This window comes from Dendropsophus ebraccatus, chromosome 3 (genome assembly GCF_027789765.1).
Source record: "Dendropsophus ebraccatus isolate aDenEbr1 chromosome 3, aDenEbr1.pat, whole genome shotgun sequence".
NCBI classification, from domain to species: Eukaryota; Metazoa; Chordata; class Amphibia; order Anura; family Hylidae; genus Dendropsophus; species Dendropsophus ebraccatus.
This window is the reverse complement of record NC_091456.1, coordinates 100,639,023-100,927,380: the sequence shown is the minus strand read 5'-3', so window position 1 is coordinate 100,927,380 and position 288,358 is coordinate 100,639,023. Positions and strand designations below refer to the sequence as shown.

At 45.3% G+C, this 288,358-nt stretch overlaps 1 protein-coding gene across 5 annotated transcripts; it reads left to right on the top strand.

Moving 5' to 3' along the window:
* Positions 1-121,271: 121,271 nt before the first annotated feature.
* SPMAP2 (sperm microtubule associated protein 2) lies at positions 121,272-272,056 on the top strand. 5 transcript variants are annotated; one of them, XM_069964444.1, is made up of 8 exons: positions 121,272-121,432; positions 218,349-218,491; positions 234,699-234,794; positions 249,192-249,238; positions 256,522-256,588; positions 257,541-257,667; positions 257,756-257,933; positions 271,789-272,056. In XM_069964444.1, exons 3-8 carry the CDS (start codon positions 234,706-234,708, stop codon positions 272,028-272,030), a joined length of 750 nt encoding a protein of 249 aa, XP_069820545.1. In that variant the 5' UTR covers positions 121,272-121,432; positions 218,349-218,491; positions 234,699-234,705; the 3' UTR covers positions 272,031-272,056. The 5 variants fall into 5 exon arrangements, with proteins under 5 accessions (XP_069820545.1, XP_069820543.1, XP_069820544.1 ...); XM_069964442.1 differs by lacking the exon at positions 218,349-218,491 and adding an exon at positions 121,523-121,601; XM_069964443.1 differs by lacking the exon at positions 121,272-121,432 and adding an exon at positions 121,520-121,601.
* Positions 272,057-288,358: the final 16,302 nt, after the last annotated feature.

The window sequence follows — 288,358 nt, the reverse complement described above, 5'->3', positions numbered from 1 at the left end:
CCCCGAAACAGCTGTATGTGGATGGAACCTGCCCTTGGTTTTTCCCTTGTCATTACATTGACTTATAGGTAGAGATGAGCGAACGTGCTCGTCCAAGCTTGGTACTCGATTGAGTATTAGTTGATGGTACTCGTTACTCCAACAAGCATCTCACGATACTCGTGGAAATCTCATCATCCGTTTCCTGTAAGTTTGCGTGCTTTTTCGCAGCCAATAAACATGCAGGACACTCTTTGGTACATCCTGCGATGACGTGGGACCCATACATGTCGATAGCAGCAATTGGTTGGCCAGATCAGATGACCCTGCCATATAAAACTTGGCGCCGGCAGTGCTCTCTTCAGACGCATGCTGTGAGAGATCAGGGACAGAGCTGCTGTACCAGGTACCACAAAAAACACCATATTAAGTGGCCCTATACGTCAATGTAATGACAAGGGGAAAACCAAGGCCAGGTTCCATCCACATACAGCTGTTTCGGGGTGTTGCCCCTCATCAGTGTGGAGCAGGATTCTGGCTAGGTGGGAGCAATGCCTAGTAGAGCCATTAGAGAAACAGATCGCTGATCTCAGGAAGACCAGCCAAAACAACAACACTGCCGGCTGCTAATGAAAGCGCTCAGTGCAGTGAAGTCCTAGGTGCATTGCCCATGGAGCCTCATCAAAGAGTCTCAAAACACAGGACTAGCCAGATATCCCTCTGGGAAGGACCCAGCCAAGGGGTGGCCCCTGTAAGGGTACCACAAAAAACACCATATTAAGTGGCCCTATACGTCAATGTAATGACAAGGGGAAAACCAAGGCCAGGTTCCATCCACATACAGCTGTTTCGGGGTGTTGCCCCTCATCAGTGTGGAGCAGGATTCTGGCTAGGTGGGAGCAATGCCTAGTAGAGCCATAAGAGAAACAGATTGCTGATCTCAGGGAGACCAGCCAAAACAAAAACACTGCCGGCTGCTAATGAAAGCGCTCAGTGCAGAATCCTGCTCATCTAGCCAGAATCCTGCTCCACACTGATGAGGGGCAACCCCCCCCCCCCCCCAGCTGTATGTGGATGGAACCTGCCCTTGGTTTTTCCCTTGTCATTACATTGACTTATAGGGCCACTTAATATGGTGGTTTTGGTGGTACCCTTACAGGGGCCACCCCTTGGCTGGGTCCTTTCTGGAGGGATATCTGGCTAGTCCTGTGTTTTGAGACTCTTTGATGAGGCTCCACAGGCTCTTTCTTTGCATATTCATAATTAGTGATGAGCGAACATGCTCGTCCAAGCTTGTTACTCGTTCGAATATTAGGGTACTCGTTACTCGGACAAGCATCTCGCGATACTCAAGAAAATCTCATCATCCTTTTTCTGTAAGTTTCGGCGCAATTTCTCAGCCAATCAACATGCAGGAGACTCTTTGGTACATCCTGCGATCAAGTGGGACCCATACATGTCGACAGCAGCGATTGGTTGGCCTGATCAGATTACCCTGTTTTATAAAAATCTCGTCCGCCAAGGCTCGGCTCACATGCATGCTGAAAGAGATTAGCGACAGAGCTTCTGCATGTCAGGGAGAGCATTAGGGAGGGAATTAGTGCTCCAGTAGGCAGGGAATACTAGCTAAAGAACCAGACAGCCCTTGTAAGGGCTTAAAATTGTTATTATTTTGGTAGCAGTGCAGCTACCACGATTTCAGCAGTACACTGTAGTGATCGGCTGCTGGCTGAAAGGGGACATTAGGTGTTGCATACAGACCCCTAAGAAGTGCTCAGTACTCTTTTATTATTTTTTGGCTGGTGGTGCTGCTGTCGTACATTGTATTGCTGTGATTTGTAGTACACCTGCATAAAACTTCACTGCTCATTGTCCTGTGTAACAGGTGCCATAGACCATAGACCACAGACCACCACTTACACACAGACTTTATACGACAGCCTCCAAATACTAGTGTGACACTGACCACCAGTATATTTACTTATTTCTGTATTTCTTACTCAAGCCATACCCAAGCTCACTGCTGATTGCCCTTTGTAAGCGGGTGTCACACAGTGTATAGGTGCAGCCACCAACAGATTGTATACCACAGCCTCCAAAAAACTAGTGGGACCACTAGTATATTTTCTGATTTCTGTATTTCTTATTTAAGGTATATCTAAGCTCACTAGTGATTGCCCTGTGTAAGGGGGTGTTACACAGTGTACAGGTGCAGCCACCAACAGATTGTATACCACAGCCTCCAAAAAACTAGTGTGACCACCAGTATATTTTCTGCTTTCTGTATTTCTTACTGAGGGCATATCCAAGCTCACTGCTAATTGCCCTGTGTAAGTGCTGCTATACACCATATAGCAGCACTTACACACAGACTCTATATGACTACCTTCAAAAGTAGTCTAAGTAATATATTTTCTTGGCTTGCTGTGATCTGTAGTGCTTGCTGTGATCTGTAGTCTTGACTGTGCAGTGTCCATAAAATGGTGAAGCCCATTGGTAAGGGTTGAGGACGAGGGCGTGGGGTTCCAAGCGATGCAGTGGGCAGAGGCCGTGATTCTGGGCAGGGTGACACAGCAGCACCCATTGAGGACGGAGCAGTGGCACACCACAGACATTCACTCCCTAGCTTCTTCTGGCAACTTACGGGGTCTCAGGGTACACCGCTATTGAAACCGCAGCAGTGTATAAAGGTGATCACGTGGATAGCGCATAATGTGTCCAGTAACTTATCCACCACACAGTCCACCCACGCTAGCCAAGGGAGTGGAACCCTTGCTCCAGAAGCTCAGCCTCCTTCCCCACAGCCTGTGACCACCAGTATATTTTCAGATTTCTGTATTTCTTACTTAAGAGCATCTCCAAGCTCACTACTGATTGCCCTTTGTAAGGGGATGTCACACAGTGTATAGGTGCAGCCACCAACCACCAAACACAGTGTTCAACTGTTCCTACAACAGACCTTTGAACGGAAGCGCAAATACACTGCAACTCACCCACATGCACAAGCCCTTAATGTGCACATAGGCAAACTGTTGAGCCTAGAGATGCTGCCCTGTCGGATGGTAGAGACAGAGGCTTGTCAGGCACTGGCACAGTTAAAAGGAACAGAGAGTAAATATGGTGGATCCCAATTTAGCATCCTTGTCTTCTTAATTTTTTTAAAACACCGATTACTGGGTGTTCACCCTCCTCACTTACGATCTGACACCACTAGCGCCAGAGGATGTAGTTCTCTGGGCCAAAAAGTGGGGGAGAGGAGGGGTGGAGCAGGGAGCTTGTCAAGGGGCAGGGGAACACTCTCCAAGGCCTTTGACAGTTTCATGGCACCCCAGCAAGACTATGTCACCCGTCCCCAGTCTAGACAGAGTAGGGGTAGGCCTTCAGAAACATAGTGAGGGAGTACCTTGCTGACCATATCAATCTATACAATCTGTGGGTAACTGCTGCTATATAATATATGCCACCCTCTTACACAGGGCAAATAGCAGTGAGTTTGGATGTGACTACAGTCATAAATGAAGAAATAAGAAAATATTCTGGTCACACTAGTTTCTGGAGGTTGTCGTATACAATCCGTGGGTAACTGCAGCTATATAGTATATGCCACCATCTTTCACAGGGCAATTAGCAGTGAGCTTGGATGTGACTCATCACTTCTCCCCACCGCTGATTCGATTTTGAGTTTGAGTTTGACTTGGAGGTGCTGGGCTGCCCTGCCCCTAGCGTGTTGACAAAGCTGGTCTTCAGTGCAGCTAGTGGCATCATCACTAATAAGCGCACCCGCCTGTCAAGTGACAGCGCTGACAGGCTGACGTTTATTAATTTTCTCATTTCTTTATTTCTTATTGCAGCCATATCCAAGCTCACTGCTAATTACCCTGTTTAATTAGCAGTGAGCTTGGTTGCGTGTGACAACAGGCAGAACCTTGTGGCGGCTCTGCAACTCGGCAGACTCACACATGTACCATGCCTGGCCCACGTCTTCAACCTAGTGTTGCTGCGGTTCCTTAAAACCTACCCCAATTTGGCTGACTTGCTCACCAAGATTCACCGCATCTGTGCACATTTCCGCAAGTCAACCAGGGAAAGTTACCCCAACTTCTACAGTCAAATTCAAATTCGAACTCAAACAGGGGTAGGGGAGAAGTGGTGAGTCACATGATGCAGGGAATGTTACCCCAACTGCTACAGTCAAATTCAAAGTCAAATTCAAACTCTTCACCGCCATGCTGTGTCAGGCAAAGTTTTTGGGTGGTTCATATGCTACCTCTGTTTTAATGGTTCCCCGTGTTCTCACCGCCATGCTGTGTCAGGCCTAATTATTGGGAGGCTCACTTGCTACCTCACTTTAAATGGCTCTCTGTGTCCTCACTGCCAAGCTGTGTCAGGGTAAATTTTGCGGTGATTCATTTGCTACCTCTGTTTTCATGGTTCTCTGTGTTCTCACTGCCCTGCTGTATCAGGCTAAATTTTGTTGTGGCTCATATGCTACCTCTGTTTTAATGGTTCTCTGTGTCCTCAACGCTATGCTGTGTCAGGTAAAGTTTTTGGGTGGTTCATCTTTCGCTACCTCTGTTTTAATCCTTCAATGTGTGATCACTGCAATACTGTTGCCCATAATTTGGCGTAATAGTGCGATTAGGCAGCCTCAGAGGCATCCATGTATGCTGCCCCTGCTGTTTCCTGTCCATTTACGTGGTGTTTCTATCATTTTCTGAGGTTGACAGGTTTTCACACGACCTTTCCTATACCGAACTTGGGTCCCCTGCAAAAATTCTTGAGTTTCCCATTGACTTCAATGGGGTTCGTTACTCAAAAAGAGCACCCAAGTATCGGGAAATATTTGTCTCGAGTAACAAGCACCCAAGCATTTTAGTACTCGCTCATCACTAGTCATAATGTAAAAAGGGGGTGACAGTGTAACTTTAAGTTAAAGAGACTGTGATCTTTCGCTTTCCACCAACACAGTATACCACACAACCTTGGGGCACTTCCCTTTTCTGTGGTTGGCGGTTACGATAGTCCGGGAGGGCCACTACAACACTCTGGCCATCCGTGATCACCTTAACCCAAGGGACCCCGTAGCAACTCGGCAGGACACCGACCACAGGGGAAAAGCGTACAACCGGCCTTGTAAAATAAAAGCAGGCGTGCATCACACCTGTGTGCCTACCTGGCACTGGTGTCGCAAAGTAACACCACAAGGTCCAATTGTATCCACCTCCGGCATTGAGTAACACTTCACCATCTGGCAAGTGACCGTCCGCTCCTCTGATATAACATCACCCCGGGGGTACACCACACAAGTAAGTACACCACACATTAAGTTCTTCTAACCTGCTGATAGTTCGCCTTTAACTGGTCAACTGCAAACTAAAATAAACATGCACAAACCTGTCTGTTGAAAAGATATATAAAACTACATGCCAGTGGAGGAAGCTACGAGCAGCTTTTGTTATAGTGCTTGAAAAGCACTATGTTGTAATCCGTATTCTTCTTCTTCTTCCAGCCATTTTTCTGCACGTAATACAGCCCGAACCGCTTTGCGCACAGACTCCGTTCAAACTGCATTTCGAAGCCCTCGGTAGTGTTAGGTGTGCTATCTATTTTCCGCTTCGATCGGATTTGTCGTTTTTAAGAAATTTACTTTTAAAGACCCCTAATTTCCCATAGAAAATAATGGCCCATTGGAAATAATGGCCACACTCTAACCGCTAACAGCCAAGATGTAATATATGGAAGGTCCTTAACGATTTTGTCTCACTGACTTGAGTAGGATTGTCATGGTAACCGAGCAATCATCTTTACCATTATAAGTAGCAGGACCTGAGGCAGCCATGTAGCAGGGACGGTACCCAAGCCACTCTTAAAGAGACGGTACCCAAGCCGCTCTTAAAGGGACAGTACCCAAGCCTTTCTTAAAGGAACAGTACCCAAGCCGCTCTTAAAGGGAAAGTACCCAGGCCACTCTTAAAGGGACGGTACCCAAGCCGCTCTTAAAGGGTCGGTACCCAAGCCGCTCTTAAAGGGACGGTACCCAAGCCACTCTTAAAGAGACGGTACCCAAGCCGCTCTTAAAGGGACAGTACCCAAGCCTTTCTTAAAGGAACAGTACCCAAGCCGCTCTTAAAGGGACGGTACCCAAGCCGCTCTTAAAGGGACGGTACCCAAGCCGCTCTTAAAGGGTCGGTACCCAAGCCGCTCTTAAAGGGACGGTACCCAACGTGCTCTTAAAGGGACAGTACCCAAGCCGCTCTTAAAGGGACGGTACCCAAGCCGCTCTTAAAGGGTCGGTACCCAAGCCGCTCTTAAAGGGTGGGTACCCAAGCCGCTCTTAAAGGGACGGTACCCAAGCCGCTCTTAAAGGGACGGTACCCAAGACGCTCTTAAAGGGGCGGTACCCTAGCAGCTCTTAAAGGGACGGTACCCAAGCCACTGTGTAAGAGGAATTACATAAGTCGCTCTTACAGGGACAGTACCCAAGGCGCTCTTACAGGGACAGTAACCAAGCCGCTCTTAAAGGGACGTTAACCAAGTCGCTCCTAAAGGGAAGGTAACCAAGTCGCTCTTAAAGGGACGGTACCCAAGTGGCTCTTAAAGGGACCCAAATCGCTCTAAATGGTTCCCTTTAAGAGCGACCTGGGTTCCTTTAAGTGCAATCTGGGTCTCATTAACCTCTTAACCCCTTAGGGACCAAGCCTATTTGAGCCTTAATGACCAGGCTCATTTTTCAAAATCTGACCTGTCTCACTTTATGCGCTTATAGCTTAGTGATGCTTTAACATATGCTAGCGATTCTGAGATTGTTTTTTTGTCACATATGGTACTTTATATTAGTGGTAAAATTTGGTCACTATCTTTTGTGTTTTTTGTGAAAAACATAAAAATATCATGAAAAATTAGAAAAATTTGTACATTACAAACTTTGAAATTCTCTGATTCTAAGAAAAGAAAGTTGTATCACATAAATTAGTTACTAGGTCACATTACCAATATGTCCTCTTTATTCTGGCATAATTTCGTAAACATATTTTACTTTTCTTCGGTGTTACGGGGCTTAGAAATGTATCAGCAAATTACCAATTTTTCATGAAATTTCCAAAACTAATTTTTTTAGGGACCAGTTCTTTTTTTAAGTGTTAAGTGTGTTTAGGAGGCTTGTATACTTAAACCCCCCATAAATGACCCCATTTTGGAAACTAGACACCTTAAAGAATTAATCTAGGGGTATAATGAGCATTTTAACCCTACAGGGGCTGGAGAAAAGTATTCACAATTAGGCTGGAAAAAAATAGAAATTTTCAAAAAATATGTTCGTTCAGATTAAAGTATCTCATTTTCACAAGCAACAGGAGAGAAAAAGCACCCCAAAATTTGTAAAGCAGGTTCTCCTGAGTACAATGGTACCCATTATGGGGGCGTAAACCACTGTATGGGCACACAGGGGGGCTGAGAAGGGAAGGAGCGCCAATTAGCATTTTCAGTGCAGATTTTGCTGTACAAGTTTTCAGGTGCCAGGTGCATTTGCAGTGCCAGGGAAGTGAAACCCCCCCAAAAGTCAGCCCATTTTGGAAAGATAACCCCTCAAAGAATACATCTTGGGGTGTGGTGAGCATTTTGACCGCACAGGTATTAGAGGAAAGTATTTAAAATTAGACAGTGAAAATGAAAAACTAGAATTTTTCCAATAATATGTATGTTTAGTTTGAAATTTCTCAATTTCACAAGGAACAGGAGAGAAAATGCACCCCAAAATCTGTAACACAGGTTCTTCCGAGTAGAAAGGTATCCCATATGTGGGCATAAACCACTGTATGGGCACACAGCGGGGCTCAGAAGGAAGGGAGCGCCAATTAGCATTTTCAGTGCAGATTTTGCTGTAGAAGTTTCTGAGCGCCAGGTGCGGTTGCAGTGCCCCTGTAGTGTCAGCAGAGTGAACCCCCCCCCCATAAGTCACCCCATTTTGGAAATTGCACCCCTCAAAGAATACATCTTGGTGTGCAGTGAGCATTTTGACCCCACAGGTATTAGAGGAAAGTATTCAATATTAGACAGTAAAAATGAAAAACTAGAATTTTTCCAATAAAATGTTCTTTTAGTTTGAAATTTCTCAACTTCACAAGGAAAGGGAGAGAAAGAGCACCCCAAAATCTGTAAAGCAGGTTCTTCTTAGTACAACGGTACCTCATATGTGGGCATAAACCACTGTATGGGCACACAGCGGGGCTCAGAAGGGAAGGGAGCGCCAATTAGCATTTTCAGTGCAGATTTTGCTGAACAAGTTTCCGAGCGCCAGGTGCATTTGCAGTGCCCCTGTAGTGTCCGCAGAAGAGAAACCCCCCAAAAGTCACCCGATTTTGGAAAGGGCACCCCTCAAAGAAGTCATCTTGGGGTGCAGTGAGCATTTTGACCCCACAGGTATTAGAGGAAAGTATTCAAAATTAGACAGTAAAAATGAAAAACTAGACTTTTTCCAATAATATGTTTGTTTAGTTTGAAATTTCTCAACTTCACAAGGAAAGGGAGAGAAAGCGCACCCCAAAATCTGTAACGCAGGTTCTCCTGAGTTCAACGGTACCCCATATGTGAGCATAAACCACTGTATGGGCACACAGCGGGCTCAGAACGGAAGGAGCGCCAATTAGCATTTGCAGTACAGATTTTTCTGAAGAAGTTTCCCAGCACCGGGTGCGTTTGCAGAGCCCCTGTAGTGTCCGCAGAAGAGAAACCCCCCAAAAGTCACCCCATTTTGGAAAGGGCACCCCTCAAAGAAGTCATCCTGAGGTGCAGTGAGCATTTTGACCCCACAGGTATTAAAGGAAAGGATTCAAAATTAGAAAGTAAAAATGAAAAAAATTAATTTTTTCAATAATATGTTTAGTTTGAAATTTCTCAATTTCACAAGAAACAGGAGAGAAAATGCACTGCAAAATTTGTAAAGCATGTTCTCCTGAGTACAACGGTACCCCATATGTGGGCATAAACCACTGTATGGGCACACAGCAGGGCTCAGAAGGGAAGGAGCGTCATTTTGCTGGTGCAAAACCGCAGCTAGTATCGGTTATTAGAATAGCGCAGGTGCTAAAAAAATTTTTTTTAAATGAGATTACAGGTAATCTGGGGTAGTGACGGGCAACCTGAGCAGTTACAGGTAAACTGGAGTGGTTATGAATAATCTGGGGTGGTTACAGGTAATATGGGTGGTTACAGGCAATCTGGGGTGGTTACAGGTAATACGGAGTGGTTACAGGTAATCTGGGGTGGTTACAAGTAATGTGGGGTGGTTACAGGTAATGCGGAGTGGTTACAGGTAATCTGGGGTGGTTACAGGTAATGCGAGGTGGTTACAGGTAATGCGTGGTGGTTACAGGTAATCCGGGGCACTTGACTTTTTATCCGGTCACCAATGATTCTTGGTGACGGGACAAAAAGTGCCGGAAGCATTTGGAACAAGTGATCAGTGGTAAATAGTATATACCGCTGATCACTTGTGCCAGGACCACATCGGGTGGTCCCTAATCATTGCCCCGTGCTCTCCGCCACCTCTGGTGGTGGAGAGAATGAGAGTTTGATCTTTTTTTAAGGGTACAAACACACTTGTCATATCCGCAGCGAGTTTCTGGCTGCGTATTCGCAGTGAGACTTGCTGAGGATCCCAGCCATGTGTACTCAATGGCAGACAAACTCCCTGCTGCGAGTTTGTCCGCAGCTTGCCCCGTTAACTCCCCTGCCGCCGGAGACTATACGTCACTGGATCCCAGCTACGGGGATCCCGACGTCTTCACTGCCCGTTCAGCCAATCAGTGCTGCGGTGGGGCAGCGTACTGATTGGCTGAGCGGGACGTGCCTGGAATCAGCGAAGGACCAGGTGATGTATAGTCGGGACCAGGTGATGTATAGTCTCCGGCGGCAGGGGGGGTTAACGGGTCGGCCTTTGGACAAACTCGCAGCAGGGATGAGTACACAGGGCCGGGATCCTCAGCGAGTCTCTCTGCGAATACGCAGCGAGAAAATCGCTGTGGATACGACAAGTGTGTTTGTACCCTAAGGAATTAATCACTGTGAACACTAAGGTTATTCCGGGGGGGACAGGGGGGGGGACATGTATTCATCTCCTCTCACTGTGGAATAACGGTGAGAGGAGATGAAAGCATGTAGTGCCCGTTACCGGTGGCTACCGTTATACTGGTAATAACGGCGATCGTCGGTGCGGGGACTGGCCGGGCAGAGGAGGGGGCTGCGGGCATTACCGGCGCTGCTGCACTATTCTGCGCCATCACCATAAAGAGCTGATGGCAGCTGAATAGAGCCCATTAGTAATCGCCGTAAAAATTCATATCGGCGGTCACTAATAACATAATAAATATATTCTCTGGGTCACTACGGTTACGGTGATACCACATTTTTGTAGGTTTTTTTAACTATTACCACTTTGGCGCAATAGAAACTATCTTCCTAGCAAAAACCCACAAAAACTGTCGCCACATTGCAAGATCCATAGCGTTTTTATCTTTTGCGCGACAGAGCTGGTTTTGGGCTTATTTTTTGCTGGAAGATCTGTAGTTTTTATTGATACCAAGTTTTATATGTATATGACTTTTTGATCTCTTTTATGGCGTATTTTCTAAAGCAGATTGATAAAATACAGCTATTCTGGTACTGTTTTTTTATTTATTTTTTTACAGCGTGTGTCGTGCGATATAATTATTGATATTGTTTTATAGATTGGGTCGTTACGGACGTAGCGATACCAAATATGTATAGGATTTGTGTTTTTGATCACTTATGTAATGTTTTATAGTGTATGGGGAATGCAATGCATTTTTATTATGGGGGGGGGGGGGTGGGGGGATTGTGTTTGGTGCACTTTTTTTTTATTTTTTTAACCTAGTGTACATTACTGTACACTAGTGTAAGACTTAGATCACAGTATACAATACATTGCACTGCTTCTGCAGTACAGTGTATTGTGTCATGTGACCATCCTGCTGACAGGCAGTAGCACAGCCACCCCGGTCAGCAGGATGGCTTATCATTAGGCCACCGGAGTTACCATGGAGACGTCGGAGGGACCGGACGGCGCCGTGGGACCTCCGATCATGTAAGTGGACCTGCGGCGCCGTCCTGTACACACCGGAACCTGTTAGATGCCGCTGTCATGCTTTGACAGCGGCATTTAACGGGTTAAACTGCCCGGAGCGGAGAATCCTCCACTCTGGGCAGTTACAGGAGGGTGTCAGCGGTCACATTGACCGCTGATCCCCTGTCCTGCAGCTGCCGCCGGGCAGTAACTTATTCCGATGCGCCCGCCGTTAAAAGGCGTACGCATCGGAATAATGGCCATTAGTGGCCGCCGTGAAAAGGCAGCATGGCGGTCACTAAGGGGTTAAGGACCCATGACGTACCGGTACGTCATGGATCACTGTCACTTAAGGACCCATGACGTACCGGTACGAGGGTCCTTTAAGAGGGCGCCGCGGACCGGCCGCATGCGATCGGGAGAGATGGCCTGCAGAAATACACTGCAGGCCATCTCTCCCTGTCGGCATGGGGGGGTTTTTTGGCCCCCCCCCCCCCCCCCCCCCCCCATGCCGACGATCGCTGCTATTGGCTGATCAAATCAGATCAGCCAATATCGGCGATCGGAACCTTTCTGGGCCATCGGTGACCCGATGACCCGGAAAATAATAGCGGCCCCATGCTGTCCGAGACAGCACCGACCGCCTTTACTGTTAAAAGTAATGGTGGCCACGGTGCCACATCCCGATCGCCGTGACCGGCCGGCCGATCACGACGATCAAAGTCCCCAAAAATGATAACTACCTGCTCTGGACCAGAGCAGGTATTTGGCCATACTCACCGGATCCCGGGGTCCCGATCGGTGTCTTCCGGGTTCCTTGACATCATCTTCTTCCGTTCGGGTCTTCGGCCTTTTCCATCGGCCCCTCGGATGTCCTCGACTTTTTTCCGGCGCTCTGCTGCCCTCTAGCGGCTGAAAAGTGTAATACACTTATCAGCAGCTATAGGGATGTTCAGCATGTAGTAAAGTTTTTTGTTTTTTTTTTCAATTTTTTTGTTGTTGTATTTTCCGCACCCTTACGCCGCTAGGTGTTGATCTGCATTGCGCGTAAGTCAGCTGCTAATCAGCAACTCCTCCTTTTTGGCATAGGGTGTTTTTTTCTATATCCTACTGCCACGGTCTGCTGATAAGTGCTGCACATAAGTGCGGCATTTATCAGCAACACCATTTTTGGCGTAGGTTTTTTTTTTTATACTGAATGTTAAAAAAAAAACTTAAAAAACACTACATTACACTACACTACATTGAATAAAGTTTTACACTACACCACTACATACCCCATATACCAATCCCTATATAAAAATGGCCCCCAGGGCGTTTTCGGTGTCGGACGCATACGCTATTATTGCCTCCGACACCAAAACAGCCAGTAAGGATGAATGGGGGGATCCTTCTTTCCTCCATTCATCCTCATCCTCATCATCCAGTGATGTGTCTGGGGGGTAGCGTAGCGTACGCTGCCCCCCAGACACATCTTTTCCGCCAATACCATCCCAACAAGAGATGACGGTATGGCGCGAAATTCTACAAACTCTGTGACAGTACCTCAGGGTACACTTACAGATTTAGGGTACGTGCACACTGCGGAATGGCGAAGGATAACCCTTTGTGCATTCCGCAGCTGGCACCTGCCAGCGGACTGATGCAGGCGCGTGTCTCCACCCAAGTCATAGACTCCATCCTATGCACGGGCGGATTCCATCGTCCGTCCAAAGAATGAACACATTGGACGGAGAGCGCAATCCGCCCGTGCATAGATTGGAGTCTATGACATGGACGGAGACGCACGCTTCCATCAGTCTGCCGGCGGGAGCCAGCTGCGGAATGCACAAAGGGTTATCCTTCGCTATTCCGCAGTGTGCACGTACCCTTAGAGTGTATGAAGGAAGAGACACCTGAATACAGCCCCCAGATGCCCCCCTCCCCATCCTCGGAGTTAGTGGGAAGATCGTTTGGGAACTGATCTTTCCATTGCTGGATAAAGATTACCACCACCTGTACGGGGATAACTTTTATACCAGCACCCCCTCTTCCGGTCCCTCGTTGCCCGATCTACTGTAGCATGCGGTACGATCTGAAAATATCAGAAGCAGTAATAGAGCCCTAATATTTAGCAGCCGTGGAGCGGACCCAGCGCTTCTGGATATGAAGGACCCCGTATCGCACCAGGAAAACATTATCCAGGTGACATCCCCCTCACTGGAAAACAGGAGACCCCAGAAGAAGTGCAGAGTGTGGCGTAACAGGGGGATCAGGAAGGACACCATTTTCCAGTGTGCCACCTGTCCTGATCACCCCGGCCTCTGCATACTGGATCGCTTCAAGGCGTACCACACGTCATTGGAGTTCTACATTATCTAAATTCTGTCCCTTATTTCTATTTCAGGGCTCACGTTGATCCGGGATTATTCGGATTGCCATTATGGAGTCGGGAAGGAATTTTTCCCCTGTGATGAAGCTACTGTCGTCTGCCTCACGAGGGTTTTTTGCCTTCCTCTGGATCAACACAGGTTGTATTTGATGGACACCTGTCATTTTCAACCTTATAAACTAATAGTTGGCATAACACCCCCAAATAAATTAGAATTGTCCCTTTTTCCCCAGCTAAATAGGCATGGCCGCCATTCCCATTAGAGAATGCCATGATGCAATTACAAAGCCTCTGTGCGGCCAGGACAGTAGAAACCCCCCACAAGTGACCCCATTCTGGAAACTAAACCCCAAAAGGAATCTAACAAGGGGGGCAGCGGGGATATGGCCCCCTGGTGACGGACACATTTGGGACGTGAAAATGAAAAAAAATTGTATTTTTTATTTTCACGGCACATGTTTTACATATGTGCCTGTTACCAGTGGGGTCCATATGCTCACAGCACCCTTTGTTAGATTCCATATGGGGTGTAATTTCCAGAATGGGGTCACTTGTGGGGGGTTTCTACTGTCCTGGCAGCATAGGAGCTTTGTAATTGCGACATGGCCTCCATCCTCTATTCCAGCCTCTAAATGGCGCTCTGTCCCTTTGGTGACTTGCCCTGTGCCCATATGGCACATTATGTCCACATGTGGGGTATTTTCGTACTCAGGGGAAATTACCCTACACGCTTTGCCTTTATTTTCTTTTTTAACCCCTTGTGAAAATGGAAAAAAATCAAGGCTAGACCAACATTTAGTGTCATTTTTTTAAAATTTTTACTTTAAATCATTGAACTTGTCTTTATATTTTTAAATTCACAAGGGGCTAAAAGATAAAAAAAACACACAAAATGTGTAGAGCAATTTCCCCTGAGTACGGAAATACCCCACATGTGGACATAAAACGCCATGCGGGTGCAGGGTAAGCCTCCAAAGGGAAGGAGCGCCATTTGTTTTTTTGAGGCTGGATTTGGCTGAAATGGATTTCGTGGGGCCATGTTGCATTTAAAAGGCCCCTGTGTTGCAAAGACAGTTGAAACCCCCCACAAGTGACCCCATTATGGAGACTACACCCCTCAAGGAATGTAACAAGAGGTGTAGTGAGCATATGGACCCCACTGGTGACGGGCACAAATGTGGAACAATGTGGCGTGAAAATGAATTATTACATTTTTTACACTATAATGTTGGTCTAGCCTTGAATTTATCATTTTCACAAGGGGTTAAAAGAGAAAAAAAAACACAATGTGTAGAGCAATTCCCCCTGAGTCCGTAAATACCCCACATGTGGACATAAAGCGCCACGCGGGTGCAAAGTAAGCCTCCAAAGGTAAGGAGCGCCATTTGGATTTTGGAGGTTGGATTTGGCCAGAAAGGATGATGAACGCCATGTCGCATTTACAGAGCCGTCGTGCTGCCAAGACAGTAGAAACCTCCCACAAGTGACCCCATTCTGGAAACTACACCCCTCAAGGAATCTAACAAGGGGTGCAATGAGGATATGGACCCCTTGATGACGGGCACATTTGTGCCGTGAAAGTGAAAAAATTAAAACTTTCACTTTCACGTCACATTTTCGACATTTGTGCCCGTCACCAGTGGGGTCCATATGCTCACTGCACCCCTTGTTAGATTTCTTAAGGGGTGCAGTTTCCAGAATGGGGTCACTTGTGGGGGGGGGGGGTTCCAGTGTTTTGGCAGCACAAGGGCTCTGTAAATGCGACGTGGCCCTTGAAATCCATTCCAGTGAAATCCAGCTTCCAAAAGCCAATTGGCGCTCCTTCCCTTTGGAGGCTCGTACTGCGCCTGCTTGGCACTTTATGTCCACATGTTGGGTATTTCCGTACTCGGTAGAAACTGCGCTACATGTTTTCCTTTTATCCCTTTGTGAAAATGAAAAGTTGAAGGCTAGAACAACGTTTTAGTGTAAAAAATACTTTTGTCTTTTTTCACGCCATATTGTTCAGAAAATCTGTGAAGCACCTGTGGGGTCCAAATGCTCACCACACCCCTTGTTACATTCCTTGAGGGGTGCAGTTTTCTAAATGGTGTCCCTTTAGGGGTGTTTCTTAGGTTTTGGCACCCCAGAGCCTCTGCCAACCTGAAGTGGTACAGTCAGAAATGACCAAATATAACGGAGCCATTGAAATTCACTAGGCGCTCCTTTATATCTAAGGCTTGTGGTTGCGTCAAATAGCACAATAGGGCCACATATTGGGTATTTCTATAAACTGCAGAAACGGGGCAATCAATATTGGGGTGCATTTCTCTGGTAATAGGTCTATAATTATGAAAAATATTGGATTACAATAAAATCTCTGCACAGAAAATTTAAATTTTCAAATTTCTTACACACTTAGCTTTTATTTCTGTGACTCCCCTAAAGGGTTAAAAAACTTTCTGGATGTGATTTGCAGAGTTTTGGGGGTGCAGTTTCTGAAATGGGGTGCTTTGTGGGGCTAACATACAGTCCCCTTCAAATACACTCTGAACCTGAACAGGTCCCTAAAAATATCTGATTTTGAAATTTTACTGAAAATTTGGAAATTTGCTGCTAATATTTTACACTTTCTATTGTCTAAAAAAAAAAGAAATATAGTGTAATGACTAGTCAGGTACAAGAGCAGAGACACAGACAAGTGAGCCCTGAACTGACCCAATCCAGTGCCCCTGCCTACTTACCACAATCTGCCCTAAATGACAGCGGGTAACTTGGAGACGTTCCCTACACTGAGTAGGTGAAACACAAGACAAAACAAGACAAACAAAACACAATAAAGAAAGGTCAGCAATCCGGGTCATACACTGTCAGGTAGCAGAGGTACAGAGTCACAAGGCAAAAGCAAGGTCAGAACACAGGCAGAAGAACAGGGCAAGCAGCAAACAAGGAAGGTCCAGGAACAAGCCAAAAGGTCAAACACAGGAGACAATACAAACCAGGGAGCTGAAAATACCTAGCAACTCCTACAGACACAGACTGTCTTATATGAGGAACCAGGAATCTGGTTCAGGACAGGATTGGCATAGCCCCTAATCTCCAACCAGAGACACCTGAAACACATACACTGGGAGCAAACCTGCCTGTCACAGAATGCAAGCCAAACCAAGGTTAACCCTGCAATTGCCAGAGAACACAACAGAGGCAACCTGAGCAGAGAAATAGGTCAGTGTACAGATTACCATCAGCGTCGTCTTGTCCGCTCGCCCTGAGCACAGGAGACCGCTGCTGATGCAAAGTCAGGTAAGTTGCTAACATATAGTTTAATAAATGCCGCCAACATAAAGTAGACATGTTGCTAATGCTATTTAATATATAAATTATGTGGTATAACCATTTTCTGTATAAGCAGAAAAGTTTTAAAGTTGGAAAAATGCATTTTTTCACAATTTTTCACGTTATTTATTTATTTTTTTTCATAAAGATTCGTTATAAGTATCGACTCCAATTTACAAGAAATGTGAAGTACACTATGTCACGAGAAAACAATCTCAGAATCAGCTGGATAGGTAAAAGCATCCCGAAGTTATTAATGTGACACTGGTCATATTCATAAAATTTGCTCCGGTCCTTAAGGCCATTTCAGGCCCGGTCCTTAAGGGGTTAAGAGTGAAATGGGTCCCTTTTAAGAGCGACCTGGGTCCCTTTAAGAGCGAAAAATGTCCCTTTAAGAGCAAAATGGGTCCCTTTAAGAGAGAAATATGTCCCTTTAAGAGCAAAATGGGTCCTTTTAAGAGCGACCTGGGTCCCTTTAAGAGCTAAATATGTCCCTTTAAGAGCAAAATGGGTCCTTTTAAGAGCGACCTGGGTCCTTTTAAGAGCAATCTGGGTCCCTTTAAGAGTGAAATGGGTCCCTTTTAAGAGCAACCTGGGTCCCTTTAAGAGCAAAATATGTCCCTTTAAGACCAAAATGGGTCCTTTTAAGAGCGACCTGGGTCCCTTTAAGAGTGACCTGGGTCCCTTTAAGAGTGACCTGGGTCCTTTTAAGAGTGACTTGGGTCTCTTTAAGAGCGACCTGGGTCCCTTTAAGAGCGACCTGGGTACCTTTCAGAGCGACCTGGGTCCCTTTAAGAGCAAAATGGGTCCCTTTAAGAGCAAAATGGGTCCCTGTAAGAGCGACCTGGGTCCCTTTAAAAGCGAAATATGTCCCTTTAAGAGCGACCTGGGTCCCTTTAAGAGCGACCTGGGTCCCTTTAAGAGCGACCTGGGTCCCTTTAAGAGCAACCTGGGTACCTTTAAGAGCCACCTGGGTACCTTTAAGAGCCACCTGGGTCCCTTTAAGAGCGATATATGTCCCTTTAAGAGCGACCTAGGTTCCTTTAAGAGTGAAATGGGTCCCTTTAAGAGCGACCTGGGTCCCTTTAAGAGCGACCTGGCTCCCTTTAAGAGCGAAATAGGTCTCTTTAAGAGCGAAATGGGTCCCTTTAAGAGCGACCTGGGTCCCTTTAAGAGCGACCTGGGTACCTGGGTAAAATGTCCCTTTAAGAGTAAAATGGGTCCCTTTAAGAGCGAAATATGTCCCTTTAAGAGCAAAATGGGTCCTTTTAAGAGCGACCTGGGTCCCTTTAAGAGCAATCTGGGTCCCTTTAAGAGTGAAATGGGTCCCTTTTAAGAGCAACTTGGGTCCCTTTAAGAGCAAAATATGTCCCTTTAAGAGCAAAATGGGTCCTTTTAAGAGCGACCTCGCTCTTAAAGTGACCCATGTCACTCCTAAAAGGATGGGAGTCAGGTTGCACCCAGGATTAAAGTTTCTCTTAAAAGGAAGTCACTGGTAAAGGTGCGCTCTGGAAGTCACTGGTAAAGGGGCGCTCTTTTCAAGCACTATGTATTTCCCTGGAAATGCAAATCTAGTTATATTTCTTTTGCAAACATCACATCATTGGGCTGCTATGAAGAGGGAGGAAGTGTCAAGTACTGGATAATGCTTTAATTTTCTTACCAAGCACTAATAGGTCATTTTGCGTTTACATTTAAAATTGCTTTCTGAGACGATGGATTTAAAAAAGCATACATTCTGCTTTATCATTTAGTATCTGCCAATATTCACAATCTGCATGTGGGTACAAGATGTGACTGCATGCTACTTTTTCATCATGCAGCAGCAAGAAACAGGTTGTGAGCCTGACAGACAACTAAGTAACACATCTTTTAGTTAGTTTTTTTTCAGTTTTGGAAATTATAATTTGAAATATAGAGAATACAGAGACACGAGTATGCTCCTATCACAGTAAAAGCTGGCAATCCCCCCTACGGAGGTAACCGTGACAACAAGATGAAGGGGACACCTGTACATTAGCATCTCCACCTCCCCTTCTGCCAGGATGTGGGAATATACATGAGAGGTGATTAAACAGGCAAGCCAGTCTCAAATAGCAAATAGCGCAAAGATACCAACAGCTGTGGCCATCCTCGCTATGAAAGTGCAGACCATAAAGTACCTATCAAGCCAGCAGACCAGGTAGTGGAACAGGAACATGGTTGGGGGTTGTTTATTCAAATAATGCTGAAAACATTAATAATAACAATAATGTTATATAATTAGATCAATGTAGATCAAAAATTTCTGACCTTTTAATGAAATCTACCCAGTGGCGGACATACCACATGTGCAGGGGCCCGGAGAGAGGCGGCCCATCTGCTTAGTACCACAGCAATCCTTTGGTTATGTCCTCTTTCAGCATTTCTAGAAGCTGCAGGCACACATCTTTTAGGGATGCTCCACCGCTGTAATGTTCAGCCCGCTCACAGCAAGGTGAGTGTGCTGATCATAAGGAGTAGAATTGAGCAGCAAGACCTGTCATAGGCTGGAGGACAGAAGATGGAGAAGAGCTACAGTACTCCCTGGAATAGGTGAGTATGATGTGTGTGTTTTTTCTATGTTGAAGCACAAGAGAGGGATCATCATGGAATATGATTGGTTGTTAGGGGCAACTGAGCCAGTTTCACTTTACACCATGTTTGATAATCTCCACCTGTATATACACTGTTACTGTATTTATTTCTGTGGATCTGTTGTGAGGCAGCTGGCCCTAGCAACCAATCAGATTCCAGCTCCCTGTGAAAATCAAAGTAGTAATCCTATTGGTTGCTGAGGCTTCCAACTGCTGTTTCTGCTGCGCAGAGCTGCAGCACTAATTATATCACCTGTGTGTGCAGTGTGGACATTCTCCTATTCATCTCTATGGGGCGCTTCTCCCCCTCCCCTCATGTACATCTGGCGGGGACGAGACCTTCGCTCTAACCTTCCCAGGTAGCCAATGTATCTGTGTGCCAAATTTGGAGTCAAATGGTTCAGGCGTTTGGAGGTCTATAGAGGACAGACGGACAGAAAGACAGAAAGACAGACAGACAGACAGACTTTTATTTTTATGATATAGACTAGAAAATGTACCCGGCGCTGCCCGGGTATAAAGTGTCAGTGTGTTAATTAGATTTGTTCCAAGAGTGCCCAAGAGGCTAATCTATGCCCTTGTTTTTTTGGTTTAAGGGGAAATCGCCAGGGGCCCAATATATTCCTTTATACGCTATATACCCCGACAGTTCTGCACTGTTTATGTAAATTGTAGGTTAGAAATAAACTAAAAACTTTAAACATCCTAAATACCGAATAGCCAAACTGTAAACACTCCCTCCCTGCAGGTAGCCCCCATACTGTATACACCCCCCACCCCTGCGGGTAGCCCCCCTGCTGTTTACACTCCCCCAACTTGCAGGTAGCCCCCATACTCTATACATCCCCCCCTTGCAGGTAGTCCCTATAATGTATACACTCCACCCCCCGCAGGTAGCCCCCATACTGTATACACTCCCTCCCTTGCAGGTAGCCTCCATACTGTATACACTCCCCCCTTCTTGCATGTTGCCCCCCATACTGTATACACTCCCCCCTGCAGGTAGCCCCCATACTGTATACACTCCCCCTTCAGGTAGTCCCATGCTGTATACACTCCCCTCTTCAAGCAGCCTCCATACTGTATACACTCCCCCCTTCAAGTAGCCTCCATACTGTGTACACTCCCCCCTTCTTGCAGGTTGACCCCATACTGTATACACTCCCCCCTTCAGGTAGCCCCCATGCTGTATACACTCCCCCCTTTAAGTAGCCCCCACGCTGTATACACTCCCCCCCCTCAGGTAGCCCCCATGCTGTATACATTCCCAAACACCCCCTTACGGTATACATTCCCCAACACCACCACCCGGCAGGTAAGCCCCTTACTGTATACACTGTATATACACTGTACACTGTTAGGGTGCCTTCACACCTACCGGATCCACAGCGGATTTCACGCTGCGAATTTGCAGCGAAATCCACTGCGGATACAGTGTCATTCAACCCTATGACACTACATACTCGCAGCAACATTGACATCCCGCTGTAAGTATGTAAATTAACCCCCTCGGCGGCGGGAGCGTAACTTACACTGACAGAGGCACCCATCATCCCGCCTGCACACACCGCTGTTAGATTGTGCAGGCTTCCCTCCAGTGTGTTCAGCGCTGTGCTGCTGCTGCCGGGCACAGCTCTCTCCTCACGGCTCTCAACGCCCCCCCCCGAAGCAAGCTGGAGCGGTGTGTGCAGTGTCCAGAGCCATGAGGAGAGAGCTGTGCCCGGCAGCAGCACAGCGCTGAACACACTGGAGGGGAGCCTGCACGATCTAACAGCGGTCTGTGCGGGCGGGATGATGGGTGCCTCTGTCAGTATTAGTTACGCTCCGTCCGCCAAGGGGGTTAATTTACATACTCGCAGCAGGATGTCAATCTCGCTGCGAGTATGTAGTGTCGTAGGGTTGAATGACACTGGATCTGCAGCGGATTTCGCAGTGTGAAATCCGCTGTGGATCCGGTAGGTGTGATGGCACCCTTACTGTATTTATTTCTGTGGATCTGTTGTGAGGCAGCTGGCCCTAGCAACCAATCAGATTCCAGCTCCCTGTGAAAATGAAATTAGTAATCCTATTGGTTGCTAAGGCTTTCAACTGCCGTTTTTGCTGGAGAGCTGCAGCACTAATTATATCACCTGTGTGTGCAGTGTGGACATTCTCCCATTCATTTCTATGGGGCGCTCTTTACCCTCCCCTCCTGTACATCCAGCAAGGAACGGGACCTTCGCTCTAACCTTCCCGGGCACCCTATGAATCTTTGGGCCAAATTTGGGGTCAAATGGTTCAGGCATTTGGAAGTCTATACGGGACAGACAGACGGACAGACTTTCATTTTTGATATAGATCAGGGGTCCTCAACTGGCGGACCGCGGCAGCCAGCTGTCCGGATCACGGCTGCGGCGCTGCTCCCTGCACAGTAAGTATATGAGCGCTCGTAACAAGCAGCAGCACTGACAGAGAGGAAGCCCTTGGCTCCCTCCCAGTCAGTCACTCTCGTGGCCGCAGCGGTCAAAAGAAGCCACGCTCCCCTCTGGTGTCTGCGCCGAGTGACGTTCCTGCGCCGGCGGGGAGAGTGGCCTCTAGTGACCGCTGCAATGCGGCCACAGGAGAAGGAGAAGAGGACGCGCCGGACTAGTATAAAGTGTTTGTTTTTTTATGCTATATGGGAGGGGGAGAGCACACAGGGGGCTATATATTGAGGGAGAGCAAAGCATGGGGGCTATATACTGGGGGAGAGCGCACAGGGGGGCTATATACTGGGGGAGAGTGCACAGGGGGGCTATATACTGGGGGAGAGCGCACAGGGGGGCTATATACTACAGGGGGAGAGCGCACAGGGGGGCTATATACTGGGGGAGAGCACACAGGGGGACTATATACTGGGGGAGAGCGCACAGAGGGGCTATATACTTGGGGAGAGCGTACAGAGGGGCTATATACTGGGGGAGAGCACACAGGGGGGCTATATACTGGGGGAGAGTGCACAGGGGGGCTATATACTACAGGGGGAGAGCGCACAGGGGGGCTATATACTTGGGGAGAGCACACATGGGGGGCTATATACTGGGGGAGAGAGCACAGGGGGGCTATATACTGGGGGAGAGCACACAGGGGGGCTATATACTTGGGGAGAGCGCACAGGGGGGCTATATACTGGGGGAGAGCGCACAGGGGGGGACTATATACTTTGGGAGAGCGCACAGGGGGGCTATTATACTGGGGGAGAGCGCACAGGGGGGGCTATGTACCGGGGAGAGCGCACAGGGGGGCTATATACTGGGGGAGAGCACACAGGGGGGGCTATATGGGAGGGGGAGAGCACACGGGGGGCTATATACTGGGGGAGAGCACACAGGGGGGCTATATACTGGGGGAGAGCACACAGGGGGGCTATATGGGAGGGGGAGAGCACACAGGGGGGCTATATACTGGGGGAGAGCGAACAGGGGGGCTATATACTGGGGGAGAGCACAGGGGGCTATAGACTACTGGGGAGAGCGCACAGGGGCTATATACTACAGGGGGAGAGCACACAGGGGGGCTATATACTACAGGGGGAGAGCACAAAGGGGGGCTATATACTACTGGGGGAGCGCACAGGGGGGCTATATACTACTGCGGCAGTCACCCCTTTGTACCTAATTTCAAAGGGCTGGTGAGAGAGAGAAAATGCCAGTTTTCCCGCTAATAAGCAGCAATTTTGTATGTAAATAGTTCAACACCCTTTGTGAAAAGTAACAAAACATGTGTCCTACTGATGATCAGCTCGGACCTTCACCTGACAATAGACCCCGGTAAGTGGACCTTCACTAAAAGTTGATGAGTACCCCGATATAGATGTTCTATGTACATGTCTCCTAGAAAAAGTTCATAGATGTTAACCAAAGTCTGAGTAATATCTGCGTATGCAGAATATTGTTAAATACAGTGAAACTGCATAGACAATATGCCGTATAGAAACTAAATAAATAGAAAGAAAAAGAAAATAAAAAAGCATACACTTAACAGCAACTAATAAAATGACATGAATACCTTGTGGTAAACACATGCGGGTGTCCATATCATTTGAATCCGAGGAATGATAGTAAAATAGCGCTCCCTCCGGGAGGGTCACTACACCGCTTTGCCCACCTGTGACTATATCATCCATGACTACATTATCCTAAGGGACCCAGCAGCAACCCGACAGGACACCGACCACAGGGGAAAAGGTTACAACTGGCCTTACACCTTAAAAGCAGGCGTGCCATCACACCTGTGTGCCCACCAGGCACTTGCGTCAAGTGACAAAACCCTAAGGTCCGGCTGTATCTCGGCCATCCACCATAAGAAGTGGCGTCACACTTCTATCTAGCAAGTGACCGGCCGTCCCATCGATATAACACTATCCGGGGGCACACCACATACTGCCAAAGCAAAGCTGTATAACTTGCTGCACAGAAGTACTTCTCAAGTAAAAACAAGCTTATTTATGATAGAGACTTCATGATTCTTCACCCCACACAGACACAGTGTACACAGCCTTGGGACAGTGGGAGTGGCAGTTCCGATAGTCCGGGGGGGTCACTGCACCACTCTGGCCCACCGTAATATTTTCCTAAGGAACCCCGTAGGAACCCGGCAGGACATTGTCCACAGGGGAAAAGGGTACAACCGGTATTAGGCCCATCTGTGCAGCAGCCATATAGTATTAGGCCCTCTATGTAGTATTAGGCCACGTACTGTACTACGTAAGTTCCGTAATAATCACAGCCGTTGGAATGCCGGCGCACATTCATCAGGATTAAAGATCACTGTAGTACCGGCCAGGATGATCTTCTCTGACAGCGGCCGTTCTGTGACCTGGCCGGGTATACCATGTGTGAACATGGCCTCAGGGTGCGGTCACAGTACGAAATTTTTGCGTCTAACATCACGCAGATTTTGCCACTCTCCCCCATACATATAATATTAGGCCTTCTCTGTGCCCTCATATAGCATAAGGTTGCCTCTGTGCAGCCCCCATTTAGTATTAGACCCCTCTATTTTGAGCCCCTGTATAGTATTAGACACCCTTTGTGCAGCCCCAATATAGTACTAGAGCCCTTTTGTGCAGTCCCTTTATATTAATTGCCCCCTCTGTGCAGCCCCATCCAGTATTAGGCCTCACTGTGAAGCCATGCAAACATGCATCCAGGGATTCTTTAATAAAATGATTTGTTATGCTCAACATATATAATGGAGAATTCACAGTATATTGCATACATTTAAAAAGAAGAAGAGATAAATGCAGCACTCAACAATGTAGTCTTTTTTTTTTTTTTCTCTTATTTCCCTTGTCATATCTTTAGACACATACATTGAGTTGGGTATTGATTGAAAGGGCCAGTCAATGTGATGGTTTTGAAGGTCTCCTAACAAGAGCCACCCCCTGGTGAGGCTCCACAGACTCATTTACTGAGGTGCTGAGGTGTTATGCAGGGATTCCCAGGCAGCACACGCACCAGGGAGCTGTGTGCGGCGGGGATGTTACTTCCGGGTCAGGGAGCACGTCGCTACCTGTGCCGGAAGTAATAGCCCCGCCGCACACTGAGGGGGACAACACAGGGTTTACATCTATAAGGGGGCATCTACAAGGAGGGGGCAATATAAGGGGGGCATGTATAAGAGGACAACACTAGGGCAACATATGGGGGGCAACACAGAGGAGCCATCTATAAGAAGGGCATCTAAATGGGGGACAATATAAGCGGGCATGTATAAGGGGACAACACGGGGGGAGCAACACAGAGGGGCCATCTATTAGAGGGGACAACATGGGGGGCCATCTATAAGGGGCACAACACGGGGGAGCCTATATAAGGGAGGGGGCAACATAAGGGGGCATGTGTAAGGGGGGCAACACAGGGCCATCTAAAAGGGGGGCAGAGGGGGACAACACAGGGGGCATCTGTAAGGGGGACTAAACAAAGGGGGGCATCTATAAGGGGGACTACAGAGGGGGGCTGTATACTATAGGGGATACACAGAGGGGACCATCTATAAGGGGGACTACATGGAGGTGCATCTACTATAGGGGGACTACACAGAGAGGGGCTCTCAAGGAGATGCACATGGGGGCATCTATATGGAGGACCGAGGCAAGGGGCATATACTATAAGGGGATCATATAGTGTAAGGGCTACCCACTAAACGAGGGCGTAAAGCGGCCAATACAGATGTGCAGTTTGTAGAGAGATGAGGATGGTGCCAGAGTGAGGAGCCTAATATGTTTGTCTGGCAAATTTCTGTGGCTTTGTGGCTCGGAGAAGTTCTCATAATGGCCCAGGACAGAAGAAGAAGAAAATTAAAAGGGAAGAACTCTGATCAGAGGAGACGTCCCCTGTGAGTGACTTGGTATAACTGCACTGTAATGTATATGGAGTACAGAACCTGTGTAGACCTGGGTCTGCCTCTATATGACTGTATGAGATTATATTGATCTTTGTACAGTGGATCTTATTCAGTAGCAGTGGTGTTGTTAGTCAGTATGTGGTGGTATTAGTCAGTATGTGGTGGTATTAGTCAGTATGTGGTGGTATTAGTCAGTAGCAGCGGTGGTGTTAGTCAGTATGTGTTGGTAACATTTGATACTTGTAACCTGGTACTGTGTTTTATTGGATTTAGTATGAATTTGGTCAGTAACAATATGGTGGTTGATGGTAGTGGTTGTAGTGCGGCGGTAATATTTCCCCCTTGTATACTGGTATTATTGGCAATATTGGTCTCAGTATACAGGATTTGGTCAGTAACAGTATGGTGGTAATATGTATGGTGATATTTCCTATATACTGTACTCCTAAATAATCTTTTATCTATCTATCTATCTATCTATCTCCTATCTATCTATCTATCTATCTATCTATCCATCTTTTGCATCGCTTGGTCGAGGAAGGGGGAGCCCAAGTTGAACTCTTGCACCAGGGCCCAAGGGACATAAGCTAGGTAAGTTAATAGAACTCAGAACTTGACAGGTGCAGGCAACAGTAGTGCAGCAGGAAGTGACTAAGCCAGCAGTGAGTAGAAATAGAGGTAAAGCTTGGCTCAGAGATGATACAAGGACCATCTTGGAGGCCTTGTTCAAGGTAGAAGTGTACTCACATATATAACCGACAGCCTTCGGCCCAACCAGATCAGCGAGTGCCAGGTTAGGTAGTACAAGCCCCAAGCCTATACAAATGGGAGTAGCAGACTCCTCAAGACCTCCCATAATAGCCATGCATGAGCAGTAAGATACTTCAGCTTGTGCTCTTTGTCTTATTGCGGATCAGTCCCTTGACATCTATTAGACTTTCCTGACAATATGGGATTAAGATCCCTGGCATGTACAAGGTTTCCATAGAGGACAGTTACCTCTCCTGTGGGTTTAGCAGTTCATCTTAATAAGAATGTCTCTCATAAAAGACATCTTTCTCTCTCTTTATCCCTGACAAGGGCTCTGGCCCCTGGGCCAGGCCTGGGTATGACTGCAACAGGAACTCTGTGTGTGTGTCTCTCCAATTCCAAACCAAGACCTCTCATGAGGAACTATCTGAGCTTTTATAGGGGTGACCGGGTCTAAGAAGAAAAACAGTCAAGAAGTGTAAGTGGCTGTGTGTAAGAGCGATGTGAGGTATCTGCACCTGTGATTGGTTAGAAACAGTGAAAATAAAACAACATAGTTAACCCAATGCATTCTTTCAGCTGTGCTCTTACAAGCAAGATAGGGGACAGTGAGACACCAAGTGGTGAAAGTGCAAACGGCAGCTTCATCCCCTTTGTGTGACACCTAACAGAGTTACCTTTACCCAGTGACATAAGACTAGCTGTTCTCGCCCTGCGTGGTTGCACCCCTTGCCTAGCGCAAGAAAGTATCTGTTTTAGGGAAAGTAAAATGGTTGCCATATCCCAGGAGTTCTTTGTCTTCTTAGCTAAAGATTAAATGCATCAGAATAGAAACTGTGCTGCTTAACAGGCAATGTGGTACAAGCTTCACCACCTAGAAGAGATGAGGAAGGTGTCAGAGCTCACTGAGCGATCTCTTTAAAACTTTGTTTCCTGTCTGATCTCGAGTGAGAAGAACGAGTGCTAATTAGGAAAGTTTTGCCTTACTGTGCATCCTAGGACTGTGACCTGTGAATATTAAGCATAAAGAATTCTAGGAACATACAGAAGAAGCAAGAAAACACCAAAGCATACTGAGGTGAGAGGAGATGAAAAGGATAAGGCAGGAATAGAAAAGACAGAAGACAGACAGACAGCTATTGGGACCTATTGACTTTCATATAAAGAGATCCAAGTTAACTCTTTACACATACCAACCAAAATGATGTTTCACATAAACCATAGAAGCAAAAAGCATAGAAGAATTTTAACAAAGAAATATATAATGCTTTAGGATATGTTCACACATTGTAATGAATTCGGAAACCTGGGGCCATAGTGGTCATTTAACACCACGTCCGTAGGTTTCAAAATTCATTGATTTCTATTGATTTCAATAAAACAAAGGCCGTTGTTGTGCACACAGTGCATAAACTACAGTTGTTCACTGCGGCCATACTAAATAATGAACATTATAATTTCTACTTTCTACACCCGTTGTTTGCAAACAACACACTGTGTGGTCGTTATGCCAGCCGTAGTGTGAAAGAAGAGTCCGTGGAGCCTCAGTTACGAGTCTCAAAACACGGGAATAGCCAGATATCCCTCCAGGGGAGGGAAGCCTATTGCCAAGGGGGTGCCTACCAGTGGGGAAATCACCAAACCACCCTGATACGTAGCTCCTTAAGTCCCACTCGGTTGCGAGTATTGGAACATAAATAGGGAAATACCAGGGTGGCCCCTTTTACGTCAAAGTCTAACTCTGTGGCGAGTATTGCGACATGACAAGGGTTTACCAAGGCAGGCAGGCATCCATCCACAGATGATCGTTTCGGGGTAGTTGCCCCTCGTCAGTGTGGAGTAGGATTCTGGCTAACAGAAGCAATGAAAAATAGACTAACAAAACACAGCAATCGCTGAGCTCAGGAAGACCAGCGACAAAAAAATCAAGTGGAGTACTCGCTGAAGAGTCTCCACTGATGCATTGCCCCCTATAAATTTAAATATACAAAAGAAGGGTCCGTGGAGTCTCAGTTACGAGTTTCAAAACACTGGAATAGCCAAATATCCCTCCAGGGGAGGGAAGCCTATTGCCAAGAGAGTGCCTCCCAGTGGGGAGATCACCAAACCACCCTGATATGTAGCCCCTTAAGTCCCACTCGGTTGGAGTATTGGAACATAAATAGGGAAATACCAGGGTGGCCCCTTTTACGTCAAAGTCTAACTCTGTGGCGAGTATTGCGACATGACAAGGGTTTACCAAAGCAGGCAGGCATCCATCCACACACTATCGTTTCGGGGTAGTTGCCCCTCGTCAGTGTTGAGTAGGATTCTGGCTAACAGGGGCAATGAAAAATACAAAACACAGCAATCGCTATGTGAATAAGGGTACAAACCCACTTGATGTATTTGCTGCGTGAATCAGTCCTAAAAAAAAGCAGGCAAAATGCAGGTTGGCTTTATACGATTGTTCTGCATTAAAATACGCAATTGCGTATTTTTGAAGCGTGAAGCTTGTTGTTAGCAAAGCATCAGTTGTTAACAACCTGTGCGAAAAACGCATGTAGCTTCATGCTTCAAAAATACGCGATTGCGTATTTTAACACAGAACAATTGTATAAAGCGTTTTGCCTGCTTATTTTTAAGACTGATTCACACAGCAAATACGTCAAGTGGGTTTGTACCCTAAAAGTCAATCGTTTAATGATTTTCATTCAAACCCATAAAGCCAGCAGACTTGCATGGATGGAAAATAATGTTTCTATAGCGAATAATGCATTTTCAATTGGAGGAACATTTAATACAGCGGCTGTTGTTTTAAGAATCAAACAACAGCCGCTGTATTACAACATGTGAACATAGCCTTAAACTCTGAATTTTTTGATTGCTGACTCTCACATACCTGTTCTATGACTTTCACATTAAGGGCTCGCAGTGTTTGTGCAACATAAAAATGGCCACAAGGGTATATCAGGGCATACACTAAATGAGTACTTCTATAGCAGGAAAAATATTTTAAAATGTATTTGTTCCCATTAAACATCAGTTTTTAAGGAAATCTAAATTTACACCAATTGCAACTTCCACATCTAAAGATGCCAATTGGCATTCCTCCCGACAATCAAGTCTAATTACCACATTATGCTTTATACCGACTAGATACTAGAATATCTTTTAAATTTTTACTCCTGCAAAAAGCAACCAACTGTCATGTCCATGCCTAGTCAGACGTTGGCATGGTCCTCTGCTCATAAGGTACAAACATGCAGGGGACTGAACGATCAAAGACTGGTGCATCCCTGATGCTGGCACCCACCCCACTGCCTACTTGCCTCAACTGCTCTAGGCAGTGGCGGACAACTGGACGACAGTCCCTAGCTTAAATAAGTGAACATATAACAAGACAGCATCGCCAGGGACACAATCGGCGCGCTCTCTGCACCCGGCCAGGCCGATAGACAGAGACGGTGTTGGCAAGGGGCCGATCGCACGCTGTGGCAGCAGTGCGGACCGGGCGTGCAGATTGTTTCCTAACACATGAATTAATGCTTGGATTCTATGTTTCATCTGCTCCAGTCTGAACACGGCTTTAATCCTTCTGCTTTGGTATTGAATTATCTGCCACATCCATCTCTTCTTTGAAGTTACCTCTGATCACTTCACAGTTAACCTCTGTTTTGCTTAGGTAATTGACATCTGGTTTCTCCATTTACACTGGCTATTTCTGTTTTTGTGTTTGTGTGGTCCTATCATGCCCTGGGCTGGGCCCCTGATTTACAGAAAAGTGTTTCAGTGCCCCAATATCCATGATGGCTATTAGACTAGCTGTTCTAGCATGCAAGAGTCACCATATCCTTTCTTGTATTTTTACCTGGCTTTCCTTTACTTCTGCTTTGTTACCTGACTATACTCTTTGGTCCCGTTTTTGTACCTTGCTGCCCGTTTAGTTTAACCCCAGCCTGCTGGCTACTCCTTGCATCTAAGTTTGTCTTGTCCTTGTTTTGTGTATCACCATACTGCAAGAAGGGACCATCTCTGTGGTTGCCTACAGTCGCCCAGGACTGTTAAGGCAAATAGACAGGGTAAGCATGTGGGACCAGATGACCAGCAGTTGCTGGGATTTTTTTTTTTATAAAATGGTCAACATGGGGTGTGGGGGTGTTTTTATTTGAATAAAAAATATTTTTCACTTGTGTCATGTCTTTATTTCTTTACTATATAGTCTTAGTAGTGGAAGCCATCTAATAGATGGAATCCATTACTAAGTCAGGGCATAGTGTTAGCCAGTATAAAATGGCTAACACTACCCCCCCCCCCCCCCCCATTATTACCCCAGTACCCAATGCCACCAGGGGTACTGGGAAGAGCCGGGTGGCAGTGGTCCCGGAGCGTCAAAATTGGCGCTTCTGGACTGGGCGGCAGCAGGCTAGTAATATTAAGGCTGGGGAGGGCCAAAAACAATGGCCCTTCCCGCCTGGGGGTTACTAAGCTGCTGTTGCTTGGTTTTTAACCCAGCTGGTTATTAAAATAGGGGAACCCTACAAGTTTTTTTTAAATTATTTATAAAAAAAAAAAAAACATGTAGGGTTCCCAACAACCGCTGGTCATTGACGTAGTGCATCGAATCCGCCGTAATCCACAGGATACCGGTATCTGAAAAACAAAAAAGGAAGAAACACACAAAAAAACACACAAACAGGAGCACAACACCCATCGTGAGCGGTGTTGTGCACCTTACAGTATGCAACATCTTTACAGATCACAGCTTACAGTGTGGAACCCAAGGGGTTAAGGGAGGATGCATTGCATCTCCCCTAACCCTTTTGGTGCCATACTGAACAATCTGGCCCCCAGGGGGTTAAGTAAGGGTCCCCACTTAACCCCTTGGGGGCCAGACTGATGTCAGACTGCACCCATACCAGCAAGGAAGGGGTTAAGTGACCCCCCCTTTCTTGCTGGGATGGGTGTAGTACGGGGGGGGGGGGGGGGGAGAGCCCTCCGATGTCTTCTATCTTCTCTCTTCTTTCTTCTATCTTCTCTCTTTGCCAGTCCCGTTGCTATTGTGATAAAAAAAATAGCATCATTAGAAGAAACATTTGCTGTTTTAATTAAAGTAAAGTACTAATTATTACATTCAGCTGTATTGCCGGCAATAGAGCTTCTTGTAGTAGTTAATATTTAATTAATAAAACACATTTTCGTTCTAATAAAGTTATTTTCGTTCAATAACTTAATTAAAACGAATCCATGGTTTGGCAATTAAATACTGTAAATAAATAAATAAATATACATATTTATTTATATATTTATTTTTTTATTAACAGTATATTTAATTGCCAAACCATGGATTCGTTTTAATTAAGCTATTAAACAACGAAAATAACTTTTTTAAAACAAAGCTTTGTTTTTTTAATTAAATATTAACTATTACAGGAATTGGCATTATTGCCGGGGATCGCTAACCCCGGTAATACCGATCCCTGTAATATTGCTTCCCTGCTTTCCCAGATGCATTCCAGAGGTGTTTGCATCACTTTCTAAAGATATCTTGGACTTGGTGACCTCCAATTTGTCGATTTCCAGGTCCCAAGGATTTTTCTCCCATAGGTTATAATGGGATTCGATATTCGATCGAATAGTCGAATATCGGGAGCTATTCAAATCGAATCCAATCGAATCGAAATTTCACTATTCGCTCATCTCTAATCCTTTGCATAAATCAAATTGCAAATTGCAACAACGACCGTGACTTATGCAAAAGATACATTGTGTGAATATGGCGTAAGGCTGTAATTACTATGTTTTAAAGAATAAGGGTAGATGACAGTTATTATTGATAGGTTAAATGAATGTTAGGTCTGGATAAACACAGTAGTATGGTTGGGGATGTGGTGGAATGGGATTAAGTCAAGTACACAGGGGGTGAGGAGCGATGTGGAGACTAGTTCGGAAGCTGTTCATCAGTAAAGGTGGAGAGTAAATGTCATGAATTTGCCTGTGCCGAACTCTGTGCACCCCTCAGCTCGTGCTGCGCGGCTGAGATGGCGCTGATATTCTGTGTTTTTGTATGTTTGTGCAGTGTCCTGAACCTTGTCTGAACACTGGCCTATTTCCTCTGTTTTTGTTCAGCCACACCCGCTTTGCATGAGATACTCCTGGCAACTTCGGAGTTAACTCTGATGCTGGTTAGTTAGTCTGATAGACTGTTCTCCCTGCCAGTCAGGTTGCTCTTGCCCCAGGTGTTCTGAGGAGATTAGGAGTCTGGTCCAATCAGCTTCTGCACTGGACCTCTGGTCTCCTATTTAGTGTGTGCCAGCCTGCCTCTCACTGCCGGATATTGAGCTTGTCTCTGCCTGGTTCTGTTTCTGCTACTCTTGCTATATTTATTCTGACCCTTTTGCCGGTATTTCTGACCATCCCTGCTAGCTGCCTGCTGCTGACCATATTGCCTGTTTATTGAACTTGAGCTTTTTGGATTGTGATTTTGAACTGTGCTGCCCGTTTGTTGTGACCCGGAATGTGGACTACTCTTTATTGTGTTTTGTCTGTCTGTCTTGTCTTTGTGTCCCACCAAGCCAGTACAGGGACCGCCGCCTAGTTGCCCGCCGCCATCTTAGCAGGTAGGGACAGTGGGCGGGGTTCAGCATCAGGGCTCACTGTCTTGTATTGTCCTGCTGTCCGGTTCCTGACAGTAAAGTTATGGGAGAAAAGCACTGAGCAGTTCTGTTTAAAATGTGTGCAACAGTTTTCAGTTGAGATTAGAGGAGATAGAGTAGAGCATTAAAAGAGTTTAATAACTTTTTGGGATTGTCAGACAGTGGGAAAGTGTTTCTGTTCAGTGAGTGAAAATTTGAAATGGAGAACAGTTTGTATGCATTAAAGTCTTCCAAGGTTGGCTATTGATTTGTCTTTCTTTGTTCTCTGTAAAAAGGGCAACTGTGTTGAAAGATGAAGTAATTGTGGCTGTGTCTGTATTGTGGAGAGGGCTACAAGAGAGTCACAGTGAATGTAAATGTAAAAATTAGAGATGAGCAAACCTCGAGCATGCTCGAGTCGATCCGAACCCGATTGTTCGGCATTTGATTAGCGGTGGCTGCTGAAGTTGGATAAAGTTCTAAGGTTGTCTGGAAAACATGGATAGAGCCAATGACTATTTCCATGTTTTCTACATAGCCTTAGGGCTTTATCCAACTTCAGCAGCCACCGCTAATCAAATGCCGAAAGTTCGGGTTTGGATCAACTCGAGCATGCTCGAGGTTCGCTCATCTCTAGCGAAAATGTTTAAGATATCTAAAAGGCAAGGCCAGCAGGAAGACCGTGGTGGAGAAAAAAAGGTATGTCTGGTTTTCCCGCTGACAGAACTGCTTTAAATTATTAGGTTCAAAACCTTGGGGGCTGCGTTTACACTACATATATTTCAGTCAGTATATTTCAGTCAGTATTGCAACCAAAACCAGGAGTGGATTAAAAACACAGAAAGGATCTGTTCACACAATGTTGAAATTGAGTGGATGGCTGCCATATAACAGTAAATAATGGCCATTATTTCAATATAACAGCCGTTGTTCTAAAATAACAGCAAATATTTGCCATTATATGGCGGCCATCCACTCAATTTCAACATTGTGTGAACAGATCCTTTCTTTGTTTTTAAACCACTCCTGGTTTTGGTTGCAATATGAGGACCACAATACTGACTGAAATATACGTAGTGTGAACGCAGCCTAAATATGTTAAATGAATAAGAAAGATTTAAGAGGGAAGTCTTTAATATTAAACTGAACAGAAGAATAAGTGGATACAATCTGGGGTAAGTTGACGGAAAGATCAGACACAACATGAGAAAATATTATATTACTGAAAGAGTAGTAGATGCTTAGAACAAACTTCCAGCAAATTTTGTTCCACAATAGTTATATTTAAACTTGCCTGAGATAAACATATATCTATCCTAAGTTAACCCCTTAACCCCGTTAAGGGAGTTCAGAGCGGGGCCTCGTTGGGGGCCCCGCTCTGAACCGCCGCGGTCCCGGGTGTTGCATGTAGCCCGGAACCGCAGCTATTAGCGAGCACGGTCCGATCGCCGTGCCCGCTAATCAGGTTATCAGATGCAGCTGTCAAATTTGACAGCTGCTTCTGATTACTAGTTGCAGCCCTTCCCTGGTGTCTAGTGGGGAGGATCGCCCCCACCCCCGGGATGTTGTCCCGGAGGAGCGATCCACACATATTTACCGGCCGGGTGTCTGCGCCGTAATGGCGCTGATCCCTGCTCGGCACTCTGCAATCCAGTGCCTATCTCATTGATCTATGCTGTATAACTTTACAGCTTAGATCTTAATGAGAGATCAGTGTGCTTATAAGTCCCTGAGGGGGGCTTCTAGTATAAGGGTAAAAGAAAAAAAAAGTGTTGTTAATAAAAAGCCCCCTCCCCTAATAAGTTTGAATCACCCACCTTTTCCCATGTTATAAATAAAAATAAATAAATAAACATATTTAGTATCGCCGCGTGTGTAATCGACCGAACTATTAATTTATCACATTCCTGATCTCGCATGGTAAACGGCATAAGCGCAAAAAATCCCAAAATGTAAAATTGGCATTTTTGGTTGCATCAAATCCCAATTTTTTTTTATAAAAAGCGATCAAAAAGTCGCATATGCGCAATCAAGGTACCGATAGAAAGTATATATAATGGCGCAAAAAATGACACCTCACACAGCCCCATAGACCAAAGGATGAAAGCGTTATAAGTATGGGAATGGAGCGATTTTAAGGAACATATTTTTATTAACAATGGTTTGAATTTTTTAAAGGCCATCACATAAAAGAAAAGTTATACATGTTACATATCGTTGTAATCGAAACGACTTGTAGGACATATATAACGAGTCAGTTTTACCCCAAGGTGAACAGCGTAAAAACAAATACCCCCCAAATAAACAAAATGCGGGTTTTTTTTTTTGCAATTTCACAACACATTTATTTTTTTTCTGGTTTTGCAGTGTACAGTTTTTCAGTCCTTTTAAGTACAAGGAGGAAAAAACGAAAACGCAAAAAACAAAATTGGCCCCGTCCTTGGGGTTAAAAATAAAGGCAATAATATTTGTTCTCGCCTAAAGGGGTTGTCAAGCGAAAATCTTTTTCTTTCAAATCAACTGGTTTCAGAACGTGATATACATTTGTAAGTTACTTCTTGTTAAAAATCTCAAGTCTACCTATACCTATCAGCTGCTGTTTGTCATGCAGGAAATGTTGTTTTATTTTCAGCCTGACACATTGCTCTCTGCTGACATCTCTGGTAAGGTGGGATGTCAGTGGTGGAAAGGGTTATAGATGAGGTGTTACACCTTGCCTGGCAACAGAAAACACAGATATCATGTGATTTTAGTCTCAGAAGGTAGGGGAGCACAGAGGAGTGGAGACAAAGTGGACCTGGAAGTAAGGATTTTTCTGCAGCTTCAGGGTATAAGAGTATATATTACACCAAACGATTATAGTCCATACTTGGCCGATTACCAGTCATCTGTCCTTGGTGATAGGTGGTTCCTCTTGCATCTTTGCATCCTCCTATCTGTGCTCCACTTCCTCCTGTGAAGTGTAGATGTGTACTCTGCTGTAATGCAGTGTCCAGGGTCAGGGCCATATTAACAGCTGCCTTAGGCACTAAACCTGAAGACGCCCCATCTTTCCACATTGAATCAATGATTAGAGCCCTCTGCATATCGTCTGAAGGACCACAGGATTGGTAGATTGGTAGGTAATACCTCCAGGTGGAGAAGTACAGCCTTAACAGATACAATGTTTTACCTTTAGTCTGCCATAGGCTTGTATTGAGTTTCAATACAAGTTTATAGGAATGACTAGGTCGTTTTCTAGACATAAACAACATTGAATTGGTCAACATGTTTTTCCCTCCAAAAACTCAGCTCTGGACACTATCTTACAGCAACAGTGGAAAACTACCAGCTTCTAAGCTTCTTGTGCCATAGCTTGGCTTTATATTAACTAGTGATGAACGAACATGTTTGTATGTTCGTACGAACATGACGTTAATTGTTCATGTTCACCGATCACGTATGCCACTGCGTAATTTACCTTTTGCACCTGATAATCTGTATGCATGTGCGTAACTCTATACCGAAACATAAGCAATCTGTACGCAAATGAATGCAAATGAAATCCATACACAAATGCGTACACTTTGCAACTGATAATCTGTACACATGTGCGTAGACCGAAACGTATGCTTCTACTGTGTGTTCGCTATTTGTTTGTGAATGTTTGGCGAACACGAACCAATCACGATAATTTTTTTTATGTTCGTGTTCGGGATAATAATAATTTTTATTTATATAGCGCAAACAGATTCTGCAGCACTTTACAATTCTGGGGGTACATACATAGACATAAATAAGACATTACAAAGATATGCATATAATTATCCATACATGAGGAGTGAGGGCCCTGCTCACATGCATCAGCTTACAGACTATTAGGAGGGGGTTGAGACAGAATGGCAGAGGGGAAAAGTCCTTTCTTTTTAGCATGGTCCGGCCATCTTTATAAATAAGGCAGTGCAGGTAAAGGTGGGTAAACCAGTCACCAATCAATGCCTGCCTGCCTGCTACAGGTTGAAGTGCTTAAATGCTTGGTGTATGTATTGGGGGGGGGGGAATCAATTTAGGAAACCTGGTAAGCCTGCTTGAACAGATGTGTTTTGAAGGCACGTTTGAAGCTTTGGGTATTGGAGGTGAGTCTGATAGTCTTAAGTAATGCATCCCATATAATTGGTGCAGCTCGGGTGAAGTCCTGGAGATGGGAGTGAGAGGTGTGGATTAAGGTGGATGTTGAGGCCCTATTCCACGGGCCGACTAGAGAAGCAAACGAGCGCTATTAGAGCTTATTTGCTCCTCGTTCCCAGCTCCCTGCCGCAGCTATTCCGCGTGGAGCAGCAAGCGGGTGAGTCTGGGGGGAGCTGTGGGGAGGTGCGGGGGGGGGGGGGGGGGGGGGAAGGGCTGCACGGGTGATTGCTAGATCGCCCAGGCAGCCTATAGAATATAGCAGAAGTCTGCTGACGCCGCTCCTATTCCATGATCGTTGCTGTATGAGTTGTTTGTCTTTCAACATGTTTGAAAGACAAACGGCCCAACCATGAGCCGGGATAAGCGATGTCGGCTGATCGTTGCCTTCTATACCACGGGACGATTATCAGCCATATGGGCCATAGGGCTTTTAGTCTTAAGTTGTTAGAGGAGCGTAAGGCACGAATAGGACAGTAGACAGAGATGAGGGAGGAGATGTATGGAGGTGCAGCACTGTGGAGAGCTTTATGGGTAAGCAGGAGGAGTTTATATTGTATCCTGTGTTTTATTGGGAGCCAATGTAGTGACTGGTACGGGGGGGGGGGGGGGGGCATTTGTATAGCAGCTGGACAGGGAAATGAGCCTGGCCTCTGCATTGAGAATGGACTGGAGAGGGTGGAGTTTAAAGGAAGGAAGGCCGATTAGTAGGGAATTGCAGTAGTCTAGACAGGAATGAATCAAAGCGACAAGTGTTTTAGCAGATTCAACAGTAAGGAAGGGACAGATTTTAGAGATGGTTTTAAGATGCAGGTGACAGGAATGTGAAAGGGATTGCATGTGGGGATTCAAGGACAGATCAGAGTCAATCATAACTCCAAGGCAGCGGGCTTGTTGTCTAGGGGTTATGGTTGCACTACATACAGATATGGAAATGTCAGGTGGAGGGTGGTTAGTAGAGGGAGGAAATACAAGCAGCTCAGTTTTAGCAAGATTGAGTTTTAGGAATAGTTAGGACATAACGTTTAAGACGGCAGACTTACAGTTACTGGTTTTCTGCACAGGGGCGTTGCTAGGGTCCTAAAACATCTGGAGCATGGGCCCTCTGAGTGCCATCATAAGCGGATAGTAAAAAATGCCTTCTGCTGTGCCCCATATAATAATAATGCCTCCTGCTGTGCCCCCATATAGTAATAATGCCCCCTGCTGTGCCCCCATATAGTTATAATGGCTCCTGCTGTCCCTTCCATTTAGTAATAATGCCCTCTCTGTTATGTCTCCTGTATAGTAATAATGTCCCCTGCTTTGCCTCCATATAGTAATAATGCCCCTGCTGTACATACCATAGTAATAAAGTTCCCCTCCTGTCTGCAATTAACCCGACCGCTATCCCCACACACTACCCTACCTGACCCTCCACACACACACACTACCGCACCTGACCTCCCCCACACACACACTACCCCACCTGACCCACTCCACCCACACACACTACCCCACCTGACCCCCTCCATCCACACACTACCCCACCTGACCCCCTCCATGCACACACTACCCCACCTGATCCCCTCCATCCATACACTACCCCACCTGATCCCCTCCACCCACACACACTACCCTACCTGACCCCCCCACACACTTATGCATCAAGATAGCACCATTCGCCTCCCCCGTGCTTCTCCCCTGCATCCCCCTGCCTAGCGACGCCACTGGTTCTGTATAAGTGTGGGGGTGATATCACGAGAGGAGGTATAGAGCTGGGTATCATCAGCATAGCGATGGTACTGAAAACAAAACTTGCTGATGATTTGTAAAGTAGGAAAAGGAGAGGGCCCAGGACTGATTCCTGAGGAACCCCAACTGTAAGGGGAAGAGAAGATGAAGTGGAGCCAGAAAAGGAGGAAAACCGAGAGAGAGCAGAGTCCTTGAGGCCGATAGAGCAGAGCATGGAGAGGAGGTCTACAGTGTCAAAAGCTACAGATAGATCCAGAAGAATGAGCAGAGAATGGTCGCCTTTAGATTTGGCGGAGAGGAGATCATTAGAGACTTTAGTAATGGCCCTATTCCACGGGTCGTTTTAGAGGAGCAAACGAGCGCTCTCAGCGCTCGTTTGCTCCTCGTTCCCCGCTCGCTGCCGCCGCTATTCAACGCGGCTGCAGCGAGCGGGTGAGTGCGGGAGGGGCGGCGGGGAGCTGCGGGGGGACTGCCCGGGGGATCGCTGATCGTCCGGGCAGCCCATAGGATATAGCAGCGTCTGCTGCCGATGCTCCTATTCAACGGAGCGACGGCAGCAGATCGCTGCTATATCAGTCGCTTGTTTTTCAACATGTTGAAAAACAAGCGACTGCAACGATCAGCCGACATGAACGATGTCGGCTGATCGTTGCACTCTATTCCATGGAACGATTATCGTCCGTAGCGGTCGATATCGTCCGAAAACGAACGATAATCGTTCCGTGGAATAGGGCCATAAGGGTAGTTTTTAGAGAATGGAAAGCAGACTGAAGTTAGTCAAGAAGGGAGTTATCAGAGAGGTAGCAAGTTAGGCGGGAATAGACCAGGCATTCTAAGAGTTTAGAGATAAAAGGCAGATTAGAGACATGTCGATAGTTGGCTATACAGGAGGGGTCTAGGGAGGATTTTTTCAGTGATGGAATGATGACAGAGTGTTTGAAAGTCAAGGGGAAGATGCCAGAGGAAAGGGAGAGGTTGAAGATTTTAGTTAGGTAAGTAGTGATAGCAGCAGAAAGAGACTGGACAAGGTGTGAGGGAATAGGGTCACTAGGGCAGGTTGTGGGACAAAAGGAGGAGAGAAACTGGAAACTTCCGCCTCTGTCACAGGTTCAAAGGTTGGGATCCGAACCGAACATTGGGATGTTTGCTCATCACTAATATTAACCCCTTCGCTCCCCATGACGTACCTTGTACCTCATGGCGGCGCTAGGGGAGTCCCTAGTGTCTAGTGGGACTGAACTCCGCCCCCCCCCTCCCCAGCAATCTTCCCCCCCTCCCCAGCAATCCCCCCCGCTCTTCCTGCCAGGCCGGGCCTCAGTGTCATAATGACACTGATCCCAGCTCGGCAATACATTGTTCTGATCTGCAGCAGACCAGAGCAATGTATCACCGATCTGACTGATCATTGCACTATGAGAGATTAATGCTGTGTATATAGAAGTCCCCCAGGGGGGCTTCTAGTTAAAGTAAAAGATAAAGTAAAAATGTCCAAGTCACCTCCCCTTTTCCCATTTTATAAATAAAAAATAACTAAGCAAATAAATAAACATATTTAGTTTAGCTGTGTGCATAATCCCTCGAATTATTAAATTATCACATTCCTGATCTCGCACGGTAAACGGCTTAAGCAATATTGCGCATTTTTGGTCGCATCAAATCCAAAAAAATGTAATAAAACGCAATCAGAAAATCGATCGTAGCACTGATGATGGTGTCTGCAGAGCTGATCATATTTGTGGACCATTTCAAGACAGCACAAATGTACCGCATGGTAGACTACTCCTTTGGCGTCAAGTGTTGTTGTTCCTAGCTGCGACTCATGCTTGCCGCAACTGAAACTTGACTATGGCCTGCTGCTTGCAGATTCTTTGCAGCATATGTAAGGTGGAGTTCCAGTTCAAAAGTATTTTGCATATGAGGCAGTGGGTGGGGAGGTCAAAGCACAGACAGACAAGCAGCAGATGGGTTAGAGCACCTAAAGTGCTTACACACCAAACACACTTTGTGCAGCAAATATGGCATATTGGGGTAAGCTCTGTAGTGTCTCAGCACAGGTGTGCCACTAGGTTCTATACACCTGGGTTAAGTAACTCACTCAGGTTCACACAGAAGGGGATGAAAGAGATTGTATTGTGTAGTTATCCGCACTAGGTGTCACTGTTGTATTTCTTATATGTACTGTACGATGCACAGCTGAAGGAAGAAATGGGTTAACTACTTTTTGTCTCATGTTGTGTTTCCCCCTGTCACATGTGCAGGCTTGTTTTCCTCACTTTTATGCCTATCCTCTCTCTTTTCTCTCACCTACACACAGTCCCACCAATAACAGGCTAGCTAAGTTGTCCCAACAAAGAGGTAGTTCCTAGTGGGAGGGTCTTCTAGTTAAGTCAGTGGAAAGACAGACACAGATAGCAGAAGATCAACTCACTTGTTGCTGTCTTCATATTTTATTCATTTTCTGTTGTTCATTATTTCGGCTGAGGAGACTTAGGAGGTCTGCATCCACAGAGTTGGCGTGGGTCCCGTCTGCCACACGACGTTTCGAGGGCGTGTCCCTCTTACTCATGTTACACTGTTAAGAGAGTTTCTCTGCATGGGCTGGGGTGATCTCTGACTTGTCCTCCTTTTGTGGCTTAACACTGCATAGTGTCTGTAGTTATAGCTTGTAGAAAGTCTCTCTGTTCTCCATAAACATGTGTCTGATTACTGACACAGCTGGTCTGTCCCGGACAGGGAACCTGGCAGAGCCAGGCCCCGGCTAAGTACAGCAGGGATGCCTAGTCTGTGTGTGTCCTACTCCTTGGAGAATCAGAGGGTAACTAGCTGGCTGACGCTACACTTCCTCTCCCCATAAGACTACTTCCTACAGGGTGTGTAAGGGTCCCTGTGGCTGGTGGAGAAAAGAGTGTGCAGAGAAAGGAGAGCAGGGATAGTTAGAGAAGAGGAAAGAAGCATCTCCACTAAGGATGGTCCCAACCCGCCGAGGTTCGGGTTCGTATGAACCCGAACGCTCGGCATCAGATTCCCGCTGTCTGGCCGCTCAGTGCAGCGGGTGGATACAGCAGGAGGACTGCCTATGGCTATGGCTGTATCACAGTTTTCCAGGCGGCCCTCCCGCTGTATCCACCCTCTCCACAGAGCGGGCAGACAGCGGGAATCATTGCTGAGAGTTCGGGTTCATACGAACACGAACCTCGGCAGATTCGGACCATCCTTAATCTCCACTGGTCCACAGAATCACATAAAAACAGTAACCCTATAATGACTACAGCTGTGAAATACATGTAAAGTTATACATAGTGACATCTGGTGGCGAAACTCATATACAACCTCCTCGCCACCTTAAAGTTGAGTACTAGGCTTTTGCAACAGGTGCCAGACAAGGAAAACCTGTGGTGGGACACCACATTCACACTTGGGTTATCCAAACCACAAGTGCAGTGCCCATTTGTCTGGGGATGGGTTCCAACAGCACTCCTGGCCACCATGACAAGATCATCGGCTGATCGTTTTCTCTATTCCACCGAGCGATAATTGGCCGAATCGGGACGAATGGGGTCGATTCGGCCGATTATCGCTCCCGTGGAATAGGCCCCTAAGGTTTGTCCCCCAGACAGATTAATTTGAGCACAGTCTGCTATCGCTTCCCTCTAGCTGTGCTGAAATCAGAGGTGCATGGGCTATAATGGCTGGATGAAGAGGTGGCAGAGAAGAAAACGGAGTAGGAGGATGAAAGGACAAGGATTGCCCTCCAGCAATCATGGGTGGTGGCAAGATAGGTGGTAGGACCCAGCTACCATGAAGGCAGGGAAGGCGGCTGCTATGGGGCCCTTGCAAGAAGGGGGCCCCAGAAAGCCCTGCTCTGCCTTCATGTTAGGTATGCCACTGACAGCCTTCCACCACATCTACCCTCCCGCAGAGGAAGAAAAAAATGAGTTTTGAAATGCTTCCTTTAAGAAGGAGGTAGAATACATTTTTCACAAGCTAGTTGTTTTTTGTTTTTCAATTTAGTAGAGGTTTTATGTAATTTCTTTTTTAATTGATGGCCTATACTTAGGGCCCTATTCCACCGGACGATTATCGTTAGCATAATTGTTAACGATTAACGATCTCAAACGACCGCTATTGCGAAAGACCTGAAAACGTTCACTCATTTCCATGGAACGATAATCGTTACTTATGATCGTAATTGCGATCGTTTCTTCTTCCGTATTTATTCGCTATTGCGTTCGTATCTATTGCGAACGACCGAACGATGTCTTATTCAATGCGAACGATTTGCGAACGAGCAACGATAAAAATAGGTCCAGGTCTTATAAAGCGATCCACGATTTCTCGTTCGGTCGTTAATCGTTGACTGCATTTCAACCGAACGATTATCGTTTAGATTCGAACGATTTAACGATAATCTGAACGATAATCGTCCGGTGGAATAGGGCCCTTAGGCTAGGCCATAAATATCTGAATTGGTGAGGTAGCATGTCTGTCAGTCCGCTGTTTGCCGAATCTGTGGCACATACAATACTTAGAGAACAAAGCCAAAAGCACAGCTCAGTTCTCATTTAAGTGAATGGGTCCAGGTCTTCCCTTCCATCTTCAACTTGGACAACAACCAACATGAAATGAAATGTAAAAATTACAGACATTGCAAACTTCAACTTGACATTTAACAGGTTAGAGGTCCTTTTGCATCAACCTGTTACTGACATTTATGACATCAATTTCCATTAAATCTGTATTATAGTCTAAAATGTCAAGTTTAAGTTAGCTACAGTTTTTGCTTTTTTTGTCCATTTTTCAGAGAATATGAATGACAGCACAAACATTTTTTCCAGTCATGGTTAGTGGTTGGGTGAAGCCATTTGTTTTCAAACTATTGTGTTTTTCTCTCTTTATTTCATAATGACAACCAAAAACATCCAAGTGACCCTGATCAAAAGTTTACATACCCCAGTTCTTAAAGGGGTAGTGCGGCGCTAAGAAATTATTCACAAAATAACACACATTACAAAGTTATACAACTTTGTAATGTATGTTATGTATGTGAATCGCCCCCTTCCCCGTGTTCCCCCACCCCCGCACGTGGATCCGGAAGTGTAGTGTAGCGTCCGCATCATCAGCTGTTATGCTCAGCCAATCGCGGTTGAGCAGCCGGATGACGCGGCAGAGGCGGGCCGGCACCAGGGATGGCTGCAGCCGTCCGGCCTCCCGAAGATTACGTTGTTGACGGAAGATCGGGGACGGGGCGACGCGCGTCAGGTATGTATGGTACACTACACTTCTGGGTCCACGTGCGGGGGTGGGGGAACAAGGGGAAGGGGGCGATTCACATACATAACATACATTACAAAGTTGTATAACCTTGTAATGTGTGTTATTTTGTGAATAATTTCTTAGCGCCACACTACCCCTTTAATACTGTGTATTGCCCCCTCTAACATCTGTGGTGGGGAGGGGCAGAGACACAAAGGCGGGGGGGCGGGGTAGATGTTCGGTAAGTTGGAAGCACCCCACAGGCACTTGCCACGGTGAGCCAGGAGTGGGACCAGCTCGGCAGCACTGATCGCAGTTGGTAGTTGTAGAGGCTGTGGTGCAGTGTAGAGAAGTGAGCCTTACACAGCTACTGGACGGTGTGTGGGAGCAAAGGGATGACTGAGATGTAAACCAAGAATAGCTTTTACTTGTAATGCTTTAAAGGTCAGATACAGAATCTTGTAGCTAAGAATACGACAACCTTTTGTTTAAGGCGAAAAACACTTCAGCATGCTTTTGCAGAAACCCCAGCTCCTCCACTAGAATCAATGGAACCCTATCATAGAGGGGCAGGGGTTTCCTCCCACTAAAGGTGGGTCGTCCCACCTCCAGTGCCTCAGCCTGGGCCTGGTGGTACAGTCACTTTAAGAGTATACTTGAGATGATAATGAAGCTGAGTTAAATATAGGTAGACAAGGTAATGAAGATGAGTTAGCGGTAGGTGAAATAGACTTTAGTGGTGCTGCAAGGTTAGGTTAGGATGCTGATGGGTATTGGAATCGGGGCCTATTTAGTGGATCAGTTGGGGCTGTCAGAGTCCTGAATCCACAGGAAAGGACATCTGCTGATGCTATAATGTGGGCACAGAGTGATACGATAATTGGGGCTTAGGTCCACCTTACACACTTTTAGCTATCATCTGTGCAGTAGAACAGTGACATCTAGTGGCGGGACTTGCATACTACAGACTGCAGTCTCAGAGGTTATATACATATATGGTACCGACATAAACTTGTTTAGAAAAGACAGTGGACCCCTCTCTGGGACACTGCACATAAATGACATCTTGAAGTCTTTTATGTTGGTTGCGGATTAGGCTCTTTATTTTCTAAGATGGTAAAGCTGCCCATTCTTCTTGGCAAAAAGTCTCCAGTTCCTGTAAAATCCTGGGCTGTCTAACAAATGGAATATAAGGGGCTCTGTAAAAATCAAACCACAGACAGGTAAACCAACAAAAATTTCGGCCACAACTGCCAAGAAAATTGTTCAGGATGCAAAGAAAAACCCACAAATAACATCAACTGAAATACAGGACTCTGAAAAATAGCAGTGTGGCTGTTTCAAGATGCACAATAATTTGCACAAAAAAGAAAAAAAAAAGGAGAGAGGATACTAGTATCATAAATAACAATAAATGACCTTAGCTTCTCAGATATATGAGTTTACTCACTGTTTGGAGGGGAGTAGTAGCCAAACTCCCCCCACCCCCGGGCCAAGAACATCCTTTTCTTATATCTCCTTATGACATTGGGAACTCCATGGCTGCTCCAACTCCAAACTCAGCAGTTGAACACACCTTATTGCACAGAGAATGCTTTAGACCAGTGCTTCTCAAACTGTGAGGCGCCCCCTAGTTGTTGGTGAGGCCCAGCTGAGGAGCCCGTTTTCCCACAGTAACTAGGATCTGCACAGTTTTTTGCTGTTTTAAAAAAAAATCTAATTTTAGCTAAATTATTAATTTATTTTGTACCTGCTTTATTAGTATATAGAGCTTGGGAGATGGGTGAAAGGTAGCCCTAGCATTATTTTCAGCTTTTAAATGGACATTCACCACAGATAGTGAGGCCCAGGCATCCTCCTGGTCAGTCTGGTGAGGCCCAGGCATTGCCTTGGTCTGTTGGGTGAGGCTCTAGTAGAAAAAGTTTGAGAAACACTGCTTTAGACAATTTAAACCTCACTGATCTTCACCACTATCTGATCTTCACTATCTATATATTACTGGCACTTCAGGTAAGTAGAAAACATTTATTAAAACACAATCTAACGTTTATCGGGGGAACACTGTACCCCCTTCCTCAGGGTTAAACACAATGAATGACCAGAACCCTCATCAGACCTGTCCATCAGACTTTCTCTAGCATTTCATTTAACCCATTAGGCACCAGAGTGCTCATTCTAAAAATCCAGTAGCTCTCCCTGCGTCAAAGTTTACTGAATCTATGCAGTTATGTGTCTATTTTCTCTATTGGATACACTTTAAGATCATCTGCATTAGCTTCATGATATTGCAAGAAATGTCTAGAGACACTATGTTTAAAATGGTGACTAATGTTAAAACGATGAGTATGTATTCTACGCCTTATGTTACTTTTACACGGAGTGATAATTCGCCCGATCGCAAGATTAACGATTTTGAATGAACAATGTTTTTTTAATAATGATCAGCATTTAGACGGAACGATACATCGTATGAAAAAAATCGTTTTGCGATCGCGTAAGCCTATCTCACACATAGGTGAAATCGTTGAAAGACTGTTTACACTGAATGATCTGCGAATGTTTTGCGAATGATTAACGAAGATTTGAGAACACATACGATTATCAAATATGATCATTATCGTGCAAATTTGAACGATAAATCGTTCCGTGTAAAAGGACCATTAGAGTCTTGCTTGTTCTCCCTATATACTGGAGGCCATGTGGGCACTCTAGCATATAGATAAAAAGTCACCTTACTTGAGGTAGCGAGTATGTTATCTCAAATTCCTCTCCTGAAGTGTTATTTATCACTGTTTTGTATTGTTCTGTAAACAAGGGCAGGTTTTACACATCTTTTTACCACATCTATGTATTCCCCTCTCATTTTCATTCATCCTCCCTTTCTTCTTTTTATTTTTATTTAAATCTGCAAAAGAAGGGGCAATTATTTGTCCTAGTGTCCTTGATCTTCTGAAGACCATCTTTGATCTTTTTTTCACATAATTTTTTGAAACAGTTTTTCTTAAAAAATTATTTGATGTCATTATGGTTAGATGAGTACTTTGTAATAAATAGAACTTCCTCCTTTTTTGCTTCTGATTTTTCACTATTTTTTCCATGCTCTTCTAGTTGTTTTTTCCTATCTATTTTTTCTGTTCTTTTTCTAGCTCCTTCTATCACCTTTTTTTTGGGGGGCTTTAGTCTTTTTTCTATCACTTTTTTACTTTTTCGTTGAATACCAAATCTTTAGAACAAATTCTTCTTATTCGAACCATTTGCTCAAATGGAATATTTGTTTTCCACTGTTTTTGATGTTCACTTTGAAAATGTAGTGTCCATTTGCATCAACTGGTTTAAAATATGTTTTGGTATTCAATTTTTCATTCTTTATATATATATATATATATTTAGATCTAAAAATGAAATCTCTTGGTTACTAATATTTTCGGTGAAAGCCAGACCCCACTCATTTCTATTTAACCCCTTCAAGATAGAGCCATTTGATGCACAAAAGTCTGGGTCAGATTAATGGAATGTTCCTCCCAGCCTTCTAAGAGCCATAGTGCTTTTATGTTTCCACCTACAGGGCTGGTTGGGGTCATTTTTTGCGCCATGATCTCTAGTTTTTATTAATATCATATTGGTGTAACAGAAAAATTTTGATTGCTTTTTATTATTTTTTTTGTGATATAAAGTTTAATAAAATCAGCAATCCTGGTTTTTTTTTTCCGTTTACGCCGTTCACCGTGCGGGAACAATAATGTTATATTTTAATAAATCGGACAATTCTGCACGCTACTATATGTAATATGTTTATTTATTTATTTCTTTTTATAATGGGCAAGGGGGTCTTTTAAACTTTTATTGGGGAGGGGTTATAAGGTTTTTTTTTATTACATTTTTTTTGTTACACTTTAATTTACTGTAAAATATGCAATCATTAGATTGCATGTACTGATCTATGCTGTGCCATAGCATAGCATAGATCAGTGTTATTGGCGATCTATGTATAAAGCCTGCCTGAGAGCAGGCTCTACACATAGATCGCCGATCTGACAGGGAGGAGGTAAGGAGCTTACCCCTGCCAGTCGGCACATGCGACATGCGGCATGGCTGCGGGGGTCCCGATCACTCAGTGAGAGATGCTTGATCTGTCACTGAGCACCTTAAGGTTACAAACACACACACCGTATACGCAGCGTATTTACTGCTGCGATACGCAGCAAATACACAGCAGATACGCAGCAGATTAGATCTAAATAACTGAAAACAGCATCAAATCTGCACCATCAAATCTGCTGCAGATCTGCTGCGTATTTGCTGCGTATCTGCTGCGTATACGGTGTGTGTTTGTACCCTTAATGCTGCAATCGCTGTAGATCACTGCATTTAAGGAGTTAATGAGACGCAGTTGTGCGATCGCAGATTACTCTCATTACCTCCGGCCCCAGACACTGATGTGAGTGGGATCGCTCTCACTGCAGCGATCCCGCTCACATCAGGAAGCCCCGTCAGTCTCAGGAACGTAAATATACATTCCTACTGCACGGGATATGTGCAGTAGGAACATATATATATATATATATATATATATACACAGATTGCTGACGGAAAGGGGTTAAAAATTTTAAAAACTTTTTGAATTCCTCCCTTGTACCACTCCAGATAAAAAATAGGTCATCAATAAAACACCCATAAAATTTTATATTATTCATAAAGCTACTTTTATAAAAAAAAGAAACTCCTGCTCGAATACTCCCATGTAGATATTTGCAAAAACCGCGCATTTCACGTCCATTGCGGTACCAAAGTACTGTCCATAAAAATCTTCCTCAAAAATATAAAAAATTATGTTTTAAAATAAATTCCAGGCTTTCAAAAAAACATAGCTGTACTGTTTTAGAGTAGCTTCAAACATAGCGAATCACAGTGGATTTGACGTTGCGAGTTCCGCAGTGAAATCCGCTGCAATTCCCTCTAATGTGAGTTTGAATTAGATTGACATAAGACAGCCTTAACCAGCCGCTGTCCAGAACATACTTTACCTGGTCCGCGCTCTGTTTGCATCTGAGGCTCCCGTGAATGGCCGTGTAATGATTGGCTGGGTAGGACCTACAGGAGCTGGGAGCACAGGTCCTGGCCCATGCCTTAAATAGACAGAGTTGTTTTTGCAGCACGAGAAGGACACAATATTGGACAGGTGTTTTTAATGGTATGGCTAATCAGTGTATATGAATAGCTGTACAGCATACCAGGAAGTGGTGCCGCTGTCATCTTCTGTGCTGTGCCTGACTAATTATTCAGGAAGGCTTGCTTTTATAGTGTCTGCTGGACCGTGAGGGGGAAAACAGTTCAGAAATTAAGTGTCACCATAGCAGCTGGAAAGCCCATGGTGACAGAGAAATCTAGTCTTATGTCAACCATCTCTTAGTGGCACAGAGACCAGCCCCCTCCCTATCTCCTCTGTGCCCACAGCTATCTCTCACCTTGCAGACAGTCTGTCTTCATTGATACACATCCATCTATTCTGCTCATTTAATAGAAATAAGGGTATTACTCCAGGGGATCGAATCTTGACAGAGAGCTTAAAATAGAGATTAAACAGAGATCGGAGGTCTGATAACCGGCTGTGAAAAAGACACCGAGTGAGGCAGGAGCATTGCACAGAGAACAGTATGCTACAAGGGAGAGAATTTAGGAATAAATACAGTCTTAATTAGAAAGCATGTAGGGAAGAATGTGGGGAAATAAAATACAGAGGGTGTTTAACATAACATGCACACAAAAGACATAAAGCAAACAGACCGTCAGATGGTGAATAATGAGGTAAAAGCTACCACATCAGTGCTGCTGGAGTTGTTAAGAAAATTATAGATACTGTAAAAGGAGACAAGGAATCTGCAGATAGCAATGTAGACAGAGATGCTGATATTCACACAAACTTTTGTTATTGCACCACAAACAATAGATAAATGCTGGTGCGACAACACAAAAATAAGACAGTGTCCAGGACTTAACCCCTTCAGGACAGGGCTAATTTTCATTTTTGCGCTTGAATTTTTTGCTCTTAAGTCCCTATTCCACGGGGCGATGCAGAGGAGCAAACAAGCGCTGTCAGCGCTCGATTGCTCCTTGTTCCCCGCTCGCTGCCGCCGCTATTCCACGTGTCGGCTGCGTGTGAGTGAGTGCGGGAGGGGCCGTGGGGAGCTGCGGGGGGCTGCCTGGGTTATCATTAGATCATCTGGGCAGCCCATAGAGGATAGTGTTGGTCTGCTGCCACAGCTCCTATTCCACGGAGCGACGGCAGCAGATCGCTGCTATCACAGTCGTTTGTTTTTCAACATATTTGAAAAACAAGCGACGCAATGATCAGCCCTCTATTCAACGGGATGATTATCGCCCATAACGGCCGAATACAGCCGATAATCGTTCCATGGAATAGGGCCTTTAGTGTTTAAAAGGCCATAGTGCTTACATTTTTTTCACCTACAGACCCACATGAGCCCTTATCTTCTGCGACTCCAATAGTACTTTCCAATGGCAGACCGTATTTTTTCGCTTTATAAGACGCACTTTTTAGCAAGAAAATATCTTGCTAAAAAGTGCCTGCATCTTATATTCAGGAGACAGGACAGCCCGACACTGTCAGACCACCCTGACTCCTTCCCTGATGGTCCGGAAGGCTGCATCAGCTGTGCAGTCCTCTCCCTTCTTCTGTCGGTACTGATCAGTGAGATCAGTGCCCGGCAGGAGAGAAATCGGGAGGGGATATGCACGGCAACCTGCTGAAGGACCTTCGGAAGCTGAAGGACCTTCGGTGATGTCACAGTCCTTCAGCTCACATTCCCGTAGGTCCTACACTAAATGGTCGGGTCTAAGTACAGAGCAGCAGAGGTATGTGTGTGTTACCCTGTGTATGTTGATATAACAGTGTGTGTGTCAGCAAAGCTGAGAGTGTATGGTGTAGCAGAGCTGAGTGTGTAGCTGAGCTGAGAGTGTATGGTGTAGCTGTGCTGAGTGTGTTGTGTATGCAGCAGCTGTGTATGTGTAGATACAAGACACTTTGATTTTAATAAACTTTGACCCCTTTACTGCATTATACCCTTCATGACCTTAGACCACCAGGGAAGTTTAATTAGCATAAAATATTTTTTTCCTGTTTTCAGTGGTCCAAATCAGGGGTGTGTCTTACAGACAGGTGCGTCTTATAAAGCGAAAAATACGGTAATGCTGTTAAACCAGAAAAAAATTTATTTGTAAACTGAAATAAAAAGACAACATTTTTTAGGGGGTTTCGTGTTAACGATGTTTGTCCAATAGTAAAACTGACATATTATATATGTTATGTAACTGAACTTCTCTGCCATGGGTGGGGATACTGGAGAGAGGAGAGAGAAGAAGTGTAATAGGAGGAAAAATTAGGGAAAGACACCTGCATCAGTGGTTGGACAACACGATAACACATGACAAACTTAAAGGGGTTATTCTTTCAAATCAAGTGGTGTCAGAAAGTTATAAAGATTTGTAATGCTGCGTTTACACGGAACGATTATCGTTCGAATTTGCACGATAACAATCAAATTCGAACGATGAACATACATGTAAAGGCAGCGAACGATCAAACGACGAGCGAGAAATCGTTCATTTTGATCTTACAACATGTTCTTAAATCGTCGTTCGTCGTTCGCAAAAAATTCGCAGATCGTTCCGTGTAAACAGTCGTTCACCGATTTAACCTATGTGCGAGATAGGCTTAAGCGATCGCAAAACAATTTTTCCGTACGGTCTATTGCTCCGTCTAAATGCTGATCATTATAAAAAAAAACAAAAAAAACCTTACTTCGAAATCGTTAATCGTACGATCGGCCGAATTATCGCTCCGTGTAAACGCAGCATAATTTACTTCTATTAAAAAATTTCAAATCTTCCCATGCTTATCAGCTGTTGTATGCAGGAGTCTTTTCAGTGCTCTCTGCTGACATCTCTGTCAGAAACAGAAACTGTCCAGAGCATCAGAAAATCCCCATAGAAAATGTCTCATGCTCTTGACAGTTCCTGTCAGCAGAGAGTACTGTGTCAGACTAAAAAGAAAACATAATTTCCCTTATGTCCCACAGCGGCACCATAATGGGGTATTCTCGCCCCTGTGAGCTTGGCAGGACAAAGGAATTTTTAATAGTAAACTAATTAAGCAATAGAAAGACACTCCCCCTCCCAGGAGTATATAGGGTGGACTGCCCTCAACCACAGTGAGTTTATTTATGTCCTTGAGTATGGCAGGATCCTCCCTGGGAGACTCCTTCTTAGGGATACATTATAAAATTTCATCACTTAACTTATGTTTTCTTCTTAGTGTGCTGCTGGCTGTTACCTTGGACATCGAGGCTCTGTTTCGCTATTCAGATCATTCTGAGCTGAGCAGTGTAAGTGTTCCATGGAGTGCGGACCGGAAGTGACGCCACTTCCGGTCTGGTGGAACGCAATGTGCGTTCCACTGCTTCTGAACAGGAAGTAGGTGAGTATATGCCAGCAAAAGTGTTTTTTTTCCATATGTTATGCATATGAAGCACATTTAGAAGGTCCAGGCGACCATACAGGCGCCAAGAATAGTAATTATTTAGGACCAGCGGGTCTCGGGACGCCACGGACCTGAAGTGGGTGGAGCTTAAAAAATTGGCACCAAAGCAGCCATTTAAACCCCCAAACAGCGCTCACTTCTTTCTGTTGCTTCAGAGCTAAACAGCTACTCAGCTAGTGAAGGTTTCACAGCAAGTAATTTGCCTAAAAGATGTCTTCCAGAAAATCTTCCGGACGCAAATCTACTCACAAAACTCGTCACTTAACCTGTAGAGATTGTGGTATGTTAGCTCTTATTGAGAAGCTATTATGGATCTGGTACAGTTGCTGATAATTGTTATCCTTCCAGATGCATCTCTACCGGACGATAGTGACTACACTACATGCCTCTCCTGCCGACCGGCTATTGCGGAGGAGGAACCTACAGTGCATGATGTTGTCATCTGGGTCAATGATTTTGTGGTAAAGCTTTAGACAGGCATTTTCTGCCTTTAGCACTCCTGGTAAGAGATTTACAATTTATATTTCCCTCCAGCAATCCTCTCTCAAGGAATCTCTTAAGTAGTTTAAAGATTCCATTTCTCAGTCCAAAAGAAGATGCATTGGATCTCCTTCAAAATCTGTGGAGGAGTATAGAATTTTGGATGAGGTCTATGTCTCTCCTGTGGAAGAGGATGACAATGCTGAAAGGGCCTTATTTAATCCTGATAAAATCCTAAAGCTGGTTAGGCTAGTGTTAGCAGATAGTCAATCTGCTGAAAAAAAGGATAAGGATGAGGAAGCTTCTTCATCCAAAAAGCAAAAGGCTTTTAATGTGGAGGATAGTATTGCTGACATTATGAAGGAAGAATGGAAACATCCTGAAAAAGCCCCTATGCTAACCCAAAAATTCTGGTCTCTATTCCCGGTCAATGAGGAGCAGTCCTTCACATGGATGGAGGTCCTTAAAGTTGATGTGGCCATTGCAAGACTTTCCAAGAGGTCCATTGTCCCTTCAGAAGATGGTTCCAACTTACATGACCCGATGGATCGTCACATGAAGGTGGTTCTAAAGAGGGCATATTCAATGGCAGTTGGGCAAGAAACAATATCAGTAGCCACTCATGAAGTGTCTAAATCCTTAAGGAAGTGGCTGACCCGTATTCAGGATGACATTGATTCAGGAATCAGTAGGGATAACATCCTGTCTTCATTCAAACAAGTATCCTTGGCTATGGATTACTTGTGCGATTCCACGTCTCACCAGGCTAAGCTTGCGGCAAGAGCTATGTCTCTTTCTACTGCAGCGAGAAGGGCTCTATGGATGCGGCCCTGGAAGGGAGATGTTTCTTTCAAATATAGCATCTGCAATATGAAATTCTCGCCTGGGAGACTTTTTGGGTCAGAACTTGACTCCCTTATGGAAGACCTGGCCGAGCATAAAGGTAAATCTTTGCCTTCAGGTCGTAGCTCCTTTCGTAGGAGACCAGATAGATCCCCTCCTAGAGGAAGACAGTACCGCTTTCACGGTAGGGGTAGAGGAACAGCCAGTTACAAAAGAGGAGGTAACAGAGGACAGAAGTCCTCTCCAAAAAAGAAGGACTTCTGACGCCAACCCTCTTCCTGTAGGGGGTCGCCTCTCCCAATACCTTCCAGCAAGGGAGAAGGCAGTGAAAGATTCATGGGTCCTCAACCTAATCAGGAAAGGTTATTGCTTGCCTCTCAATCCCATACCTCTAGGAAGATACTTAGTATCTTCTCGTCTTCCTCCAGAAAAACAGCTCGTTCTGGAGAAATCTATTTTCGACCTAATGGAAATCTCAGCCCTGGAGCCAGTCCCAGAGAAAGAGCTGGGAGTGGGGATTTATTCCCCAGTATTCCTGGTGCCCAAACCCTCCAACAAGTGGAGATTAATTATAGACTTGCGGTTCCTCAACCATTACATTTCAAAGGCAAAATTCGGAATGGAGAAAATAAAATCAGTAAAGATGATTCTACAGGAGGGCTATTTTATGGCATCCTTGGACCTCAAGGATGCATACTTCCATATCCCCATATTTTTGGGTCACAGGAGGTACTTAAGGATTGCTGTCTACCTCAGGGGACAATTGACGCACCTTCAATTCAAGGTCCTCCCCTTCGGCACAACATCTGCCCCCTTTGTTTTTACGAAGGTTGTGGCTTCAGTGGTTGCAATCCTAAGACTTCAGGGCATAAACGTTCCCTATCTGGATGACTAGCTGCTGTTAGCCAAATCAGAAAGTCTCCTAATACAGAATGTCCGTGTCACTCTAGAGCTTCTGGACTCATTGGGTTGGGTTGTAAATCAAGAAAATCTGATCTCAACCCATCTACCATAAAGAGGTATCTAGGGTTCATCATAGACTCCCAACACATGAGACTTTTCCTGACAGAAGAAAGGAAAGCCAGAATCCAAAACGGCGCAAAATTTCTGAGGATACCTCGTCGAGTCTCTCTAAGGACTCTGATGAGTTATTTAGGCCTGCTATCATCAGCAGCAGAGGCCGTGCCTTGGGCTCTATGGCATTTAAGAACACTCCAGTCAGAAGTACTGCAGATATGGAACGGAAGATGTACAGACCTAGAAAGAAAGATCATTCTTTCAGTCAAGTCCAGAAGGTCTCTGACTTGGTGGCTACAAGTCCAAGATCGTCACACGAACTGGAGAAAATGGAACGGCTGCACATCCCATCTATGGCTGATACTAATGCCGCTTGGCCTATATTAAAAATCGACACCAGAGTGTCTGTATATGAATTGATCAAGCCATATTGCCCCGTGTACCACCGCGCAGGTCCTCTGGTCCACACTGGTCCCTACGCTAACTCCACACCGTGTCGGTCAGCGACCGCCAACCCCGCAAAGCGTGCACATGCAGGGAAGGGAGGCCATGGAATGGCCCTGCAACCCCAATGTCACAGGACCAGACCCAAAAAGCCCCACCAGAACCCGGCCAGCACCACCGGCGGGGAAGGCTGCCCCCAAACGACACAAGTATGGATATGGTATTACACTTAACATTGCTGCTCTCACAGAATGGGGAAGACATAAGGTCCGGACATGTGAGCACAGGCATATCCTGCTAATTTTGGTCATGTGGGTCTTATAAAGGAGTGCGAGCTGTTCAGAGAGGGAGAACTGTGAAACACGAACTGGAGAGAATGGAACGGCTGCACATCCCATCTATGGCTGATACTAATGCCGCTTGGCCTATATTAAAAATCAACACCAGAGTGTCTGTATATGAATTGATCAAGCCATATTGCCCCGTGTACCACCGCGCAGGTCCTCTGGTCCACACGGGTCCCTACGCTAACTCCACACCGTGTCGGTCAGCGACCGCCAACCCCGCAAAGCGTGCACATGCAGGGAAGGGAGGCCATGGAACGGCCCTACAACCCCAATGTCACAGGACCAGACCCAAAAAGCCCCACCAGAACCTGGCCAGCACCACCGGCGGGGAAAGCTGCCCCCAAACAACACAAGTATGGATATGCCAGTCTTCTAGAACTGAGATGGACCCTACCGACCACCGATGCTTCGGGGTAAGGATGGGGAGAACATTTAGGAGACAAGAGAGTCTCCGGAGTATGGTTAGGCTCAGAAAGAATCCTCTCTTCAAATGAGATAGAGAGCTAAAAGCCATACACAAGGCCCTCCGTCACTTTTCTCCTCTTCTCCAGGGTCAAGCAGTCAAAGTGAGAACAGACAACATGGCTGCAATTTATTATATAAACAAACAGGGAGGTACTCGCTTTTCAGCCCTGTTGATGGAGGAAGGAAGGATCCTTTCTTGGGCAGAGAACTCTGTAACCAAGATAGCCGCAGTCCATGTGAAGGGAGCATCGAATGTCCTCGCGGACAGACTCAGCAGGAATCTCTCCACACTGGGGGAATGGACACTCAATCCCATGATATTCAATCAACTAGCATCATTGGGGAATGCCGGAAATAGACCTGATGGCAAGAAGCAACAACACCAGAGAGTTCCCAGGTTTTGTTCCCTATTTCCAGAGGACAACCCAGAAGTAATAGATGCTATGACCTTCACATGGGACTTCAACCTGGCATATGTATTTTCTCCAACCGCAATGATACCACGGGTATTAGCAACAATAAGACAGGATCAGGTGTCAGTAATAGCTGTTATTCTGTTCTGGCCAAAGAGATCCTGGTTTGCCCAACCCACGACCATGAATCAGGGAATATACTGGAGGCTTCCACTGATACAAGACCTAGTGTTTCAGGGAAAGCAGCTCTGCCAGAATCTGGGATCCCTGAACCTGACGGCATGGAGATTGGCCCCCCCTTATTAAGAACCACTGGTTTCTCTGAAAGGGTGCTGGTGACACTGTCTCACACTAAAAGTGAAGCCACAAATTGATCATACGACAGAGTCAAGAGAGTGTTCCAGAATTGGTGCACCTCAAAGGATCTAGATCCCAGTTCTCCTTCGGTGCCGCAGATCCTAGACTTCCTTCAAGATAGCTGTGACAAGGGATTGACACCAAGTACCCTGAAAGTGCAGCTGGCTGCTATGTCCGCTTTTTTGCATAAAAGGCTCCTCCAAGTCCAGGAGATTAAGGACATCATTAAAGCCATAATCCGTCTGAGACCCAGGGTTTGTAGGCCTATCAATCCCTGGAATTTGTCACTTGTTCTAAAAGCGTTGGGTTCTTCTCCTTTTGAACCCCTAGAGACTACATCTTCAAACTGCTTTCTATGAAGACAGTATTTTTGTTGGCCATTACATCAGCAAAAAGAATTGGAGAGCTTCAGGCCTTTTCTGCAAAAGAGCCATATACTATGTTCATGGACGATAAAGTATTGCTAAGATATCTACAATCCTTTTCTCCTAAATGTCCTTCTTTTTCTAATCTAAATCAGATGGTGTCAATCCCTTCCATCTCATCTGAAGCCATTTCTAAAGATCCGCTATTGGCAAGTCTGGATTTTGTCCGGTGTTTGAAAGTTTACATTCAAAGAACTGAAGATATAAGGAAGGTGGGGAACCTATTTGTCACCTTTGCAGGGAAGATGAAGGGCACAAAAGCATCTAAACCCACCATTTCCAGGTGGATCTCAGAGTGTATTAACTTTGCTTACTACACTCAAGGTCAAGAACCTCTGGATTTCACTAACGCTCACACAACTAGAGCCGTGTCCATTTTGTGGGCGGAAAAGGCTCTGATTCCCTTACATCAGATTTGTCTGTCAGCCTCCTGGTTTACACCAAAGAATTTTTTTTCGCATTATAAAATTGCTAATTTAACTTCCTCCAGCACGGCCTTGGCGAGATCCGTGTTAACGTCAGCCGTGTGTGAGGCCCTCCCATAGGGGGTTGTTACTTGCTAAATCCCCATTATTGTACCTCTGTGGGACATAAGGGAAGTTAACATTCTGTATGTTAATGTGTTTTCCCTTTAGTCCCCACAGCAGCACAAGCTTCCCTCCCTTCTTATGTTATTGTTATATTACTTTTTAATTTACTCACCGTGGTTGAGGGCAGTCCACCCTATATACTCCTGGGAGGGGGAGTGTCTTTCTATTGTTTAATTAGTTTACTATTAAAAATTCCTTTGTCCTACCAAGCTCACAGGGGCGAGAATACCCTACTATTGTGCCCCTGTGGGGACTAAAGGGAAAACACATTAACATACAGAATGTTAACTTCCTGCAGTACATACAGCAACTGTTAAAGGGGTTATCCAGTGCTACAAAAACACTTTTCCCCCTCTCTTGTCTCCAGATTGGGTGGGGTTTCAAACTCAGTTCCATTGAAGTAAATGGAGCTTAATTGCAAACTGCACCTGAAATGGAGACAAGAGAGGGGGAAAAGTGGCCATGTTCTTGTAGCGCTGGAAGAAATTTTTCTTTCAAATCAACTAGTCAGAAAGTTATATAGATTTGTAATTTACTTTTATTTAAAAATCTCAAGTCTTCCCAAACTTATAAGCTGCTGTATGTCCTACAGGAAATGTTGTTTATTTACATTCAGACACAGTGCTCTCTGCTGACATCTCTAGCCGAGTCAGAAACTGTCCTGAGCAGGAGAGGTTTTCTGTTTCAATCGTTTTATTAAATTTTTCATATAATAAATGTCAGAATTACAACATCATATTAAAGTTGCATTAAAGATATTTGAGTTATGTAGGGATGGTCCGAACCTGCCGAGGTTGGGGTTCGTATGAACCCGAACGCTCGGCAGCAGATTCCCGCTGTCTGCCCGCTCCGTGGAGCGGGCGGATCCAGCGGGAGTAATGCCCTTGTTTTGTATATGACATAGCTCTAGGGATGGTACGAACGACCACCGATCGTACGAACCCGAACCCTCGGTAATGTTTCCTGCTGTCTGCCCGCTCCGTGGAGCGGGTGGATCCAGCGGGAGGACCGCCTGGAAAACTGGGATACAGCCATAGCCATGGGTTCGTACGAGTCCGAACCCTCGGTAATGATTCCCGCTGTCTGCCTGCTCCGTGGAGCGGGCAGATCCAGCAGGAGGACCGCCTGGAAAACTGGGATACAGCCATAGCCATAGGCTGTATCCTAGTTTTCCAGGCGGTCCTCCCGCTGGATCCGCCCGCTCCACGGAGCAGGCAGACAGCGGGAATCATTACCGAGGGTTCGGGTTCGTACGAACCGATGGCTATGGCTGTATCCCAGTTTTCCAGGCGGTCCTCCCGCTGGATCCGCCCGCTCCACGGAGCGGGCAGACAGCGGGAATCGTTACCGAGGGTTCGGGTTCGTACGATCGGTGGTTGTTCGTACCATCCCTAGAGCTATGTCATATACAAAACAAGTCAGAAACAACGTATATAGAATAGCAGGAGATCTATATATCTAAAACAGTGTTCATCAGCATATGGGAAAAACTCTATCATTTCCTTCCGAAAAATATGGCATGCATGACCCCTCAGCCCATACTATACTTCTTTAACCCCTTCAAGATCAAGCCTATTTGCGCCTTAATGACCAGGCTCATTTTTCAAAATCTGACCTGTCTCACTTTATGCGCTTATAGCTCAGTGATGCTTTAACGTATGCTAGCGATTCTGAGATTGTTTTTTTTGTCACATATGGTACTTTATATTAGTGGCAAAATTTGGTTACTACTTTGTGTGTTTTTTGTGAAAAACATCAAAATGTCATGAAAAATTAAAAAAATTAGCATTTTATGAACTTTAAAATTCTCTGCTTCTAAAAAAAGAAAGTCGTATCACATAAATTAGTTACTAAGTCACATTACCGATATGTCCTCTTTATTCTGGCTTCATTTCATAAACATATTTTACTTTTTTGGGGTGTTATGGGGCTTAGAAATTTATCAGCAAATTACCGCATTTTCGTGAAAGTTTCCAAAACTGATTTTTTTAAGGACTAGTTCTTTATTTAAGTTGATTTAGCAGGTTTGTATACTGGAAACCCCCATAAGTGACCCCATTTTGGAAACTACACACCTTACAGAATTAATCTAGGGGTATAATGAGCATTTTAACCCTACAGGGGCTGGAGGAAAGTATTCACCATTAGGCCGTAAAAAAATGAAAAATTAACAAAATTTGTAACGCAGGTTCTCTTGAGTACTACGGTACCCCATATATGGGCATAAACCACTGTATGGGAACACAGCGGGGCTCAGAAGGAAAGGAGCGCCAATTAGCTTTTTCAATGCAGATTTTGCTGAAGAAGTTTCTGAGCGCCAGGTGCATTTGCAGTGCCCCTGAAGTGCCAGTGGAGTAAAATCTTCCCATAAGTCACCCCATTTTGGAAAGTACACCCCTCAAAGAATTCATTTTGGGGTGTGGTGAGCTTTTTGAATTAGAGTCTCTTTAATGTGTATATTGGTTTTCATTTACTTCAAGCAGGTAAAGACAGTGGAACATGAAAACTGATATTTGCAAAAGTGTAAGTTTATTTACAGTGATAGAACGGTACACATTAGTATCGTACTGTACCAGTACAAAGTCCAGCCTATGACCAAATAGCATACAGGGACCAAATATGGAGAGCCAGCGGTCCAATAGCCTAACACATCAGCGTACGGCAGAGATGACTGTGTGTATAGCAATGGTGTTACCGTGATTCAGTAGTTCTCACTGGTCAGAGTTACCGGTCGGCGGACTAATCTCCTGCGTCCTGAGCTTTTTGACCCCACAGGTATTAGAGGAAAGTATTCAAAAGTAGACAGTAAAAATGAAAAACTAAAATTTTTCCAATAATATGTTCCTTTAGTTTGAAATTTCTCAATTTCCCGAGTAACAGGAGAGAAAATTCACCCCAAAATGTGTAACGCAGGTTCTCCTGAGTAGAACGGTACCTCATACGTGGGCATAAACCACTGTATGGGCACACAGCCGGGCTCAGAAGGGAAGGAGCGCCAATTAGCATTTCCTGTGCAGATTTTTCTGAAGAAGTTTCTGAGCGCCAGGTGCATTTGCAGTGCCCCTATAGTGTCTGCAGAATAGAACCCCCCCCAAAAGTCAACCCATTTTGGAAAGTGCACCCCTCAAAGAATTCATCTTGGGGTGAGGTGAGCATTTTGACCCCACAGGTATTAGAGGAAAGTACTCAAAATATACCCCAAAATCTTTAACGCAGGTTCTCCTGAGTACAACGATACCCCATATGTGGGCATAAACCACTGTATAGGCACACAGCGGGGCTCAGAAGGGAAGGAGTGCCAATTTGCTGGAGCAAAACCGTAGCTAGTAATAGTTATAAGAATAGCGCAGTTACTAAAATAAAAAAAAAATGAGATTACAGGTAATGTGGGGTGGTTACGGAAAGTCTGGGGTGGTTACAGGTAATCTGGAGGTGGTTACGGACAGTCTGGGGTGGTTCTGGGTAATCAGGAGGTGGGTACGGGCAACCTGGGGTGGTTATGGGTAATCTGGGGTGGATACGGTCAACATGGGGTGGTCACAGGCAACGTAGGGTGGTTACGGCAACCTGGGGTAGTTACAGGCAACCTGGGGTGGTTACGGTAAACATAGGGTGGTTACGGGACAATTTAGGGTGGTTACAGACAATCTGGGGTGGTTATGGACAAACTGAAGTGCTTATAGGTAATCTGAGGTGGGTACCTGTAATCTGGCGTGGTTACGGGCAATCTGGAGAGGGTCATTGGCAATTTTGGGTGGTTAGAGGCAAGGTGCGGTTGTCAGTGGCAAGGTGCGGTGGTCAGAGGCAAGGTGCGGTGGTCAGAGGCAAGGTGCGGTTGTCAGAGGCAAGGTGCGGTTGTCAGAGGCAAGGTGCGGTGGTCTGAGGCAACGTGCGGTGGTCAGAGGCAACGTGCGGTGGTCAGAGGCGACGAGCGGTGATCAGAGGCAACATGCGGTGGTTGCGTGCAATCTGGGGGGTTACATGTAATCTGGCATGATTACGGGCAACCTGGGGTGGTTAGGCACAACCTGCGGTGGTTGCGGGCAACCTGGGGGGGTTACAGACAATCTGGGATTGTTACGGATAGACTGAAGTATTTATAGGTAATCTGAGGTGTGTACATGTAATTTGGGGTGGTTACAGGCAATCTGGGGTGATTACGGACAATCTGGAGGGGGTCACTGGCAACGTGCGGTGGTTACGGGCAACGTGCGGTGGTTACGGGCAACGTGCGGTGGTTACGGGTAATTTGGGAGTAAACTGCAATTATTACTTTAATAAAAAGTGTGTGTTTTATGTTTTTCACTTTTTGTACTTTACACATTCATTTTCACTGTATTACTATGATTACTGTGATATTTTCTATCACAGTAATCATAGTTCAGTGACAGAGACCAAATTGGTCTCTGTCACTTAAAATTTTCAGAGTTGTCTGGTTGTGAAGCGCATGCGCACTTCATAACCAGCCAGGACACCGAGGAGAAAGGACCTCCCAGGATCAGGTCAGTATATGGGGAAGGGGGGTGACTGGGGGATGGGGGTGACTGGGGTGGTGGGGGGCGACTTGGGGGACAGGACACTTCACTTTTTATCCCCTGTCACCAATCATTTATGGTGACAGGGGATAAAAAGTGCCGGCCGCACATGGCACAAGCGATCAGTGGTATTATAGTATATACCGCTGATCGCTTGTACCGGGACCCAGTAGTGGATTATAATAGGGGCGTTTTGGGCGGCAGCCCGGGGCCCTGAGCTCCTGGGGAGCCCATGACCCAAAAAGACTTATACTTTCAATTGTGTACTGTCTCCTGGCTACACTTCTGCCATGATTTTCAAAAACTCACTGTTATTTTAAGGCAATTTTGCACAAATCAGGACATCATGACATTATCTATTCTGTACTATGAACACCAGGCTAGTGCTTCCATAGTTACAGTGGGGTGGGGGGCCCAGGCTTGGTGAACAGCCCGGGGCCTATGGTAAAGTTAATCTGCCCCTGCCGGGACCCCACAGGGGGGTCCCCGATCACTGCCCCATGCTCTCCGATACCTCCGGTGGCGGAGAGCATGGGGCTTTCATTTATTTTTACATTTCCATCGCTGTGAACAGACATTAGTCTGTTCACAGCGATGGCGGTGGCCATCTTGGATCTGATGGCCGCCGGGGGAGGGGGGTCAGTTACCGGGGCACTAGGGGGGCTGATCTGGGGTCTGATTTTACTCATTTCATCTCCCCCACCGTGGATTCATGGTGGGGGGAGTTGAAATGCAGCAGCGGCAGCGGCCCATTAGTGACGGCCGTATCGGCCTTGTATGGCACATGTGATCAACCTCATAGTGCAGAGGTTTCTCCAATCATTTTATGCACTACATGACCTTATGAGGATGTCACGTAGAGTGTGCAAACATTTCAGCCACTCCTACGCTGCAAGAAACACCCTGCTCAAAATACAGAGACAGCTCAGTATGCCCCAACATCGGCTAATCTGTGACGTGCCAACCCGCTGGAATTCTGCCCTCCATATGCTCGACTGCCTGTACGAGCAAAGGTCAGCCGTAACAGACTACCTCATGAGGCAATCAGGCAGCTTCACGCCACACTGCGTCTTCCAAGTAACACACTGGCAGTTAATGCGGGAAGTCTGCCAATTGTTGATCCCTTTTGAGGACACGTCTCTCTTTGTGAGCAGGCAGGACTATGGGATCAATGACATCATCCCACTCCTCCATGTTCTGGAAAGTGCGCTGACCAACATCATCAGCGAGGATTCTCAGGCCACAACTACAAGGCTGAACATCGCCTTAAGCCCAGAGCTGGATGAAGTGCAGATGGAGGTTGAGGAGGAGGAAGATGTCTACGCCCAGCCATTCCGCACACCGCCACCTGGCTTCTCTGCCACTTCATCACAGGAGGAGATGGAGGATGAGGTGGTAGAGGAAGAGGAGGAAGACCCCAGTAGACCCTGGAACTATACCGAGGACAGTGGAGAGGAGAGGCGCTCATTGTCCTTGGTGCAGATGGCAAGGTGTCTGCGGGAGTGTCTGCGGAATGATAGCCGCATTGTGGACATCCGCCAGAAGGACCAATACTGGCTGATTACCCTGTTGGACCCTCGCTTCCGCCACAAAATGGCAGAATTCTTCCCGCCATCACAGAGGGAGGCTAAACTGGTGTACTACAGGGACATGCTCACCAGTCAGTTGGTCTCAACTTACCTGCGAGACCAGCAGGTTCCCAGACAACATCCTCTGGGGGGGAACCAGCGCGCTCCACTCCCACCACCACTAGTGGAGGCGTCAGAAGTCGCTACGGCCTGCAAGCCCTCATGAGCGATTTCATGCAGCCAGCTGGTGAGGAAAGGACACAGCACCGGACTCATGGCGTGGACCAGTATGAGCTCAGCCACCAGGTCACTGCCTACCTTGATTCCACCCTGCCCCAAAGTGTCACCGACCCCGTGCAGTACTGGGCAGAAAAACTGGAGATTTGGCCTCAACTGGCAGAGTTTGCCTTGGCTCTGCTGTCCTGCCCAGCCAGGCCAGTAGTGTGGGGTCAGAGAGGGTATTTAGTGCGGCGGGTAACATTGTAACACCGCAAAGAACGAGGCTCTCTTGCCACAGTGTGGAGATGCTGACGTTTGTGAAGATGAATCGTGCCTGAATTAATAATACTGGCCTGGAATCAATCAACTGCTGCCTCCTCCTCCTCCCCCTCAAGTAGCCTCTCCTCTATAATACTGGCCTGGAATCGATTAACTGCTGCCTCCTCCTCCTCAAGTAGCCTCTCCTCGATAATACTGGCCTAGAATCGATCAACTGCTGCCTCTTCCTGCTCTTCAAGTAGTCTGTTTTTAATTATACTGGCCTGGAATCGATCAACTGCTGCTTTCTCCTGCTGCTGCTCAAATAGTCTGTTTTTAATTATACTGGCCTGGAATCAATCAACTGCTGCCTCCTCCTCCTCCTCAAGTAGCCTCTCCTCGATAATACTAGCCTGGAATCGATCAACTGCTGCCTCCTCCTCCTCAAGTAGCCTCTCCTCGATAATACTAGCCTGGAATCGATCAACTGCTGCCTCCTCCTCAAGTAGCCTCTCCTCAATAATACTGGACTGGAATCAATCAACTGCTGCCTCCTCCTGCTGCTCAACTTGTCTCTTCTCAACAATACTGGCCTGAGAGGCGAGCAATCTACTGCTGCCTCCTCCTGTTCCTCGACTTGTCTCTTCTCAACAATACTGGCCTGTGAGGCGAGCAATCAACTGCTGCCTCCTCCTGCTGCTCAACTTGTCTCTTATTAACAATACTGGCCTGAGAGGCGAGCAATCTACTGCTGCCTCCTCCTGTTCCTTGACTTGTCTCTTCTCAACAATACTGGCCTGAGAGGCGAGCAATCAACTGCTGCCTCCTCCTGCTTTTGAACTTGTCTCTTCTCAACAATACTGGCCTGAGAGGCGAGCAATCTACAGCTGCCTCCTCCTGTTCCTCGACTTGTCTCTTCTCAAAAATACTGGCCTGAGAGGCGAGCAATCAACTGCTGCCTCCTCCTGCTGCTCAACTTGTCTCTTCTCAACAATACTGGCCTGGGTGCAATCAAGTGCTGCCGCATCCTCCTTGTAAACCTTTTTTTTTCAATATTTTTTGTCACTATTTTGGCACTTTTATTCACTATATTTTATTAATATTATTCCTATTATTATTATTTTTTTCTCATTATTTTTGCACTTTTTCCCCCACTTTTTTTCTTTGTAATAACAACCGCAACTAAACTAAACTATACTCTATCACACTCCCACTATTGTAGCTGCAATTATTCAGCCGTTAAAGCAAGGTTCTTTTTCGGTTCGGACCGATCCGAACTTCACGAAAGTTCGCCGGATCGAACCGAACCGAACTTTTCAAAAGTTCGCTCATCCCTACTTCCAGTAAAGTTGTTATATTTTTATAATAACACACAGGACTCTGCTCATCTCTATTCGCACCGGCACCTTTACACACACACCATCGCTCACCTTGGGTTAATTTTCCCCTTTCTGTTGGTGGTTGTAAAGACAGTCCGGGTGGGTCAGTTGTCATTTAGGAATGCCATGACAAGAGCCCAAGGGCCGACAGGTTACAGACCATTTGGGGAACACAGCCAGCCATACAAAAAAGCAGGTATCAACATCACATCTTTGTGCTAGACTAGCACTGGCATCACGACAACTAACACCTCTGGCTGAGCTCATAACCAGGCTAACCACCACAGAGGCACTATTTATTTATCTTTAGTTAGTTATAAGAAAACAATGAGTGACATATTTAATGTGACATCTGTATTAGAGGCCAGTGGCACACTATAAACACCACAATACGAGTTGAAACATACTGTCACTTGGCCATAGACTGAAGTATAACTAATACAACTGCATATATGCATGACACTTGATGGAAAACAATACAACAGTCTATGGCGGCACTATTAGCAACTAGATACACAAAGCAATAACGGACATCATGACTTTAGAATAGATGAAGGAGAGTGAACTTCCAAGGAAATACCACTTTTTAAATCACACCAGTGCAACGTTTCAGCTCAATGTGTAGCCTTTCTCAAGCATTGACATTTTGACTTTAACAAACGGATGGCTGCTTTACAAGGATTGGCAGGCTACCAGCACCAAGATTTGTATTATTGAATGATGTAATTTTATTTTTTTTATCTGAGCTCTATATTATCACTGTACTTAGTACCAAGTGATAATATTTAGTCACAGTATAAAAGTATTATTTGACTCTTGTATAGGTGTATTTTGGTCTATGATGGATCCATCCACAACGGACAATTTACTTAACTTAGCAAATTAAACGCTACTCTTTTAAGATAAGAATTGGAAGAAAATATTTAGGTGATATGTAACTAAAAAAAGTCTTCTTCTTTTCCTTTCCAGTATACAGGTGTAGGTGCTACAGAGCAGAATACAGAGAAAGACTCCTAGCTAATTCTTGTTATATTAATTTGAGCATTGAGATACATGCACAGATATTTTGCTGAAAAACAAAGAGGGAAATTTGTTCCTATCCTAGCCAACATTCTTAGCAAAGACATGGTCATAATTATTATATATAAACCTGTAGCTGTACATCTCTCTGTGCTTTATGGTTTTTGATTAGATGGCTACTTTGCCTTTCAGAGAATACTAACCTGCCTTAACTGACTGTTTCCCCTCTATTATTTCTGTACCCCTCCGTCTCTCTTACTCCACTAATGTTTCACATTCTTTTAGTGGATCCATAAAAATGAATTTATTATAAGGAATAAAGAAAAAATCTACAGGAGTTAAAGTGACGTGATGTTTAATTTAAACATAGGCCAGTAGAATGCCTAATCAGAAACAAAAAGATAAAGATGTTTCCAGAGGTCCTTCACATGCTGCCTTCATCCTACTCATTTCTATCCTCTGATTTAATACAGGAAAGGCGGTGGTTTTCGCACATTCTTCAAGTGATAATCCATGCACAGTGGTACTATTCTCTGGATAATTTTAGCTTTCACTTCAATCCTAGTTAATAATCTCTACTCATTCTAATATACTTATGGAAATCCCATTAGATCCTATTAGATGATATTAGACTCTTAAGCTACTTCTCAACAGACAATTACCTTTAATACAGTATACAAAAATGACTGAAGCTAGTGCAGTTCCAATGTACTTGGTGCGATTTACATGTAGCCATCATAACCTGTGGAAATGGTGAAAGGCTTACCCAAGATTTTTAACTGGAGCGCAGCTATTTATTCAGGAGCTTCAAAAAAAAAAAAAAAAAAAAAAAAGAAAGCTTTTTCTAACTCCCTGTGGCAGAGAATTAAAGCATTTCTCTATATCCTGGAAGTACAGACAAATAAATGAAAGGTACCATGTGCATCCTTGTCCTAACAGCTATCTAACAGTATCTGCAGTTTGGAATATATATTACAGCTAACAGATTCCCTTTAAAACACAAACATATCTTTTGTTTCCATATAGCCTCATGAAACATAATAATTTAGCAAATAGTAGGGAGACTTATATGCAGTGTTATGCAAAGGAGCTCTCCATGTGCCATCTATACATGGCTCCTTTGGTAAAGTGTGCCTGTTGTTTCAAAAGATTTTAAGACATGCATGGCTTTGTTAAATTAACACTTCAGAGAGGTGGCAAGTTAGTGTTAGTGCTCCCAAGGCTGTTATTGAGCCCCTAAGAGCTCCCTCCATGGTGCCGAGCTATTTATTATTCTCTGCATATTCTCTGCAGTTTGTCAATAGTAAATACATAATTACTTCCTCCCTTAGTTTCCTGTCAAATCAAAGTAAAAACTTAAATTCACAGGCAGATCTAATTTGTGTGAATTTGTATTAATGGCACAGAAGTTTGAGCATACTTACAGTAGTGTCCAGAACACCAAACTCGACATTTTACACTTAATAGTATTTTTGCAGTATTATCACTTTACAATGTTTTGGGTTTTTTTGCTCAGTTTTTCGCGCCTTCAGAAATCAACAACAAATAGATACATTAAGATGCAATTATTACAAAACATTATAACGTAAAGAGAAATGGGTATATTTTTAAGAGACATCTAAAATCAGTGGAAGCTTTTTCCAAACAAGAAGAAAAAAAACTATTCTCAACAATTCTCCATCTTAAGGCCATGTCCAGAGGCTGTAAAACAGCGGCCGCTGTTTAACATGTTCCTCTGGCCAATACTGCATTATTTAAATCCTATTGTAACCTGCCGGCCGTATGTGTGTGTCTGAAAGTCAATTAACCATTGACTTCTATACACTACTGCCAGCATGGCAGCCACGCAGTGTGTGAACGGTCAATTAATTGCGGACGTTGCTTCCAAACAGTTGCTGTAAATAATTGAGATGGCATTTATTTGTACAGCACTGTAGAACAACAGCCGTCTGTACTACATTGTGTGCACAACAACAGCCGTAGGTCTATTTTATGTGGCTGCTATTCAGTGACCAGTGTCCATACAAGATAGCCTGTGCGCACAGTGTAAAGGTGCCCTCTTTAAACCCTCTTTCTTATTCTATGAATTATGTAATGCACTTGTCAAGACAAGCAAGGGTCTATTCTCCTATACACAGTGCAAACTATGGCTCCTGGCAAAATGGCAAATTGGAGGGCGGGCACACCCGAATGTGCCCGCATTCCAATTACAATAAAGTAATATTCATCCGTGAACACATACTGTGTGTGAACATGACCTAAGGCTGTATTGTTTCAGTTTGCTTGAGGTGCACCAAATTTCCTAGACAGTTTCTGGCACTTTTTTGGTGAACAGTCTTAAATTAGACCATGGATCCTCTACAGAAGTCACTACCCTTTTCTGAACCTGGCAGAAAAATTACTAAAAAGTGTCTTGTGCAACCGTTTTTGGAATGAATTCTTGTGCAGACACATTAGTACATTTAGGTCAATGTATGGATAATATTTACAACAATATTTCATACAGACGTATTAAAAAATTTTATCAGTTGGGATCTGGATTTTAAGACCAACAACCATTGAGAATAAGCTATGCGAAGCACTCGGTTGAGTTAGTCGATAGAGCCTGAAGGTTGAGTGGAATATAAATATGCAACTAAAGGGATTTAGCAGAAATTGATATCCTCAAGAAATTCTATTGCCGTTTGCAGAAAAGTTGTATAATAGGACCTGTCTAAAGGCAATGGAAAAGGTCCACTTCGGGTAATTCGCATTTTGGGTGGGGATAAGCAAATTCACAGTAGTAGTGATGCACTTTGCTAGGCTCTTTGCCACTCCATGCTGCTCCACTCTGGGTGCCTGGAAAAGCTGGATCCTGTCCTGGGAAATTGTGAGAAGTTTCCTAGGACTGGATCCAGCTTTTCCAAGCACCTGGAGAGGAGCCGCACAACCACAGAGCCTAGCTAAGCACTTTGCTCTGTTACTAATGTAAATTTTTTGGGCAGTACCAAAGATAATGTTATGGGGTGTTGGTAAAAGGCAAGTAAAAAGCATATGTAGCCTTGTGCAAAATGCAAAATACTTTTCACTCCACTTTTCACTCACTCCACTCCATTAACAGAGAGGCTTGTTATGAAGATCATTCAGGCCAAGATTGCATTCCCAATGCTGAGACAAATGGTCAACTATGTTGCTTAAGAAATGGATGCTTAGTAATTTGTATATCGCTTGCTTGTCAGATGATTGTCCCTTAATCATCAGTGTTGATTCAATCTTGCCAAAGTTTTGGCAGAGAACAAACTACAGTGCCTGAGAAGCAGTCAAATGGAATTTAGTTTGCCCAGGTAAGCATGAAACCTTCCAGCATAATTCCCCTTTTATTGACATGTCAACCTCCACTGTGTATGTTAGTGGCTATCCCACCATTAGCACTTATCCCCCATCCACAGGTGGTCATTGGCTGCTATGCAGGGGAAAAACAGTGAAAGTGATGTAGGCTACACCACAGCTGTGTTCTTTAAATTCTTACGATCAGTGTGAGGGCCCAACTGAGAAAGTGATGGCCTAACCCAGTGACATGGGAAATAATTGTCACTGAACCTTTACATTGTCTTTCAAGCAATCCTCCAGCAGACTCTATGTGGTATGCGAGAATGCTAATTATTACTGCACACATTAATAAGGCTTGAATATCATTTATGTGCTAATGTCTCAAGGTTACATAATGTCTCTGTTACATAAATTACTGTAAACATAGCACTTGTCTTTTGCTTAGGGAAGACCATAACTACTGCCTGGGAAGGTGTGAAATGTTATACATACATTAACTTCACACTTCTGCAGTAAAAGGCCCATAGCCTGTCATCGATAACTTGTACTCTTCATTTGTAAATGTTTCATATACAGATGAAACATGCAGTTGGTGATGATATCTATTTAAATGGTATTGCTGCAAGTATCCATCCATTTTTCACTATTAGTGTATGTTCACACTACGGAACAGTCAAGTAATTTCAAGCGGAATCCTCAGCATGGATTCTGCCTGTCCCATTGATTCAATGGGCTTTCTCAAGTGCAATCCGCCCAAAGAATTGATATGTCAATTGAGAAATCCCATTGAATCAATGGGACAGGCAGAATTTCAAGTGGAATACTTGACCTGTTCCATAGTGTGAACATACCCTTACTATTAAGGCCCTTTTTACAGCATTAGACTTTATGCAGTCAGATTTACATTCCGCAAGAATGGCGAGAAAAATGATGGGGACCTCAGACAAGCCCAATGGGCCGAATAAAGTCAATGGAACCTAATAGAATTACATAAAGATGTCACAATATCCTTTGTAGCTGTCATGGCGCTCAGTGATTGACTGAGTTGGGTGTCAGTGAGCAGGACCCTAAAACTGAAGCAGGAGCGCGATGAGGGAGTGCAAGCAGGTAAGCATTTCTTGTTTATTATTTTTAACAGCAGGTAATTACTTAACTATGGCTTTCACTACATTCTCACAGCGGAATGAAAATCCACTGCGAAAATGCAGGGACAAAGACTGCATTGTTACAGAGTATTGCATCGGATTTGCTGTGAAACTTGCAGCGTGAAATCCGCTTTGAACTTGTTATGTATGACCGCACCCTAAAATTTTCTTATGACTCTAACAGGTCTGTGATGTACTGCTAAGCCACCTACATCTATTACCGCCCCATTCTTACGCAATTAGAGTCCTTTCGCATATAAAGACCTTCAGCTGTCTGTGTCTGCAAGCAAAATGTATCTTGCGACACAATTTATTTTGCAGCTGGGCCGCATGAGTGAGCAGCAGATGAGTGAGCAAATGCTCCCTGTGTAATAAGAGATGCACGGTCAATAGTAGACTAAAGGAAAGTGGAGGCAATGTTTGTGCAGATGTTTGTGCTCGCTTGACCCACGGGTTGGACTGTCTAATACAGCCTTTAGAAAGGATAAAGAACGAGGCCAAAGGGCTAGGACTTTTTAAAAAGCATTTAAACAAATATATCAGCGAATTTAATGCCGAAAATAACACCAAATACATAAGCTGATTGCAATGGGGCTGTTCATTCTAAAATCCACTGTACTGTTCCTGATATATCTAGTTTTTTTCTTAGTATACAAATTAGCACTGATTTCTCCTCCCATCTCTGATGTGCCTCTTCAGTATTGATCTAGGTCAGGCATGTCAAACTCCAGCCCACAGTGCTATCAGTATTGCTTGAGGAAATCAATTAACCACCCATATTATAATATTGTAGGCTGCAAGCAATTTTAAGCCTGTGTCCTAGAAGTCAGTGAGTCATGTCTCCGTGCAGGCAATGTGGTGACATCATCACACACGTCCTGCAGCCAGAGGAGCCACAGCATGGGAGCTAGGATAGGTAAGTCCAGAGCAATCTCCCGGTGGGGACACTAATGGGGCAGTAATTAACAGGTATATGGGACAATATTGGGATGCTGACTACTATATGGGACATTATTGAGAGGGCTGGCTACTATGTGGGGCACTATTAGGGGGCTGACTACTATATGGCACACTATTAGGGGGCTAACTACTACATGAGGCACTATTGAGAGGGATGGCTACTATATGTAGCACTATTGGGGGCAGACTACTTTACTACTATGTGGGACACTATTGGGGGGTTTAACCTCTTAAGGATGGAGCCCAAAATGGCCTAAAGGACTGGAGCAATTTTCAGGAATATGACCTGTGTCACTTTATCCATTAATAACTTTGGGATGCTTTTACCTATCTGGCTGATTCTGAGACTGTTTTCTTGTGACATGTTATACTTTATATTTCTGGAAAAATTTAGTTGATACTTACAGCCTATCTTTATAAAAAAAAACCAAAATAATGTGAAAAATTTTAAAAAAATTGCATTTTTGCCACATAAATTATATATGAAATAGCATTAGCAACATGTCTACTTTATGTTGGCAGCATTTATTAAACTTTCGTTCAATTGTTTAAGACAAGAGAAAGCTTCAAATTTTAGCAGCATTTTTTCAAATTTTCACAAGAATTTCAAAATCTGATTTTTCAAGGGACCAGTTCACGTTTCAAGTGTATTTGAGGGGGCTGCACCCCCCAAACTGTTCAAAATCAATTCCAGAAAGTTTTTTAACCCTTTAGGTGAGTCACAGAAATAAAAGCTAAGAGAAAATGTCAAATTTCTTTGTAGAAATTATATTGTGATCGAATATCTCTCATAATAGAAAACCTATTTCCAGAGAAATGCACCCCAATTTTTATTGCCCCATTTCTGCAGTTTATAAAAATATATGATATGTGGCCCTATTGCGCTATTTGACGCAACCACAAGCCTCAGATGTAAAGGAGCACCTAGTGAATTTTGAAGCCTCCTTACAATTGGCCAATTTTCAAAGTACCACTTCTGGTTGGCAGAGGCTCTGGGGTGCCAAAACTTAACAAACACCCCTAAAGGGATACCATTTAGGAAACTACAACCCTTAAGGAATGTAACAAGGGGTATAGTGAGCACATGGACCCCACTGATGACAGACACAATGTGCCGAGAAATTGAAAAAAATAATTTTTTTACACTAAAACTTGGTCTAGCCTTAAATTTTCAGGTTGAAAAAAAAAATCAAACTTGTACAGAAATTTCCCCCAAGTACAAAAATACCCCACATGGGGACATAATGTATCATGCGGGCGCAGGACACGCCTCCAAAGGAAGGAGCACCCTTTGGCTTTTGGAAGCTGAATTTGGCCAGAAAGAAGGATGGAGGCCATGTCGGGTTTACAAAGCCTCCGTACTGCCAAAGCAGTGGAAACACCCCACAAGTGACCCCATTATGGAAACTACACCCCTCAAGGAATGTAACAAGAAGTATATTGGGCATATGGACCCCACTGGTGACAGACACAAATGTGGAACAATGTGGCGTGAAAATGAAAAATTTTATTTTTTACACTAAAATGTTGGTGTAACTTTAAATTATTCATGTTCACAAGGGGTTAAAAGTTAAAATAGCATATGCTAAGAGCGGTGTAGTGGGCACTCAGACCAAAATATATACGGCTCAATTCACCCTCTGGGTGCAGATAACAGTCACTGTAGCGGTGGTGCTCTACTGGGTAGTAACGTAAATCGGCACGAGTAGAAAGCATATAGTTGCACTCACCGGATCCTTTAAAATGATGCTTTATTACAAGGCAGATACAGAGCAACAAACAAGTGCATTCCACAGGAGAGGAGCGACGATCGTTTCGCGCTACTGCGCTTTGACTGGCTCACAATGATTACGTCATCAGGCGCAGCTTATATAGCTCACTACAAGCTATGCGTCTGACGCGTCTTGATTGCAATACAATTACTATGTACAAAAAGTGAAAAAATACACACACATAGTACATTAACAAAATAACACAAATAAAATCGTGGGACTTTTTTACAAAAATTAGCTCATTTCCATTCTATCATTTAGACCCGCCGGTCCCATGGCTCCCGTCCGTATAATCCAGGAGGTCTCGGTCCTGAGCAATGCCTTGTGCCGATCACCTCCGTTCTTATTGGGCGGTACCATTTCGAGACCTATAAATTTAAGACAGGAGATGTCACCACCATGTAACTCTCTAATATGTGAAATTACTCTAGGGGAGCCCGAACCTGATCTTATGGAATGAACATGTTCCCTAAAACGTACATGTAGATTGCGAATGGTTTTGCCTATATAGAAGGCTCCACATGTACATAGTAGGGCATAAACCACATATTTGGATTTGCATGTCAGAAATTGTCTAATTTCCCATTCTACTCCTCCAAGACGCACAAATTTAAGGCAAGCATTAGAGGAGCAGTGTGAACAGTGGCCACATTTAAAGTTACCATAAAGAGGATTTCTATGGAGCCATGTCCTTTCCTTTTGTTGTCCACTATGTCGAAGTCTATCACCTATAGTGTGAGTTTGTCTATAGGAGAAAAGAGGTAGTCGTTTAGCTGTCTCTGCTAGGTCATGTTCATTTTCAATCAGGTGCCAATGGCGTCTGATTACTTGCTGTATAGTTTTATCCATTGGGGTATGGGTAAAGGTAAATACGAACCGGCTGGCGTCCTCCGTAGTCTCCTTGTTGCTAGTATATAGTGTCGTACTTTTTGCTCTCTCCCAGCCCTTTCTAACTATTGTTGGGGGATATTTCCTGGCTATAAAGCATTTTGAAAGCTCCGCTGCCTGTAGGTTGTAGCTGTGGCTTACCGAAGCCTGAAGTAGTAATGGTACCATCTTTAATCTCTACCCTTACATCAAGAAAATCCAGATTATCACCCCCAAATACTGAGGTGAAGGCCATGTTCATTTTGTTTCCTGCATATAAGTACAGGGAACATGTTCATTCCATAAGATCAGGTTCGGGCTCCCCTAGAGTAATCTCACATATTAGAGAGTTACATGGTGGTGACATCTCCTGTCTTAAATTTATAGGTCTCGAAATGGTACCACCCAATAAGAACGGAGGTGATCGGCACAAGGCATTGCTCAGGACCGAGACCTCCTGGATTATAGGGACGGGAGCCATGGGACCGGCGGGTCTAAATGATAGAATGGAAATGAGCTAATTTTTGTAAAAAAGTCCCACGATTTTATTTGTGTTATTTTGTTAATGTACTATGTGTGTGTATTTTTTCACTTTTGTACATAGTAATTGTATTGCAATCAAGACGCGTCAGACGCATAGCTTGTAGTGAGCTATATAAGCTGCGCCTGATGACGTAATCATTGTGAGCCAGTCGAAGCGCAGTAGCGCGAAACGATCGTCGCTCCTCTCCTGTGGAATGCACTTGTTTGTTGCTCTGTATCTGCCCTGTAATAAAGCATAATTTTAAAGGATCCGGTGAGTGCCACTATATGCTTTCTACTCGTGCCGATTTACGTTACTACCCGTATATATTTTGGTGCCCACTACACCGCTCTTAGCATATGGTATTGGATTTGCTGTTTTTTCTAGTGAGAGCACCAGACTAGCGGCTTATACCTACTCCCACTTGGACACTAATATGTTGGGATCGGAAGAAACAGGATCACTGGATGCGGGCAGATCAGATGCTAGTGCATTCTTTATGTCTTGCAATATGAAGGACGAATTACAATTACTGAGCACTAAGGCATTGGAGTTACGAGTTACTTCATTGGCGGATAAAGAGGTCCGCTTGTTCTGGACTATTAACTCGTTGCACTCTTACAACGAATGCCAAGGAGTTCCGAGAGGTTTACGTCAATTTAAAGAACCTACCCAATACGGAGATGATACCGATCTCTTAAGACTGTGGAAAACAGCTCATATGGAGCATTCGCTTAATTTAATGCGGATTGTGCTCCAACGGAGCCAAATGGACTATGAGAATACTACAGTGGAACTTTGCAGAGCCAAGAAAGAGCTCAAAAGTAGATTCTCTGATAAACAGAATAAAAACTTCTGGTCAAAATTGGATAAAAAACTTATTATTACTCAAGCTGAAATTAAAGAGAAAAAGCAAGAAAAATTTCTGAGAGATAAGACCGACTACGATAACGATAAAGTATTCAACTGGGGAAATAAAACCAATAACAACAAGAAACAACAATGGAACCGTAGAAAACAGAGAAAGAGGAGTCAGGACTTCTGGACAACGGATTCCGATTCCAGTATCTCAGATGAAGCCTCAAGAGGTCCACCAGGAGGCAAATCAGCTGCAACCCCGAGGTCTGATATGGCCCCTTTAGGAGGAGCACATGAAGGGGAAGAAGGAAGAAGACCCCCAAGATGGAATCAGGGACAAAAAAGAAAACAAGTATCCTGGCATTAGAGGACTGTACTGATAACTCAGGTACATCTTCTGTTATTAATCTAACTGATGTACCATTAACCAATGATTGTGTGTCTTTACTCTCTAAGGGACTGAATTTTTGTTTGGTGGAAAAATTTGATGTGGTTAAATTTGAGGTAGATTTATTTAAAGCTGTGCGCAAAATGAGTCTTAAAAAATTCTTTGCTAATAAACCTCCAAACACGATACCTAAACTACCTGGAGAAATACCAGCCCAAGTAGGTCCGTTGGGATTCAGTTCTCTTATGGACGTACCAGCTGATATTATAGAGGACACATGTTTGCTGTCAAGCCTAGTGGATGGTGATATTGCCGTGCCTCCAGTAGAACTTGACAGCGATTTTAAAGGGGGTCGGAAATCGACCTTCTGTCCTCCTATTCAACCAGGGGGTACGTTAGATCTATTTTCTACTATGGTGTCTAAAGATGTAAAATCTCTTATATATCCCACAGATAATCCCAACCTGACTATGGGGGAATCTAAGGCACTGTCTTGGCTACGTAGCCGCACTGATTTGATCTGCAAGAGGGCAGATAAAGGAGGCAATGTCGTTATTATGCACATGGACTACTATCTCTATGAAGCCGATAGATTACTTAGCGACTCCTCTGTCTACTTGCAGCTCAAAGAAGCCCCTACTACAAAATTTCTCATTCAACTGCAAACACTACTACGTACCCAAGTAGAAAAAGGAGTTATTTCTAAACGTACTGCAGAGAAATTGCTACCTGAATTCCCAAAAGAGCCATCCTGGTACTTTCTCCCAAAAGTCCACAAATCGCTCACTCATCCTCCTGGACACCCCATTGTGGCAGGGATAGGATCAGTGACAGAAAGTTTGTCCAAGTACATAGATTGGCTCTTGCGTCCCACCTTACTGAGTATACCCACGTACTTGAAAGACTCAGGTGACTTCTTGAAGGCTCTAGGAAGTGTTACATGGCAGGATGGCTATGCCATGGCCTCTATTGATGTGTAGAGCCTGTACACCCGCATCCCTCAAGATGCGGGTGTACAGGCGATCCAAGAGGTCCTAGCAGGATTAGGGAAACCGGAGTCCTGTATAAGCTTTATTAGTGAATCATTGGATTTTGTACTGAGTCATAATGCCTTTAAATTTAACAACAAATGGTATAAACAGACAGTGTCAGACTGGAGTGCCTTGGGCCCACCAGGGGAAATCATTCTTGGGGCCCACCCTTCTGCCACCATACTTATCTATGGTAACATTAATAAGGCTCCAGCTACACGGCGTGATATGGGGCAGTGTAGAGTAGCAAACGATTGCTAATCAGCAGGGCAGGAATATACTGAGATGTGCAGACGCCAGCAATGATTTGTACAGATGCACAAAAGATCAAATTAGCCGACTATGGGACATTTGCTTGTCAGCTTGTCTCTGGCACTTTTACATGGGGCTTCCTAGGAGCACTTGTTACCAATTATTGGCCTGTATAATCGCGCTATAAGACAATTTTCTTTGCATGATAACACTGTATACTTAGATACAAAAGTGATACAGCCACCAAGAACACATATTACCGCCATACTGTTACTGACCAAATCTAGTATACCAAGACTGATATTACCAATAATACCAGTATAAAAGAGGGAAATATTATCACCTCACATAGTACCACCATACTGTTACTGACCAAATCCTATGTACTATGACCAATAACCAGTATATAGAAAGGAAATATTACCGCCACACCACAACCACCATATCGTTACTGACCAAAAGTATACTAAATCCAATAAAACACAGTACCACATAAAAAGTAACAAATAATACCACCACATACTGACTAATACCACCACATACTGACTAATACCACCACATACTAACACCACCGCTGCTACTAAATAATCCACTGTACACAGATCACTATCACCTCATACAGTCATATAGAGGCTGACCCAGCTCTACACAGGTTCTGTACACCATATACATTACACTGTAGTTATATCAGGTGACTCACAGGGGACGTCTTCTCTGATCGGAGTTCTTCCCTTTTTATCTTCTTCTCCATCTGCTCTGGGCCATCATGAGAACTTCTCCGAGCCACGAATCCACAGAATCTGCCAGAGAAAGATATTAGGCTCCTTACTCTGGCACCATCCTCATCTCTATACACACTGCACATCTGTATTGGCCCCTTTACACTCTCATTTAGTGGGTAGGCTGACATATATATCCCTTATAGTATATGCCCCCCTCTCTGTAGACACCTTATAGATGGTCCCTTGTTCAGTCCTCCATATAGATGGCCCCATGTGCATCTACTATAGTAGAGAGTCCCCTCTGTGTAATCCCTTTATAGTAGATGACAACCTCTGTGCATCCCCTATATCAGGGGTAGGGAACCTTGGCTCTCCAGCTGTTGCAAAACTCCCATCATGCCTGGACAGCCGAAGCAAAAGCTGTAGTTTTGCAACATATGGAGAGCCAATGTTCTTTATCCCTGTCCTCTGTGTAGTCCAAAATAGTAGATGCCCCCCCCTGTGCATGCCCAATTGTATACGCTCCCCCCCCATGTAATGCGCCTTATAGATGGCCCCTTTGTTGTCCCCCTCTGTGTAGTGAGCCTTATAGATCGCCTTCCTTCTTTTGTCCCCATTATAGATGGCCTCCCCTGTATTTTCCCCCTTATAGATGTCCCCCTGTGTTGTCCCCCTTATAAATGGCACCCCGTATTGTCCATCCCTCATATATATAGCCCCCAGAGTTGTCCATGCCCCATATAGGTAGCCACCTTATGTTATCCATTCCCCATATAGATAGCCCTCAGTGCTGTCCATCCCCCATATAGCCCCCTTATGTTTTCCATTTCCATATAGGTAGCCCCCTTATGTTGTCCATCCCCCATATAGACCCTTATGTAGTCTATCCCCCATATAGCCCCCAATCTTTTCCATCCCCCATATAGCCCCCAGTCCTTTCCATCCCACATATAGCCTCCTTATGTTGTCCATCACCCCATAGTCCCCCTTATGTTGTCCATCACCCCATAGCCCCCCTTATGTTGTCCATCCCCCCATAACCCCAGTTATGTTGTCCATCCCCCTATAGCCCCCCTTATGTTGTCCACCCCCCCTATAGGCCCCCTTATGTTGTTCACCCCCCCTATAGCCCCCCCACCCTTATGTTGTCCAGCCCCTCTATAGCCCCCTTATGTTGTCCAGCCCCTCTATAGCCCACCTTATGTTGTCCACCCCCTCTATAGCCCCCTTATGTTGTCTGGCCCCTCTATAGCCCCCCCCCCCCATGTTGTCCAGCCCCTCTATAGCCCCCCTTATGTTGACAGCCCCTCTATAGCCCCCCCCTTATGTTGTCCAGCCCCTCTATAGCCCACCTTATGTTGTCCAGCTCCTCTATAGCCCACCTTATGTTGTCCCGCTCCTCTATAGCCCACCTTATGTTGTCCAGCCCCCCCATAGCCCCCCTCATGTTGCCTAGCCCCTCTATAGCCTCCTCATGTTGTCCAGCCCCCCATAGCCCCCAGTGTTGTTCATCCCCCCATAGCCCCCTCATGTTGTCCAGCCCCTCTATAGCCCCCCTTATGTTGTCCATCTCCCCTATAGCCCCCCCTTATGTTGTCCAGCCCCTCTATAGCTCCCTTATGTTGTCCAGTCCCCCCATAGCCCCAGTGTTGTTCATCCCCCCATAGCCCCCCTCATGTTGTCCAGCCCCTCTATAGGCCCCCCTTATGTTGTCCAGCCCCTCTATAGGCCCCCCTTATGTTGTCCAGCCCCTCTATAGCCCCCAGTGTTGTTCATCCCACCCATAGCCCCCTTCATGTTGTCCAGCCCCTCTATAGGCCCCCCTTATGTTGTCCAGCCCCTCTATAGCCCCCAGTGTTGTTCATCCCCCCCATAGCCCCCCTCATGTTGTCCAGGCCCCCATAGCCCCCAGTGTTGTTCATCCCCCCATAGCCCCCCTCATGTTGTCCAGCCCCTCTATAGGCCCCCCTCATGTTGTCCAGCCCCTCTATAGGCCCCCTTATGTTGTCCAGCCCCTCTATAGCCCCCAGTGTTGTTCATCCCCCCCATAGCCCCCTCATGTTGTCCAGGCCCCCATAGCCCCAGTGTTGTTCATCCCCCCATAGCCCCCCTCATGTTGTCCAGCCCCTCTATAGGCCCCCCTTATGTTGTCCAGCCCCTCTATAGGCCCCCCTCATGTTGTCCAGCCCCTCTATAGCCTCCAGTGCTGTCCCCCTCTAATAAAAAAAACAAAAACCAACAACAACTCACCTTACAACACGCTCCCCCGTCGACCTCGCGTCTCTTCTTCTCTCTTCCCTGTCAGATCAGCAGCTCCCTGGTCCCGGCTGCGCCACCACTGAGCTCCGTGTGAGCTGCGGCGGCTGCTGGGACTTCCGGTAAGCGTACCCTTTACTGGAAGTCCCAGCCGCCGCAGCACGCACACGAAGCTCAGTGGTGGCGCAGCTCGGGACCAGGGAGCTGCTGATCTGACGGGGACGGGGGTGGCCCGCTTGTGACCGCAAGCAGAACGCTGCTTGCGGTCACAAGAGTGATTGACAGGGCGGGAAGCCTATAGCTTCTCGCGCTGTCAATAGGAACGCTGCTACATTTAACTGGAAGCGATTGATGCGATCGCTTCCAGTTAAAAGGGAAGGTGCGGCACCCGAGTGCCCCCCCCCCAGGAGCATGGGGGTCTACAGACCTGTGTCCCCTTACTGGGGGGCAGGGCCTACAACTGCTCGGGGCCCACCGGGGAATTCCCCGGTCCCCCGGTGGCCCAGTCAGAGCCTGTAAACAGATATCGAGGGTGGCAATAAGGACACCAATGGCTTGTTCAGTAGCTAATTTATTTTTAGCAATTTTCGAAAAGCGTTACATTTTTTCTATGACTAACCCCTTCATCCAATACATTGTGACACTTCTTAGATTTATGGACGACGTGTTCATCATTTGGTCCGGTACTAAAGAGCAGTTCTTTTTATTTGTAGATTACTTAAATGCAGGAAACAAAATGAACATGGCCTTCACCTCAGTATTTGGGGGTGATAATCTGGATTTTCTTGATGTGAGGGTAGAGATTAAAGATGGTAGCATTACTACTTCAGGCTTCCGTAAAGCCACAGCTACAAATGCTCTTCTTCATTATGATAGCTACCATCCCCATCACATCAAGAGATCCATACCATATAGCCAGTTTTTAAGGCTGAGACGCCTGAATAGCAGTGAGGATGGTTTTGAGAAACAGGCAGCGGAGCTTTCAAAACGCTTTATAGCCAGGAAATACCCCCCAACAATAGTTAGAGAGGGCTGGGAGAGAGCAAAAAGTACGACACTATATACTAGCAACAAGGAGACTAGGGAGGACGCCAGCCGGTTCGTATTTACCTTTACCCATACCCCAATGGATAAAACTATACAGCAAGTAATCAGATGCCATTGGCACCTGATTGAAAATTACCATGACCTAGCAGAGACAGCTAAACGACTACCTCTTTTCTCCTATAGACGAACTCACACTATAGGTGATAGACTTCGACATAGTGGACAACAAAAGGAAAGGACATGGCTCCATAGAAATCCCCTTTATGGTAACTTTAAATGTGGCCACTGTTCACACTGCTCCTCTAATGCTTGCTTTAAATTTGTGCGTCTTGGAGGAGTAGAATGGGAAATTAGACAATTTCTGACATGCAAATCCAAATATGTGGTTTATGCCCTACTATGTACATGTGGAGCCTTCTATATAGGCAAAACCATTCGCAATCTACATGTACGTTTTAGGGAACATGTTCATTCCATAAGATCAGGTTCGGGCTCCCCTAGAGTAATTTCACATATTAGAGAGTTACATGGTGGTGACATCTCCTGTCTTAAATTTATAGGTCTCGAAATGGTACCGCCCAATAAGAACGGAGGTGATCGGCACAAGGCATTGCTCAGGACCGAGACCTCCTGGATTATACGGACAGGAGCCACGGGATCGGCGGGTCTAAATAATAGAATGGAAATTAGCTAATTTTTGTAAAAAAATCCCACGATTTTATTTGTGTTATTTTGTTAATGTACTATGTGTGTGTATTTTTTCAATTTTTGTACATAGTAATTGTATTGCAATCAAGACGCGTCAGACGACGTAATCATTGTGAGCCAGTCGAAGCGCAGTAGCGCGAAACGATCGTCGCTCCTCTCCTGTGGTATGCACTTGTTTGTTGCTCTGTGTCTGCCCTGTAATAAAGCATCATTTTAAAGGATCCGGTGAGTGCCACTATATGCTTTCTACTCGTGCCGTTAAAAGTAAAAATAAAACACAAAACCACTAATCATGTAGAGAAATTTCCCCTGATTACAGAGGTACCCCACATTTGGACACAAAGTGCAAAGCCGGCGCCCAGAAAGCCTCCAAAGGGAAAGAACGCAATTTGGATTTTGTAAGCTGGATTTGGCCAGAATGGAGGACGAAGGTCTCTCAGAGCCCCCGTGCTGCCAAAACAGAGGAAACCCCCCACAAGTGACCCCACCAAGCTCAGGAATCTGTGGTTCGTACGGGGTGGGGTCACGTGAGGGGGCTTGTGGGGCTTCCTGGGGCCTAGTCCTGGGGCTGCGCTTTGGGGGCTTATCATCACTAAATGATGATGACGATGAGGAAGAAGAGGAAGGAAGAGGGAACAAGGGATCTTCCTCTTCTCCCTCACTTGTTGTCTCAGTATCGGAGGCAATCCAGGCGTATGCCTCTTCAGCCGAGAACAACCTGTGGGCCATTTTTTTTTTTTTTCTTTAGGGTACCTTCACACACACCGGATCCGCACACTACGGATCCAGCATCAGTGCATCCCTATGATTGACATCCCGCTGCGTATATGTAAGTTAACCCCCTGCAGGAGCATCCTTTGCCTCCTCCCCGCTCCGGCTTGCTTCGGGACTCCCGGTGTCTGCTCATCCCGCGCAGCCAATTAGTGTGCTGCCCCGCCGCAGCCACTGATTGGCTAAGCTGGACGTCCTGCTGAGAACCCCCGAAGCAAACCAGAGCGGGAAGGAGGTGATGTATGCTCCAGCCGACAGGGGGTTAACTTACATACACGCAGTGGGATGTCATTCCCACTGCGTGTATGTATGCACTGGCGCTGGATCCACAGCGGATTTAGCTGCGAATCTGCAGCGTGAAATCCCCTGCGGATCCGGTGTGTGTGAAGGCATCCTTGGAGGGGTGTGTAAGTGTTATGCTTTTACACGTTTTAGTGTTTTATGTACTGTTTTTACATTTTATTTGTGTGTGTTTTTTAAAAGGGGAGGGTGGCAGCGGAGAGGGTAAGAGGAGAGGGTGACAGGACAGAGGGGAGAGGGTAAGAGGAGAGGGTGGGAGGGGAGAGGGATGGCAGGACGGAGGCGAGAGGAAAGAGGGTAAGAGGAGAGGGTGGCAGGGGAAAGAGGGTAAGAGGGGAGGGTGGCAGGATGGAGGGGAAAGGGTAATAGGAGAAGGTGGCAGGACGGAGGGGAGAGGGTAAGAGTAGAGGGTGGGAGGAGAGAGGGGGTGGCAGGATGGAGGGAGGGTGGCAGGATGGAGGGGGGGTGGGCTGGCTGGACGGAGGGGGGGGCTGGCAGGACGGAGGGGGGTGACAGGACGGAGGGGGGTGGCAGGACAGAAGGAGAACTGGAAGGACAGGGGGGGCTGGCAGGACGGAGGGGGCTGGCAGGACAGAGGGGTTGACTGGCAGGACGGGGGGGGGGCTGACAGGACGGAGGGGGGCTGGCAGGACAGAGGGGTGGCTGTCAGGACAGAGGAAGTGCTGACAGGATGAAGGGGGTGCTGACAGGACGGAGTGGGGGGCTGCCAGGACAGAGGGGGGGGGCCTGCCAGGACGGAGGGGGGGGCGCTGGCAGGACTGAGGGGGGGGGGGGGAGCCAGCAGGAGGACGGAGGGGGGGAGCTGGCAGGAGGACAGAGGAGGAGGAGGATGCCGGAGGAGGACACCGGAGCAGGAGGTATCCCAAGGGGGGGGATTGGGGGAGGTGATGCAGCATGGGGGAAGGAGGAGAAAGCACCCGGCGTCTGATGCCGTCCTGGAGTGTGCCGGGTGCCTCCTCCCCCCCGATCTGCCTTATCCTCCGGTAAAATGGAGATAGATGATCATCTCCCTGTTACCGGAGGAGGAGGCAGCACGGGGGGAGGAGGAACCCGGCGCCCGGCACACTCCAGGACGGCACCGGGCGCCGAGCACAGGACTCACCACCCCCATCATCACCTTCTCTGCTGCAGTTTCTTAGCAAGCAGAGAAGGTGATGATGGGAGTAGTAGTATGGATCGCCCTTGAGTGTCTGGCTGGCGGCAGACGGCCAATCACGGGCGATCGGGGGCCGGCATCCACAGACAGGTGATTCCCGGGCACTGCTGTGGTTGGTGCTGTCTCGGACAGGTAACCTGCCCCCTACGTGACACAGGAAGATGGCTGCTGCAAGAATCAACAGCCATCTTCACCAAAGAGCCGCGCGATTTCGCGCTGCGTCTGTTTAGAGGGCCCGCCATGGGTCCTTAAGTGACAGTGATCCATGACGTAGCGGTACGTCATGGGTCCTTAAGAGGTTAAAGGAGAAGTCCAGTGAAAAATTTTATTAAAGTATAGTATTGCCCCCCCCCCCCAAGTTATACAAATCACCCTCATACACTTATTACGGGAAATGCTTATAAAGTGTTTTTTTCCTTGCACTTACCACTGCAAGGCTTTACTTCCTGGATAAAATGGTGATGTCACAACCCGATTACCAAAGCTGTGCGGGCTGTGGCTGCTGGAGAGAATGAAGGCAGGAGGACACTGAGGGACCCAGGGCCATCTTCCTCTCCAGCAGCCACAGCCCGCACAGCTCTGGGAGTGGGGTCGTGACATCACCATGTTATCCAGGAAGTGAAGCCTTTATGCAGTAGTAAGTGCAGGATAAAAAACACTTTATATGCATTTCCCATAATAAAAGTACATTTGTGATTTGTATAAGTTTGGGGGGGGGGGGGGGGACAATACAATACTTTAATAAAATTTTTGCTGGACTTCTCCTTTATTTGTCTCTCTCTTAAAGAGGACCTGTCACCCCCCACACCGGGGTGACAGGCTCCCCACCCCCAGATAGATCCCCTTATACTTACCTCATGTCGCCGAGTCCCGCTGCCAGAGCCGGTCCCGGGACGGAGATATCCCGGTGAGAAGCCGGCGCGCGCTGTGGAGAGTCCAGCGTCCATAGAGAATGAATGGAGCCGGACTCATCTCTGCTGCGCGCGCACGGCTCCATTCATTCTCTATGGACGCTGGACTCATCTCCACAGCGCGCGCGCCGGCTTCTCACCGGGATATCTCCGTCCCGGGACCGGCTCCGGCAGCGGGACTCAGCGACATGAGGTAAGTATAAGGGGATCTATCTGGGGGTCGGGAGCCTGTCACCCCGGCGCGGGGGGTGACAGGTCTCCTTTAAAGGACAGAAGGATCTGTCAATGAAATCCTGCAGGCGGGATAGTCAAAGGGAAACAAAAGTGTCATCATATAAATGAAAAATGCATGTGAAGAGATTAAAGGCTTGTGCAGATGTATATGGAAGTGGCCTTCTGGCTATTTAGGTTTTATATCTAAAGAACAAATATTGGACATGACAAATAAATTAGTATGCTGTTCAGGGAAGAAAAGGAGCGCTGCACCTCAAACCTATGGCTGATACTAGTGCCCCTAGGCTAAATAAAAAACACATCAGAATTTTGCGTATGAATTGATCAAGCCATACTGCCCCATGTACCATCGTGCAGGTATCTGATACACATGGGTCCCTACACTAAGTCCACACCATGCCAGTCAGTGGCCACCAACCCCGCAGGCGCGCACAGTCAGGGAACGGGGGCCATGGGACGGCCCTGCGACCCCCATGCCACAGGACCAGACCCAAAAACACCACACCAGAACCCGGCCAGCACCGCCGGCAGAGAAGGTCGCCCCCAAACAGCACAAGTCTGGATGAGGTATTGTGCTCACCATAGCTGCTGAAGACAGAATGGGAAAAGACAGGAGGGATTAAAACCATGTGCACTCAGGTGTCTCCTGCTAATTGCGGTCATGTGGGTCTCACCAGGAGGAGTGCAAAACACGGAGAAAAGAGAGAAACAAAATGCGGTTCAGGGAAGAAAAGGAGCGCTGCACCTCACACCTATGGCTGATACTAGTGCCCCTAGGCTAAATAAAAAACACATCAGAATTTTGTGTATGAATTGATCAAGCCATACTGCCCCATGTACCATCGTGCAGGTATCTGATACACATGGGTTCCTACACTAAGTCCACACCGTGCCAGTCAGTGGCCACCAACCCCGCAGGCGCGCACAGTCAGGGAACGGGGGCCATGGGACGGCCCTGCGACCCCCATGCCACAGGACCAGACCCAAAAACACCACACCAGAACCCGGCCAGCACCGCCGGCGGAGAAGGTCGCCCCCAAACAGCACAAGTCTGGATGAGGTATTGCGCTCACCATAGCTGCTGCAGACAGAATGGGAAAATGGGCTTGTGCAGATGTATATGGAAGTGGCCTTCTGGCTATTTAGGTTTTATATCTAAAGAACAAATATTGGACATGACAAATAAATTAGTATGACTATGTAAGTATGTAAGAAAGCCAGCCATCCTGTTCATCTTCATTATGGATTCTTTAAAGGGGATGTATTATTAAAATGTTGCATAGTTTCAACTATATTTTTATGTAAATGTTTTGATGATTTTTTAACTCCTTAAGGACCGGGCCTAAAATGGCCTTAACTTCTTAACGATACAGGGCGTATAATTACGCCTTGTGGTAGCCTCGGAGACTTCAGAGGGGGGGGGGGGCGTGCGGCGGTAAAACTGGCATTTTTTCTTTATTCTATAGGTCGGTCTGAACACAGCGATATGCATGTTTACTAGGTTTTCTAACGGTTTACTATTTTTATTAGCAGTAAAACTTTTTTTTTTTGCAAATACTGTAGGTATATTTAAAATGGCCCTATTGTGACTCTTAGGCTATGTTCCCATATCGTAAGAGACTGCAGTAACGGCCGGATGATCTTTGCAGCCACAGAGTTCTGATGCGGGCACATCCGTGCGCGCCCGCATCAGAACTCTCCACTGCATGCTATAGAGCGGGCAGCCGGAGCTGCTCGTTCCACAGTGTGCACTGACAGGGTTTTCTGCGTCCGCTATTCACAGAATAGTGGCCGCAGAAAACTGAAATGTCGGTTTTCTACAACGCCACAAAAGATCTCGGCAGGAGCATATACCATGTGTACATGCTCCGGCTGGGATTCCATAGAAGAGTAGGCAACTTATCTCTTCGTAAAAAGCCGATTGCAACAACGGTCGTACTTTTACAAAAAGATACATTGTGTGAACATAGCCTTATAGCGCTTTTATTTTTTCACCTACGGGGTCGTATGGGGTGTCATTTTTTGTGTCATGATCTCTAGTTTTTGTTAATGAGATATTTTCCTAAATCAAACGTATTAATCGCTTTTTATAAATTTTTTTAAAATAAAATGTCATTAAAAAAAACAATCTCTGTTGTTGTTTTTTTACCGCTTTCTGTACGCTTCACCGTACGGAAATAATATTGTTTTATTTTAATAGATCGGATGATTACGCACACTATGGTATATTATATGTTAATTAACTTATTATTATTTTTGTGTTTTATGTATAAAATGGGAAGGGGGTGATTTTCACTTTTATTGGGGGAGGGGCTTTGGGGCGCTTTTTAAAACTTTTATAATTTTTTTTTTTTTACACTTTTTAAGTCCACTTAGGGGACCATTATTACATTAGATAGCATACACTGATCCCTGCTATGCCATAGCACAGCAGGGATCAGTGTTATCTGTGATCTTCTGATAGAGCCCGCTTGTGGCCTGTGGCAGACTCTACCAGAAGATCGGACTGCACAGAGGTAAGCAGCAGACCTCCTGATCGCTAAGTGACCAGAGATTCTCTGGTCACTTATACCTAAATGCCGCGGCAAGATTGTGGCGTTTAAGAGGTTATTGGCGGGCGGCGCAATCGCAGCGGCCCGCCATTGAAGGTGAGGGCCTGGCTGCAGATAGCAGCCAGTCCTCACTGGCTATGGAGCGAGCTCAACTCGTGAGCCTGCTTCATAGCCCAGGACCCTGGCGGGGCGTACATTTGCGCCCTCCTGCGTTAAGGCACAGGCAGTGGGGGCGTAAGTGTATGCCCACGGTCATTAAGGGGTTAAAAATCTTTTTTTTTTTTTTTTTCAATGTCATTAACTATATTCAAAAAGTTCTGATGTTTTCACCCAGGCAATTGGATCAGCGGTGAACATCATGGAGGATATTTATCAAAGAATGTAAAATATAGACTGTTGTAAACTGCCCACAGCAACCAATCACAACTTAGCTTTCAGCTCTGGTAAAATGAAAGAGGAGCTGCTATTTATTGCTGTGGGCAGTTTACACCAGTCTATATTTTACACCCTTTGATAACTCTCCCCCCATGGTTTTATAACTCTATTTTCATCTTTGTAGAGCAGAAAAAGATTGAGGCTGATTAGTAGAATCACTTTCTTATGAATGGAGTGAGAGTTTCCATGGCAGATGACAAATCTACTATACAGCTGAATGCCTGGGCTCCTCTCTTTATGTTATGTTTGGACTATACTGTTGAGGTATACAATATTACCCCATTGACATCCAGGGCCGTATTAACAGCTGCTGCTGCCCTAGGCACTAAACCTGAAGACTCCTCATCTTGGGGAGCTGGGGGGAGAGTGGTTTTGACCACATGCATTTCTCTACATGTAAAAAGATTGTCTGAATTGCGTTTTTCATGGTTTTTAACTGCTTAAATTATAAACTTCCACATAGAATCAATGATTAGAGCGGTCTGCATATTGTCTAAAGGAAATAGGTAGGTAATAGCTCCAGGCGTCACAGCCATACCAGACCTGAACAACACTGTCACACCAGACCTGATCATACCTCCCCCCCACCCCCCTCAAAAAGACACCAGATTTACTGGCAAGTCTGACAGGGAGGTGGAAGACTAAAAAAAAAAAAAAAAAGTTTTTCCCCTCCTGCTCCCTGGTGCTTCCCCCTGCAAGGTGCTGCCCTATGCACCGAACCACGGGTACCTAGTGGTAAATACGGCCCTGTTGATATATTTTTTGACAGTGTGGTTTTTCTGGTTGGGAACACAGGAAAGGGTGCCCTCATGGCAAAGTTCAACATAGAGTCTGACTTCCGGCTACTCCCGGTTTGTTTGGATTGTTACCTTCACGGTTGCTACCTGGACGGCAATGTCTGCAAAGTCACCCTTAAAGGACAACTCCCACAAAAAATTTTTTTTGCTCATTTAACACACATTACAAAGTTATATAACTTTGTAATGTGGTTAAATACCCGGCCTGGCCCCCTTCCCCCACTTTCGGACCCCCGACCCCCCACCCCGGAAGTTAAAGAATGTATACATTACCTATTACGATCGTCACGGTCCTCTTCTCCGGGGCGGCATCTGGTGATGACGACGTCAGAGCCGAGGGGCGGTCCGGGTCTTCTTCCTCCTCGGCGTCTTCATGCAAAGTGAATGGGGATGAAAAGGCTGCTGGTGCACATGCGCACCAGCAGCCTTTTCATTGGCTGGAGCGCATCACATGGCTTCCAGCTTGCTCAGCCCTGATTGGCTGAGCTTGCTGGAAGCCATGTGATGCGCTCTAGCCAATGAAAAGGCTGCCGGTGCGCAAGCGCACTGGCAGCCTTTTCCATCCCCTGGACCCGGAAGTCGGAGACATCGCTGGATGGCGGACGGCGGCGACGGAGAGGCGGACGGCGGGCGAATCGAGTGGCGATCGTCACCAGAGAGATGGTGAGTATGGTGTCTGTGTGTGTCTGTGTTTTGTTTTTTTTTTTGGGGTCCCGCGGGAGTTGTCCTTTAAGAGACTCCAAAAACTACTTGGGCTCCTCCTTTTTGCATGTCTGATCGTGCTGATAAGGAGGGTCTTCTCCCATCATCTCTCCTTGGCTACAAAGGGGTGCTGCAGCCAGAACACCACAAAAGCATTACTGAGATGACAAAGCCCGACCATCGGTTTGGAGGGATTTCTTCTGCTTGTATAACAGTCACACAATGTAGTTTATATTATAAAGTGTATACAATGCAATAAAAATATGTAGATTGCAACACATGGAAACTGAAAATATGTGCATTGGAACATATAATAATATAAATGGTATAACATCTAGACAGAAATTAAGAGCTACATTTTTTTACAAGATTATGATGGCTCAAATAAATATTTCAGTATTTATGGGGTGAAAAAAGTACAGTTTTATACTCCATAACATTGTTTCAGTTTAAATGTATTGCAGTTTATTTGCTACAAAGTGAAAAAAGCTGGCTACACAAGTCCACACAAAGCAGATTTTTTTTTCATGTATAATAAACAGAAAAAACAGGATCTGTGGATGACATCATTTTTATTGTGGAAATAGTAGGCAGTATTTTAAAATTCCTCTATGCTGATTTACGTGAACTCTCATGGTTTTCTCACCTCTATTTAGCCATCTTGTCTTTTTTCCTATTATATGTGCTTGTCACACCATTTCTGTGTGACACATGCCTAAGAGGGTAAAAATATGCTGATAATATAATGAGGTTATTATCATCTACTTGCTCTCAGTACAAAGGTCTCAGAGGACAGACAATTAAATGTGTATAATAAAGTAAGAGTGTACAGTATAGGAAATCCTAATGCAGAAGACAAATTAAGGTCTTTGCACAGCCCTTAGCAAAAAATTATGGAGTTGCCAGACTTGCCAGGGTAACACATTATGGCTTTGTTGCATATTTAATCAGTGGAAAACAGTACCACAGCTGTTGGCCTCAATCGCTTTCTGATCCCTGGCCACGGCTGGGGGCCAGAGTGTGGCTGGGGGCAGGACTGCAGCCAGGAACCAAAGGGCGAGTGCGGCCAATGGTGGAACCGTCTCTCTCCCCAGCCGTTTACCATACCCACTTTCCTGCCCTGCATGCCTCTCTCCCGTTCAGGCTGGTGCTCATGCATGCCAGCTGTGCTTTAGTTTAAAGGGCCAGTGCCCTGATTATTGGTCCTTGCCATAAGTCCCCACCTATATATTCCTGCCCCTTCCTGTTTTCAGTGCCGGATCTTTAGTGATCTAATCAGTCATTTTGTCATTTTGTTACTGTGTGCCAGTTTTCCTCGCTTATGTCGTTTAACTTCGTTCTCATCTGCCATCTGCCCTGATCTGCCTGCCTGTCCTTGTCCATACCATTCTGCCTCACGTTTCCGCACCTTGTCTCACTTCACCACCAACACAAGCAAGTCATATTGGGGTAGAGACCTGGGGGTCGCCTGCTGCAGCAACAGCTGTGAAGCTCCATCTAGATGGCACCACCAACAATAACATGCATTTTTTGAAGGAAAGACCCCCAAGAAATATTTTATATAGTAAGATATGAAATTCCCAAAAAATAAGCTTAACAGTGGTGCTGAGAACTCCTTACAAGGAAATGGGTTAGATGGTCGTGGGGTTGTGCAGGTAATGCCAGACTTAATAAATTTTCCCTATATTTCCCTATATTCTCTTCATTTGCACTAGTTTTCATAAATATGCCCAAATGTGTTAGATTATATTTACCATGCAGCTTATACAAGCACAAAACTGAACAACTGTTCCATCATTATAACCAGTTACCAACCATCATTGTTACCAAAATTTTTAAAACCAATCCTTCTAAAGAAAAACACTTGTATATGAGAAAACTGGTGGTGCCATAATGAATAAATAGTACTCTAAGGCTATTTTCAAACTCACAAAAAAAAAAAGGCTGTATTTCATAACAATGAACAGTGGCCATAGTTTTTACATAGTGTGAACATAGCCTAAAACTAGGGTACAGGAAGGAAGCAGAGGTAAGGTAAGTAGGTCAGATACACGGAGATCACGCTTAAATGAGATCATAGAGGCAAATCAGCTGATCAGAAAAGTAATACATAGAAAGGTGGACAAAAACAGACTTTTAGGTATTTCATTAATTTCACTTGCATATAAAGAGAGAGCTATGGGGAAAAAAAGAGGCTTGTGTACTTCAGTAAGAATATGAAAGGGGAGGGCTTCATATATGAGAGGAGCAAGAGGAAAAATTAGATTAGTTTAGAGGAAAGACAAGTAAAGTGCTATATGCAAATGTGATGGGGATGATTTGTAGCAGGCAACCAGCCCTGCGGCGCTGACATTCTACATATATAGGATCCTATTAGGACCCTGTTCTACCAAAGCTGCTCTATTGTATCATTTGTCACTGAGCAGCAGAATAGAAACCTGCATCTGCCTTTCAGAAAAGCTCTATGCTAGCTAATGATATGTGTGCCATCAGCCAGACTTTACAGACAGAAGGGCAGCCAGGATGTTAAGTCACAGCACAATGCCAGGCTTCTGGAAGCAGGTTTTATGACAAAGGACATTTTACTTGTCTTTTACTGAATGGTTAAACTGAATACAATTAGTTGTAGGATTAACATCTAAACCTTATGTGTCACTGATCATGTAGAAAAAAGATACAATGCAGAGGATGACAGGCGGTTTAGTTACATAGAACTATAATCAATTTCCCTCTGGATTGGCCATTAATTATACAGAACAGTTAAATTCTGTAGCACTGTATGGTAAGTGGACTTATATACTGGCCCCTGTGACAAGTGGGAATCTACTTCTCAACCCCGCACATACATACACTAGGGTCAAATTAAAACAAGCCAATGAACCCAAGCACCCTTTGTGTGGGTCCTATGTCTCATCTTGTCTTTCTGTCTGACCTAGTCAGTATCTAAATTTAACTTAATAATATCTTTAGGTTTCGAAATAATTGCTTTTTATTGTGTTCTTCATCTAGTGTTCTCTTTTTAACCTCTAGTTCTTCTGCCTTCTATGACGCACCTTTCTATGTTGTATTCTTTGTTCACACAAATCCTAATTCCTTTTTACTTCTCCAAATGTCTTCCCGGCTTTGGTTTTCCATATATTTATTTGAGTCTTTAATGTTACATTTTTCAGTTCCTCTATTCATCTCTCATTTTTGTCCATACATTTCTAGAAAACCTTTATTCAGGGTGTCTTGCCTCTGTTTCACTTACAATTATTTTTTCTATTTAATTTTCCTTCTCCTTTATTACACAGTGTCTGTCTTTTCCTCGCTCTCTCTCCTTCTCTCTCCCCCCACCCTTGTCTCGCTCTGTCAGAAAGACACCACAGAACAGTTGAAGCACTTATTAAATTGTTAGTACGTAAGTGCCATGTAACCAGTATAATTGGCTTCTTAAAATATTCTGTGTTTAACAGTAACAGCTCTGTCTGCAGCACGTGGCACTGCTGAGTGGCAGGATGAGTGACAGCCCCACTGCATACTTGACAATTGACCACATGGGTAACAGAATGTCTTTAGTATGATTTCACAGCCTTTCAAAAATAGTGCACTGTACATCAAATGTCAATGACTATTGTATCTTGGTTTATATCTTCTACTTTCTTAAATGTAGGTTATAGGGATCTTTAAAAAAATTCTTGAATATCTTGGCCAATGCCTAGCCGCTGGAGTTGCGTGTAGTATTGTGCAATACGAAATGTGGCCACTGCAGTGGTAATTAAAGGACAACTCCCACAAATTTTTTTTTTTACTTATTTAACACACATTACAAAGTTATATAACTTTGTAATGTGGTTAAATACCCAGTCTCGCCCCCTTCCCCCACTTTCCGCCCCCCCCCCCGGAAGTTAAAGAATGTATACATTACCGATTACGGTCGTCATGGTCCTCTTCTCTTGGGTGCCATCTGGTGACGACGACGTCAGAGCCGGGGAGGCGGTCCGGGTCTTCTTCCTCCTCAGCGTCCTCATGGAAAGTGAATGGGAGAGAAAAGGCTGCTGGTGCACATGCGCACCAGCAGCCTTTTCATTGGCTGGAGCGCATCACATGGCTTCCAGCTTGCTCAGCCCTGATTGGCTGAGCTTGCTGGAAGCCATGTGATGCGCTCCAGCCAATGAAAAGGCTGCTGGTACGCAAGCACACAGGCAGCCTTTTCTCTCTCACGGACCCGGAAGTGAGAGACATCGCTGGACAGCGGACGCAGGTGACGGTGAGGCAGACGACGAGCGAATCGAGTGGAGATAGTCACCGGAGGGATGGTGAGTATGGTGTCTGTGTGTGTCTGTGTTTTTTTTTTTTTGGGGGGGGGGGGTCCCGTGGGAGTTGTCCTTTAAAGGCACAGTGCCTTAATTATTCCACACCCCTTCCTATAACCGTAACTATTTAAGTAGCCTTCCAGCACATTATCCCTGTCTGAGCGCTGAAGTCGTATGGTTCTGCGAAGGTGTTCTTGTGTGATTGCACTGTAAAAGCATGCCTGTGATTCCGCACCTGTATATACCCTGCCTGGTCTTCCTGTACCCGCTGTCCTGGTCCCAGTGTACCACTGGTCCTGAGTTGCTATTCCTGTTACCTGGTCCTGCACTCCTGGTTGGTTACCAGTTCCCATATTCCTGTGTTTTCTTGTCCTTATTGTGAACCTGACTCGACCCATGTTCATACCAGCTACCTGTGCCTGCACCGAGTAACATGCATTGTTAGAGCTACACCTTGTGACCTGTACCTGTGTTTTCGTCTCCAGCATCCATAACCCGCATCTGGTGTGTCCTGTGTCTCTGTTTGGTAACTTGGTGGCTAGAATCTGGTCTGCCTGGGCCAGGTGTCATGTGTCCCATCCCATCTCAAGAGGTAGCGACCTAGCATCTTTTCTGGGAAAGTCTATCTCCACCATTAGGAGTGTGTTGTTCTAGTACAGTTGTGCCACTAAGTCTTATTCCACCTGTCAAAAGGCAACTCTGTCAGGTGTCACACTCTGGGATTATAGATGTGGTTTTACACTATCATCACTTGGTGTCTCACTCTTCTTCTGGTCTCAAGCACAGCTGAAGGTGTAAAAGGATTAACTTTATTTTGTTCACTGTTTGCTGTTCTGTCCAATTACTGGTTCAGGTGCCTTACACACTTCTTCTCCTATCACACTCTTTGGGTATGTTCACACTGAGTAAATTAGGCGGAGTTTCACGGCGTAATCCCACCTGCCTCAGTGTGCCATAGCCCGTCTATTGGAGAGCGCGTGCTCCTCCGCTGCCCCCGCTCTCTGTTCAAAGAAGTGACATGTCAATTCTTTGGGGCGGAAAGTGGATCTGTAGCAGAAAATTCTGCTTGGAAGTTCTGGAGTGTTAACAACAGAGCGAAAATCCCATTTAACACAATGATACATTGCTCTGTTCATATTTTATGGGAGTAATTTCAAGCAGAATTTAAGAGCAGATTCCTCTTCAATTCCTCGTCTATTACTCAGTGTAAACATACCTTTAGGGTATGTGCACACTGAGGAATAGGCAAGGAATTGAAGAGAAGCAGAATAGGTATAGGAGCGGAATTCAAGCCTTATTGAACTCTGTCAATTCTTGAGACTGAAAGCGGATCCACGGTGGAAAATTTCACATGAAAATTCCACCATGTAAACAACAAAGCAGAAATCCAGTTAAACACAATGGGGCAATGCTATGTTCATATTTTACTGACGAAATATAAATCGCAAACCGCAGCTAATTTCATGCATATTCCGCTTGAAAATCCATACCTATTCCTCAGTGTGAACATACCCTTATACTTTACTGCTTCTAGCCCTTTCCCCACAAATAGAACATTAGTCCCGGTTACCCCTATAAAGGTTGCTTAGTTCCTAGTGGGAGGGTACAAGTTTTCTGCAATGTAGGAGATACAGAGAGAGAAAGTTGCTCCTGCAGTCTACAGCCAGGCCTGACTTGGGCTGGGGCCCTGGGTGGGGCTTTCTGTAAGTTGGAGAGAGACAGAAGTTTTTCTGTGAGAGTTTATGAGAGAGAAGAGTATCCAGTGCACCTTGCCTATGCATGGGATATCTTCTACCGTTAGGACAATACACCAAGAAGGGATTAATCAGTAGTGGAGGAGCAAAAAGCACAAAGCTGAAGTACTCCATTGAAACTTGCGCGGCCTACTCAGGAAATCTTCAGAGGTTAGCTTCCTCCAGTTGTGCAACCCTGGGACTCGTGCTACGAAAGTTGACACTCTCTGCACTTGTTTGGCATAAGGTGATCTATATCTTTTTTCTTATCTTAACCATGAGTATGACATTTTTCTTCTACCCCAAACACCCTAAAACCATCCTAGAAGAGTACTGTACTATTAGGCAAGGCCCCAAGACAGCCCATGCACCTATCTAGTCTCAAGCAACACCTACTTCCTACTTAGTACTTTCTACCTTTCACCTGCTACCTCAACACTTCAAGAACCTGAACCTAAATGCTCTGTTTTGTAGTGAATCTGGCCAGAAAAACATCAGACTTGATAAATATCCCCCTTAGTCTCTTTAAGGTACAAAGCATCCAGACATGACCAGAAAAGACCAGAGCACAGCAGGAGCCTGGAGAGGTGAGAATTACAAGGGTGGAACAATAATATGGGCTGTGTTCAACAACCTGTGTAACTCCAAGTTACAGTGCTACAGCCCTCAATATGCCCTGCTGACTGTTCATGATAAGAGTTGTAGTTTTTAAACAGCTAAAGAGCCGCATATTGGGAAACAATTATTAGACGGAAAGTAGCACAGTATGTTAGTGATAACAGTGGTGCAGTACATTAAAGGGGACAATGAAAACTGTGATACCATACAGACTGTATTTTTTTCCTTTTTTTAGATCATTCAGACAATCCCTTTAACAGGGGTCATTGTGACATAATTATTTAGATCAGGGATTACATGTGTGGCATTGTGTGATAATAGTAGCAGATGGTATAGAAAGAAAGGGTTCAAAATCTTCATGGCTGGGTCTGATTGGATGGGAGGAAAGGCAGGTCAAAATTTTGCACCAGGGCCCGCAAGCCTTTATCTACACCTTTTGACAATGGCTAGCATACTACTCTGGTTTGTGATATAACCATGATACTACAACACACAGCTAGCACTGCTGTACATGGAATGTTTCATCCCTTGGTTACTATATACAGTATAAACAAAATATAAAGCCAACAATAATATAGTGGATGCTGGACTACTGGAGCTTACATAAAACTGTTTATGGATACAGATTGCTGTATATCTGTTATGTATCCTCATCTTTTTATTCTGCCTAATGTGAAGTCAATTTAATGTGATAATTAATGTGAATAAATTCAGACTAAATGCAAATCTGAAAATGACACTAACCACAGATCAGCCCACTGTTGAGAGGAGTGTGAAATAATTATAGCGGTGGAATGTGGGGGTGGATTTTGGTGGAAATAAAGAGAGCGTACCTAGGAACGCACTAAACTTACAGTTTCTGAGAGAAATTGTGGCAATATATGTGTACTTATAGTTAATGGACTGACTCTGATTGGTTCATCCTTGTCCATTGACACTGCCATTAAATCAAATGTGGGGGAGTTAACACAGATATACCTGCATAGTAAAATTGCCTATAATGACTCAACTTATGTGAATAATTTACTGCCTGGCCACCAACTATGGAAGAAAGATTATTTGTAGATGTCTATATATCTGTGAAGTGTGAGTATAGAATGGATACAGAAACAGATAAAATGCAGGTGAAAAATAATACTGAGGTAGGGGTTCCGAGTAGAGCGCTGGAGTGGAGTGGAGTGGAAGTGATTCACTCTTCTCCTGCAGTGTCTCTGAATCACTAGCTGTTATTAGCATCTTGGGGATGTGTGAGGCTGAAATGAGATTACAACGGCTGCTCGGGGCTATTTATACCCATAGAGAGCGCCCAGAATGCTCTCTGTAGGCAGCAGCAGCTCTACATTTCATTCTGTGTAAGGAACTGGGGGTCTCATTTAGGCTTATAGCATAAGCCTGAGCCAACCTCCACCACCCTAATAGAAAATTCCCTATTACCTTTTGCTCTGATTAACTTAGGGTATAATCATAAAATGATGCAGTGTAAATGCTGTTGCTGGGTGGTGATCTTGCAAATTCAGTCTAAAAAGGCAACAGATAAGCCTTGCTTACTGCATTCATGTTGCTTTCAATATTAATGTAAATCCTTTGATCTTGTTTGGTTGTGAAAATATTTTTATTCCAGGTTTGTGAGTTTCCAGTACTTGTGAAACCAGATACAGCTGCAGACCTTCCTTGAAGCTACTTTTTGCTCATTAAATGGGTGCTATTGCACAAAAAGCCAAGCAAAATACAGCTGTGCTCAAAAGTTTACATACCCCCGCAGAATTTGTGCTTTTTTGCCCTTTTTTCAGAGAATATGAATGACAACACAAAAACTTTTTTTTCCACTCATGGTTAGTGGTTAGGTGAAGCCATTTATTGTCAACTACTGTGTTTTCTCTTTTTAAATCATAATGAAAACCAAAAACATCCAAATGACCGTCATCAAAAGTTTACATACTCCAGTTCTTAATACCATGTATTTAGGGATGGTCCGAACCGAGTTCGTACGGAGTTCGTACGAACTTGAACCATCCGCAATGATTACCGCTGTCTGCCCGCTCCGTGCTGTGGGCGGATCCAGCAGGAGGAACGCCTGGAAAACTGGGATACAGCCATAGCCATAGGCTGTATCCCAGTTTTCCAGGCGGTCCTCCCGCTGTATCCGCCCGCTGCACGGAGCGAGCAGACAGCGGTAATCCGATGCCGAGCGTTCGGGTTCAGCCGAACCCGAACCTCGGCCAGTTCGGACCATCCCTACATGTATTGCCCCCTCTAACATCAATGTCAGCTTGAAGTCTTTCTCAGATGGTAAAGCTGCTTATTCTTTTTGGCAAAAACCCTCTAGTTCCTGTAGATTCCTGGGCTGTCTTGCATGAACTGGGTGCTTGAGATGTCCCCAGAGTGGCTCAAATATACTGAAGTCAGAAGACTGAGATGGCCACTCCAGAACCTTCACTTTGTTCTGTTGTAGCCAATGACAGGTCGACTTGGCCTTGTGTTTTGGATCATTGTCATTCTGGAACGTCCAAGAATATACCATGCGCAGCCTCTGGGATGATGCAAATTTGCTTCCAGTATTTGCTTATAAAGTGCTGCATTCATCTTTACTTCATCTTTGACCAAATTTCCGGTGCCTTTATAGCTCACACATACCCAAAACATCAGCGATCCACCTCCATGCTTTAACCCCTTAACAACCGCGGGCGTAAGTGTACGCCCCCAAAACCCGTGCCTTAACGCAAACGGGCGTACATTTACGCCCGCGGTTTCTCCGATCGCTGCGTGTACACACGCAGCGATCGGGGAAGATGGCCTGCTATAATGTATAGCAGGCCATCCCTGCTTGTCGGCACGGGGCGTGATTAACCCCTCCCGTGCTGACAATCGCCGCTATTGGCTGATCAATTCAGATCAGCCAATGGCGGCGATCTGCAGCTTTCCGGGTCATCGGTGACCCGATGGCCCGGAAAGCAATGGCGGTCGGTGCTGTCCGAGGACGGCACCGACCGCCATTAGTGTTAAAAGTCACGGTGGCCACGGTGCAACGTCCCGATTGCCGGGACTGGCCGGCCAGGACCGGCCGGCCGATCACGGCGATATAAGTACTCCATGAAAGGGTTAAATACCTGCTGTGGACACCTCAGCTAGGTAGCTGAGGTGTCCAGAGCAGGTATTGACCCATACTCACCGGATCCAGCGTCCCGATCACGTCTTCCGGGTTCCGATCGCGTCCTCTTCTTCGTCGGCGTCTTTGTCTTTTTCCAGCGGTCCCCATCGGCAATCATCGGCTCCAGCGTCGTCAAACTTCGTCTTTTTCCGTAATTTGCGTTCTACTGCCCCCTAGCAGCTGATAAGTGTATATAATACACATATCAGTAGCTTTAGGGTTGAAGAAAGTTTTTTTTGTTTTTGTTTTTGTTTTGTTTTTCCAATTTTTTTTTTTAATTTTCAGCACCCTATCGCCGCTGAGTGCTGATCAGAATCGCACGTAAGTGCGCTGCTGATCAGCAACTTCTCCTTTTTGGTGTAGGGTGTTTTTTTCCTATATCCTACAGCCACGGTCTGCTTATCACATAAGTGCGGCATTTATCGGCATCTCCTTTCTTGGCGTAGTTTTTTTTTTTTTTATACTTGATGTTAAAAAAACATGTAAAAAACACCATTACACTACATGGAATAAAGTTTTACACTACACCACTACACATTTACATACCCCTTATACCAATCCCCGTATAAAGATGGCCCCCAGGGTGTTTTCGGTGTCGGACGCATACGCTATTATTGCCTCTGACACCGAAACAGCCAGTGAGGATGAATGGGGGGATCCTTCTTTCCTCCATTCATCCTCATCATCCTCATTATCCAGTGACGTGTCTGGAGGTAGCGTAGCGTACGCTGCCACCCAGACACGTCTTTTCCGCCAGTACCGTCCCAATAAGAGATCACGGTATGGTGTGAAATTCTACAAACTCTGTGAGAGTACCTCTGGGTACAGATATAGGGTACATGCACACTGCGGAATGGCGAAGGATAACCCTTTGTGCATTCCGCAGCTGGCACCCACCGGCGGACTGATGTGGGCGCGCGTCTCTGCCCGTGTCATAGACTCTATCCTATGCATGGGCGGATTCCATCGTCCGTCCAAAGAATAAACACATTTGACGGAGAGCGGAATCCGCTCGTGCATAGAATGGAGTCTATGACACGAACGGACACGCGCGCCTCCATCAGTCCCCCGGCGGGTGCCAGCTGCGGAATGCACAAAGGGTTATCCTTCACCATTCCGCAGTGTGCACGTACCCTTAGAGTGTATGAAGAAACGGACACCCGAATCCAGCCCCCAGATGCCCCCCCATCCTCGGAGATAGTGGGGAGATCGTTGGGGAACTGATCTTCCCACTGCTGGATAAAGGTTACCACCCATACGGGGATAACTTTTATACCAGCACCCCCTCTTCTGGTCCCTCGCTGCCTGAGCTACTATAGCTTGCGGCACGATCCGAACATACCCGAAGCAGTAATAGAGCCCTAATATTTAGCAGCCATGGTGCGGACCCAGCGCTTCTGGATATGAAGGACCACGTATTGCACCAGGACAACATTTTCCAGGTGACGTCCCCCACACTGGAAAACAGGAGACCCCAGAAGAAGTGCAGAGTGTGGTGTAACAGGGGGATCAGGAAGGACACCATTTTCCAGTGTGACGCCTGTCCTGATCCCCTGGCCTCCGCATACTGGATCGCTTCAAGGCATACCACACCTCATTGGAGTTCTACATTGTCCTTATTCCTATTTCAGGGGTCACGATCCCGGGAATATTCTGATTGCCATTATGGAGTCAGGAAGGAATTTTTTCCCAGTGATGAGGCTACTGTCGTCTGCCTTACGAGGGTTTTTTGCCTTCCTCTGGATCAACACAGGTTGAATTTAATGGACACCTGTCATTATCAACTTTATAAACTAATAATTGGCCTAATACCCCCAAATAAATTAATAATTGTCCCTTTTCCCCAGCTAAATAGTTATGGCCGCCATTCCCATTAGAGGATGCCATGATGCAATTACAAAGCCTCTGTGCGGCCAGGACAGTAGAAACCCCCCACAAGTGACCCCATTCTGGAAATTACACCCCAAAAGTAATCTAACAAGGGGGGCAGCGGGGATATGGCCCCCTGGTGACGGCCACATTTTGGACGTGAAAAAGAAAAAAATTGTATTTTTATTTTCACAGCACATGTTCTACATATGTGCCTGTTACCAGTGAGGTCCATATGCTCACTGCACCCCTTGTTAGATTCCTTATGGGGTGTATTTTCCAGAATGGGGTCACTTTGGGGGGGTTTCTACTGTCTTGGTAGAACAGGAGCTTTGTAATTGCGACATGGCCTCCATCCTCCATTCCAGCCTCTAAATGGCGCTCTGTCCCTTTGGTGGCTTGCCCTGTGCCTATATGGCACATTATGTCCACATTTAGGGTATTTTAGTACTCAGGGGAAATTACCCTACACGCTTTGCGTTTATTTTCTTTTTTAACCCCTTGTGGAAATGGAAAAAAATCAAGGCTAGACCCAAATTTTAGTGTAATTTGTTTTAAATTTTTACTCTAAATCATTGATCTTGTCTTGATTTTTTCATTTTCACAAGGGGCTAAAAAATAAAAAAAAAACACAAAATTTGTAGAGCAATTTCCCCTGAGTACGGAAATACCCCATATGTGGACATAAAGCGCCATGCGGGTGCAGGGTAAGCCTCCAAAGGGAAGGAGCGCCATTTGGTTTTTTGAGGCTGGATTTGGCTGGAATGGATTTCGAGGGGCCATTTAAAAGGCCCCTGTGTTGCCAAGACAGTTGAAACCCCCCACAAGTGACCCCATTATGGAAACTACACACCTCAGGGAATGTAACAAGGGGTGTAGTGAGCATATGGACCCCACTGGTGACGGGCACAAATGTGGAACAATGTGGCGTGAAAATGAAATATTAAATTTTTTACACTATAATGTTGGTCTAGCCTTGAATTTATCATTTTCACAAGGGGTTAAAAGAGAAAAAAACACACAAAATGTTTAGAGCAATTTCCCCCGAGTCCGTAAATACCCAACATGTGGACATAAAGCGCCATGTGGGTGCAGGGCAAGCCAGGGAAGGAGCGCCAATTGGATTTTGGAGGTTGGATTTGGCTAGAATGGATGATGAATGCCATGTCGCAGTTACAGAGCCCTCGTGCTACCAAGACAGTGGAAACTCACCACAAGTGACCCCATTCTGGAAACTACACCCCTTAAGGAATCTAACAAGGCGTGCAATGAGGATATGGACCCCTTGATGACGGGCACATTTGTGCTGTGAAAGTGAAAAAATGAAAATTTTCACTTTCATGTCACATTGTTCCACATTTGTGCCCGTCACCAGTGGGGTCCATATGCTCACTGCACCCCTTGTTAGATTCCTTGAGGGGTGTAGTTTCCAGAATGGGGTCACTTGTGGGGGGTTTCCAGTGTTTTGGCAGCACGAGGGCTCTGTAAATGCGACGTGGCCCTTGAAATCCATTCCAGTGAAATCCAGCTTCCAAAAGCCAATTGGCGCTCCTTCCCTTTGGAGGCTCGTCCTGCGCCCGCTTGGCACTTTATGTCCACATGTGGGGTATTTCTGTACTCGAGAGAAACTGCGCTACATGTTTTGTGTTTTTTTTTCCTTTTATCCCTTTGTGAAAATGAAAAATTGAAGTCTAGAACAACGTTTTAGTGTAAAAAATACTTTTGTCTTTTTTCACGCCATATTGTTGGGAAAATCTGTGAAGCACCTGTGGGGTCCAGATGCTCATCCGCACCCCTAGTTACATTCCTTGAGGGGTGTAGTTTTCTGAATGGTGTCCCTTTAGTGGTGTTTTTTAGGTTTTGGCACCCCAGAGCCTCTGCCAAGCTGAAGTGGTACAGTCAGAAATGACCAAATATAACGGAGCCATTGAAATGCACTAGGCGCTCCTTTATATCTGAGGCTTGTGGTTGCGTCAAATAGCGCAATAGGGCCACATATGGGGTATATCTATAAACTGCAGAAACGGGGCAATAAATATTGGGGTGCATTTCTCTGTTAATAAGTTTATAATTATGAAAAATATTGGATTACAATAAAATCTCTGCACAGAAAATAAAAATTTTCAAATTTCTTACACACTTAGCTTTTATTTCTGTGACTCCCCTAAAGGATTAAAAAACTTTCTGCATGTGCTTTTGCAGAGTTTGGGGGGTGCAGTTTCTGAAATGGGGTGCTTTGTGGGGCTTTCTAACATACAGTCCCCTGAACCTGAACAGGTCCCTAAAAATATCTGATTTTGAAATTTTACAGAAAATTTGGAAATTTGCTGCTAATGTTTTACGCTTTCTATTGTCTAAAAAAAATGAAATATAGTTTAATAAATGCTGCCAACATAAAGTAGACATGTTGCTAATGCTATTTAATATATAATTTATGTGGCATAACCATTTTCTGTATAAGCAGAAAAGTTTTAAAGTTGGAAAAATGCGTTTTTTTACAATTTTTCACGTTATTTTGGTTTTTTTCATAAAGATTCGTTATAAGTATTGACTCCAATTTACAAGAAATGTGAAGTACAATATGTCACGAGAAAACATTCTCAGAATCAGCCGGATAGGTAAAAGCATCCCGAAGTTATTAATAGATAAAGTGACACAGGTCATATTCATAAAATTTGCTCCGGTCCTTAAGGCCATTTTAGGCCCGGTCCTTAAGGGGTTAAAGTAGGAATGGTGTTCCTTTCATCATAGGCCTTGTTGACACCTTTCCAAATGTAACATTTATGGATGTTTGTTCCAGAAGTTTTGAGGCTGGTCTCTGTGCTATTTGGCGTATTGTAGGCGAGATACTTTGTGACATTTGCGCAGTAATGGCTTTATTCTTGCCACTCAACCATGTAGCCCATTTTTCTTCAAGTACCTCCTTATTGTGCATCTTGAACAGTCACAGAGTTTCCAGAAAGTTCTGTATTTCAGTTGATGTTATTTGTGGGTTTTTCTTTGCATCCCGAACAATTTTCCTGGCAGTTGTGGACGAAATTTTTGTTGGTGTACCTGATTTTTCATTTGTTAATCACAGTTTGAACGCTGCTGACTGACATTATCAATTACTTGGATATCATAACGAAGGGAAGGTTCTGGAATGGCCATCTCAGTCTCCTGACCTCAATATCGCTGAGCTACACTGTGGAGATCTCAAGCCCGCAGTTCACGCAAGAAAACCCAGGAATTTACAGGAACTGGAGGGCAGAAGGATGGGCAGCTTCACCAACTGAGAAAATAAAGAGCTTCATTCACAACTACCACAGAAGACTTCAAACTGTCATTAAAGTGCATTGTCCCAGAGGGAGGTCCACTGTCTTTTCTATACAAGTATAGGTCAGTACCATATGTGTGAATAACCTCAGAGACTGTAGTCTGTAGTCTGCATGTTCCGCCACTAGATGTCTACTGAACAGCTGATAGCCAAAAGTGTATAAGAGTTAACTGATGTCTCTGTTATTGATTGTATATTTCCTGCCACTGTCTTCTGATTTTCAAGTAACCAATCCCTGAGCTAGCTACCCCAGAGGCTGTTCCCTATCACAGAGGGTTATTCTAAGCGTATTACCCAATCAGATCCCCTCATTCCCTCCTGTTAGCCATATATATATAGTGGGGTGGGACTTATGGGTTCAATTTTGGCCTAGTATTTCCAAGTGTATGCGAGATAGCTGCATCACAGAACCTGCTGACCATGTGCTTCCAGGCCGTGGCCTGTCATCAGGAGCCTTGTGTTTAACTTGTGTATTTTCTACTAGATTCTAGCCAAGTCTACTTAGAGCACCGCGAAGAGCTGCAGTGAGGATGAGACTAACCTATTTATGCTGAGGGACTGTCTTCTCTACTTCTGCTACCTCTGAAGGAGTCTACACGTAACTGAATACCAAACTCAGTAGTCAGTAGTTTAGCTAAGTAAAAAGGCCAAGCCTCTACTGCAAATTGCTAGCGTTTCCCTTGAGGGTCTCCAGGACAGCTAGCTCTTCCACTAGGTGGACCTGAACTCCCTATTATCATGTCACTCTGTGCCAGCATAATAGTAACAGTGGATGCCCTTCCCCGTGGACTTGTCTCTAACAGCTCACAGCGGCTCAAGGGCCCCCACCCCAGCAATTGCTTCCCCCAGGATGTAAGGCCACCAGACACTCATGGAGTTATGCTACAAACCTCCTCCCCCCCCCCCCCCGTTTCCAGTTTTGTGGGGACTGTAACGACAAATTAATGCCCAGAGTATGTCCCAATAAGTCCGACCCCATCCTGACCAGCCCCGCCCCTACCCCTACCACAGGTGGAGGATTAGCCTGAGTGCACAGGGCCTGAGGAGGAGAGAGGGGCTGTACAGCAGGAAGGATGGTAAATCATCACTGCCAGTTTAAGGTAACCCAGCTATCCCAGCATCTTGTATAGTAAGTATAATGGTGTCACTCAGCTTTCCTAGCATCTTGTATAGTAAGTATAATAGTGTGACTCAGCTTTCCTGGCATCTTGTATAATGGGGTCACTCAGCTTTCCTAGCATCTTGTAGTCACTGTAATGGAGTCACCCAGCTTTCCTAGCACCTTGTATAATGGGTTCACTCAGCTTTCCTAGCATCTTCTATAATGGAGGTCACCCAGCTTTCCTAGCATCTTGTATTATGAATGTTACCCAGCTTTCTTTGCTTTTTGTTTAGTAGTAGGGTTCTGCTGAGGCCCTTTAACAATGATGCCACATGATTTGCTATACAAAGGGGCCCGCTGAGGCTCTGTCTACCAAGGGGCCCCAAAAGCCTGGAGCCAGCGTTCAGGGATAGCCAACTGATCCAACTTGTGGCCCACCGTGAGAAGTGTGGTAATTCCAAACAACCAACGAAACACACTTGTCAGGGCCCCTGGGAACACAGAGACACAGGACAAGTGGGCCCTATGGCTAAGACCAGGGCCGGCATTAGGGGGGGCAAGCAGGGCAAATGCCCAGGGCCCCCATCCCCCAGGGGCCCCCTACCGCAGTTCCAGTGGAGAGGAGAGCACAGACAGCGTCCTCCAGCGTCTGGGAGTGATCCCTGGCTGCTGCTATCAGGGGTCACGCAGAGGCTGCAGGACGCTGGGCTCAGTGTCTGCTCCCCCTCCCCCTCCCCCTCCCTCCAGCTCCTCTCACTGCACGTGACTTCCTGCTCTGGTGTGGAGCTGTCGGGACGATGGAGGAGAGGGCTGCCGGGTGAGGATGACAGCCTGCTGCTGCTGCTGCTGCAAGGAACATGAGGGGGATTCACCACTACAACCAGCATGCTAGAGGGAGCAAGTATTCTGTACATGTAGTGTGTAATGTGTATGAATGTAGGTGTATAATGCATGAATGCAGTGTGTGTTACATGTCCTGTGTATAGTGTGTGGACTGGATGGTTTGTATCTGTATAATGTGTTTTCATGGGTGTGTGAGTGTGTGTGTGTGTATATATATATATATATATATATATATATATATATATATATATATAATGGTGTGTGTGTGTGTATATATATATATATATATATATATATATATATATATATAATGGTATGTGTGTATAAGCACTGCTGACTCCAAGTGTTGAGGTGAATAGACTGTATATAGGAGCTGCAGCCATTCTCCGGCCTCATCAGTCCTATGTAATTGCTGCAGCTCCTATGTATAGTGTATGATGACATCACTAAGGCAATACGGTGTATTTTATTGAGAAAAAAATAAGGTGGTATTCAGTCCTTAGGTGGTGGTCACTGTATGGTGGTAATATTGGTCTGTATATAGTGTATATAGAGCCATTATGCGGTGGTCACTCTATGGTGGTAATATTGGTCTGTATATAGTGTCATTATGCAGTGGTCACTCTTTGGCATTAATATTGGTCTGTATATAGCGTATATATATATACACTCATTACTGCCATAGATTGACTACCACATAATGACACTATATACAGACCAATATTACCGCCATACAGTGACCACCACATAATGACTCTATATACACACTATATACAGACCAATAGTACAACCATAGAGTGATCGCCCACATAATATTGGTCTGTATATAGTGTGTATATAGAGTCATTATACAGGGGTCAGTCTATGGCAGTAATTTTGGTCTGTATATAGAGTCATTATGCAGTGGTCACTCTATGGCGGTAATATTGGTCTGTATATAGAGTGTATATAAAGTCATTATACAGGGGTCAGCCTATGGCAATAATATTGGTCTGTATATAGCGTATATATAGAGTCATTACTGCCATAGATTGACTGCCACATAATGACTCTATATATACACTATATACACCAATAGTACAGCCATAGGGTGACAGCCACATAATATTGGTCTGTATACAGTGTATATACAGTCATTTATTATACAGTGGTCAGTCTATAGCGGTAATATTGGTCTGTATATAGTGTATATAGAGTCATTATGCGGTGGTCACTCTATGGCGGTAATATTGGTCTGTATATAGTGTATATAGAGTCATTATGGGGCGGTCACTTTTATGGTTGTAATATTGGCCTATATATAGTGTGTTTTCTTCAATAACGGTATGGAGGTAATATTTGGTCCTGATTATAGTGATTTTTTTAAATTTATTTTTTTAAAGCAATTCATATAAATAGTTCTTGTATTTACACCACTAGCGGGCAGTCCTGACATTTAGCGGCAGTCCTGGCATGTAGGGCAGTCCAGGCATTTAGCGGCATTCCTGGCATTTAGAGGCAGTCCTGGCATGTAGTGGCAGTCCCAGAATGTAGCGGCGGTCCTGACATGTAGGGGCAGTCCCAGAATGTAGCGGCGGTCCTGACATGTAGGGGCAGTCCCGACATGTAGGGGCGGTCCCGACATGTAGGGGCGGTCCCGACATGTAAGGGCGGTCCCGACATGTAGGGGCGGTCCCGACATGTAGGGGCGGTCCCGACATGTAGGGGCGGTCCCGGCATGTAGCGGCGGTCCCGGCATGTAGCGGTAGTCCTGACATGTAGCGGCATGTAAACTTCTGAACTGAGTAAGGGCCCTAATACATGGAGCGAAAATTGTCCGAATCAGGACGCTATCGCTCTGTGAGGACACTGGGGAACATGATCAGGTAGTATATATCACAGACAAGGCCTGAGGACACCGGGGAACATGATCAGGTAGTATATATCACAGACATGGCCTGAGGACACCGGGGAACGTGATCAGGTAGTATATATATCTTTATTGTTTACTATATACAGCAAGGATTGCACACACATCACTAATGATATACTGTATATATACACATAGGGGGAGATTTATCAAACATAGTGTAAAGTGAAACTGGCTCAGTTGCCCCTAGCAACCAATCAGATTCCACCTTTCATTACTCAGATTCTAAGTAGGTGGAATCTGATTGGTTGCTAGGGGCAACTGAGCCAATTCTTCTTTACACCAGTTTGATAAATCTCCTACATAGCTTTTGCTGTAGTAGGCTCTCTAAGCGAGCTCCATTCTACCAGATTGGCGCTCACTTCTGCAGAATATCAGGCCGTGTAATACGGCCTTAAAAGTGGCCGTATGCTTCCAATAACTGCTGGCTGAACATTCCTTCAGCTGACAATTATCTCTCCCATCTGGTCCCGTCCTCCCCATACACAGAAATTTGGCACATCTGAGTTTTCCTGTGTTTTCTATGAGAGGGTAAAGCCATAGCCATACAGATCTGATGGCGGCTTATCTCTCTTAGAACAAAGAGGTTGGGCATTGATTTTCCATCAAGCTTGATCCCCTATGTCCACTGATATCATCTGTCAGAGGACTGTCCAGAGAGCCCCATACACCAGGAGCCCACCAGGAGCAACAGGTACCACCAACAAAAGAGTAAAATGTATGGGGACCTTAAATTGTTGCTAAAATATTTCAGCATTTGGGGCCCCACCTTTAACTTTGCCCAGGGCCACATCTAGTCTAAAACCAGCCCTGGCTAAGACCCCCCACACTGTCCCTACCTTCTTGCAGAGCAGGCCCTAAATGACCGTCCGCAACTGGGCGGCGTTCCCTACGCTACAGTAAGTGCAAACACTAAACAAAACAAGACAAACTAACACAATAAAGAATAGTCGGCGGGCAAGGTTGGCAACAAACGGGCAGCAGAAGTACAGAGTCAGAATCCACAAGCAAAGTCGAGGTCACGAAATCCAGGTCAGAAAGGTACAAAAGGTACAAGGAACTAAACACAATAACAGACAGTAAACAAGGTACAGAGAGAAACAGAAACCAGAGACAATAACCAGGTAACTAGAGGACAAGGCAAGGAACAAGCAAAGGGATCAGGAAAACAGACAATAAGGCAAGAGGCTGGATCTAGCAGACAGACAAGCTGCAAAACTATCAAGAGCCCTGAGTGAAGGGAGGGAGAAGCTTATAAGGGAACAGAAGTCCTGGACTCCAAGCGGATAGGTGGAGCAGGAGAAACACACAAGAAATCCAGAGGAGAAGAGACCTGTCAATCACACCACAGCAGACACAATTAGTGAACAGACCACAACAAGGAAAGTGCATGGAAAACTGAGAAAACATGGACTGGATAACAAAAGACAAGCAGAGAACATAACAAAACCAGGCACGGACTTAATGCCAAAAGCGCAATCTTTGGCGCAGGGGTCGGATCTTCACCGCAGAGGGTGGCACTGATGCCTTTTCAGGCATGATCATGACAACACTAAAACAGCTAAAATATGAAAGCTACACTAGCGGGACTTTTGGGCCTCTTCTGTTGCAAAAATGCACACAAAACACATATGTTTGTGCCTAAAATGTGTTTTTTAATGCGTTTAGAGCGTTTCTGTGTGCACATTTGCAGCAGGTTGGCAGTGTGGTGCAGGAGTCCAGTGCTTGTGGAGTGGCCAGAGGAGGATGAGGAGTCTTGGTATCCACAACTGCTTATGGAGTGGCCTGAGGAGGAGGAAGATATGGCATGATGGCAAGCAGCTCCCTTGTCACCACCACTCAGCTACTAAAAGGCTATCAAGTCCGGCTGGGATGTAGAGCCAATTTCACACATTCCCCCACCATGTGATTGGAGTGATGAAATCCCAGAAAGGCCTTCAAGGGTGCCTGAGCATGCAGCCGTCCCATTGAGGCTGTCAAGCCATACTAAGCATGCAGTTATCCCAGAGAGGCTGTCAAGCACGCCTGAGTGTGCAGCAATCCCACTGATGCCGTCAAGCCATACTGAGTGTGCAGCAGTTCCACTAAAGTCGTCGAGCTATACTTAACACACAGCAGTCCCACTAAGGCCATCAAGCTTGCCTGAGCCCCTTTCAAGTCACAAAAGTTCATTTCCAGGCCCAGTTGCTTCCAAAGACAGGGACTTTAGAAAAGAGCCATGCTTAGGCCCAGAACGCTGTTAGAGAGAATAAACACTCCTTCCTGTGGCAGAACCTATTTCCTCAGGTCCATCTTAGAGGGATAGGAGCTGGTTCAGGGAAAAGAAAGAGCAGAAGTGGGAAGTGCAAATGTGGTATCCCCCCACGGGTGTTGCTATTGGTTACACCCTACGCAAAAGCCTATACTTAAAAGTGTAAGTCGTAATGTAGCAGTAGCAAAATTTTACCACAAGATGTCTTATGTACCACATGGATCTGTACACCAATGAGAGTTCTTTTTCTCTTTTAACCTATCACTTTTCTCTTTACTTTTTACACACGCACTCCTCACCCACTCAGCACAGTTTACATATGCTGTAGGAAGGAAGTCACATGAGTAGAGGAAGTGTAAAGTCTTTTGCCTTGGATTCTGTAGAGAAAGGACGCAAGATAGGATGCTCCCTACAGTCGTCAAGTGGGGCCCTGCTCCTGCCAGGTCCCCAGTATGCGAGACCTAGACACAGTTTTCCCTCAAGCAACCTTATTATACACTATGCAGTGTTAAGTCGCTACTAGGACAAGTCCAAGATCACCCCAACCCACGCCGTGGACAAGAGTAACACAGTGCAGGACAGTATCCACAAGAAGTAAAGGAACTGATCCAGATAGAGCAAAGTTGCTAGAAGCCTAAGGACTCTATCTTGCAGCGTGGGTGTCATCCGAGAACTCTGACTACTCTGCTCATCCCAGGTAACAAGGTCTGGGGCTTGTGTCACCCTCTAGGACGGGTCACGCGACACTGGTGGGCAATAGGTGGTGCAAAGACCAAGGAGTCAAAACATGGGCTTAAGTATTCTCTCTAATTTCAGGTATTCTACTTATTCTACCTCTAAAATTCCGGCAGAGCACAGTACTACATTTACTCCTCTTAACCTCTTCTATCTGTCAACACGCAACCAAGCCAGCACAGCTGTATCACTCTCTTCACTCAGTACAGATCTGTTCCTGTTTCAAGTCTAAAAGTAACATATCAAGATAAAAGTATATTGTACTCTCCTGTATCAAGTATGTTCACAGTAAACAAGAGTGTATTTATTTTAACGGAACTCTGTAGTTCTTCACCAAGCTCTGACACAGTAATCACATTTTCCTTGGGTTATCTCCCCTTTCTATGGGTGGCAGTGCCAATAGTCTGGGTGGGTCACCACTCCACTCCGGACCACCGTGACAATTGCCCAAAGGAGCCCCAAACAGCCCCGCAGGTCACTGTCCACAGGGGAAAAGGTATAGCCAGCCCACTTAAAATAAAAGCAGGTGTTCCGCAATACCTGTGTGCCTAACCAGCACTGGCGTCACAACAAAATACCACCGGGCAGGGCTATACCTCGGCCAACCATTACACCCATGGAGTCACGCCGTTCCATCTAACTTGTGACCGGCCGTCTGTCTCTGCTCACAGGCAGGGTAGGGGTAGCGTAGGCCACCACACAAAGACATGTGGAACAGCCAAACTTGGGAGAACAGTGTCCTGAACGGAGAGAAGCCATGGTACTGGAATTTGGTAAAGTAAAAGTATACAGCTTTGTAAAATATATCCAAAACAGGTGTGCTCTTTTTGCGAGTCGGCACTCTGTTAAGAGGGACTACCTTCTGGACTACATGCACAACCTTGAACCCGGTGAGAAAGTGGAGTACACCCCTATGCCGAGGCTACATGGAGGTGGGCTGTTGCCATCACCTGGCCGGTGTGTTAGCTTGGGAATCTTGTTCGCCATCAACAGAACCTGAGGTGTGGGAGGAAGAGCCACAACAGCCAGTGGCTAAATCAACCTAGTTCGTCCCATCTACTTCCAAGTAGGCATATACCATCTTATCTTCTATTAATGGCAGTCCCCAAGTCAGCAGACGCCATTCCATCTTCTCTTGTGGCAGTCCCCAAGTCTACAGACAGAATCTCACCTTCTGCTTTAGAGCCAGTCCTCTAGTCAGGACACACCATCTCAGCAATATATTCATAATGTGGTAAGGAATAGTGTTCACACCACTCAATAAGTTTGTACCTTCATCTAGCAGCTGTGGTCTATTCTATGGTTCCGTTCCTGTTTAGAGAACACTAGAGATAAGCGAACATGTTCGTCCGAGCTTGGTACTCGTTTGAGTATTAGGGTATTCTATGGTATTCGTTACTCGGATGAGCAACTAGCGATACTCGAGAAAATCTCATCATCCGTTTCCTGTAAGTTTGGGCACAATTTCTCAGCCAATAAACATGCAGGAGACTCTTTGGTACATCCTGCAATCACGTGGGACCTATAAATGTTGATAGCAGCGATTGGTTGGCCAGATCAGATGACCCTGCCATACAAAAATCGCGGCCGCCGAGGCTTGGCTCACATACATGCTGGAAGAGATTAGGGACAGAGCTGCTGCTGGTCAGGGAGAGCGTTAGGGAGGGAATTAGCATTCCAGTAGGCAGGGAATACTAGCGAAACAACCAAACAGGCCTTGTTAGGGCTTCAAATCGTTCTTAGGCTATGTTCCCACTACGTATATGTCCGTCCGCACATTTTCGCGGCCGGACATATACGTGTTAAACTCCGGCCGGAAATTTACGCAAGTTGCGGCCGGCTACATACGGACCGCGAACTTACGCCCGAAGTCTACTTACTCTTCCCGAGCGCCCTACGTAGTGATCTGACAGCTGTCTTTTACTTGGAAATCTTCGCCTAGCCCCGGACACCCCACAGAACCTTTTGGATCAGCACAAAAAGCTTGCAAAATGAAGAAATCACCACTACGTACAGGACCACATGTTACGCTACGTTACGGCATTTTCGTCCTCAAACAATGGTCTGGTTCATTTTTTACGGTGCCACGTACGATCTGGGCGTAAGTTCGTACGTAGTGTGAACTGTGCAGCCATACATGGTATACTTTCCATTTTACGCAAACTACGTAAGTCTTCGGCCGCTTATTCACGGAACGCGCTACGTCCGGAGACTTACGTAGTGTGAACATAGCCTTAATTTTTATTACTACAGACTGCTGGCTGGAACTTGCAATGCAGCTACCACGATTTCACAGGCACACTGTGGTGATCGGCTGCTGGCAGAAAGGGGACATTAGGTGTTGCATACAGACCCCTAAGAAGTGCTCAGTACTCTTTTATGATTTTGTGGCTGGTGGTGTTGCTGTCGTCGTAGATTGTATTGCTGTGATTTGCAGTACACCTGCATAGAACTTCACTGTTCATTGTACTGTGTAACAGGTGCCATAAACCACAGCCCACCACTTACACACAGACTCTATAGACAGCCTCCAAATACTACTGTGACACTGACCACAAGTATATTTGCTGATTTCTGTATTTACTACTCAAGGCATATCTAAGCTCAGTAGTGATTGCCCAGTGTAAGGGGATGTCACACAGTAGTGTATAGCTGCAGCCACCCCCAGATTGTATACCACAGCCTCCCAAAAACAAGTGGGACCACTTCTATATTTGCTGATTTCTGTCTTTCTTACTAAAGGCATATCCAAGCTAAATACTGATTGCACAGTGTAAAGGGGGTGTCACAGAGTGTACAGGTGCAGCCACCACCATATTGTATACCACAGCCTCCCAAAAACTAGCGGGACCAATAGTATATTTGCTGATTTCTGTATTTACTACTCAAGGCATATCTAAGCTCACTACTGATTGCCCTGTGTAAGGAGGTGTCACACAGTGTATAGGTACAGCCTCCAACAGATTGTATACCACAGTTTCCCAAAAACTAAAGGGAACTGACCACTAGTATATTTTCTTATTTCTGTATTTCTTACTGAGGGCATACCCAAGCTCACTGCAAATTGCCCTGTGTAAGTGCTGCTATACACCATATTGTAGCACTTACACACAGACTCTATACGACTACCTCCAAAAGTAGTCTGAGTAATATATTTTCTTCGCTTGCTGTGATTTGTAGTGCAGCTATCTCAGTTTTGACTGTGCAGTGTCCATAAAATGGTGAAGCCCAGGGGTAAGGGACGAGGGCGTGGGGTTCCAAGCGATGCAGTGGCCAGAGGCCGTGACTCTGGGCAGGGTGACACAGCAGCACCCATTGAGAAGGGAGCAGTGGCACACTGCAGACATTCAATCCCTAGCTTCTTCTCGCAACTTACAGCGTCTCAGAGTACACCACTATTGAAACCGCAGCAGTGTGAACAGATGCTGACGTGGAAAGCGGATAATGTGTCCCGTAACTTATCCACCACTCAGTCTTCCACGCAGTCCATCCACGCTAGCCACAGGAGTGGAACCCTTGCTCCAGAAGCTCAGCCTCCTTCCCCACAGCCTGGACCCTCCAGGGAAAGGAGGGATTCAGAATTGGAGGAAGGGCTGGTGGATGAGGACGAGGTGACTGACCCTAGCCGGGTGGATAAGCCTAGTGACAGTGCTTCCGAGGGGGAGTCAAGTGGGGTGGGCAGAGGGAGAAGCAGGGCCAGAGCAAGTAGATCAGCAACTGTTTCACGGAGTCAAACTACCGTGGCCAGGCCTAGATGTTCGCAAGTCTGGAAGTTCTTTAAAGAAACCGCGGATGATCGATGTACTGTAGTGTGCAACCTGTGCCACGCCAGGATCAGCAGGGGAGCCACCACTACCAGCCTAACCACTACCAGCATGCACAGGCATGTGAGTGCTAAACAACCCACTTAGTGGAAGCAAGGCCATTCACTTAGTTAGTGCTTCTTCCCCTGTGTCACATGCTGGCTCTGTCAGTCCCCCCGCCCAGGCCCCAGGCACAAGCGCCTTCCACCCTACACCCACCCCTTCACCTCCACTATGCTCAAAGTCAAACTCAAAGTCAGACTCCAGACTGCTGGCTGGGACATGCAGTGCAGCTACCAAGATTTTAGCAGCACACTGTGGTGATCGGCTGCTGGCAGAAAGAGGACAGCAGGTGTTGCATGCAGACCCCTAAAAAGTCCTCAGTACTATTATATTATTATTACTATTATATAGTATATACCACCATCTTTCACAGGGCAATTAGCAGTGAGCTTTGATGTGATTGCAGTCATAAATGAAGAAATAAGAAAATATACTGGTCACACTACTTTCTGGAGGTTGTCGTATACAATCTGTGGGTAACTGCAGTTATATAGTTTATGCCACCATCTTTCACAGGGCAATTAGCAGTGAGCTTTGATGTGACTGCAGTCATAAATGAAGAAATAAGAAAATATTCTGGTCACAGTAGTTTCTGGAGGTTGTCGTATACAATCTGTAGGTAACTGCAGCTATATAGTATATGCCACCATCTTTCACAGGGCAATTAGAAGTGAGTTTGGTTTTACTCACCACTTCTCCCCACTGCTGATTCGATTTTGAGTTTAACTTGGAGGTGCTGGGCTGCCCTGCCCCTAGCATGTTGTCAGAGCAGTTCTGCAGTGCAGCTAGTGGCATCATCAGTCACTAATAAGCGCACCTGCCTGTCAACTGACAGCGCTGCCAGGCTGACGTTTATGAATTTTATTATTTCTTTATTTCTTATTGCAGACATATCCAAGCGCACTGCTAATTACCCTGTGTAATTAGCAGTGAGCTTGGTTGCGTGTGACAATGGGCAGAACCTGGTGGCGGCTCTGCAACTCGGCAGACTCACACATGTACCATGCCATGTTACGGGTGTCCTCTGCCGTCCTTTCACCAGTACTTTCTACCTTCCTTGGATGTTGTAGCCGTTTTGAAGACAGGATTGACCATGGCCAGGTCTTTTTGATAAATTCCGGGGCCTCTTAAGAAGACTGTATTGTATTATTCTGTGTAATTAGCAGTGAGCTTGGTTGCGTGTGACAACGGAAGGAACCTGGTGGCGGCTCTGCAACTCGGCAGCCTCACACATGTACCATGCCTGGCCCACATCTTTAACCTAGTGTTGGTGCGGTTCCTTACAACCTACCCCAATTTGGCCAAGGTGCACCGCATCTGTTGCGCATTTCCACAAGTCAACCAGGGAAAGTTACCTCAACTGCTACAGTCGAATTTAAAGTCAAATTCAAAATCAAAACAGTGGTGGGGGGAGAAGTGGTGAGTAACATGATGCAGGGAATGTTTTTTGGGAGGCTCACCTGCTACTTCACTTTCAATGGTTCTCTGTGTCCTCACCGCCATGCTGTGTCAGGCAAAATGTTTGGGTGGTTCAAAAGCTACCTGTATTTGAATGGTTGCCTGTGTCCTCACTGCTATGCTGTGTCAGGCTAAATTTTGAATTGGTTTATATGCTATCTCTCTTTTAATGGTTCCCTGTATCCTCACAGCCATGCTGTATCAGGCAAAGTGTTTGGGTGGGTCATATGCTACCTGTATTTGAATGGTTCCCTGTGTCCTGACTGCCTCACTGCCACTGCCTGCCATGATGCAGGCAATGTTACCCCAACTGCTACAGTCAAATTCGAAGTCAAAATAGCAGTGGGGGTAGAAGTAGTGAGTCATATTATGCAGGGAATGTTACCCCAACTGCTACAGTCAAAGTCAAATTCAATTTAGCATCCTTGTCTTGTCCATTTCGAACCATAATATCTGTGGATGTCATCTTACGGGTGTCCTCTGCCATCCTTTCACCAGTACCTTCTACCTTTTTTGGATGTTGTAGCCGTTTTGAAGGCAGGATTGACCAGGTCTTTTTAATAAAATTCCGGGGCTTCTCAGAAAACTGTATTGTTATTCTTCGTCCCTTCCTCCAAAGATATGCCTCTCACGCACAACTGCATGAGGGTGTGAGGCTAAATATAGCCATAACCCGGGAATTTTAGTTTTAGGCGCAGCAGCACTGCTGTGGTAAGCACCAACAGGCGGTTCTCAAACTGCTGAACAGCACCTTCTACCTTCCTTGGATGTTTTAGCCGTTTTGAAGGCAGGATTGACCAGGCCTTTTACCAGTAGCTTCTACCTTTCTTGGATGTTGTTATAGCCTTTTTGGAGGCAGGATTGACCAGGCCTTTCACCAGTACCGTCTACCTTCCTTGGATGTTGTAGCCTTTTTGAAGGCAGGATTGACCAGGTCTTTTTAATAGAAAGGGTACCGCACTTGCCCTCTCTTAGAGACTCTTTAAAGTCATTCAAATTCCAGGGCCTCTTAAGAAAACTGTATTGTTATTCTTCGTCCCTACCTCCAATGATATGCCTCTCACGCACAACTGCATGAGAGTGTGACGCTAAATCTAGCCATAATCCGGCTATTTTTATTGGATGATTGTATTGTCCATCTTGGTCTGGGTCAGTGGTGTAAGTTTTTGGGTGGTCCATATGCTACCAGTGTTTGAATGGTTCCATGAGTTTTCACCGCCATGCTGTGTCAGGCTAAATTTGGGGTGGTTCAAATGCTACCTCTGCTTTAATGAAACTCTGTGTCCTCACCGCCATGCTGTGTCAGGCCTAATTTTTGGGAGGCTCACTTGCTACCTCTCTTTTAATGGTTCTCTGTGTCCTCACCGTCATGCTGTGTCAGGCAAAGTGTTTGGGTGGTTCATATGCTACCCGTATTTAAATAGTTCCCTGTGTCATCACTGCCATGCTGTGTCAGGAAAAGTGTTTGGGTGGTTCATTTGCTACCTGTATTTGAATGGTTCCCTGTGTCCTCACTGCCATGCTGTGTCAGGCAAAGTGTTTGGGTGGTTCATATGCTACCTGTGTTTGAATGGTTCTCTGTGTTCTCACCGCCATGCTGTGTCAGCTGGGAGTAGAGCCCAGATTGACCCCACATATAACCGATCGGCCGATGTTGACAGCAAGACGAGCATGTAATTTAACCCTTTGAGGATCAGGCCCAAAATGACCCAGTGGACCGCGCAAATTTTGATCTTAGTGTTTCCGTTTTTCCCTCCTCCCCTTCTAAAAACTCTAGCACTTTCAGTTTTCTATCTACAAGCCATGTAAGTGCTTGTTTGTTACAGGAGTAGTTGTACTGTGTAATGGCGTCTTTCATTTTACCATAACATGTATGATGGAATTCCAAATATATTATTTATGAAGATATAAATAGGTGAAATCGTAAAAAAGAATGCAATATGGTAACGTTTGGGGGGTTCCTGTGTCTACGTAATGCACTATATGGTAAAAGCGACATGATACCATTACTCTATAGGTCAGTACGAACACAGCCATATGCAGGTTTACGCAGATTCTCTAATGTTATATATTTTTTTTAAATGAAATCCTTTTTTTTGGCAATTAATTATAAATAAAATGGGACTATTGTGACGCTTATAACGGTTTTATTTTTTCACCTACGGGGCTGTATGGGGTGTCATTTTTTCCGCCATGATCTCTAGTTTTTATTAATACTATATTTGTGAAGATCGGACGTTTTGATCACTTTTTATAAATTTTTTTATATATATAATGTAACATAAAATCGGTAATCCGCGCACTTTTTCCCCTCTTTTCGTGTACGCCGTTTACCGTTCGCAATGACGCTTGTTATATTTTAATAGATCGGACAATTACGCACGCTACGGTATATTATATGTTTATCTATTTATTTATTTTTATATGTTTTATTTATATAATGGGAAAGGGGGGTGATTTCAACTTTTATTGGGGGAGGGGCTTTGGGGTAGTGTGTGTGTGTTTTTAACTTTTTTTTTTTTACACATTTGAAGTCCCTTTGGGGGACTTTTACATTCACTACTTGGATTTTTACACTGATGAATGCTATGCCATAGGCACAGCATTGATTAGTGTTATCGGCGATCTGCTCATTGAGCCTGCCTGTGCAGGCTCAGTGCAGCAGATCGCCGATCGGACCGCACGGAGGCAGGTGAGAGACCTCCGGCGGCCCGTTTTACCGATCGGGACCCCCGCAGTCACACTGCGGGGGTCCCGATCGGTAAGTGACAGGGGACTCCCCCTGTCACTTACACTTAAACGCCGCGGTCGCGCCGCGATCGCGGCGTTTAAGGAGTTAATGACACGCGGCAGCGCAATCGCTGCAGCGTGTCATTACCGGTGAGGTCCCGGCTGCTGATTGCAGCCGGCCCCCACCTGCTATGAAGCGCGCTCCGCTCCGGAGCACGCTTCATAGCGGGAGAAACACCCAGGGCGTACAGTTACGCCCTAGGTCGTCTGGGGACAGACTTCCATGGCGTAACTATACGCCCTGGGTCGTCTAAGGGTTAAAAGATCTGGTAACCCGGAGCCACTTTACTAGACCTAATCGGAGAACAGGCACTGGCACACGAGTCAAGGGTTCACACCCATGTGGTGACTGCAGTGTTTGTCAATTTATGCCCTCAACCTATGAGTTTTGCAATCCAAAGGACAATAGTCGGTATGTACTGAGGGACTATATAAACTGCAGAAGTAGAAATGTGATCTACGCGATAGTGTGCCCATGCTCTCTGGTCTATGTTGTACAAACAACACAAAAATTACGTAAACGGATTCAACAACATTTGTCAAATATTAGAAGAGCGGCTACAGCATCTCATGCAACCTTGGATCTCACTTCTGTGGCTTCGCACTTCAAGGACAAACATGGTGGTAGGTGTAATGGATTGAGGGTATTTGGGCTGGAGAAAAGGTCCGTGGGTGTAAGGGGAGGTGATATTGTTAAGTCTCTCCTCTGTACAGAGTCAAGATGGATCCATAAACTTGGGTGCCTCTTTCCGGAGGGAATGAATGAGGAACTCCTGTATATGGGCTTCTACAAGTAAGTGTTTGGTGGATAGGGCTATGATGATGTTGGTAATATCTATCTGATTCATTCATTTTTTGTTCCCCAGATTTTTACTGACCTGTTTCCATGGATAGGCTTTTCCTATTCTCTTACAGGCTTTTCACATTACACTATACACTATTCTACACTATTGTCTTTACACATCTTTACACCTCACAACATTTTTCATGCCCAATTAACACTGCATTAGTTACACTCACATTTATACATCCCACATATTCTCACATATTACACTCTTAGCACTAGTAGAGATACAACGGCACTGACCTGGTGAATGCTTCTTTCATCTCTTTTCTTTTCCTTCCCCTTCCCTCCTTTTTTTTTTTCTTCTTTTCCTTCTGTTTCTCTTTTCTATTTTAGTTCTCACATCGATCACTCTTCCCTCTTTTCTTCTTTCTTCTTCTTTTCTTTTTTCTCATTTTTTTATATTTTTGGTCAGGTGTACTTTGTTATTTTGTGACTCAGATCTTGTGTGTGTGTGTGTTTTTCACTGAGGTCAGCATTTATCTGCCCTTTGTCCTGACATCGATGTTGGATTTTGACGCAACACAACATAGGGACTAGGACATTGAGAAATCCATGCCTGCCCCTATGATAAAATGATGTCCTCTGAATTGTGAATTATTACTGTTTTTCTGATCTAGGCTGCTACTGATAGTAAAGCTTGGGAAATGAACACTCTTTGATTAGTGCCTACCTATATAGCCGATCATGGAATAAGGATCATGTGAATGTGATAGCAGTACTGTTAAGTGATACCTAATTAGTGATAGGGAATGAATTTTTGAAATAATCATTGTATTTGTACGGTTATGATTTATTATTATTATTTTTTCTTTTGGGGTATGTGTACCATGGCAAGGGTAACTGGGTGTGTTGGTTTTTAATGTTCTTTGTCTTTTGTTCATTTTTGACGCGTAATGAATTTGGTTGTGATGCTCTGTTAAGCACAATGGCTACTGTTGGCGCGGTTGGGCATTGACATTCACATACTGATATATGCAGTGACAAATTTATCTCTCTTCCGCCTTGTTTTAGATGTAGGAGTAATCTAGTGCTTAGAGATTTTCTCCGAGATTCGTTTATTGGCGCATGCGCATGTATTGCTTTTGCTGGTGTGGGCTACCAACATAGCTGAACGGAACATTGGATGACAAACTAAAACGTGATGTGTTGTTATGATGTTTGCTATTATTTTTTTATTTATATTGATACTATCTATGGATTCTATGGATACTATGGTTACGTGTTACATATGATACGATTATTGTCATACGCGCACGCTGATAATGAGGCGGTGCGCTTTATTTAACTTTTCTTTTTACATCGATATGCGCCGACGTCATGCAGAGATACCCATTGTTGTGTCTGGGTAAAAATAATAATAGGGTTTGTATTTCCCACACATATATTGGGATTATAACATCATGTGTCTCGTTTGCGCATGCGCTAAAGGATTTAGCTATACAGTAGATATATCGAACTTGGTATTGAGCCTGGTGATTGCTAATTTCTCGGGCCAGTTTGACATTGTTTATTATCTGCATCATATTCAATGATGTCCTCAGTGCTAAACAGTTGTTGCCGTTCCATTGGTTGAGAGATACGCTTGTCTGATGACGTCTGCCCACTTGATGCGGCTTCCGGCTGCGCTCTTTGCCAATACATTCATGCGCAAGCGCAGTGTGAGTACCGGGATACCCATATCATGTGGCTTCCGGTGGCGTTTTATTGCTCATGCACTTCTGCGCAGGCGCAGTATGAACTTCGGGACGCCGTAGGCGCCATTTTGCCATGGTTGCACATACCCTGAAAGTTGTATCACTATAGACAGGTGAGTGTTTTGATGGACTACTAGCCACAGGTGCCTCCTGACATTAGTATATGTATAAATAGGATCCCTACACAGCATATCCTTCTCCCTGACGAAGTTCAGGTGGAGCGTAACGCATAGGGGCATCATGGGTAGCCACGGATCGCTCCTCTCCCTCTCCATTTGGTGATGTTTTTGGATGGTTTTCATCTCCTTTTGTTTGACACTCACTATTGCTTATTATATTTTTTCTTTCTAATCACCATTCATTTGACACGTACACAGCTGCATACACTCATTTATATTTCTTATATTAATATTTTCTATCACTAGGTTGTATATGCATTGTGTTTGACCTATGAGGGTTAGTTGAGCTATATTGTAGGACCGTGGTTTTACCCTGGGGGTCCCTTATACCGTGTGGGTCCCACCATGTGTGTTTTTTCTTTTGGGAATTTTAATTGTTTTTAATGTGTAGGGATTTTTTGTTCCTCTGCCAACCTTTGTGTCAGTGTATGTCAATTTTCTAGGTATTTCTAATAAATAATTTTGTATTACTTTCTTGTCTGGAGTGCTCCTGTGTATCGCATACCCCTGTTCCTCTTTTTTTGGTGTTATGCTGTGTCAGGCTAAATTTTGGGGTGGTTCATATGCTACCTCTGTTTTAATGGTTCTCTGTGTCCTCACCACCATGTTGTGTCAGGCAAAGTGTTTGGGTGGTTCATATATTACCTGTATTTGATTGGTTCCGTGTGTCCTCACCGCTATGCTGTGTCAGGCAGCAAAGTGTTTGGGTGGTTCATATGCTACCTGTATTCAAATGGCTCCCTGTGTCCTCACTGCCATGTTGTGTCAGGCAAAGTGTTTGGGTGGTTTGTATGCTAGCTGTATTTGAATGGTTCCCTGTGTTTTCACCGCCATGCTGTGTCAGGCTAAATTTTGGGGTGGTTAATATGCTACCTCTGTTTTAATGGTTCTCTGTGTCCTCACCGCTATGTCGTTTCAGGCAAAGTTTTTGGGTGGTTCATATGCCTACCTCTGTTTTATCCAGGCTGTTGCCTAGAATTTTGCATAATGGTGCGATTAGGCAACCTCAGAGGCATCCATACATGGTGCCCCTGCTGTTTCCTGTCCATTTCCGTGGTGTTTCCATCATTTTCTGAGGTTGAGAGGTTTTCACATGACCTTCGTTACTCGAAACAAACACCCGAGTATCAGGAAATATTTGTCTCGAGTAACGAGCACCCAAGCATTTTAGTACTCGCTCATCACTAGATAACTCAATTCATCAATGCAAGAAAGATATTTGTCCACACAAAATGCTTACAGTTTCACAGACCCTTCAGAGGACTGGTTCCTTCTTCCTCATGCGCAAAGATGCAGAGGGTTGGAGCCCAACTTAACCCTTAGAGGACCGGGCCAATTAAAATTTTGTGCGTTTTTGTTTTTTCCTTCTTGTGCTTAAAAGGCCATAGCAGTTGCATTTTTTCACCTAGAAACCCACATGAGCCCTTATTTTTTGCGCCACTAATTGTACTTTGCAATGACGGGCTGAATTTTTTCATAAAAATTCAAACCATTGTTTACAAATATATGTTCCTTAAAATCGCTTTATTACCATGCTTATAGCGCTTTTATCCTTTGGTCTATGGGGCTGTGTGAGAAGTAATTTTTTTGCACCATGATGTTTACTTTCTATCGGCATCTTCATTGCGCATATGCAACTTTTTGATCGCTTTTTATTACAATTTTTCTGGATTTGATGCAACCAAAAATGTGCAATTTTGCACTTTGGGATTCTTTTGGTGCTTACGCTGTTTACCATGCGAGATCAGGAATGTGATAAATTAATATTTTGGACGACTATGCACGCGGCGATACCAAACATGTTTGTTTATTTATTAATTTTTATTTATAACATGGGAAAAGGGGGGTGATTCAAACTTTTATTAGGGTTTTTTTTTTTTTATTAATAATTACACTTTTTTTTTTTTTTTTTTTACACTTATACGAGAAGCCCCCCTGGGGTTGGGGTTATTTTCCCTGGGGTTAGGGTTATTCCTCCTGGGGTTAGGGTTATTCCCCCTGGGGGACTTCTAGGCTATGTTTACACTACGTATGAGACCGGCCGTTTTGTGACCCGGCCAGGTCACGGAACGGCCGATCTCTGCCCAGATCATCCCGGCCGGCACTTAAGTACTGGCCGGATGATCTTTTTGGCCGTAAGGTTCTGATGTGGGCGCAGCACACAATGAAGCCGCCCGCTTCATTGTGTAAACTGACAGGGTTTCCTACGGCCGCAATTCATTGAATTGCGGCCGCAGAAAACTGACATGTCATTTATTTGCAGGTCCGCACAGGTTCCCGACCGGAGCGTATACAACGGCCGTATTTTTACGTAGTGTGAACATAGCCCTAGTATAAGCACACTGATCTCTCATTGAGATCTATGCAGTATAGCTATACTGCTTAGACCAATAAGATCGGCACTCGATTGCTTTCGGCTGCTGCTTTCGGCAATCGAGTGCCGAGCCGGGATCAGCGCCATTATGGTGCAGTCCCCGGCCGGGTGAGGAAGCGGGGATCACTCCTCCGCGACAATGTTGCGGGGAGGGGGGGTGGTTGATCCCCCCCACACTAGACACCAGGGAATCGGCTGCAAGAAGTATTCAGATGCAGCTGTCAACTTTGACAGCTGCATCTGAATAATTAATTGGCGGGCACGGCAATCAGACCGTGCCCACTAATAGCCGCGGTCCCGGGATACAAGCGGCACCCGGGACCGCGGCCCTGCTCTGAAGTACAGGGTCGTCTAGGGGTTAAAGGGGTTGTCCAGCGAAAAACTTTTTCTTTCAAATCAACAGGTGTCAGAAAGTTATATAGATTTGTAATTTACTTCTATTAAAAAATCTCAAGTCTTCCTATATTTATCAGCTGCTATATATCATGCAGGAAATGTTTTGTTTTCAATCTGACACAGTGCTCTCTGCTGACATCTCTGTCTGAGACAGGAATTGTCAAGAGCAGGAGAGGTTTTCTATGAGGATTCCCAACAGGTAAAGGTACATTTGCTTGCATGAAGTGCCAACAATGTAAAAGAATAATTAAAGGGGAACTCCAGCTAAAGGTAAAAAAATAAACCAGCTGCAGAAGCATATAGCATTGCTTAACTGTCTGACCCAGTTCTGAAACTACCAAAAATCCATTTGTTTTGTGTGTCTTCATTCTGTATTCTCTGGTTGTGCAGTGTCCCAGAACAGCCCTTTTCATGCTCACACTTGCATTATAACCAGTTCTGTTCTGGAAAGCTATGGTCCACTGCAAACTGCGTGTATTGTGTTACCCTTCTCAGTATTCAGATCTGCTATTCCATTCATTTATCGCATGTATATTCAGGTATCAGTGCCTAGTGGTATTATGTCGCCCCCCAGTGTTCAAGTATGGTACTTCTCATGTATATTTCTCTGTATATGCCTAATGGTGTGACAATGCAATGGCTGGATGTCACGTGACTGTGCCCCTGCTTCCATGGTAACACCAATGGTCATGGAGCTTTTGGCTGGGGTTACCATGTGACTTCCTGTTCTACCTCAGTCTATCTCCTGCCCCAGAGGGGATAGGGTGTGTTGCTCTGCTGTTCCTGTCAGTCTTGTCCTCCACCTTCAGGAGACAAGTTCTGTGTCCGTCCTCTCTCCCTGCTAAGAGAGAGGCCTGCGTGTGCTCTGCCGCTCCAGTCCACTGGCTGTGTTCCTGTCTCAAGTCTCAAGATTCTCATCTTGGTGTCGATTGTTCAGTCGTTCCTCTCATCATCTTCTCTAATCATCAACAGCAAGTATTTCATTCAAGTCTCATTCCACCCAGCATCTCAACTTCAGTTTCACTACTACTCCCATCATTCAGCACGCTACTCTCACAGCCTATTGCAGCATCACCCATTACTCTGCTTTATTCAAGATTGCCTTATTCCCGATTGCATCCGGAGAGACTGTTGCTACTAGTTACCACCGTTACAATAAATATACAACTACCGTTGTTTCTGAACCTTGGCATTGGTGTGATAATTGGTGCCCTGACTAAGGACAACGAGGAATCGCATGCCCAGTATTCCCGCATGGTCAGGAGCCGGTTTCCAGCTGTATCACCCTCGTGCCTTCACCGTGACAACCCTATACCCTACAGCTGCCCCGGTTCCTGCCAGTTAGCACCATCTACACTGCGGAGTGGCCCCTAGGGGCCAGGGCATCGCAGTTGTACTTCCTGGTTGAGTAGTTGCTCAGTACTAAAAGTTCCAGAATTTATTGCTTTCCCTCAGCCCTTCACCCTGCCAATTCCCCGCCCAGAGCTGTTGCAGAACATCTAGACTGTGTTCACACTTTAGTTTCATTGTGTTACTGATTTATTTCATTAGAGTACTTTATCATTTGCAATACTACATCTCTTCACTGTGTTCTTGTCCACCCAGCACACTGAATTCTTTACCTGTCACACCACACAGTGCGCTGTATTATCTACCTGTGAGGGTATGTGCACACTACGGAATCTCAGCGGATCACCCACCTTGGATTCCACAGCTCGCTCCTGCTCACGGAATCTGGCAATCCAAAGAATGAAATCTATGGGGCCAGCGGCTGTGAGCGGGGGAGAGCAGTGGAATCCGAAGCGGGAATCTGCCGGGATTCCATAGTGTGCACATACCCTAACACCACACAGCACACTGTATTCTCTATCTAGCTCTCTACCAAACAGCCGTCTGTATTTTCTACCTGTAACACCACACAGTGCACTGTATTCTCTACCTGTATCATCCACACAGCACACTGTATTCTCTACCTGTAACACCACACAGCACGCTGTATTCTCTACCTGTAACACCACACAGCACACTGTATCCTCTACCTGTAACACCACACAGCATGCTGTATTTTCTACCTGTAAAACCATACAGCACGCTGTATTCTCTACCTGTAACACCACACAGCACACTGTATTCTCTACCTGTAACACCACACAGCATGCTGTATTTTCTACCTGTAACACCACACAGCACGCTGTATTCTCTACCTGTAACACCATACAGCACACTGTATTCTCTACCTGTAACACCACACAGCACGCAGTTACTACCTGTAGCATCACACAACACACTGTATTCTCTACCTGTAGCACCACACAGCACGCTATATTCTCTATCTGTAACACCACACAGCACACTGTATTCTCTACCTGTAACACCACACAGCACACTGTATTCTATACCTGTAACACCACACAGCATGCTATATTCTCTATCTGTAACACCACACAGCATGCTATATTCTCTACCTGTAACACCACACAGTGCACTGTATTCTCTACCTGTAACACCACACAGCACACTGTATTCTCTACCTGTAACACCACACAGTGCACTGTATTCTCTTCCTCTAACACCTCACAGCACACTGTATTCTCTTCCTCTAACACCACACAGCACACTGTATTCTCTACCTGTAACACCACACAGTGCACTGTATTCTCTTCCTCTAACACCTCACAGCACACTGTATTCTCTTCCTCTAACACCACACAGCACACTGTATTCTCTTCCTCCAACACCAATGTTGGAATAAAATAAAGGGTTTTTTTTTATTTATTCAGGTCAGTGCGGCTCTTTTTCTTCTCATCTCCACACACATATTATGAGTTAACATCTTTTGTCTTTCAAGATGAGCCCCACAATAGGACTATAGAAAATATTATCTTTAGAGATGAGGGAACTTTTCAAAAGTTCGGTCCGACCGGACTTCCGGATTTTTTCGGAAAGTTCGGTCCGACCGAATTTCGGATTTCTTCGGATTTCATAGTTTAAAGCATCTATATGATAAGAGGGTAGTGTATTTGGTTGAATTTAGGGCTCTACATGTCAGTAACATCATTATCTTTTTGATATCTTAAAGTAATTTTTTTTTCTTAGACTTCAATATTCACCATTACAGGCAGGATCAGCAGTAGCCAACATGGAGGCCAGGCAGGAGCAGCAGTAGCCATCATGGAGGACAGACAGGAGCAACAGTAGTCAACATGAGGCCAGGCAGGAGCAGCAGTAGTCAACATGAAGCGCAGGCAAGATCAGCAGTAGCCAACATGGAGGCCAGGCAGGAGCAGCAGTAGTCAACATGGATGCCAGTTAAGTCCCAGCAGTGGTCAACATGGAGGCAAGGGCAGGCACAGCAGTAGTCAACCTGGATGCCAGTTAAGGCCCAGCAGTAGCCGATAAGGAGGCCAGGCAGGAGCAGCAGTAGCCAACATGGAGGCCAGGCAGGAGCAACAGTAGTCAACATGGAGGGCAGGCAGGATCAGCAGTAGCCAACATGGAGGCCAGGCAGGAGCAGCAGTAGCCATCATGGAGGACAGGTAGGGACAACAGTAGCCAACATGGAGGCCAGGCAGGAGCAGCAGGAGCCAACATGGAGGCCAGGCAGGAGCAACAGTAGTCAACATGGAGGGCAGGCAGGATCAGCAGTAGCCAACATGGAGGCCAGGCATGAGCAGCAGTAGCCAACATGGAGGCCAGGCATGAGCAGCAGTAGCCAACATGGATGCCAATTAAGTCCCAGCAGTAGTCAACATGAAGGCAAGGGCAGGCACAGCAGTAGTCAACCTGGATGCAGGTTAAGGCTCAGCAGTAGCCAACAAGGAGACCAGGCTGGAGAATCAGTAGCCAACATGGAGGCCAGGCAGGATCAGCAGTAGCCATTATGGAGGCCAGGCAGGAGCCATCATGGAGGACAGGCAGGGGCAACAGTAGCCAACATGGAGGCCAGGCAGGTGCAGCAGTAGCAAACAAGGAGGCCAGGCTGGAGCATCAGTAGCCAACATGGAGGCCAGGGAGGAGCAACAGTAGCCATTATGGAGGCCAGGCAGGAGCAACAGTAGCCAACATGGGGGCCAGGCAGGTGCAGCAGTTGCCAACATGAAGGCCAGGCAAGAGCAACAGTAGTCAACATGGAGGCCAGGCAGGATCAGCAGTAGCCAACATGGAGGCCAGGCAGGATCAGCAGTAGCCAACATGGAGGCCAGGCAGGAGCGCAGTAGCCAACATGGTGGACAGGCAGGAGCAACAGTAGCCAACATGGAGGTCAGGCAGGAGCAGCAGTAGCCAACATGGAGGCCAGGGAGGAGCAACAGTAGTGAACATGGAGGCCAGGCAGGATCAGCAGTAGCCAACATGGAGGCCAGGCAGGAGCAGCAGTAGCCAACATGGAGGCCAAACCGGAGCAGCAGTAGCCAACATGGAGGTCAGGCGGGAGCAGCAGTAGTCAACATGGAGGTAAGGGCAGGCACAGCAGTAGTCAACCTGGATGCCAGTTAAGGGGCCCAGCAGTAGCCAACAAGGAGGCAAGGGCAGGCACACCAGTAGTCAACCTAGATGCCAGTTAAGGCCCAGCAGTCGCCAACATGGAGACAAGGGCAGGCACAGCAGTAGTCAACCTGGATGACAGTTAAGGCCCAGCAGCAGCCAACAAGGAGGCAAGGGCAGGCACAGCAGTAGTCAATATGGATGCCAGTTAAGTCCCAGCAGTAGCCAACAAGGAGGCAAGGGCAGGCACAGCAGTAGTCAATATGGATGCCAGTTAAGGCCCAGCAGTAGCTAACAAAGAGGTAAGGGCAGGCACAGCAGTAGTCAACATGGATGCCAGTTAAGGCCTAGCAGTAGCCAACAAGAAGGCAAGGGCAGGCACAGCAGTAGTCAACATGGATTCCAGTTAAGGCCCAGCAGTAGCCAACAAAGAGGCAAGGGCAGGCACAGCAGTAGTCAACATGGATGCCAGTTAAGGCCCAGCAGTAGCCAATTATGAGGCCAGTGAAGGCCCAGCAGTAGCCAAGATGGAGGCCAGGGCAGGATTAGCAGTTGTAATGGGGTGACATGAGCAGCAGAAGCAGAATAATGAGGTCAATGGACAGGTAAGAGGTAGCAGGGCAGCAGGAATGGTGGAATGACCAGTAAGGTCTAGTTCTCATATAAGCCATAATAGATGCAGAAAAGGTCCTACATCTTGGTGACAACAGGACCAAACCCTACCCTGTGGTATCAGGAGCAGGTGTCACAAAGTCCTTATCTATCCATGTGGCGTTCATTTTGATGAAAGTCAGACGTTCCACATTATCACAGGACAATCTGGTTCTCCTGGGCCTTACAATATGACCTGCTGCACTGAAAACTCGCTCGGATGACACACTGCTGGCCGGACAGGAGTGTATGGGCCCTATTCCACCGGACGATTATCGTTCAGATTATGGTTAAACCGTTCGGATCTAAATGATAATCGTTCGGTTGAAATGCAGTTAACGATTAACGACCGAACGAGAAATCGTTGATCGCTTTATAAGACCTGGACCTATTTTTATCGTTGCTCGTTCGCAAAACGTTCGCACATCGTTCGCATTGAATAAGACGTCGTTCAGTCATTCGCAATAGATATGAACGCAATAGCGAATAAATAGCGAAGAAAGAAACGATCGCAATTACGATCATAAGTAAAGATTATAGTTCCATGGAAATGAGTGAACATTTTCAGGTCTTTCGCAATAGCGGTCGTTTGAGATCGTTAATCAGTAACGATTATGCAAACGATAATCGTCCGGTGGAATAGGGCCCTATGTCAAATTCAGCGAGTTGTCGCCAGACATCTAATTTTCCCACCCAGTAGTCCAGGGGTTCAGGGACGTTAGGTGGCAACGTAGAGTCCAAAAACACCTGGACTTGCTGTTTGAGGTGTGCCGCCATGTCCTGCTGCTGTGCGGGTGATCCTGTTACCCCAGCCTAGGGCTGCATGAAAGGGTGCATCATGGACATCAGGCTCAGACTGGTGCCACTGCTCATGCCACCCAAGCTGCTAGAGGAGGATGTGGAGGAGGCACCACTGCTGGTGTGTCCCTGGTGGGAATGGCATGAATGAGAGTGCCGTGTTCCAAAGGCTGCCACTAACTGTGTACCCAGCTCCTCTCTATAATAATTCATTTTTTCCTCCCGTTGGAAAGGATGAATGAATTCACACAGCTTGTTGCGATACCGTGGGTCCAGTAGTGTGGCCAGCCAGAAGTCGTCTCGTTGATGAACCCTTTGCAAGCGTGGGTCAGCCCGAAAGCATATCAACATGCGCTTAGCCATTTCCACCAGGGAGTGGGAAGGAGTCCCCGCCTCCGTCTCCACAGCATACTGCCAATGGGTACTGCCTCCATCCTCCTCATAGCCCTGCATATCCTCCTTTGGCCCCCCTCTGGTCTGGCAGAAAGGCTCATCTCCTTCTCCTCCACCCGTCTCCTCTAACAGTTCCTGTGCGTTTAGGTCCTCCTCCTCCTTCTCAACTTCCTCTCCCTCCTCTTCCGACAAGCCTTCCTCCAGCGACCGAGGCTGCGACAGTGGCAAGACCTCTTCCCCCTCGCCACTGAATCGCATCAACATCAGCTCCAGTACATGAAGCATGGGTATGATGGCGCTCAGTCCTGTGTCTTGCCCAATGACCAGAAAGGTGGCCTCCTTAAAGGGTCGTAGCAAGCGGCAGGTGTCACGCATGAGCTGCCACTGCCCGAGCTCCAGGTTACACAGGGGAGTCGCCATGTCCGCCTGCATCAAGAGGAAATCAGTCAAGGCCTTCCTCTGCTCATAGAGCCGGTCCAGCATGTGGAGGGTGGAGTTCCACCCCGTGGCTACATCGCAAATGAGACGATGGTTGGGAAGACCATTCCTCCGCTGCAGGTTGAGAAGGATGGGGTGAGAGCGACTTGAACGGCTGAAATGGTTACACAGCTTTCGAGCCATTGACAGCACAGTCTGTAAATGGGATGAAGACTTTAGAAAGTGTGTAACTATTAGGTTTAAAACATGTGCCATACACGGGATGTGCCTCATACCTCCTTGGCGCAGCACAGAAAGAATGTTGCTCTCATTGTCACTCACCACCGTCCCGACTTTAAGATGGCGTGGAGTCAGCCACAAGAGGATTTCCGTCTCGAACAGGCGGTGAAGCTCTTCCCCTGTGTGTCTCCTTTCACCCAGGCAGGCTAGATGCAGCACAGTGTGACACCTTCGTGCTACACCCAAGTGGTACAAGGGAGGAACACTGGCGGTTGAGGAGGTTTTGGACCTACTGGAGGAGGTGGAGGAGGACCGCGACACAGGAACCCGGCTGTGACAACGGGGTGGTGTCATCGCCCTTCCCTGGCCAAGTTGCTGGGGGTCCGCCGGCCATATTACATTTACCCACTGAGCAGTAATGGACATATACTGCCCTTGCCCGTAATGACAGCTCCAGATGTCTGTGGTTAAATGTACATGTCTGCTCACTGAATGGCTCAGTGAATCAGCAACCTTTTTGCGAACATAGCTGTACATGGCCAGGATAGCTGTGTTGGAAAAGTAGTGTCGACTCAGCAGCTTCCACCGTGGCTCCGACATCAGTACATGGAAAGATGCCGAGTCGACAACTTTAAACGGCAGAGTCTGGAGCACCAGCAACTTGGCCAGGTGGGCGTTCAGCTTGACTGCTGCGGGATTGCTGGGTGCATATGTCTGCCTCAGGTATAGGGACTCCATGATGACAGGCTGCCCACTGCTAGCAACACAGGGGCCACCAGCCGAAGAAGGGAGTGAAGCCACACTCCCTTCCACAGAGGAGGTCTGACTTTGTGAAAGGCCCCCCTGACTACTGCTGCTTCCTGCTGCTGTTGACCGTGGATCTGCCTGTGCCTGCAGTGACCCACTATCAGGTGGTGGCGCTTCATATGGGCAGCCATGGTGCCAGGATGGCAACTCTTGCCTCTTCTAATGTGCCTGTCGCACAGGCAACAGATGACCACATAGGTATCCTAGAGGTGTAGAGTCTAGTACCGACAGGCTACGAGGATGGGCAGGCACTGACGATACTAGGACCTGCAGTGGAGTAGGGTTCCCCAGTGGTCCTCTGCTTTTCCCGGCTACGCTTCCGACTTGTTAGTTGACTACTGCTGCCTGTCTGCTTTTAAGTTGTGGCGGGCCTGCTGGCGGACGAATTCCCGGTTGACAAATCCGTTGAATAAGCCATATCCTGCTGTGGATCCCATGTAACATCCAATGTAGTATCATCCTGTTCCAGAATTATGCTATCATCCTTATCAGGCTCCTGCCCAGCCCTCTCTCGTCTACTGCCTACTGCTCTCCTGCCAGGCCTAACATGGGCCGGCTCTGATATCGCCTCCGACACAGCTATGCCCTGCACTTGATTGTCCCCTGTCTCATCCCCCACGTGCTCATCATCATCAAAGAGCAGTTGGCTGCTCATAGACGCCAACAGTTCCCTTGCAGGCGGCGAGTCAAAAGTTAGCGGGTTGTTGCTAAGGATGTCAGATGGAGGACGTGGAGGAATTGCTGCGTGCATGTGCCAAGTCAGGGTTGTGTCCGAGGTACCCACAGATACCTGGCTGGCTGTCTCACTACTCATCCTTGTGTACATCGAAGTGTGAGCCAGCCACTTTAGGACTGTGGAATTAGACGTGTGGACACGACTCTGGTATGACAAAGGAAGCTTAGGCCTGCCACTGGACTGGACCCTCTTCCTGCGCTACTTCCTCTTATGCCCCTTGAGCCAGACTCTCTGCCCTGCCCTCTGCCTGAAACGCTTTGTGAGGTTTTCTGCTGCCGCTGTGCCATGACTTTATATTCAAATTATGATTTCTACACTTGGTAGATGAGAACAGTATTTTCTGTAATATATAGGACTTGTATATTTATATAGGACTTGTAATATATAGGACAAGTATAGAAATTGTCTATATATATATAGCACTTTTAAGACGGATAAGACGGATGTGATATACACACTTTTAATCAGAAGGGTCCAAGTATAGAAATTGTGTATATATATATATATATATATATATATATATATATACATATATTGTGTATATATACAAATATATATATAGCACTTTTTTAAGATATAATGCTTACACCTGCACCAGGTGTTTTAGTCTCTCAGGATATGACGGATGTGATATACACATTATCAGAAGTATAGGACTTGTATATCTATACTGCACGTTTTGGTTCCTTGTATATCTATACTGCACGTTTGGCACCCTTTACTGTCCTATGCCTAATATATCTATCTTTCGCCCTCTCTTTATTTCTCTCTCAATCACTAGATGTTTCTCCTCTCCTCTTTCCTAATCTTTCCTTTCCTTTCCCACAATATCTTCCCAGTAGTCTGTAGTACACCACAACAGCAGCTTGCTTCCTCTCTCTCTCCCTCTACACACTGCGTGGTGCGGTCATGTGACCGCTCCTTTTAAAGCAATACCGACGTCACACAGGGGGTGGGCTAATACAAGATCCCTGCTGATTGGATGTGTTCCGGGCATCATGGAAAAGCACTTTTCCCGCCCGGAACACTTCCTGCTTTCTAGAATGGCGGCTGCCATTTTAGAAAGCAAGAAAAAAAAATCGGAGCGGATTTCCAAAAATCCGAATCCGATCGGACTCAGATTTTTGGGAAAATACGAAACGGATCCCGTACCGGCCGAAGCGGTTCGCTCATCTCTAATTATCTTACAATGGATATTCTGTTTATGCCTCGTTTTTTGTGCAGGTAGGATTGGCAGTGCCAGCTTTGATCCTCTTTTTCGTTTAGCATTATTTCACTGCATTAGTGCATACCTTCTTCACATTACTGTGTGAAGACGCTGTATTGCTAAGTACTGTAATGAATTTCCAATGTGTGTAGACAGTCCTAATTTCACTAGACAATATTGCACAAGCAATAAAGTTGAAATACCTGCTTCTTTCACTCCTTGGTCTGTTTAGATGTAGGCTGGAGGGCAGGGGCATAGCTAATGTCTCTTGGGCCCTGGTGCAAGAGGTCAACTTGGGCCCCCCCTTACCACATACTGACTAATAACACCACATACTGACTAACACCACCGCTGCTACTGAATAAAATCCTCTGTACATAGACCAATATCACTTCATACAGTCATATAGAGGTGGACGCACTGTACACAGGCTCTATACACCATATACGTTACAGTGCAGTTATATCAAGTGACTCACAGGGGACGCCTTCTGTGATCGGAGTTCTTCCCTTTTCATCTTCTCCATCTGTCCTGGGCCATTATAAGAACTTCTCCGAACCACGAATCCACAAAATCTGCCAAACATATTAGGCTCCTTGCTCCTCACCATCCTCATCTTTCTACAAACTGCACATCTGTATTGGCCCCTTTACACCCTCATTTAGTAGGTAGCCCTGACACTATGTGATCCCCCTTATAGTACATATCCCCCTATTGTGTACACCCCCCTCCGTGTAGTCCACCTTAGAGATGCCCCCCCAATGTTTACCCCTTATAGATTTCCCCCTGTGTTGTCCCTATTATAGATGGCCCCCCATTTTATCCAACCTTACAGATGCCCCCCATGTTGTCCCCTCCTCCTGCCCCTCCATCATCATACTACTACCCCTTTCATCCTCCTGCCCCTCCATCATCATACTACAACCACCTCCATCATAATACTACTACCCCTTTATCCTCCTGCCCTTTCATCATCATACCACTACACTCTTATCATCCTTTTGTTTCTCCATCATTATACCACTACACCCCTCATCATCCTCTTGTTCCTTCATCATCATACCACTACACCCCTCATCATCCTCTTGTTCCCTCATCATCATACCACTACACCCCTCATCATCCTCTTGTTCCATCATCATACCACTATACCCCTCATCATCATCTTGTTCCCTCATCATCATACCACTACACCCCTCATCATCCTCTTGTTCCCTCATCATAATACCACTATACCCCTCATCATCATCTTGTTCCCTCATCATCATACCACTACACCCCTCATCATCCTCTTGTTCCCTCATCATAATACCACTATACCCCTCATCATCATCTTGTTCCCTCATCATCATACCACTACACCCCTCATCATCCTCTTGTTCCCTCATCATCATACCACTACACCCCTCATCATCCTCTTGTTCCCTCATCATCATACCACTACACCCCTCATCATCCTCTTGTTCCTTCATCATCATACCACTACACCCCTCATCATCCTCTTGTTCCCTCATCATCATACCACTACACCCCTCATGATCCTCTTATTCCTTCATCATCATACCACTACACCCCTCATCATCCTCTTGTTCCCTCATCATTATACCACTACACCCCTCATCATCCTCTTGTTCCCTCATCATCATACTACTATACCCCTCATCATCCTCTTGTTCCTTCATCATCATACCACAACTCCTCTCATCATCCTCTTGTTCCATCATCATACCACTACACCCCAAAACAAAAAAATCTATACTCACCTGTATGATTTCTCTAGTCCCCTAGTCACACGCGCTGGCAGGGCTTTCCGCGGCGGGGGCGGGGCTTCTCGTGGCAGGGCGGGGCTTCCCGGGACCTGTTTTTTGTCGACGCGATGCTCCCTGTGCCGGAAGTACTTACCCCCGGAGCACATAGAGCTCTCTGGGGAGCCGCAAGTCAGCCGGGGCCAGTCCCAGCCTGCCTCCTGTGATCGCAAGCAAAACATTGCTTGCGGTCACAAGAGGGAGTGGGAGGGGGGCAGTGCAGTGGCAAGGGGGGGCCTCACGGGCCCCCCCTTGGTAGCGGCCCAGTCGCAGAGCTGACCGCTGTGACCGCGGTCGCTACGCCACTGCTGGAGGGGCTGGTGGGAGAGGGGGTAGCAGACAAGACCCAGCCAAGCCTACTGTGACAGCAGATGATGATACGTTGACACAGGAGAGAGAAACTAGGATCCATACAGATTTTGTAGTCCTTAAAAAGTTATATATCTTGGGTTGATAGCTTAATTTAAATGCAATTTTCTGATACTGGAGTACCCCTTTAAAACTTCAGCTGAGATGTTGTATGCTACAAGTTGACTTCATAATCAATTATGTTTTCTTTTATTCAATTCTTAATCATTATAAGACTTCAACAACAAAGGAATTATTTCTATTTTTGCTCTTTACTCTTACTGTTATAATCTGTGTTGTGTTGTTTTTTCTGGTTAAACAAACTGAGACTAAATAAGTTGTCCTTTTTCCATATGAGGAACTGTCGAAAGCAGGAGAGGTTTTGTATAGGGATTTGCTACTGCTCTGGACAGTTTCTGTCACGGACAGAGGCGGCAGCAGAGAGCACTGTGTCAGACTGGAAAGAATACACCACTTCCTGCAGAAAATACAGCAGCTGATAAACATTTGAGAAATTTAAAACAAAAGTAATTTAAAAATCTATATTACATTCTGACACCAGTTGATTTGAATACATTTTTTTCCTTCAGAGAACATCATCAACAGCAAATGTACCAAAATGTACCGCCTACTTTTGTTTGAGAAACTGATATTATTACCAGTGTACGAAAATAAAATAAAACAAACAAACAACAAAGAGCAAAGTTCTGCTCAACTTCGATATATAATTGCTGTATAAGTAGTCTAATAATTTCAAGAGAGAAAGAAACATGAGAGGGGGAGTTGCTTACTGCAGGTCTCAAAACTCATTATAAATGACTGACAGAAGAGAGAGTAAAGATGCTGAGCACAATCCACTCATTATAAGATGATGTACTGCAGAAAACTATGCATGGAGGGGGAAGGGGGATAATATAATGTACTACCTTGTACACCTTGTTATATTTAGTATTTTATATTAATCAGGTTTGATCTTTTCTAATTATGAGTGCAAAGTTGTCTAACTGTCATATTCCAAGACCCATAACTTTTTTATTTTTTCATTGATGTAGCTGTAATGAGGACTTGATTTTAGGGAATAGGTTGTATCTTTCCATAGCACCATTTTGAACTATGTTTTACTGACTCATTATGGTGTATTACTGTTTTTGTGGGAAGGAAATTGTAAAAACAAACAAAATAAGTAATTCCACAGAACAAAATGTGTGTTGGTACTATTGTATAAAATAAGTATATTTCTTTTTACCTTTTTAAGGCTATCTTTACACAACGTAAATTTTCTATTAATAAGCCGTTGTTGCAAATTGCAACACAGACTGTGATTAATAGAAAATTTACATTGCACTGAAGTCAATGGAATTCCGGCCAGAGCGTATACACATAGTCTACACTCCGGGTGGGATTCCAAGGGGCCGCAGGGTAAACTGACGTGTAGGCTGCACAACATTGACAGTTCACGCAATATAGAGTGCGGCTCCGACGCACTTTACATTGGGTGCTATGGTAAATTGTCATACTATGTGTGAACCCAGCATAAAACCTTTGCACAATTTTAAAGGAGTTATCTAGCATGAGGGTGCCTTTGGTTTTGTATGGTGTTTATGGCCAAAAAAAAAAAGCCACAAAAAACGCCAATGCGTTTTTAAAGCATGTGTGAATCTCTTTGAGATTTTGGGCGTTTTTGGGGTCGGCATGTTTTCCTCAAACATGGATTTAATGCTGAAGTCCATGTTTGGGTCAAAATACCGATCCAAATGTACCCGGGTTAACTGACCTCTTCCTTGCTGGACTGGTTGGCAGACATGACACACAGAGTTTTCTGTGTGCCGTGTACTGTGGACTGTGCTCCATTCTGGGGGGGGGAGGGTTAACTTACCCTCCGGTCTTCTCCCAGTCTTTTCATCAGCGGTTAAAGCAGGGACAGTGCTTTAGGCGCTGATTGGCTAAACTGACGCTGGAGCTTCGTCAGCTCAGCCAATCAGTGGCTGTAGTGACGCCCCAGCTGCTGCAGGCGCTGAAACAACTGCTCAGTCTTTGAAGAGGCAGAGCTTGGCACACTTGTAGCTTGTTGTTTTTTTTTTTTTAATAAAATCATCAAAGAAGGGGGTTATTTTTATTTTGTCACAGGCTTAGCAGTGGAAGCTGTCTGATAGATGGCACCCCCCCTCCCCGCCAATATTACCCCAGTACCCACTGCACCAGGGGTACTGGGAAGAGACAGGTATCGCTACTCCTGGAGCGTCAAAATTGGCGCTCCTTTACTGGGTGGTAGTAGGCTAGCATTATTAGGCTGGGGAGGGCCAAAAAAATGTCCCCTCCCACCCTGGTACTACAAGGCTGCTGCCAGGGGTGGATTAACTTTACCATAGGCCCTGGGCTGCATGGGCGTAGCTACCATAGAGGCAGGGTAGGCAGTTGCTATGGGGCCCGTGCAGGGGGGGGGGCCCGGAGGGAAAGGTAAGAGCGTGTGTCCTTCTGCTTAACCACTTATGTTTTGTAGCGTGTTTCACTGCTCTGATAACCCCTGACCTCTGTTCTCCAGCTAGCAATCAAGTAGAAAGGGAAAATGTGCAGAGCTCCTTGCAGAGGTCAGGGGCTATCAGTACACCAGAAGTAAAGCAGATTTTATATATATATATATATATATATATATATATATATATATATATACACACACACACACACACACACAGTGCTTTGTGTTGTGCTTAGGGGAGGGGGGCCCCTCAAATTTTTTTGCTATGGGGCCCCATGAATTCTAGCTATGCCCCTGCTGGGCTGTTAACCAAGTCTGGGCCCCTCCACCCCACTAAAACTATGGCAGCACTAGCGTGGTGTTCATAGTACAGGATAGATAATGTCATGATGCCTTGATTTGTGGTAAAAAAGCAGCAATTTTTTGCAAATCATGGAAAAAATGAAGCCAGGAGACAATACACCACTAGAGTATAAGAAAAGGACCTATTTTAATCCACTACAGGCTGCTGCTGTTTGGTTTTTAAACCTGTCTGGTTATGAAAATTAGGCGAACCCAACACATTTTTTTGTGCCGTGATCGCTTTTTATTACAATTTTTCTGGATTTGATGTGACTAGAAATCAGCAATTTTGCACTGTGGCATTTTTTTGTGCTTACGCCATTTAGGCTATGTTCACACTACGTAATTTTACCGCCGTAGCGCGCTCCGGGAATAAGCGGCCGGAGATTTACGTAGTTTGCGTACAATGGAAAGTATAGGATCTACAGCTGCACAGTTCACACTACGTAAGAACTTACGCCCGGATCGTACGCGGCGCCGTAAAAAATGAACCAGACCATTGTTTTGGGATTAAAATGCTGTAACTTACGCCCGTAGCCTAACATGAGGTCCCGTATGGAGTGGTGATTTCTTCTTTTTTACACTTTGATTTGCCGATCCAAATGTTCTGTGGAGTGTCTGGGGCTAGCAGAAGATATCCTAGTAAAATACCGCTGTCAGATCGCTATGTACGCCGCTCAGGAAGCGTACGTGCATTACGGGCGTAAATTAGCGGACTGTACGTAGCCGGCCGCAACTTGCGTAAATCCCGGCCGGAGTTTTACACGTATATGTCCGGCCGCAAAAAATATGCGTAGTGTGAACATAGCCTCACTGTGCATGATCGAGAATGTGATAATTTAATAGTTCGGCCGATTACACACGCGGCAATACCAAATATGTTTGTTTATTTATCTATTTATATTTATAAGATAGGAAAGTGGGGGGGGATTCAGACTTTTATTAGGGGAGGGGATTTTTTTATTAATTAAAACACTTTTTTTTTTACACACTAACTATACTTCTAGTACAACTACATTAATCTCCCATCGAGATCTATGCAGTACATATGTACTGCAAAGATTAATGAGATTGGTGATCTATTGTTCTGGCCTGCTGCAGCCCAGAACAATAGATCGCAGAGATGGGATCAGTGCCATTACGGCGCAGAGCCCTGACCCAGCAAGAAGCAGGGACCGATCCTCAATGATCGCATCAAGGGAGGGGGGGGCGTCCCACCACAAGACTACTAGGTATGGGGGAAAGAGCCATTTTAATGCAGCTGTAAGCCTTGACAGCTGCATTTAAACGGTAAATTAGTGGGCACAGTGATCGGACTGTGCCCGCTAACTGTCAAGGTCCTTGGCTGCTGAAAGCAGTCAGGAGCGCGGTGGTTCAGAGGGCGGCGTAACCCCTCCTCTGAACTCTGGTAGTCGACCGTAGGCATACATGTATGCCCTTGGTCTTCAAGGGGTTAAGGTAAATGTCATTTTTATATCACAGCAGGCTTATTTTTTGTGGGATGAGATGCAGTACCTGCCATTTTATGGTACATATGATTTATTGGTTTAATTTACATTTTGTTTTTTTGGAATTTCAGGATTATATATATATTTTTTTTTATAACAAATTATGTTGTCAAAAGGGGGTTGTCAAAAAGTTTAGCCAGTGTGAAACGAGCCTAAGGCTATTAAAATGCTGCATCTATACACCACTACTGTGTCTAGACTAGACTGCACTGAACTGACTTCATTGTTCCCGACAGGGGTCCTGGCTACAACAGGAACAGTAGGTTTTGAGTCTTCCCTCTCTGAGAATCTGAGAATCTAACTCCTCCTACAGGGGCTTCTGTATGCCTACCTGTGAGTGGTGGGGATAAGTGTGTGCAGGAGAGAAAAGATAGGTTACAAGTAAAGAGCACCTCCTATTGGACATTGCATTAGATTATAATATGGGTGGTCGGGACAGCAGCTTGGACCGCCCATATTATAATGTTGTAGGCGACAGGCAGTTTTTAGCCTGCGGCCTAGGAGTATTTGAGCAGTGCCCCGACGTCAACAGCGCAATGACATCATCCCCCACATCCTGTGCTGGAAGCAGGCTCACAGGACCCCTCTCTGAACCTCCCTTGCGCCACCTTGATGTACGAGGTATGTCATGGGACACAAAAATGCATTTTTATAGATTTGTGTGTAGATTTACATGTAATGAGTTTGCAGCGGATTTCACAGACACCCTTCCACTAGCACGCTCCTGTCTGATTCTTTGGGTCCTGGCTCACTAGGAGTCTGCTCAGCCAATCACTGGTGTCTTTTTATTTTTACCGGTTTCTCTCAGCGGATTTAGTACATTCCCACAGTGAATTTAAAGAGTATTGCAGCAGATTTGCTGCGATATGCGCATTGTAAAACTGTTGTGAACTTATTACATATGAATCTACCCCAATTCAGCTCTCCCTTTTTCTTTATAGGCATATTATGCTGTAACCTTGACCTCTACCTGCACCAGGATGTACATCCTGGTGAGAGGTAACTGTCTGCACCAGGTCGTACAGTTACTGACCTGTTCCCGATGCTCATTAACCAGGAGAACTGAGAGATCAGCTGACCCTGACAGCTGAAACCCCCTTGTAGCTGGCAATGGACCCGTGGCAGCTGTCCATTATCACCGATTACTGTAACCGGTGAATTGGTAAGGATCTTCCGAGTACAAGCTAGTTGTAAAACCCCCTTAAAAATCTGTTTCAAATTCTAATAAAAACTATTAAGACTGGAATACACCAATACGCGATATCTCAATCTTCTGGTACAGGCATTACTATTGTGTTAAAAAAGATTACATTTTGGCGGTACACTTTGGTAAGTATGCATTGAAAACATCTACCAATAAAATATAAAATCAAATTCAGCTTTTGTCCCAAAAGACACACAGGATCTCCCACACAGCTCTATTGTCTTTTGGGACAGAAGCTAAACTTCTAAGTCCTTTAATGTCCTAAAAAATTTAAAGAAAGCTTTTTAAATTATTCTAACATAATGTATATGTAGTGTTCCATCACAGGTGTGCCACAAAGTCTTTCTTACACCTGAGAAAAGTACCTCTGTTAGGTATCACACAAAAGGGGAATGGAGGAGATTGTATTGTACGTTTTCCTCACTAGGTGTCATTGTCTCTATGATGTACTTATTGTATACAGCAGAGCTGAAGGTGTATGGGTTAATTGTTTGGGTCACGTACACTGTTATTATCCATATGCAGGTGCTTTCCTTCACTTTTCTTTCCTATCCTGCATCTTCTCCCTTTACACAACGCAGCCCCATCAATAACAAGGAGGTTTAGATTGCCCCTATAAAAGGGAGGTTAGTTCCTGGTGGGGGGTGTTCAGTTTTTATGAGAGAGAGACACACACACAGAATAAAGCTGGGCCTGGCTTAGGCCAGGACCCTTGTCAGGAACCATAAAGCTGCAGATTCCTTATGCAGGTAACCTGCAACAAGATTCAGTGCTAGAAACTAAAGAAGTCGTACTCTGAGGATAACCTTGTCCATGCCGGGGATACCTCTAAAAGGTGCAGGGCAGTAGCCTCCACACAATAGGTACTGACCCCAATAGCCAATAGGACTGACCCCATGGCTCTTCTGGGAAATCTTGAAAGGTCTTCTACTCCTAGGGACAAAGATTATATCTCCCACACAGACCAAAATATACATAGGGCTACCATGCGATGCCCTGGCCCCTGGGGGCCACTTCCGCAGTGCTGGTGTTATGAGCGGGCAATGACCGGGGCAGCTGCAGGGGTTATACTTGTCACGGTATAGGCCTGAGGGCAGCACAGCTGTAGGGCCGGTCTGTGGAATCTGCGGGTGATGATGGGCATGCGATTCTTCGCTGCACCTAGTCAGGGCACCAGTTAGTGGACACCAATGCCAGGGTTCAGTAACAGCGGTTTTATTATAGATGAGGTAACTAGTAGCAACAGTCTCTCCGGATGCAACCGGGTATATAGCAGGCTTTGACAAATAAAGCAGGAGTGGTGCTGCATAGGCTGTGAGAATACGTGCCGGATTATGGGTGTAGGAGTATGAGAGATATAGCGTTGCTGGGTGGATTAGCTTGAGAATAATACTTGCTGTGAATCCTTGCAGCGATGAGGAGAGATAACGGAATGACACCCAGATGAGAGAGAAGACTCCGGACACTTGAGCAGGCAGATACAGCCGAAGACTTGAATACTGCAGAGCACCTGATCCACACTTCTAGTGGTGAAGTGGGAGCTGCAGAGAAGAAGCCCAACTCCTCTGAGGCAGGAGAGGGACGACACACATCCTCCTTGCTTGGAAGCAGGGGGAAGACTCACTTGTTAGGAGGAAGTGGGAGGTCACATGGTTGCTCCTGGCCAGAGCTAGTCGGCCATTGGAGGAACCATGGTTACAGGTCACGTGATCAACAGCCTTGCATACCACTGTACAATGCAATAATACACAGGAATACATGAGAATACACATGAGAATGCACATTACCAGAGAATACTAGGGGAAAACCAGCAGCAGTTGCAGTGCAAACACTTACCAGAACAGGCATTGACACAGCAAGAGAAATGGCCATAATAGGAGTAGTAGTCTGCATGTTCTGGGACACTGCATACCTCCCTAGCAAATTTGAGCCTACCTCGGCGAATCTAGAAGGCAGCAAACATGAATCGACTGGACAATCAAACAACAGGAATGAATGATGAGAGTGAGTTGGATGAGGTGTGTGTTTCCCACGCCCAAGGCACAGGTGAGAAGAGAGAGAGAATGAGAAACCCTAGTGGCAGGACTTCACCTAGGGGTGCCTAACGTACTCTGGCGACCAGGTAGCTAGTGCGTGAACCATCTGACGTGTAAGCCAGGACAACTTAACTGTTGGCGGGTGACCCTCCATATTCCAGCCAGTTAGACAGTACTTTTTCTGTTAAATGTGTTACCCTACTGGAAAAGAGAACTGTGAAGACCTGTGTACTACCTTGGCGTGTCTGAGTAGTGTCTTGGATACCTGGAAGAGAAAAGAACAAAATAATAAAAGCAAACATACATGGGGAGCTCCCTTTCATACCACTCAATCACACACACAAGCACTCCACAGGCCAAACACACGAAAAGGTATCCAAGGTGCGATATGTATGGACAAGTGTGAAGGTTAGGTATGACTATGTGTGATAACTACTGTGTTGGGACAAAACAGAGGTGAACAAATACTGGAAACAAAAAGGAAGGGAAACACAACAGACAACAAATACTGCAAGGTCTTGAGGAGAACTGGCTCACATGAATCTGAATGAAAATCTGAGAAAAATCTGAATGAAAATCTGAGAAAAATCTGCATACTAACTGGCTCAACTAAATCTTTCCAGCTATAGATATGATAATAATACACAATAATGAGACTGGATGAGAAAATACACTCCTACATAAACTGGACTTTCTCTGAGGTATACAGTATGTAAACTGACTTCTCTTACTCAGAGGAGAAGCTATCTGACTCAGACCTTTTGTTATTGTAAGTGTCCATCAGCTCATGGCTGGTTAGTACAGGGAACTTGGTCAGGAGGACCAGGCACGAACCTTGAACGTTGCAGGAACTGGAACAAAACAGTTAGACAACAAAAACAGTTTAAGGGCTCTGTTCTCTGTAAGTATACTTAGCAGAAATGTCCTGGAGGACCCTGAGTAGGCTTCGTCTTTTTCTTCTTCCACGGATAGCGATAGCGTGAAGGGCCTGGAGCAGAAGCATCACTGGATGCCGTAGTGACTACAATGCTGGGCGCCACCGTGGTGATAGGAGAGATGCTGGGGGCCACATGATAGGTGACGGTCGTGGTAGAAGAGGCAGCCTTAGCCACAGCAGTGGGGGCAGTAGAGGGGACTGCGGTAGTAGACGGGCCCGCTGTAGTGGAAGCTGCAGGAGTAGCGCTAGGCATAGCGGTGGCAGCTGTAGTGGCAGGCGACAGGGCAGCGAGGGCCTGCTGAATGTCCTCGATCAGCTGCATAATCTTAGGCCCCGGACCGAGCATCCATTGCGGCAGGGGCGGCGAATCACGCCCTGGAGGTTGCCACAGACCCGGGGATATGAAGGCCTTAGCAGAGTTCTCCCCTTTAGGGCCAGGGACTGAGGACAGAGGAGTCGGTCCACTTACAATCTGCTCGCTGTCCGGTGATGAGGAACCTCGGGTAGAAGAAGCGAAATCAGCGGTGCTGGGGTGACTGGGTCCCGGAGAAATGCTGGTCTCAGGTATGGGCCCCTCATTCCGATCAGCAGAGGCCAGGATGAAGGCCCGGCGAAGACTTCCGTCGTCCGACGGGGCAGCGGGCCAGCTGGTGTCACTGTAGGATGGGAGCGGTGCTAGCAGGCAGGCAGGATTGCTCTCCGGCAGCTCCGGCATCACTGGTGCTGCGGCTGCAGGCAAACGTTTCTCGGGGGACGCCATCTTACCACGCTCTGGCCGGAACTTGTAGCAGGAAGGGGAGGAGCGCCAGGCTGGAGGATCAGGTTCCAGAATCTGCCCAGCAACAGTGACGTCATCCGGCCCAGCCAGCCAATCAGGAGCAGCCAATGGAAAGTCTATGGCGCCGGACGATTCCCGCGCTTTGGCAGCATGGCTGTTAACCCCCTCCTCTCTGGGGTATGGCGCAGCCAGAAATTGGAGAAGACAGCGGCCATCTTGGGTACTGTTTAGGGCCCGAAACACTTTAATCACCCCCATAGTAATCGGCAAAGTCTCTGGGGGGTTTCAGTACAGTTCTGACAGTTGGCACAACACAGTCTGTATCCTGTTCGTGACGCCAAAAATGCGATGCCCTGGCCCCTGGGGGCCACTTCCCCAGTGCTGGTGTTATGAGCGGGCAATGACCGGGGCAGCTGCAGGGGTTATACTTGTCACGGTATAGGCCTGAGGGCAGCACAGCTGTAGGGCCGGTCTGTGGAATCTGCGGGTGATGATGGGCATGCGATTCTTCGCTGCACCTAGTCAGGGCACCAGTTAGTGGACACCAATGCCAGGGTTCAGTAACAGCGGTTTTATTATAGATGAGGTAACTAGTAGCAACAGTCTCTCCGGATGCAACCGGGTATATAGCAGGCTTTGACAAATAAAGCAGGAGTGGTGCTGCATAGGCTGTGAGAATACGTGCCGGATGATGGGAGTAGGAGTATGAGAGAAATAGCGTTGCTGGGTGGATTAGCTTGAGAATAATACTTGCTGTGAATCCTTGCAGCGATGAGGAGAGATAACGGAATGACACACAGATGAGAGAGAAGACTCCGGACACTTGAGCAGGCAGATACAGCCGAAGACTTGAATACTGCAGAGCACCTGATCCACACTTCTAGTGGTGAAGTGGGAACTGCAGAGAAGAAGCCCAACTCCTCTGAGGCAGGAGAGGGACGACACACATCCTCCTTGCTTGAAAGCAGGGGGGAAGACTAACTTGTTAGGATGAAGTGGGAGGTCACATGGTTGCTCCTGGCCAGAGCTAGTCGGCCATTGGAGGAACCATGGTTACAGGTCACGTGATCAACAGCCTTGCATACCACTGAACAATGCAATAATACACAGGAATACATGAGAATACACATGAGAATGCACATTACCAGAGAATACTAGGGGAAAACCAGCAGCAGTTGCAGTGCAAACACTTACCAGAACAGGCATTGACGCAGCAAGAGAAATGGCCATAATAGGAGTAGTAGTCTGCATGTTCTGGGACACTGCAACCAACAAATCAATAAATTCCTACAACAAATGATAGCTCACTGACAGATAATCATAAACAATTCTTACTTTATTGAAAAATGAAATAGCAGCCAATAAAAGAGAAAAATATATTTTTTTTTTAAATATTGTGGTCACAGATTTGCACAGATGACATACAGTAGGTGTGCCATAGAAATCACCAAAACATAACTATTAAGGAAGCATGGTGAGTTTGTATAGAAGCCAAACAGACAATATATAAAGTGCACAGTGCTACAGGATATAGTATTCAAAACCTTCCGTATTATAGCAGCAGTAAAAGATGTAAGGTAAAGTGCACAATGCTGAGGAATATAATGAACAGAATGTTCTGTAGACTAGCAGCAATAGGAAGTGTAAACGCTCAGGTGCTACATTCTGCCTATTTTTCATCGCACACACCTATTTGGGTAATTCCTCTCAAGCGCAGTGCCCATTTGTCCGGGGGTGGGTTCCTGGGATGTGACCTGTTTAGCACTGAGACAATATCAATAGCTCAGCCTCTCCCTCTTTGTAGAATGACCTCCTCACAGGTCACAGAGGTCCCGGAGCATGTTAACAAACCTCCAACATGCAAAAAATAGGGTCTAAGGATCTTTATTATGTCTGTGCAGATGAGTCTCATCTCATTGTCTTAGAGATTGTCAGTAGAGATGAGCGAACTTTTCAAAAGTTCGGTCCGACTGGACTTTCTGATTTTTTCGGAAAGTTCGGTCCGACCGAATTTCGGATTTCATAGTTTAAAGCATCTACATGATACAAGGGTAGTGTATTTGGTTGAATTTAGAGCTCTACATGTCAGTAACATCATTATCTTTTCAATATCTCAAAGTCAAATTTTTTTAGACTTCAATATTCACCATTACAGGGTCTATGCAGGAAATTCACCATTACAGGGTGTATGTAGGTAAAAGGTCACAAATGTAGTGAAGGAGCAGCAGTAGTCATTGGAGGCCAGTGGAGGTCCAGCAATAGTCATTTGAGGCCAGTACAGGAGCAGCAGTAGTCAACATGGAGGCCAGACAGAAGAAGCAGTAGCCAACATGGAGGAAAGGCAGTAGTATCAGTAGCCAACATGGCGGCCAGGCAGGATCAACAGTAGCCAACATGGAGGACAGGCAGGAGCAGCAGTAGCCAACATGGAGGCCAGGCAGGAGCAGCAGTAGCCAACATGGAGGCAAGAGCAGGCACACCAGTAGTCAACCTAGATGCCAGTCAAGGCCCAGCAGTAGCCAACATTGAGGCAAGGGCAGGCACAGCAGTAGTCAACCTAGATGCCAGTCAAGGCCCAGCAGTAGCCAACATGGAGCCAAGGGCAGGAGCAACAGTAGCCAACATGGAGGCCAGGCAGGAGCAGCAGTTGTCAACCTAGATGCCAGTCAAGGCCCAGCAGTAGCCAACATTGAGGCAAGGGCAGGCACAGCAGTAGTCAACCTAGATGCCAGTCAAAGCCCAGCAGTAGCCAACATGGAGCCAAGGGCAAGAGCAACAGTAGCCAACATGTAGGCCAGTCAGGAGCAGCAGCAGTAGCCAACAAGGAGGCCAGTACAGGAGCAGCAGTAGCCAACATGGAGGCCAGGCAGGAGCAACAGTAGCCAACAGGGAGGCCAGGGCAGGAGCAGCAGTAGCCAACATGGAGGCCAGGCAGAAGCAACAGTAGCCAACAGGGAGGCCAGGGCAGGAGCAGCAGTAGCCAACATGGAGGCCAGGCAGGAGCAACAGTAGCCAACAGGGAGGACAGGGCAGGAGTGGCAGGAGCCAACATAGAGGCCAGGGCAGGAGCGTCAGTAGTCAACATGGAGGCCAGTGAAGGCCCAGCAGTAGCCTATATGGAGGCAAGGCAGGAGCAGCAGTAGCCAACATGGAGGCAAGGCAGGAGCAACAATAGCCAACATGGAGGCCAGGCAGGAGCAACAATAGCCAACATGGAGGCCAGGCAGGAGCAACAGTAGCCAACAGGGAGGCCAGGGCAGGATCGGCAGGAGCCAACATGTAGGCCAGGGCAGGAGCAACAGTAGTCAACATAGAGGGCAGGCAGGATCAGCAGTAGCCAACATGGAGGCCAGGGCAGGAGCAGCAGTAGCCAACATGGAGGCCAGGGCAGGAGCTGCAGTAGCCAACATGTGGGCCAGAGCAGGAGCAGAAGTAGTCAACATGGAGGCCAGTGAAGGCCCAGCAGTAGCCTATATGGAGGCCAGGGCAGGAGCGGCAGTAGCCAACATGGAGGCCAGGGCAGGAGTAGCAGTTCAAATGGGGTGACATGAGCAGCGGAAGCAGTATAATGAAGTCCATGGACAGGCGAGAGGTAGCAGGGACGTAAGGTGGTCCAAAAACACCTGGACTTGCTGTTTGAGGTGTGCCGCCATGTCCTGCTGCTGAGCGGGCACTCCTGTTACCCCGGCCTGTGGCTGCATGAAAGCGTGCATCATGGACATCAGGCTCAGACTGGTGCAGCTGCTCATGCCACCCAAGCTGCTAGAGGAGGATGTGGAGGAGGCAGTGCTGCTGGTGTGGCCCTGGTGGGAATGGCGTGAATGAGAGCGTCGTGTTCCAAAGTTCCTTGTGTCAAAAGTTAGCGGGATGTAGCTGAGGATGTCAGATGGAGGACATGGGGGAATTGCTGCATGCCCGTGCCCAGGGCCGTATTTACCACTAGGCACCCCTGGTCCGGTGCCTAGGGCAGCACCTTGCAGGGGGGCAGCACCAGGGAGCAGGAGGAAGGTAACAACTTTTTTTTTTAGTCTCTTACCTCCCCATCAGACTTGCCAGTAAATCTGATGTCTTTTTGAGGGGGGTTGGGGGGTAGGTATGATCAGGTCTGGTGTGGTGGTGTTGTTCCGGTCTGTAATGGCTGTGACGCCTGGAGCTATTACTTACCAATCTACCAATCCTGTGGTGAGAATTCCCTCAGACAATGTGCAGGCTGCTGTTATCATTGATTCAATGTGGAAATTTATGTGTTATGCCGTTAAAAAGCATGAAAACGCAATTCAGACAATGTTTCTGCATGTAGAGAAATGCATGTGGCCGAAAGCAGGCTCCCCCACGCTCCTCAAGATGGGGCGTCTTCAGGTTTAGTGCCTAGGGCAGCAGCATCTGTTAATACGGCCCTGCCCGTGCCAAGTCAGGGTCGTGTCCGAGGTACCCACAGATACCTGGCTGGCTGTCTCACTACTCATTCTTGTGGACATCGAAGTGTGAGCCAGCCACTCCAGGACTGTGGAATTAGACGTGTGGACATGACCCTGCTGTGACAAAGGAAGCTCAGGCCTGCCACTGGACCCTCTTCCTGTGCTACTTCTTCTTATGCCCCTTGAGCCAGACTCTCTGCCCTGTCCTCTGCCTGAAACGCTTTGTGAGGTTTCCTGCTGCCGCTGTGCCATGACTTTATATTCAAATTATGATTTCTACACTTGGTAGATGAGAACAGTATTTTCTGTAATATATAGGACTTGGATATATATATATATATATATATATATATATATATATATATATATATATATACACTGTATATATATGACATGTAATATATAGGACAACTATAGAAATTGTCTATATATATATATATATATATATATACATATATATATATATATATTAGGGATGCACGATGCACTGAAATATCGATACTACTATCGATATTTCGGGCATAAATACGGTTCGGTACCAGGATTTCCTGGTATCGATACTCTGTTAAGTTGCCTAATAACGCAGCTTAACATAAAGTATAATACAGAGAACGCGGCCAGCGGCTAGCTGAGCGCCGGCCATGTTCTCTGTGTGCCGCCCCCTGCCCCCTGCAGTCACCTCCTCCTCCGTCCGCCCCTTCCTCCGCTCACAGTAGTGATAAGCTATAGCCGGCACACAGTGATCGCATGTGCCGGCTATGTAACAGTGCAGATGCCGCTGTCACAACTGACAGCGGCATTAACCCCTCCTGATCCATTCCAGAAGCAGTGGGCTCGGCTACTATGTGTAGCAGACCCCCGCTGCTAAGGACCCCAGCCCGTCACACCTCAGCCTCTTCTCCTTCCTGGAATGCAGCCGGAGTGAGGAGCTGCGTCTGGGAAACTGACCTGCCCGGCGGGTAACCCTTTCCTGTCTGTGTGCTTCCAGAGCCTTGCCTGCCTCTGTCTCCAGCTGCTCCTGGAGTGTGAGTACTTATGCAGCATGGAGGAAGAGAGCGATGAGGGGGCAGTGAGACCGGTAGAGGCATCTTTATTGGCAGCTGACAGGAGCCGTGTGCAGGCATGGGTGATCTGTGTAAGGAGCAACTGCAGCGTCTGCCCGGCTCCCATAATCCTCCCTGCCACAGCACTGGGCTCCTGGCAGCTGCCGAGTTTCAGTAAGTTCTGTATCTGTGTGAGGCAGTGTCAGGACACAGCAGAAAGAACGGGTGTTAAATCACACTTCCTATCTGTGAGAAGTGCAGCAGAGGTGACAGGCTATCAGCAGGGGTCAGGGAGAGTGACCTCTGAGCCAATGAGGTGAAGGTCCTGTATCTCCTGCTCCTCTTAGATAACACTGAGGAGTATACATCACCTGCTAAGTACATGACCCCTGCAGAGAAGCCATTAATATTCATTTTTCATGTAGGTTTTGGCCTTACTTTGCTGTACACTGAATGGGGGGCCCCTACATGTCTGTCCTGTAGTGGCAGTGGGAGGTGTTCCCATGAAGACGTGTGTTGCATACCCTCAGGATCTGCTATGTATGTCCAGTTATTGCAGGTGCCACCTGGGACCAGTACAAAACATCTGATCCCTGGACCCCTCCAGCCTGGGTACAGCTGCCTCATCTGCTCCCTTACCACCTCTAGGGACCACAACCAGGCCACAGCTCTCTACCCATTTTCAGCCCCTCTTATCCCTAGAGATCCCCTGCCATTTTGTGCTCCCCTCCATGGAGCATCCTACTCCCTCCCCAAATGCTCCTCCACCTCTTATTTCTATCTTGTGTCTCTCTGCTCCAGACCTCCCGTTACTTTGTGCCCCTTCCCTTTCAATATGGTCCCCAAACAGTCCCTGTGTTCTTTTCTTTTTCTTCTTTTTCTGCTACTTTCCCAATCTGCTCCAACCATTTGTGTCCCCTCTGCTGTTTCCTACTCCATCCCTCAGACAAACCCCTACCACCTTACGACTTCTACTACCCCACCCACAAAGTTTTCTCGTACAATTTTATCACAAAGCTCACTTGCCATCTTGTGGACACACCTTGTCACCCCGAAGGGCCCTATTACACCAAAAGATATCTGTAATAGTGCAGACCTGAAGACCTTAACGGCGTAAAAACGGTTGGAGGGGGGGTAGCTTTTTCTCATACTTGGGTATCGAATTGGTATCGGGTATCGAAAAAGATAAAATCGAGTATTGGTATCGAACTCAAAATTTTGGTATTGTGACATCACTAATATATATATACTGCTATACACCTGAACCAGGTACTTTAGTCTCTCAGGATAAGACGGATGTGATATACACACTTTCAATCAGAAGGGTCCAAGTATAGAAATTGGGTATATAGCACTTTTTTTTAAGATACAATGCTATACACCTGAACCAGGTATTTTAGTCTCTCAGGATAAGACAGATGTGATATACACACTATCAGAAGTATAGGACTTGTATATCTATACTGCACGTTTTGGTTCCGTGCACCCTTTTCTGTCCTATGCCTAATCTATCTATCTTTCGCCCTCTCTATATTTCTCTCTCAATCACTAGATGTTTCTCCTCTCCGCTTTCCTAATCTTTCCTTTCCTTTCCCACAATATCTGCAGCTTGCTTCTTCTCTCTCTCCCTCTACACACTGCGTGGTGCGGTCATGTGACCGCCCCTTTTAAAGCAATACCAACATCACACAAGTGGTGGGCTAGTACAAGATCCCAGCTTTCTAGAATGGCGGCTGCAATTTTAGAAAGCAAGAAAAAAAAAAATTGGAGCCGATTTCCAAAAATCTGATTCCGATCGGACTCGGATTTTTGGGTAAATCCGAACCGGATCCCATACCGTCCGAACCGGTTTGCTTATCTCTGCTTATCACCAGTGCATAAGATTCGGCAAGGAACAGAAATGAACAGGCATGGAAAGATAAGGATTCTGTGCAGCAAGTCTGCAGTGCTGTTTGACAGTTTATGTGACTATTTTATGCCGGCAGGAAAGTAGCTGAGTCTCATCTCATTATCCCTGAAAAGAGTTAACTTTTAGGCACAATGTAAAAATTCATTTCGCCTTTATTGCACGGGGTGTCAAACCTGTTGCTGCTACTTCCTACTAGAAAGAAGGCTAATTTAAAAAATTCAATGCCATTTCTTCTTCACTGTGAAACCTATTGCTGTTACTCCTTGGAAAGTGTCAAAACTGTTGCTCATCTTTGAAAAAGGCTCATTTTGGAGTGCTTGCCAGCGGGCCATCTGCTTAACATATATTTCCCATATGCCCTACATGTTTCTTCAATGCCAAATAAACCTTTCCTTCAAAAGAGCTACAAATTGCTTAGAACACTCTTAAAGTAGCTTCACACACTGTATTGCAGTGGATTTTATGCTGCGGATCCGATATTTATATTTTTGATCTGATCTAAATAACAACACAGCATCAAATCTGCATCATCAAATCTGCTGCGGATCTTGTATGTGTCAATGCACCCTTAGGGTACTATTACACAGAAAGATAATCTTCCGAATCGGCCCTATCCGGCCGATTATCGTTCCGTGTAATAAAGACAACGATCAGCCGATGATCATTGTCATCGGCTGATTGTTGATATAGGTTCTGACCTTTAATCGTTGGGCGCCGACAGCACATCGCTACGTGTAAGCTGTGCGCGGCCGACGCTGACGATATGAAAAGAGGAATATATTACCTATCCAGGCTGTATGGCTCCTCTTCCTCTGTGCTTCTCCACGCGTCCTGCGCGCTCCAGCTTCACAGCGGCTTCTGTCAGCTGACAGGCCGCTCGGCCAATCACAGGCCGGGACCGCCACGGCCAGTGATTGGCTGAGTGGCCTGACAGCTGAGACAAGCCGCTGTGAAGCTGGACCGCGCAGACCCGGGGAGAAGCACAGAGGAAGAGGAGCCCTGCAGCCTGGATAAGTATGTATGCAGTTTAAACAAGGGCTGCAAGGACATCAGTAACGATGTCCCTGCAGCCCTTGTTAAACGATTATCAGGCCGTGTAATAGGCCCGGTAAACAAGGGCCGATCTAGCAGATCGACCCTCGTTTACAGGTATTATCAGGCCCCCATCGGCCCATGTAATACCACCCTTAGGCCATGTTCCCACACAGCATTTTTGCATTTTGCAACCAAAACCAGGAGTGGATGGAAAGCACGGAAATGTTTACACACTGTTGAAATTGAGTGGATGGTCGTCATTTAATGGCAAATAACATCCGTTTTTTCAAAACACTGTCTTAATTTACACTACCATTCAAAAGTTTGGGGTCACATTGAAATGTCCTTATTTTTTAAGGAAAAGCCCTGTACTTTTCAATGAAGATAACTTTAAACTAGTCCTAACTTTAAAGAAATACACTCTATACATTGCCAATGTGGTAAATGACTATTCTAGCTGCAAATGTCTGGTTTTTGGTGCAATATCTACATAGGTGTATAGAGGCCCATTTCCAGCAACTATCACTCCAGTGTTCTAATGGTGCAATGTGTTTGCTCATTGGCTCAGAAGGCTAATTGATGATTAGAAAACCCTTGTGCAATCATGTTCACACATCTGAAAACAGTCTAGCTCGTTACATAAGCTACAAAACTGACCTTCCTTTGAGCAGATTGTGTTTCTGGAGCATCACATTTGTGGGGTCAATTAAAAGTTGAAAATGGCCAGAAAAAGAGAACTTTCATCTGAAACTCGACAGTCTATTCTTGTTCTTAGAAATGAAGGCTATTCCATGCGAGAAATTGCTAAGAAATTGAAGATTTCCTACAACGGTATGTACTACTCCCTTCAGAGGACAGCACAAACAGGCTCTAACCAGAGTAGAAAAAGAAGTGGGAGGCCGCGTTGCACAACTAAGCAAGAAGATAAGCACATTAGAGTCTCTAGTTTGAGAAACAGACACCTCACAGGTCCCCAGCTGGCATCTTCATTAAATAGTACCCGCAAAACACCAGTGTCAACATCTACAGTGAAGAGGCGGCTTCGGGATTTTGGCCTTCAGGGCAGAGTGGCAAAGAAAAATCCATATCTGAGACTGGCCAATAAAAGAAAAAGATTAAGATGGGCAAAAGAACACAGACATTGGACAGAGGAAGACTGGTAAAAAGTGTTGTGGACGGATGAATCCAAGTTTGAGGTGTTTGGATCACAAAGAAGAACGTTTGTGAGACGCAGAACAAATGAAAAGATGCTGGAAGAATCCCTGACGCCATCTGTTAAGCATGGTGGAGGTAATGTGATGGTCTGGGGTTGCTTTGCTGCTGGTAAGGTGGGAGATTTGTACAGGGTTAAAGGGATTCTGAATAAGGAAGGCTATCACTAAATTTTGCAATGCGATGCCATACCCAGTGGAAAGCGCTTGATTGGAGCCAATTTCATCCTACAACAGGACAATGACCCTAAACACACCTCCAAATTGTGCAAGAACTATTTACAGCAGAAGCAGGCATCTGGTATTTTATCGGTAATCGAGTGGCCAGCGCAGTCACCAGATCTGAACCCCATTAAGCTATTGTGGGAGCAGCTTGACCGTATGGTACGCCAGAAGTGCCCATCCAACCAATCCAACTTGTGGGAGCTGCTTCTAAAAGCGTGGGGTGCAATTTCTCCAGCTTACCTCAATAGATTAACAGCTAGAATGCCAAAGGTGTGCAATGCTGTAATTGCTGCAAAAGGTGGATTCTTTGACGAAAGCAAAGTTTGAGGTAAAAACAATGTTATTTCAAATACAAATCATTATTTCTAACCTTGTCAATGTCTTGACTCTATTTTCTATTCATTTCACAGCGTATGGTGTTGAATAAGTGTGACTTTTCATGGAAAACACTAAATTGTTTGGGTGACCAAAATTGTTTGGTGAACGGTAGTGTATGCGGTTGCAGCTACATGATGCTGTAACTTTTCTTTCTGATTCAGAGTTTGTTTTCTTGTGAAATATTGTACTTTAAAGAAGAAGTCCAGCAAAAAATTTTATTAAAGCATTGTATTGTCCCCCAAAAGTTATACAAATCACCAATATACACTTATAACGGGAAATGCTTATACTGTATCAAGGCTTCACTTCCTGGATAACATGGTGATGTCACGCCCTGACTCCCAGAGCTGTGTGGGCTGTGGCTGCTGGAGAGGATGATGGCAGAGGGTCGGGATGCTCAGTGTCCCTCCAGTGCCCTGTGTCCCTCAGTGTCCCCCTGCCATCATCCTCTCCAGCAGCCACAGCCCGCACAGCTCTGGGAGTCGGGTCGTGACATCACCATTTTATCCGGGAAGTGAAACCTTGATGCAGTAGTAAGTGCAGGAAAAAAAGCACTTTATAAGCATTTCCCGTAATAAGTGTGAATTGGTAATTTATTGCCAGCTCCTGCACCCGTGTCATTCCTGTCACATATAAACACAGCCATCTGCCGGAACGGTGTGCAGAAACGGACGTGCCGGTACGTGATTACGCGGGAAGGGGTTAAACGACAGCCATCCACTAAATTTAAAAAGTGTGTGAATATAGCATTTTTGTTTTCAATCCACTCTTGGATTTGGTTGCAAAATACTCAGCAAAAATATTGTGTGGGAACATGGTCTAAAAGTGTAAAAATCTGTTTGAGGCTATGTTCAACCAATGTAGGTTTTCGTTTTCGGTTTATGAAAAGCTACGCTGCTTAGCCTTCTATGGGATCCCGGCTGGAGCGTATACACAAAGTATACGCTCAGGGATGCTCTGACACTGAGCATCCCTCTGCATAAGCGAAATTTGGGGGGTGGCCGGGATCCCTCGCGACGCCTGAAAGAACTGACATGTCAGTTATTTGCGGCTGCTATTCACTGAATAGCGCCCGCAGAAAGCTCTGTCAGTTCACACAATGAAGCGAGCGGCTCTGGCCACTTGCTTCATTGAGTGCTATGGGGAGTTCTGATGCGTGCATCCGTGCGCGCCCGCATCAGAACTCTGCGGGCCGAAAGATTTGATCTTTTCAGAGACTGTCCGATCCGTGACCCAGCTGAGTCACGGAACGGACGGTCTCTTACGCCATGTGAACATGGCCTGAGTGAAAATCAAGTTTTAGTAATTAAAAAAATAAACAAAAACTGGTTTGTTTAGAACTGATTCGGGTCCAAACAAGTTTTTATAAGAATATAGGAACCAAACTTTTCAAAATCATCTCTCCTGATTATGTTCACTCTTTCCACCCATTGGTTACCAATCACTATTCTGCTCTAAAAGCAATAGTCTGGCTGGTATATAGCATATATACAGTATATGCTGTTAGCTATGAGGGAAAGAGCAGCATCTGTTCGCGCCCGCATCAGAACTCTGCGGGCCGAAAGATTTGATCTTTTCAGAGACTGTCCGATCCGTGATCCAGCTGAGTCACGGAACGGCCGGTCTCTTGCGCCATGTGAACATGGCCTGAGTGAAAATCAAGTTTTAGTAATTAAAAAACAAAAAAAACAAAAACTGGTTTGTTTAGAACTGATTCGGGTCCAAACAAGTTTTTATAAGAATATAGGAACCAAACTTTTCAAAATCATCTCTCCTGATTATGTTCACTCTTTCCACCCATTGGTTACCAATCACTATTCTGCTCTAAAAGCAATGGTCCGGCTGGTATATAGCATATATATATGCTGTTAGCTATGAGGGAAAGAGCAGCATGTCAGGAAGAGGCAAGTTTGAATGGAAATTGAATGTAAATCAATGTATTTGGATAAATATTTAACTTGAGGAAATATAAAGATTTATTATTAATGGGGCAGAAGACCTTCCAAATGAAAGGTATGGCCACACTACCCATCCCCTGCCCTGTAGCAGCAGGTTAGAGCCATCTGGAATTATGAGCTGTATCATAGCGGAAATATTTCTAGTTAAAGGATAATAATCTATAATTCACATATCAACTATATGCTCAACATGGCTAGTAAATGTGGGTTATTGCATTTGCATTATTACTGTAGGAATCATTGTATCATTTGCCAAAAAGCCTGAAGAGACATATTATATCCGTAACCTACGGTATTGCCAGTATCTGTCTGTCTACTTTAGGATGCATACACTAAGAGTGATCTGCCCTTTATGTGGGTGAACAGCTCAGTGCCAGGATCAGACACTAAGCTGTATCTCATAATGTAGTATGCGCTTGGTCATCTAGTGCAGCCGACTTGTCAGTCAGAACTGGCCGGAGTCCCAGGGATGTTGTGTTACTATGGAAACGGCTGGGATACAGAAAAGAAGAGCAGGAAAGGACCCCAGAGACTGAAGGAACATTAGAAGAACTGTGTTTGTGTGTCTATATCTGTGTGTATGTGTAGTCAAAATCATCAGTGCTAAAATGAGCACATTCTCAGCACCTCATACAAGCTATTATAGCCACTATGCTTATGCATAATTATTTTCTGAATCAGAGCTTAAAATGTCTAATTGAGAACTACATTACATAGATTTATGATGATAAATTATTACTTTGAATTCTACAGATTGTGCAAGGTGCTCATGTGATTGATAAACCATAATTGTACAGTATACGTTTCTGCAGTACCTGCAATAGCCATCATTTGGTAGAATATGTTCCTTGCTATTTTCACTATTGCTAATAATAAATACACAGACATGATTAAGCTTGTACTTAACCAGGAATGCTCGCAATTGTACAAAAAGATATCGGAGGTCTAAAAACATCACTTACCTTCTTGTGACAAGTAAAGTAACAAGGAAAAAAGAAGAGGTTTGGCTTCACTGGAAGGATGGGGGAGGGGGGGTTGCTATAAATAGATGAAGAAAGAAAGTCTTATAGGGTTGTATCCAAGCCCCCTTATCATCTGTAGTTAAGTCACTGTATCTCAATATAGCTCCCTCAAATTAGCTGCCTTTGTCCTACACAGGATGTGGGAAACAGGAAAGCTTCTCTATTCAACCTGTAATCTCTGACAGCATCTGAAAGACATAACAAGGGGGTTAATAGATGGAAAAGGCTATATATACACCTTATACACACACACACACAATACATTTAAAAAGTCTTTAGATCTTTCACTTTAACATTTTGTTATGTTATTATTTTATGTAAAATAAAAATCCCAATTAATTTGCATTCAAGAACCCATAATGAGAATATGAAAACAGAATTTTAAAATGTTTAAGTAATTTAAAACGGAAAAATATTATGTTGCATGGACACAAGTATTCAGTCCTTTTGTGATGACAATCGAAATTTATCTCTAGGGGACGCCCATTTCTTTCAATCATCTTTGAGATGTTTCTATGCCTTGATTGGAGTAACCTGTGGTAAATTCAGTTGATTGGACAGGCTTTGGAAAGACATAGTGCCGTGGGCCGAGTGCTTAAATGGTGGTCTCTGATGTTTTCACTGGGGCATTTGTCACAGGGCAGTGGCACTGTGGCGTTACCAAGCCCCCGGGCACACCGATGCTGGGTTTTGTAAAAGGGTAGCACAATGATTTGGTTCTAGGTGCAGGTACTGTAGAAACATGGGCAGAGTCCAAAAATGAATTACTTTACTTGTAGACTTTAGTGCAATACAGGTTAATAAGAAGGCAGCTTGTTATGTGCAGGTACAGGTAGAGGCTTAGAGAAAGTCAGAGGCTTAGAGAAAGTTGTAGAAGAAATTAAGCTTGACTGGAGATAGGTATAGGGGCTGTATTGGGTACCTTGCCTAGTTATAGTATCTGATAGAGGTTTTTCCGGTTGTTTTGTCTATGAAACAATACTTACAATGTTTGTTTTTGTCTTTGATAATCTGATTGGGTGTCTGATTTGGCTCTAGCAGAATTTGCAATCAGTAACCACTGCAGCAGTTTCTCTTAATTGTCTTTATTTATAATTATGGATAGCACCCCAATAATCCCTCCAGTGATTATTCTGAGCTATCTGGAGTATGAGGTCTCCCAAATCGTTGTCTGTAGAAAGGTTGAGGGTGCTATGTAGTATCTGATTCATGGTAGAGGTTATGGTCCTGAGGAGAGAACCTGGGTCTCAGCAAAGGATATTTATGCAGAGATTTCATGAGAATAATCCTGATAAACCACCACCTGGTATTGAGGGTCTTAATGTCTCTCACAGGAGGGGGTACAGGCTTGTGGTAACATCAAGCCACATGTCTGTCCACTGTACAGAGCGGGTGGCAAATTAGGAGGCAGAAGCACTAGGTCAATCAGGTAAGATCAGTGGCGTAGCTATCAGGGTCGCAGCGGTCGCTGCTGCGACCCGACCCGCCATGAGGGGGGCCCACGAGGCCCCCCCTCGCCACTGCACTCTCTTGTGACCGCAAGCATAGTTTTGCTTGCGGTCACAAGAGTTCTGCTACTGTCCCCGGCTAATGGGCGGCTGCCGGGGGTGTCCCGTCCTATTCCCGGAAGCGCACGCATCAGTGAACTCCCTGTGCAGCCTGGGGCCCTGACTTCCGGCACAGGAAGCGCACGTCAGACACGCTCCTGTGCCAGAAGTCCCAGCCCCGGCGCACGGGGAGCTCTCTGATGCGCGCGCTGCCGGGGATAGGACGGGAAACCCCTGGCAGCCGCGCATCAGCCGGGGACAGACCAGGAGGCGGGAGGTTCGACGGGGGAGCGGATGGCAGGTGAGTTGTTTTGTTTTGGGGTTTTTTTGTTATCTGCTATGCACTGGGAGGGAGAGGGGAGGATAGGGCCAATCTATAGGAAGTGGGGAAAGGGGGGCCATCTATAATGGGGGGGGGGGGAGAGGGAAGCCATCTATAAGGGAGGGGGGAGAGGGAAGCCATCTATAAGGGAGGGGGAAGAGGGAAGCCATCTATAAGGGAGGGGGGAGAGGGGGGCATCTATGAGCAGGGGGGATAGGGGGCTATCTATAAGCAGGGGGGAAAGGGAGCCATCTATAAGGGAGGGGGGAGAGGGGGCCATCTATAAGGGAGGGGGGAGAGGGAAGCCATCTATAAGGCAGGGGGAGAGGGGGCCATCTATAAGCAGGGGGAAAGGGAGCCATCTATAAGGGAGGGTGGAGAGGGAGCCATCTGTTGGAAGGGAGGAGAGGGAAACCATCTATAAGGGAGAGGGGCCATCTATAAGGGAGGGGGGGGGGGAGAGGGGGCCATCTATAAGCAGGGGGTAAAGGGAGCCATCTATAAGGGAGGGAGGAAAGGGAGCCATATATAAGGGAGGGGGAGAGGGGGCCATCTATAAGCAGGGGGGAAAGGGAGCCATCTATAAGGGAGGTGGGAGAGGGGGCCATCTATAAGGGAGGGGGGAGAGGGGACCATCTATAAGGGAGGGGGGAGAGGGGACCATCTATAAGGGAGGGGGGAGAGGGGGCCATCTATAAGGGAGGGGGAAGAGGGGACCATCTAAAATGGGGGGAGAGGGGGCCATCTATAAGGGGGTATAAGTAAGTGCAGGCATCTATAAGGGAGGGGGAGAGGGGGCCATCTATTAGGGAGGGGGAGGGAGAGGGGGCCATCTATAAAGGGGGTATAAGTAAGGTTAGGCATCTATAAGGGAGGGGGAGAGGGGGCCATCTATAAGGGGGTATAAGTAAGGGCAGGAATCTATAAGGGAGGGGGAGATGGGGCCATCTATAAAGGGGTATAAGGTAGGGGGGGCTATCTATAAGGGAGGGGGGAGAGGGGGCCATCTAAAGGGGGGCATCTATAAGGGGGGGAGAGGGGGCCATCTATAAGGGGGTATAAGTAAGGGGGGCATCTATAAGGGGGTATAATTAAGGGGGAGAGGGCCTATAAGGAGGCTACATAGAGGGGGGCATATACTATAAGGGGGATCACATAGTGTCAGCCTACCCCCTAAATGAGGGCATACAGAAATGCAGTTAGTAGAGAGATGAGGATGGTGTCTAATGGAGTGAGGAGCCTAATATGTCTGTCTGGCAGATTCTGTGGATTCGTGGCTCAGAGAAGTTCTCATAACGGCCCACGACAGATGGAAAAGTAAATGAAAACGACTCTGATCAGAGAAGACATCCCCTGTGAGTCACCTGATATAACTGCACTATAATGTATATGGTGTACAGAGCCTGTGTAGGGCTGGGTCAGCCTCTATATCACTGGATGAGGTTATAGTGATCTGTGTACAGTGGATTATTCAGTAGCAGCGGTGGGGTTAGTCAGTATGTGGTGGTATTAGTCAGTAGCAGCGGTGGTGTTAGTCAGTATGTGGTGGTAATATTTGTTACTTTTATCTGGTATTGTGTTTTATTGGTCTCAGTATGGATTTGGTTAGTAACAATATGGTGGTGATGGTAGTGGGTGTGGTGTAGTGGTAATATTTCCTTCCTATATACTGGTAATATTGGTCTCAGTGTACAGGATTTGATCAATAACAGTATGGCGGTAACATGTATGGTGATAAAATTTTCTCTTCCTATTGGCTGGTGTTATTGGTAATATCTGTCTTGGAGTATATATATATCAGATCCGTATACAAGAGACAGAGGTATGTCATAACTCACCAAGCACACAAATATAAGTTCAAAAATATACATAATCTTTATTCTTATATCTGTACATATACAAAACAACCCTGCACAAACCCAAAGTTTAAAAACACTTAAAACACCCAAATATATCCAGAAGGGACCCTCGAGCAATACATAGAATCCCTACCTCCCCATATTCAGCTACTATATTAGAACCAACACTCTATACACTATATATATGCAATACACCAATCAAAGAATGAATAAATAATTGTACAAAAACTATATATATATATATATATATATACAAAGTGCAAGTGCTCAAATACATATACATTGATAAATAATTAACCATATATCCAAGTGGTAACCTAAATCAAAAAAATCAAGAAGTATTACCAGATAGAGTGTGGTCAGCTGAATAGGGTCAAAACACCCTACGCGTTACGTCCCGAACCCGGAACTTCGTCAGGGGTACAGACAGGTCATACAGGGTTGCTTATATATCCAACAAAGTAATACATCATATTGAGCACCTGACATAAATAAGTCAGATAACTTACAGGTGGACTTTTGGAGTATATATATATATATATATATACACTCACCGGCCACTTTATTAGGTACACCTGTCCAACTGCACGTTACCACTTAATTTCTAATTAGCCAATCACATGGCGGCAACTCAGTGCATTTAGGCATGTAGACATGGTCAAGACAATCTCCTGCAGTTCAAACCGAGCATCAGTACGGGGAAGAAAGGTGATTTGAGGGCCTTTAAACGTGGCATGGTTGTTGGTGCCAGAAGGGCTGGTCTGAGTATTTCAGAAACTGCTGATCTACAGGGATTTTCACGCACAACCATCTCTAGGGTTTACAGAGAATGGTCCGAAAAAGAAAAAGCATCCAGTGAGCGGCAGTTCTGTGGGCGGAAATGCCTTGTTGATGCCAGAGGTCAGAGGAGAATGGGCAGACTGGTTCGAGCTGATAGAAAGGCAACAGTGACTCAAATAGCCAACCGTTACAACCAAGGTAGGCAGAAGAGCATCTCTGAACGCACAGTACGTCCAACTTTGAGGCAGATGGGCTACAGAAGCAGAAGACCACACCGGGTGCCACTCCTTTCAGCTAAGAACAGGAAACTGAGGCTACAATTAGCACAAGCTCATCGAAATTGGAAAATTGGACAGTAGAAGATTGGAAAAACGTTGCATGGTCTGATGAGTCTCAATTTCTGCTTGAACATGACAATGAGTTCACTGTACTCAAATGGCCTCCACAGTCACCAGATCTCAATCCAATAGAGCATCTTTGGGATGTGGTGGAATGGGAGATTCGCATCATGGATGTGCAGCCGACAAATCTGCGGCAACTGTGTGATGCCATCATGTCAATATGGACCAAAATCTCTGAGGAATGCTTCCAGCACCTTGTTGTATCTATGCCACAAAGAATTGAGGCAGTTCTGAAGGCAAAAGGGGGTCCAACCCGTTACTAGCATGGTGTACCTAATAAAGTGGCCGGTGAGTGTATATATATATATATATATATATATATATATATATATATATATATATATATAATATATATATATATATATATATATATATATATATATATATATATATATATATACATATATCATGAAAGGAGGGGGGGCCCAAGTTGACCTCTCGCACCAGGTCCCAGGAGACATTAGCTACGCCCCTGGGTAAGATGTTACTGCTTCATGGCATCTTAGCCTCACAAGCGCTTACCCTTTTCTGTATCCAGCTTTTTCAGTATCCTTATTGTATGACCTTGCCTTTTGCCTGACAATTTGGACCTGACATTGACTTATTTGTATTAGTCTAGCCTGTCTGACCTGTTTTTTTCTGTCTTTAGGTTTTTCACCCTTTGGAAATTTTATCTTGTCTTGCAATTTTTCTCATATGTGCAGTTTTGTGTTGAACCGGGTTGTCTGACCTCTTTTCCACTTTTTTGCACTCATTCTAGAGTGAGGACTGTCTCCCAGTTGGGGGCTGCTGTTTAGAGCGCACTGTCTAATTAAGTTAGGGCAGTGGCATGGTTAAAAGATGGGCAGCACTGATCTCTAACTAGTGTGACATCTGCCCAGTTGTTCTGTGTAGGGATGAGCGAACTTTTGAAAAGTTTAGTTCGGTTCGATGCAGCGAACTTTCGTGAATTTCAGATTTGTATGAACCAAACCTAAAACAAACCTTGCAATAACCGCTGAATAATTGCAGCTACAATAGTGGGAGTCTGATTGGGTATTGTTTCGTTTGGTTGCAGGTGCTATTACAATGAAAAAAGTGGGAAAAAATCTGTGCAAAAATAGTGAAAAAAATTAGCCAAGGTGTAAGTGATTACATGGGACATAGGACACAAAGTTCCATGGATCCAGTAGGGTGGAAAACAGACATTTGACAGTGGAACCAGCAGCAGTAATAGCACTGTATTGGACCCAGTGTGGTGGAGAACAGACAATTGACGGAGGAGGAGGAGACAGTACCTGATTGCACCCAGGCCAGTATGATTGAGAACAGACTATTCATGGAGGAGGAGGAGGATGTTAAGCCTTGGAGTGGTGGCCTGGGAATCCTCGCTGATTATTTTGTTCAGCGCACTTTCCAGAACACGGGCGAGTGGGATGATGTCGTTGATGCCTGCTCACAGAGTCGCATCCTCAAAAGGGATCAACAATTGGCAGGACATGTTCAAAGAAACCTGTGTATTATGAGGTTTATCACATGTGCCATACAAGGTGTATGACGCAGCCCTCCCTGCTGCACTGCAGAGAAAAGGTTCCTCCCATTGTGGGCTACAGCACTTCCCACCGTTAGTTGACCTGGGGTCAGCCATTCATATATCTCCTCCCATATGGACCGGAGGAGCTTCTGCCCACTGTGGCTTCGTTCACCCAGGCTCACAAAATGGAGGACAGCCTGAGAGCGCCGGGCCTGACATTGTTGGTAAGACACCGGGGCAGGTTGGACTGCAGTCAAAACGGTGGATAGTTGCAAGCTGGTGGAGGCCGAACTTTTGCAGAACTGGCCCCCTAAAGCACAGGTGAGGTGTCAGTGGCAAGAATGGGCTAACTTTCTGGTGGTCTTCTGGGGGAATGTTGACCCAATGGGCACTAACAGACATGTACTGCCCTTGCCCATAATTAAAGGACCACTGGGGTGCACGGTCTTGGACACCAAGAATGACAATGAGTCACCAACATTTTTCTACACAACTGTGCAGTGATGGGACAGCTGATGGGAATTTTTCTTTTTTTCTCAGACAGTAATGGGACTTTATTTGGACTTTTTTCTTTCTTGGACAGTGATGGGACTTTTTTTGGACTCTTTTTTTTTTTCTTGGACAGTGATGGGACTTTTTTTGGACTTTTTTTTTCTTGGACAGTGATGGGACTTTTTTTTTTTAATTTTTGTTGTTGCGGCTAAACGAGGTTCTCCTATTTTTTGAACCTTATTGTAAAGATATGAACTGATTTTCCCTTAAGAAATTCAATAAGCTTGAATACTGAAGTTGCTTTAATGTGTCTTGGTAAATACTCACAGACAGCTGTCACTTTAAATTTTTAATTAGGCAGCACCCAGGTATATCTGAGGAGACTAATTTAAGGTCTCACCCATCTTGATATTCACAGAAAACCAGGATACAAGGGATTATAGGAGTAATAATCCCTTGTATCCTGGTCTATTCTGTGAAAAAAAGCACAATTTTGCGTCGCCGTTGTTATTTTTACCAGATTCATAACGAAGTTTCTCAAAGTTCGGTTTGGTACCGAACCGAACTTTTTGCAAAGTTCTTAACGAATCTGGTTCCTAACAGTTCGGTTCGCTCATCCCTAGTTCTGTGTATTCATAAGTGAATGCATCCCAGCAAGTGTCTTTTGTCCAGGGCTATCTATAGGCACAGACTTACTGTTCTTACATGTTGGAATTTCATTGCGTTAATGCAGTGAATGACAGCTGGACGGCAATTATCTAATTACTGCAATGAAGCGATTCAGTAAGGGTCCATTAACACAGAAAGATTTTCTGACAGATTATCTACCAAAGATTTAAAGCCAAAGCCAGGAATGGATTTGAAAAGAGGAGAAATGTCAGTCTTTCCTTTATGACCTGATCTCTGTTTATAGTCTGTTTCTGGCTTTGGCTTCAAATCTTTGGCAGATAATCTGTCAAATAATCTTTCTGTGTAAACTGACCCTAACACAATGAAATAATGCAGCAATGCAATTTCAAAAATGATCAATTACTACATTGCAATTTTTATATGAGAGCTTATCAAAATTGACCCTTATCTTTATGTAGAAGACAAAGGTTAATATTTTTCACCTGATACAACTCAATTTCTAACAGTTGATTAATTTGTCTTTTAACTGAACATTTTCTTTAGTGCCCAGCACACAAGACAGCAGGGGAAACCAGTGACATAGAAAAACAAGCTCTCTAGAGGTTAGTAAGTCAGCAGCTTTTCTTTAGACTTCCAGCAGCTTCAAAGGACAACCTTTTATGCTTGCACTGGAACATTCAGCCATGCCTTGATGTGCTACAGCTAGCTTTCATTCAACTGCACGAAACAAAACAGCAATTATCAATACCCACAAGCAGACAAAATTACATCCTAGAAAACCTGAAACCCAAGTTATCCTTATATTTGCAAATAAATCTACACACTGCCTGGGTAATATATATATATATATATATATATATATTTTGTAGGGATCTTCCCGGGGGGTGGTGTGTTTGGACACAGTTCAGCAGCAAACTTGAATTTATAAAAACAGCTTGGCGTTTATTTGCAGCATAAACAGTCCATCACAACAGAAATATAACAACACCGTGCTTTTAAGAACAAAACAAAAGGTCCTGCCCGTCTGGGCACTTACTAACCAATGGCGGATTATAATGTGGGCGGTTTGGGCGGCCGCCCGGGGCCCAAGGCTCCGGGGGGGCCCGCGCCGCCCACATTAAGATCTTGCATAGCAGCGCCAGCAGCACATCACTTTCGGGGCCCAATGGGCCCCCGAGTGATGTTCTGCTGTGGCGCGCTGTCGTCGGAGTCCGCCGCGGCACCGCCCCCTCTCTCCTTGCCGTCTTTGCGGTGCCCGTACTTCTCTCCTGGCGGCGTGATGACGTCACATCCTGCGCGCCGCCAAGCAGAGAAGTTCGGGCACCGCGGGGCTGCACTGTGAGCTTCCGGCCTGCTCTCTCTGCCGGAAGCTCACCCTGGCTCCCTGCCGCCCGAATATACCCCCTGCCACCCGGCTGTACCCCTTGCCCCTTAGCTGCTCTCCATGCCGCCCCATCTTCTCCCCCTGCTGCTACCCCCATCATCTTCTCCCCCTGCTGCTACCCCCATCGTCTTCTCCCCCTGCTGCTACCCCCATCATCTTCTCCCCCTGCTGCTACCCCCATCATCTTCTCCCCCTGCTGATACCCCCATCATCTTCTCCCCCTGCTGCTACCCCATCATCTTCTCTCCCTGCTGATACCCCCATCATCTTCTCCCCCTGCTGCCACCCCCATCATCTTCTCCCCCTGCTGCCACCCCCATCATCTTCTCCCCCTGCTGCCACCCCCATCATCTTCTCCCCCTGCTGCCACCCCCATCATCTTCTCCCCCTGCTGCTACCCCCATCATCTTCTCCCCCTTCTGCTACCCCCATCATCTTCTCCCCCTGCTGATACCCCCATCATCTTCTCCCCCTGCTGATACCCCCATCATCTTCTCCCCCTGCTGCTACCCCATCATCTTCTCCCCCTGCTGATACCCCCATCATCTTCTCCCTCTGCTGCTACCCCCATCATCTTCTCCCCCTGCTGATACCCCCATCATCTTCTCCCCCTGCTGCTACCCCCATCATCTTCTCCCCCTGCTGCTACCCCCATCATCTTCTCCCCCTGCTGATATCCCCATTATCTCCCCCTGCTGCCACCCCCATCATCTTCTCCCCCTGCTGCTACCCCCATCATCTCCCCCTGCTGCCACCCCCATCATCTTCTCCCCCTGCTGCTACCCCCATCATCTTCTCCCCCTGCTGATACCCCCATCATCTCCCCCTGCTGCCACCCCCATCATATTCTCCCCCTGCTGCCACCCCCATCATATTCTCCCCCTGCTGATACCCCCATCATCTTCTCCCCCTGCTGATACCCCCATCATCTTCTCCCCCTGCTGATACCCCCATCATCTTCTCCCCCTGCTGCCACCCCCATCATCTTCTCCCCCTGCTGCCACCCCCATCATCTTCTCCCCCTGCTGCTACCCCCATCATCTTCTCCCCCTGCTGCTACCCCCATCATCTTCTCCCCCTGCTGCTACCCCCATCATCTTCTCCCCCTGCTGCTACCCCCATCATCTTTTCCCCCTGCTGCTAACCCCATCATCTTCTCCCCCTGCTGCCACCCCCATCATCTACTCCCCCTACTGCCACCCCCATCATCTTCTCCCCCTGCTGCCACCCCCATCATCTTCTACTCCTGCTGCTACCCCATCATCTTCTCCCCCTGCTGCCACCCCATCATCTTCTCCCCCTGCTGCCACCCACATCATCTTCTCCCCCTGCTGATACCCCCATTATCTCCCCCTGCTGCCACCCCCATCATCATCTCCCCCTGCTGCCACCCCCATCATCTTCTCCCCCTGCTGCTACCCCCATCATCTTCTCCCCCTGCTGATACCCCCATCATCTTCTCCCCCTGCTGCTACCCCCATCATCTTCTACTCCTGCTGCTACCCCCATCATCTTCTCCCCCTGCTGCCACCCCCATCATCTTCTCCCCCTGCTGCCACCCCCATCATCTTCTCCCCCTGCTGATACCCCCATCATCTTCTCCCCCTGCTGCCACCCCCATCATCTTCTCCCCCTGCTGCTACCCCCATCATCTTCTCCCCCTGCTGCTACCCCCATCATCTTCTCCCCCTGCTGCTAACCCCATCATCTTCTCCCCCTGCTGCCACCCCCATCATCTTCTCCCCCTGCTGCCACCCCCATCATCTTCTCCCCCTGCTGCCACCCCCATCATCTTCTCCCCCTGCTGCCACCCCCATCATCTTCTACTCCTGCTGCTACCCCCATCATCTTCTCCCCCTGCTGCCACCCCATCATCTTCTCCCCCTGCTGCCACCCCCATCATCTTCTCCCCCTGCTGCCACCCCCATCATCTTCTCCCCCTGCTGCCACCCCCATCATCTTCTCCCCCTGCTGCTACCCTTCATCATCTGCTGCCACCCCCATCATCTTCTCCCCCTGCTGCTACCCTTCATCATCTTCTCCCCCTGCTGCTACCCTTCATCATCTTCTCCTCCTGCTGCCACCCCCATCATCTTCTCCCCCTGCTGCTACCCCCATCATCTTTTCCCCCTGCTGCTACCCTTCATCATCTTCTCCTCCTGCTGCTACCCTTCATCATCTTCTCCTCCCGCTGCCACCCCCATCATCTTTTCCCCCTGCTGCTACCCCCATCATCTTCTCCCCCTGCTGCTACCCCCATCATGTTCACCCCCTGCTGCTTCCCTGCCTTCCCAGCTTCCCCCCCCCCCCCCCCGGCCTCATTTGCCCCAGCTTCTCCCCCTGTCGCCCCAGCTGCCTCCCTTCCCCAGTCACCCCCAGCTCCCCGCCTGCAGTTGAGTTGGGGCCGGAGAAGTCTTCATGATGCTGCGCCAAATAGAGAGGAAAGGAAAAAGTGAGCGACGGCAATCGGAGAAGACGTCACCTGTGAGTCATTAGTAACTGCACTGTAATCACTTATAGGCTGGGTTCACACACAGTATATTTCAGTCAGTATTGTGGTCCTCATAGCAACCAAAACCAGGAGTGGATAGAAAACACAGAAAGGCTCTGTTCACACAATGTTGTAATTGAGTGGATGGCCGCCATTTAATGGCAAATATTTGCTGTTATTTTAAAACAATGGCTGTTATATTGAAATAATGGACGTTATTTACTGTTATATGACGGCCATCCACTCAATTACAACATTGTGTCAACAGATCCTTTCTGTGTTTTCCATCCACTCCTGGTTTTGGTTGCTATGAGGACCTGACATGAGGACCAAATACTGCCTGAAATATACATAGTGTGAACCCAGCCCTATAGTGTGCAGAGCCTGTGTACCATTGGGGTCTAAATGGGTCAGTGTTTTGTTTGCGGTAGTGTACTGACACAGCCCCGGGGTCACTACAGTACACTAGCGAAAACTTTTAAACTAGAACCCAACTACAACTGCAGGCACTACAACTCCCAGCATATTATGAGGGCTGCAGACTGTCAGTACATGCTGGGAGTTGTAGTGCATGTAGCTGTTGTAGTTTGGTCCTAGGTGCATTATACACTGGATTCTTTGTGGCATATAAGAATACATAGATCTGTGGGGGCTCAGTGCAGGGAAGTGACCCCAGAACATCACTAATAGGGGATAGAACAAAAACATCCCCCCTATCCCCTATTAGTGATGTTCTGGGGTCACTTCTATATACTGATCCCCCTCAGACCTCTGTATTCTTATATACCCCACACAGCCTGCTGGGGTGGCTGGGGGGGGGGGGCCCAGGTTGGGTGGACAGCCCGGGGCCCAGGGTACATTTAATCCGCCACTGTTACTAACATACAGGTCATTCACGGTGTGAATAAGCCCCAGCAGCGGCTGTATTCCCAGCAAACACAGCACCCAGGCTGTTCACTCCTAGCTGAAAGCTAACACTCTGCACACTGTGAGAGCTTTTACCCTTTTTACCCTCGTGTAGGCTCATCAGGGCACACCTGTCCGCAACACCCGAACTGGATCGGGGGGAAGGGAATGGCAGGTCCCACTACCAACCTACCCGCCATTCCAGTAAATCCAGGCCCGGAAAAATGGAAACAACAACTCAGCAGCATAATACTGCTGAGTGACAGATCTCTCCTGGATTTACCATCTCACCATATGCAGTAGCCTGGGTGAAATGTACCTCCCCTCGAACACTTTTCCAGTGACATGTCTACAATATATATACACACACACACACATTTTCCGGTGTATGAGATGATTTTTTAACCCCAAAAAATCTTCTTAGAAGTCGGGGGTCATCTTATACGCAGGGTATGGTCGCCCCATACTTTGTGGGGGGGGGGGCAAAAATGGCCCCATCCCCACAGTATGAGGCAACCATTATAAAAATAATAAAAAAAAAAAACAGTTAACTCACCTGGACCCGTTCCTGGCGTCCACGCGTCTCCTTGCACGTTCCCGAGGCAGGCAGTGTGAAGTACCCGAAGCCTCCGTCATTCTCCTGAAGCTCTCCCGGCAGCTGAGCATCTCCAATGAGATGCTCGGCTGCTTGGGAGTGCTTTGAGGGATCCCCGGCGCAGCCAATGTACTTCACACTGCCTGCCCTGGGAATGTGCTAGGAGACGCGCGGACGCCGGGAAAAGGCCCCAGGTGAGTTAACTGTTTGTTTGTCTTTTTTATTTAGCTGCAGTTAACCTCTGCCTGACCGAAGCAGGGCATATAAGGCGTATAGGCATATAAGGCAAACCCCTGACAATCTTCTTAAAAGTCAGGGGTCGTCTTATATGCCGGAAAATACGGTATATATATTATATATTATTTTTTTATTTTCCCCAAGAAGATGAATTAACTAGAGATGAGAGAACCTCGAGCCTGCTCGAGTCCATCCGAACTCGAGCATTCAGCATTTGATTAGCGGGGGCTGCTGAAGATGGATAAAGCTTTAAGGTTGTCTGGAAAACATGGATTCAGCCAATGACTATATCCATGATTTCCAAAGTGACACTGTCACCCCCTATATGCATTTTGACTGCTCTCCACAGGTGTAAAGGGTAAATGTTACAGCTTTTATTACTTATTTTATATCACACCTCATGGTGCTTGTTCTGGTAAAAAGTTGTTTTTATCACCTGTGGATTGGTATATGTGGGCGGAACCTCGCGGCCTTTGTGCCACATCGCTCCGCCCCTAGCGCCACTTAGCCCCACCCCCATCTGTGACGTCATCGCCACATAGGCCTTGCCCCTTTCGCAGCCATTGGAAGGGCCAGCCTAAAGCTCTAGGGCCTATGTGGCGATGACGTCACAGTTGGGGTGGGGCTAAGTGACTCTAGGGGCGGAGCGATGTGGCACAAAGGGCGCGAGACCCCGCCCACATATACCAATCCACAGGTGATAAAAACAACTTTTTACCAGAACAAGCACCATTAGGTATAATATAAAATAAGTAATGAAAGCTGTAAACTTTATTTAATTTATTAAACTTTTGCTATTCAACGTGTGGTAAAAAGAACATAAATGTATCCTCTGGGTCACTATTAGAAATGAGCGAACCTCCTTTTTTGTTTACATCAGAAGAGTGGGAGGAGGATCCGAATTGATTGTCCCTGACGTTACTCCCAACACGAGGGGCTACTACCTAGGGTAGCTCCTGCCTCCGCAGCAGCCACACCAGTCCAGGAGGTAGTGGTCGCTAAATCTAGTACCACTCCCATTGCGGCCGTGAGTACAACTGAGGTAATGGTTATCCCTACTGTGACACCCTCAACACGACAGCATCTTCCTCACTGTCAGGCTACAATTTTTCCACCCAGACTGTCATAGTAGCCAACTCTGTGCAGGGCTTACAGATTGCCCCAGTGATCTGGTTCAGCCAGGGTGCCAGCAAGTCAGCGGATGACCATCCCCAAGGGACAGTAGAAATGTGCGTCGCAGGGACTTACAGAGAAATTCCGCCTAGAAGAAATGTGCCCTCTTTACCAGCAGGGTAAGGGGGAGGCCACAATTGGACATAGCCAGGGATCAGTCCTTCATCATGGAGACCCACAAGTGTCTGGCCAGAAAGTAACCGGCTCTGGGCAGTATTGCCCTTTCTGGTAACGTTCAAGCTAATGTGCCACAATTATGAGGAACCAGCTGTGTATCTGAGTATGTTAAAAAAAAAAAAAAATCTACAGTACATACTTTTTAACAAATAAGAGATAAAGTGAGAAAAACAGTGATGTGATAACATTATGACCTGGAGGGATTTATTCTGGCCTAAGCTATTTTACACCCCCGGTATAGAATATATCCTCTGGGATATACTGTGGCCTGGGCCAGAAAGGAGAATACAAGTGACATGATAACTTGGAGTAATATCATTATGGCCCGGAGAGATATAGCATGGCCTAAGCTGTTTTACACATCTCAGGTATAGAGTTTATCCCCCGGGATATACTGTGGCCTGGTTTGACATTGGATGGATATATTTTGGCCTAGAGGGGTATAGTTTGGCATAGGCTATTTTATACCCCGGGGTATACTCTGGCCTAGGCCAAACTATACCTGGGTATAATTTGGGCAGGGGTTAATCTGGCTTGCTACACTGGGACTCTGACATCCCATAGGAAGTCCACTTGTGCTCTGGGACTCTTGCTTTCAATAGTCTTTTGTAGCTTGAGCTGGGGTTCATATTGGATTTGATTGTTTGGATATCTGACCTCTCTGCCTGTCCTTCTGACTTCTGTTTTTGTCTACTGTCTTTGTAATGTTCTGCAATCTATTATTTGACCTGTATCTGCCTGACCATATATTATTATGTTTGTCTTGACTCATTTTGTTTTTTACTTATCCAGTGTAGGGACCGATGCCCAGCTGTCGCTTGCAGCTTAATGCAACACCAGCAAGTAGGCAGAGATAGCAGTATTGGGGGGCCTAAAATTACTGCTCCTTGGAAATAAGGATAAACTTGGGTCTTCCACACCGACCTTCATTTATATATGTTATATATAAACTCTATATATATATTGAAACTCTATGTGCCTCCTGGATCGGCTCGGTTCTATTATATCCTGTATGATTATTAAGGATATGTAACAAATATCCAAGTATCTCTACAAGTGGGCATTATCATACAAATGTTTCTGAGCAGTTACAGGGCAAAAAATACAATCCATATGCTGATCACCGATCTCTTCATTGGCTGGGAAGGCACTCTCATCACACAGAGATTCAGATGTATAGCCTCTTTTACACAGGCAGATTATCGGTAGAGATGAGCGAACTTTTCAAAAGTTCGGTCTGACCGGACTCTCGGATTTCTTCGGAAAGTTTGGTCCGACCGAATTTCGGATTTCATAGTTTAAAGCATCTTTATGATAAGAGGGTAGTGTATTTGGTTGAATTTAGGGCTCTACATGTCAGTAACATTGTTATCTTTTCGATATCTCAAAGTCAATTTTTTTTTCTAGACTTCAATATTCACCATTACAGGGTTTATGCAGGAAAAAGGTCACAAATGCAGTGAAGGAGCAGCAGTAGTCATTGGAGGCCAGTGGAGGTCCAGCAATAGTCATTTGAGGCCAGTACAGGAACAGCAGTAGTCAACATGGAGGCCAGGCAGGAGCAGCAGTAGCCAACATGGAGGACAGGCAGGAGCAGCAGTAGCCAACATGGAGGACAGGCAGGAGCAGCAGCAGTAGCCAACATGGAGGCCAAGCAGGATTAGCAGTAGCCAAAATGGAGACCAGGCAGGAGCAGCAGTAGCCAACATGGAGGCCAGGCAGGAGCAGCAGTAGCCAACATGGAGGCCAGGCAGGAGCAGCAGTAGCCAACATGGAGGACAGGCAGGAGCAGCAGTAGCCAACATGGAGGACAGGCAGGAGCAGCAGCAGTAGCCAACATGGAGGCCAAGCAGGATTAGCAGTAGCCAAAATGGAGACCAGGCAGGAGCAGCAGTAGCCAACATGGAGGGCAGGCAGGACCAGCAGTAGCCAACATGGAGGCCAGGCAGGAGCAGCAGTAGCCAACATGGAGGACAGGCAGGAGCAGCAGTAGCCAACATGGAGGACAGGCAGGAGCAGCAGTAGCCAACATGGAGGCCAGGCAGGAGAAACAGTAGTCAACATGGAGGGTAGGCAGGATTAGCAGTAGCCAACATGGGGGCCAGGCAGGAGCAACAGTAGTCAACATGCACTTTTTTTTAAGATACAATGCTATACACCTGAACCAGGTATTTTAGTCTCTCAGGATAAGACGGATGTGATATACACACTTTCAATCAGAAGGGTCCAAGTATAGAAATTGGGTATATAGCACTTTTTTTAAGATACAATGCTATACACCTGAACCAGGTATTTTAGTTACGGATGGTCCGAACCCTCCAAGGTTCGGGTTCATATTAACCTGAACACTCGGCATCAGATTCCCGCTGTCTGCCCGCTCCGTGAAGCGGGTGGATACAGCGGGAGGACCGCCTGGAAAACTGGGATACAGCCTATGGCTATGGCTGTATCCCAGTTTTCCAGGCGGTCCTCCTGCTGGATCCGCCCGCTGCACGGAGCGGGCAGACAGCAGGAATCATTACCGAGAGCTCGGTACGGACCATCCCTAATTTTAGTCTCTCAGGATAAGAGGGATGTGATATACACATTTTTAATCAGAAGGATCCAAGTATGGAAATTGGGTCCCAGAAAGATGTGGATTTGGTTAAAAAGTATTTCAAACTTTAAGCCTGGAGCTGGGAAAGATAACAGATTCAGTGATGTTTTCAGAGGTTAAAAGGGATTGTCCAGTAAAAATCTTTTTCTTTCAAATCAACTGGTGTCATAAAGTTATATAAATTTGTAATTTACTTCTATAAAAAAAAATAGAATACTAATACTTATCAGCTACTATATGTAGTACAGGAAATGTTGTTTTATTTTCAGTTTGACACAGTGCTCTCGGCTGACATCTCTGGCCGAGACAGGAACTGTCTAGAGGAGAGGTTTTCTATGGGGATTCATAGAAAACCGAGACAGACATCCTGTTTCGGCCAGAGGTGTCAGCAGAGAGCAGTGTGTCAGACTGAAAATAAAACAACATTTCCTGCATGACATATAGTAGCTAATAAGTATGGGAAGACTTGAGATTTTTTAATAGAAGTAAATTACAAGTCTGTATAACTTTCTGACAGATACATAGGACCAGAGTTTGCAGGTGAATCATGAAGCTTCTTTATTGTGGAACCCATAAGGTCACAGACACATCAACCATTATTGACAAACAATTGATGGTTGATGTGTCTGTGATCTTATGGGTTCCACAATAAAGAAGCTTCATGATTCACCTGCACACGCTTGTCCTATGTATGGTTTCTGAAACATTCAAGCACAGATTGTATTAAGGGAAGTATAATGAGATCTTCATCTAACCCTGAATATAGACTAACACAATTTAAGATCATTCATCATTCATATTATACCCCGACTGTAATGGAACGCATGGGCTTGAGAGAGGAATCTAGCTGTCCTCGGTGTAAAATGGAGGAAGCAGGGTTGAATCATATGTTTTGGTCATGTCATAGAATAGGAAAATTTTGGTCAGAGGTTTTCGAGGAGCTACAAAAAAGAGGTCTTCTAACCCAGCCGATGGATTTCGTGGGGACAGTATTGGGAGGCAATGGAGAGAGGAGGAAATGTAAAGATCTTGTTGACAAAACTCTTTTTGGCAAGACTGGTGGTCCTGCGGAATTGGTTGGGGAAAACAGATCCCACTAAACAAGAATGGCTTGAACAGATTAATAGGATTAAGAACTTGGTGGGCCGGTGGGATGGGAGAGGGGCAAGGAGAGAGGCAAAGTTAAGTAGGATTTGGAGAGAGTGGGTGTGAGTTTTTTTGTTTTTTGTTTTTTTTTCCTCTGTCTCGGCTGCCTAGGGGAGGAGGGTGGATATGTGAATTTAATTGTTTGTACTAAGTCACTCTGTTAAAAGTTTATTATTTGTAATGTGTTGGAAAATTGGGTAAAGATGGCTTTGATTGTATTATAAAATGTGTAAAAGAAATAAAGAATTTAAAAAAAGCACAGATTGGACTGGTGGACCATGCGGGGCAGACTTTGAACTAGGTGAGCTGGCGTTTACTATTTTCTGATAACTTTCTGGCACCAGTTGATTTAAAAGAAAAAGATTTTCGCTTGACAACCACTTTAAACCGGTCTGTAATAAGAGTAACAGGACAGGTCCCATCTAAGAGTTTAATGAATGGTTAAGGCAATGGTGTAAGGCAGAAGGTTTTGGGTTTGTTAGTCATAACTCTTGCTGGTGGTCCAAAAAGGAGATGTACAAGAGGGATGATTTGCATCCATTACATATAGGTACACGAGTACTTAGTAAAGAATTCAGGTTGTTTTTGGACAGGCATTTAGAGCGACTCTGTACTCACAATCTGACCAAAGACGTCCCCCCCCCCTAAAAACTACTTTAGATAGCTACTTTTAATCCAAGATCTGTCCTGGTGTCCCTTTGGCAGGTGATGCAGTTAATGTGATAAAAAACTACTTTTAAACTTGAAGATTGGGTGTGCCCTAACCGTGCACCACCCCTCCGTCCCTCCTCATCACTAGGAATGCCCCCGGGGGGAATTTCTCTTATTCATCACCTGTCTAAACACGGCACAGGTGCCTTAACGATCCAGTTTATGTGCAGTGTTCACACAGGTGATGAGGAGGAGAAATTGTTCTAGGGGCATTCCTAATTATGAAGAGAGCAAAGAGGAGGGCCAGAGGGCCAGTGCAAGGCTAGGGCATGGGTACTCAAGGCCACGCCAATTTGACACAGGGCTGCAAGTTTACAAAAATGTAAACGGACCCCAGGACAGATCTTGGATTTAAAAGCAGCTATCCGAAGGTACAAGCAGTCGGGGGCGGGGGGCATATTGTGGGCACAGAGTCGCTTTAAACTAGATAAAAAGGAAAGAAATATAAATGATGAGAAGGATTTCTGTCCCCAACCAGTTAAGATGAATAAGTTTATTGGGATTTGCAAAAGCGCAGTGGTTGGTGCAATTGATGCGGTAGTGGTTGGCTCAGTAGATGCAGTGGTGGGTGCTATAGATGTAGTGGTTGGTGTGGTTGATGCAATTGTTGGTAAGGTAGATGCTGTTGGGGCAGTTGGCAATAAAGTTATTACGAAGCTTACTAATCTTTGTGCAATGTGTACAAATGCTTGCAGCATATGAAACAAGATCTGTTAGCTGACGGTCATTATGTTTAGGGATGGATAAACAAAAACGTATTCCAGCAGTCCAATAAAATCCAGTATTTATTGTAAATCTTCCATAAAATCGTTACATACAAAGAAGTGCAAGTTCCATAAGGATTCTAGACGCGTTTCAGCTCGCTCTGAGCCTTAATCACAGTTGCGAGCGAGCCGAAACTAGTCTAGCATCCTTATGGAACTTGCACTTCATTGTATGTAACGATTTTATGGAACATTTACAATAAATACCATATTTTATCGGACTGCTGGAATACGTTTTTGTTTATCCATGTTGCAACGCCTGATTGCCTACAGGTGAGGTCCTCTGCATTGCTATTCCGGTGATACGAATAGTTCCAACTACCATACTGAGCAAGGATTGTTGGAGTAGCAGCGGTAAAACCTCTTTTTCTATGTTTAGGGATGATTTGGACCTAGTTGCTGTAACAGAGACTTGGTTCAAAAACTAATGATTGGGAAAAAGCTATACCGATATATATTTTGGACAGGAAATACAGAGCAAGGAGAAGGGGAGAAGGGGAGGCAGGGTAGCCATTTATGTTAGTCTTAAATCTACAGTCATCCAAATACATATAAAGAGCTGGAGACTCTCTGGGTGTGCATGCAGTTCAAAGAGGGATCTGTTATTAGCATAGGTGTTATCTATAGGCCTCCGGGGCAAAGTGAGGACTATGATAACATGTTGATGGATGGAATTGCTAAAATGTCATCAAAAGGAGACATTGTAATTATGGGTGACTTCAACATGCCAGATGTGAATTGGAATATTCCTTGTGGACTTACATGTAAAGGCAAAAATGTAATAGAGCAGGGTTTCTCAACCTGCGATATGCGTAACCCAGGGGGTATGCGCCGCAGGTTGATGGGGTACGCTGGGAAGGGGATTAAAAATAAACTATTGGTTTTAGTGCTGGAACACTGCTAACACTCAGCAGTGTCCCGGCACCTATCCCTGTGGCGGCTCTGATCTCCCTCCCATCAGCAGCTCACCTGCGGTACCAGCTTTCTATGTAAGTGATGCTGCTGGGGAGAAGAAGAGAAGTCAGGGCCGTTTCAATAAGCCGGACCCCACTCATCTCACCATAGGACCTTGACTCCTCTTCTCTCCCGAACCCTACTCTGAGGATAGCGGCAGCCCGCCCTCCCCCTGGCTCAGCATCGATCGGGTCCCGGGATGGGGGATGCGGGTATTATGCGGCACTTGGCGATTGCGCCCCTGACTCCGAGGCCGAAAAGCGCCTGCGCTCTCCACACCAGGACCCGATCGATGCTGAGCCAGGGGGAGTGCGGGTGCTATGGGGCGCTTGTGCCTCCAACGCCAAATTCAACCCACTCTCTTCTGACTCTCTCTCCCCCTTCACCACCTCTCTCACCCTCTCTCCCCCTTCACCAACTCTCTCACCCCCTCTCCCCTTCACCTCCTCTCTCACCCAGTCTCCCCCTTCTCCTCCTCTCTCACCCCCTCTCCCCTTCACCACCTCTCTCACCCTCTCTCCCCCTTCTCCTCCTCTCTCCCCTTCACCACCTCTCTCACCCTCTCCCCCTTCACCTCCTCTCTCACCCCTTCACCTCCTCTCTCACCCTCTCTCCCCCCTTTACCTCCACTCTCACCCTCTCCCCCCTTCTACTCATCTCTCACCCTCTTTCCCCTCTTCTCCTCCTCTCTCCCCCCTTCTCCTCCTCTCTCTCCCCTTCATCTCCTCTCTCACCCTCTCCCCTTCACCTTCTCTCTCACCCTATCCCCCCTTCACCTCCTCCCCCCTTCACCTCCTCTCCCTCCCCCTTCACCTCCTCCCCCCCCCCTTCACCTCCTCTCCCTCCCCCTTCACCTCCCCCCCCCCCCTTCACCTCCTCTCCCCCTTCACCTCCTCTCTCTCCCCCTTCACCTCCTCTTTCCCCCCTTCACCTCCTCTCTCTCCCCCTTCACCTCCTCTCCCCCCTTCACCTCCTCTCCCCCCTTCACCTCCTTTCCCCCCTTCACCTCCTTTCCCCCCTTCACCTCCTCTTTCCCCCTTCACCTCCTCTCTCACCCTCTCCCCCCTTCACCACCTCTCTCACCCTCTTTCCCCTTCACCTCCTCTCTCACCCTCTCTCCCCCCTTCACCTCCTCTCTCCCCCCTTCACCTCCTCTCTCACCCCCTCTCCCCCCTTCACCTCCTCTCACCCTCCCTCCCCCTTCTCCTCCTCTCTCCCCCTTCTCCTCCTCTCTCCCCCTCCTCTCTTCCCATTCACCTCCTCTCTCCCCCTTTCACCTCCTCCTCCTCTCTCCCTTCTTCACCTCCTCTTTCCCCCAGCCTCCCCCTTCACCTCCTCTCCCCCCTTCACCTCCTCCCCCCCCCCCTTCACCTCCTCTTCCCCCTTCATCTCCTCTCCCCCTTCACCTCCTCTTTCCCCCCTTCACCTCCTCTCCCTCCCCCTTCACCTCCTCTCCCCCCCTTCACCTCCTCTTTCCCCCTCCACCTCCTCTCTCACCCTCTCCCCCCTTCACCACCTCTCTCACCCTCTTTCCCCTTCACCTCCTCTCTCACCCTCTCTCCCCCCTTCACCTCCTCTCTCACCCCCTCTCCCCCCTTCACCTCCTTTCTCACCCCCCCCCCCCCCCCTTCTCCTCCTCTCTCTCCCTCCTCTCTTCCCATTCACCTCCTCTCTCCCCCTTTCACCTCCTCCTCCTCTCTCCCTTCTTCACCTCCTCTCTCCCCCAGCCCCCCCCTTCACCTCCTATCCCCCCCTTCACCTCCTCTCCCACCACTTAACCTCCTCTTTCCCCCCTTCACCTCCTCTACCCCCCCCTTCACCTCCTCTCTTCCCCTTTCACACCTTACTCTGTAGTGCCATTGCTCATTTTGCTTCTCCTGGCTCAGGGGCTGGATAAGAGAGTTTTAGGATTAGGTGAGTATGATTTTTTTTTGTTTATTTTGGGGCATATGGGGGGGCATTACTATGAGACAGGGTAGGGGACATTTACTATGGGGCACAGTAGGGAGGGAGGCATTATTACTATGGGGCACAACAAGGCAGGGGGCATTATTACTATATGGAGGGCACAGCAGGGGGCATTATTACTATATGGGGCACAGCAGGGACATTATTACCATATGGGGACACAGCAGGAGGCATTATTACTACATGGGGGCACAGCAAGAGACATTATTACAATATGTAGGGCACAGCAGGGGCCTTATTACTATATGGGGGACAGCAGGAGACATTATTATTATATGGGGGTACAGCAGGAGGCATTATTACTATTTGGGGGCCCAGCAAGAGACATTACAATATTGAGGGAACAGCAGGAGACATTATTACTATATGAAGGGCACAGCAGGAGGCAATTATTACTATATTGGGGTACAGGGGGCAACCCACATATCCACTCAGTTTACTAAACATGACACCATGACTACTGTATGGGAGCCTATAGGTGGGAAAAGGGGAAGGAAGTTGCTGGAAATGTGCAGAGCCTGAGATGTTTGTCTGGCAGGTTCTGAAGAAATGAATTGTAGCTGCAAGAAATCATTGTGGAGGCCTGGGCCAGATGGAGAGAAGTGACATCTCAGATCAAAAAAGACATCACCTGTGAGTCACTGAATGATTTTTTTTTTTGTATTTCATAAAACGTTATTTGGTAGGGGTGCCCCGAGGTAAAAAAAAAAAAATTCCAAGGGGTGACCACTCACAGACCTCTCTCAATTTAGCATTAATAGATAGCAACATCAAATCTGCCATCAAAACAACTAGCTACATGGCGAGGTATCTGACTACATGGGGGAGGTATCTGACTACATGGGGGAGGAATCTGACTACATGGGAGAGATATCTGACTACATGGGGAGGTATCTGACTACATGGGGAGGTATCTGACTACATTGGGGAGGTATCTGACTACATGGTGGAAGTATCTGATTACATGGGGCAGGAGGTATCTGGCTATATAGGAGCAGGGCCGTTTTAATACATTAGTGGGCCCGGTGCACAGCCCTCAAGAGTAGGCCCCCCTCTTCCCTTTCGGCACATGGTATAATGTACTGAATTTGCCCCCACACTGTATTAAGAGCCCCAATACATACAGTAGTTACCTTATAACACTATTTCCACCATACAGTGATTACATATTACATGAAAACTGCACTGAACAAAACAAAGATATCGCCAATGATACCATTACATAATACTGTCACACCATGACCCCTATCACTACAGACCCTATAACAGAGTGCAGTTACATCCAGTGACTCACAGGAGGTGTCTTCTCCGATCAGAGTCTGTCACCTTTTCTTTTTCTCTCCATCCAGCTTGGGCCACCTTGAAGTCTTCTCCTGGCTGTGAATCTTCTCTCCAGAATCTGCCAGACAAATATTTTAGGCTCCAACACATACAGTAGTAAGGTCCACTGTACCCCTATATAGTAGTTACACCCCTCCGTACCCCTATATAGTTACACCCCTCTGGCCTCCATAGTTTTAAGGTGTCCCTGTAGTATATAGACCCTTGTGTGCTCCTCCAGTTATATACAGCCCTCCTGTCTGCCCCCCCATTAGTATAAAGACCCCCTGTGTGCTCCCCCAGTAGATTATAGCCCACTGTGTGCTCTCCCCAGTAGTATATAGACTCCCCGTGTGCTACCCCAGTAGATTATAGCCCCCCTGTGCGCTATCCCCAGTAGTATATAGCCCCCCCCGTGCACTCCCCAGTAGTATATAGCCCCCTGTGCGCTCCACAGTAGTCTATAGCCCCTCTGTGCACTCCCCCAGAAGTATACAGCCCCCTGTGTGCTCTCCCCAGTAGTATATAGCCCCCCTGTCCGCTCTCCCCAGTAGTATATAGCCCCCCTGTGCGCTCGCCCCAGTAGTATATAGCCCCCTGTGTGCTATCCCCAGTAGTATATAGCCCCCCGTGCACTCCACAGTAGTATAAAGCCCCCCTGTGTGCTCCCCAGTAGTAAATAGCCCCCCTGTGCTCTCCCCAACAGTATACAGCCCCCCTGTGCTCTCCCCAATAGTATTTAGCCCCCATGTGCTCTCCCCAATAGTATATAGCCCCCATGTGCTCTCCCCAATATATAGCCCCTCTGTGCTTTCCCCAATAGTATATAGCCCCCATGTGTTCTCCCCAACAGTATATAACCCAGTGCTCTCCCCAATAGTATATAGCCCCCATGTGCTCTCCCCAACAGTATATAGCCCCCATGTGCTCTCCCCAACAGTATATAGCCCCCCTGTGCTCTCCCCAATAGTATTTATCCCCCCCCCCGTGCTCTCCTTAATAGTATATAGCCCCCCCTGTGCTCTCACCAACAGTATAAAGCCCGCTGTGCTCTCCCCAACAGTATATACCCCCCTGGGCTCTCCCCAACAGTATATAGCCCCCCTGTGCCCTCCCCAATAGTATATAGCCCCCTTGCTGTGTGCAAACCCCCCCCCCCCCCGTTCGCTCCTGCTCCCCCTCCCATATAACATAAAAAAAAAAAATCAGTTATACTCACCCGGGTCCACGCGTTCCTCTTCTCTTCCCTCTTGCAGCGGTCACAAGAGGCTGCACTCCCCTTACCCTCCAGTGACGTCGGGCGCCAGAGGGAGAGTGCGGCCTCTTGTGACCGCAGGAAGTGCGGCCGCAAGAGTGACTGACAGGCAGGGAGCCAATGGCGCTCTCTCTCTGTCAGGCACAGCAGCAGGCGGAGGGGGACAGCGGCGGACGGGGGGGCCCTGCAGGGGGCGCCATGGATGGGTAAGTAGATTACCCATCCATGGCGCTCCACCCTGACAGGCTGGTGGCCGGAGCCCTGTGCGACCGCATTGGTCGCACATAGCAACGGCCGGCCAGCAACCAGTGGGCCCGGTGCACGTGCACCATGTGCCCTCTGGTTAAAGCGGCCCTGTATAAGAGGTGTCTTGACAACATAGAGAGGTATCTGGCCACAAGGGGGAAGGTATCTCGCTACATGGATGAAGGTATTTGGCTACGTTGGGGGTGTTATTTGGCTGCAGGGGGACATATTTAGCTCCATGGGACACATCTGGCTAGGGGCATATCTGGCTTCAGGGGCATACATGGCTAGGGGCTCATCTGGCTGCAAGAGGCATACCTAGCCAAAAGGGGCTTATGTGGCTGCAAGGGATGTAAATGGCTGCAGGGGACATATCTGGCTCCAGGGGCATATCATTACCTGTCCAAGCTTCTGCCTGTTTCCCTGGCTCCCTACTGACTGCCCACTGCAGCCACTGATTGGCTGGGTGGGCTGTCAGTGACCTGCGAGACTGAGAAGCAGGTGGGAGCGTGGTCAGGTAAGCATGATCTGTAAGGCCAGGCAGCTAATACGTTAAATAAGCAGTGGCTGCATTCTCGTAGAGGAATGAAAATCTGCTGCGAGTATGCAAACTCTATGCCCTTAAAAGTACAGAGTATCGCTGTGGATTTTGCTGCAAAACATACGCGTGAATCTACCCTAGAGCACATTATAATCAATCGTATCCTTAGGGGTACTCGGCTGGAGAATCTTTTCGCATGGGGGTACTTGGCTTGAAAAGGTTGAGAAACACTGTAATAGAGGACCTAACAGGAGCATCACATACTACAACAAGAGTATGTGATTTTAGGAAACCAAATTTACAAAAATGGTGGAGTATTTAGATAATGAATTAAAAGGGTGGGAGATAATATTGGGAGCAAGCGCTCAGTGGGGAAGGAAGGAAAACTTTGCAATCATAGTATGGTTGGACACAGCATTGGCTTCAGTTGTATGGATTTAGCCCCCATGTTTTCAGAGGCTGAAGTTGGCACAATGTGCCGTGAAAATGAAAAATTACATTTTTTTTACACTAAAACGTTGGTGTAACTCAGAATTTTTCATGTTCACAAGGGGTTAAAAGAAAAAATAAAACACTAATCATGTAGAGCAATTTCCCCCGATAACAGGAGTACCCCACATGTGGACACAAAGTGCAAAGCCGGCACACGGAAAGCCTTCAAAGGGAAGGAGCGCAATTTGGATTTTTATAGCTGGATTTGGCCAGAATGGAGGACGAAGGCCATGCCGGGTTGACAGAGCCCCCGTGCTGCCAAACCATTGTAAACCCCCCACAAGTGACTCCATTATGAAAACTACACCCCTCAAGGAATGTAACAGGGGGTATAGTGGGCATATGGACCCCACTGGTGACAGGCACAATGTGCCGTGAAAATGAAAAATTACATTTTTTACACTACAACGTTGGTGTAGCTTAGAATTTTTTATGTTCACAAGGGGTTAAAAGAAAAAATAAACCACTAATCATGTAGAGCAATTCCCCCCGATTACAGGAGTACCCCACATGTGGACACAAAGTGCAAAGCCGGCGCACGTAAAGCCTCAAAAGAGAAGGAGCGCAATTTGGATTTTGGAAGCTGGATTTGGCCAGTATGGGGGACGAAGGGTTCGCAGAGCCCTCGTGCTGCCAAAACAGAGGAAACCCCCCACAAGTGACCCCAAGAAACTCAGGAATCTGTGGTTTGTACGGGGTGGAGTCACTTTAGGGGGCTTGTGGGGCTTCCTGGGGCGGCGCCTTGGGGCTTATCATCACTAAATGATGATGACGATGAGGAATTAAGAAAAAACAAGAGATCTTCCCCTTCTCCCTCCAGGCATATGCCTCCTCAGCAGCGAAAAACCTGTGGGCCATTTTTTGTTTTTTTCTTTAGGATGCCTTCACACACACCGGATCAGCAGCGTATTTCACGCTGTGGATTTGCAGCAAAATCCCCTGCGGATCCAGTGTCAGTGCATCCCTATGAGAATACATACTCGCCGGAGCATACATGGCAGAGGGAGGGTGGTAGGAAGGAGAGGGTGGCAGAGGGAGGGTGGTAGGCAGAGGGAGAGTGGTAGGAAGGAGAGGGTGGCAGGAAGGAGAGGGTCGCAGAGGGAGGGTGGTAGGCAGAGTGAGGGTGGTAGGAAGGAGAGGGTGGCAGTGGGAGGGTGGCAAAGGGAGGTTGGTAGAAAGGAGAGGGTGGCAGGGGGAGGGTGGTAGGAAGGAGAGGGTGGCAGGGAGAGGGGGAAGAAGAGGGTGGCAGCACTGGGTACAAAGGGACTGGGGGCTAAGCAGAAGGGGGGGGTGGGGGCCGCACGGAGCAGGGGACAGCGGGGGCGAGCAGGGGGCTGTTCTGTTTGTTCTATGAAGAGGGGAGGGGGAAAAGAAAGGGAGGAGAAATGTCAACAGCAGAAAACAGAGAACAAAGGATTACACAGCGGGGGAGCTATTCAGAGTGCTATTCAGAGGTCAGATAGCTCAGTGGTGACTGTCAGAGGAGAGAGCCCGTGATGTAGCTTTTAATTAACTCTTTGTTGTCCTGTTTTAGTTTCTTATTTCCCTCTCTCCATAGGAGAACAATGAAGACAGGGGGGAGAACTTCAAACTGCTTTTCATGATAAAAATGCATTTTTCAGCTAATAAACCCATTACAAAGTTTCTTAAAATCGCCTGTACTATTGATTTCTGCAAAAAAAAAAATCACGACAGTGACACTTTAATTGAAAAAGCATTTATTCGTTTTAATTATGCTATTGTAAAAGAATACTTAATATATACTTAATATGTAATACTTAATATTTAATCAATAAAGCAAATTTTCGTTCTAAGAAAGCAATTTTTCTTTCACAATAGCATAATTAAAACAAATAAATGCTTTTTCAATTAAAGAGGATGTACCACCAGGTACATCCTCTTTAATCTGAACCGATGGATCAAACGGCGCCGTCACGGGAAAGCCGTTGCCGTGCTCTGTTTTTCGGACTGCGGTCGAGTTCCCGTGCCCGTCGCCGTTCTATGCACCTGAACCGGCTGGTGCTCAAGCACTGGAGGTAGGCTAGCCCGCCCGCAGTGGGAGGGAATTCCCCCCCCTCTATGACGCGGCTCCCTTAGAATTAATGGAGCCGCGTCATACAGGGGAGTGTACAATTTCGGACGCATCAAATCCAGAAAAATTTTAATAAAAAGCGATCAAAAAGTTGCATATGAGCAATCAAGGTATCGATAGAAAGAACACATCATGGCGCAAAAAATGACACCTCACACAGCCCCATAGACCAAAGGATAAAAGCGCTATAAGCCTGGGAATGGAAAGGTTTTAAGGAACATATTTTTGTTAACAATGGTTTGAATTTTTTACAAGCCATCAGATACAATAAAAGTTATACATGTTATATAGCTCTTCCCTGGTGTCTAGTGGGAAAATCGCTCCCCCGTGACGTTGCCGCAGAGGAGCGATCTCCGTGACTGGTGCCGGACGGGGTCTGCACCGTAATGGCGCTGATCCCGGCTCAGCATTCAGTTGCTTCTGGCTGCAGCAGCCAGAAGCAAACGAGCGCCGATCTCATCGATCTATGCTGCATATCTATGCAGCATAGATCTGAATGAGAGATCAATGCACTTATACTAGAAGTCCCCCATGGGGGCTTCTAGTCTAAGTGTAAAAGTTAAAAATAAAGTGTCATTATTAATAAAAAGCCCCCTCCCCTAATAAAAGTCAGAATCACCCCCCTTTTCCCATTTTATACATAAAAATAAATAAATAAATAAACAAACATGTTTGGTATTGCCGCATGCGTAATCGCCCAAAATATTAATTTATCACATTCTTGATCTCGTACGGTAAATGGCGTAAGCGCAAAAACATCCCAAAGTGCAAAATTGCGCAATTTCGGTCGCATTAAATCCAGAAAAATTATTAAAAAAGCGATCAAAAAGTCGCATATGCGCAATCAAGGTACTGATAGAAACAACACATCATGGCGCAGAAAATGACATCTCACACAGCCCTATAGACCAAAGGATAAAAGCGCTATAAGCCTGGGAATGGAGCGATTTTAAGGAACATATTTTTGTTAACAATGGTTTGAATTTTTTACAAGCCATCACATACAAGAAAAGTTATACATGTTACATATCGTTGTAATTGTAACGACTTGAAACATATATAACAAGTCAGTTTTACCCCAGGGTAAATGGCGTAAAAACAAATACCCCCCAAATAAACAAAATGAGTTTGTTTTTTTTAATTTCACCACACATTTATTTTATTCCTGCTTTTGCAGTGTACTTTATGAAAAAATTCAGCCTGTCCTTGCGAAGTAAAATTAGTGGCGCAAAAAATAAGGGCTCATGTGGGTTTCTAGGTGAACAATTGCAAGTGCTATGGCCTTTTAAGCACAAGGAGGAAAAAGCAAAAATGCAAAAATTTAAATTGGCCCGGTCCTTAAGGGGTTAAGGGGCTAAAATAAGTTTCACTTAGAACGTTCAGGCAGCCTACTGAAGTCAGCGGCAGTTTGCTGTCGCCACTCCTTTTGCACAAAGCAACACGCAGTAGACTGATCGTAATCTTTCAACTTGTTGAAAGACCACGATCAGTTGACATCATGCTTATCAGCTAATCATCGCTTTTAAACATGTGCTATTACACTGAATGGTTATCATCCCGAACAATCGGTAATCGGCCAAAAAAGGCCGATAATCATTCACTGTAATAAGACCTTTAGTTCTTTCTCACTCATTTCAGCTGGTGCTACATGCCACTCTGGTCTCACCAGTCTCCTTTGTCTTTTTCCGTTGCACTACTTCACATCCACATTCACATCCACACCCTCCCAGACATATTTGGGTGAGGTTTTTTTTGTTGTGGCTGCCAACCAAGTGTCCAGTTTAACAAGCAACCTATAGGAATTGACTGGGACCAGTGAAGATACAATCCATATTATATATATGGATATATATATATTTGGTTTGAGTGTGCGTTTTACATAATCAGTGATCGTATTCCACTTCTACTGTGTTATACAAGTTGGGTTTCATTAGATTGGATGATTGACTTTTTTTAACACTTCAGGACCAGGCTAATTTTTGTTTTTGCGTTTTCGTTTTTTCCCCCTTGTGCTTATAAGGTCATAGCAGTTGTATCTTTACACCTACAGACCCACATGAGCCCTTATTTTTTGCGTCACTAATTGTACTTAGCAATGACAGGCTGAATTTTTGCATAAAATATGCTGCGAAAGCAGAAAAAAATTATATGTGCGGTGAAATTGAAAAAAAAACACAATTCTTTTTCTTTGGGGGGGCTTCGTTTTATGCCGTATGTCCTATGGAAAAACTGACATGTTATGTATGTTACTCAAGTCGTTACGATTACAACGATATGTAACATGTATAACTTTTATTGTATCTGATGGCCTGTTAAAAATTCAAACAATTGTTAACAAATATATGTTCCTTAAAATCGCTCCATTCCCAGGCTTATAGCGCTTTTATCCTTTGGTCTATAGGGCTGTATGAGGTGTCATTTTTTGCGGCATGATGTGTTCTTTCTATCAGTACCTTGATTGCGCTTATGCGACTTTTTGATCGCTTTTTATTACTATTTTTCTGGATTTGATGCGACCAAAACTGCGCAATTTTGCGATGTTTTGGTGCTTACGCCATTTACCGTACGAGATCAAGAATGTGATAAATTAATATATTGGGTGATTACGCTCGCGGCAATACCAAACATGTTTATTTATTTATTTATTTTTATTTATAAAATGGGAAAAGGGGGCTGATTCTGACTTTTATTAGGGGAGGGGGCTTTTTATTAATAATGACACTTTATTTTTAACTTTTACACTTAGACTAGAAGCCCCCATAGGACTTCTAGTATAAGTGCATAGATATGCAGCATAGATCGTTGAGATCGGCACTCATTTGCTTCCGGCTGCTGCAGCCAGAAGCAACCGAATGCCGAGCCGGGATCAGCGCCATTACGGTGCAGACCTTGTCCGGCACCAGTCACAGAGATCGCTCCTCCGTGACAACATCACGGGGGAGCGATCTCCCCACTAGACACCAGGTAAGAGCTGTTCTGAAGTCTTCAGATGCGGCTGTCAACTTTGACAGCTGCATCTGAAGACTTAATTAGCGGGCACGGCGATCGGACTGTGCCCGCTAATAGCCGCAGCCCCGGGCTACATGCGGCACCCGGGACCGTAGCGGTTCAGAGCGGGATAGCTGCGCAGCCCTGCTCCGAACGCCCCCACCCGCGCGAGGACGTACAGTTACGTCCTCGTGCCGGAAAGGGTTAATTGTGATTTTCCAATTTCTGACACTTTTATAAAAACACACGTTAAAAAAAATCCATCCCTCTGTAATGGTCCTAGTACTTTACCTACTATAGTTTGGCTGTTTTATTTAAATTTGTTAGGATTCGATTTGAGAATACTAACGAATTTGACCCAAAATTTGTGACGCTCTTGAAACTAATTTCCAGCTGCTTTGCCCATCTCTAATTCTAACCTAAGAACTCACCCACACAACAGTGCCATAATATGGCACCCATTGTACTTCCATATGCCACAGATGTCATCTTTCATCAGCTGTCATATAACAGAGCTACTCACTCCTAGAGACATTTCTTCAAAAATGAAAAGAAATCAAAAAGCATCAAAGAAGCACATTCCATCGACAACCAGGGGCCAGGGGCCATGTGCACAGACAGTATTCTACAGACCAGACCTTGGAGCAGTTTTAGAACTCTCAGCTCCAGTCCACAGAATCCTGGGGGCACACAGACAATATTTTGCATGTGTGATTGTCCGCTTCCTCTTTTTACCTGGAAGAAAACAATTAAATTACTATATAATGATGGTGAAGATGTTAATAACTTTAAAGGAGAAGTCCACAGAAAATAATAAAGTATTGTATTGCGCCCCAAAAGTTATAAAAATCACCAATATACACTTATTACGGGAAATGCTTATAAAGTGCTTTTTTCCCTGCACTTACTACTGCATCAAGGCTTCACTTCCTGGATAAAATGGTGATGTCACTTCCTGGATATAATGTTGATGTCACCACCCGACTCCCAGAGCTTTGCGGGCTGTGGCTGCTGGAGCGGATGATGGCAGGAGAACACTGAGGGACACAGAGAACTGGAAAGACAGTGAGCATCCCCCTGCCATCATCTTCTCCAGCAGCCACAGCCCGCACAGCTCGGGCAGTCGGGTCGTAACATCACCATTTTATCCAGGAAGTGAAGCCTTGATGCAGTAGTAAGTGCAGGGAAAAAAGCACTTTATAAGCATTTCCCATAATAAGTGTATAGTGGGGATTTGTATAACTTTTAGGGAGCAATACAATACTTTAATAAAAATTTTCACCGGTCTTCTCCGTTAAGGAATTGATACAAAAGGTGCAAAGAGTTATATAACAATGTGGCTACAATCCTCAATTGCCCATCCCCTTCCTTTTGTTCTTCAGTGGCAGCTGGGACTAGTACAGTCCTAAACTAGTAAAGTGAAATCTCCATGACACTTGTGGATTGAAATAAAAACTTGGATTTTGAGCCATCCATTTTCTGAGCACACAAACACAAATCTGTTTAAACATGCTTTCCTAGCAGCTATCTGCTACTGGTTTCTGAAGACTCTTTTAATCTTATATTTGCAAAAACTTGCAGATGATCTTCAGGTCAATTTGGATTTGAAGGGAATGAAATAATTTTACTGAGTAGGTCTCTGTATGGGTATGGTAATAACAGTACAAACTGAATTGTACAATAATTAAAAAATGAGTTTGACTTTTTGTTCCATAAACAGTGCCAGTCGTAATCTAAGTCAGTTATTTGAGTGGACACTGTTGTTTCTAACACCTTCCATTTATTTGAAAGCCTATGTAATTCCTAACATATTTGTAAACCTTTTCATTTACCAAAAATGACTCATTATACTAGAAAACAAATTTAAGTATTGGCCTCTAGGTGTTCCACTTTTTTGGAAACTGCTGTCTGCTGCCTGTTGTTAGAAGAATTCTGTCTCTAGCAGCAGAGAGACCAAGATTACAAAAAGTGGGGGCAAGGCTAAGATAGTGTTATACACAGGAGATAGCTTGGAATGCGTGAATGCATCCTGAGCCTGTCAGCACCCTCCAGAAGAATCATGCTGGGCCTGACAAATCAATGCTTCCCCCTTACCTGTGACCACACATAAATGTCTGGCCAACTGACCTTTGTGTAAATACTTGTATTCTTGTTATGTTTACCGTTCTGCCTCTTAGAAGTAATCCTCTTTTCTGTTCACTTTAGTCATAATCATTTTCAGCAGTTCAAAGAGCTGCTTTTATGATGTAACCCCTTTCTTGCTATGTCTAGAGATGAGCAAAGCATATTGGTTTTGCTTCATAAAAGGCATAACTGATCTGCGTTCCTATCCCTCAGGCTGCTTGATCCATGCCAAGGGAGAATATCGCCTGGAAAACATGGATACAGGGACGTCATCATGGGTTAAGGGGAATGGGCCCTAGCAGCCCATTGTAATCAAGCACTGGTTTTAGCGATCAATGCAGTACATACTGTATATACTGCATTGATCTCTATGAGAGATCAGTGCAGTTATAATAGAAGTAACCCAGGGGGACTTCATGTTACTGTAGAAAAAAATAAATAAATAATCCCATCACATAATAAAAGTTTAATTCAACCTCTTTTCCCATTTTATACATAAAAATAAATAAACATATTTGCTAATGCAGCATCCGTAACTGCCCAAACTATTAAATTATCAGATCCCTGATCTCACACAATAAACAGCAAAAACCCGCCAAAGTGCAAAACTGCAGATTTTTGGTCACATCAAATCCAGAAAAATTCTAATAAGAACTGGTGAAAAAGTCACAGGCAAGCAAGGTACCAATAGAAAGTGCAGACTATGGTGCATAAAATTACACAAATAGTCCCATAGACCAAAAAATAAAAGTGTTAGAAGGATGGTAATAGAGCAATTTTAAACATATTTTAAAAAGGTTTTAATTTTTTAAAAGCCGTCAAATAAAATTAAAGTTATATAAGTTGTCTATTGTTGTAATTGTACTGACTTTACTGACCTGAGTAACATAGATAACATGTCATTTTTACCACATGGTGAATGCTGTAAAACACAAAACACCCCTGAAATTTAAAAAAAAAAAAAAAAAAACCTTGCTAGCAAATATTTTTTTTTGTCTTGTAGCATATTTTAGGGAAAAATTAAGTCTGGCATTGCAAAGTACAATTGGATTCACAAAAAATAAGAGCTCATATACATCTGTAGGTGAAAAAAACGCAAGGATGGGTATACCTATCATGTGGCCGTTAAGGGGGATCAGAGAGGGCTCCCGGTGTGAGCCCTCTCTGCAGCCCGCGGTCCCCAGTTGCTATGTGTAGCCAGGGACCGCGGGTATTAGCCGCCACGATCGATTGCTGCGGCCGCCTAATTAACTATTCAAATGCAGCTGTCAAAGCTGACAGCAGAATTCGAATAGTGACTGTGCCCCTCAATGACACTGATCCCGGCTTGGCAATCCATGTAGATGGTCTGCAGCAGACCATTATATTAGAGCACCGATCTGATGGATCATTGCTCTATTACATACACAGCATTGATCTCAATGGGAGATCAGTGCTGTGTATATACACTCACCGGCCACTTTATTAGGTACACCTGTCCAACTGCATGTTACCACTTAATTTCTAATCAGCCAATCACATGGCGGCAACTCAGTGCATTTAGGCATGTAGACATGGTCAAGACAATCTCCTGCAGTTCAAACCGAGCATCAGTATGAGGAAGAAAGGTGATTTGAGTGCCTTTGAATGTGGCATGGTTGTTGGTTCCAGAAGGGCTGGTCTGAGTATTTCAGAAACTGCTGATCTACTGGGATTTTCATGCACAACTATCTCTAGGGTTTACAGAGAATGGTCCGAAAAAGAAAAAACATCCAGTGAGTGGCAGTTCTGTGGGCGGAAATGCCTTGTTGATGCCAGAGGTCAGAGGAGAATGGGCAGACTGGTTCGAGCTGATAGAAAGGCAACAGTGACTCAAATAGCCAACCGTTACATCCAAGGTAGGCAGAAGAGCATCTCTGAACGCACAGTACCTCGAACTTTGAGGCAGATGGGCTACAGCAGCAGAAGACCACACCGGGTGCAACTCCTTTCAGCTAAGAACAGGAAACTGAGGCTACAATTTGCACAAGCTCATCGAAATTGGACAGTAGAAGATTGGAAAAACGTTGCCTGGTCTGATGAGTCTCGATTTCTGCTGCGACATTCGGATGGTAGGGTCAGAATTTGGCGTCAACAACATAAAAGCATGGATCCATCCTGCCTTGTATCAACGGTTCAGGCTGGTGGTGGTGGTGTCATGGAGTGGGGAATATTTTCTTGGCACTCTTTGGGCCCCTTGGTACCAATTGAGCATCGTTGCAACGCCACAGCCTACCTGAGTATTGTTGCTGACCATGTCCATCCCTTTATGACCACAATGTACCCAACATCTGATGGCTACTTTCAGCAGGATAATGCGCCATGTCATAAAGCTAGAATCATCTCAGACTGGTTTCTTGAACATGACAATGAGTTCACTGTACTCAAATGGCCTCCACAGTCACCAGATCTCAATCCAATAGAGCATCTTTGGGATGTGGTGGAACGGGAGATTCGCATCATGGATGTACAGCTGACAAATCTGCGGCAACTGTGTGATGCCATCATGTCAATATGGACCAAAATCTCTGAGGAATGCTTCCAGCACCTTGTTGTATCTATGCCACGAAGAATTGAGGCAGTTCTGAAGGCAAAAGGGGGTCCAACCCATTACTAGCATGGTGTACCTAATAAAGTGGCCCGTAAGTGTAGATGTCCCCCAGTGGGCTTCTAATTACTGTATGTGAAAATAAAATAAAGTGTTTTTATTAATTAAAAAAAACCTCCCCTAATAAATGTTTGTAAATAAGTTTTGTAAATAAAAATAAATAAATATATTTGGTATCGCCGCGTGCGTAATCACCCGAACTATTAAATGATTACATTCCTGATCTCGCATGGTAAACCACGTAAGCGCAAAAACCCGCCAAAGTGCAAAATGCACATTTTTGTTTACATTAAATCCAGAAAAAAAATAATAAAAAGTGATCAAAAAGTCTCATAAATGCAAACAAGGTACCAAAAGAGAGAACAGATCGCAGCACAAAAAATGACACCTCACACAGCCCCATAGACCAAACAATAAAAGCGCTATAACCATGTGAATAGAGCAATTTTGAAACACATTTAGTTTTTTTTAAAAGGTTTACATTTTTTAAAAGCCATTAAATAATATAAAAGTTATACAAGTTACGTATCATTGTAATCGTACTGACTTGAGGAACATAGATAACATGTCAGTTTTACCATAGGGCGAACGGCGTGAATACGAAACCCCTCGAAATGAAAGGAAGTGCACCTTTTTTTCAAATTTCACTGCACATATATTTTTTTCAGTTTTTTTCAGCATATTTTATAGAAAAATTAAGTCTGTATTTGCAAAGTATAATTGGTGTCGAAAAAAATTTGGAATCATGTGGTTCTGTAGGGCGAAATATGCAAGCGCAGTGGCCTTTTAACCATGAGGAGGAAAAGACGAAAGCGCAAAAATTTAAACTGGCTCTGTCCTTAAAGGGTTAAACACAAGGAGGAAAAAACAAAACAGCAAAAAACAAAAAGTGCTAAGGAGGGAAGGAGTTTAAATGATTTTGAAAGTTCAGGTATGATTTACGAGAACAAGGACAATATTTCCAAAATAAAATACATAATTTTACACATTAAACATCTGATTGCAATTCAAAAATAATCCTAATAATGGCTAACAAATCTTCCATCACATGTTACCAAATAATCAACCTAACCTATGATTGCAACTCAACTATTATTAGGGCAATACCAAACAGATATGGCTACATTTGTGAAAATCCTATATTTTGCAGCGAATGTGTATTACCTTATTTTGGTATTTATTGCACAGCAATCTGTTCAAGTCTTGAGGGAAATAGATATTTTAATTAATTCCTCTTGTAGTTTCTAGCGTTCTCACATGCAATGTCCTGTAGACTGGTGCCACCTGATGGTAAAAAGATTCATTGCACCATTAGGCTGGGTTCACACTACGTATATTTCAGTCAGTATTGTGGTCCTCATATTGCAACCAAAACCAGGAGTAGATTGAAAACACAGAAAGGCTATGATCACACAATGCTGAAATTGAGTGAATGGCTGCCATTTAACGGAAAATATTTGCTGTTATTTAAAAACAATGGTTGTTGTATTGAAATAATGGCAGTTATTTACTGTTATATGGCAGCCATCCACTCAATTTCAACATTGTGTGAACAGAGCCTTTCTGTGGTTTTAATCCACTCCTGGTTGAGGTTGCAAAATACTGACTGAAATATACTGTGTGTGAACCCAGCCTTAGGCATCTTGAAAAAAAAATATATGATACAATCCAGTAAGCAAACAAAATATTTACCTGTACAACAACTCCAACTCTGATAGGCACAATGATTACACTAGAGCTATACACAAGCAAATAATCTTAATACCAACCACCAAACAGAATGGTATATCAATGTATCCATTGGACAAACTATGCTGTACCCCAATAGAAAATGAACAGAAAATACTCCTTCTCTAGAAAAGTGGAATATCCTTGGACCAGTGACTGACACCAAAATGCTACAATCTATGACAATTTTAACTTACCTTAAAGTGACACTGTCTCTCTCTACACAGGTGTAAAGGGTAAATTTAGCGTTTTTTAGCGTTCATACCTTATTTCATATCATACGTCATGGTGTTTGTTCTAGTAAAAAGTGTCCTTTTATCAACTGCAGATTGTATTAAGTGGGCGTGACCTCGCGGCATTAGCGCCTCAGCCCCGCCCACAACGGCAAAGTGGGTGGGGTCTAGACCTTTCAGCTAGCCTGTTCCAATGGCTGGCAAGGGGGCGGGGCTAAGTGGCGCTATTGCCGCAAGGCCACGCCCACTTAATACAATCTGCCGTTTATAAAAGGACACTTTTTACTTGAACAAGCACCATGATGTATGATATGAAATAAGGTATGAAAAACGCTAAATTTACCCTTTACATCTGTGTAGAGATGTCAGAATGCAAAAAGGAGGTGACAATGTCACTTTAACTTGGTGATCAGGTGGGCTTGCATTCAGTCTATAATGAAGGCGAGTAGGCATGTTGGGAGTACAATAATGAGCTGAGGGAAAACAAAGCATTCTGGGAATTGTATTAATATTTGTAATATTTTGTAATTTGTAATTGTAATACAGAACTAAACTGGAGAGATTAAAAAACACCGGGGGCGCACATAGTGTGTTACTGCAAACTGGACATTCAAATAGAAATGGTGGCTTTTGAGCCGCTCACCTGGGGTGGTCGTGCTACGAGCCCGACACTGCCGATCGCATAATCAAATAACAAGCCTCTTGCAGCCAGTCCGCGGGCCGGGAGATCCCGGTGGAGAATCAAAGGAAGGTTATGCCAGCTGGAGGTACAATCGTGCAGAAAGATCCGGGACTTTTAATGGCGCTGACGGCATCAGATAAACATCACTCCTTCAATGATGGGAGTAGTACTACTTGATGTAAAATCAAAGCTTGATGTAAAATTAAAGTTTTATTGCAGGAATTACGCATTTCAAGGCACAGCCTCTTCTTTAGATTAACATGCTAATGTGAATCTGATGAAGAGGCTGTGCCTTGAAACGCGTAATTAAGGAAATAAGTCAGGCAGCAAACTGTCACTCAGGTAAACTGTGCAGAGGAGTCTGAGGGTGTGCTCCTTAAAGCGACTCTGTACCCACAATCTGACCCCCCCAAACCGCTTGAACCATTAGATAGCTGCTTTTAATCCAAGATCTGTCCTGGGGTCCGTTCGGCAGGTGATGTACTTATTGTCCTAAAAAAATACTTTTAAACTTGCAGCCCTGTGTCAAATTGGCGTGGCCTAGAGTAATAATGTCTTAGGATTGCGACACCCCTCCGTCCCTCCTCCCTGCCCTCTTCATCATTAGGAATGCCCCTAGAACAATTTCTCCTATTCATCACCTTTGTGAACACTGCACATTAGCTGGATCGTTAAGGCACCTGGGCAGTGTTTAGGTAAGGAATAGGAAAAATCCTGCCCGGGGGAATTCCTAGTGATGAGGACAGACAGAGGGTGGTGTATTATCTCCTGGCTACAGTTCTGCCATGATTTGCAAAAAATCACTGCTTTTTACCGCAATTTTGCACAAATGAGGTCATTATGAGGTCACTAAGACATTATCTATCCAACGCCACGCTAGTGCTGCCATAGTTACAGTGGGGTGGGGGGGCCCAGGTTCGGTGAACAGTCCTGGGCCTATGGTAAAGTTAATCCGCCCCTGTTTGGGAGGGTCAGATTGTGGTTATAGAGTCGCTTGAAAAAAGGGAAACATAAATACATTTTTTTACCGTGAACAATGGTATATTTTTAGTGATGGAGCTTCCATATATACTTCAGTATGCCTTTATATAAAAGTGAAAAAGGAAAATTGGCAGCACCTCTATGCCTCTGTTCACAGTGCAGATTGCATGCTGCATGTGGCTTAAGTACAGACAAAAAACTGTGCAACAGCAACCCACAGGTGCAAGTGCTTACCGTATTTGCTCCCCCCCCCCCAGTGAAAACACAATAAAAAACCTGCTCTATAGATATAAAAAAAATTAGGATCTTAGCTGTATCCAAGTTTCCCAGGCATTTTCCTGGCAGTCCCCAGGTGGTATCCTCCCTATTCCATCTCTAACCATGACCTCTACCATCATCACAACATAACCAATAATAGCAATATACCAAGGGAATCAAACTCACTGCCCTCCAGCTGTTACATAACTACAACTCCCATCATGATGGTAATAGCTGGAGGGCTGCACTGTGACACCTGTGCACTATATGGTCACTGAATAACATCCACTATATAAGCAAATATTACTAATAATAATAATTAACTAATGCATTTACATCCATCTCTGTGTGAACTGCAGGTGATGTTTCTGCTAAGCAAGTTGTTTCTCTTCTCATTTTCTTCTCCATCTGGCCCGGCCATCATGAAGACGTCTCCAGTCCATGCATCGTCTATGCAGTCTACCAGACAAACATTATAGACTCTTAGCTCCAGCACCATCATCACCTCTATACAGCTCCAGGCTGTAACAGTGCCCACTTTATGCCCCTTGTAGTATTTAGAGCCAGTTTCCCCCTATGTCCTCATATAATAGAAAGCCCCCTGTGACCCTCATATACAAAACATCAAATAAAAAGGGATCAGAACTATAATAGAGCACATAAATACATACAAAATATACAGAAACATACAAATACAGACATATACACCACACAGCTCTGTACACAGACATATACAACATGTACACTGCACATAGCTCTGTACAGTCATGGCCAAAAGATTTGAGAATGATACAAATATTAATTTTTACAAAGTTTACTGCTTCCGTTTTTAAAATGGCAATTTGCATATACTCCAGAATGTTATAGAGTGATCAGCTTAACAGCAATTACTTGCAAAGTCAATATTTGCCTAGAAAATGAACTTTATCCCGCAAAACACATTTCAACATCATTGCCGCCCTGCCTTAAAAGGACCAGCTAACATCGTTTCAGTGATTGTTCCATTAACACAGGTGTGGGTGTTGATGAGGACAGGGCTGGAGATCAATCTGTCATGATTAAGTAAGAATGACACCACTGGACACTTTAAAAGGAGGCTGGTGCTTGGCATCATTGTTTCTCTTCTGTTAACCATGGTTACCTCTAAAGAAACACGGGCAGTCATCATTGCACTGCACAAAAATGGCCTAACAGGGAAGAGTATCGCAGCCAGAAAGTTTGCACCTCAGTCAACAATCTATTGCATCATCAAGAACTTCAAGGAGAGAGGTTCCATTGTTGCCAAAAAGGCTCCAGGGCGCCCAAGAAAGAACAGCAAGCACCAGGACATTCTCTTAAAAGTTTTTCAGCTGTGGGATCGGGCTACCAGCAGTGCAGAGCTTGCTTTAGGAATGGCAGCAGGCAAGTGTGTGTGCATCTGCATGCACTGTGAGGTGCAGACTCTTGGAGCAAGGCCTGGTCTCAAGGAGGGCAGCAAAGAAGCCACTTCTCTCCAGAAAAAACTTCAGGGACAGACTGATATTCTGCAAAAAGTACAGGGAGTGGACTGCTGAAGACTGGGGTAAAGTCATTTTCTCGATGAATCCCCTTTCCGATTGTTTGGGACATCTGGAAAACTGTAAAGCATCCTGTAAAGCATCCTGAAACCATTCATGTGTGGGGTTGCTTCTCAGCCAAGGGAATCGGCTCTCTCACAGTCTAGCCTAAAAACACAGCCATGAATAAAGAATGGTACCAGAATGTCCTCCAAGAGCAACTTCTCCCAACCGTCCAAGAGCAGTTTGGCGATCAACAATGCCTTTTCCAGTATGATGGAGCACCTTGCCATAAAGCAAAGTTGATAACTAAATAGCTCAGGGAACAAAACAGAGATTTTGGGTCCATGGCCTGGAAACTCCCCAGATCTTAATCCCATTGAGAACTTGTGGTCAATCATCAAGAGACGGGTGGACAAACAAAAACCAACAAATTCTGACAAAATGCAAGCATTGATTGTGCAAGAATGGACTGCTATCAGTCAGGATTTGGTCCAGAAGTTGATTGAGAGCATGCCAGGGAGAATTGCAGAGGTCCTGAAGAAGAAGGGTCAACACTGCAAATATTGACTTGCTGCTGTTAGGAATATGACTTTGCGCTCCTCGGTCCATGCCGGGCGGTCAAGGAAGCGCTGAGTTTGTCTGGTTTTTTCACACTGTCTGAATTGTGTTGTATTTGCCAGCCACACCCGCTTTTCCTGGCAGACTCCTGGCAGTGCAGGGGTTACTGCTCTGCTTGATCTTCTCAGCTGAACTTGCTGCTGGGATCAGGGCTGGTCCAATCATCTGCTGGACTCAGTGTCTGATCCTAGATAAATAGCAGCAAGTTTCTTTCTTCCCTGCTGACTATTAGAGTTCACTCGCCTGCTCAGCTCCCTGTTTAGTTACTCTGATCTCTGTATTCTGGACCTTGTGCATCTGACCTCGACTATTCTCCTGTTTGCTGTTTTTGTACTTCGCCGTTTGACTGTTGCTGACCTGGTTTGTCTGACACCTCTTATTGTGTTTTGTTTGTCTGTCCGTGCTTTGTGTGTCGCACTTATTCAGTGACTCCGTGGTTGTCTGGGCCATTTAGGGCCGTCCGTGGCAAGTAGGCAGGGTCAGTGTGTGGGGTCAGCTCAGGGCTCACTGTCCGTGTCTTGTCAGACTGCCTTTGCCATACTGACCATAACAGCTGCATTAACTCATTCTAACTGTCAATATAAGCTTTTGTTATTCATATTATGATTGCAATTATATTTCTGTATGTAATAAAAACATCTGACAAACACACATAAAAAACAGAGGGCAGCAGATCATGTGAAAATATAATATTTGTGTCATTCTCAAAACTTTTGGCCATGACTGTACATTATACTCCACATGCTGATTGCTATACTATACAGTAACTTATAATATGACTTATTCAGATATTTCTCATTGTTTGTTTCATCTGTTCTACATGTTATTCAGAGTAAAAAGTAAAATTTGCTTTGGTTTAAGAGTGCATTACAAGCATTGTCCCGGAATGAATTATGCTCGTAATCCAAGGCACCACTATATATATATATATATATATATATATATATATACAGTGTATATATATACAGGGCCGGATTAAGGTTGGGATAAGGTTTGGCTCCCAGATTTAGCTGCGGCCAGGGAGAATCCCCCCTTTTTTCATATTTGGCGCCGTGCCAGGATGTCATTCGTCAAACGCGTCATCGCGCACGACAGCCAATCACTGACCGGGGAGCTTTCCAGCATTGGCACCCTGTCAGTGATTGTCAGGGTGGACGCCAGACACCCACCGGATCCCGATCCGGTCGGTGACTGGCGTCCACGCTAAAGCCCAGTATGCCCAGTAACTTTTGTGCACGCTAAGAGATGAAATAAAATAAAAGAAGATCACATAAGCGGTGAGTGCCCTCATCTTTCTCTTATGGATTTGTGATTGTTCTTATGTTCTTACCTCCTCGCTGAAAGTATTAATTATTTTTAGGCATGTTCTTTAATTCATGCACTGTCAATCTAAAAATCTAAATGTTATCCAATCTCACTACCATATCCTAGAAGAACGCTTACTCTTGTACGGATTCTATGATTTCAGACATTTTTACTGTAGGGATTTGGAGTAATGTGATGCAAAAATGTCTATTTGGAGCTATATGTGGCACATTTTTAAACGTAATAAAATCTGAAAATCAAATTGCTATCCAATCTTGCTACCATATCCTAGAAGAGCGATTACTCTTGTACAGATTCCATGACTTTCAGACATTACTACTGAAGGAATTTGGAGTAATGGGATAGTAAAATATCAATTGGGGCTGTATGTCGCACAATTTGAAGTCCAATAAAATCACAAAATCAAATTGTTATGCAATCTTGCTACCATATCCTAGAAGAGCGATTACAGTTGTACAGATTCTGTGATTTTCAGACATTTTTACTGTAGGAATTTGGAGTAATGGGTTTGTAAAATGTCTATCTGGGGCTATACTCCTCACAATTTAAAGCCCAATAAAATTCTGTGATTTTCAGACATTTTTACTGTTACTCTTTGCAGACTACTTCCATGCTAACCATTAAGAAAAAATTCAAAATGTGCAACATATAGCATTATATGGCAAAGACATTTTACCATCACATTACTCCAAATCCCTACAGTAAAAATGTCTGAAAATCACAGAATCCCTACAAGATTAACCGCTTTTCTAGGATATAGTAGCGTGATTGGATAACTATTTGATTTTTAGATTTTATTGGACTTCAAATGAGACATATAGCCCCAAAGTAATATTTTATCATCCCATTACGTCAAATTCGTACAGTAAAAATGTCTGAAAATCACAGAATCCGTATAACAGTAAGCGCTCTTCTAGGTTATGGTAGCGTAATTGGATAACAATTTGATTTTGTGATTTTATTGGACTTCAAATTGTGCGACATATAGCCCCAATTGATATTTTACCATCACATTACTCCAAATCTGTACAGTAAAAATGTCTGAAAATCACAGAATCTGTACAAGAGTAAGCGCTCTTCTATGCTATGGTAGCAAGATTGGATAACAATTTGATTTTGTGATTTTATTGGACTTCAAATTGTGCGACATATAGCCCCAATAGATATTTTACATTCCTATTACTCCAAATTCCTACAGTAGAAATGTCTGAGTACGGAAAAGAGCATATGGTAGTGTCATTTTATAACAATTTGATTTTCTGATTTTATAAGGTTTCAAAATGTGCGAAATATAGCCCCAAATCGACATTTTACGATCAAATTACTCTAAATCCGTACAGTAAAAATGTCTGAAAATCATAGAATCCGTACAAGAGTCGGTGCTCATCTAGGATATGGTAGCGAGATTGGATAACAATTAGATTTTTAGATTGACAGTGCATGAATTAAAGAACATGCCTAAAAATAATTAATACTTTCAGCGAGGAGATAAGAACAATGTTATTCTTACCTTTTGCTCCCGGATTTAGCCGCGGCACAGAGGAATCCCACCCAAGGCTTTTTCATTTTAGGCGCCGCTCTAAAATGTCATTCGAGTCACCATGCATGACAGCCAATCACTGACCGGGGCGCTTTCCAGCACTGGCACCCTGTCAGTGATTGGCTGTCGTGCATGGCGCCAAATATGAAAAAAGCCTCGGTCGGGATTCCCCCGTGCCACCTGAATCCCGCATTTATATAGTAGTCAGGCCCTCTTTTGCGCATTTATATAGTAGTCAGGCCCTCCTCTGCCAGTTTATATAGTAGTCAGGCCCTCCTCTGAGCAATTAATAGTAGTCTGGCCCTCCTCTGCGCATTTATATAGTAGTCAGGCCCTTCTCTGCACATCTGTATAGTGGTCAGTCCCTACTCTGCACAACTGTATAGTAGTCACGACCTTCTCAGCGCTTCTGTACAGTAGTCAAGCCCTCCAATGCACATCTGTATAGTAGTAAGGCCCTCCTATGCGCACCTGTATAGTAGTCAGCCCCCCTGCACATCTGTATAGTAGTCAGCCCTCCCTGCACATCTGTATAGTAGTCAGCCCTCCCTGCACATCTGTATAGTAGTCAGCCCTCCCTGCACATCTGTATAGTAGTCAGGCCCTCATATGCACATCTGTATAGTAGTTAACCCCCCCTGCACATCTTCATTGTAGTCAGTCCCCCCTGCACATCTGTATAGTAGTTAGCCCTCCCTGCACATCTGTATAGTAGTCAGGCCCTCCTATGCGCACCTGCATAGTAGTCAGCCCTCCCTGCACATTGTATAGTAGTCAGCTCCCCCCCTCTTTACATCCATATAGCAGCCAGGCCATCTCTGCAAATCTGTATAGTAGTCAGCCCCCCCTGCACATCCCTCCCTGCACATCTGTATAGTAGTCAGGCCCACCTATGCGCACCTGTATAGTAGTCAGTCCTCCCTGCACATCTTTATAGTAGTCAGCCCGCCCCCCCCCCCCCCCTCTGCGCATCCATATAGCAGCCAGGCCATCTCTGCACATCTGTATAGTAGTTTAGACCCTCTGTGCCTTATATATACTAGTAAGGCCCTCCTCTGCTCAGTAGCTAGGTGCCCCCAGTGGGTAGTTTGGAGCCATTACCCCAGTGCAGGTAGTCTCCCCTTAGGCAGGTATCCCTCAGTAGATAATACTTTCCCCCATAGATAATATGCTTTAACGTGGCAGGTAATTGCCCCCCCCCCCACCCCCATATGTAGTATACCCCAATGAGGTTCCATCTTACAGCAATCGTCCTGTTTACCAGTTCCCCCGCCCACCGCTCCGCCCACAGAGAGAGTTTCCATATTGACCACCTTCCCTGTCACCTAGCTTCCCTCCCACCATCCCCCGTTTGCTTTAATAAAAAGAATAAGTACATACTCACTTCAGCTGTCACGTTCTGCGCTTCAGTACAGGAACTGGTATGAAAATCGGCTTCTGCACCTGTCTGGGGCTGGGAATCAGAGGAGAGCAGCCCCTACAGGGACCTACCAACCGGCCCAGGGGAATCTACCTGCAGGGGAAGTCACTGCTTCAGTGTTCCCACAGCTCCAGCCAGCACTCCTCTTCTCCCCTGCTTGGCTGCAGACATGTGAGTAGTCACTCAGTGCTAGTGGCGCAGGGCAAGCTGTCTGCTACCTAACAGCTGTCTGCTTCCCAAAAGATGATCCTCTCCCCCCCCCACACTCCTTTGAGCCACCAGCGACTGCTCTGCAGTGTCCAGCAGCGTGTGCACCTCACTGCTGTGACAGGATGAGACTGTCAGCAGCTGCGGCCCTCAGAGTCAGGAAGCGGCCCTCCTCAGAACATTTATAAACAGCGTAGTGGCGTGCAGCCGCTGTGCTATTGGTTTATGGCAGGCATGTCCAAAGTCCGGCCGGAGGGCCATTTGCGGCCCGCGTTCCGAACTTTTACGGCCCCCCAGGTATCCAGCTTGCTATTATCTGCCTGTTTTATAAAGCATGTAGCATGTAGCATGTAAAATGGTCGGCCCTCGCACATGTTCACTTCATCAAATTTGGCACTCTTCGAAAAAAGTTTGGACATGCCTGGTTTATGGTAATCTATAATTTTGAAATGCAAACTGGGCCACCCACTGGATTGGTAATCAGGTAACCCAGCGGGCATTTGCCCGGTATGCCAGATTACCAATCCAAGCCTGCAGATTGATGAAAACACGGCTTGTTGCCCATAGCACCCAATCACTGTGCAGCTTTCTTTTTGGATTTTGTTCTTTGGTAATGATAGCTGTCATTGGTTGCTATGGGCAACAAGAGTAGTTATGCTTTTTTATAAATGTACATTTATTAGTAGAAGATGCTGAAGAAACATATTGTGCTGTGATGTGGATGAGTCTAGTAATTGATGGAGGATGTGTGGATCTCTATATATAATGAATAGCTGTCATATAACACTACAGGTCACTGGCTACTGTAAGAAAAATTCAAGTCAGGACCAAGAAACACCGAGGTTATGGCAAGATTTATTCCTGCTTGCAGGGAGACAACACAAGCGGGGCTGCTTCAATGATGTCTGTCCCATACAATGTCATCAACACTTAAGAAAAGGTCTTGCCGTTAACGGACAAATCCGGTGCTGTTAAAAAAAAAAAAACTGAACTGAAGCTCCAGTTGGTGTCTTCACTTTTCTTCACTACCTGATTTGGGCTTTCCCATGATGCACTTTGTCTTCTGTGATGTCTAACTGACTCTGTAGAACTGTTAGATGGCTTACAGCTTGCTCAGCCAATCAGAGCTGAGCAACCCGATGCGATCATGATAATGATCGCATTTGAGCGATCTTTCTCAAACTGTCAGTTTGAGCAAGTAACCTCTTTATTGTCTACTCAGCTTTCCTTACATTCTTGTTTAAAAAGCACATTTCATGAAAAGTTTATTAATAAAAGCATAATATAGCAAAAGCTTTATGATATATTTTTAAGGCATTTTTCCCAACAGCTACTGTGTCTTAAAAAACAACAGTTTGTTACCTTACAGATCTCTATTGCCGCCTCATTACTGTCATGTCCTGTACAGATCAGTCATATAAATGTCAACTAGTTACATGGCCCCCTAACAGGACCAGTGCCCCCCCAATCTGTGTTTCCGCTGTGTATCAGTAACACTTACCAGTACATGTCCTGGGATCTGTGCTACCATCAGGCATCTGTGACTGGAAAAATGGCAGATAATTACCCCTCAGAAACCACAAGATGCCACAAGGCTTGTTTATGTGGTGGGTAGGCTACTGGTGGTGGTTAGCCTTGTTGTGAGCTTAGGCAGTGATGCTAGTTGTCGTGACGCCAGTGCTAGTCCAGCACACAGGTGTGATGTTGATACCTGCTTGTTTTGTATGGCTGGCTGTGTTCCCTAAAATGGTTGGTAACCTTCCAGGTTGATGTGGGTCCCTTGGGGTCTTGTCACGGCAACCGTGTGGCAACTGACCCTTCCGGATTGTCGGTACCACCACCCACAGAAGGGGGAAAAATAACCCAAGGTGTGTGTTGATTAGGTGCAGGTGCGAGTAGAGATAGACAGAGTCCTGTGCATTTATGTAAAAATATAACAACTTTACTGTAGAGCTTTGTAGTTTAAAAGCACACATTTCACAAGCAATAGAAATCTTGGACACACAAACTTGAGTGCTTGACTTAGTGATTGAGGTAGGTGCAGTGTCCCAGAACATGCAGACTACTACTCCTATTATGCTCATTTCTATTGCAGTGTCAATGCCTGTTCTGGTAATTGTTTGCACTGCAACTGCTGCTAGTATTCCCCTGGTATTCTCTGGTTATGTGTATTCTCATGCATATTCTTATATATTCCTGTGTATTATTACCTTGTACAGTGGTATGCAACTGTAACGTGACCGTGCCAGTGCCCTGTAACCATGGTTCCTCCAATGGCCGACTAGCTCTGGCCAGGGGCAACCATGTGACCTCCCACTTCCTCCTAACAAGTGAGTCTTCCCCCTGCTTCCAAGCAAGGAGGGTGTGTGTCGTCTCTCTCCTGCCTCAGAGGAGTTGGACATATCGCAGGTCCCACTTCACCAATAGAAGTGTGGATCAGGTGCTCTGCTGTATTCAAGTCTTCAGCTGTATCTTCCTGCTCAAGTGTCCGGAGTTCCTTCTCTCATCTGGGTGTCATTCCGTTATCTCTCATCATCGTTTCAAGTATTCACAGCAAGTATTATTCTCAAGCTAATCCACCCAGCAACGCTACTTTCTCTCATACTCCCACTCCCATCATCCGGCACGTGTTCTCCCAGCCTATGCAGCATCACTCCTGCCTTGTTTGTCAAAGCCTGCTATATACCCAGTTGCAACCGGACAGAACTGTTGCTACTAGTTACCTCATCTATAATAAAACCGCTGTTACTGAACCCTGGCATTGGTGTCCACTAACTGGTGCCCTGACTAGGTGCAGCGAGGAATTGCATGCCCATCATCACCCGCAGATCCCACCGACCGGCCCTACAGCTGTGCCGCCCTCAGGCCTATACCGTGACAAGTATACACCCTGCAGCTGCCCCGGTCATTGCCCGCTCATAACACCAGCACTGCGGAAGTGGCCCCCAGGGGCCAGGGCATCGCAGTAGGTGCTTGAGAAGAGTAGAAGAAGTAGCTGTAGTAGTGCTTTGTAAGAGGTAGAGAGGAGAGGAGTTTACAAGAGGAGCCCCAACCCAATATAGCCTTGTACTCTACTGGAACCTTGGAAGGTATCTTCAGTGAAGTGAAGTTATACTCGTGCTCCTGTTTAGACTGTGTCTGACCGCCTTCTGCCCTACAGTTGCAAGCTACTCGTCCTGTCAGGGTAGTATGAGCCCTAACCATGGTTATCTGGGTGTAGCTATGTGTCCCAGTTACCAGTACTGAACAGTAGGATACATAGACCTTTACTTTATGGTAGCTTTGTCCTACTGAGACCATCTCCTCTTGTTTCAGGAGTCTGTCCTGCAATTTTTAAATGTGTTCCTGGCATGAGCTAGGGTGTTCCTTGGTGGCTACTCTCCCTTACTTGTGCTTAGCACTGCATAGTGAAAGTAGTAGTTGCTTTGAAAGAATTGTTGGTCTCTTGCTGCATCTGCTCACTCTGGTAGCTAGACTTAACTGAACTAACTCACTTCATCCCACACAGAGCTAACTCCTCCTACAGGTGGTGAGTGTAGAAAGTAAGGATAGAGAGGATAGGTAGAAAAAGAAAGAGCACCTCCTAGTGGTCAGCACATAACACATGGTACACATAAGCATTAACACTTTGCTTCCTTCAGCCATGCATAGAAATACTGTACATATAACCATAAGAAACATTGACACCTAGTGGGGAATCTGTAAAGTACCTCATCCACCACTTAACCTGAGAACTTTTTGACAGGTGCATAAGAACACTAACAATGGGACACTACATTTACAGCTCCACTGATCGTGGCAGTTGGTCGATGACCTCAGCTTTCTGTAACTACACAATGACTTTTTTTTTCCCCAAAAATGTTTTTATTAACAACCAATTAATGTTAAATATATATAATGTACTGTGTTACTATTACAATACCATAGCATGACACTACAATACAGGCTTCTCTACACTGTACATCATACCATGTTATATAGTGACCAAGATTTTCATTTTCTTTTGGGACGCTTCGGCTTTGACTACTAGGGGTTTGAGTTATTGGGGTCATGGCTTCTGTGTTTGTTTGTTTTTTTCAGAATTTTCCTTATAAATCACTCTTATTATACAGATAGTACAGTTAGGACAATACAGAGGGAGCAGGTTTTAACAACATGACAGCTGACTGTTATCCCAATTCGCTCTGCTTCTGTGCCCCTGGCAACTTTCCCAAATGTAATGTCTGTAAAGTCTAATGCTAACATGCATTAAAATAGACACCAGGGATACTAGTGCTTGGGGCCTGATACTGGGGTCTGTAATATTATGTTCTGTGGGCCAGATTCTGGGGTCTGTATTATGTAGGGGCGGGCCTGATACCACAGTCTTATTATGGGGTCTGTATTATGCTGGGGGCCTGCTTTTGGGGTCTGTAATATGCTGGGGGCATGATTCTGGGGTCTGTATTATGCAGAGGGCTTGATAACAGGGTCTTATTGTGGGGTCTGTGGTATGCTGGGGGGCTGGGGGCTGTATGCTGGGGCCCTTATTCTGGGGTCTGTATTATGCTGGGGGGCTTGATACAGGGGTCTTACTATGTGATCTGTGTCGCCTGTCACTGGGGTCTGTATTATTCTGGGAGCCTTATAATGGGGTCAATAATATATTTTGAGCTTGATACTGGGAACAGAATTCTGGGATCTGAATTATGCAGGTCAAGTGAGGAATAAATAGGTCTTCCCTGCTGTAAATGCCCCCTCTACTCCTTGTCTTAGGTGTTTAAGCCTATGGGGGGGAGTGCATACCAAGTACGGCACATTTATGCTTCATTTTGGAGTGAAAAAAGTATAAAAGGGGTATTTCAAGAAAATAAAAAGACTGATGAGTCATCCACAGGAAAGTTTATCAGTCTCTAAATCAGCATACCTCCTAACTATTTAGACGGCCAAAGAGGGACACGTGTGGTTCACTCTAGGAAAATTTTTCAGACATTTCTAAACTTTCTAATTTAAGGATAAATTCACGTATATACAGCCATTTTTTACGACCTAATGGTGTGATGAATACTTTCCTCAAGCCCCTGTAGGGTCAAAATGCTCATTATACCCCAAGATTAATTCTTTAAAAGGGAACCATTCACCCCGTGGCCCCGGCAGAAACTGACATACAGTGACATAAAGGTCAATATACTTACCACATCGCTCCCGTTCCTGTCCCGGATCCCATTGTTGACACGGAGAAATCGCTAATTCTTCTTTTCGCGCCCATTATGGTAATGAGCTGAGATGAGTCCAACGTCCATAGGAAACGACGGACGAGTCCAACTTATTCATGAGGTCCTCTTCTCGTCGCCGCCCATCCACGCCTCCTGGAACTTGATTGACGTCTTCAGTCTTCTGACGAATTCCCGCGCAGGCGCCGTTGTGATGGTCTTGTCACCTCTTCTGCGCCTGTGCGGTAAACAGGATACGTGCTCGAGACAATCGGTGCACGCGCAGTAAACAGTGAAGCTGCAGAGGAAAGAAGACGAGGAGGAAGAAGACCCGGGGTCAAACAAGTGTCAGAGGCGGGGAGTAGGCTGGACTTCAGGCCCGGCGGCGCTCATTAACATAATGGGCGCGAGAAGAAGAATCAGCGATTTCTCTGTGTCAACAATGGGATCTGGGACGGGACCGGGAGCGATGTGGTAAATATATTGACCTTTATGTCACTGTATGTCAGTTTCTGCCTGGGGCCATGGGGTGAATGGTTCCCTTTAAGGTGTGTAGTTTCCAAAATGGGGTCACTTATGGGTGTTTCAAGTATACAAGCCTCCTAAATCCATTTAAAAAAATAACTGGTCCCTAAATCATCAGTTTTGGAAACTTTCACAAAAATGTGATAATTTGCTAATACATTTCTAAGCCCCATAACACCCTAAAAAGTAAAATATGTTTACCAAATTATGCCAGAATAAAGAAGACAAATTGGTAATGTGATTTAGTAACTAATTTATGTGATATGACTTCCTATTTTATAAGCAGAGAATTTCAAAGTTCATAAAATGCAAATTTTTTAAAATTTTTCATGATATTTTGGTGTTTTTCACAAAAAACACACAAAGTAGTGACCAAATTTTGCCACTAACATAAAGTGCCATATGTTACGAAACAATAATCTCAGAATCAATAGCATACGTTAAAGCATCACTGAGCTATAAGCGCATAAAGTGAGACAGGTCAGATTTTGAAAAATTAGCTTGGTCATTTAGGCCAAAACAGGTGTTAGAGGCAAGGGGTTAAAATATAAATATATGTATATATATATGTTTAAAGTGTCACTGTTGTTTTTTTTAGTACAGGCGATTTAAAGAAACTTTGCAATTGGGTTTATCAGGCAACTATGGCATTATCTGCATTCAAAAAGACTTTTCCCAGGTCCTCCCCCCCTCCCTCATTCGCTACTCATTTTCAGAAAATCATGTCTTGTAGCATCAGACGTGCCCCTGTCTGTTCTATGGAGAGGGGAGGAGAGAGATTAGTCGACAGCAGAGAGCAGAGAACAAAGGATTACACAGCAAGAGTTGTGTGAAAGCCCCTTTTCAGAGGTCAGAGAGGTCAGTGCTGATGTCAGAGGAGATAGCCTGGTGATGTAGCTGTAAATTAACTCTTTGCTGTCCTGTTTTGGTGCCTCATCTCTCCCCTCTCTATAGAAAACAATGAAGGCGGGGGGGGGGGGGGCTTCACTGCTTTCTTGTGATGAAAATGCATTTTTGGCTAAAAAAAAACAATTAAGATCGCCTGTACTATTGATTTCTGCAAAAAAAAAAATTAAATGACAGGTACACTTTAACATAAACCAAACAGTAAGCGAACCTTTGTGCTCTCCAATGCCAGCAGTTAATTTTAGTCCCAGTCCGGCCCTGAATAGGGCATATGCTTTGTAAAAGGGTTTTCTAGTACAAATTACCAAATATTGAGACAGCATCAAATCTCCTGCTGCAGTTCAGTAACTCTTGTAAATACATATTACAGTTACTTTGGTAGCAATATTTGCTATGAAAGCAAACAAACAAGGCCCTGTGGGCAAGAGGAAGACAGGCTAAACCTGTTTTAACAGCTGCTGTTTTATTAGACTCCTTTATATTGTCATCAAACTTTACACAAAAACACAATTTACACCATATTGCAGTTTAGATTTATTTTTATTGACTCAATAGTGTCTGCCATTGCCATTACAGAGCCCCAGTAAGGTTAATAAAATCAATAAAAAGCTTTTAAGATCAACTTACTGCTCTTGGACTGTTATTTTACATTTGCCCTTCTGAAGCTTAACTTTGCAGCAGTCTTTAGTTGGTTAATTAGGGCCCTGTTTGGGGTTGAATCCATTTTTTGACATCTCACTTACTTACTGACTCAGTCTAGGTATGATGTACAAGTTGCAAAATCTTTGCAACTTAATAGGCTGGGTTCACACTATGTATATTTGAGGCTGTATTTGTGAGGCTGTATAGCAACCAAAACCAGGAGTGGATTGAAAACACAGAAAGGCTATGTTCACATAATGTTGTAATTGAGTGGATGGCCGTCATTTAATGGCAAATTTTTGCTGTTATTTTAAAACAACGGCTGTTATATTGAAATAATGGCCGTTATTTACTGTTATATGGCGGCCATCCACTCAATTTCAACATTGTGTGAACAGAGCCTTTCTGTGTTTTCAATCCACTCCTGGTTTTGGTTGCTATGAGGACCTGACTTGAGGACCAAATACTGCCTGAAGTATACAGTGTGTGAACCCAGTAAAGAAATATACATTTTAATCTCTATGCGTTAACAATCAATATTTTGCTATTGTGAAATTAACCTAAGTCTTCCATTCTGACAACTTCCAAACGTCTTCCTAGTATCAGGCACCTGGAAGTTTTGTCCCTTGGATACAAGTACCATGATCTGTTGATATTATTAATTTCGCTTTGTCGCAATAAGCCAGAACTATGGAATACAGAAACTTTTTTTTATAATTGTAATTTTTATTAGATTTTTCAAAAAGACAAGACAGTGCAGGGATAACATAGAGTAGTATAACGCAATATACATGTGACAGGGCATATAGCGGTAACCAAATACTACATAGTCAACGCAACATTTTCCTCTAAAGCAACAGTATCAGCGGTGACATGGCCGGTTCCAGTAATTCAGCCAATAGACCCCGAAGGGAACACATGGAGGGGCAAGTGGAAATCGCCCTACAAAAACGTCATATTTCAAACCAGCACCCTTTGGGGGCCAAAAGTGTCTATTGTAGAGTCAGACACACCAGACATGACGAACACTGACAAGACAAGGGAGAGTGGAGAGGGGGGGGGGGGGCTAGGTAGCAACCTGGGGGGGGGAGAGAGAGGAGGTGGGGGGGGAGGAGGTCCTGGACCTTCTAACCTTTATCACTATCTTGCGCACTGAATGAATCCCAAGGAGACCATACAGACTCAAAAAGATCAAGTTTGTTATTTAGAGAGGCTGTCATTCTTTCCAAGGCTCTTATTTCTCTTATTCGGGCCTTAACACAGTTGAGGGAGGGAGGATTCGTTTGCTTCCAGCTCCTGGCTATCAAGGTCTTCACTGCCGTTAGTATTGCTAACAATAACTTCCCTGCTTTCTTTCTAATAGTCTTGGGGTAGAGATTAAGGAGACACACTATTGGTTCAGTAGGAACCTCCACCTGAAGAACTGCCCACGCCATGGCGCACACTTCATTCCAAAGAGTCCTAATGAGGGGGCATTCCCAGAAGATGTGATAAAGAGTACCAAGGGACCCCATACATCTCCAACACTGGGGGGAGACACTACTATTTAGTTTATTCAGGAGTTCTGGAGTGTGGTACCATAACAACAATAGCTTATAATGGGATTCCTTATACGTGGTGCAGATTGAGGAAGTTGAGGCCCTTTCCCACACTATTGCCCACCTTTCCGGGGATAGCTGCACCCCAAGAGCAGATTCCCATTTAGTCATATACACATGTCTGACCTGGGTTCCCTCCAATGGAGAGTTGAGAATGCGATAAATATCCGAGATAAGTCCTTTTGTGGACGTTCCTGTTCTAACCAATTACTCAAACCCAGTAGGTTTGGAGAGTGTCAGAGAACCCAGGTGAGACAGCATAAAGTGGCGAAGCCTCAGGTAAGTGAACTGTTCAGTGGGGGGGAGATCCGATCTGTCTCTCAACCGATCAAACGGGAGTAAGGTCAGCGTAAGGGGAACGACTATGTCCGCAAATTGAAAGAGTCGTTTAGTCCCCCATATCCGCACCATTTGTGATTGTAAGCCTAAGGAGAAGGAGGGAAAGTATAAGAAGGAGTTAAAAGGAGAGATTGGGGAGGAGAGGTTAAATTTCACTGAGCAAGAAGACCAGATAGGGTAAATTTCATCGGGCCCAGGAGAGACAAGTGCAAAGCGCTGGGAGGAGAGGAGTGCCATAGAAAAGAATTTGGGTGGAAAGGCGCCAGCCATATCCTTTCTATCTCCGTCCATTTTCTATATGCGAGGTAGGAGGACCACGCCGGTATCTGCCGGAGATCAACAGCCCAGTAATAGTACAACAAGTTAGGGACTGCCAGTCCCCCCTGCGCCTTGCTACACAGCATCACTGACTTAGGAATGCGGTGTCTCTTGCCCTCCCATATGAATCTGAGGATAGCCTTCTGAAGTGATGACCATTTAGATAAGAGGGCTCTCAGGTCCCTAAAGAGGCTAGGGAAATTGGCGGAATAGAGGGAGGAGTAGGTGGGTGTCAGGTGTATCCCCAAATATTTCAGATTAGACTTCATCCACCGAAACTTAAAGGATGAACTCAGTCGTGCAATCATTGGATCAGGGAGATTTAATGGCATGGCCTCGGACTTCGATGTATTCACTTTGTACCCTGATAGGGCCCCAAACCTGGTCAGTAAAGCATGCAGATTAGGCAGGGTGGTCACCGGATCCGACAACGTGAGCAGGACATCATCCGCAAAGAGCTGAGTTACACTCAGCACTAGTCACTTTATGTATATTTATTAATATAATGTATTTATGACTTAATCACTATATATGATGAATTGGTATATTTATGTTGTATGTTATGATACTATTGATGAGGAGTGTGTTAGGAGATGTGAATAACTACTGCTTGCATTACTAAAATGTGTTCCATACCCTTGTTATTCTTATCACCGCTGTCCCAGCTATGCTAGAGTTAAAAATGGGAAGTCACCGCAGATGGGTGTGCGCGCCCGGCCGGTTGCTGACGCTGCGGTCACTTCCAGGTGGCCTCAGTACTCCTAGTGCGCATGTCCGTGACGTCACACGTCGCGGACGTGCGTACGTGGGGTGAGCTGCTAATCCGGAAGTGACGCGGTCTTCGCTTCCGGTCCGGCGCGCCGACAAGCCCGGAAGCGGGGCGACTCCATAATGAGGCCCGGTATGTATATAAGGGAGAGGGGGAGTTAGGGGGACAGTTCCCTGAAGAAGCCCGGTTGCGGTGAAACGTACGTAAGGACAGCTGTGACCCTCATAGGACAGATGGGTGAGTGGTATTACGGTTTATGATTACTTATGTGTGTCTTGAGCCATACGATTGCTGGAATAGCAGGTTTACTCTGAGGGAGGACACACCAGTGGGGTTTACTATCTTTTATTTCTGATCACCCATCTATCCTATGTTGTTGTCTATTTTATATGTATGGTACCTGGTTGTTTTTTAAATACTTTTTAATGATATTTTATATGAAATCTCTATCATGTTATTATTATAATTGTGATAAATAAATTTTGCAGTGATTCAGAATCTATGCCCATGGTTGTTTTTGTATTCAATTTCTACAGTCCGTAGGATCTTTACCCGGCTTGGGGATGAGTGTGAAGTAGGAATGTGACATGGCGGGTGGAATAGGAGCTCCCTGTGAGAAAGAATTAAGCAGTGAAACCAGTCTTGGGGCCAACTCAGCAGCAAAAGTTTTATAATAGAGGTAAGTAAAACCATCCGGCCCAGGCGCCCGCCCCGACGGGAGCGACTTGAAGACCTCCAAGAGTTCTTCCAGCGTAATTGGAGCGTTCAGCGCCTCGCACGCCTCAGAAGAGAGGGAGGGCAAGTTACATTCTTGCAGGAAGGCAGTGAGAAGCCGGGAGCGGGCCTCTGGGTCAGACGGGAGAGTAGAGGGCAGGGAATATAGTTTAGAGTAGTAATGAGTGAAAATGGAAGAGATATCTTTAGGGTGATGCACAAGGTTACCCCTGGCGTCCATGAGGGCTTGAGGAGACTGTGCAGCTGAGCGGTCATTAAGCATACGAGCCAGCAAGGTGTAAGCACTGTTGCCCTTTTTGTAAAACCGCTGTTTGGAGTAGAGAAGAAGTTTCTCCACTTTTACAAGCGCTGACTCTTTAAGGCGTGCCCTAGCCGCAGTCAGTCTGCCCAGCGTCCGCAAGGAGGGATGTAATGTAAGCCTGCGTTCAAGATCTTTAATGTCCTGCTTAAGTTTGTGGGCCTCAGCCTGGGCGTCTCTCTTGTGGCAAGAGCTAAGGGCTATACAATGACCCCTAACCACTGCTTTGTGTGCTTCCCATAAAATTGATTCTGAGCTGACTGATCCCTCATTTTCAAGAAAGTAGGTGGAGATACTAGTCCTAATGGAGTCCCTAGAGAGCTGGTACTAAAGTAAACTGTCATTTAGCTGCCAGTGACACTGGCGAGTAGGGGACTGGAGGGCTTTAAGTGTAATCACTACTGGACCATGATCTGACCAGGCTATAGGTTCAATAGATGGCTTTTCCAGGAGGCGCACAGTTGGGATATTACCGAAAAAAATAGTCTATACGGGAATGTACTTTGTGAGGGTGGGAATAAAATGTATACGTTTTCTCCGAGGGGTGATCTAGTCGCCATAAGATATAGAGGTGATGCTTACGAATGAGTTTGCGAAATTCCTTAGAAATCCGAACCTGCTCAGCAGGGACCCGTCCGCCTACCGCCGAATGTCTATCCAGTAGGTCGGAGAACGAGAAATTAAAGTCTCCATCCAGGATTTTGGGCACCGAAGGGTACTTGGCCAATCTATTAAGAACCCGACGGAGAAAAGGTATTTGCAATCTGTTTGGGGCATACACATTACAAAACACCACCTGACGTCCATGAAGGACTCCCTCAACAATAACAAACCTCCCCCCTGGGTCAGCATACGAGGAAGTAAGTTGGATGGGGAAGGAACGAGAGAAGAGTATAGCTACCCCCGCCACTTTTCGCCCACTAGATGCAGAAACTACCAGGGGATAGGTATGTTTAGTGAAATTAAAATTAGCCGTACCATCAAAGTATGTCTCCTGGAGGAATGCCACATCCGCCTTCAAAACGCGGAGTTCCCTCAGAGCTAAACGCCGTTTCACATTAGAGTTAAGGCCTTTAACATTTAGAGATATTAAATTAATCATTGGAGAGAATGTAAGAGCCTCCATTGCCTATGTAGCAGCTTACCAGAGCCCGACAGCCAGGAGGTGGAATCATTCGTGGGTAGGGTGCCATCCAGCGAAGGTCTAGGAAGAACACAGGGGGAGAAAGGAAACACAGAGAAAACAGTACACTAAACACAGACATACAATGAACATATAACACCAAGCCCGTGAGGGCATAGGGTACACGACCCAAAATCCCGTGTTCAAATGTCAGGGAAGGGGTAAGAGAATAAGTCAAAAATATCATTAGGAACAAGCAAAAGAGAGAAAAAGAAAATGCCAACCCGAGGGTTAAAGGCAGATCACCCCAAGGGGGGGCCAGGGGGGTACCAAGAGAACAAAAACACTGAAACGTGCAAAACAGTAAAAAAGAAAAAAAAACCTGGTTAACACCGAGCAAGACCGCACGGCTATAAGAACAATTATACTAAGACCCTAATATAAGAGACCGGTCGACATACGGAAGAGGTAATATACTAAATATAGACAAACACTGTCATTCAGGTGGGAGGACTCTGCTCAGGATGTGTTGGGGATCCGGAGCCCCCTGAGCGTGATCTTCTCCTTTTCTGGCTCACGGACTGCCAAACTGCAGGCGGAGGAGGGGGTGGAGGAGCAAGAGTCTACTCCGAGATCTTTGGCACGGGAATCTCAAGACTGCTGCAAAATGTGGGAAGATCATTGAGGGTGCGTAGAGTGGCAGAACGGCCATCCCTTCTGGCTGTAAGGGCAAACGGGAAGTTCCACCTATAGGGTATTTAAAAGTCCCTCAAGGTACCCAGAAGGGGGCGTAAGAATCGCCTTTTCTGAAGGGTGATCCAGGACAGGTCCGGGAAGATCTAGATAGGGGAGCCATCGAACTCCAAGTCACGAAGAGAGCGGGCCTTCTTCATTACGGCTTCTTTAATGGTGAAATCATGCACACAGCAAATAACGTCTCTTGGGGCTCCCGAAGTGGGTTTTGGTTTAAGAGCACGATGGGCCCTGTCCAATTTGATTTTGTGAGAGGATGGTTCGCCCTGGAAGGTGTTAAAGAGGCCTTCCAAGGTATCTGCTAAGTCATTATCATGTGTGGCTTCTAGGAGCCCTCTGACTCTGATATTATTTCGCCTGCCCCGATTATCAAGGTCCTCCATATGTCGCTGCATCTCATCAAGTGCTGATGTTTGCGTGCAGATAGTGGTTTGCAATTGGTGAATATAGACCCGAGTGGAGTCATGCTCATCCTTCAGGGAGTCAACACGCTGGGAAATATGGTGAATATCCTTTCTGACCTCTGCTATTTCAGTTCTACAGGCCCTCACCTCCGCTATTAGAGATTTAAAGTCCTTTTTAGTGGGAAGGTGCGACAGCAATTCTTTGAGTCCCTTTTGTGAGGCAGCACCAGTGCAAGAGGCATCAGAGTCAGAATCAGTATGCTGGGGCCAATCACCCTCCAAGTGTGCTGATTTATTCGAGTGGGATGGAGTCTTGTGTGTGACAGAGGCTTGAGAGGTTTTATTGTTCTCCCCACGCTGGGGCTTAGGGACAGTAGCCATCTTTGAGGAAGCGCTGCCCCTTTAAAAGTGGGTCTGGGTCTGAAGCAGCCTCTGAGCCCGAACTGAGCGGAGGATCTGTGCCTTGATAGTCCCCCTCACCCTGGTTGAGCTGCTGGGTGTCCCCGCAGGTCTGGGGATCTGCCAGGATGTGGCAGGGATGCTGGGAGCAGCTACTGCGAGAGCAGCCCTGTAAGCAAGATGGCGATGTGTCACGCGCCTGCAGCTCCGTTGCCCGCCTCTGACTCCTATGCAGGGCTCCGTGCTCCTTCTCACCTGATCCCAGAGGCTGGGGTGTACAAGCTGGCGGCAGACTCTGCGAGCAGACACCGTCACGGGTGGCACTATGAGACCGTCCGGAAGGCGCAGGGACCGGGAGCTCCGTCACCGAGGCCGCGGCACCTCTCGTGAGGTAATGGTACAACGTTCTCGGGCGGGTACCGGGTCGGGCTATAAGGGAAGCTGATCTCTCCGTCCTCCGGTATCTCTTCCGCATGAGTAGGGGGTAAATATAGCGTTCGGGTCACTTATTCAGCTGCGCGGCCCGGGAGCTCTCTCACCAGACGTCCACTCTCATCGGCAGCTCGCCCCGCCCCCCCGGAATACAGAAACTTTTACCCTTACTTAAACATACACTACAATCATTGAATTCATGTTTTTCAGTATGTCCCATTGCCACAGAATGGGTCGTTCTAAAGAGCTCATTCATTTCCAGCATGGTACAGTAATAGAATACCACTGCTACAAGAATTAATTGTGAGTGATATTATTGAAACAAATGCTTAGAAACCACAGCAACAAAACTGAAGACCATGAAAAACTTACAGAGCAGGGTCATAAGTGCTGACTGAGTGCTCAGTAAAACTGTGGGATGTTTCAGGCAAGTCTTACAATACCAATCACAAGCATCGAATGGAGTAGTGTAAAGCATGTCACCCCTGGACTCTGGAGCAGCAGAAATGTGTTCTGTTGGGTAATGAATCATGCTTCTTTATCTGGCCGTTTGATGGGCAAGCCTGGGCAACCCATCGCAAGTGAACACCTTTGGAAGAACTAGAATGGAGACAGTGAGATAGGCCCTCTTCTTCAACATGTCTGAGGTCTGTGAGGTCTGACCTCACAAATGTTCTTCTGAATAAATAGGAAAATTCTCCTACAGAAATTGTCAGTAATGTGCCTTTGCACTCCCCTGCTCCCCAGTTCGGGTTGTGGGGTGCAGAAGGCACTGAACCTGATGTGAACAGGGCTATTTTTTTTTTTTTTCTGTTCAGCCACACTCACCTTGCCTCAACCTCTGGCAAGGATGGAGTTACTGTGTTCTCTGCAAGCTGATTCCTGCAGCCTAGCAGTGTGTTCCTTGACAGGCAGGTGCCTCAACCAGTTAGGGTCTTTGTGGATCTGAGCGTCGGTCCAATGGGGATCTGGACCAGGCTCCTAATCCTTATAAGTAGTAAGCATGGCAAGCAGTAGTTGTTTGTCTTTTCTTGTTTTGTGTTTTCACTTGTTACAGAGCAGGTACTGCCATCATGGTTGTCCGCAGCCGCCTAGGGCTGTCAAAATTTGCGCTGTCCACTGGGTCATTTTGGGCCTGGTCCTCAAAGGGTTAAATCATAGGCTGAAACTCACATTCCCCGACACTTTCAGAACTGGTTGAAATTTTGAAAGAAACATTACATTGGAAAATGCTTGATACACTGTGTGATAAAGAAACATTTACCATCTCTTTTATGGAAAAAATTGAAGTTTTTTTTTACTAAATTCTCTGTCTGTAGAGGAAAGAATTTCCCAATGCATCTTTCTGAACTACTTCCCCTATGGGAAACAAATTCCTATCATCTGGGTTACTCAAGCAACTTGTTCCAAGTGTGGAAACAACAGGGAATTACAAAATAGGGAGATTTTTTAAGTAATGATGACGGCACTTTAACCCCTAGACACACCAGGACATTATTGTACGTCCTGACGTCACTAGAAAAGTTCAGAGGGGGGTCACGCAGCGACCCCGCTCCGAACCACCGCGATCCCTGGTGCTATATGCAGCCCCGGACCGCGGCTATTAGCGGGCATGGTCCGATCGCCGTGTCGGGGTCTGCACCATAATGGCTCTGAACCCAGCTCAGCATTCTATTGCTTTCGGCTGAATCACCCCCCTTTTCCCATTTTATAAATATATTATAAATAAATAAACATGTTTGGTATCGCTGCGTGCGTAATTGCCTGAACTATTAAATTATCACATTCCTGATCTTTCCCGGTAAACAGCATAAGCGTAAAGAAAGTGCAAAATTGCGCATTTTTGGTCGCATAAAATATAGAAAAATTGTAACAAAAGGCAATCAAAAATTGCATATATGCAAACAAGGTACTGATAGAAAGAACACATCATGGCGCAAAAAAATGACACCTCACATAGCCCCATAGACCAAAGGATAAAAGTGTTATAAGCATGGGAATAGAGCAGTTTTAAGGAACATATATATATATTTTTTTAAAGGTTTTAATTTTTTAAAATCCATCAAATAAAATAAAAGTTATACAAGTTACATATCATCATAATAGTACTGACTTGAGGAACATATATAAGAAGTCAGTTTTACCCTAGGGCGAATGGCATAAAAACAAAACCCCCGCACATAAAAAAAAAAATTGTGTTTTTTTTTTTTCAATTTCACCACACACATTATTTTCTGGTTTCACAGCATATTTTAGGTAAAAATAAGGGATCAACTGGGTCTCTAGATGGAAAAATGCACGCACTATGACCTTATTTACACAAGAAGGAAAAAAGGAAAGCGCTAAAATGAAAACTGTCTGTGTGCCCTAAGGGTTAATGTCATGGGATGAAATTCAATGTAAATACTCCCTGCCCACATCCGAAGTTGTTCAGTATAATCATATTAAATCCTTTTACCGCTCTCACATACAGGGGTGCCAGACCACACTTTTCTCCATTGCATTCAGTAAACCATCTGACAAATCTCACCTATCCTTACGAACAAACGAACACTAAATTATAGATTTTTAAATCATGGGAAACTGACTTTACCATCCCTCATTTACATAACAAACTTATAGCAGGTCTGAAAGCAGTTAGGGCAATTATGATAAACGGACAGTGGAGAGAAATACCCTTGAAAATTCTTCACAAGGCCACATATGCATCTAATATATCTTGGAGAAGAATGCGCCCAAACATTTTTTGAAACAGTGCCCTAAATGTAGTCTAATGGTGCGTTTACACAGACAGATTTATCTGACAGATTTTGTAAGCCAAAGCCAGGAGTGGATTTAAAAAGAGGAGAAATGTCAGCTTTTCCTTTATGACCTGTTCCCTGTGTATAGTCTGTTCCTGGCTTTGGCTTCAAAGGTCTGTCAGATAAATCTCTCTGTGTAAACGCACCATAAGAAAAGCTGATCTCCTTCATGGGCTTTGGCACTGTCCCAAACTACATAAATATTGGAATGAGATTAGGTAATTAATAAATTCTATTTGGTGTATTGCATTACCAAATGATCCACTCCCGTGTATATTCATTATCACTCATCGGATTCAGATGATATGGATACTCGCATAAATTTACCGCAGGTGTCCACATCATTTTACTTGCTGCTGTTCAATGTTTATTGTGACACTGGATTGTGGACTCTATTCCCACCATCACTGAAGTCAAGGATACTGTCATACATCTTCTCAATATGGAAAAAACTAATGCATTACATTGTCCAAATACACCTTTAGACTATGTTCCCACTATGTAAAAGTACGGCCATTGCTGCCATCGGCAACAACGGACGTACTCTGTACGCCTAGGCGGCCGCAGAATGACCTGTCAGTTCACACGATGAAGCAAGTGGCTCTGGCTGCTTGCTTCATTGTGTGCTATGAGGAGTTCTGATGCGGGTGCGCGTTGATGCCCCTGCATCAGAACACTGTGGCCAGCAAGATCATCCGTCCGGTACTGCAGTACCGGCCGGGATGATCTTTGCAGAGACCGGCCGTTCCCATGGGTCATGGCCGGTCTCATACGCCATGTGAACATGGCCTTAAAGAACTTTTTTAATAAATGGCGATTGCCAATATCTGAGATGATATATATATATATATATATATATATACACAGTGGTACCTTGGTTTAAGAGTAACTTGGTTTAAGAGCTCATAGTTTTTAAAAGTTATGACTTGGTTTAAGAGCATTGCTTTGGTTTAAGAGCTCCCTGTACTGGGTGGGAGGGGAGTGGGGGAGGGGCATGGTCTGCATAGCAGGGTCTACAGCACTGTACTCTGACCCAGGAAGTCTCCCTCACCTTCCAAATCATAGCAGATCCACTTCAGGCTGGGGCTTGCATCAAGGGACAGGACTGTGGGGGTAATCTCTGCATAGCTGTAACCCCTCTCTCACCGGACAGAGAGTGCTGCTATACTGTGCCCACATATGCCCTAATTCCTTCATGCTCACTCCAGTTGCTTTCAGTCCTGATTGGTCAATGCTGAACACAGTCCCCTTCCCCATTGCTGTCATGTGACCACACAAGCCAGGGGGTGAAGATGGATTTGTTCCACCGAGCCAGCGTCAGGTCCCATTCACAGCTCGCAGTTCTAGAGGCAAAAGGGGGAGGGGTATAGCGTAAGCTAGTCGACAGACTGATGTTCAGGAAGGAACAGGCTGCAAAGAACCGCCCACTGCTATCAGTAGTGTGGCAGTTTTTCTGTGTCAGTGGCATAAAAGAAACTTGATGCTATCTGTAGCATCAGTGATAATAGAGTGGGTCAGGTTTGTGTTTAAATCCAGGTACAAATTCTATGGTGCAGCCGACTGCCTGTAAGAAAGAACCGGCACCCCTACGCCTCCTCTTGCCTGTAACCACCAACAGCTGCAGCTACCATCGCACAGCTCTATCTCTGCAAATCAGGGATCAGCAGCCTCACTTGGAACAATAGAGGTGTGTAGAAGAAGAAAGTAGAGAATACTCTTACTCATGTATGACTTCTAGTCTGACCGCCTTTTGCCCCCTAGTTCCAGGTTACACATCCTAGGTGGGTAATACGAGTCCTAGGACTTGTTATATGAGCTAAGAAGACTTCACAGTTGTCCTGCACTGTGCAATGGAATGCGTAGACTTTCCATACCTTTGTTTTACTGTGGTCAGTTCCTATAACTCCTAAGGCAACTGCCCTGCACTTTGTAGAGAGGTACTTGGCATAGACAAGGTGATCCCTGTATGGCTTCTCTCCCCCTGTAAAGTTCAAGCTCTGCATTGCGGTTCTGTTGGTCATAGGAAAAGAACTGGCCTGTCTAGTTGAGTCCCTTTCAGAGGACCTGGCCAAAGACAGGCCCTGGCTTGGCTCCTGCAGGGACCTATCTGTCCTTCTTGCTCACTGAATCCAGACTACGACTGAACTGATTCCTCCTACCGGAATGAGTCCTACCTACAGGGGTTTGTCTAACCCTGCCTGTGATTTGTGGGCTGTGTGTGTGTGTAGAGAGAGAGAGAGAAAGGAAGTGAGGGTAGGCTGAGGAAAGGAGGAAAAGCACCTGCACCTGTGAGTGGACAAAAGACAACATGTGACATACAATAGTTAACCCTTATGAAGCTTCATCTCTGATAGGGCTACCTATCAGGGTGGTGTGGTGCTCTCCCCATCATGGAGGCACCCCCTGGACACAGGCTAGTTATATCTGGCTATTCCAGTGTTTTGAGACTCGCAACCAAGGCTCCACGGACTCTTGTTTTGCAGAAGAAAGTTACAAACAAACACAGTAGTGACACCTAGTGGGAAAAACCCTAAGTGCAGTGGATAACTCATCCAACTTGTGTGAACCCGAGGGAGTTACCTTATTCAGGTGCAATAGAAACTTAGGGGCCCTTACCGGGTCACTACACAATGCACACACAATGACTTGGTATAATGCCCAACCAGCATCCAGTGACTTGGTATAATGCTCAGCCAGCGCCTATTGACTTGGTATAATGCATAAAACCAGCACCCAGTGACTTTGTGGGTGAGCAGGAGGAGTGGCTTCTCGGCTGACACAGAAAACCACCTACAATCTACTCATAATCCACCACCCTATCCTCTCCTCTCTGTCCCTATGTCTCTGTATTTCTCTCTCTGCTCACCTTATATAGGGGGTGAGTGGGAGGTGCTGACATCACAGTGGGGCTTGCAGGTGATTGGATGGATAATCCCTTGCTTACAGACAGTACTGTAAGTTAAAATGTGCAACCGTCATCTTGGCGGCCATGTTTAGATAATTTTTTTAAAGAATCAATGTGAATTCGCTTTGCAAAATAAAGCAAACTGATAACACGATTCGTAGTGAATCTTGGGATTCTCTTTGCTTGTCTCTAATCAACAGGAGGTCACCCTATTAAGGAGGTGAGTTCCCCCAAAAAGGCAGGAAAAGGTTATCAGTGTACAGCTGTGAGCGAGCACATATACCCTAGCCTTTCTTTTAGTCCCTCATCACCATACTAACTATCTGCCTGCTAAGGCAGAGGGTATCTGCACTTTGGGTTTTGTTTGTTGGCACAATCTATTTATGTGTGATCAGTCTTTTAATGGAAAATAAAAGTTAAGTTTTATCGCCCTAGGGTGTTTTGTTTGTTGGTGATACATTTGATTTGCTTGTACACTATCGGGCAGTGTATATTTGTAGGCTTGCGGAGGCCTGTATTTTGATTGTCTGTATTGGTTTTCTATAATGTTCTGATTAGAAACATTAAACGCTGAACAGGTAATGTATAAGTTAATACTGAAACAGATGGTCGTTCTTGAAATTTAACCCCCTAGGCATTCTAGTATCGAAACATAACATACATTCAACCTGAATACGTAAAAATATTTTCTGCCATTCTTCACCTCTAATAGGTCTATTAACTTTTTTGATACCATAGAATAGAATGAATAGAATAGAATGATTTTCTCTATTATTGAGGGCGAATTCTGCCAAGGACAAATACTCCTTCCATTTGTCCTGGGCACTAGAAACAAAGCATCTTAGAAATTGTTCTAATGATTGGTTGACTCTTTCAGTCTGCCCATTAGTCTGAGGATGGAAGGCAGATGAAAATGCCAACGAATTCCCTAATCGACCACAGAACTCCCTCCAGAACTTAGAGACAAACTGCACCCCTCTATCAGACACAATGTTCTCTGGAACCCCATGAAGTCGTAAAATGTGATTGATGAACAGAGATGCTAACGTACGTGCATTAGGGAGTTTCTTAAGGGGAATCAGATGGCACATTTTAGAAAATCTATTAATTACGACCCAGATAACAGTCTTCCCTTTTGAAGGTGGCAAGTCAGTGATAAAATCCATCGAAATGTGGGTCCAGGGTCTCTTAAGCAAAGTGAGAGGATGTAGAAGACCTTCAGGTAATCTACGAGGAACCTTGGACCTGGCACAGACCTCACAGGCCTCAACAAACAGTTTAGTATCTCTGGCACAAGATGACCACCAATAATACCGTGAGAGCAGATACTTTGTGCCAGCAATGCCCGGGTGACCTGCTAAAACTGAACAGTGGGTCTCTTCAAGAACTCTGAGTCGAAGGTTGGGGGGTACAAAGAGTTTTCCCTCTGTGATGTTCCTAGGAGCTAGGGATTGTGAATCTACCACCTGGGCGGCAAGGTCAGGTTGGAGGGTGGCAACGACCACACCTGGTGCTAAAATAGTCTCAGGTTCTTCCCTGGGGGCATTGCTGGCCTCAAAGCTGCGAGACAGAGCATCAGCTTGGACATTCTTAGAACCCGGACGGAAGGTAATTTCAAAATGGAACCTGGTAAAAAATAACGCCCACCTTGCCTGTCGAGGAGTAAGGCACTTAGCTTTATCAAGGTACAAGAGATTTTTATGATCAGTTAAAACCCTGATCTTATGTTTAGCCCCTTCAAGGAAGTGTCTCCACTCATCAAAGGCCCATTTAATGGCCAACAACTCCCTGTTACCAATGTCATAATTATACTCCGGTTTGGAGAACTTCCTTGAAAAATAGGCTACGGGTCTAAGATTAGTGAGGGTCTCGGAACCTTGTGAGAGGACCGCTCCAACCCCCACTTCTGAAGCATCTACCTCGATGATGAATGGTTAATCTAAATCTGGCTGAATAAGCACTGGGGCCTCAGAAAAACATTTTTTCAACTGTCCAAATGCCTGTACAGCTTCGGGACTCCAGTTCACAAGATCAGCTCCTTTTCTGGTTAAGTCAGTCAGTGGTTTGGCAATGACTGAGAGGACTTTAATAAATTTTCTATATTAATTGGCAAATCCTAAAAATCGTTGCAGGGCCTTTAGGCTAGTAGGTCGTTCCCATTTCTCAATAGCAGCCACCTTCAGTGGGTCCATACAGAAGGAGTTAGGGGTGATGATGTAACCCAGAAAAGAGACCTTTTGGATCCCGAACTGGCATTTGGACAGTTTAGCGTACAGATGGTTCAATCTGAGCAATTCCATAACCTTACGAACATGACCTATGTGTGAGGCCCAATTAGGAGAGAAGATTAAAATGTCATCCAGATAAACTACTAAAAATTGCCCAAGATATTTACGGAAAACATCATTAACAAAATGTTGAAAAACTGCCGGCGCGTTGCTTAACCCAAATGGCATAACCAGATATTCAAAATGCCCTTCAGGCGTATTAAAGGCAGTTTTCCTCTCATCTCCCTCCCTTATTCTTATCAGATTATAGGCCCCACGTAGGTCAATCTTGGAGAACCACTGGGTGCCCACAATCTGATTGAATAGATCCGGAATTAGGGGAAGGGGATGTTGGTTTTTAATGGTAATCTTGTTTAGTTCACGATAATCAATACAAGGTCTAAGACCACCATCTTTTTTCCCCACAAAAAAGAACCCAGCCCCTAAGGGAGAGCAAGAGGGACGAATGTGACCTTTGCCAAGGCTGTCCTGGATATATTCTCGCATGGCCTCCCTCTCAGGCCTAGACAGATTGAAGATTCTTCCCTTAGGATACTTGGACCCTGGCATCAAGTCAATCGCACAATCATAAGGTCGGTGTGGCGGAACACCTCCACAGCTCTTTCATCAAAGACATCAGCAAAGTCAGATAAAAACTCAGGAATTGCTCCCTCCACAGGAGAACAATCTGTCACATTCAGCACAATACAATGAGAAGCACAATTTGGCCCCCATTCAATCAATTCCCTGTTAGACCAGTCAAACACAGGATTATGCTGGTCCAACCAGGGCAAACCCAAAATACTGTCAGAGGATAAGTTATCCACAACCAGAAAATCAAGATTTTCTTTGTGAACTGATCCGATTTGCACCTCAAGATGCGGAGTGATGTACCGGATTTTACCCCGGGCCAAAGGGGTAAAATCAGCACCAGTAATAATTAATGGACAATTAAGCAGAAGAGGGCAAATTCCCAAGCACAACCAAAATGCAGAGCTAATAAAAGTGGCAGAAGCTCCAGAATCCACATGAGCATACCCAGAAATACACTTATTACCTAAAAACAATGAGATGGGCAACATCAATTTGTTCTTATTTTCTAGAGGTACCTGTGCGCCTGAGTGACTCTCTCGACAGTCACTCAGACGCTGGAGTTTTTTCGCCGGTTGACCAGGCTTGGATGGACATTCTTTCACCCAGTGACCAGACTTGCCACAATACAGGCAGAGATTGTGCTGCAGCCAAAGAGCTCTTCGGGTCTGGGTGTCAGCAGCACCTAGTTGCATGGGTTCTTCTTGTGACAACAGAGGAACAGAAGGATTAGTCTTAGGAGTAGAGTTAGGGAAAGAAAGAGATTTAGAAGCATCAGAGGCCCTCTTTTCCCCACGTCTGTCTCCGAGTCTCCTGTCAACCCTTATCGCCAATGTCATAGTCCCTTCTAATGTGTCAGGGGTAGGGTATACCAATAATAGGTCCTTAAGTTGGTCAGACAAACCCATCCTAAATTGGCACCTCAATGCTGGATCGTTCCACCCTGAAGGAACACACCACTGCGGGAATTCTGCACAGTACTCTCTACAGGTCCCTTACCCTGTCTCAGAGAAGTCAGCTGTCGCTATGCCACAGTGGTTCTGTCTGGGTCATCATATAGTAACCCCAGGGCATCAAAAAAATGCTCCACTGAAGATAATTCCATAGAATCAGGGGGTAACGAAAAAGCCCACTCCTGAGGAGGACCCTGCAAGAGAGACATGACAATGCCGACTCTTTGGGTTTCATCTCCTGAAGAGCGGGGACGTAAACGAAAAAATAATTTGCAACCTTCCTTGAAGACCCTGAAAGCCTTCCTGTTCCCTTTAAATTTTTCGGGTAGCAGAATCGGAGGTTCTGGAGGCATTGCCGCAGTCATGGTCCCATGCCGTGGTGTGGACTCCTGCTCCTGCAACCGGTTGTGCAAGATTCTGAAATAGCCTGTTCAGACCTTGCATTTGCTCAACCAGAGCTTTCACAGGATCCATGATGCGAGATGACCCGCAAAAGAAATTTTTTTTTTTTTTAGGGGCTGGCTGTTCTGTCAGGCTGGGGAGACATAGACAAGACAGTGTACCCTGAAACTTGCCCCAACCAATGTTCCCTGCCTACCTGCCACGGACGACCCTAAAAGGTCGCGGACAACCACGGAGTCGGTCCCTACACTAAGTAGGTGAAGACACAAAACGTAGACAGACAAACAAAACACAATGGAGGATAGTCAGCTAACCGAGTCAAAACCAAACAGACAACGCAGTACAAAATCAGAAAGAGAGCGGATAGTCAAATGTCAAGCAAGAGGTCAGAACACAGGCAGAGCAATAGCAAGGGTATTAGGACAGGGAACGCTGGGAAAGGAGCAGGAGAGCTGGGACTAGTGTGAACTAATAGCCAGCAAGGAAATGAGGAGCTGGCTGCCTTTTATCCAGGATAAGAGACTAGGTCCAGCTGATTGGAGCAGCCCTGATCCCAGGACCAAGCTCAGCTGAACAGACCTAGCAGTGCAGTAACCCTTGCAATGCCAGAAGTCTGACAGGCAAGGCAGGTGTGGCTGAAAAGTAAAAAAACAGTTCATTCAGTGCAAACACAGACAGAAATTCAGCGCATCCTCGGCCGCCCGGCACAGACCGAGGAGCGCAAAGTCACATTCCTAACAGGTACAAAGATAAACCTGGGGGGGGGGGGGCTGCCTGGGCGATCATTAGATCATCCAGGCAGCCCATAGAAGATAGCGGCGGTCTCCTGCTGCCACTCCTATTACACAAAGTGATCATAGCAGATCAATGCTATCTTGGTTGAAAGATATGTTGAAAGACATTAAAAGACAACGATCAGACGACAACGCGCATCCCGGCTGATCGTTGCCTTTTATTACACAAAGCGATTATCAGCCATAGTGGCCGATAAGTGGTCAAATACGGACATTAATCGCTTCATGTAATAGAGTCTTAAATGAAAGCTTCCTTGACAATACATTAATACAATGTTAATGTAGCATAAGTCATTAATAATCTGCTTGTAATATAAACATAAGTTAATACAAAGTAAGAAACCAGGTGTCAGATGTCACCTATTCATCACGTAAAGCCCTTTTTCCTACCACGTGACATGCTTTGAATCTCCTGGAAACCAGAGCATTCTAAATCTCCCAGCAACAGAGACAGTAGAGAGAGGGGCAGACATTTAACATGATAGCTGTGCACTGATGTAGAAGGTAAGTGTATATGTGTGTGTGTGTGTATATATATATATATATATATATTAGTACTTTACCTTTAAAATAGATTGTAGCTAATTCTGCAGATGCTGTCATAGCCTGCTCATATGAAGAGCATGTGATGTATTATAAGATATGGAAGTTACTATGTAAACACCATTATTTTTCCCTTTCTGCCTTAGACAGCTGAGCAAACAAACTTGTGTTATGTGGATTTACAATATATACTGAGAAATGTGAAGGTGTTGAGCTGTTTCTGTCAAAACAATTATCACTAAGTAAAGTATATTAACTGATAACATGACATGTATTTGTAGACATGAAGTGTCAGGCAGAGCCAAATTAGTTGACAAAGTGACAGGAAAGGTTAGGAGACCTATGCATGCACCTGACTTCACTTAGATGAAATCCTTCATATACAAATACAGTGGTACCTCAGTTTTTGAATGCTTCTAAATTCTAACTGTTCAATATTCAAACAAAAAATTTACCCAGACGTAATGTTCGGAATTCAAACTTTGCTCAGTATCCGAATGCTTTTGCGAGCATGGAAAGTGGGTTGAAGGGGGTGAGTTTAGCACTGGAGATTCTTCACATACAGTACAGTACTGTACAAGACTAGTGGAGTGCATATACAGTACAGTAGTAGTACAGTCAGTTTACCACTATCTCCCATCCTGTACTGTATAAGACTGGTGGAGTGCATATACAGTACAGTAGTAGTACAGTCAGTGCACCACCATCTCCCATCCTATACTGTATAAGACTGGTGGAGTGCATAAACTGTACAGTACTATAATTGCTGGTTTTGTTGAACATTTATCGTATATAAAAGTACCATTCTGTACTGTAGTGATTAAACTGGGCACTTTTCAATGTAATAAATGAGTATTGTAGGTAATTTTTGGGGGTTCTGGAACCAAACACATTTACATTATTTCCTATGGGAAGACACTGCTCGGTTCTCAGACAGCCCTCCTGAACCAATCAAGTTCGAGAACAGAGGTACGACTGTATATAATAGGAAAAATAGCACTTCATAACATAGTGGGAAAGAAGTCAAAGTGAAATACTTCCATTAGCCACGTTTCTTTTCCCCTTTTCAAGTTATAGAAATGAAAGTGATAGAAATGTCCCTTTTTGTCATTTGATGGAAGAAATTATTTCACCTTGTCACTACATAGGAGTGCTGTTTTTTTTTATTTTTTTTTTACTTATAAATAGGCACTGATCAAAACCCTGACCTGCTGGCAGACGCTGGTTATTGGCCCTTGCTTTCCTTGGAATATATGTATATGTATTCACACACACATTATTTGCAAGGTCTCAGGCATCTTATTCTCTAGAAATCTGACTTGATCTTCTTGTGCATCCTATGTTGAATGCGACAGATCTGCACTTTCAAAGACCATGCAGTTTAATTAAAGCTCCAATTGTATACTATATGATTAATTATACAATTATGATTAATGATAATTATTATTATTATTATTATTTAGAAAATGTTTGTTATTATTACCAGGTTCACCATGTGTGCAGCTCAGGTCTCCTTGTCCCGAGAAAATCGACTTGATCTCCTTGCTCATCCTAAGGTCGATTTCCTGAAGCAACGTGATAGGTCAGTATGTTTAAAGACAATTCCATGCAATTAAACACTCCAGTTTCAAATAAAAGTATTGTGCCTGTAGGTTTTGAATAACAGGTTCTTTAAATACTATGGTTATATATGGACAACATAACATGAAATAATGATGCAAAAAAAGTCAAGAAAACTGTAGAGAAAAATATAGGCCGGGTTCCCACATAGTATTTCCGTCAGTCTTTTGGACAGTCTTTTTTAAACCAAAATGAGAAGTGGGTTAAAAACACAGAGACTTAGCAATTTTTTCTATTTAAATTTTGTCCTGCCAGTTCCATTCCTGATTTTGGTTGATAAAAGACTGACCAAAAGACTGACTGAAATACTATGTGTGAATATAGCCTATATGTTAACTTATGGAACTATTCTAAAATAAACTTTTATTTTAGAAGCACATTAAAGTATATGGAGATCAATTAAAATATTGATGCATCTATATTTAATCCATATTGCATGTGTATATTATCTTTTTTTTATCTGTGTTGATGTGTGTATACAGTATATATTTACTGCCAACTAATATTTACTGTTGAGAAATACAGATACAATACCAAAGCAATACTGATGATCCATGTTATAAATGTTTACCAATATGCTCATGTGTGACAGGCCTACAGTGCAGGTCATTAAACCTATGGTTGGGCTGGCACTTACAGCCACAGTACACTAATCTAAAACTGGCCTTACTCAGCTAGTTATGTAGATTAATTCACAGTTTGGTCACAGAATTTAGTACAGTGGTACAGTGGTAGTACTGCAAATCCGCGGCACAGCTGTGACAAATCAGGTGCAATATTCTTATTGCAAACGTGAAAACCACTCATATTACTGTATTGATTTTTTTGCACTACAGAGTTTCCACTATTAAGGGGGGAACCTGCTAACTCCACTCCCTCCCTTAGCTAAAACTTACATGATACAAAATAAATAAACACACACACACATTTTGCCAAAAATGTTGCAGCGTATGCTGCATTTTATTATAACTTAAATACACATGGGGAGGCCCGACACAAATCACGCCCTCCTTTTCCCCAGGAACCAAGGTGAGGGTGAGGGTGAGCCGCCTAGGCCATTCCTCCCCCATTGACCGCAGCCTGTCGCCTAGCCGAAGCGTGGCAAGGGGCCCCTCACCAAATGGAACCACCTGAAAAAGGGGAGCGTGATTTCCGCCTTACATAAACCTTAACCTGCAATATAAAAACCATAACAAACCATACAAAAACCTTGAACACAAACAGGGTGGGTGGGTGGAACCTGCAAGAAAAAAGTGCTTAACCTAGCTCACACTCCCCTCTCCTTTTATTCTCATAACCCCGCCCCTTCTCACACCTATCTCACCTGAAATACCTCCCACAGGTATTCCCGCCGCCTAGCTAATTCTCTTTGTTTCTACACAAAGCCCCCAGCTAAGCCCACCTACTCCACTAACTCCAGCAGCCATTTTAACTCCCTCATGCTACCAAACCACTATTATCCCCATTATATACAAAACCCTCTAGCAACCACCTGGTAGTGGTCGCAGAGACCCCCCCCTTATGGTTCCTCGCCGGGAGACCCCTTACCCCAACTCGTCACTCTAAATCTGTGGCAATTCCAACACATCTGAACACAGTTCTTATACAGTGAAACATGGAGTACTTGTAGGTGGATATATGCCACCAAATCAAGCAAAATAAAGGAACTTCTCACTGAAATGTTCCATTTTATGGTGCTTTGTATGAAAAAGCAACTAAATTTTGTTGTGGAAATCTCACTTTAAGTGGCCATAGATGTGAGCTTTGTATTGAATGTAGTCACTTTTAGAATACATTAGGTACACTGAAATCAATGGATCCAGCTGAAGTACACTGTGGTATAAGTTGGCATACTAGTCAGTTGGTTTTCCAATGTGTATTACAAATGTAGCATATAGAGATGAGCAAACGTTGAGCATGTTCTAGTTCTTCCGGACCCGAACCCGGCATTTGATTACTGGTGACTGAAGAAGTTTGAGGCAGCCCTAGGTAGTCCTGGAAAACATAGATGCAGCCTATGGAAGTCTTAGGGTTGCATCCAACTTCTTCAGCTACCAGTAATCAAATGCTGAGAATTCATGTTCAAACATAAAATGTGTTTGAGGTTGGCTCATCTATAGTAGCATATTTTAAGATGTGGATGTAGCCTTAGAGGAATCCATAGAACAGAGAGTTTACAATCTTTCAGCTTCACTAAGAGATCATATTACAGTGCCCACAATGCTATACTGCTAGCTTCCTACAGAGCTCTTCCGGTGTACTCGGCTCTTTCTGTCACTCCATAGGAATAAATAGAAACACGCGTTAGGTGGAGTACACGCAGCTCTATTCATAACAGAGCTGGCGTGCCCGATACGGAGATCAGCGGGTGGTACAGAGGTCGGACCACCACATTCTCCTACTCTTCCCCTATCCTGTGGATAAAGAAAAAGTACATTTTTCCTGGAATACCCCTTTAACCAGTGTTGGCTTTATAGCTTACACTGCACAGTAGTACTCAATAATGTACTTCATGCTGCTACAGAGAAAGGGGAGCATGATCTCCTATTAGTGATGTGTCCTGTCTATGAAAAAGATTTTAAGCAGCTAGTCTCTCTGGAGCTGGGCACAGGGAAATCTGGCAGTCTGGACCATGCAGACAGATAAAACTAGTGAAAATGGCATATGTGGGTCATTTAGTGGCTAGAAATAGTGCTACTCCTCATGTACACACACACACAAAACTGCTTAAAAGGGTAGTGCGGTGTAAAGCATTATTTCACTAAATAATACACATTACAAAGTTATACAACATTGTAATGTTTGTTATTTAATTGAATGGCCCCCTTCCACATGTTTCTGACCCCCACGCTAGACCCAAAAGTGTGATGCTGTATACTTACAGAATCACTGTCGACCCCACATCTTCATCTTCAGGAGGCCGACCGGACCGCTCCAGCCCTCCCTCATGCCGGCCCCCCTCCAGCCCGTCATTAGCTGCTCAGCCGCGATTGGTTGAGCATAACTATGACGTGATCGTCCCAAGATGGCGGCTGGAGTACGACAGTGATTCCGTAAGTATACAGCATCACACTTCTGGTTCTAGCGTTTGTAGGGGGGGAGGTACATGGGAAAGGGGGTCATTCACTTAAATAACACATGTATAACTTCATAATGTGTGGCCCTCACAGATCACAGGCGGTGCCAATAACACTCTCCCGTAGAAGTCATTGAGCCATCTTTAAAGGGGTTATCCCAGACTAGAAAAATAAGCTACAAAAACAGCACCAACCCTGTCTTCAGGTTTTGTGTGATATTACAATTAAATTAAAGGAACTGAGATGCAAAACCACACCCAAACTCAAGACAGGAGAGGTGCTGCTTCTGGAAGAAAGTGGCCAGGTTTTTCTAAGCCTGGACAAACCCTTTAAATCATATCTTCATGAGGCTGTAGCGGGGCAGTGCAAGCAAAGATGACTGTTTCCTCATGTAGTGACAATAGAATTGATAAACCTACAATCATATAATGAAAACAGGAAACAAGAAAGGAATGCATTGTCTTGTTAATAAAAAAAATAAAAAATTCTAGGTCATACATTCTCTTCAATATGCTGATTACAGTACTTGCTGTACTGTTTCTACTACTTTGTATCATTATAATCTTATATTATTATAAACTGTTTACTTGATTTAATCCACAACCTCAAAAAATTCAAAATAGTTTCTTGCGCTATTCAGTACTAATCTCATTTATAAGCTATGTTGATAAATATAAATAACAGCCACCTGAGAGAAAAGAGCACTTATTATTTGTTACCAGGTACCTATAATTTTTTATTATTTGCCATTTAATTATACACTATTAATGGCAGATCCATTAAAGAGCACAATGAGACTGTAATTACAGGTGACCCTAGCTAACAAGCACTCAAACTGCCAGAATGCCGGGATAACCAGTAATTACTGTTTCAGTTCCCTTACGTCTATGACTGCACCCACCTTGCTCTCAACAAATACAGCAACTCTCAAATTGCTGTTAACATGAACACTGAATAAGGCAACAAAGGAATTACTTTTTTTTACTTAATAGTAACAATTGTGCATACAGACATAGCATTGAGTCATGTGTATTACTTCTAAGGCTGGGTATACTAAGATATTGAAAAGATATTTAATCTAAAATTATAAAGGCTGTTATTATAGTTCATAAACACAGTCCTATGGAAATCTATGGTTCCGTATTGTGTTGCATGTGCCTCATTGTTGCATGCTTGTTACATGATATATTACGAATTGCTTTTAGAGAGTATATGGTACTAAAAGAGATACTTTGATCAGATAGGGTTTTTTTTAACTCAATATTAATACAAAAAAATATTTTAACATTTTTTGCCAGTATTTTTTTTTTCTTATTTGGTCAGTTCTATGCAATTTAAAATGAAATTCCAATTCTTGTATTTCCAAACCTCCCAGCTTTTTGGATGGCCAAAGAGTGTTCAGGCCTTATTCACATGTCCGCATAAGTTCTCAGTATTTGCAGATCCGCAAATATGGAGCACTTTGTAACTCATTAATACAAATGGTGCAATTCACACATCCTCTGCATTTTGCGTAGTACACTTAAGCTCTACACAAAAACATCCACAATTGGGTTCTGCAGTTCTGTGACATCACCATTTAGGCTCCTCCTGGCTGGTTGGGACAGCTAGTAACATCATTTTATGCCACCCCACCCCCACCCCTTTTTTTTTTTTTTTTTTTTGTCGTGTCTGTAAAATACGTAGCACAATACAGATGCACTACGGATGATATTTTGCAGATTGTGGAGAAAAATGCTGATCATAATTTTAACTCCTTAACGACATTGGGCGTAAATGTACACCCCCTGCAGGGTGGGCCTAAACGCAAATGGATGTACATTTACACCCGATGTTTACCTGTGTAAACACACAGCGATCTGGTAATGATGGCTGCTATAAATTATAGCAGGCCATCATAGCTTGTCGGCACAGGGGGTGGTTAACACCCCCATGCCGACGATCGCTGCTACTGGCTGATCAGTTCAGATCAGCCAATAACAGCAATCTTCAGCTTTCCGGGTCATCGGTGACCCGGTGACCTGGAAAGCAACGGCGGTCGGTGCTGTCCGATAACGGCACCGATCGTCATTACGTGCACGTACGTTCACCCTGCGGAATGGCGAAGGATAACCCTTTGTGAATTCCGCAGCTGGCACCCGCTGGCGGACTGATGCAGGCACGCCTCTCCGCCTGTGTCATAGACTCCATTCTATGCATGGGCGGATTCCGTCGTCCGTCCAAAGAATGAACACTGAGCGAATGAGCGAACCTCGAGCATGCTCGAGTCGATCCCAACCCGAACTTTCGGCACTTGATTGGCGGTGGCTGCTGAAGTTGGATAAAACCCTAAGGCTATGTGGAAAACATGGATATAGTCATTGGCTGTATCCATGTTTTCCAGACAACCTTAGAGCTTTCTCCAAGTTCAACAGCCCCCGCTAATCAAATGCAGATCGTTCGGGTTCGGATCGACTCGAACCTGAACCCGGTTCGCTCATCTCTAATGAACACATTCATTCTTTGGACAGAGTGTGACATGTGCGGAGACACGCGCCTGCATCAGTCCGACGGCGAGTGCCAGCTGCGAAATGCGTGACGGCTTATCCTTTGCCATTTCGCAGTGTGCACGTACCCTCAGGCTAGGTTCACACTATGTAACTGTGCAGCTGTATTTTTTATGCGGCTGTAAATGTGCGGATGAAACTCCAGCCGTGGGAAAAAATAGACATGCGGCTCAAAACATACGGTCATTTACTTTGAAATCTGGTTCAACTAAAAATAACAAATAAAATCTTAAGAAAGTGATGCAAACACCTCTGGATGCATCTGGGAAAGCAGGGAACACAGTTTACATGAATTGCTATTACCAGGGTTTGCGATCCTCTGCACTAATGCCGATGTCTCTCATGGTTAATCTATTAAAATAATAAAACACATTTTCGTTGTAATAAAGTGCCTTTCGTTGTTCAATAATTAAATTTAAACTAATCCATCATTTTGCAATTAAATATACTGTTAAAATAAATATATATATAAATAAATGTATATTTATATATATATTTATTTTTTGACAGTATATTTAATTGCAAAATGATGGATTCGTTAGAATTAAATTATTGACCAACGAAACTGAATTTATTTCATCGAAAATGTGTTTTATTAATTAAATATTAATTAGTACAGGAAGCTCCATAAGCCGTTAATTCATATTGCCGGCAAAAGAGCATTCTGTACTAATCATCACTTTACTTTAATGAAAACATCAAATGTTTCTTCTAATTATGTTATCACAATAGCATTATTAGAAGAAACATTTAGAATTATATGTGCGCTCAGCTGATTGGCTGATCGCACATATAATGAGCCGGTCCGCAGTACAGTGACTTCATTGTGCTGCGTACCAGCGAAGAGACAACATCGGGGTGAGTATACAGCTCTCCCCACCCCCTCCCCAGCACTGCACCCCTCCCAGCAAGGAAGGGGGGGTCAGTTAACCCCTTCCTTGCTGGGATGGGTGCAGTCTGACATCAGTCTGGCCCCCAAGGGGTTAAGGGGGATGCAATACATCCTCCCTTAACCCCTTGGGGGCCAGACTGTAAGCAGCGATCTGTAAAGATGCTGCATACTGTAAGGAGCACAACACCGCTCACAATGATGGGTGTTGTGCTCCTGTTTGTGTGTTTTTTGTGTATTTCTCCCTTTTTGTTTTTCAGATATCGGTATCTTGGGGATTCCGTCGGATTCCGTGGACTACGTCGATGACCAGCGTTTTTTGTTTTTTTTTAATAAAATGGTCAATGAGGGGTGTGGGGGTGTTTTTATTTGAATAAAAAATTTTTTTAACTTGTGTCTTGTCTTTATTTCTTTACTTTATAGACTTAGTAGTGGAAGCCGTCTAATAGACGGAATCCATTACTAAGGTGGGGCCTAGTGTTAGCCGGTATAAAATGGCTAACACTAACCCCCTATTATTACCCCAGTACCCAATGCCACCAGGGGTACTGGGAAGAGCCGGGTGCCAGTGGTCCCGGAGCGTCAAAATTGGCGCTCCTGGACTGGGGCGGCAGCAGGCTGGTAAGATTTAGGCTAGGGAGGGCCTACACCAATGGCTCTTCCCACCCTGGTGTTACCAGGCTGCTGTTGTTTGGTTTTTAACCCGGCTGGTTATAAAAATAGGGGGGACCCTATACGTTTTTTTTAAATTATTTATTTATTTAAAAAAAAACCTGCATAGGGTCCCCCCTATTTTTATAACCAGCCGGGTTAAAAACCAAACACCAACAGCCTGGTAACACCAGGGTGGGAAGAGCCATTGGTTTAGGCCCTCCCCAGCCTAAATCTTACCAGCCTGCTGCCGCCCGGTCCAGGAGCGCCAATTTTGACGCTCCGGGACCACTGGCACCCGGCTCTTCCCAGTACCCCTGGTGGCATTGGGTACTGGGGTAATAATAGGGGGTTAGTGTTAGCCATTTTATACCGGCTAACACTAGGCCCCAACTTAGTAATGGATTCTGTCTATTAGACGGCTTCCACTACTAAGTCTATAAAGTAAAGAAATAAAGACAAGACACAAGTTAAAAAATTTTTTTATTCAAATAAAAACACCCCCACAAACCTCATTGACCATTTTATTAAAAAAAAAAAAAAAAAACGCTGGTCATCGACGTAGTCCACGGAATACGACGTAATCCCCAGGATACCGATATCTGAAAAACAAAAAGGGAGAAACACACAAAAAACACACAAACAGGAGCACAACACCCATCATTGTGAGCGGTGTTGTGCTCCTTACAGTATGCAGCATCTTTACAGATCGCTGCTTACAGTCTGGCCCCCAAGGGGTTAAGGGAGGATGTATTGCATCCCCCTTAACCCCTTGGGGGCCAGACTGATGTCAGACTGCACCCATCCCAGCAAGGAAGGGGTTAACTGACCCCCCCTTCCTTGCTGGGAGGGGTGCAGTGCTGGGGAGGGGGTGGGGAGAGCTGTATACTCACCCCGATGTTGTCTCTTCGCTGGTCCGCAGCACAATGAAGTCACTGTACTGCGGACCGGCTCTTTATATGTGCGCTCAGCCGATCAGCCAATCAGCTGAGCGTACATATAATTCTAAATGTTTCTTCTAATAATTCTATTGTGATAACATAATTAGAAGAAACATTTGATGTTTTCATTAAAGTAAAGTGATGATTAGTACAGAATGCTCTTTTGCCGGCAATATGAATTAACGGCTTATGGAGCTTCCTGTACTAATTAATATTTAATTAATAAAACACATTTTCGATGAAATAAATTCAGTTTCGTTGTTCAATAATTAAATTCTAACAAATCCATCATTGTGCAATTAAATATACTGTCAAAAAATAAATATATATATAAATATACATTTATTTATATATCTATTTATTTTAACAGTATATTTAATTGCAAAATGATGGATTCGTTAGAATTAAATTATTGACCAATGAAAGGGACTTTATTACAAAGAAAATGTGTTTTATTAATTTAATATATTAACTATTAGAGGCATCGGCATTCGGCATCATTGCCGGCTATTTTTGAAGTACTCCGTACGGACCACCTGTCAATCCACGGCCGCGTTTCCAGCCGCAAACAATGGTCTTGTTCATTTTTTACGGGTCCGTTTACGATCGGGCCGTAGATTCATACATAGTGTGCACTGTGCAGCCGTATATCCTATACTTTCCAGCGTACGCATGAACCACCAAAAATACCGCCGCACAATTACAGCCGCAAATACAGCCGCACACTTACATAGTCTGAACTTGGCCTCAGAGTGTATGAAGGAAGGGACACCCGAATCCAACCCCCAGATGCCCCACCATCCTCTAAATTAGTGGGAAGATAGTTTGGGAACTGATCTTCCGACTGCTGGAAAAAAGTTACCACCTGTACGGGGATAACTTTTATACCAGCACCCCCTCTTCCAGGCCCTCGCTGCCCAAGCTACTGTAGCTTGAGGCACGATCTGAAAATATCAGAAGCAGTAGAGACCTAATATTTAGCAGCCATAGAGCGGACCCAGCGCTTCTAGATATGAAGGACCCTGTATCGCACCAAGGCAACATTTTCCAGGTAACGTCCCCCACACTGAAAAATTGGAGACCCCAGAGGAAGCGCAGAGTGTGGCCTAACAGGGGGATGAAGGACACCATTTTACAATGTGACACCTGTCCTGATCACCCCGGCCTCTGCATACTGGATCGCTTCAAGGCGTACCACACGTCATTGGAGTTCTAAATTTTTTAAATTCTTTCCCTTATTCCTATTGCAGGGGTCACGTTGATCCAGGGATTATTCTGATTGCCATTATGGAGTCGGGAAGGAATTTTTCCCCTGTGATGAGGCTACTGTCATCTGCCTCACAAGGGTTTTTTGCTTTCCTCTGGATCAACACAGGTTGAATTTGATGAACACCTGTCCCTTTCAACCTTATAAAGTAATAATTGGCATAATACCCCCAAATAAATTAAAAATTGTCCCTTTTCCCCAGCTAAATAGGTATGGCCGCCATTCCCATTAGAGGCTTGCCATGATGCAATTACAAAGCCTCTGTACTGCCAGGACAGTAGAAATCCCCCACAAGTGACCCCATTCTGGAAACTACACCCCATAAGGAATCTAACAAGGGGTGCAGCGGGGATATGGACCCCTGGTGAAGGGCACATTTGTGTCGTGAAAATCAAAAAAATTGTATTTTTTATTTTCACACCACATGTTCTACATATGTGCCAGTCACCAGTGGGGTCCATATGCTCACTGTACCCCTTGTTGGATTCCTTATGGGGTGTAGCTTCCAGAATGCCTATATGGCACATTATGTCCACATGTGGGGTATTTTTGTAATCAGGGGAAATTACCCTACACGTTTTGCATTCATTTTCTTTTTTAACCCCTTGTGGAAATAGAAAAAAATCAAGGCTAGACCAACATTTAGTGTAAAAAAAATTACATTTTTATTTGATTTATTTGATTTTTTTATTTTCACAAGGGAATAAAGTAAAAAAAAAAAAAAAACCACACAAAATGTGTAGAGCAATTTCCCCTGAGTATGAAAATACCTCACATGTGGACATAAAGCGCCATGGGGATGCAGGGTAAGCCTCCAAAGGGAAGGAGCGCCATTTGGCTTTTGGAGGCTGAATTTGGATGGAATGGATTTCGAGGGCCATGTTGCATTTAAAAGGCCTCTGTGTTGCCAAGACAGTTGAAACCCCCACAAGTGACCCCATTATGGAAACTACACCCCTCAGGGAATGTAACAAGGGGTGTAGTGAGCATATGGACCCCACTGGTGACGGGCACAAATGTGGAACAATGTGGCGTAAAAATAATATAATATTACATTTTTTACACTATAATGTTGGTCTAGCCTTGAATTTTTCATTTTTACAAGGGGGTTAAAAAAAAAAAACAACACACAAAATGTGTAGAGTAATTTCCCCTGAGTCCGTAAATACCCCACATGTAGACATAAAGCGCCATGTGGGTGCAGGGCAAGCCTCCGAAGGGAAGGAGTGCCATTTGGATTTTAGAGGCTGAATTTGGCCAGAATGGATGATGAACGCCATGTTGCATTTACAGAGCCCTCGTGCTGCCAAAACACTGGAAACCCCCCACAAGTGACCCCATTCTGGAAACTGCACCCCTCAGGGAATCTAACAAGGGGTGCAATAAGGATATGGACCCCTTGATGACGGGCACATTTGTTTCGTGAAAGTGAAAAAATGAACATTTTTCCCTTTCACATCACATTGTTCCCCATATGTGCCCGTCATCAGTGAGGTTCATTTGCTCACTGCACCCCTTGTTAGATTCCTTGAAGGTAGAACAACGTTTTGGTGTAAAAAAATTGAATTTTTTCTTTTTTACGCCACATTGTTCTGAAAACCTGTGAAGCACCTGTGGGGTCCAAATTCTCACCCCACCCCTTGTTACATTCCTTGAGGGGTCTAGTTTTCTAAATGGTGTCCCTTTAGGGTTTTTTTTTAGGTTTTGGCACCCCAGACCCTCTGCCAACCTGAAGTGGTACAGTCAAAAATGACCAAATATAATGGAGGCTTTGAAATTCACTAGGTGCTCCTTTATATCTGAGGCTTGTGGTTGTGTCAAATAGCGCAATAGGGCCACATATGGGGTATTTCTATAAACTGCAAAAACGGGGCAATAAATTTTGGGGTGCATTTCTCTGTTAACAAGTTTATAATTATGAAAAATATTAGATTACAATAAAATCTCTGCACAGAGAATTAAAATTTTCAAATTTCTTACACACTTAGCTTTTATTCCTGTGATCCTGTGACTCCCCTAAACGGTTAAAAAAACTTTCTGGATTGGCTTTTGCAGAGTTTGGGGGGTGCAGTTTGTGAAATCGGGTGCTTTGTGGGGCTAACATACAGTCCCCTTCAAATACACTTTTAGGCTATGTTCACACTACGTAAGTTTCCGGACGTAGCGCGTTCCGTGAATAAGCGGCCAGAGACTTACGTAGTTTGCGTACAATGGAAAGTATACGATGTACGGCTGCACAGTTCACACTACGTGTGAACTTACGCCCGGATCGTACGCAACGCCGTAAAAAATGAACCAGACCATTGTTTGAGGACGAAAATGACGTAATTTACGCCCGTAGCGTTACATGCGGTCCCGTACGTAGTGCTGATTTCTTCATTTTTGCTGCTTTTTGTGCCGATCCAAAAGGTTCTGTGGGGTGTCCGGGGCTAGCCGAAGATTTCCAAGTAAAAGACCGCTAATAGATCGCTACGTAGGACGCTCGGGAAGCGTAAGTAGACTACGGGCGTAAGTTCGCGGTCCGTACGTAGCCGGCCGCAAGTAGCGTAAATCTCCGGCCGGAGTTAACCGCGTATATGTCCGGCCGCGAAAATATGCGGCCGGACATATATGCAGTGTGAACATAGCCTGAACCTGAACAGGTCCCTAAAAATATCTGATTTTGATTCACATTATTTTGTTTTTTTTATAAAGATTCGTTATAAGTATCGACTACAATTTACCAGAAATGTAAAGTACAATATGTCACGAGAAAACAATCTCAGAATCAGCTGGATAGGTAAAAGCATCCCGAAGTTATTAATGAATAAAGTGACACTGGTCATATTCATAAAATTTGTCTCCATCCTTAAGGCCATTTCTATAGTTTTTAATTCATGTATGCATTCAAGACCTGAAGATAGCAGAGGTCTGCTGCCACCACTCCTATTCCACGGAGCAATGGCAGCATATCGCTGCTACCGAGGTCGTTGAGCTTTTAACATGTTGAAAGACAATGATCCGTCGGCTGATCATTGTCTTCTCTTACATCAGAACCATAACGGCTGATGGATGATAATCGCTTGGTGTAATAGGGGCTTTAGATCCCAGTCACACATCAGTAACCGTGTCTGTAATTATGGACCCACAACTGCGGACGGGATTACGAGTTTGTTTTACTAACTGTCCGCATTTGCAAGGTCCCACTGAGAAAATAGTTCTACTTTTTATGTATATACATGACAGCTTATTAAAAAAAATTCCTGAAACGTCAGTTACACATTGATAATGGTTGAAATTCACTGAATCTCAGTCAGAACTAGATTCACAGAGAGTTTTGTGGCTAGGAAATAATGTATATGAATACATGAATGCAGATGATTCTGCAGCATATGCATGGACTTAAACTGTATCTGTGTGATTATGGGTGCACTGTATACTGTATGTATGTCAGTGTGTGTGTGTGTGTGTGTGTGTGTGTGTGAGTTTGTCCCAGCAAGTAAACATTTGGACTACTTTGATACTTGTGATACTAGTGCACAGTAATACCTCAGTTCCCGAACACCTTGGTGTTTGAACACTTCAATAGTACTCGAACATTGTTCGTTATCCGAACAAAATCAGGTGAGATAACGGTCAGCTGAACTGTTACTCAGCTAACCGTTATTGAGGTGTTTGGGAACACTAAATCTACAGGAGCGGGAATTCCTGTCATAAACGAGTGTTCCCTGCAGCGGAGGCAGAGAGAGAGGCAGGAGAGGCTTCAGCGCAGTCGGTCTGGAGATTGGTGCCAGCAGCTGAGGCACCTGCTAGAGGAGCTGTTCCCCGTGGCAGGGAGAATCAGCGGCAGCCCGAGGTAAGCAACGGTCGGTAGCTGCAGGATCAGCTGTGGGGTGGGCGGCAACTGGGATAGGCTGGAGGGTCTGTTCCCAGCAGCAGGGAGAAGCAATGGCGACGTGGCAGGTTCAAACAGCCTCCAACTCGTTTATCTCTCTGCCTCTGCTGCGCGGAGCACCCATTAAAAGCGGGAATTCCCGTCATTATGGCGGGAATCCCCGCTCCTTTACAGTAAATAGTGGTGGAAGATGTACTGCTACATACTGCTAACCTGTACACCCTGTGGGCCGGGCACTCTGCACCTGACCCATGAAGTGTAATAACCAATTAAAGACGCTTACATTGTTCCCTATGGGAACATACAGCTCCATTCTTGAATTGCTCGGTTCTGGAACAGCTTTCCAGAACCAATTGTGTTCGAGAACAGAGGTATAGTACTTAAAGATATCATGTGTGATATATATAACTCAAACTATTGGTGGACATTGGTGAAGTCCTGTGTTATTTTAGTGTTTCTAAGCCAATTATGCCATACAACAGTGTATCTAAGCCTATCACCTGTGAGACTATTGTTTTTCCTCAACTAACCTGTGTATTAGTTGGGTTACTTTATGCCATAGTTGCATTTAAGTCATGCCCACTTCCAGTAAGATGTCTAAAAAGTGTCTAAAACATCAAAAATGCAATGCAAGTTATGCAAGCCAGTTATATAGTGTAAATTGCACCAGATTTTTGGTGCAGGCAGTTTTATTTATCCCCCCCCCCCCCCATGGTGCATGGGCTAAAAACCAGATGGCCAAGGGTGGGCATGGATAGGAGGAACTATAACTATAGATTTAGCATTTAATGTTAACATTTAAAAGATAACCACTGCTTCCTGGCCAATGCATCTGTGGTCTCCATCGCCTCTATGTTTACAATGCTGAAGCAATGACATCATCCTGCACATGACTATAGGGGGGGGGGGCAATCACTATTGTAGCCAATGATTATGGAACAGACACAGCAGGGATTTAAAAGGTGGGCAAATCCTTGTTTGCCAATTTTACACGTTCGATTTATTGACCAACCTGGAAGACTCCTTTAGTTATGTAGATGATTCTGTATGGTATATTGTGACCATAATATAACTTTATATGAGAAATAAGTGACCCTACTTTTATGTGTTTTAGGCCGTCTATATATTGGCAAGACAAGACATTGATATATTCTACTAGTGGTAAGTTTCTACACATAATTCTCATATTGTGTCATGCTGCAGCCTAGCTGGGGGTACTAGTGTAGTGTTGTATTTTAATGTGGTAGTGTGGTACAACTAATCCTGTGTTTCTTGGCATGTGACCACTGGGTGTGACAGAGACAGCAATAGTAACCCTTGCACTTCCAACATAACATACCTGATTATATTCAGGTCCAGTGACGTTTAGTGGTGTAATAAGTAAAATGACTGATATAACAAATGCAAAATGCAAAATAATAAACATGTAAATGAAAGTAATAACTTAGTAGACTAAACTATTCCACAATAAAGAGTCCAGTTAAAAATATAAACCCAGCAGCTACTTCCTCAGCATATACATAGTAGACAATTTCTGAAACCGAGCATAAATATTAATGTATTATAAATATGCTAAGTATAGACAACATTCATAATAATTTATTAGAAGGTTTTCCGGTCAAAAACTATTGATGGTCTGTTTACAGGATACCCCCATCATTGAGCTGATCGGCACTAAGAGGGGGTCAGAAATAAACAATGTACAATTGTAGTGTCCCAGTACGGGTGGTCCACTAAGTCTTATTCCACCTGGGTAAAGTACCTCTGTCAAGTATCGCACAAAGGGATGGAGGTGTTTATTTGTATTTCCCCACTAGAGGTCTCACTCTATCTTGTAGTTATGTATTTACTTATGTGAGCACAGCTGATGGGAATTAGTTAACTATGTTCATGTCTGTACACTCTTTTATCCAATAACAGGTGCAGGTGCCTCACACAACTCTCCATCTATTCAACTTCTTCTCGCTCTGTTCCTCACCAATGACGTTAGAGCCCTATTGCACAGAGCAAAAATTCATCGATTCGGCTGATTATCGCTCCGTGTAATAGAAACAAGGATAGTTTCTTTGGAACCAGTCCTAAAATCAAGAGAATGTTATGCCACTGCCACTAAAGTGTGTGTGCAATATGGCATTCACTGAGTATTAGGTTGCATTTACACGTTCAGTGTTTTATACGGTCTGTGATTGTGGTCTGCTAGATACCGCTGTTATCCATGCAAAACCATTTGTTTTGTCATCTGTTTTGCATCCATGTGTGTGTTTTTTTAATGGATCTGTTTAAAGCATTTTAAATTACATTGATTACAGCACATCAGTGTTTTTCACGAATGAATATGGATGTCAAATCCGTGTACATCCGTGAAAAACACAGATCTTATTGATTTCTATAGGGAATCCGTTCCCTGTTTCCGTTCTGAGTTATGACATGTCCTATTTTCAAACGGAACGGATAGCCCAATACAATGCAATGGGCTATAAGTTTGTGCGCACAGACAACTTCACGGAACGTGTAAATGCAGCCTCTGGCTACATTCACACAACGTAAACTTTCTATTAATCATTGTAACAAAGGGTATGATTAATAGAAATTTTTACATTGCCCTGCAGTCAGAGCGAATCCCGGACGGAGCATATACACATGGGATCCCTAGTGGCCGCAGTAAAAACCGACATGTTAGTTTTATGCGGCCGATATTTATTGAATAGCGGCAGCACACCACTAGCTGTTCACACAATGGAGAGTGCGGCTATTGTGTGCAATGGTGAATTGGGATGCTGGCGCACACGGGTGCGCCCGCATCCCAATTTAGTAGACATGAAGTTTATCTGTCTGGTACTGCAACACAGGCTGGGATAAACTTCACTGACACCAGCCATTCTATCCATAGCTTCAATGCCATCATCTTGCAGGAACTGCTGACACACTTCAGCCACATAAGGGCTAGCATTATCCTGCATTAGGAGGAATCCAGGGCCAACCGCACTAGCATATGGTCTCACAAGGGGTCTGAGGATCTCATCTCAGTACCTAATGGCAGTCAGGCTACCTCTGGCGAGCACATGGAGGGCTGTGCGGCACTCCAAAGATATGCCACCCCCCACCATTACTGACTGCCAAACCGGTCATGCTGAAGAATGTTGCAGGCAGCAGATCGCTCTACACGGCATCTTAAGACTCTGTCACATCTGTGTAAAGTGAACCTGCTTTCATCTGTGAAGAGCTCAGGGCACCAGTGGTGAATTTGCCAATCCTGGTGTTCTCTGGCAAGCGTCCTGTACAGTGTTGGTCTGTCAGCACAAATCCCATCTGTGGATGTCGGGCCCTCATACCATCCTCATGGCGTCTGTTTCTAGACGTTTGTGCAGACACATGCACATTTGTGGCCTGCTGAAGGTCATTTTTCAGGGCTCTGGCAGTGCTCCTCCTGTTCCTTCTTGCACAATGGCGGAGGTAGTGGTCCTGCTGCTGGGTTGTTGCCCTCCTATGGCCTCCTCCACGTCTCCTGGTGTACTGGCCTGTCTCCTGGTAGTGCCTCCAGCCTCTGGACACTATGCTGACAGACACAGCAAACCTTCTTGCCACAGCTCGCATTGATGTGCCATCCTGGATGAGCTGCACTAACAGAGCCACTTGTGTGGGTTGAAGAGTCCGTCTCATGCTAAAACAAAAGCCAGAAAGCAAAGGTACTGAGAAGTGGTCTATGGTCCCCACCTGCAGAACCACTCCTTTATTGAGTGTGTTTTGCTAATGGTGCATTTACACGTAACGATTATTGTGCGAATTTGCGCGATAACGATCGAATTAGAAAGATAATCGTACGTGTAAACGCAGTGAACAATCAAACGACGAACGAGAAATCGTTCATTTTGATCTTTCAACATGTTCTCAAATCATCGTTGATCGTTCGCAAAAAATTAGCAGATCGTTCCGTGTAAACAGTCGTCGCAAAAGTCCGGCCGCCCGCAGCCCGGCCCCCCGCTCATCCGCAGCCCCCTGCGACGGCTAGATCGCCACCCCCGCCGCCGCTAACATCGCCACCCCCGCCGCCCCGACTACGAGCATACCTTACCTGCTCGGCGTAGCGGGTGTTCGGAATTCCCGGCTCCCCTCTTCAGTGCATTGATTGGCTGAAGAGGGGATCCGGGAATTTCAAACAGCTCCTTTTCAGCCAATTAGTGCTCCTCTTCAGCACTGATTGGCTGAAGAGGAGCTGTTTGAAATTCCCGCCTCCCCTCTTCAGCCAATCAATGCACGGCAGCACTGATTGGCTGAAGAGGAGCTGTTTGAAATTCCCGACTCCCCTCTTCAGCCAATTAGTGCTGCCGTGCATTGATTGGCTGAAGAGGGGAGTCGGGAATTTCAAACAGCTCCTCTTCAGCCAATCAGTGCTAAAGAGGAGCACTGATTGGCTGAAGAGGAGCTGTTTGAAATTTCCAGCTCCCCTTTCCAGCCAATCAATGCACTGAAGAGGAAAGCCGGGAATTTCGAACACCCGCTACGCCGAGCAGGTAAGGTATGCTTGTGGCGGGGGCTATCGGAGCAGCGGCGGGTGTCGCGATCGGAGCGGCGGGGGTGGCAATCGGGGCGGCGGTGGTGGCGATCGGGCCGGCGGGGGTGGCGATCGAGCTGGCACAGGGGGCTGCGGATGAGCGGGGGGCCGGGCTGCTGATGAGCGGGGAGCTGGGCTGCGGATGAGCGGGGGGCCGGGCTGCAGGCGGGGGGGCGGGAGGGCGGGCGAGCGAGCGGCTGGCAGTGGGCCGGGCTGCGGGCGGGTGATCTTAAAACGATCGCAAAATGATCGTTATAGAAAAAAAAAAAAAAACGTTACTCCCGACATCGTTAATCGTGCGATCGGGCCAATTATCGTCCCGTGTAAACGCAGCATAACTGCCAGTAATTTTCCATTAGCACAACAGCATGTGAAATTGATTGTCAATCAGTGTTGCTTCCTAATGCTACATTTACACAAAACGATAATTGGCCCGATCGTACAATTAACGATGTCGGAGTAACGTTTTTTTTTCATAACGATCAGCGTTTAGACGGTACGATATATCATACAGAAAATCTTTTGTGATTGTTTTAAGATTGCGCGCCCACAGCCCGGCCCCCCGCTCGCAGCCCAGCTCCCCGCTCATCCGCAGCCCGGCCCCACGGTCAACCACAGCCCCCTGCGCTGCCTCGATCGTTACCCCGGCCACTCCGATCGCCACCCCCGCTCCGCAGCATTATGCTGCGTTTACACTAAACGATTATTGTGCGAATTTGCACAATAACGATCAAATTCGAACGATAATCGTACGTGTAAACGCAGCGAACAATCAAATGACGAGCGAGAAATCGTTCATTTTGATATTTTAACTTGTTCTTAAATCGTTGTTCGTCGTTCTCCAAAAATTCACCGATCGTTCCGTGTAAACAGTCGTCGTGCGAAAGTCCGGTCGCCGGCCGGCCGCCCGCAGCCCAGCCCCCCACTCATCCGCAGCCCCCTGCGCCGGCTCGGTCGCCACCACCGCCACCCCGATCGCCGCCGCTGCTCCGATCGCCACCCCCGCCACCGCTACGATTGCCGCCGCCACCACTACGATTGCCCCCGCCGCCCCGGCCACGAGAATACCTTACCTGGTAACATACCTTACCAGGTGTTTGAAATCCCCTGCTCCCCTCTTTAGTGCATTGATTGGCTGAAGAGGGGAGCTGGGAATTTCAAACGGCTCCTCTTCAGCCAATCAGTGCTCCTCTTCAGCACTGATTGGCTGAAGAGGATCTGTTTGAAATTCCCTGCTCCCCTCTTCAGCCAATCAATGCACTGAAGAGGGGAGCCGGGGATTTCGAACACCTGCTACGCGGAGCAGGTAAGGTATGCTCGTGGGCGGGGCAGTGGGGGCGATCGGAGCGGCGGCGGCGGGAGTCGATCGGAGCGGCAGGGGGGACGATCGGGGCGGCGCAGGGGGCTGTGGTTGACCGTGGGGCCAGACTGCGGATGAGCGAGGGGCCGGGCTGCGGGCGGGCGATCTTAAAACGATCGCAAAACGATTTTTCCGTACGATATATCGTACCGTCTAAACGCTGATCGTTATGAAAAAAATCGTTACTCCGACATCGTTAATCGTACGATTGGGCCAATTATCGTTTCGTGTAAACATAGCATAAGGGTGCGTTTACACAGACAGATTTATCTGACACATTTTTGAAGCCAAAGACAGGAATGGATTTGAAAAGAGGAGAAATCTCAGGCTTTCCTTCATTACCGTTGGCTTTAAAGATCTGTCAGATAAATCTCTCTGTGTAAAAACGCACCATTAGTGGACAGTTTGATTTCACCTAAGTTTGATTTACTTGTATTTATATTGTGTTGTTTAATGCTGCATTTACACAAAGTGATAATTCGCCCAATTGATCGTTTGATTTTAAAGCAACAATTTGGCTTTTATAACGATCAGCGTTTATACAAATAAATCGTTAGAAAAATTGTTAGAAAATTTGTAAGAAAAATCGTTATTGCGATCGTTTTTAAGATCGCTTAAGCCCATCTTTCACATAGGGTGAATCTTTGAAAGACTGTTTACACGAAGCGATCTGCGAATTTTTATCGAACAACAAACAGTGATTTGAGAACATATTGAAAGATCAAAATGAACGATTTCTCGCTCGTCGCTTGATGGTTTGTTGTGTTTACACGGAACGATTATCATTTAAATGCAATAGTTATTGCGAAAATTCGAACGATAATCAGTCCGTGTAAACGCAGCATAAGTGTTCCCCTTATTTTTTGAGCAGTGTATTTGCGCAGTGAAATTGAAAATAAAACCCTTTTTTTTAATTTGGCGGGGGGGGGGGGGGGGGGTGTTGTGTTTACGCCATTCGCCTTTATGGTAAAACTTACATGTTACCTGTAATCCTAAATTCAGTACGATTACAATGATATGCAACTTTATAACTTAACTTTTATTTTATTTCACAGCTTTAAAAAAAATTAAAACCTTTTAAAAAAACTAAAGGTTCCTTAAAATTGCTCTATTACCGTCCTTATAATGCTGTCTGAGGGACTGTGTGAGGTGTCATTTTTTGTGCCACGATCAGTACCTTGATTGCGTATATGCAACTTTTTGATCGATTTTTATTATAATCTTTCTGGATTTTATGCGACCAAAAATGTGCAATTTTGAATTTTTTTGCACTTACGTGATTTACCGTGCATGATCAGGGGTGAGATAATTTAAAGCGGTAGTGCAGTGCCCCCCCCCCCTCAAAAAAATAAAAAACATAGACATACACAGAAAATTTACTTACAATCCCACTGGTGACGATCGCCGTTCGAATTTCCTGCCAGCCACGTCCCCGCCCCGCCATCTTCGGACGCCGTCCTCACTTCCGGGTCCAGGTGCAGTGAATGGGAGAGAAAAGGCTCCTGGTGTTCATGGGCAACGCCAGCCTTTTCATTGGCTGGAGCAGTCACATGGCTTCCAGCAAACTCAGCCAATGTGCATGTGCACCAGCAGCCTTTTCCTCTCCCATATTCACTGCTGTGGAAGACAGCGAAGAGGAAGGAAACCTGGACCCCCCCTGCTGTGACAACATCGACCCAAGATGGCGCCCAGGAGAAGAGGACAGGGTCGACAGTGTTTTGATATGTATACTTTATTTAAAGAGGTACTCCAGTGAAAAGCTTTTTCCCAGTAATTGAAACACATTACAAAGTTATATAACTTTGTAATATGCTTCAATCACAAGGAAGTGAAGTAAACTCATTCTTACCTAATGACTGTTGACCCCAGGCTGCTCTGTGGCAGCCATTTTATGACAATGACATCATCAAGAGGGAGGTGGGCCTAAGCCCTGTTAAGCCAGCCTCCCTTTGTCACATGACTCAGGTTGCTTAGCTCTGATTGGTTGAGCAAGATGTAAGCCATCTAACAATTCTACAGTCAGTTAGACATCACAGGAGACAAAGTGCATCATGGGAAAGCCCAAACCAAAGGAAAGAAAAAATGAAACAACCAACTGGAGCTTTAGGGACCTGCAAACAGCAGGAAATTCAAATGGAGACAGAATCAGGAGGAATAATAAGTGTAAAGACTATGTTTATGATTGTTTTTTTATTATTATTACTAGTGCCGGAGTACCCCTTTAACTTCCGGGGGGGGGGGGAACGGGGCCAGACTTCTTATTAACCCACATTACAAAGTTTTATAACTTTGTAATGGGTGTTAATTAAGCAGAAAAAGAAAAACCCCTTTAATAGTTCATTTATTTTCATTCATAAAATTGGAAAAAGGTGGGGATTCAAACTTTTATTAGAGGAGGGGATGTTTTAAAAAAAAAAACTTTTTTTTTTAAAACTTATACAGTAATTTGAAGTTAACCTTGGTGACTTCTAATACAACTGCACTGATCTCTCATAGAGATTCAATATGTATAATTTTACTTCTCTCCAACAGGTTTGACTGCAAGGCAAAATGAGCTGGCACAGCACAAAAGTGTAAACAAGATGTATAAGGAAGACAGGTGACTTCATGATATGGACAATCATAGATGGTAATGTAGGACAGGGCCGGGACGTGGACTTCTGGTGCCCTAGGCAAAGAAGGCAAATCGCCCCCCCCCCCCAAAAAAAAAAAAAAAAAATTAAATAAATAAATAAATAAAATAAAAATAAATAAAAATTTACACACATACATACATGCACCCTCACTCAGACACATACATACATACATACATACAGGCACCCTCACTCACTCACACACATACATACATACATACATACATTAACCCTGGCTACAACTCATGGTAAGCCTGGCTACATCTGTACATACATACATGCAGCCACACACAAACATACATACATACATACACCCTCACTCACACACATACATATATACATACATACATATTCACCCATACATTCATGCACCCTCACTCACACAAATATACATACATGCACACTCACTCACTCACTCACACATACATGCACATACACATGCTCAGTTATACACTAACCTCCTTGATACTGGTCTCCTCACTGGCAGACATCCTGGATGTGCAGGGTCAGGACCACAGATAAGCACAGCCATAGTCAGGCAGCGGAGACAGCTCTGCAGGGGGCCTTTCTGTTGATGATGCTGTGCAGGCTTGTGCTGCACGTCCTCTCCTCCCTCGTTCCCTGGACCCGACAGCCAGGGCAACCTTAGGGAAAGCAGTAGACAGTGGAGGATACACACCACACAGTGTAAGTGATGTTGTGCATTTTCTACTGTTTGCTTTTCTACCATGAACCCTGCTACCGGGTTCAGGCTTGTGGAGGCCCCTATGTGGTGGATAGAATAGTCCCCATGTAATTCACCACCAGATGGTGCCCTAGGCCATCGCCTACCCCTGCCTACCCTTTGTCCCGGCCCTGCTGTAGGAGGTTACAGTGATAAAAAGTAGACAACAACTGTTTTATGTTATCTTCCTATAGGCCGTCTTCAATCTGGCCAGTGAAAGCAAGTGTTCTACAAGCAGTCCCATCCCCGCGGCTAGAGAAACTGGCACAGGCCAAAAGGGTTAGCCAAGAATGGATGGAAGACCGACCTGTATACACTGTGGTACACTTGTATTATTTTGACACCTAGAAGCATAGCAGAAAATGTTTCAAAGGGGGACCTATCACTTTGTATCTTCAATTTATTTCAGGTGACTGATGCAGCTAAGAGAACTTCTGCAAGTCCACGCACTGTACAATTAGCCAAAGCAAAGGATTATCTGGCCCACTCTATACCAAGCACACCACAAAGTCATCAGGAAAATGACAATGGTTTATTCAGCTCTGAAACTGTGGTAGCTCCCTCAGCTAGAACAGAGGCTTTAGCAGGTAATGGTGGTTATATACATAACAACATTACTGTGAAATTGTTGTTACTTGCTCACCAAAACATTCATTAAATGGAGAACTTTTGACGTGCCACGGGTACATTTCAAAAGGTTGGATCAGTCGGAGTCCCACTGCTGAGACCTCCACCATTTAGGAGAACCACCTGGGGGAAGTGCACGGTAGCACAATTTCACTACCCAGCCCACAGTGATCTCTGTCCAGGTGGCTCCATTATAAGTCTAAGGTCTGCAGGATGAAGATGATTGACAGCAGGGTACTGCATGTAAACACTGACTGATAAAAAACTTTTACATGTCCCTATGACATTTCAAAAGTTTTTGTGAATGACAGGCACTCTTCAAAGGAGAAGTCTGTTGATTTTTTAAATGACGTTGATAGACTGCCAACTCCGCAATCAGTGGGGTTAGGTATTTCCCCCCCCGAGTTGTGACGACATCAGAACTCGGGGGGAAAATCCTTTCGGCGGGGTCACAGAGTCTGTGACACAGCGCTTTGGAGGCACAGGGAGGGGTAATTAATGATCGCTTATTATGTTCTCCCCTGCCAGCTGACAAACTTTAAATATCACCTCCCCCCTCCCCTCTCTATAGAACAGACAGGGTTGTGTCTAATGCAACAAGTCACAATTTCCTAAAATTTTGCAGTGAATGGAAAAGAGGAAGGAGGGGGGAACCTGGGAAAAGGCTTAAAATCGCCTGGACTATAGATTTCTGCAAAAAAAAAATAAACGGCAGTGACTCTTTAACCTCTTAAGGACCCATGTCGTACCGGTACGTCATGGATCACTGTCACTTAAGGACCCATGACGTACCGGTACGCGGGTCCTTTAAGAGGGCGCCGCGGACCGGCCGCATGCGATCGGGAGAGATGGCCTGCAGAAATACACTGCAGGCCATCTCTCCCTGTCGGCATGGGGGGTTGTTAACCCCCCCCCTGCCGACGATCGCCGCTATTGGCTTATCAGTTCAGATCAGCCGATAGCGGCGATCGGAACCTTTCCGGGTCATCGGTGACCCGATGACCCGGAAAAAATGGCGGTCGGTGCTGTCCGAGGACGGCACCGACCGCCATTACTGTAAAAAGTAATGGTGGCCAGGTGCCACCGGCCCGATCGCCGTGAACGGCCGGCCGCTACCGGCCGGCCGTTCACGGCGATCAAAGTCCCCAAAAGTTATAAATACCTGCTCCGGACCCCTCAGCTAGGTAGCTGAGGGGTCCAGAGCAGGTATTCGTACATTACTCACCTGTCCCGGGGTCCTGATCGGAGTCTTCCGGGTTCGCGGCGTCCTCGTGGTCTCGTTCGGGTCTTCGGCTTCTTCCGTGACGTCACGCTCGGCTATTTTCGGCTCCAGCGTCGGGTTTTCGGGATTTTCCGCTCTGCTGCCCTCTAGCGGCTGATATGTGTAATACACTTATCAGCAGCTACAGGGATATTCAGTATGTAATAAAGGTTTTTTTTTTTTGTTTTTTTTTCAATTTTTTTTTTTCTATTTTCCGCACCCTATCGCCGCTGAGTGTTGATCAGCATCGCACGAAAGTGCGCTGCTAATCAGCAACTCCTCCTTTTTGGCGTAGGGTGTTTTTTTTCTCTATCCTACTGCCACGGTTTGCTGATAAGTGCCGCACATAAGTGCGGCATTTATCAGCAACACCATTTTTGGCGTAGTTTTTTTTATACTTACTGCAAATAAACACGTAAAAAACACTACATTACACCACACCACACTACATTGAATAAAGTTTGACACTACACCACTACATACCCCATATACTAGTCCCCGTATAAAGATGACCCCCAGGGTGTTTTCGGCGTCAGAGGGATACGTTATTATTGCCTCCGACACCGAAACAGCCAGTAAGGATGAATGGGGGGATCCTTCGTTCCTCCATTCATCCTCATCCTCCAGTGACGTGTCTGGGGGTAGCGTAGCGTACGCTGCCTCCCAGACACGTCTTTTCCGCCAGTACCGTCCCAATAAGAGATCACGGTATGGCGTGAAATTCTACAAACTCTGTGAGAGTACCTCAGGGTACACTTACAGATTTAGGGTACGTGCACACTGCGCAATGGCGAAGATAAACCTTTGTGCATTCCGCAGCTGGCACCCGCCGGCGGACTGATGCGGGCGCATGTCTCCATCCGTGTCATAGACTCCATGTTATGCACAGGCGGATTCTATCGTCCGTCCAAAGAATGAATACGTTGGACAGAGAGCGGAATCCGCCCGTGCATAGAATGGAGTCTATGACACGGACGGAGACGCGCGCCCGCATCAGTCCGCCGGTGGGTGCCAACTGCGGAATGCACGAAGGGTTATCCTTCGCCATTCCGCAGTGTGCACGTACCCTTAGAGTGTATGTAGGAAGGGACACCCGAATGCAGCCCCTAGATGCCCCCCCCCCCATCCTCGGAACAAGTGGGAAGATCGTTGGGGAACTGATCTTCCCTCTGCTGGATAAAGGTCACCACCTGTACGGGGATAACTTTTATACCAGCGCCCCCTCTTCCGGACCCTCGCTGCCCTGTAGCTTGCGGCACGATCCGTAAATATCAGAAGCCGTAATAGGGCCCTAATATTTAGCAGCCATGGAGCGGACCCAGCGCTTCTGGATATGTGGGACCCCGTATCGCACCAGGACAACATTTTCCAGGTGACGTCCCCCACACTGGAGAACGGGAGACCCCAGAAGAAGTGCAGAGTGTGGCGTAACAGGGGGATCAGGAAGGACACCATTTTCCAGTGTGCCACCTGTCCTGATCCCCCCGGCCTCTGCATGGTGGATTGCTCCAAGGCGTACTACACGTCATTGGGGTTCTACATTATCTAAATTCTGTCCTTTATTCCTATTTCAGGGGTCACGTTGATCCAGGGATTATTCTGATCGCCATTATGGAGTCAGGAAGTAATTTTTTCCCAGTGATGAGGCTACTGTCGTATGCCTCACGAGGGTTTTTTGCCTTCCTCTGGATCAACACAGGTTGAGTTTGATGGACACCTGTCATTTTCAACCTTATAAACTAATAATTGGCCTAATACCCCCAAAATAAATTAGAATTGTCCCTTTTTCCCAGCTAAGTAGGTATGGCCGCCATTCCCATTAGAGGATGCCATGATGCAATTACAAAGCCTCTGTGCGGCCAGGACAGTAGAAACCCCCCACAAGTGACCCCATTCTGGAAACTACACCCCATAAGGAATCTAACAAGGGGGGCAGCGGGTATATGGCCCCCTGGTGACGGCCACATTTGGGACGTGAAAATGAAAAAAATGGTATTTTTTATTTTCACGGCACATATTCTACACATGTGCCCGTCACCAGTGGGGTCCATATGCTCACTGCACCCCTCGTTAGATTCCTTATGGGGTGTAGTTTACAGAATGGGGTCACTTGTCGGGGGTTTCTACTGACCTGGCAGCACAGGAGCTTTGTAATTGCGACGTGGCCTCCATCCTCCATTCAAGCCTCTAAATGGCGCTCTGTCCCTTTGGTGGCTTGCCCTGTGCCCATATGGCACATTATGCCCACATGTGGGGTATTTTCGTACTCAGGGGAAATTACCCTACCTGTTTTGTGTTCATTTTCTTTTTTAACCCCTTGTGGAAATGGAAAAAAATCAAGGCTAGACCAACATTTACTGTAATTTTTTTTAAATTTTTATTCTAAATCATTAATCTTGTCATGATTTTTTCATTTTCACAAGGGGCTAAAAGGTAAATAAAAACACTAAATGTGTAGCGCAATTTCTCCTGAGTACGGAAATACCCCACATGTGGACATAAAGCGCCATGCGGGTGCAGGGTAAGCCTCCAAAGGGAAGGAGCGCCATTTGGTTTTTTGAGGCTGGATTGGATTTCGAGGGGCCATGTTGCATTTAAAAGGCCATTGTGTTGCCAAGACAGTTGAAACCCCCCACAAGTGACCCCATTATGGAAACTACACCCCTCAAGGAATGTAACAAGGGGTGTAGTGAGCATATGGACCCCACTGGTGACGGGCACAAATGTGGAACAATGTGGCGTGAAAATGAAATATTACATTTTTTACACTATAATGTTGGTTTAGCCTTGAATTTATCATTTTCAAAAGGGGTTAAAAGAGAAAAAAAAACACAAAATGTGTAGAGCAATTTCCCCCGAGTCCGTAAATACCCCACATGTGGACATAAAGCGCCATGTGGGCGCAGGGCAAGCCTCCGAAGGGAAGGAGCGCCATTTGGATTTTGGAGGTTGGATTTGGCTAGAATGGATTATGAACGCCATGTCGCATTTACAGAGCCCTCGTGCTGCCAAGACAGTGGAAACCCCCCACAAGTGACGCCATTATGGAAACTACACCCCTCAAGGAATCTAACAAGGGGTGTAGTGAGCAAATGGACCCCTTGATGACGGGCACATTTGTGCCGTGAAAGTGAAAAAATGAAATTTTTCACTTTCACGTCACATTGTTCCACATTTGTGCCCGTCACCAGTGGGGTCCATATGCTCACTGCACCCCTTGTTAGATTCCTTGAGGGGTGTAGTTTCCAGAATGGGGTCACTTGTGGGGGGTTTCCAGTGTTTTGGCAGCACGAGGGCTTTGTAAATGCGACGTGGCCCTTGAAATCCATTCCAGTGAAATCCAGCTTTCAAACGCTCCTTCCCTTTGGAGGCTCGTCCTGCGCCCGCTTGGCACTTTATGTCCACATGTGGGGTATTTCCGTACTCGGGAGAAACTGCGCTACACTTTTTGTGTCTTTTTTTTCCTATTATCCCTTTGTGAAAATGAAAAATTGAAGGCTAGAACAACGTTTTAGTGTAAAAAATACTTTTGTCTTTTTTCACGCCACATTGTTCGGAAAATCTGTGAAGCACCTGTGGGTTCCAAATGCTCACCGCACCCCTTGTTACATTCCTTGAGGGGTTTAGTTTTCTAAATGGTGTCCCTTTAGGGGTGTTTCTTATGTTTTGGCACCCCAGAGCCTCTGCCAACCTGAAGTGGTACAGTCAGAAATGACCAAATATAATGGAGCCATTGAAATTCACTAGGCACTCCTTTGTATCTGAGGCTTGTGGTTGCGTCAAATAGCGCAATAGGGCCACATATGGGGTATTTCTATAAACTGCAGAAACGGGGCAATAATTATTGGGGTGCATTTCTCTGGCAATAGGGTCATAATTATGAAAAATATTGGATTACAATAAAATCTCTGCACAGAAAATAAAAATTTTCAAATTTCTTACACACTTAGCTTTTATTTCTGTGACTCCCCTAAAGGGTTAAAAAACTTTCTGGATGTGCTTTTGCAGAGTTTGGGGGGTGCAGTTTCTGAAATGGGGTGCTTCGTGGGGCTTTCTAACACACAGTCCCCTCAAATACACTTTAAACCTGAACAGGTCCCTAAAAATATCTGATTTTGAAATTTTACCGAAAATTTGGAAATTTGCTGCTAATGTTTTACGCTTTCTATTGTTTAAAAAAATGAAAGATAGTTTAATAAATGCCGCCAACATAAAGTAGACATGTTGCTAATGCTATTTAATATATAATTTATGTGATATAACCATTTTCTGTATAAGCAGAAAAGTTTTAAAGTTGGAAAAATGCATTTTTTCACAATTTTTCACGCTATTTTGTTTTTTTTCATAAAGATTTGTTATAAGTATCGACTCCAATTTACTAGAAATGTGAAGTACAATGTGTCACGAGAAAACAATCTCAGAATCAGCCGGATAGGTAAAAGCATCCCGAAGTTATTAATGAATAAAGTGACACTGGTCATATTCATAAAATTTACTCCGGTCCTTAAGGCCATTTCAGGCCCGATCCTTAAGGGGTTAAAGGACAACTCCAGTGCTAAGAAAAAAACAAAACAATAGGAAACATAGTTTTTATACTTATCATCCCTCCTGAGCTATTACTGTTTGAATTTCCCACCGTCTGCCTTCCTGGTTTCAGCTTCCCATGATGCACTTTGCCTGCCCCTCCATTCACTTCAACTCCCATCATACACTAAACATGACCCCCTCTCTCTCTCTCTTCAATCAGGCTGCTATATAATCACACAGTTTGTCAGCCCCTGCGCTGTAGCTGCATACACATACTTTTACTTTGCAATGTAGTGTACATTGCAAAGTGAAATCTGCAGGATAGCTGTCCCTAATAAGGTCAGGGCAGCAGGGGAGAGATAAGATGGGGGTCTGTGTAGCTCATCTGCCGGGAGTCAGTCACGGAGGGAAGATAAGCAAGTGACATGACTCATTCACTTACTGAGTCCACTCGGCAGCAGGAGAGAGTATGGGGGGAGGGAGGGGGCTGCCTATGTGCTGGGAGTAAAGGCCCTATTCCACCAACAGATCTGACGACAGAATATCTGCCAAAGATTTAAAGCCAAACCCAGGAGTGGATTTGAAAAGAGGAGAAATCCAGTCTTTCCTTTATGACCTGTTCTCTGATTATAGTCTGTTCCTGGGTTTGGCTTCAAATCTTTGGCAGATAATCTTTTGTCAGATCTGTTGGTGGAATAGGGCCTTAAGTTATAGAGGGAAGATGAGCAAGTGACATGACTCAAATGGCTTGCAGCTTGCTCAGCCAATGGGAGCTGAGCAAGCAGAGTCATCTGACAAGGCAGGAAAGGAGGAAGGTTGGACTAACGGGACCTAGAGCAGCCTCCCTCCTGATAACGACATTGTCACAAGAAGAAGCTGAGAGAAGAGCCTGGGGTACCATAACATGTATGATGGAATTCCAAATATATTATTTATGAAGATATAAATAGGTGAAATCGTAAAATCGTAAAAAAGAATGCAATATGGTAACGTTTGGGGGGTTCCTGTGTCTACGTAATGCACTATATGGTAACAGCGACATGGTACTATTATTCTATAGGTCAGCCCGAACACAACCATATGCAGGTTACACAGATTCTCTAATGTTATATATGTATTATTTTTATGAAATCTTTTTTTTTTGGCAATTAGATGGGGCTGTATGGGGTGTCATTTTTTCCGCCATGATCTCTAGTTTTTATTAATACCATATTTGTGAAGATCGGACGTTTTGATCACTTTTTATTGATTTTTTTAAATATATAATGTAACATAAAATCGGTAATCTGCGCACTTTTTCCCCTCTTTTCGTGTACGCCGTTTACCGATCACAATTATGCTTGTTATATTTTAATAGATCGGACAATTACGCACGCTACGGTATATTATATGTTTATCTATTTATTTATTTTTATATGTTTTATTTATATAATGGGAAAGGGGGGTGATTTCAACTTTTATTGGGGGAGGGGTTTTGGGGTAGTGTAATAGTGTTTTGAACTTTTTTTTTTTTACACATTTGAAGTCCCTTTGGGGGACTTTTACATTCAATACTTTGATTTCTACACTGACCATTGCTATGCCATAGGCATAGCATTGATCAGTGTTATCGGCGATCTGCTCATTGAGCCTGCCTGTGCAGGCTCAGTGTAGCAGATTGCCGATCGGACCGCACGGAGGCAGGTGAGAGACCTCCAGCAGTCCGTTTCAACGATCGGGACCCCCGCAGTCACAATGCGGGGGTCCCGAACGGTAAGTGACAGGGGACTCCCCCTGTCACTTACACTTAAACGCCGCGGTCGCGCTGCGATTGCGGCGTTTAAGGGGTTAATGACACGCGGCAGCGCGATCGCTGCAGCGTGTCATTACCGGTAAGGTCCCGGCTGCTCACTGCAGCCGGCCCCCACCTCCTATGAAGCGCGCTCCGCTCGCGGGAGAAACACCCAGGACGTAGAGTTACGTCATGGGTCGTCTGGGGACAGACTTCCATGACGTAACCCTACGTCCAGGGTCGTCTAGGAGTTAAAGAGACTCTGTCAACAGGTTTATGCTGTCACCAGGGTAGTATAAACTGGTGACAGAGTAACTGAACAGAATAATGTATCACTAACAACCTTTTGAATAGCTGTTCTGGAGACATCCTTCTTAATAGCAAGCACTCTCCATTATGTGCGTTTACTTAGAAGTCCTCGATATTCATGAGCACCAACTCCTTCGGCCCACTGGCCGCTGATTGGCAGTTGTTTATCCATTCTGTAGATAAGCAGACAGCTGTCAATCAACAGCTGCAGGGTGGATGGGGGTTTAGCAGGAAGCCCATTTTTCTGCATATAAATAGAACAGTCGAACACAACAATGTAAGAAATACACAGTTTTGTTCAGTATTTCTATCACTAGTTTATGCTTCCTTTATTTAAGGCAGCATAAACCTAGTGACAGATTCCTTTTAAAGAGTCAGTGTGTGTCAGGTTAACTTCTTTCCAGCCTATGGCTAAGCACCCCCTTGTGTCTCGGCATGTGTTTGACACACAAAAGCTTTGTTCCTTCATTAGTCATCTAATTTTTATGTATGTTTAGCATACATGCCAGGAAAAGCTTCCAAAGTATATGTTAAATGCAGGCTGTGACAGATGCCATACAGACAATAATTTTATCCATTTAATAGAAACCATTTACAGGATGCCATATATATGGAATATTGTAGTCTAATTTCTGTGGTATATTGATGTATACTGGCCTCACGGAGGCCTCACTGAGACAGGAAAAGAAAATAGGTATATTGCGAAAACGCGGCCCTAAAAGTAATTAATTCAAATTACAAATATTAATAAAATAACAATTTTAATCTAATTATCGAAAAAAAAAATTTAATTTCCGCCCATGATTGGTTCTCTTTAATTGCAAACTACACCTGAACTGGAGACAAGAGAGGGGGAAAAGTGACCATGTTTTTGGAGCGCTGGATAACCCCTTTAAAAACGAAGGATTTAGACCAAGGGCAAGGGCAAGAACCTGCAAAACGTGACTAAAATGGTAAACAAGTGTGTCAATATTAGTGTAGAAAGGAGGGGTTTGGGTTCTTAGAGAACAGGGTTGACTGCTTTGTTGGCTACAGGCTCTACAGAAGAGATGGGCTGCACCTGAATAATGAGTAAATTAAGTATGGGTGGAAATAAGGGGAGGGAGCCAGAATAATAAAATAATAAGACTTCTGGTTGCTCTGCACTGTGCCAACTACTAAGGAGGTATGGCTTCATTTAAGAGGGGCAAAGTCTTGACACCTGCTGAATTTGCTACAGCTTAGGCTGGGTTCACAATGCGTTTTTGCCATCCGTTTAACTTATCCGTGGTCATCCTCATTTTTGTGTATGCTAAAAAAAAGCACAGAATTTCTTTTAGAATTAAAAGCCAATGGAAAAACGGATCCAAACAGATTGCACACAATTGTATCCATTTTTTATGCATTTTTTTCATAATATGTATACGTTAAATAGACTGCAAAAACGCTGTGAGCACCTAGCCTTAGGCTTGCTGCTGGCCTGAGCTAGCATGGACTGCCACACAGACACCTCTTGATAAATCATGTGCAATCTTATACTGGCAGAGGATTACTTAAAGTGACTGTACCACCAGGCCCAGGCTGAAGCACTGGAGGCAGGCCGACCCATCCTTATTGGGACGAAATCACAGCCCCGTGACTCCATTAGAATCAACGGAACCCTATCATAGAGGGGCTAGGGTTGCCTCCCACTAAGGGTAGGTCGGCCCGCCTCCAGTGCTTCTGCCTGGACCTGGTGGTACAGTCACTTTAAGACTGTGATCTTGAATCTTATGGTGCGTTTATATAGACAGATTTATCTGACAGATCTTTGAAGCCAAAACCAGGAACAGACTATAAACAGGGATCAGGTTATAAAGGAAAGACTGGGATCTATCCTCTTTTCAATAAATTCCTGGCTTTGGCTTCCAAAATCTGTCTGATAAATCTCCTGTGTAAACGCACCCTTAGGGGTAGACTTATCAAAGGCAGTAGCGAAATTTGATGGGGGCAGGGGGGGCGGCCGCCCCTGGGCCCACTCTGGCAGGGGCCCACTGTGATTTCCAGAGATTTTTCGCTGAATTGGGTCCCCCGGCATCCCCCCGGCAAGTGCTCTTGGGGCGGCACTCAGCTGCTGGATGCTAAGCCTGGCCATGTAATCACTCCTGTGGCCGAAGGCAGAACAGTTATGCCTCCAGCCACAAGAGGCCGCTCCCTTCCCCCTGCGCTTGACGTCACACACACAGAGCGGGGACTCAGGGAGTGAGCTGACTCCTGAGGCTGACTGTGACAGTACTGCGTTGCAGGTAATTATGGCGTCCTTTCTTTTTTGGGGGGGAGAGGAGGTGTGGGGTGTGATGTGCTGGTCTGGCCAAATGACGGGGACCTAATTTGGAGTTACAGGCTACTGGGGGGATGCAGCTTGGGGTGTGTATACCTGCTGTATTAGTGGAAAAAATGGCGGGCGGGTGGTAAGAAGAGGGTCTGCCATGTGTTCACTTGGTAACTTCCGCTTCTGCCATGAGATAGAATGAGCTTTCTGCCTCAGGCAGCAGACTCTTTGCCTCACTAGGGGACGGCTGCACAGCACAATCCCTTACTTTCACTTTCACTTATGAAGGGGGAGGAAAGCCCAGCACCACAGCAGAGCCGACACAGTAGAGCTGACTGGAAGGTGTGTGCCCTGTCCCCTCCACTACTAAACCCATACCTCCCAACCGTCCTGGATTCCACAGGACAGTCACGTTTTCGGGTTTCTTTCCCGCAGTCCCGGAACGGCCCCCCGTGTCCCGCATTATGTGTGGCCCGACCAAAAAAACAATAAACCAGTAACTCACCTGTCCGCTGGTCCCAGCAGCTCCTCTCCCGGCAGAGCGCGCACTCCCGTCATCCTCCGGGGCGGGCAGCAGGGTATACAGACACTGACTGTGCCGGAAGTGACCTGCAGCCTCCATCATGAATTACTTCCGGCACAGTCAGTGTCTGTATTCCCCGTCCCGGAGGATGACGGGAGTGCGCGCTCTGCCGGGAGAGGAGCTGCTGGGACCGGTGGACAGGTGAGTTACTGGTTTATTGTTTTTCTGGTCGGGCCACACAAATGGCTACTATGTGGGGCGCTATATGGGGGGGATTAGATAATATGTGGGGCATTATATGGGGCATTGGCTACTATGTGGGGCATTGGCTACTATGTGGGGCATATATGGGGGGCATTGGCTACTATGTGGGCACTATATGGGGGCATTAACTACTATGTGGGGCTCTATATGGAGGGATTGGCTACTATGTGGGGGATTGGCTACTATGTGGGGTGCTATATGGGGGATTGGCTACTATGTGGGGCACTATAATGGGGGATTGGATACTATGTGGGGCACTATAATGGGGTATTGGATACTATGTGGGGCACTATAATGGGGGATTGGATACTATATCAGGCATTTTTTGGGGGATTGGATACTGTATAGGGCACTATTCAGTCAGCAGCATGTGGTGACTGTAGGGGAGTGGCTAGGGAGGGTTGCTATGGGGGCATGGCTATGGAGGGTCGCTATGGGGGCGTGGCTATGGGGACTGTGGCACACATGTCCCTCTTTGCAAAAGTTGGGAGGTATGCTAAACCCCTCATATCTACCTATACTATTACTACACCCCTCATCCACTATACCTCCACTACTACACCCCTCATCCACTATACCTCCACTACTTCACCCCTCATCCACTATACCTCCACTACTACACCCCTTATCCACTATACCTCCACTACTGCACCCCTCATCCACTATACCTCCACTACTACACCCCTTATCCACTATACCTCCACTACTACACCCCTCATCCACTATACCTCCACTACTACACCCCTCATCCACTATACCTCCACTACTACACCCCTTATCCACTCTACCTCCACTACTACACCCCTCATCCACTATACCTCACTACTACACCCCTCATCCACTATACCTCACTACTACACCCCTCATCCACTCTACCTCACTACTACACCCCTCATCCACTCTACCTCACTACTACACCCCTCATCCACTATACCTTCACTACTAAACCCCTCATATCTCCCTGTACTACTACCACACCCCTTATCCACTATGCCTTCACTACTAAACCCCTCATATCTACCTGTACTACTACTACACCCCTTATCCACTATACCTCCACTACTACACCCCTTATCCACTATACCTCCCTACTACACCCCTTATCCACTATACCTCCACTACTACACCCCTTATCCACTATACCTCCCTACTACACCCCTTATCCACTATGCCTCCCTACTACACCCCTTATCCACTATACCTTTCTACTACATCCCTATCCACTCTACCTCCCTACTATACCCCTCATCCACTATACCTCCACTACTACACCCCTTATGATGTTGGTCATTTCCAGCATCTTGTACTCAGTAAAATGGGGTCACCCAGCTTTCCCAGCATCTAATAGTCTGTATGATGGAGGTCACCCAGGTTTCCCAGCATCTAATACTCAGTATGATGGAGGTCACCCTGCTTTCCCAACATCTAATACTCAGTATAATGAAGGTCAACCAGCTTTCCCAGCATCTAATACTCAGTATGATGGAGGTCACCCAACAAAGCAGCTATGGTTCTCTTATCTTGCATAACCCCTTTAAATTTTACATGGCCATATATGTGAAAAGTAGAAAGCCTTTTACACTGCTCTCAATCCCTGTTCTCTATGAGTAATGTAGTAGAATATTTCCTTTATTATTTGGAAGGCAGTGTCTTCTGCTGAGGTTCCCTATGGGTAACTTAATCGATTGGGGGCCCACTCAGACTTGCTCGCCCCCCTAGACTGAACCTCTAGCTACGCCCCTGAATTCAAAGGGTGTAAAATTTTGACTGGTGCAAACTAGCCACAGCAACCAATCACAGCTCCTGTTTCCTTTTGCCAGAGCTGGAAGCTGAGCTGTGATTTGTTGCTGTGGGCAGCTTGCACCAGTCTAAATTTTACACCCTTTGATAAATCTCCCCCTTAGTCTTTAGATCCTTTCATGTTTTTTACATTTTGTTATGTTGGGACCTTGTGCTAAATAAAATGAAAAATGTCTGGTTTCCCTCCATCATTTTGCACCCAATACCCTAAAATTAGAAAGTGAAAAGAATGAAACGAAAATGGCTGAACTATAGCAGGTACAAAGGAGGACAGCCAAGGTAATTAAGGATATAGGTGAACTCCAATTCCAAAACAAATATCAAACTTAAGATTCTTCACTTTCTGAAAAAGGACAGCTTATTCTCCTCCATATGTACGGTCACTCATCTTTGCAATAAAGTACAGTGGTGCCTTGGATTACGAGCATAATTCGTTCCGGGACCGTGCTTGTAATCCAAATGCACTCTTAAACCAAATAAACTAAATTTTCTCATAAGAAATCACTGATATGCAGACAATTGGTTCCACACCTCAATAATAATGATTTATTATTCTGAATAACATGTAAAACAAATGAAACAAACATTCAGAAACAGCAGAATATGTGATATTATAAGTTAGTGTACAGTAATGGAGAGGATGGGAAACACAAGGGCAGGCAGAGACTGCAGGGAGCATGAAGGAATGAGCAGGGCAGATGTGGGCACATACATGCAGCACTCTCTGTCCGGGGAGAGAGGGGTTGCAGCTATGAAGAGATTACCTCCACAGTCCTGTCCCCTGATGCAAGCCCCAGCCTGAAGTGGATCTGCTATGATTTGGAAGGTGAGGGAGACTTCCTGTATCAGAGTACTGTGCTGTAGACCACGCTATGCAGTCCATGCCCCTCCTCCACTCTCCCACCCAGTACAGGGAGCTCTTAAACCAAAGCAATGCTCTTAAACCAAGTCACAATTTAGAAAAACTGTGAGCTCTTAAACCAAAACACTCTTAAACCAAGGTAACACTGGTATTTTAATTTTCTCAATAATAAATTCTTAATGTAATATATACAACATGTTTATTTTAGTACCTAAAGCGGAACACCCTCAGTACCAGCATGACTTGGAAATCTTGCGACATGTTCCTGCATCTGCTGTCCATGCCCAAGCCTCAGACAGAGTCTGCCAGCTGGCAAAGCCTAAAACCCGAAAGTCTATCTTCGAAGGGTATGACCCATACCGGATCTCCCCGGCAGCTAAGCATGCCGATGCATCTCCTCGTATTATTGAGCTTTGTAAACCCCCGGCTCGTAGACAGCATTATAAATAATTATAGGATTTATGTTTTAGTAATGGAGGAGGAAAAATAAAAATTTCAATAAACTTGTAATTTTAAATGTTGGTTCGAACCTGATTAATAACTAACAAAAAATTTATATATATATATTATATATATATATATATATATATATATATATATATATATATATATATATATATTATATATATAAAAAAAAAATAAAAAAAAAAATATATATATATATATATACGCAGTGTCCTAGTACCTGTTTCCCGGATATGGTTGTCTTGTGGGTATGTGTTTAAGTATCGTATATATTCTTTATGTGTACTGCTGTGCTGTTTCATACCGATATTGATTGCTTAACAGCAAATACTCTATATTGTCAGTGCAAGGGTTAACATTTTGCTGTGTCTTTACCACACTAAGTATGTGGAAAATGGTTGCGCACTCCTTTTGGGTGGTGCAAGTTGAAATAAAGTACAGTGGTCCCTCAACATACAATACTAATTGGTGCCAGGATGACCATTGTATGTTGAAACTGTTGTATGTTGAGACCAAAACTCTATGGAAAACTGCTAATTGGCTCTGAAGCTCCCAAAATATTATTCCAAAATGAGAAAGAAATTTAAATTTAAAGGGAAATAAGCAGATAACTAAAAAGGATAAAGCAAGTCCTTAAAGTGACTCTGTACCCATAATCTGCCCACCCCCAAATCGCTTGTACCTTTAGATAGCTGCTTTAATCCAAGATCTGTCCTGGGGTCCATTCGGCAGGGGATGCAGTTTAAAACAACTTTTAAACTTGCAGCCCTGTGTCAAACTGGCGTGACCTCGAGTGTCTGTGCATTAGGCTGGCACAACCTCTCTGTCCCTCCTTTCCGCCCTCTTCATCATTAGGAATGCCCCAGGCAGGTATTTTCCTATTTATCACCTGTGAGAACACGGCACATGAGCTGGATTGTTTAGGCACCTGTGCAGTGTTCACTGCAGAGGAATAGGAAAAATCCTGCCAGTGGCATTCCTAATGATGAAGAGGGTGGGGAGGAGGGACGGAGGGGTGCTGCAAGGTTAGGACACAGATACTCTAGGCCATGGCAGTTTGACACAGGGCTGCAAGTTTCAAAGTTGTTTTTTAGGACCATAACTGCATCACCTGCCGAACGGACCCCAGGATAGATCTTGGATTAAAAGCAGCTATCCGAAGGTACAAGTGGTTTGGGGGGACAGATTGTGGGCACAGAATCGCTTTAAATATAACAGTCAGGGCCGTATTAACAGCTGCTGCGGCCCTTGGCACTAAACCTGAAGATCTTCTCTCACCAATTAGAATCATGATTTTCTAGTTTCTGATTGAAATTGGAGCCTAGTTTCGGCCACATGCATTTCTCTACATGTAGAAACAATGACTGAATCACGTTTTTTATGGTTTTTAACTGCTTAAAAACAAATTTCCACATTGAATCAAAGATTAGAGCAGTCTTCAAATTGTCTGAAGGAATTCTCACCACAGGATTGGTAGATTGGAAGGTAATAGCTCCACGTGTCACATTTAACACTGCTGCACCTGACTTGAACAACACTGCCATACTGTGACTGGATAATATCCACCCCAGACCTGACTAATACCACCATACTGTGACTGGATAACACCACCATACCAGACCTGACCAATACCGCCATAGTGTGACTGGATAACACCACCATACCAGACCTGACCAATACCACCATACTGTGACTGGATAACACCACCATACCAGACCTGACCAATACCGCCATACTGTGACTGGATAACACCACCATACCAGACCTGACCAATACCACCATACGCCTCCCCCCCTCCCCCCCCCCCCCCCCCACACACACACACACTCGAAAAGACGCCAGATTTACTGGCAAGTCTTAATGGTAGGTGGGAGACTAAAGAAATAAAGACAAACAAAAAAGTAGTTTTTTTCCCCTGCTCCCTATTGCTGCCCCCCTGTAAGGTGCTGCCCGAGGCCACAGGTGCCTAGTGGTAAATATGGCCCTAATAACAGTCAGAAGGAGCTACAGGAAGCTGTAAGTTACTATATAAAGGACTGGGACAGGGCCCCAGAAAAATAAAATAAAGTCGTCCTCACCTGGTGCCCAAAGGAGCAGCTCATCCTGGCACAGGTAAAGAGTAGTACAGGATATATAGTATTAGGCTGCCTTCACACTACGTATATTTCAGTCAGTATATTTCAGTCAGTATTGCAACCAAAACCAGGAGTGGATTAAAAACACAGAAAGGATCTGTTCACACAATGTTGAAATTGAGTGGATGGCCGCCATTTAATGACAAATATTTGCTGTTATTTTAAAACAACGGCCGTTGTATTGAAATAATGGCAGTTATTTACTGTTATATGGCGGCCATCCACTCGATTTCACCATTGTGTGAACAGATCCTTTCTGTGTTTTTAATCCACTCCTGGTTTTGGTTGCAATACTGACAGAAATATACTGACTGAAATATACGTAGTGTGAACGCAGCCTTACACTGTACTGTAGAGAGGTGCTATTAGGTATTTGCACTTCAGGAATACTGGGGTTTTACCAGTAAAATGGCCACTTTCATTGGTCAATCATCTAGTTGTTCACCTTTGCTGCAGATTCTGACTGTCTGTTGTATGTTGAGTCTGGTCTCAAATTACGATGGTCCAGAAAGGAACATTGTATGCTGAAAATATTGTACCCTGAGGCCATTGCAAGTTGAGGGACCAGTAAATATCAAATACACTCAAACACACTCTGTGTCACATGCATGTGATTTATTTAACAAATATAAAAAAAAAAAAAAGAAGAAAAGCACATCAGTTTTTTAGACACAAAAACATGACCTCATTGTCTGCAAAAAAAACGTATGCGTCTTGGTTTGTCTTTTATTCCATTTTTTATAATGGAAATCAATTAAAAAACTGATCAAAACGGATGCACACAAATGCATCTGTTTTTTCATCCATTTTTTCCATGAAACTAGCCCCCTTAACTCATACGTAAACAGTTTAGACCACAATTGTGTGTAAACATCAGACCAGACCTCAAGGTACTTAACTAGTCCTTTTCACTCACAAACAAACAATATTTATATTAGAATCAATCATCATTACTTGAAAAGTATGCCCATTTTTTTCTGTGTATCATTAGGTACATTGCTTTACGTTTCTTATATAAGTAGACCGGCGTGGGGATGCTGATGCCATGAGCGTTTTTTTGAACCGCAGCCCTATTCCCAAGCACTGGCCTGAAGCACTGACGAAATCCCCTTCCCTCTGTGACGCAGCTCCATTACAATCAATGGAACCGCGTCACAGGGGGAAGGGGTTTTGTCACACTGGGGGGCATGCGGGCCCGCCTCCAGTGCTTAAGGCTGGACCGATGCCCAGGAATAGACCAGCGCCATCCTCGGGAACTGGGCCACGGTTCAAAAAAAGGACCACAGCACCAGCATCCCCAGCTCTGGTCTATTCATATAAAAAACTTAAAGCGATGTGCCTGATGGTACATTTGCTTTAAATATGTTAGTGGGTTAGTCTTTTATGTTGTGGTAGACAGTGACATCTAGTAGTAGTAAGGTGTAGAGCAACACTTCTACATACAAAAGTAACAATGATTAAAATCAAGAGGCAATCTCCAACAAGGGTACAGCCAAATACATACTTTTATCACTAATGTGTAACCATAGATAGCATAGGTGCTACCAATGCTCTCTAATCAGACATGTATTTTATATATCATTGCACAATGCCCATAGGTTGCACACTTTATTTTCACCAGCACGGATAGTGTAGACTAGTCTATTAGACACTCTTGTGTACCACAACATGATAATGGACCATGCAAATTATTGCACATGCCCCACATGTGTTAAACAGTCATCTCAGCCATTGTTGTGTGCTGTGGGCTGGAACCCCGACGTGCGTTTGGCAATCCTTTCTCAAGGGGCATTAGCTAATACTGGGCTTTAATATATACGCCACTAATCCCTGCAACAACTGGAACGCCAGTGAATATGCACAGGGCATGCGGAAATCACGTCATCCCTACTTCCGGTGACCATTTTTTCACGATAAAGTGTTGGGAACATTTGCCACCTATAATAGATCCTACATACAAGACCCATCTGATTTTAAAAGAAAATTTCCACCCTCTTTGTTTCATTTGGCACCATATTGACATCTTTTTATGTCACAGCTCTATACACATCTATTTAGCATGCACAGGGTTTCTACGCCATTCACAAAAAGGTCAGTGCTTCGGACATGTCGGGGTGTTGCAGTGAATTCATCCTGGCGCTGCTCAGGTAAATCCACTGACACTTAGGAACCTTGGAGCAAATCAGTACCTGCTCAGCCTGAGGTTAGCCATGTTCTTCAACCTCAAACCCTCCCCTCCTTCTTTTCTCTGCTGCACCACTTAATTCTAGTCTGCCTCACTGCATACCTCCTTATCGTCCCGGATCCGAAGGGACAGTCCCGACTTGGGGGTGATGTCCCGCTGTCCTGGGACAGCCCCCATGTGTCCTGCTATCCCCCCTGCTTATCCTGGGAATGCCCCTGCCTGTACCATGCTAAATACCTCCACCCCGCCAGCGCACCCGCATCCCAGGAGTACCACTGACTGCCCCTTATGATCTGATCCGATGCTGACAGTGATGCTTTGACTGTAAGCGCTCATCAGGGGTGATCACAGTTAAAGCATCACTAAAAAACAAAAGAGTAAGCGTACACTACAATAAATAGAAATAAAGAGAAGTGCAAGCTACCTCAGAGAACAAAGACCAAGAACAAGAAAAAAGAAAAAGCCTGAGGAAAAAATACGCTCAGCACATCCAAATAAATAAAAGGAAGAATTATTTTAGGCTGTATACAGTGATAAAACCCTAACTCAAGGAGGGAGATGAAAATAAATCAACCCTCCAACCAGGATACTCCAAATGAATGAACATCACATATTTGAACTTCTAACATCCTTCACTAATACCCAAATATAGATGTGTGATGCATGTATAGACATACAAAATAAACATAATACATAAATAATACATAAAACATGCCAAATACACACAAAAATATACAAACCACAATAACAGGTGGGGAACATGATGAGAGTGACCCCGGTATGTAACCTTCCCCACGCGTTCCGTCAGCAAAGTGCTGCCTTTATCAGGGGTATGTGCTGTAACTCACAATGTAATGTAGAAGAAAGTCCCGGCACTTCACCAATTCAAATATATGCTTATTTATTATGTGCAAAGCATCACACAGTACATACAGGAGGACGCGTTTCAGCATATTGCCTTCATCAGCTCATTGGAGCTGATGAAGGCAATATGCCGAAACGCTTCCTCCTGTACTGTGTGATGCTTTGCACATAATAAATAAGCATATATTTGAATTGGTGAAGTGCTGGGACTTTCTTCTACATTACGTCTGGGACGCCATCCCACCACGAGCACCACCACCGCAGCAGTGCCGTCTCCACCACTACTTCAGTAACTCACAATGTAGACCATTTTATATCTAATGAAATAATGAGTATACCAGCATGGAGTGTAAATCGGAAGTCTAATCCAGCATAGGATAGAAGATGGAAATCGGTCTCGTCACATGACTAGACCACATCACATGACTCAACTCGCTCTGATCACAACGGCACGGAACTCTACAGCATGTAGCAGCACCCAAATGATCACATGAGGGTGTTGGACTGTCACATGGTACTAATGCATCACATAGCGCTCACTCTGATCATACAGTATGGAACTACACTGTGTATGGTCCCAGCCAGATCATCACAGGGTGGTGTCAGGGAGCACAATAAACACGGGTGTCCCTTCAATCAAACCCTCTAATGGTGAATAAATATATAAGATAAGGTAAGAATAATGACAGTAAATCTGTACATGCGCAATAAAAAATGTATACCCCTGAAATCACTACAGTCATTGCCCTGAAGTACCAATTCAACACAATAATTGTTTATCTATGGCAGAATTATGACCCATAATTTACCAATCTTAATTTCAAGCACTGATGTACTAGTGTATCATGCACAAATGAATCTATATAATAAAAATGAAAGTCTGTCTGTCTGTCTGTCCCAAATAGACTTCCAAACGCCTGAACCGTTTGACCCCAAATTTGGCACACAGATACAATGGGTGCCCGGGAAGGTTATTGCGAAGGTCCCGTCCCCGCCAGATGTACAGGAGAGAAGGGGGAGGGGGAAGAGCGGCGCCCCATAGAGATGAATGGGAAAATCTCCACACTGCAAACACAGGGGATATAATTAGCTGCATGTCTCCAGCAATAAACGGCAGTTGGGAGCCTGAGCAACCAATAGGATTACTGCTTTCATTTTCACAGGGAGCTGGAATGTGAATGGTTGTTAGGGAAGCTGCCTCACAACATCCACAGAAATAACTGGTAGACCCCCTACTCCATCTATACAGTACATGTATACAGGACCCCCTACTCCATCTATACAGTACATGTATATACAGGGCACTACAGGTATACAGGACCCCCTACTTCATCTATACAGTACATGTATATACAGGGCACTACAGGTATACAGGACCCCCTACTCCATCTATATAGTACATGTATACAGGGCCCCCTACTCCATCTATACAGTACATGTACACAGGGCCACCTACTCCATCTATACAGGACATGTATACAGGACCCCCTACTCCATTTATACAGTACATGTATATACAGGGCACTACAGGTATACAGGACCCCTTACTCCATCTATACAGTACATGTATATACAGGGCACTACAGGTATACAGGACCCCCTACTCTATCTATACAGTACATGTATATACAGGGCACTACAGGTATACAGGACCCCCTACTCCATCTATACAGTACATATATACAGGGCCCCCTACTCCATCTATACAGTACATGTATACAGGACCCCCTACTCCATCTATACAGTACATGTATACAGGACCCCCTACTCCATCTATACAGTACATGTACACAGGGCCCCCTACTCCATCTATACAGGACATGTATACAGGACAGTATTACCAGCTGCTGCTGCCCTAAGCACTAAACCTGAAGGTGCCCCATCCTCACTCACCAATTAGCATCAGGATAGGTAGGTAATAGGTCCACACGTCACATTTAAAACCGCCACACCAAGCCTGACCAATACCGCCATACTGTGATTGGATAACACTGTCATACCAGACCTGACCAATACCGCCATACTGTGACTGGAAAACACTGTCATACCAGACCTGACTAATACCGCCATACTATGACTGGATAACACTGCCATACCAGACCTGACCAATACCGCCATACTGTGACTGGATAACACTGCCATACCAGGCCTGACCAATACCACCATACTGTGACTGGATAACACTGTCATACCAGACCTGACCGATACTGCCAAACTGTGACTGGGTAACACTGCCACACCAGACCTGACCAATACCACCATACAGTGACTGGAAAACACTGCCACACCAGACCTGACCAATACCGCCATACTGTAACTGGATAACACCACCACACCAGGCCTGACCAATACTACCTTACTGTGACTGGATAACACTGTCATACCACACCTGACCAATACCGCCATACTGTGACTGGATAACACTGTCATACCAGACCTGACCAATACCGCCATACTGTGACTGGATAACACTGTCATACCAGACCTGACCAATACCGCTATACTGTGACTGGATAACACTGCCATACCACACCTGACCAATACCGTCATACTGTAACTGGATAACACTGCCATACCATACCTGACCAATACCGCCATACTGTGACTGGATAACACTGTCATACCAGCCAGACCTGACCAATACCGCCAAACTGTGACTGGGTAACACTGTCATAACACACCTGACCAATACCACCATACTATGACTGGAAAAAACTGTTATACCAGACCTGACCAATACCGCCATACTGTAACTGGATAACACCGCCACACCAGGCCTGACCAATACCACCTTACTGTGACTGGATAACACTGTCATACCACACCTGACCCATACCGCCATACTGTGACTTGATAACACTGTCATACCAGACCTGACCAATACCGCCATACTGTGCTGGATAACACTGTCATACCAGACCTGACCAATACCGCCATACTGTGACTGGATAACACTGCCATACCAGACCTGACCAATACCGCCATACTGTGACTGGATAACACTGCCATACCATACCTGACCAATACCGCCATACTGTGACTGGATAACACTGTCATACCAGCCAGACCTGACCAATACCGCCAAACTGTGACTGGGTAACAGTGTTATAACACACCTGACCAATACCACCATACTATGACTGGAAAAAAACTGTTATACCAAACCTGACCAATACCGCCATACTGTAACTGGATAACACCGCCACACCAGGCCTGACCAATACTACCTTACTGTGACTGGATAACACTGTCATACCAGACCTGACCAATACCGCCATACTGTGACTGGATAACACTGTCATACCAGATCTGACCAATACCGCCATACTGTGACTGGATAACACTGCCATACCAGACCTGACCAATACCGCCATACTGTGACTGGATAATACCACTATACCAGACCTGACCAATACCGCCACACTGTGACTGGAGAATACCGCCACACCAGACCTGACCAATACCGCCATACTGTGACTGGATAACACCGCCATACCAGACCTGACCAATACCGACACACTGTGACTGAATAACACTGCCATACCAGACCTGACCAATACCGCCATACTGTGACAGGATAACACCACTATACCAGACCTGACCAATACCGCCAAACCCCGCCATACCCCCTCGAAAAGACACCAGATTTTCTGGCAAGTCTGAACGGAAGGGTACTGCCCCTCTGCAAGGTGCTACCCTACGCACCAGACTATGGGTGCCTAATGTTAAATACGACCCTGCAGGTATACAGGACACTACAGGTATACAGGACCCCAAAACTATACACTACAGGTGCACGGGACCTCCACCAACTATATACTACTGGTATACAGGACCCCAAACTTTACACTACAGGTATACAGGACCCCAAAACTATACACTACAGGTATACAGGAACTCCACCAACTATATACTTCAGGTATACAGGATCTCCACCAACTATATACTACAGGTATACAGGACCCCAAACTATACACTACAGGTATACAGGACCCCAAAACTATACACTACAGGTATACAGGAACTCCACCAACTATATACTACAGGTATATAGGACCCCAAACTATACACTACAGGTATACAGGACCTCAAAACTATACACTACAGGTATACAGGGCCTCCACCAACTATATAATACAGGTATACAGCACCTTCACCATCTCTATATTACAGGTATACAGGACCCCCAAACTTTACCCTACAGGTATCCAGGACCTTCAACAACTATATACTACAGGTATACAGGACCCCAAACTATACACTACAGGTTTACAGGAACCCAAAGCTATACACTACAGGTATACAGGACCTCCACCAACTATATAATACAGGTATACAGCACCCCCACCAACTCTATACTACAGGTATACAGGACCCCAAAGCTATACACTACAGGTATACATGAACTCCACCAACTATATACTACAGGTATATAGGATCCAAAACTATACACTACAGGTATACAGGACCCCAAAACTATACACTACAGGTATACAGGACCTCCACCAACTCTATACTACAGTTATACAGGACCCTCAAACTATGCACTACAGGTATACAGGACCCCCGAACTATATACTACAGGTATACAAGACCTCCACCAATTATACACTACAGGTATCCAGGACCCTCAAACTATAAACTACAGGTATACAAAACCTCCAGCAACTATACATTACAGGTATACAGCACCAACTATATACTACAGGTATACAGGACCCCCAAACTATACAGTACAGGTATACAGGACCTTCACCAACTGTACACTGCAGGTATACAGGACCTCCCTCAACTATACACTACAGGTATACAGAGCCCCCCCAACTACACACTACAGGTATACAGGACCCCCCCCCAACTATACACTACAGGTATACAGGACCCCCCAACTATACACTATAGGTATATAGCCCCCCCAACTATGCACTACAGATATGCGAGACCCCTAAAAACTATACATTGTGGGTATACAGAACTCCTCCAACTATGCACTACAGGTATACACTAATTCTACTGATTAACTCAGATGAAACAATACCTTTAGCTTGGCCTCCTGGGCACCTTAGAACAAATCTAATTAACACACTGACACTTTATACCCGGGCAGCGCCGGGTACATTTTCTAGTAAATAAATAAATAAATATAACCATATGTACAATAAAATCCAAGAGAAAGAACCCTATTGTGAGTCCCTATACATAAATAGTGCAACACATAAATACCTAATGATTGAACCAACCCCAGATCATAAAAACTATAAGTTCATAAATAATATGATTAAGACCAAATATCCAGTATGCAATAAACAGCCTTTATTGACAAATAGCCCAAATGATAAATGTAAAAAAATGCAACCTTATGTGCATAATTATAATAAAAGAGAAGTCCAAACCTAAAATGATTTATACAGGTGTGCTACCCCATATCACCTATTGCACAATAGAATGGCGTACCTAAATAGGTGTTTATCAAAATAAAATGCAAACCTTATGCATCAGGTTTTCATTTTATTTTGATGTTTATTTTGATTTTGCATGTGTATACATGCATCACACATCTATATTTGGGCATTAGTGAGGGATGTTAGAAGTTCAAATATGTGATGTTCATTCATTTGGATGTTGATGGGTTGATTTATTTTGATCTCCCGCCTTAAAGCAGCACTATCAGCAGGTTCTTCACAGAGAACCTGCTAATATGCTGCAGTAGCTGGGTCCCTCAGTATTAGATAGCCGTTACTTTAAGCCCTGGATTTCTCCGCATTGTTTGTAAAATCACTAAATGCTCTTATGCAAATTACTAGCATATGAGCATTTAGTGCGTTGCTCCGGGCTGGAGAGCATCACCGTGCCCCGCCCAGCCCGCCCCTCTCCCGTCCTGCCTACTATGCATATTCATAACTGCATAGTGTGCTCTATACACGGCGGCTGCACAGGGAAGCAGTCCCACCGGAGACGGGCCACTTCCTGTGCATGCGTGGACCCCCTGGGCCGCCGCTGATCCTCACGGAGGCCCCTCAGGACGTAAGTATAAAATAGACTTTATACTTACGCCTTGAGGAACCTCCGGGAGGATCAGCCGCGGCCCGGTGGATTCACAAATGCGCGGGCTGCTTCCCTGGGCAGCCCACTATGCAGTTATAAATTAGCATAGTGGGGTGGATGGGAGGGGGTGGGCGCGGCGATGCTCTCCAGCCCTGAGCAACACACTAAATGCTCTTATGCTAGTAATTTGCATCCAAATAGCGTCTTATATAGTAGCCAGCCCCCCAAATAGTCTCTTATATAGTAGCCAGCCCCCCCCCCCAATAGTGTCTTGTATAGAAGTCAGTTCCTAAAATAGTCTCTTATACAATACCACCCCTCCCCCATAGTTTTATATAATAGCCAGCTCTCTCCAATAGTCTTAAAAAGTAACCAGATCTCCCAATAGTCTCTTATGTAGAAGCCAGCCCTCCCCAATAGTGTCTTATATAGTAGCCAGCCTTCCAAATAGTCTCTTATATAGTAGCCAGTCCGAGTGGCTGTCCGGACCACCCATATTATAATATGCTACAACATCAGGCGGGCCAGATTTAATACAGCAATGGAAAAGCTCAGTAGGCCAAAAATAAAGGCACAGCGGGCCAGATTTGACATGACTGCACTATATGAAAGCATAGAGGGGCTTAACCCTTTGAGGACCAGGCCCAAAATGACCCAGTGGACCGCGCAAATTTTGATCTTAGTGTTTCCGTTTTTCCCTCCTCCCCTTCTAAGAGCTCCAGCACTTTCAGTTTTTTATCTACAGGCCATGTAAGGGCTTATTTGTTACAGGAATAGTTGTACTGTGTAACGGCGTCATTCATTTTACCATAACATGTATGATGGAATTCCAAATATATTATTTATGAAGATATAAATTGGTGAAATCGCAAAAAAGAATGCAATATGGTAACGTTTGGGGGGTTCCTGTGTCTACGTAATGCACTATATGGTAAAAGCGACATGATACCATTACTCTATAGGTCAGTCCGAACACAACCATATGCAGATTACACAGATTCTCTAATGTTATATATTTTTTTTAAATGAAATCCTTTTTTTTGGCAATTAATTATAAATAAAATGGGACTATTGTGACGCTTATAACGGTTTTATTTTTTCACCTACGGGGCTGTATGGGGTGTAATTTTTTCCGCCATGATCTCTAGTTTTTATTAATACCATATTTGTGAAGATCGGACGTTTTGATCACTTTTTATTAATTTTTTTATATATATAATGTAAAATGGGTAATCCGCGCACTTTTTTCCCTCTTTTCGTGTACGCCATTTACCGATCACAATGACGCTTGTTATATTTTAATAGATCGGACAATTACGCACGCTACGGTATAATATATGTTTATCTATTTATTTATTTTTTATATGTTTTATTTATATAATGGGAAAGGGGGGTGATTTCAATTTTTATTGGGGGAGGGGTTTTGGGGTAATGTAATAGTGTTTTTAACTTTTTTTTTTTTTACACATTTGAAGTCCCTTTGGGGGACTTTTACATTCACTACTTTGATTTATACACTGATCATTGCTATGCCATAGGCATAGCATTGATCAGTGTTATCGGCGCTCTGCTCATTGAGCCTGCCTGTGCAGGCTCAGTGACCAGAGCGCCGATCGGACCGCACGGAGGCAGGTGAGAGAGCTCCGGCGGCCCGTTTTACCGATCGGGACCCCCGCAGTCACACTGCGGGGGTCCCGATCGGTAAGTGACAGGGGACTCCCCCTGTCACTTACACTTAAACGCCGCGGTCGCTGCAGCGTGTCATTACCGGTGAGGTCCTGGCTGCTAATTGCAGCCGGCCCCCACCTGCTATGAAGCGCGCTCCGCTCCGGAGCACGCTTCATAGCGTGAGAATCACCCAGGGCGTACAGTTACGCCCTAGGTCGTCTGGGGACAGACTTCCATGGCGTAACTATACGCCCTGGGTCGTCTAAGGGTTAAAGCGTAACTGTCATGTTTTTTTTTTATTGCAGAAATCAGTAGTATAAGCGATTTTAAGAAACTCTGTAATAGGTTTCATCAGCCAAAAAAGCCTCTTTCTGTACTCAAGAAGCAATCTCCCAGCCTCATCTGTGCATTATCAGGCAAACACGTCTTCATTACAGAGAAGCCAGTGAAGACGGGCTCTGCTCTCTCCATTGTAAGCCTATGAAGGGGGGAGGGGCCGAGGGAGATGAGGGAGCAGGAAGAGGTGACATGAAGGTCAGCTGTTTGTAGACTCTCTGGGCACCTAAAACGCTAAATTCAGGTGTCAGAAAGGTCAGTGCTTATCTATGAACTTACTGAGAGAAGATTGCAGGGTGTTGTGCTGTGCAGGACTGCTCCGTGCTCAGTCACTCCTAACAGCCCCTCCCCTCTCCATAGCCACATAATGGAGACAGAAATCCTGCTTCATCTGATGTGAGGGGGGAGGCTGGGATATTGCTTTTTCAGTACAGAAGGAAACTTTTTTAGTACATAAAACCTATTAAAGAGTTTTTTTAAAATCGCTTGTACTGTTGATATTTAAGGTTTTCAGAAAAATGACAGTTACGCTTTAAGTACTATTTGAGGCTACATATTGGGCCTAAACATTATATGGAGGCACAAAGTGGGTAATACAGATGGGGACTTTGTATAGATGGTGAGGATGGTGACAAGTGGAAAGAGCCTAAAATATTTGTCTGCCAGATTGACAAGGCATTACCAGGAGAAGTCTTTACAATGGTCGGGCCAGATGGAGTAAAAAAAAAAAAAAAAAAAGGAAAGTGAGCAACTCCACTAGCCACCTGTGAGTCACGCAATGTAACAGCACTGTAATCACTGGTGTGCAGAACCTGTGTACCATTTCTCTCTGCCATATGGGCCAGAGTATGGGGGTATATTAGTATTTGTATGGTGGATGTTATTTAGCAATGGTATGGTGCTATAAGTAATTATGTGGTAAAGGTGTGGTGATAATATTTGTTACTTATATAATGGTAATAGGTAATGTGTATATGGGGCATGGTCAATTGCTGAATCTTCCTGACAGGCGCAGTTTCTGGCGCTGTCAGTGAGCACAGGTGTGTACGGCTGGTTGCCTAGGCGATGTTGGGAGGCAGTGTTACTGCCTCCGTGACGTCATCATGTCCGGTCCGGCATCTCCCAATCCTGAGTGCTCCCACGCTTTGTGGTCACTTAAAAGCTGCAGGCAGATCGCTTTGATCACTGCAGCTCGGCAATTTCCTTCTCCTCTGCTGTCCAGTTCATCCTAGAAAGGATTTATGGCTACAGGTTTTGTTTTCCGTATACACGTTACGTGATGCGGGGATCCCTCTCAGTCCTGTGACCTTTGTCCCTACAGTCATACTACTTACGACATGATTACTATCAGTCCATGTTGCACCCAGGGATCCATTTCACAATAACCCAGGATGACATCCTCTAGCACTTGCAATCACTGTTACATTAATAGGTTTTTGTTAGCACCTTAAAGGGTTTATCCAGCGCTACAAAAACATGGCCACTTTTCCCCCCTCTCTTGTCTCCAGATTGGGTGAGGTTTCAAACTCAGTTCCACTGAAGTAAATGGAGCTTAAAAAAAAAAAATTTGTAAACCACACCTGAACTGGAGACAAGAGAGGGGGAAAAGTAGCCATTTACTTGTGTAGCGCTGGATAACCCCTTTCGGGTAGCCTCACACGTACCGGATCCGCAGCGGATTTCACGCTGAGAGTTTGCAGAGTTTGCTATGGATCCTGTAGTGTGAAGCTGAATGGGTCCCATACACGCAGCGAATCCGCACGGCAGCACTGATTAGCTGATGGGGAGCGAGGGGAGCCGGGGGTCTCACACACAGCTGCGGCACTGAGCAGGAAATGTATGCTCGGGGCTGGGGCTGCAGGAGGCCGGCGACGGGGGGGGGGGGGGGGGGTCTGTCACTGTCGTAATCTTTCAAAATCTAAATCAACAGTAGATGTGATATAAACCAAGTTTGTAATTTACATTCATAATTTTTTTTCTAGTTTTCATAGAAAACACAGCGCTTTCTGTTTTCTGACAGTTTTTTTCTCAAAAAACATGAAACATTCAGAAAAAAGGAAGTCCTGTGTATCCCAGGCCATCTGAGTGCTATCAGTCATGTGATTGATGGACACATGAATCACATGACTCTCTGTACTGGCCGAAATTCCTGTTTTATTCAACCAGCACAAGTCAGAAAATCTGCCTTCAGGAGACTGGACCTGGATTTCTGGTAAGTTCAGCTTTGTTTTACAGCATGATAACAGCAAAAAAAAAAAATATATGAATGTATATTGCAAACTTAAATCTACTGTTGATTCAGATTTTGAAAGTTATAACGACAGTGACACATTAAAGAAGCAGTTGACAAAAAAATATTTGTGCCCCCCCCGGTAGGTGCCGGCGCGTATACTCACTGCAGCTAATCGGTGTCCCACGCGCTGTTCAAATCCGGCGCCTGCTCACTTCAGCCCCTCTGCTGTGACTCTCTTCTATGTCCGGTGATTGAATGCCGGAAGTCACACGCTTCCATAGAAAATGCATTAAAGCGCGTGAGTTCCTGCGTACAATCACAGGAGACAGAAGAGGAGTCACAAAAGAGGGTGACGTGAGCGTGCGCCAGATTTGAACGGCACCGTGGGACACCAATCAGCTGTGGTGAGATTAACTGCCAGCGCCTACCGAGGGGGCCAATAATAGTTTTCTTGTGAACTGCTTCTTTAAGTACGGTAATCTATGAGCACAGTCTAGTCCACAGCTTTATTGTAACTTGAATATGACACTTGGGACAGCCTCCCTCGGATATGCTTTTTATACCACGGTTATACAGGCTTGAGAAAAACCGAGGTCGAAACGTCACCACTTTGTATGATGCTTTGAATAAACTTCACCATACCTTCTTTACTTGATGCTGTCAGACAATTTAATTTCTGGATATCATAGAGACATGTCAAAAGTTTTGATCGGTCCTGGTCCTGGTTCAGACCGAGCGGGGAGAGGACCATGCTGATCTCTCTCCACTAGTGGTGCTCCACAGACTTAAGGCCCTATTCCACCAACAGATCTGACGACAGATTATCTGCCAAAGATTTGAAGCCAAA

Excerpts from the sequence above, each read along its gene's own strand:
- SPMAP2 (XM_069964442.1), top strand. The coding sequence starts at position 121,567 with ATGAATGAGGAACTCCTGTATATGGGCTTCTACAA. Across the intron at positions 121,602-234,698 it reads CTGTATATGGGCTTCTACAA|GTTCACCATGTGTGCAGCTC; the intron begins GTAAGTGTTTGG and ends TATTATTACCAG. Across the intron at positions 256,589-257,540 it reads AAGATGTATAAGGAAGACAG|GCCGTCTTCAATCTGGCCAG; the intron begins GTGACTTCATGA and ends ATCTTCCTATAG.